At 42.4% G+C, this 288,358-nt stretch overlaps 1 protein-coding gene across 2 annotated transcripts; it reads left to right on the top strand.

Annotated features, from left to right (window-relative positions):
* The first annotated feature begins 57,993 nt into the window (after positions 1 to 57,993).
* On the top strand, positions 57,994 to 265,705 carry vegfc (vascular endothelial growth factor c). Of its 2 annotated transcripts, XM_067982522.1 has the most exons (8): positions 57,994 to 58,576; positions 179,338 to 179,545; positions 200,070 to 200,260; positions 214,908 to 215,059; positions 236,477 to 236,584; positions 246,997 to 247,109; positions 254,286 to 254,619; positions 265,141 to 265,705. In XM_067982522.1, the coding sequence occupies exons 1-8, from the start codon at positions 58,439 to 58,441 to the stop codon at positions 265,259 to 265,261; spliced, it is 1,365 nt and encodes a 454-aa protein (XP_067838623.1). In that variant the 5' UTR covers positions 57,994 to 58,438; the 3' UTR covers positions 265,262 to 265,705. The 2 variants fall into 2 exon arrangements, with proteins under 2 accessions (XP_067838623.1, XP_067838624.1); XM_067982523.1 differs by lacking the exon at positions 236,477 to 236,584 and having other exon boundaries at positions 57,995 to 58,576.
* The last annotated feature ends 22,653 nt before the right edge of the window (positions 265,706 to 288,358 follow it).

Raw genomic sequence — 288,358 nt, 5'->3', positions numbered from 1 at the left:
CTTCTGTTTTCTTACAGGGCCTTCAGCGACTGCTGTGACAGCACAGGGCGATTCCTCAGAGGACCTGCCAGCCTCTGAGGGGGCACCGTCACATCTGAGCGAGCCATCCACCAGCGCAGATACACACACCTCGGTGGGTCCCCTTCCTCACTTAGTTGGAGTTGCACATGGCGAGTCACCACACACATGAGCACGAGCAGACACTGGTGGCAGGGGCAGCTGTGGAGACTCCGCCTCAGTGGGAGCATTCTTCACCAGGCTCTGCTCAGCTGGACACAGATGCTTAACCCTGGGGGCCACCCTTTAAAAGGAGAATGATCGAGGGGCAGCAGCACATTTGCGAGTTGCTGGAACAGGTGCCATGCACTCTCTCCACAATTGCGCAGAGGATGGAGGAGTCCAACTCCTGCATGAGTGGAATGGTGGCACAGGTACAGGAGGGGATCTCTAAGATACTGTCACAGGGACGTGAGGGCATCTCTGAGATAGTGTCGTGGGTAAGTGCGGGAATGTCTGCGATGGAGGGAGGGCTAGCCTCCATCGAGCTTCAAGCACGGTTCACCAATGAGTCCACTGAGGCCCTGACAACGGCCCTTCGGAATCAGGGTGAGCAACTTTCTGCCGCCTTAAACAGGCAGGCAGATACACTAGCACTGGCCTTACAAGGCTTCACACAAGTCATCCAAACTGTCGTCCAGCAGGGTAGTAGGAGTGATGTGGGCCTGGCCCAGGAGAGGGATGATGGCGAAAGGGGACATGGAAGTGGGGAGGCCACTCAAAGCGCTTCCACGTCTCACCCATTGCCCCCCTCTCAACCAGTACCCGTAATGCTGCCTCCTCTCCAGGTGCAGGTGGAGCAGTCTTTGGAGGGGCCCTCATGGGCACCGAAACCCAGAGGGCATCAGCCCAAAGCATCTAATCGGTCAGGGCATGAACAAGAGCAACCTGCCACTACCTCTGCTGCAGCCACAGGAGAAGCACCACGTAGAAGTACTCGTAAGCGTAAGGCGAAGGTTTTGTGAGCACAAAGGGGATGTACAAGGGTGTTTGACGGTTTGTCATGTTTTTTATTTATATTTGATTTTTGTTCAACTCATATTAAATATTATTATTGTCACCACTACTGCCACGTCTTGGCCATTCTTGACTGGCTAGTGTAATAAGGCCCTTTCATGAGGTTCACCATGAACACCCACAGTTGATGCCACCCATTGGGTCACTCTACAGTGGGTGTACGTGTAGTTGCACGTCTATTTTGTGCAGGGGGTGGGGGGGTGCTGGTGTGGCCACTCCTCTGTCCAGGTTGTGAGGACTGGACTCTTCACACTGTCTGATGTTAGGAGAACCGTTCACATATCAGTGACTCCCTGGCCTCACAAGCAGCCAGGCGAGCCTCTGTTCTGCCCATGGGTTGCTCCTCCTCCTCTGCCTCCTCCTCGTTGTCCTCCTCCTCCCCCTCCTCCTCCTCAATATGGGTGGCAGATGTGGATGGGGCCTCCTCCAGCGGAACCCCTCTCTGTTGTGTCATGTTGTGCAGGGGATATCCCTTGTCCCTGAGGAACCAGCCCTTGTGGGTGTCCGGTGCGTGGAAGAGTGGTGGGGTGTTGGACTCCCGGAGGATAAAGGAATCGTGGAAGCTGCCAGGGTATCTGGCGCACACATGAAGGAATCACTTGCGGTGGTCACAGATGAGCTGAGTGTTGATGGAGTGATACCCCTTCCTATTGATGAACAGTCCTGGCTCGTGTGGAGGTGCTCGTATTGCTATATGGGTGCAATCGATTACACCCTGCACCCGTGGGAAGCCAGCCACAGCGTGGAATCCCACTGCCCTCTCCGTCTGGCTGATGTCAACCATGGGGAAGTTGATATAGTGCGAGGCCCTGCGGAACAAGCCGTCGGTGACCTGCCTTATGCACTTGTGTGCAGACGACTGAGAGACCCCGGCGATCTCCCGGGTGACACCCTGGAACAATCCGAAGGCGAAGAAGTTGAGGGCAGTGGTGACTTCGACAGCGACAGGTAAGAAGATGCTGCTCGGGCCAGCCATGAGCAGCTCGGCATGAAGGAGGCTGCAGATGTCTACAGACTCTGAGGAACAGTGCATATGGGGGCTCAGAGTCAGTCGCCAGGTAGTCGCAGAAATCTGCAGCCTCCTTCATGCCGAACTGCTCCCAGCTGGCCTGAGCAGCATCTTCTTACCTGTCGCTGTCAAAGTCACCACTGCCCGCAACTTCTTCGGAGCCTCGGTCTGTAGACCCTGTGGCGAGGGTAGTGCCTCCTGCGACGCCACTCTCTCTGTTGTTGCCCTCCCTGCTGTTGTGCAGGTGCCTGTGGTGCAGCACTGTGTTGTGGAGCTCCACGTGGTGGAGGTGGACGACGTGCCTGGTGAGGCTGGTGATGTTGCTCGTCCTCAGATGAAGTGATGAATGCAGCCCCCCATCCTGCATTTGAGGGGGTCCGCAACGTAGGTAAATGTGTTGGCACAGCAGAATTTAGGGTATAAATTAATAATTTTGAGTGGAAAGACAAAGGTGTTACAGCCAAAACTTTGTCTGAAGTGACAGAGTGCCCTGCTGCAATAAATGAGGTATTCCCCCCACCTGTCAAATAATCCTTTGCATCTCCCACTGGCTGCTGACTGAAACACATCTGCTTCAACAGGGAGTGTTTCCCACAGCACGGGAAACATGCTGAGGATCCTTCAAAATTGCACCCCTGCCAAAATCTCCAGTCAATGACGTCTGTCAAGTACCTCAACTACCTGAATAATTATCTAAATTATCATCCCGCCGGCTTTAATTGGGGAACCCGGAAGTGAGTGGGTTGGAGCCGGGCTCCGAACCCGCTCTGAGATTCCGCCATTTTCGGAGCCCCCAATGCACCCGCTCGGCCATCCCAAAATTGGCCCCTTTGTGTTGTCCTCACGGCTTACTTTCCCACCTAGCTTTGTATCATCAGCAAACTTGGATACATTACATTCAGTTCCGTCATCTAAGTCATTATATAGTTGAGGCCCAAGTACTGTTCCTTCCAATTAGTTACAGCCTGCCAACCTGAAAATGACCCGTTTATTCCTACTCTCTGTTTTCTGTCTGTTAACCAATCCTCTATCCATGCTAATATGTTACTTCCACCCCATGAGCCCTTATCTTGCATAACAACCTTTTATGTAGCACCTTATCGAATGCCTTTTGAAAATCCAAATATACTACATCCACTGGTTCCCCTTTATCTACCCTGCTAGCTACATCCTCGAAAAACTCTAATAAATTTGTCAAACACAATTTCCCTTTCATAAAACCGTGTTGACTCTGCTTAATCATATTATGATTTTCTAAGTGCCCTGTTACCACTTCCTTCATAATGGATTCCAGCATTTTCACGATAACTGATGTCAGGCTAACTAGCCTATAGTTCCCTCTTTTCTCTCTCCCTCCTTTCTTGAATAGCAGGGTTACATTTGCTACCTTCCAATCTGCTGGGACCATTTTAGAATCTAGGGAATTTTGGAAGATCATAACTAATGCATCCACTATCTCTGCAGCCACCTCTTTTAGAACCCTACGATGTAGGCCATCAGGTCCAGGGGATTTATCATCTTTTAGTCCCATTAGTTTCTCCAGTACTTTTTCTCTACTGATATTTATTACTTTAAGTTCCTCCCTCTCATTAGACCCTTGGTTCCCCACTATTTCTGGAATGCTTTTTGTGTCTTCTATTGTGAAGACAGATACAAAATATTTGTTTAACGTCTCTGCCATTTCCTTATTCACCATTATAATTTCTCCTGTCTCAGCCTCTAAGGTATCAATGTTTACTTTTGCTACTCTCTTCCTTTTTACATACTTGTAGAAACTCTTACAATTCATTTTTATATTTGTGGCTAGTTTACTTTCATATTCTATTTTCCTCATTTTTATCAATCCTTTGCTGGTTTCTAAAACTCTTCCTAATCCTCAGGCTTACAACGCTCCTTCACAACATTATATGCTTCTTTTTTTTAATCTAATACTATCCTTAGCTTCTTTAGTTAGCCACTGATGAATCACTTTTCCCGTGGAGTTTTTATTCCTCAATGGAATGTATATTTGTTGAGAATATTGAAATATTTCTTTAATTGTTTGCCATTGCTTATTTACTGTCATACTTTTTTATTTAATTTCATAACCAACCTTAGCCAACTTGCCCCTCATATGTAATTGGCTTTATTTAAATTTAAGACTCTAGTTTCGGTCTTAAGTACATCACTCTCAAACTCAATGCGAACTTCTATCATATTATGATCACTCTTCCCCAGAGGATCCTTTACTGTGAGATTACTAATTAACACTGTCTCATTGCACAATATAAGATCTAAAATAGCCTGTTCCTTCGTTGGTTCCATGACGTATTCTTCTAGGAATGCCTCAAATGCATTCCATGAACTTGTCTTCCAGACTGCCTTTGCCATTTTGATTTGTCCAGTCTATATGAAGATTGAAGTCCCCCACGAATATTGCATTACCTTTGTTACAAGCTCCTATTATTTCTTGATTAATACTATGTCCAACAGTATAGTTACAGTAAGGTGGCCTATAAACTACTCCCACCAGTGTTTTCTGCCCCTTGTTATTTCTAATTTCCACCTATACTGAATTCTACTTCCTTATCCTCTGAGTCAAGATCCTTTGTCCTTATGTCATCCTTTAATATCAGGGCTACCCCCTCTCCTTTTCCATTCTGCCTGTCTTTTTAAAATGTCAAGTTCCCTGGAATATTTAATTCCCAACCTTGGTCACCTTGCAACCAAGTCTCTGTAATGGCTATTAGATCAAACCCATTTATCTCCATTTGTGCCATTAATTCGTCCATCTTATTACAAATGCTTCGTGTATTCAGATAAAGAGCCTTTAATTGTAACTTTTTACCATTTTTCCCTGCTTTGACCTTATTCGCTGATGCACTATTACCGTTAAACTCTCTGTCCCTTCCTGCCACACTCTGCTTATCTTTATCCAAATCCCTACACTGCTCTGATGCCTTGACTTTTCTCTTTTGATTTCCAAATTTCCTCTCACCTGACCCCTGCCCTCTTTAGTTTAAAGACCTATCTACAGCCCTAGTTATTCGAATCGCCAGGACATTGATCACAGCCTGGTTTAAATGGAGCGCATCCCAACTGAACAGCTCCCTCTTTCCCCAGTACTGGTGCTAGTGCCCGATGAACTGAAACATTTCCATTTCAGTTGTCGTTTGGATTTTTAAAAAAATGACAGCAGCATATGTTTATCCACAGAAAGTGAAGGCTTTCAAATATTTACTGCATTATTATGCTAAGTTAGACAAAACAATTTTTGTTGTGGTGAAAGATTTCGAATCAGTGTTTGCTGCATCTTGAAATTAAATGCAACTATTAATCAACTGGACAACTGCTCTAAACATGCTCGTTCGTTAATAGTGCTGTATTATGATAAAAATGGTTGGTTGGAATTACATATAAAGCATTACACTGGTCAGCTTACAGTCAACAAAGCGCAAGTAAGTCTAGCCCTTCCATTTAATTCCCAACCTCCGTGAGATTGATCTCTCTCAAATCGATAAGCAATATCAAACATGCCTCTCTGCAACATATTAAGCTCACAGTAACATGTAATAAGCTGGCATTTACTTTAGCATTTTGCTTTGCCGGTATACCTCTAATTATTTTAAGTACTGGTTACATTTTTAACCAATTCACTTCCGTGCAAACAACTCCATGTTACAATTTTGTGCTGGACATAAGTGTTTGTGGATTGGAATAGAAACAGAGCAAGTTAAACCTGAGCGGTTTTATACTTCAAAAGTCATACTATTGTGGTGAGGAATCTATGCACAGTTACTTTCCCAGATAAAAATATGCCAAATTAAAAACATTGGGGTTGAACTATGGTAATTATTTACCTCCACATATCTTGCAAGCAATTTTTAAAAATTAATTTATGTGGCTATGTTGGCTCAATTCATTTATTATTTAATAATAACCAATAAAAAAACAGTCACTTTATAAATGTTGATGTCATCGTATTTTGTGTGTGGTTTTGCAAATCTCTGGTACGCTGCCCTGCTTCATAAACTGTTGTATCTTTATTTATAATGATGCTTGTGTTTGCAGTCCAATGTGCAATACTCTGTGCTACAAATATGTCAGACAGTGGCACAAATGCCACTTACTTGTGTGTCTGTCTGTGCATGTGTATGCGTGTGTTTTGCTCCTACTGATGTGCAGAATGCCCAAGGATACCTACAGGACCTGGATGTCTCTGAGGGGAAGGAGGCAATGGCCACATGCACCAAAACGGGATGTCTCGATGCAGTGACCCAGAGTCCTTACAACTCCATCATCCAATTGGGGCATAGACAGGGTGGGGGCACACGCGGGGCAGGGGCACGTGCGGGGTGAGGGTGCGCGCCGGGTGGGCGCATAGGCAGGTCGGGGGCACGCAAAGGATGGGGGCATGCTACAAATGTGCCTTCTGCTCGTTTTCAGGGGCTTTTAAAAAAAATTGGGTTGCTCTATTTGGTGTATGAGGTTCTTTCGCCCTCAAATAGTTTCAGGTCCATAGATGAAAAGGAGGGTGAGAAAAGATTGCTGGTCCCATCCATGTTCATCCCATCCGTTAGATGGTGTAACTTCATGTACCCCCTCCCCAACCATTGGTGCTGGAAGCTCCTAGGCGAGACAGAAACAAACTGTGGCCAATTTTAGGAGAAATCCCACCCCCAACTCTCTAAACCAATCGAACAATTCTAGGAGACCATTGTTATCCCTGCTACATCACACAACACACCTAAACTTGCCTCTCGTGCCATGTCCCAAATTCCTTAAGAATGCACGTATGTGTATATATAATTAGACCTGTGCAAGAGATCTGTATGCAGGTGTATGTGTGTATATAACTGGACCAATGCAAGAGATCTGTATGCAGGTGTATGTGTGTATATAACTGGAACTGTGCAAGAGATCTGTATGCAGGTGTATGTGTGTATATAACTGGACCAATGCAAGAGATCTGTATGCAGGTGTATGTGTGTATATAACTGGACCAATGCAAGAGATCTGTATGCAGGTGTATGTGTGTATATAACTGGACCAATGCAAGAGATCTGTATGCAGGTGTATGTGTGTATATAACTGGACCAATGCAAGAGATCTGTATGCAGGTGTATGTGTGTATATAACTGGACCAATGCAAGAGATCTGTATGCAGGTGTATGTGTGTATATAACTGGACCTGTGCAAGAGATCTGTATGCAGGTGTATGTGTGTATATAACTGGACCAATGCAAGAGATCTGTATGCAGGTGTATGTGTGTATATAACTGGACCAATGCAAGAGATCTGTATGCAGGTGTATGTGTGTATATAACTGGACCTGTGCAAGAGGTCTGTATGCAGGTGTGTGTGTGTAACCTGTGCAAGAACAGAAAGGGCTGAAAGTTGACCTAATAGAGGTCTTTAAAATTGTGAAGGAGTTTGATAGGGCAGACGTGGAGAAAATGTTTCCACTTGTGGGGGAGTCCAAAACTAGGGACCATAAATATAAGATAGTAACTAATAAATCCAATAGGGAATTCAGGAGAAACTTCTTTACTCAGAGAGTGGTTACAATGTGGAACTCACTGCCACAAGGAGTGGTTGAGGTGAATAGCAAAGATGCATTTCAGGGGAAGCTAGATAAGGTGGGAAGAGGCTCGTGTGGAGCATGAAACATGGAACATGGACCAGTTGGGCCGAATGGCCTGTTTCTGTGTTGTACATTCCATGTAAATACAAAATTTGCACAAGTTGAAAAATGCCCACTGATAAATAACATACTTGGAATGGTGTGGATTGGGGTGTGTATCAATTATTTGCAGCACTCTTATACACAGGCACGTAGGAGAAAGATTCCTCTTTACAATCAATCCACTAGAATCAGCAATGTCGATCTGTCTAATTTATGGGATCTTGGATTTATAGCATTGCACGCATGACTGATCAGGCAATCAACATGTACCTGAAGTAATGAACCAAGGCAATAGTTAATGAGCCAGAGAGGCAGTTAAATTTGTGTATTTTTCCTGAATTTCAATACAAAATATGGAAATTTGTTTATAAAGGTGCCGCATGGATCGGTGCTTGGGCCTCAGCTATTTACAATCTATATTAATGACTTGGATGAAGGGACCGAGTATAATGTATCTAAGTTTGCTGACGATACAAAGCTAGGTGGGAAAGTAGGCAGTGAGGAGGACACAAAGAGTCTGCAAAGGGATAGAGACAGAGTAAGTGAGTGGGCAAGAAGGTGGCAGATGGAGTATAATGTGAGGAAATGTGAGGTCATTTACTTTGATAGGAAGAATAGAAAAACAGAATATTTTTTAAATGGTGAGAAACTATTAAATGTTGGTGTTCAGAGAGACTTGGGTGTCCTCGTACAAGAAACACAAAAAGTTAGTATGCAGGTACAGCAGGAACTTGGAAAGCAAATGACATGTGCAACAAAGGCATAGTGGTCTTAATGGGGGACTTTAACCTTCACATAGATTGGGAAAAGCAGACTAGCAACTATCAGAAAGGTAGTGAATTTCTTGAGTGTGTCTGGGATAGTTTTCTATAGCAGTATGTCCTAGAGGCAACAAGGGGGCAAGCCATACTAGATTTAGTAATGAGTAATGAACCAGATTTAGTTAACGGCTTAACTGTGCGTGAACATCTATCCAGTAGTGATCATAACATGATCAAGTTCAATGTAGTGTTTGAAAGGGAAAAAAGTGAATCAGCTGCTAAGATTCTAGACTTGGGTAAGGCCGACTTCAATGGGATGAGACAGAGACTGTCCACAGTAAACTGGGCAAATCTGTGAATGGGTAAAACGACTGATGATCAGTGGGAAATGTTTAAAGAAACATTTAACGAGATACAGAACTGGTTTATACCCCTCAGGGGCAAGAACTCTACTTGCCAAAAAAAACAACCATGGACAACTAAAGAGGTAAGGGACAGTATAAGACAGAAGGAAAGGGCATACAAAAAGGCAAAAAATGGCACAGATCCTGGCGAATGGGAAAGATACAAAGATCAACAAAGGTCACAAAACAGATAGTAAGAGCTACAAAAAGAGAGTACAAAAATAAACTTGCAAGGGATATCAAAACCAATACGAAGAACATTTATAGTTACATTAGGAAAAAGAAGGTCATCGGGAGCAGTGTTGGCCCCTTAAAAACTGAAAGTGGGGATATTGTCATTGACAATGGGGAAATGGCAGACATGTTGATCAATTACTTTGCGTCAGTATTTACAGTAGAAAAAGAGGATAGCATGAAGGAAATCCCAAGAAAACTAATATTGAATTGGGGACAGGGACTCGATAAAATTAACATAAGTAAAGCAACAGTAATGAAGAAAATAATAGCACTAGAGAGTGACAAATCCCCAGGACCAGATGGTTTCCATCCCAGGGTTTTAAAGGAAGTAGGTGAGCACATTGCAGATGCCCTAACTATAATCTTTCAAAGTTCTCTAGATTCAGGAACTGTCCCTCTAGATTGGAAAATTGCACATGTCATTCTGCTTTTTAAGAAAGGAGAGAGAGGGAAACCGAGGAATTATAGACCAGTTAGCCTAACATCTGTCATCTGTTGTGGGGAAATTGCTGGAGTCTATAATTAAGGATAGGGTGACTGAACACCTCGAGAATTTTCAGTTAATCAGAGAGAGCCAGCATGGATTTGTGAAAGGTAGGTCGTGCCTGACAAACCTGATTGAATTTTTTGAAGAGGTGACTAAAGTAGTGGACAGGGGAATGTCAATGGATGTTATTTATATGGACTTCCAGAAGGCATTTGATAAGGTCCCACATAAGAGACTGTTAGCTAAGATAGAAGCCCATGGAATCAAGGGAAAAGTACAGACTTGGTTAGGAAATTGGCTGAGCGAAAGGCGACAGAGAGTAGGGATAATGGGTAAGTACTCACATTGGCAGGATGTGACTAGTGGAGTCCCGCAGGGATCTGTCTTGGGGCCTCAATTATTCACAATATTTATTAACGACTTAGATGAAGGCGTAGAAAGTCTCATATCTAAGTTTGCCGATGACACAAAGATTGGTGGCATTGTAAGCAGTGTAGATGAAAACATAAAATTACAAAGCGATATTGATAGATTAGGTGAATGGGCAAAACTGTGGCAAATGGAATTCAATGCAGACAAATGTGAGGTCATCCACTTTGGATCAAAAAAGGATAGAACAGGGTACTTTCTAAATGGTAAAAAGTTAAAAACAGTGGATGTCCATAGGGAATTAGGGGTTCAGGTACATAGATCATTGAAGTGTCATGAACAGGTGCAGAAAATAATCAATAAGGCTAATGGAATGCTGACCTTTATATCTAGAGGACTAGAGTACAAGGGGGCAGAAGTTATGCTGCAGCTATACAAAACCCTGGTTAGACCGCACCTGGAGTACTGTGAGCAGTTCTGGACACCGCATCTTTGGAAGGACATATTGGCCTTGGAGGGAGTGCAGCGTAGGTTTACTAGAATGATACCCGGACTTCAAGGGTTAAGTTACGAGGAGAGATTACATAAATTGGGGTTGTATTCTCTAGAGTTTCGAAGGTTAAGGGGTGATCTGATCGAAGTTTATAAGATATTAAGGGGAACGGATAGGGTGGATAGAGAGAAACTATTTCCGCTGGTTGGGGATTCTAGGAGTAGGGGGCACAGTCTAAAAATTAGAGCCAGACCTTTCAGGAGCGAGATTAGAAAACATTTCTACTCACAAAGGGTGGTAGAAGTTTGGAACTCTCTTCCGCAGATGGCAATTGATACTAGCTCAATTGCTAAATTTAAATCTGAGATAGATAGCTTTGTGGGAACCAAAGGTATTAAGGGATATGGGCCAAAGGCAGCTATGTGGAGCTAGATCACAGATCAGCCATGATCTTATCAAATGGCGGAGCAGGCACGAGAGGCTGAATGGCCTACTCCTGTTCCTATGTTCCTATGTTGGCCTTTATTGCAAAAGGGTTGGAGTACAAGAGTAAGGAAGTCTTACTACAGTTGTACAAGGCTTTAGTGAGACCTCACCTGGAGTACTGTGTATAGTTTTGGTCTCCTTATCTAAGGAAGAATATACTTGCCTTAGAGGCGGTGCAACGTAGGTTGACTAGATTAATTCCTGGGATGAGAGGGTTGTCCTATGAAGAGAGGTTGAGTGGAATGGGCCTATACTCTCTGGAATATAGAAGAATGAGAATTGATCTCATTGAAACATATAAGATTATGATGGGACTTGACAGGGTAAATGCTGAGAGATTGTTTCCCCTGTCTAGAGAGTCTAGATCTGGGGGGCATAGACGTAGGATAAGGGGTCGGCCATTCAAGACTGAGATGAGGAGGAATTTCTTCACACAGAGGGTTGTGAATCTTTGGAATTCTCTACCCCAGAGGGCTGTGGGTGCTGAGTCATTAAAATATTCAAGGCTGAGATAGATAGATTTTTGGACTCAAGGGGAATCAAGGGATATGGGGATTGGGCGGGAAAGTGGAGGTGAGGTCGAAGATCAGCCATGATCTGATTAAATGGTGGAACAGGCTCGAGGGGCCTTATGGCCTACTCCTGCTCCTATTTCTTATGCATGTTCTTATGTGAGGAGAACTCCCCTGCTCTTCTTCAAAATAGTACTGTGGGATCTTTTACATCCTCCTGAGAGGGCAGATGGGGCCTCAGTTTAATGACTCATCCAAAAGGCGGCACCTCCGACTGTGCAGTGCTCCTTCAGCATTTCACTGGAGTGTCAGCCTAGATTATGTGCTCAAATCTCTGGAGTGGGATTATGAATCTACAACCTTCTGCTTCAGAGGCAAGAGTGCTACCACTGAGCCAAGACTGACAACTAAGGAAAGAAGGTCAGGCAACCGGGAATCAATTTAAAGATACATTGTATTAAACTATTACATATGTTTGGGATATGGCAGGTATATTCTTCACATCATTTTACAGAAAGAAGGTTTCTGGATGAGAGTCCATTCATAATAAATGGAGCTAGGCATTCCATAACACACATGGAAAGAATATGTTATAAAAGTCGAAAAATTAAAGGAGGCAATTAGTAATGCTTTAGTTGCTTTTTTTCCGAACTCCATGAATACTTGTGAATTACCTAAGGACTAGAGGATGGCAGATGTAGAACCAATATTCAAAAAAGGAGTTAGGCATGAACTTGGTAATTACAAGTTCATTAGCCTACCATCCATGGTTGTGAAAATGCTTGAGGGCATTCTACAGGATGGTATAAATAAATATTTAACTAGCGCAAGGACTATAGAAAGCCATCAGCACAGTTTTAAAAGTAACGATGGTCATGGCTTACAAACTTACTGGAATTCTTTGAGGGGGATAACTGAGCTACCAGATGAGGGAAAACCAGTCGATGTAATTCCCTTGAATCACAAAAGATATCTGATAAAGTTCCTCTTGTGGGGCTAGTAGAGAAACTTAATGCTCATGGGATATTTGAGAAATTGTCTAGACAAATTGAAAACTAGCTTAGTAAAACAAGACTGACGCTGACAATGAATGGAAAATGCTCTCCCTGGAAAAATGTAACCAATGGAGTTCCACAGTGATCTGTTTTGAAATCTGTGCTATTTATTATATTTATGAATGATATGGAACAGGGGGTTCTTTAGCAGTGTTATTATGTTTGCTGATGACCCAAAGATATGTGAGCAGGTAATGAGTAGAAAAGATATTGACCATGTTCAGAGAGACTTGGACCAATTATATAGATGGTTGAGATGTGGTAGATAATCTGATCAATATCAGATAATATGGATAAAAGTAGGGTAATGCAGATAATTGTAAACAATTTTACAACACCAAGTTATAGTCCAGCAATTTTATTTTAAATTCACAAGCTTTCGGAGGCTTCCTCCTTCCTCAGGAACATTTACCTGAGGAAGGAGGAAGCCTCCGAAAGCTTGTGAATTTAAAATAAAATTGCTGGACTATAACTTGGTGTTGTAAAATTGTTTACAATTGTCAACCCCAGTCCATCACCGGCATCTCCACATAATGCAGATAGGAAGAGGTAATAGTAAATATGTGCGTAACATGAGAGGGTCCGATTTCGTGTCGGCCAGTGTAAACAGGGATGTAGACTATTGCCTCCCCTTAAAGGGGCCACACCACTTATATTTCAGGGGAGGATTGGCCTACTCAAATTCATTTTTTAAAACTAACACAACAAACCAAAACAATATAGTGCAATCAGAATAACATGATGGCAGAGACCAAAAAGAAAAATAATTATCGGAGTGAACGCTGATCATACTCCGGAAACATGAATCATAAAAGGAGGCCATTCGGCCCATTGTGTCCGTGCCACCGAAAATGAGCCACCCAGTCTAATCCCACTTTCCAGCACTTGCTCCGTGGCCTTGTAGGTCACAGCACTTCAGGTGTATATCCAGGTACTTTTTAAACTAGGTGGGGGGGGGGGGGGTGGTGAGGGTTTCTGCCTCTACCACCCTTTCAGGCAATGAGTTCCAGACCCCCACCACCCTTTGGGTGAAAAAAAATTTCCTCAGCTCCCCTCTAATCCTTCTACCAATCACTTGAAATCTATGCCCCCTGGTTATTGACCTCTCTGCTCAGGGAAATAGGTCCTTCCTATCCACTCTATCTAGGCCCCTCATAATTTTGTACACCTCAATTAAATCACCCCTCAGCCTCCTCTGTTCCAAAGAGATCAACCCCAGCCTATCCAGTCTTTCCTCATAGCTAAAATTCTCCAGTCCTGGCAACATCCTCGTAAATCTCCTCTGTACCCTCTCTGGTGCAATTACATCCTCCCTGTAATGTGGTAACCAGAACTGTATGCAGAACTTAAGCTGTGACCTAACCAATGCTTTATACTGTTCCAGCACAACTTCCCTGCTCTTATATTCTATGCCTCAGCTAATAAAGGAAAGTATTCCATATGCCTTCTTAACCACCTTATCTACCTGTCCTGCTACCTTCAGGGATCTGTGGACATGCACTCCAAGGTCCCTCACTTCCTCTACACCTTTCAGTATCCTCCCATTTATTGTGTACTCCCTTGCCTTGTTTGCCCTCCCCAAATGCATTACCTCACACTTCTCTGAATTGAATTCCATTTGCCACTTTTCTGCCCACCTGACCAGTCCATTGCTATCTCCCTGCAGTCTACAGCTTTCCTCCTCACTAACAACCATGCGGCCAATTTTTGTATCATCTGCAAACTTCTTAATCATGCCCCCTACATTTAAGTCCAAATCATTAATATATATCACAAAAAGAAAGGGACCTAGTACTGAGCCCCGCGGAACCCCACTGGAAACAGCCTTCCAGTCACAAAAACATCTGTTGACCATTACCCTTTGCTTCCTGGCACTAAGCCAATTTTGGATCCAACATGCCACTCTCCCTTGGATCCCATGAGCTCGTACTTTTTTGACCAATCTGCCATGTGGGACCTTGTCAAAAGCCTTGCTAAAGTCCATGTAGACTACATCAAATGTATTACCCTCATCGACCCTCCTTGTTACCTCCTCAAAAAATTCAATCAAGTTAGTCAGACACGACCTCCCCCTAACAAATCCACGCTGACTGTCCTTGATTAACCCGTGCCTTTCTAAGTGACGGTTTATCCTGTCCCTCAGAATTGATTCCAATAATTTGCCCACCACCGAGGTTAGACTGACTGGCCTGCAATTACTCTGTCTATCCCTCGCTCCCTTTTTAAACAATTATACAATGTTAGCAGTCCTCCGAACATCCGGCACCACGCCTGTATCAAGTGAGGATTGGAAAATAACGGTCAGAGCCTCCGTTATTTCCTCCCTTGCTTCTTTTAACAGCATGGGTTACATTTCATCTGGTCCTGGTGATTTACCTACTTTCAAAGATACTAATCCCCTTAATACTTTATCTCTCACTAAGTTTATCCCATCCAATATTTCACACTCCTGCTCCTTAACTACAATGTCTATCGCCCCTCTTTTTAATGAAGACAGATGAAAACTATTCATGAGGTCAATATAAGGCAGTTATTAATAAGGCAAATTGGGTACTGGGATACATCTGGAGTATTTCATGCAGTTTTGGTCACTGTACTCAAAAAGGACATCTATGCATTAGAAAGGATTCAGAAAAGAGTGACCAATTTTATTCCAAGCCTCATGGGACTAACATCTGAAGAAAGGCTCAAGTGACTAAACTTATGTTTACTGCAGAAAAGAGTCCTAAAGGAACACATTATACAGGTTTTCAAATTAATGAAAGGAATAAATAAGGTGAAAGTAAACAGCTAATTATCATGTATCATAGGACTAGAGGGCACATATACAAAACTTACAAACCTTCAGCAAGGTTAAAGATTGGAAAAAGCTTTATTTCTCACAGGGTAGTGTACATGAGAAACAAACCCCAGAGAAGATAGTTAATTCAGGTGAAATGGCACCGAGCTGCATCAATATCTGTTAAGAAATAGCTTGAAGGTTAGAGAGATATTTTTCCCACGGAATGCCAGAAAAAGGATTTTTTGTTTCATTAAGTAGGGGATCAACAGGTGCTGTGGGTAGGAATCCATGTCGTGGATTCTAGATGGAGCAGGCTTGATAGGTTGAATGGCCTTTTCTCGCTCTGGACTTTCTTATGTTCTGATCCTAACTTTTTTAACTGACCTCAACAAATGGTGTACACAACAGGGAAATATCAGAGGACGCTTATGATTTGTTGGGCAAATCCATTAACTTACTGAACATTAATGATCCCCTTATTGGAATAAGCTATCTAAGTACAAGTTTCTAGAATCTTTATGAATGGAGGAACTTCAATCCTTCATTGTATAGAACAAACAACTCATTTCTTATTTTTACCAGCCAACTGGATAGAAGCGACATCACTGTGGCAAACATTGAGCTATTTTTGCTGAAAGACTAAAGATAGGCAGAGGGCAAGAGGGACACCTAAATGATGCTCTGCCATAAAATTATTACCTTACTGGGTCAAAATGTGATACAGGTGATCAGAAGATAATAAGGATCTCTGTTAAGAGATAATGTCAAAAAGAATTGGAACCATAAGGAGCTATGCCTTGCGATGTCACACTGAAGTATTAGGAGCATTGAAGATGCAATGCTCAGCAATTAGGTTTTTCCAAAGGAAATACAAAGCGGGTAACAGCTAGACATCACTAGCAAATGCATCCTCCAGGAAATTCTGCAACCTCTAGGATATGCTGCTTTTTTCTGGAAAGAAGGAATTAAATTTGCTGTCCTTTAACAATGCAGTAGCAACAGCAGCTTCATCTCAAATCCAGTCAGATGGGTGGTTTTCCATAACTACTGAGGGCAACCAAATGAATTGATGTGACATTTTAGCCTCCCACCAAGACCAAACATCTGTTCAGGAATAGAAAGTTCTCTGTGAACATACCAGTGATTGTGAATGCCAAGAATGGTTGTTCCTTTCCCAGGTTTACAAAAATCATGAGGGAAGGCTATTGGGTCAATGCTTGGCTTCTTAAAACCAGTGAGTCATTGAAGTAGGTTACTGTTAATTGTATCTCACATTCCTTACATGGAATTGTAGTTATAGCTTCATAGTTTAATTTATAACCTCTACTTACTATCCCAAATCAACAGCAGAGATACAGCTAGAAAATGTGTGATTGGGAGCATCTTTTTCATCTTAAATAAAATATTTTTCACACCTAGACGTAGTGTTGATGTGCTGTAAAATAGCCCTTAAAAATGTGTTCATCGAATCATAGAAAGGTTACAGCACTGAAGGTGGCCATTCGGCCCATCGAGTCCACGCCGGCTCTATGAAAGAGCAGTCCAGCTAGCCCCATCCCCCGCCCTATCCGCATAGCCCTGCAATTTTTTTCCTTTCAAGTACTTATTCAGTTTCCTTTTGAAGGCCATGATTGAATCTGCCTCCACCACCCCCTCAGGCAATGCTATCCAGATCCTAACCACTCTCTGTGTAAAAAAGCTTTTCCTCATGTTGCCTTTGGTTCTTTTGCCAATCACCTTAATTCTATGTCCTCTGGTTCTTGACCCTTCCACCAATGGGAACAGTTTCTCTCTATCTACTCTGTCTAGACCCTTGATGATTTTGAATACCTCTATCAAATCTCCTCGCAACCGTCTCTGTTCCAAGGAGAACAACCTCAGCTTCTCCATTCTATACCCATAACTAAAGTCCCTCATCCCTGGAATCATTCTAGTAAATCTCTTCTGTATCCTCTCTAAGGCTTTCATATCTTTCCTAAAGTGTGGTGCCCAGAACTGGACACAATACTCCAGTTATGGCTGAATCAGTGTTTTATAAAGCTTCATCATGACTTCCATACATTTGTACTCTATGCCTCTATTTATAAAGCCCAGGATCCTGTATGCTTTTTTAACTGCTTCCTCAACCTGCCCTGCCACCTTCAACTATTTGTGCACATATACCCCAGGTCTCTCTGTTTCTGTACCCCTTTTAGAGTTGTGCCCTCTCCTTGTTCTTCCTACCGAAATGTATCACTTTGCATTTTTCTGTGTTAAAATTCATCTGCCACGTGTTCGCCCATTCCACCAGCCTATCTATGTCCTCTTGAAGTCTATTTCTATCCTCCTCACTGTTTACTACCCTTCCAAGTTTTGTGTCATCTGTGAATTTTGAAATTTTGCCCTTTACACCCAAGTCCAAGTCATTAATATATATCAAGAAAAGCAGTGGTCCCAGCACCGACCCCTGGGGAACACCACTGTACATCTCCCATGCTGCACTTTATCAAATGCTTTTTGAAAGTCCATATTCACCACATCAACTGCATTGCCCTCATCTACCCTGTCTGTTACCTCATCAAAAAACTCTATCAGGTTAACTAAACACGATTTGCCTTTAACAAATCCGTGCTGGCTTTCCCTAATCAATCCACATTCGTCCAAGTGACTGTTAATTCTGTCCCGGATCATCGTTTCTAAAAGTTTCCCCACCACTGAGGTTAAACTGACTGGCCTATAGTTGCTGGGTTTATCCTTACACCCTTTTTTGAACAAGGGTGTCACATTTGCAATTCTCCAGTCCTCTGGTACCACCCCCGTATCTATGGATGTTTGGAAGAATATGGCCAGTGTCTCCGCAATTTCCACCCTTCCTTCCCTCAGCAACCTAGGATGCACCCCATCCAGACCGGTTGACTTATCTACTTTAAGTACAGCCAGCCTTTCTGGTACCTTTTCTTTATCAATTTTGAACACATCCAGTGTCTCAACTATATCTTCCTTTACTGAGACTTTGGCAGCATCTTCCTCCTTGGTAAAGACAGATGTAAAGTATTCATTTAATACCTCAGCCATCCCTTCTGCCTCTATGAGTAGATCCCCTTTATGGTCCCTAATCGGCCCCACCCCTCCTCTTACTACCCGTTTACTGTTTATATGCCTGTAGAAGACTTTTGGATTCCCTTTTATGTTTGCCGCCAGTTTATTTTCATACTCTCTCTTTGCCTCTCTTATTTCCTTTTTCACTTCCCCTCTGAACTTTCTATATTCTGCCTGGTTCTCACTTGTGTTATCAACCTGACATCTGTCATATGCTCCTTTTTTCTATTTCATCTTACTCACTATCTCTTTTGTCACCCAGGGAGTTCTGGCTTTAATTGCCCTACCTTTCTGCCTTGTGGGAATATACCTAGACTGTACCTGAACCATCTCCTCTATAAAGGCCACCCACGTTCAATTACAGTTTTGCCTGCCATTCTATGATTCCAATTTACCCCGGCCAGATCTTTTCTCATCCCACTGAAATTGGCCCTCCCTCAATTGAGTATTTTTACTTTAGAGTGGTCCGTGTCCTTTTCCATAGCTATTCTAAACCTTTTGATACCATGATCACTGCTCCCTAAATGCTCCCCCACTGACACTTGCTCCACTTGGCCCGCCTCATTCCCTAGAACCAAGTCCAGCAATGCTTCCTTCCTCATTGAGCCAGAAATGTACTGGTCAAGAAAGTTATCCTGAACACATTTCAAAAATTCTTTCCCCTCTTTGCCCCTTATATTATTATTGTTATCCCAGTCTATATTAGGATAGTTGAAGTCCCCAGATATCATTACTCTATAGCTTTTACACCTCTCTGTAATTTCTCTGCAAATTTTGGTCCTCTATATCCTTCCCACTAGTTGGTGGCCTATAGAATACACCCAGTTGAGTATTGTCACCTGTTTTATTTCTTAACTCTAACTAAATAGATTCTGTCCTTGATCCCTCCAGGACATCCTCTCTCTCCAGTACTGCAATATTCTCCTTCATCAACATAACACCCCCTCCCTTTCTTTCCTTCCCTATCTTTCCTGAGCACCTTGTATCCAGGAATATTTAGTTCCCAATCCTGCCCTTTTCTGAGCCAGGTCTGCCATGTTTCTCAGCAGGTTTAGATATTTAAACCACAAAGAGTTCACGTTTGATCCCCACTTCATGCTGAATTTGCTGATATTAGTCAGCAGCGGTAGGGGTGCTACAACTGGCCATAGGGCTCCTGCTTTAGGGAAGGAAAAATTGCCAAGGATAACCCCACATGATTGCTACCCTGCTCAAAGTGCACATGTGTGGATAACGGATGAAGACGGGGTCAGGCTCAGTAATGGCTCTCCCCATAGTCAAATGGTCTGCCAAACTTGCTCTCAAAGCTCACACAGAAATAGGCACTGAAGGGCACCCATGGAACTGTGTCTGGAAATGAGTCACCATCTTTGGGACAAAAAGAGGAGAAAATTGATGAGAATAAACAAGCTCATGATGTTTTCTCAGTGTGTTGCATTGTTTCTAATTTTGTTAAGCCTGCAGGTATTCAGTTAGAATTGGCTAAGTGCAAAAAGACAGATTCCACGTAGATAGACACCAAAAATGTTATTCATCTTACATACAGTGCAGAGTTCATACAAATGGGAGACCAGTGGATCATTAATATCTTTGCTGAAGAGTAAATAAATGACCATGGTGAGTTTCTCAATTATCTACAAACTGAATCACCAACGAGAAACGCGATACATATTTTAAATTATTATTCCAATGTCACAATTATAATGAAAAAAAATGAAGATAATGCCATCATGAACCCTTCTTTGCACTCTGACCATAAACATGGAATTGGGAGAAAAAAATGCCAGAGTACAAAGGAAAGTAATTACTGAGTTACATTCACAACTAGAAAACCAAATTAACATTCCTCCCTCATGAAAACAATGCATTGTCTGTCTTACAATGATCAGAACTCCTAAAAAAAATTGTATTGCCAAACCAATACAAACCCAAGTGGTAATTCTATATTGCTAATGGGTCTCTTACTGTGTTTTTTTTGACAGTTCTTTTTGTTCGAATAAGATCAGAACGTCATAGTCCCCTGACAGAAGACTGGACTCTAATTAGTCTACAGTAAGAGCAACCATCATTCCGTGCAATTAGTGACAACCTCTGGACGAATTTAGCTCACCGTGTAATTACTTGCAGAGATAAGCCATCAGAAGGATCTGATAATCAGCCATTCTCTTGGATGAAATCAATGTATTGCCTTATTAGAGAAAAGAGGGCTGCCAAAAAAGCAATTATAAAGCAACTTTCTATAGATGGACCTCCATCAAGCAATGATAAAATTGTGGAATCCTTGCTGTCTGTATGTGTAAAAGCACATTGTGTTTGGGAACTACTGCATGATGAGGTATAGCTGGAAGAGTTATAGCCTTTAGTTTATTCCATGGAATATCTTGACTGGTTTCTTTCCCTCGCAAGGGACATTGGCCTGTTGAAACAAAAACAGAAATGCTGGAAATATACAGCAGGTTAGTATCTGCGATGAGAGAAGACAAGTTAACATTTCAGGTGTATATTCATCATCAGAACTGACTGTTGTTGGAAGAAAGTATTCTTCTGAGTGATGTTCCTTGTGTGCAAATTTAGACAATCCATATGTAAACTATCTGAGCTTTTTGAATTGTATGATCCCTTCCAGGGGATGTGTAATAAAATGCATACATTCTGTCTGTGAATGTAAACATGCAACCATTTTCACTATAGGACAAAAAGGAAAATACTTTAACCTAGTACTACAGGGTTTCCTGGGTAGAATCACTGCCAACGCCAAGTCTCATTTTTGTATCAGAAAATGTTTCTTTTGTTATATTTTGGGCATTGTTTCATTACGTGCAGAAGCAGAGAAAAGAGCAAACATTTCTATGGCGCCTTATCACATCTCACCCAATGGGACATATTAGCCATCAAAGTGGTGACTGCCTCTTGTATGCTTGAACAAAGCAGCACCATGTAGCTGGTCATCATTGTTGGTAGCCTTTCTCACCAAAGGGCTCAAATTACGCTGTGTTTGTATGAAGTTTTTTTGTCTGCGATTTTAATGAAAGCATTAGCCTGTTGATTTTAAATAAGTTACGCCTTTGTTAAAATGTGGACACGTCCATTATTAACATGGTGCATTATCAACCTATACATCTCTCCAGTGCTGGACATTTCCATATTATTGTCCACTGGCAGAAACTGTTTCCACTGGCAGAAGGGTCAGTAACCAGAAGACACAGAATTAAGGTAATTGGCAAACGATCCAGAGGTAAGATGAGGAGACATTTTTTTACGCAGCGAGTTATTATGATTGGAATGCACTGCCAGAAAGGGCGGTGGAAGCAGATTCAATTGTAACTTTCAAAAGGGAATTGGATAAATACTGGAAGGGGTGAAAATTGCAGGGCTATGGGGAAAGAGCAGGGGAGTGGGATTATTTGGATAGCTCTTTCAAAGAACCAGCATCGGCACGATGGACCGAATGGCCTCCTTCTGTGCTGTAAGATTCTATGATTCTATTTCCTAGAAAACTCATATTCCCTGCAGGAATCTTGCTTTGTTTGCCACCACACATTACCACAGAATAATTCATACAATCCAGAAAAAAAGCCAATTTTCTGTCCTAAAAATGTTTTTTTTAGATGAGTTTCAGAGGTAAATCCTTATTTTTCTATCATCACTTGGTAACAAGGTCCAGAAAAAATATGAAAGCTTTATTTCACACCCATTAACTTAGATTTTCTGATCAGCGTTGTTTTAAAGCTGGTGGTAACCCACTTGCATTACTGCCTAATGTGAAAATAACTCCAATCAGAAAAACAAGGCTATTAACTTCAAAATGAATTTGAGCATCACAAAGCCAAGTGTGCTACACATTTTGGTTGCAAGCTACTTATGGACAGGTTGAGAGACATGTCCCTCACTAATATTTCTTACATCCACTAACAGCATGTGCAGTATGTTGGAGGGCAGATTCAGAACAATGCAGTTCACCATATAACATGTGGCCACTCCAGGGACACCTGCAGTGGAGGCCCGCGTGGAGTCCGAAAGAGAGTAGATGTGCCTTCCATGGATGGTCAGAAAGAAAATTGCATTGTTCTTTGAAGACTTGGGCAAATACGTGCCTTTATACAGGTTACAGATCCGCAACACTAGTTTTACGTCTGGGCGGTGAATTGAAAATCTGTCCCACTAAGTTCAATCCTCTACCTTGCCTGAAAAACAATCAAACAGCACAGTTAACATCTCTACATCCTGCCATCTCTTTTTTTAACAGTTACCGATCCAGTTTTGTGGCACTGTTGCACAACATAATGCATGACATCAGCACTGGTACCTCTGTCCTTTTCTGCTGATAAATCCTAACATTCTTATCGAGTAGGATGCACTTGAAAGCAAAGCCGATTCACGCTAAAGTCAGCAGTGGAGCACCGAATGAAAACTGGTTTACCTTATCCAGGTAAAACAGTGGTAATTCCTTTATTTCTGCATCTGTCAGTTCTTTCAAGTGCTTGAGATCTCTTTCCATTACTATCCTGGCTTGCCAGTTAAACGAAGAATTCTCCTTACTGGTTTTCTTCATGTTTTTTTTTCCTCTTGGCTTTACTGAAATGTCAATGCAAGGCCTAAGTTGGCGGCAGGCAATTTTTTAACTGTACCATAAGTTAAGCCAGCGAAATGTTCACATTGCGATGGTCAATGTCCGCCCTCTCAGGTGGACGTAAAAGATCCCATGGCATTATTCGAAGAAAAGCAGGGGAGTTCTCACGGTGTCCTGGTCAACATTTATCCCTCAACCAACATCACTAAAGCATCCAGGGCAAAGCAGTCCGCTCAATGAGCACCCCATCCACCAGCTTAAACATCCACTCCCTCCACCACCATGGCTGCCGTGTGTACTATCCACAGGATGCACTGCAGGAACTTGCCAAGGCTTCTTTGGCAGCACCTCCCAAACTTTCATCACCTAGAAGGACAAAGGCAGCAGGTGCATTGGAATACCATCACCTCCAAGTCACACACCATTTGGATTTGGACACATATCGTCATTCCTTCATCATCGCTGGGTTAAAATCCTGGAACTCCCTACCTAACAGCACTGTGTGAGCACCTTCAGTGCACAGACTGCAGCGGTTCAAAAAGAAGGCTCACCTTCTCGTGCGCAATTAGGGATGAGCAATAAAAGCTGGCCCTGCCTGAGAATGAATTATTTAAAAAAGATATCTGGTTATTTATCTCATTGCTGTTGTGGGTCTTTGCTGTCCACAAATTGACTGCTACATTTGCCTGTTTTACAACAGTGACTACACTTCAAAAGTACTTAATTGACTGTGAAGCGCTTTGGGACGTCCTGATGTCACACTATATAAGGCATTATATAAATACAAGTTCTTTCTTTTTTGCTTTCTTTATTTGTTCAGTTGCATTCAACCATCAAGCAACTTCCTCCCAGCCTTCTCTCCTGGTGCTGGTGTTAAGGAAATTCAGGACTTTTCTGAAAATTCTCCTCCTCCTGGCGATGCCTTCTGTGATAAGGACACCTCTTGCTCAGTGAAACAAACGCTATTGCTTTCCCGGGACACTCAATATTTTCCGATCAGCTCCAATGGTGTAATTGCTGTCCACTGACCGATGGGGTCAAGTGTCTCATTTGCTGCTGAACTATGATTGTTGCCGGTGTGTGCTGATCGGGTGTCTTAGCAGGTTGCAAAGCTGTGTGATTTGCAAGGTGCAGCATTGCCGCCTGGGCAGCAAGTAAAAGCTTTTATTCCTGAAAACTGCCTAATGTCCACAGGTCAGGATATCACCACATGCTTTCTTTTTATTCATTCATGGGATGTGGGTGTCGATGGCAAGGCCAGCATTTACTACCCATGCCTAATTGCCCCTGAGAAGGTGGTGGCGAGTCGCCTTCTTGAACCACTGCAGTCCGTGTGGTGACGGTTCTCCCACAGTGCTGTCAGGAAGGGAGTTCCAGGATTTTGACGCAGCAACGATGAAGGAACGGCAATATATTTCCAAGTCGCGATGGTGTGTGACTTGGAGGGGAACGTGCAAGTGGTGTTGTTCCCATGTACCTGCTGCCATTGTCCTTCTAAGTGGTCGTGGTCGCGGGTTTCGGGGGTGCTGTCGAAGAAGCATTGGCGAGTTGGTGCAATGCATCTTGTTGGAGCTGCGCTCATCCAGGCAAGTGGAGACTATTCCATCACACTCCTGACTTGTGCCTTGTAGATGGTGGAAAGACTTTGGACAATCAGGAGGTGAGTCACTCGCCACAGAATATCCAGCCTCTGACTTGCTCTTGCAGCTGCAGTATTTATGTAGCTGGTCCAGTTAAGTTTCTGGTCAATGGTGACCCCCAGGATGTTGATGGTGGGGGGTTTGGTGATGGTAATGCCGTTGAATGTCAAGGGGAGGTGGTTAGACTCTCTCTTGTTGGAGATGGTTATTGCCTGGCACTCGTGTGGCATGATTGTCACTTGCCACTTATCAGCCCATTCCTGGATGTTGTCCAGGTCTTGCTGCATGCAGGCATGAACTGCTTCATTATCTGAGGGGTTGCGAATGGAACTGAACAATGTGCAATCATCGGTGAACATCCCCATTTCTGACCTTATGATGGAGGGAAGGTCATTGATGAAGAGCAGCTGAAGATGGCTGGGCCTAGGGCACTGCCCTGAGGAACTCCTGCAGCGATGTTCTGGGGCTGAGATGATCGGCCTCCAACAGCCACTACCATCTTCCTTTATGCTAGGTCTGACTCCAGCCACAGGAGAGTTTTACCCCTGATTCCCATTGACTTCAATTTTACTAGGGCTCCTTGATGCCACACTCGGTCAAATGCTGCCTTGATGTCAAGGGCAGTCACTCTCACCTCACCTCTGGAATTCAGCTCTTTTGTCCATGTTTGGACTAAGGCTGTAATGAGGTTTGGAGCCGAGTGGTCCTGGTGGATCCCAAAGTGAGCATCGGTGAGCAGGTTATTGGTGAGTAAGTGCCGCTTGATAGCACTGTCGACAACACCTTCCATCACTTTGCTGATGATTGAGAGTAGACTAATTGTGCGTTAATTGGCCGGATTGGATTTGTCCTGCTTCTTGTGGACAGGACATACCTGGGCAATTTTCCACATTGTTAGGTAGATGCCAGTGTTGTAGCTGTACTAGAACAGCTTGGCTAGAGGCGCAGCTAGTTCTGGAGCACAAGTCTTCAGCACTACAGCTGGGATGTTGTCGGGGCCCATAGCCATTGCTGTATCCAGTGCACTCAGCTGTTTCTTGATATCACGTGGAGTGAATTGAATTGGCTGCACGCTGGCTTCTGTGACGGTGGGGATCTCAGGAGGAGGCCGAGATGAATCATCCACTTCGCACTTCTGGCTGAAGATGGTTGCAAACGCTTCAACCTTGTCTTTTGCACTCACGTGCTGGGCTCTGCCATCATTGAGGATGGGGATTTTTACAGAGCCTCCTCCTCCCGTTAGCTGTTTAATTGTCCACCACCATTCACGACTGGATGAGGCAGGACTGCAGAGCTTTGATCTGATCCATTGGTTGTGGGATCGCTTAGCTCTGTCTATAGCATGCTGCTTCCACTGTTTAGCATGCATGTAGTCCTGTGTTGTATATTCACCAGGTTGGCACCTCATTTTTAGGTATGCCTGGTGCTGCTCCTGGCATGCTCTTCTGCACTCCTCATTGAACCAGGGTTGATCCCCTGGCTTTTTGGTAATGATAGAGTGAGGAATATGCCAGGCCATGAGGTTACAGATTGTGGTGGAATACAATTCTGCTGCTGCTGATGGCCCACAGTGCCCAGTTTTGAACTGCTAGATCTGTTCTGAATCTATCCCATTTAACACAAAACGCCGTTAACCTTTTCCCACTCACATGATCGTGCTTTTGACAAAAGGGCAACTGGATTTCTTTTTACTGTAAAATGTGAAACTATCACATTATTGAAGCTTCTGAATGGTCACGAGTTATTTTGTGCTGTATTGTGTCAGCTTGCTGATTGGACTTCCCCACAGCAATCAAAACTTGCAGTAAAAAACAGTTGAATTGCCCTTATAGATAGATATGTATATATAAACAATAACACTGGTTGTTATAAGTTAAATCAGCAACTCTTTGTTTTGGAAAGTTGCCAAGTTACAGTTTTTCAAAGTGGGCCAACGTTGGTAAATTAAATGTTACACTTTTGCTGTCGGCGCGCTGCTGGTTATGAACCCAAGAAATGGACCATAAACCAGTTTTTAACTTGCTATTCACACGGTGATATTAAACAGAAGAGAGCTGTTAAGATTTTATTTTAATACGACAGTAAATTAATCTCAAGAGGCTGTCCATTCCAATGTCACAGATGGCATAACAATAGATTGCAAACAATCCCAAAAAACAGAACCGTAATAATAACATAATAAACACAGTCAGCACTGGATTGTATTGTTCTCAGTAGGTGCAAGCTGTGGTTCATGACTATGGTTTCAATAAAAACTTAGCAGGAGAGATTCAGGTTATTATCTGCGGGACTGTTTTTGAAGATACAGAACAAAAGTATCCCCACCCCCATAGGTCACACAGGAATCCTGCATTCTTTTGGAGAAAAAGCAATTGTGTAACCGTCCTGTGGGACACTAATAAAATATTGGGCCGGAAATTGCTTTCAAAATAACGGTGAGCCGAACAGCGCTCACCGTCATTAAGAGGGAAATCGAAGAGCAAGTTCTGGTGACCGCACACGCGCAGTTAAACGCAGAAATCCGAAATTACTCTTCCTGGTTCGCCGGGGATATGACAGCTTTGCCTTAAAGGGATATCGCTGCTGCAATCCATGGAATCAATGGACCAGCGCCAACTTGTTGCTGGAATGCGGTAAGTACACACTAAAATACACTTAAAAAGTTAGGGCTGCTCTAAACTGGCGCTAGCAGCCTGTCCTGCCGCCATTTAAATTTTGCACATAATTAATGAAGTCAGGATTCAGCCAGAAGGAGTTTTTTAACTGTTAGAGAGTTGTTTAAAAAGTCTGAGAGAACTGGGTGTTAGGATTTTCACATCTTTTTCAGATTTATGTGACTTCAAGAGTGCTGGAAGTGTTTAAAGAGGCCTGTGTGGGAAAAAAGAGTAGGTAAAAATGAAATGCCTTTTCCCCCATTCTGGATCCCACTTTTTTTATGCACTGTACAGAATGGAATTGAGATGCAGGGAACAACAAAGAAGAGTCATAGAAACATAGAAAATAGGAGCAAGAGTAGGCCATTCGGCCCTTAGGGCCTGCTCCGCCATTCAAAATGATCATGGCTGATTGCTAAACTCAGTACCCTGTTCCCGCTTTTTACACATATCCCTTGATCCCTTTAGCATTAAGAAATATATCTATCTCCTTCTTGAATACATCTAATGACTTGGCCTCCACTGCCTTCTGTGGTAGAGAATTCCATAGGTTCACCACCCTCTGAGTGAAGAAATGTCTCCTCATCTCTGTTCTAAATGGCATACTCCATATCCTGAGACTGTGACCCCTGGTTCTGGACTCCCCAGCCATCGGGAACATCCTCCCTGCATCTAGTCTGTCTAGTCCTGTTAGAATTTTATATGTTTCGATGAGATCACCTCTCATTCTTCTAAACTCTAGTGAATATAGGCCTAGTCGACCCAATCTCTCCTCATACGTCAGTCCTGCCATCCCAGGAATCAGTCTGGTAAACCTTTGTTGCACTCCCTCCATGGCAAGGACATCCTTCCTCAGATAAGGAGATCAAAACTGCACACAATACTCCAGATGTGGTCTCACCAAGGCCTTGTATAACTGCAGTAAGACATCCCTGCTCCTGTACTCAAATCCTCTTGCAATGAAGGCCAACATACCATTCGCATTCCTAACTGCTTGCTGCACCTGAATGCTCGCTTTCAGCGACTGGTGTACAAGCACGCCCAGGTCTCGTTGCACCTCCCCTTTTCCCAATCTATCACCATTCAGACAATAATCTGCCTTTCTGTTTTTATAATAGACTCCAGCATTTTCCCCACTACTGATGTTAGGCTAACTGGTCTGTAATTCCCTGTTTTTTCTCTCCCTCCTTTTTTAAATAGTGGGGTTACATTTGCCACCCTCCAATCTTTGGAAGATGATGACCAATGCATCCACTATTTCCAGGGCCACTTCCTTTAGTACTCTGGGATAGATTATCAGGCCCTGGGGATTTGTCAGCCTTTAGCCCTATTAATTTCCCTCGTCAGATGCCATTGCCCGTAAGCTCATGGGGAGGAACTATCACCCACCCGAGAGAGTGCACAGGGAGAGGCTGTCTTTCGAGATGTTATCAGACGAGCTGTGTGTGAGGAGATCACGCTTTAGTAAGGAGGCAAACGGCCACCTCTGTGAAATGTTACAAGAGGACCTTCAGCCACATTCTAACTCCCACAGGGCCTTGTCAGTGGCCATGAAGGTAACCACAGCTCTCAAATTTTATGGATGTGGGTCATTTCAGACAAGGTCCGGTGACACTTGCAACATCACCCAGAACACTGCGAGAGTCTGCATTCAGCAGGTCACGGATACCATATTCCACAGGACTTCTGAGTTCATCCGCCTCGACCTGTCCCCAGCGCAGCAAAGGGAGAGATCTATCCCATTCCAAAGGATTGCGGATTGCCCAAAGTGCAGGGGGTTGTAGACGAAACCCATGTGCCATGGAAAGCGCACAATGATGTACCTGTCACACACATCAACATGAAAGGGTACCATTTGTTAAATGTGACGATCCTTTGCGATGCCCGACTGCGGATCATGAATGTCAATGTTCGTCACCGGGGAAGTGCTCATGGTTCCTTCGTCCTTTGGCACTCAAACCGACATGATTCCTTCACCAGAATGCGGCAAGGATCTGGACGGATCTTAGGAGACAAGGGCTACCCGCTAACACCGTGGCTGATGACATCCTACCGCAGGACCAAGCGTGCAGCACAGGAAAGGTACAACCAAGCAAATGTGTGCACGCGCCATGTGGTGGAGAGGACAATAGGGGGAGCTGAAATCACGTTTCCAGTGCTTGGACAGGTCGGGGGGACCTTTGCAGTGCTCACCTATCAAAGTGACGAGGTTTGCAGTGGTCTGCTGCGCATTGCCCAACTTTGTCCTGCAGGAAGGACTGACCCTTAACCAGGCAGACGAGATGACAGTGGAAATGGATGAGATGGAGGATCCAAACCCGGACCCATGGTTGGTGCCCACCCCACCAAGGAAGCCACGGCTGCGGGCAGGGCAGCAGGGCATCAGCTGGTGGCTCATGCATTTGGAGAGTGATGAAAGTGGCAAAATGCCTCCCCTCCCCCTCCCCAGGAAAGCTGATAACAGGACAAGCAAGATTGAAAGTGAAACAGTGAACTTTTATTGCAGTAGCAAAAAATTAGTGCAAAAATTTATATAAATATGGAGGTAGTTTTGCAAAATGTTATACCAATATTGAGGTGCTTAGTACAAAACTTTAAATAAAAATTGAATTAATTTAGTAATTTTCGACTTTGGAAACAGATGTGATGTTAACATGGTTTATATTAATAAAATTTTTCAAACAGTTACAAATGACTTCTGACTAAGATTAAAGGACAGCAACAACAACAACAGCAAAGGCATTACCATCGACAAATCCCCCACCATCAACATCCTGGGGGTCACCACTGACCAGAAACTTAACTGGACTAGCCACATAAATACTGTGGCTACAAGAGCAGGTCAGAGGCTGGGTATTCTGCGGCGGGTGACTCACCTCCTGACTCCCCAAAGCCTTTCCACCATCTACAAGGCACAAGTCAGGAGGGTAATGGAATATTCTCCACTTGCCTGGATGAGTGCAGCTCCAACAACACTCAAGAAGCTCGACACCATCCAGGACAAAGCAGCCCACTTGATTGGCACCCCATCCACCACCCTAAACATTCACTCCCTTCACCACCGGTGCACCGTGGCTGCAGCGTGTACCATCCACAGGATGCACTGCAGCAACTCATTAAGACTTCTTCGACAGCACCTCCCAAACCCGCGACCTCTACCACTTAGAAGGACACGGGCAGCAGGTATATGGGAACAGCACCACTTGCACGTTCCCCTCCAAGTCACACACCATCCTGGCTTGGAAATATATCACTGTTACTTCATCGTCGCTGGGTCAAAATCCTGGAACTCCCTTCCAAACAGCACTGTGGGAGAACCTTCACCACACGGACTGCAGCGGTTCAAGAAGGCGGCTCACCACCACCTTCTCAAGGGCAATTAGGGATGGGCAATAAATGCTGGCCTTGCCAGCAACGCCCACATCCCATAAATGAATTAAAAAAAACAACAAAAATTATTCTACAAATCATCATAAGAGAATCATTAAATAACAAAACACCAACAATCGAGTAACAACAAACAGCAAAAAAATTAACAGACTTGCCCCTCGCAGACATACCTGAGGGTCGCTGTGACAAAGTCTGAGCAAGAAGAGGTATACTCTTCACAAGAGAGGCACCCTATTTCCTCCTGGTCCTCATCCCTGACTGTGCGCCGATCCCTCTGGGCAGAACCTCTGAGTCTTGTCTGTTGGCTGTAATCAGGGAGCTCAGAGCTGGGGTGCTGCTGCTCCAAGGGGACATGGGGAAAAGTAACATCAGGTGGAGGCTGAGTTCATAGCTCTTGGGCCTGTACTGTATTCGCGGTGGGCTGTCACGAGCATCGGGTGCAGCACAGCCGTACTCGCATTCAACTCAAAGACATGTAAGAGAGCCTGGTGAATATTTGCCAGCTGGGCACTAAAGTTCTAGTATACTTGATCTCCTGTCTCATGGAGGTGAGAGAGTCAAGGTACTCATCGTCCTCACCAACCATCATTCGTCCTACTTCTTGAATGATGACGTCCTCCTCCAGCCGTCATCAACATGGGGCCAATGTGTATGTCGCCTTCCAGCTGACCGGGAGCTGTATTACTTTCAATGGCTTTTTAAAAACAGTTCATTATTTTGCACTCATTTTTAAAAACTGTTCATTTTAATTTGCGTTTTTATAAAAAGTTTTAAAAATTTTATTTAGCATTACATACAGAGTTACATTACACTAACTCTCAAAAATGATAGGTGAAGTCTGCTTACCTCTTTAACAATCCAGGCTGAATTTGCGGGCGTGTCTTCTCTTCCTGGCTGGTTTGGTGGACGTGTCTTCTTCTCGCACAGACGTTTTTACAGTGATAACAGACATTGCTCAGAAGCCCGGGAAAGAACGTACCACTTATTTCAGCTTTGCATTGGAGCAATTTGACACCAAAAATAGGATAAAGATCAATAAAAGAAAGACTTGCATTTATATAGCGCCTTTCATGAACTCGGGGCAAAATTTTAACTGTGAAAAATGGGTGGGTTGGGGGCGGGGGGGTCATTGAGAACTGCAAAAATTTCAGACCCGCCCCCAACCCGCCGCCAACCCGACAATTTCCGGTTTTCACTGGGGCGGGACAAAGGGCGGGCGACCAACCCACTCCCAGGTGGTGGCTTGGTCATTAAAACCTTTCAAGGAGGCTGTGGGCCTCCATTTTGAAAGGTTTTGCATTTACAACCCCTGGGGGCCAGGATTCCCGGGCCTTCTCCTTTACGCCATGTGAGAGGTGGCAAGAAGGCCCAAAACTGCTGGTAAGTACCTTCCTGGCACAGCTTCTGACGAGTTTTATTTTTACCTTCCCACCAGCCCCCAACCCACCCATTCATGGGGTTAAAATTTACCTCCATAGAGTACAAAAGCAAGGCAGTTATACTAAACTTTTATAAATAATTGATTAGGCCTCAGCTGGAGTATTGTGTCCAATTTGGGGCACCATATTTAGGAAGGATGTCAGGGCCTTGAAGGGTGCAGAGGAGATTTACCAGAATGGTACCAGGGATGAAGGACTTCAGTTATGTGGAGAGATTAGCGAGTTACATCGAAACTACAGCACAGAAACAGGCCATTCGGCCCAACTGCTCTATGCCGGCATTTATGCTTCACACGCGCCTCCTCCCTCCTTACTTCATCTAACACTATCAGGATATCCTTCTATTCCTTTCTCTCTCATGTGCTTATCTAGCATCCCCTTAAATGCATCTATGCTATTTGCCTCAACTATTCCTTGTGGCAGCACATTCCATCCTTACCACTCTTTGGGTAAAGAAGTTTCACCTGAATTTCCTATTGGATTTATTAGCGACTATTTTATATTTATGACTTCTAATTTTGAACTCCCCCACAAGTGGAAACATTTTCTCTTCATCGACTCTATCAAATCCTATCATTATCTTAAAGACCTTTATCAGGTCACCCCTTAGCCTGCTCTTTTCTGGACAAAAGAGCTCCAGCCTGTTCAGTCATTCCTGGTAAGGATATCCTCTCAGTTCTGATATCTTCCTTGTGAATTTTTGTTGCACCCTCTCCAATGCCTCTGTATCCTTTCTATAATATGGAGACTAGAATTGTGCACAATACTCCAAGTGTGGTCTAACCAAGGTTCTATACAAGTTTAACATAACTTCTCTGCTTTTCAATTCTATCCCTCTAGAAATGAACCCTAGTGCTTGATTAGCCTTTTTTATGGCCTTATTAACCTGCGTCACCATTTTAGTGATTTCTGTATCGGTACCCCTAGATCCCTTTGCTCCTCTATCCCATTTAGACTTATTGTCCAAGCAGTATGTGGCCTTCTTATTCTTTCTACCAAAATGCACCACTTCACACTTATCTATATTGAAATTCATTTGCCAATTACACGGCCATTCTGCAAGTTTATTAACGATCTCTTGCATCTTGATGCATCCTTCCTTCGTATTAACTATACCCACCAATTTTGAAATTGTACTTTTGATTCCCGAATCCAAATCATTAATGTAAATTATGAACAACAATGTTCCCAGCAGCGATCCCTGTGGAACATCAATTCCCCCAATCTCTTTTTTCTGTTTTGCAGCCAGCTTGCTATCCATTCTGCTACCTGTCCACTGACTCTACATGCACTGACTTTAGCCATGCGTCTATAATGCAGTACCATATCGAAAGCTTTTTGAAAATCCAAATATATTACATCTACTACATTACCCTTGTCTACCCTTTCTATTACTTCTTCAAAGAATTCAATAAGTTTGGTCAAGCATGACTTTCCCTTCTGAAATCCGTGCTGACTACTCTTTATTATATTTTTGTTCTCTAGATGTCTTTCTATTACATCTTTCAGTAAAGGTTCCATTATTTTTCCTACCACCAATGTTAAGCTAACTGGCCTATAGTTCCCTGAAATTGTTCTATCTCCCTATTTAAATATAGCTGTCTGCCAGACCTCTGGCACTATTCCCTTTTCTAGTGAATTATCATATATATGTAATAGTGCCTCTGCTTTGTCCTCCCTAATTTCTTTTAATATTCGCAGATGCAATTCATCTGGAGCAGGGGTTTTATCCTCTCTAAGTTTGATTAGTTTATCAATTATCTCCCCCTTTCTCTCTTAAATGCTTTAATATCTTTTTCGACCTCTTCTTCTAATGTTCTGCCCACCTTGCTTGTCTATCCGGTAAACACAGAGGCAAAGTAACTATTCAATATTTCTGCCATTTCATTGTCATTAATTGTGAGTTTATCTTTTGCATCCTTAGTGGCCCTATCCCTATTCTGATTTTTCTTTTGTTATTTATGTGTCTGTAAAATACTTTACTATTCCTTTCTATATTCCTTGATAATTTAATCTCTTAATTCCTCTTTGCTTGCCTAATTTTTTTTTACTTCTTTCCTAACATCTTCATATTCCCTTTTGTCGTCCTTTCCTTTATTGCCTATGTGCTTAGAGTATGCCTTTTGCTTTAGTTTCAATTTTACCCCTATCTCTTTATTCATCCATGGTGTTTCGTTATTGGCTAGTTTGTTCTTTCTTTTTGGAGGAATATATTTCTCCTGAACTCTATTCATCACCATTTGACTATTACCCACTGCTGTTCTATTTCTTTGTCTGTCAAAAAAAAATTCCAGTTTACCTGCCCTAGTTCCATTTTCATCCCCTCAAAAGTATCTTTTTTTCTGATCTATTACTTTGTTCTTTGTCTTACTTATGTCTTTCTCAATCATTATTTTAAACCTTATTATATTATGATCGCTATTACCTAGATGTTCCCCTACGCTTATTTGTCTTATCTGTTCTGGTTCATTTCCCATTATTAGATCCAACAGTGATTCCTCTCTGCTGGGATTGTTCTCCTTAGAGCAAAGGCTGAGGGGAGATTTAATAGTGGTGTTCAAAATTTTGAGGGGTTTTGATAGAGTACATAGGGAGAAACTGTTTCCAGTGGCAGAAGGGTCGGTAACCAAAGGACACAGATTTAAGGCAATTGGTAAGAGAACTAGAGGGGAGATGAGAATTTTTTTTATGCAGCAAGTTGTCATGATCTGGAAATCACTGCAGGAAAGAAAGACTTGCATTTTTATAGCACATTTCTTGACCTCAGGACCTCCCAAAGTGCTTTACAACTAATGATGTACATTTAAAATGTAGTTTCTGTTGTAATGTAGGAAACACAGCAGTCAGTAAGCACACAGCAAGCTCTCACAAACAGCAATGAGACAATGACCAGATAATCTGTTTTAGTGATGTTGGTTGAGGGATAAATATCGGCCAGGACATCAAGAAAAACTCTCCTGCTCTTCTTCGAAATAGTGCCATGGGATCTTTTACATCCACCTGAAAGGGCAGACGGGACCTTGGTTTAACAGCTCATCTGAAAGACGGCACCTCTGACTGTAAGATGACCACTGTGTTGGATTGACACGCGGAATGGTCACTATATTAAATTGGGAAACTGTTGCTGGGCTGACTGTTAATGAGAAGATCGATCATGAGGAACACTGACCAAACTGATCAAGTGAGATTAGCACACAATTGATCATCATGTTCCAGCCACGATAATTCAGGACATAAATAAGAGGGTAGTGAGAAATCTGGGCACGGCAATCAAGAACGAGTCCTTGGTTTGGTCACCAAGATGAGGCACCCAGGGCAAGGTAAGCCTGACCAGCACTTGAGTCTGGGTAACATAAACAGGAACCCTTAAGGTATTTACTCAGTGTACGTTGTGCTAAAATTGTGTTTATCTAACTCGAGTTAGACAAATAAAAGTGTTAATGGTTAACCCGACATTGTGTGTATGTGTCTGCAATTCCCGGAGTCACGAACATTGTAACGTAGGGTAAAGGCACGTTCCTTTTTGCCTACATGACAGTACAGCATTCTCTTAGTACTGCACTAAAGTGTCAGCCTGGATTATGTGCTCAAGTCTCTGGAGTTGTGGAAGCAGATTCGAAAGGGAATTGGATAAATACTTGAAAAAGAAAATGTTGCAGGGCTATGGGGAAAGAGCAGGGGAGTGGGACTAATTGGATAGCTCTTTCAAAGAGCCGGCACAGGCAAGATGTGCCGAATGGCCTCCATCTGTGCAATATAGAAAAATAGAAATAAGAGCAAGAGTAGGCCATTCGGCCCTTTGGGCCTGCTCCGCCATTCAATATGATCATAGCTGATCGTCTAACTCAGTACCATGTTCCCGATTTTTACCCATTTCCCTTGATCCCTTTAGCATTAAGAAATATATCTATCTCCTTCTTGAATACATCTAATGACTTGGCCTCCACTGCCTTCTGTGGTAGAGAATGCCATAGGTTCACCACCCTCTGAGTGAAGAAATGTCTCCTCATCTCTGTTCTAAATGGCATACTCCATATCCTGAGACTGTGACCCCTGGTTCTGGACTCCCCAGCCATCGGGAACATCCTCCCTGCATCTAGTCTGTCTAGTCCTGTTAGAATTTTATATGTTTCGATGAGATCACCTCTCATTCTTCTAAACTCTAGTGAATATAGGCCTAGTCGACCCAATCTCTCCTCATACGTCAGTCCTGCCATCCCAGGAATTGATCTGGTAAACCTTTGTTGCACTCCCTCCATGGCAAGGACATCCTTCCTCAGATAAGGAGACCAAACTGCACACAATACTCCAGATGTGGTCTCACCAAGGCCCTGTATAACTGCAGTAAGACATCCCTGTTCCTGTACTCAAACCCTCTTGCAATGAAGGCCAACATACCATTCACCTTCCTAACTGCTTGCTGCACCTAAATGCTCGCTTTCAGCGACTGGTGTACAAGGACATCCAGGTCTTGTTGCACCTCCCCTTTTCCCAATCTATCACCATTCAGATAATAATCTGCCTTTCTGTTTTCACAACCAAAGTGGATAACCTCACATTTATCCACGTTACACTGCATCTGCCATGTTCTCGCCCACTCACCCAACTTGTCTAAATCACATTGGAGCCTCTTTGCATCCTCCTCACAGCTCACATTCCACCCCAGCTTTGTTGTCGTCTGCAAACTTGGAAATGTTACATTTTGTTCCCTCATCCAAATCATTGATATATATTGTGAATAGCTGGGGCCCAAGCACTGATCCCTGCGGTACCCCACTAGTCACTGCCTGCCACCCGGAAAAAGATCCGTTTATTCTTACTCTCTGTTTCCTGTCTGTCAACCAATTCTCAATCCATGCCAGTATATTCCCCCCAATCACATGTGCTTTCATTTTGCACACTAACCTCTTGTGTGGGACCTTATCAAAGTCCTTCTGAAAATCCAAATACACCACATCCACTGGTTCTCCCCTATCTATTCTACTAGTTACATCCTCAAAAAACTCCAGTAGATTTACTAAGCACGATTTCCCTTTCATAAACCCAAGCTGGCTTTGTCCAATCCCGTTAATGCCCTCCAAGTGTTCTGTTATCAAATCTTTTATAATAGACTCCAGCATTTCCCCACTACTGATGTTAGGCTAACTGGTCTGTAATTCCCTGTTTTTTCTCTCCCTCCTTTTTTAAATAGTGGGGTTACATTTGCCACCCTCCAATCTGTAGGAATTATTCCAGAGTCTATAGAATTTTGGAAGATGATCACCAATGCATCCATGGGGCCCGATATTACCAGGGCGGCGGGTTCGCGGCGGGGGGTCTATTGGGCGCGTGGGCAACGCACCCGGTGAAATCAGTCTGCCCTGTGCGCAATCGCAGGCGAATTGGATCCACTTACCTGGTCTTCCGGGTTCCCCGCTGCTGAGCTGCACGTTGGGCGGGCTGCGCATGCGCAGTAAGGTCTGTCAGCTGGAGGAGCTCTATTTAAAGGGGCAGTCCTCCACTGACAGATGCTGCAAGAAATAGGAAAAATTACAGCATGGAGCAGCCCAGGGGGAAGGCTGCTCCCAGGTTCAATGATGCCTCACTCCAGGTATCAATAGATGGGGTGAGGAGGGGGAGGAAAGAGATCTTCCCCCCGGAGGGTGGGAGGAAGCGGCCTGCCTCTGCCACCAGGAAGACCTGGCTCGAGGTGGCAGAGGAGGTCACCTGCACCACCAACATATCGTCCACCTGCATACAGTGCAGGAGGCGCTGCAATGACCTAAGTAGATCAGCCAAAGTGAATACACTTACTCATTCCCCTACACTCCGTCTGCCACATCACCGCCCCCACCCCACATCTCCTTCTGCACTGCCAACACTACTCTGTCACATCACCCCTCACACCCACTCAAACCTCATCCTCATCTTTCCTGCACTTACTCACCTCTCCAGTACTCATCCCGCCACTACCACTCAACCCAATCCTCATACAATCTCATGGCTCTATCTCATACTCACCCTCTCATGCATCTCTTTCACGGTCAGCCTCACTCAACCTGCCACTACCTGTGCTGCAGCCACAGGGCATGCATCACATATGTGCAGTAGGCAGCGTAAGGCTAATGTGTCATGAGCATGAAGGGGATGCACAAGGGTGTTTGAGGGTTTGTCATGGTTTTTACTTATATTTAATTTCTGAGCAACTCACATCACATATTATACTGGCACCACTACTGCCACGTCTTTGCGAATCTTGTCTGATTTGTGCAATAATGCCCTTTCCTGAGGATCACAATGAAGACCCACAACTGATGCCACCCATTGTGTCACTGCAGAGTGGGTGTAGGTGTATTTGCAGGGCTCTTTTGTGCAGATGACTGAGAGGCGTCGGCGATGTCCCTGGTGGCACCCTGGAAGGATGCGGAGGAGAAGTTGTTGAGGGCAGTGGTGACTTTGACAGCGACAGGTAAGAAGATGGTGCTCGGGCCAGCCGGGAGCAGCTCGGCATGAAGGAGGCTGCAGATGTCCACGACTACATGTCGAGTGACTCTGAGCCTCCATGTGCACTGCTGCTCAGAGAGGTCCAGGAAGCTGAGCCTCGGTCTGTGGACCCTGTGGCGAGGGTAGTGCCCTCTGCGATGCATCTCTCTCTGTGTCAGAGGTGGACGGCGTGGCCGGCTAGGCTGGTGATGCTGTTTGCCCTCCGAGGAGGTCATGACTGCAGCTACGGCGGCCCCCATCCGGAAGATGTACATCTGAGGGGGTCTGCAAGGTAGGTACATGTCTCTGGACCCCGAGGTAAGTGTGCAAGTTGGTGAATTTTATTGTTAGGAGGAGGGTGGTCGAGGCCAAACTTTGTCCAAAGTAACAGAGTGGCCTCCTGCAATGAGTGAGGGTCTCCCTCCCACACCTGTCAAATGGACCTTTGCAGCTGCCACAGGCTGATGGCTGCAACACGTCCATTTGAACTGGGAGTGTTTCCCCCAGTACGGGAAACAGTCCCAGTTGTTTGCAAAATCCAACCCCAAGTAAAATATCTCCTTAATCAGGTCTGTAAACAACCTGAAATACCTAAATAAATAGCTTAAATGGCATCCCGCCAGCTTTAATTGCCTGCGGGAGTCCCACATGCGGGGGCTGCGCGCGCACGTCAGCACGTCTGTGGGAAACCCGGAAGTGGGCAAGTTGGACCCGGGTTCCTGACCCGCCCCGGGAATCCCCGATTTTCAGAGCCCCCAGGAAGGCACCCGATAGCGGGTGCTAATATCGAGCCCATTATTTCCAGGGCCACTTCCTTTAATACTCTGGGATGTAGATTATCAGGCCCTGGTGAGTTGTCAGCCTTTAGCCCCATTAATTTCCCTAGCACTATTTTTTTACTAATACTGGTTCCTCCCTCTCACTGGACCCTCGGTTCCCTAACATTTCCGGGAGGTTATTTGTGTCCTCTGCGAAGAAATAACCAAAGTATGTGTTTAATTGTCCTGCCCTTTCTTTATTCCCCATTATAATTTCCCCCATATCTGACTGTAAGGGACCTACATTTGTCTTCACTAATCTTTTTCTCTTGACATATTTATAGAAGCTTTTACAGTCAGTTTTTATGTTCCCTGCTAGTTTACTCTCATACTCTATTTTTCCCCTCTTAATCAATCTCTTTGTCCTCCTTTGCTGAATTCTCAACTGCTCCCAATCCTCAGGCTTGCTGCTTTTTTTGGCAATTTTATATGTCTCCTCTTTGGATCTAATACTATCCCTAATTTATTTTGTAAGCCACGGTTGAGCCACCTTTCCTGTTTTATTTTTGCGCCAGACAGGAATGAATAATTGTTGTAATTCCTGCACACGTTCTTTATGATACTATGATTCTTATGATTCTATGATCTGACACCACTAATAGACGTAATGGGCTAAATAAACTAAACTGAGCAATAGAAGCAACTAAAATAAATCAAATTAAATCCATCTGTTAATCATAATTTATTATTAAAGGCGAAGCAGTTAGTGCTAGAAATAGATACAATTCTCAGACTGGCAGAAAGTGGGAAGTGGTGTCCCGCTGTTGCTTACCATATACATAAATAATTTGGACACAGAAATTGGAGGTATTGTGTCAAAATTTGCAGATGTTATCAAATTGGCCGTGGCCGGGGGGGTGGGTGTTGGGGTATAGCCAACAATATGGAGGACTGCACCAAAAAACAGGAAGACATGCAGGCTTGTGGGGTGGGCAGACAAATCGCTGGGGTTCATTTTTAGAGAAACAGAATACAGGAGGTAATGTTACATTTATAAAGAGCCTTGGTTAGACCACAATTGGAGTACTGTGTGCAGTTTTGGTTTCCATACTACAAAAAGGATACTGAAATATTGGAGAAAGTGCAGAAAAGATTTACAAGGATGTTACCAGAATTGACAGGGCACAGCTTTCAGAAAAGCTTGAACAGGCTGGCTCTTTTCTCTGCACTAGAGAAGACTAAGAGGAGGCATATTAGAGGCCATCAAAATTATGAAGCAATTCAATAGGATAGACATAGAGAAATGACTTCCACATGTAGGTGAGTCCAGAACAAGGGGGCATATATATATATATATATATATATATATATAAGTTAGCCACTAACAGATCAAATAAAAAATTTAGGGGGAATATCATTACACAGAGTTGTGAGAATGTGGAACTCGCTGGATGAAGCAGATAATATTGGCACATTTAATAGGAGCTTGATATATACATGAGGGAGATGGGTTTTGGGGGCAGGGTGGGAAGATGTAATTAGAATGGGAGGAGGTTCATGTGGAGTATAACAACAGCATGGACCAGTTGGGCCAAATGGCATGTTTCTGTGCTGTGGATTCTATGTAATTCTACATAAAATGTAAAATGATGAGCTATACAGTTGCTTTTTACAAAATGGTCTTTTCTAAACAAATTTACCCTCAATATATGAAATTGCATCAGTAAATATGTCTGATTCAGAGTATTTTATGTGTAATCTCTCTTACCTCAATAACTATACTGCAAATATACCGCACAGCATTCAGAGATCATGTCAAGGCTAAGAGCACTAAGTAGGCAGACATCCAAAATAGGATGTGATTACATTACAGAGGGGTCTTGATCCTGTTCTTTAAGATGCTGATAATGTGATATAAACAGAATATTTAACTTAAATGATGGTCCCAGGACTAAAGGACACAAGTACAAAATTAGCAATCCTCAAGTGAGACTGGAGAGTAGAAGGATTCTTTTTTCCCACCGACTGCTACTTATGTAGAACAAAATGTAATGAATGCTATGCTAACTAAATCATTTAAAATAGAGCTGGATGAATGTCTAGCATGATAGACATTGAGGTTTCCAAGGACAAATATCGACACTGATGATCAAACACTCTATCAACCCTATGACTCCAGTCCTATTAAGACCATGGGAATGTCATCTGTGGAATGTGACAGTTCAGAGTTGGATACTGTAATGTAGGTTATAATGTTAGACAGATATCTCAATGTTTTCACTCAATTGTCATTGGAGTCAAGAAGGAGCTTTACATTTTCTGTTTTTAGAAGTTTTTTGCCTTCCCTTGAGAGATTACATAAACTAGTTAGAGGTCCCTTCAGAAACAGGTAATCTATCTTTCTCTTTTGGGTGCTGGCTGTCCTGAATGTATTTCCAGAACTTTCTGGGGTAGATTTTTTACGTTAACCACCTGAACGTACAGCATTGCTTGGGCAGAATGCAGAGTGGAAAATCAGGTGAGAGGATCCCACACCAGTAACGGAACCCAACTGATTTTACATCAGTTAATTTAAATGGAATGAAAATCAGGCAGTCTCAGATGTGGAGTACTGCGTACAGTTCTGGTGCCCTTATTTAAGGAAGAACATACTTGCATTGGAGGACGTTCAGAGAAGGTTCACTCGGTTGATTCCAGTTATGGCAGGGTTGCCTTATGAGGAAAGATTGAACAGGTTGGGTCTATACTCATTGGAGTTCAGAAGAATGAGAGGAGACCTAATTGAAACAATCAAGATTCTGAGGGGACTCGTTAGGGCAGATGCTGAGAGGATGTTACCCCTCATGGGGGAATCTAAAACTAGGGGGCATAGTCTCAGAATAAGGGGTCGCCCATTTAAGACGGAAATGAGGAGGAATTTATTCTCCCAGCGGGTCATGAATCTTTGGAATTCTTTACCCCAAAAAGCTGTGGAGGCTGAGTCATTGAATACATTCAAGGCTGAGTTAGACAAATTTTTGATCAACAAGGGAGTCAAAGGATATGAGGAAAAGGCGGGAAAGTGGAATTGAGGTAAAAATCGGATCAGCCATGATCTCGTTGAATGGCGGAGCAGGCTCGAGGGGCCAAATGGCTTACTCCTGCTCCTATCTGTTATGGTCTTATGGATGTGAAATCTTCTCCACCAATTCTCCTCTCTACACTCCACCCAGGTGATGCTTTATGAAAGTCTGCTGCTCTGTTTTATTTTACATTTCCAGCATTTCTGATTTTTCTTTTCTTCTCCTACAAATTGAGCCTGCTCTGAAAGGAAAAAGAGTGAGCTAAATGGCCGATAGGAATTACATTTGCAGTATAGCCTTTTTTTGTTCCGTATTCCTCCTGTTGTTATAGCACGCACATGTATGTACAGGCAGTCTACTCGTATCAAATGCTCGCAGGTCAGGCATAATCAGATTCATAGTAAAGACTCTTTACCTCGTCTCAATAATGAACCATCATCCCCAGAATAACATGTCTGCTGAGTTCGTCCACCCATTGTCGTTGCATCTCAGAAGGAGATTGCTAATTTAGTCCCGAATTGGACCAAATCTGGGACAGTTTTGTGCTGTAGTCCTACACCCACTGGGATCTGGGTTGTGACTACACAAATTTATTTCATTGCTAAAGCCCTTACAGCCAACAAAGGGAGGAGATTTCCATCTGATCTATAGGGGCTGGAGTCGAACGTAGGTCCAAGCGAAGAAAGGGTTAATGTTTAAAAAAAAACAGATTAAAGAGCTGTATGTGTACAAGACAGCAGGAATGAGAACAAGAAGCATTCAGCTGATCCCACTTACTCCATCATGTATGTCCACATTAAAGTTCTTCAGGGATTATTTTTGGGGTCGATTTTCAACTTGACATCATGTAAAACTGGCATTGCAGATCGGCCACCCATTACAGAAACCGCTTGATTTTTATTTTCCAGGCGGCTAGTTGAAAATCTATCCCTTTATCTTCCTAGATTAGTACCAAGCCCGTACTACTCTACTTCCTGTTGAATCGTTGTCCACTTGAATTCTGAAGACTTCAAACAACCATTCATATTGATCGGTGATCGTCTTTAATAATTATACAGATGTAAAGCGCTCATTGCTCAAGATGGGGCCAAAATGCCACGGAGGTTCTGCTGGTCCCTCGCCGAAACTCTGGAGGGAGACCAGCGGAACTCCCCCGGGAAACGGCGGAGATTCGGTTGAGCCAGGTCTCCGCCACTTCCGACTTACCCTTGTAAGGTGCAGAACCTCCATCCGCTCTTTGGAAGGCAAATGTCATCAGGGACCAAAGCTAGGAGTTAGTGATTCCCTATGTCGGGAGATCCCACTCGCCTGGTTCAGTAGTGAAAACAACAACTTGCATTTATATAGCACCTTTAATGTCGTAAAACGTCCCAAGGCATTTCACAGGAGCGATATCAGATAAAATTTGACACTGAACCACTGGTGGTCAAAACCTTGGTCAAAGAGGTAGGTTTTAAGGAGCCTCTTAAAGGAGGAGAGAGAGATGGAGAGGTGCAGAGATGGAGAGGTTAAGGGAGGGTGTTCAAGAGCTTAGGGCCCAGACTACTGAAGGCACGGCCAGCAATGGTGGAGCAATGAAAATCGGGGATGCGCTAGAGGCCAGAATTGGAGGAGCGCAGAGATCTCCGAGGGTTGTAGGGCTGGAGGAGGTTACAGAGATAAAGAGGGGCGAGACCATGGAACGATTCAAAAACAAGGATGAGAATTTTAAAATCGAGATGTTGCCAGTCCAGGAGCCCTTTATGACTGAGTGCATTGAGGCATTTCCGACCTCCAGATGGGCAAATGTGCCCACATGCTGAATATGTGCAAAGGCTGCATTTTAGTCAGAATATAAGGAGGAAATGTATTCTATTCTAGTCAGTCAGTGCTTCATTTTTCACAAGGATTATATTTATATTAGTTTTTGGGAAGAACATACTGTACAGATGCTGCCTCCTGATATTGTCGTAATGGGAGATAAATGAAAATGTGGTATGAATTATATGCAACCTGTTGGTTGGATACTGCACATTCTTTCAATTTTTCAGCTTTCAGATTTCTGTGCAATAATTTTCAGCAAAAAATTATATATTTCACAATAGTCTTTAGTCTGTGCTACTGTTCTTACGTGAAACCAAAATGTAAGAAAGTTCTCACTAACCCTAAACTGAGGTAAAGACTAGACATTTCAGTGCAATCCCACTTCAGGGGGATAATTTTAACCCCAAAGAACGGGGCTCCAACTTTCGGGTTTAACCTAGACATGTTTGGATGCATGCGCACATCTGAAACCCAGAAGTCCTGCCCCCCACTTAATGCCGACTGGCAGATTTTTAAAGGGGCAATTTACCTCATTGAAATAGTTGAGATTTTTTTTTTGATTCTAAGTATGAAACGAATTTTACTTTACCTGCATGGCTTTCCCATGGCTTTTCAATCTCGCCAATGAAAAGGAGACGAGAAGGGCTGTATCCATGAGCACAGTTCTCCAGCCATGTGAATATCCAGCTTTTGTGTCTGAACGAACTATAAAGGAAACTACAGGAACAATCAACTGTGAAGACTACCATAAGTCATTTGTAATCCAGCAGATTCCACGTAGTAACCTCTTCCTGGAAGTTGTAGATGCCAGCTGCAAATGCACTGTTGGACCAATTATAATGGACCCTATAGAAATAATGTATAATGAATCCCTGAAATGTGATCATCCCAGATCTCAGAAAATCAGAAGATGTCCGGATGCATCTCATCCATTCCATGCTGAGGAAAATGCAAGAGAATGTGGAGGTGTATTGGAGGACCTAGCCTTGCAATTCTGCATGCGGCTCTCATTGTCACATTGCCTCAGAGGAGACAGAAACTCTAGTATTAGGAGTCTGGCAAGCTAAATCCATGGGATGAATCATAAACTGAATGACGTAGTGTAGAGGAAATGCCAAACAGTGGAAAGCCCCCTTCTACATTACACAAAACATTAGAAACTGAAACTTTTGGTGGAACATATAGGAATTGTCCTTATGGTAACCATAAGCTGAAAGACTAAAAATTCACCTTGCAGACATCATTGGTGATTGGTTTTGAGCCTTGCCTTATCCTTAAGAGATTGGACCTGTTTGCGTACGTTTTTAAATAAATGAGCTTTTTGAAAACAGGAGGCTTGATGTCGCATGGAGTATCTTTTGTCGTGTCAATTGTTAACTCTAGGTTCCATAGATGCACCTTTTTTTATTTCTCTGTATCATTTGTACATGACTTTAATATAAATGATTAAAAACAGAAAATGCTGAAAATACCCAGCAAGTCAGGCAGCATCTGTGGAGAAAGAAACAGTTAACGTTTCAGGTCGATGACCTTTCATCAGAACTGATTTTCCACAGATGCTGCCTGACTTGCTGAGTATTTCCAGCATTTTCTGTTTTTATTTCAAATTTCCAGCATCCACAGTATTTTGATTTAATATATAGGAAACTAGTTAGTAGTTGTTTCTGTACACAGACTGTTTACAGTGCTAAAATATTGTCAATTAGTTGCTGAAATCCTGATAAAAATAGATATGGAATTCAAAATCACCTTTTCAACAAACTTTTAAATTCAAAAAGAAATTATATAATAACCAAAACAACCAATGTTTTAATAAAAATGCTCACTTGTTCAAATTGGCAATTTGTTGTTTTATCGTTGGTCTTCATTTCCAAATGAGTAACGCTGGGAATATTGTAGCAAGAATTATTCTTAGTTAACCTTAAAAAGTGTTCTTTGCAGTTTTCCAAATATGCACATTTTGTATAATATGCCCAGTGATGCTGAGTATTATAAGGAGGAATATTGGAGAAATGTTTGATTATTTGATCATTCCCATTACTCTGAATAAACAGAAACATTGTAAAAAAAAACTTAACTGCCGTGATCAGACCCCCACGATTGGCCTGTCAATCTGGCTGGCTGTCACACGGGAAACCCAGAAGCAAAAATAATTGCCTTCATTTGAGTTGCGATTGCAGATTCCAACGCACTCAACTCGCTTCCGGGTTTTCCACGCGAATATCTACCCACCCGCTGAGTTTCCGGCTCCAGGTCAAATTCATGCCCTGCGAGCTGATCTATCCCTGTTGAAGAAGGGGGCAAAAGAATAAAATTCCTCTCAAAAGCAAATTGGAGAATATTTTTTTTCAATAATTAACAACCTACTGATGAAATTGCATTCTCAGAAATCACAAAGTCATGCATCTCCAAGCTGTTGTCAGTCAGTCGATAAAAGAAAAACAGGCATTCTACCCTTTTTCACCAAGATGCGACTTTCACTTCCATATGGCACATTTCGCTAAGTGAGCATTGAATATGATGGGGAAATTACAAATACCATTACAAAAGTAAGAATTATCACTGATTGTGTAGCCACCAAATGGGCGCCAGGAACGATCCCTGCACCCGAACACGGAGGCCCGAGAATTTCAAGAAATTGGTCCTCAGATCTCATCTAAATATTCAGGGCGACATGCCTCCACAGGCAGCCCGCCCGAGGCAAGACTTCAATTTCAGGCAGCCTACCTCGTCAGCAGGGGCCCTTGGGTAAATCCCGGGAAGTGGGGTGAGAGGAGGACAGCAAGAGGGGGTATCGATTGCAGCCGGCGTAAGTACTGTGGAGTCGGGAGGAGCACTCCTGTTCCTTCTAGTTCCACTGAAATTCAAAAGGAAACTTACCTTTTTTGGTGATGGCCGTTGGCCAGGCTGTATCCTCTTTCCAAAAACCTGAGTGCAGCAAGCCCAAAACTACACCCCACTTTCTGGTTAGGGTCCTTTAACAGGCGTTAGGCCCCGTATTAGCATATGCAAGGGTCTTAACGCCTGATTTAGGTGGCTGGCTGAAAAATGGCCATACCAAATTTTGGGTCGGATGTTTTTCAGGCGTCCTTGGCGCACAGGATGTTGTGCCCCGCAATTGGTCCTTTCTGCGTCCATTTTGCGCCTGTAAAACGGGCACAATGAGAGCCAATTTCTACCTTTTAGTTCTTGGGGACAGATCCCTTACCTTTCATCTCTGCAGTCTATTTCTCAGCTTTTGATGGTGATGGCTCCAATTTTCAACATAACTGGATATAGCATTCTATATTTTAGGTCAAGCTATTGAAGCTGTTGAATGACCTCACTGGCTCTCTGGCATGGGAGCTCCATCAAATTATCCAATGGACTCTTGTTCACAGCTGACTGGGGTGATGGCTTTCCTTGTTTTGAAGCTAAAGAAATATAAAAAATAATGGCGCAAGGTTTGTGATCGCAATCAGGATGGAAGGTATAGGGATCTGCATACATTTATTAACTCAAGGTCGATCAAATCTAACTTACCATCTTAGGCAGCTATTCCTGCATAAACATGATAGTGTCCCTCCCTGCTTGTTTTGGCAGCGTCACAATTCATAACATATTTTGATGACCAACACTCCTTCCCACAGTCATGATTTCCACGACCTGCTCAACCTCCTACTTCCTTTAAAGAAGAATCTACTTTCCTCCCTTCCTCTCCTGAAGATGGTGACCTCAGTTTAAGTATGGTTCAAAGGACGCTGGTAGTCCTCTGGTACCTTGCCCAAGTCAGCATTGTTCGTGCATTAGCCTGCATTGTAAGTCAACCATTGGCCATCACAGATGAACCTCAACTGACTTCCACACAAACATGCTTTGCAGTATGGATTGCTGAACAGAAATCACGAACATCTGATTTTTGCCTTCCTCAGTTCAGAGCCACTGATGCCAATTGTAGTTTATTTATTCACATGCGATAGAAACTACTCCTCTGAATACCCTTCTTCACATGTAATAAGCAGCACCACCACACACTCCTGGCCCCGCGTAACTCAGCTGGGCCACGCTAAACAGTTTACTAACTTAGCACAACCGAGGGCTTTTATAGTCTGTATGGCTCAGTCCCACACCTTGTACTGAGTTATAAGTAGGGACAAGTAGGTTGGCATAAGTTGGCTCAATCTCCTTAGACCAATTAACATAAATGTTCTGAATATACCACATCAGCTTTTCAAATTTCTTAGCTATGGCTTACATATTTTTTTCTGTAGTTCTGTTATGACTTCAACATGCAGAGCAGTGTCACCTTGCTCTTCCTGCCCTGGTCAATGACCTGCAGAGGAATTTTGATTCTAGTTTGTGTTCGGAATTTGTCCTCCATGACAAAGATTTTGTCTTCACAAATTACGCTGTTAAATAATTGCTATCCTTTGTTAAGGCTGGAAAGATATCATTGATGAACAACATTTAAAACAAAAATCGAACACGGTGAAGGGGGAGGAAAAAAACACACGCAAACACTTGGGAAAAGAAATAGAATGAGCTGTAAAGTGTTAAGGTTTGTAGAGGTCATGGCTTAAGGAGCTGGAGGAAAAATGGAAGTAATTATCGTACAAAATATAAAGAACAGAATAAGCAGATTTGAGCCTAGACTTTCCTCTTGTGCAAAATCCAATTGTAATTATGGCTGAGCGTGATTTGCGCCTCCAAACCTGATCACCCAGTAAGAACTTGCACAACCCGAACCCCTGATTTTTTGTCAAATAAAATTCATGGCTAGAATATCATAGGCTGGGGATGCACAAATTCCAGATATGGGCTCCCGACGAGTACGATTCCGCATAGGAAGTACTGAAGCAGAACATACGAACATACAAAATTGACGGGCAGGAAAAGGCCAGCTGGTCCATTAAGCTTGCCCCATACCATGATGGCCCAGGAGCATCATGACTGGACACTTACCCCCGCCCGTAACCTAGGAGAGGCAAAAAAAAGAGAAAAAACCCAGAGCCAATAATGGAATAAATACTCTGGAAAATTCCTCTCCGACCCCCTTATGTGATCGAAACCAGTCCAGGAGATCACATGGACCAAGTGTTCTCTATAAAGTCACTTACCTTCTAATCTAGAAAGACACTTACCTTCTAAGAAAGTTTGTCATTATTTGTTGCATCTGCTTGCGATCACCTACATTATTGTCCAGATGCTAATACCTGAGATTTACTGTATGACATGCTAACCAAAGTTAATTTTTGCTTTTTCAATTCTTTTTGCAGGTCAAAACAGCTCAAAGCACCAGAAGAATTTTTTAAAACCCTGCGGAGGGTGTCCTTAGAAGGCAAGTTCCTGGCTCACTGGTAGCAGTCTCGCCTCTGAGTTAGAAGGTTGTGGGTTCAAGTCCCACATCAGAGCTTTGAACACACAAGCAAGGCTGACACTCCAAGGGAGTGCTGCACTGTCAGAGGTCTGAGGTCTTTTGGATGAGACGTTAAACCGAGGCCCCAACTGCCCTCTCAGGTGGACGTAAAATATCCCATGACACTATTCGAAGAAGAGCAGGGGACCTCTCCCCGGTGTCCTGGCCAATATTTATCCCTCAACCAAAATCACCAAAAAAAGATTATGTGGATATTATTGCATTGCTGTTTGTGGAACCTTGCAGTGCACAAATTGGCTGTAAAGTGCTTTGGGACATCCTGAGGTCTTTTCTTTCATAGAGGGCATGGCAGCAATGGGAACGGATAGTAATGCTTTCTCTCAAGATAGCAACATATGTGGGCCTTTCCATTACCCCCTTCCAATACGTGCACATGTGGCCAAAAGGACACAGGGCCAGACTAACCATGCAATAGCCAATCCATATCAATACTGAGTTACTGTGAGACAAGGGCCACTTCATTTCCAGGAGAGTCCGATTGCAGCAGAGTAGCCAGCCTCCTCACACAACCCCGCCACTGAGAAGCCAAAGCGAAGGTTATGAGCACATTCTTCACACCTTGCTCCAAGAGGAAGCACAGTGGTAAGAAGCCACAGTATGAGTTTTCATTAAAATTATAGTTGCACTAAAGTTGTTGTGCATGCAGAGATTGTTCTTGGAAAGGTTTGGAAGTGATTTCATCAGATCATCCACCAAAAAGATATTTTTTCATCTCTGTCTGCAAATGCGGGTGTATGGTTACTAGCACAGAGCACCCCCAGGCAGTCTGATCTACCAAACATCCCTTTGTCAGTACTTCTCGTCTTCTTTAAAACAACTCAACTTGATTCCCTTTGGGAAGCCCGTTATGATACTGGGAGCAAAATATAAATAACTTTCAACAGTTGGCACAAATGAACCAGAAGGGAAAAAATGAAGATAAACATTTAAGAAATGGCTAAAATACACTTATTTTAAGATTGCTGTGCCCTTTCCATGAGGTTCTGTGTGCTTACTGCTGCCTAGCAACCATGGTCTCCCAAGTCACAGGGATGTAATATACAGAATTGACAGACCTGTGAGAAATGGCGTTCAGGACCTCCCTATGTGATTGAGGTACGTGCTTCCCACAGCCACCAAAAATGACAGTGGAAAGTGGGGGAAGCGCTAAAGGGGGTGGCGATTTGGTGCCACAAATCTCCACCCCATTTTCTACTGCTGTCTGCCTGATTAGCGTCCCAAAATTGGGTAAATGCAATCAGAAAATCTAGGCTATGTTCTCAAAATTTGAAAACAAAAGACTGGATGACAGCTTAAACCAAGTGGCATGCTAATGGAATAAATTGTTGCCTTATAGATTAAATGCTGAAGATCATTCATAAAAATAGTTTGATAGGTTTTTGACTGATGAAAGTAGGATACAACCATAGATTGGTGATATGATAAGCATAGTCAAAGGCTATTAATACTGAAAAGGATTTAAATGGCGATACTGAAAAGCACTATGCGTAGCTGTTTATATCCTGAATCCAGAGGGTTGGGATAATATAATACAAAAGTTAGGTGGCAAATGGAGGCACTCTGATTTCTAATGACATGTTCATTTTAAAATTTTATTAATCTTATTCATAATGTTGACAGCTACCCAAAAATAACTTTTTACGTTGTGAAAAATCTAATATCAAAAAAATGTCAGTGCGTCAAAATCAGTATTAAGCCAGATTACTTTTAGACAGATCTGGCATGAATGATTTTGAACAATAGAGCCAACAGACACAGAAGCATTCTTATTATAAAAGTGCACAACCATAATTAATCACTGATTTAAATAAACATTTATTTAGTATTCACTACTAATTTTAGTTAGCATGAAATATTACTGAAAAATATTACTGATTTTTTGGCAATCCAAATGAAGAGGCCTCCACCAAGATTATTAATACAGTTTAATAGCCCAGCAGCGTATAACTTGAGAAATAGTAAAGGAACAGCATCTTTTCAACCTTGCTGCCTAATCTGAAGAGACTGGACAGGGTTGTCTGAGACTAGTCTATGGAAATTTTAAAGGTGATGAGGATTGTTTGTACTATTTGTGATGAAATCTGTTTTTTAAAATATTCTTCATATTTTGTGGAGACATTATATTCTAACTAATTGAATTATTTTTGCTTTTAAAATACATTTGAAGAGGATATTCAAAATATAAGAATTCAACTGTTGCTGATATGAACACTTTTTCTAACTGTACTAGAAGCAAATTGCAAAGGGACATACTATGCCATGTATCATGATTTATTTCCCACTCCCCTGCTCTTCTTTTACACCCACGAGTGGCAGATAGGGCCTCAGTTTAACATTGCATCTGAAAGATGGCAACTCCAACAGTGCAGCATTCCCTCAGTACTGCACTGATGTGTCAGCCTAGATTTCTGTGCTCAAGTCTCTGGAATGGGTCTTGAACCCACAACTTTCTGACTCAGAGGCATGAATTCTGCCACTGAACCACGGCTAACAGGAGTTTGTTTAGTTATATGGAGGCAATTGTCTAGAGGAAAAACTGTGGGAGATGTATATGTAAATGAAGGGGATATATTTACACAGCAGGTTCAGTATTGATATGAAGCATTTCCCGCTTCTCACCGCGACTAAACTTGCATTGCAAATCCATGAGGGCCTGAGCTGATTCTGGCACAAAGTGGAGTAAAAATCCATTGGATCTCGTCTGTGCTTTATAGGGCACTTTAAAAACCTACTTTACCTCAATTGAAATGTTTAGAAAGCCAATGATTCTACCCTCGCAGTTCTCTAAACGTTTGCTTTTCTAATTGCTGGAAGCGAGCTCTGCACCAATATAGGTATTCAGGCCAATGCTAAGTTCTCCCCTTAACAAGACAGTTAAAAAGTTAAAGTTCCAGCCAGGTAGGAGCCAAGCAATGTTGCCAGGATTCTGCCAAGCTGGAAATCAAACTGCAGCTACCAGTCTCAAACCAGCAGCTGCAGTGTAAAATGTACTTCTGGAGAATTTCATTGGATTTCATCAGATCTTAAAAATAGTGGATTATAGATGAGAGCTCCATAATATATGAGTATTGGAGAAGGTAAAATGACAACAGACAATGTGATGAAACAATTAAAAGATTATCAATACAGCCAGAACAGAGGAGTTCAAATCTGCGGGGGTTACGGTAAGGCTTTATATTGCACTGATCCGACCACTTCTGGAGTAAATTGGTAGTGGGGGAAAAGCACCAGAGCATTTAATGGAATTCTATCAATGCTCACCTAAGTGCAGAGGTAATAAAGAGTAGCCAACAAGATTTTAGCAGCAATAGGTCATGCCTCACAAATCTAGTGAAATTCTTGCGGAGGTAATTAAACTCGGTGCATAGAATTTAGGTGCTTTTTTGGAAGACAAGACTTTTAAAGGAGATTAAGGCTCATGCAATTAATGGCAAATTAGCTTACTGGATTCAAAACAGGCTTGGTAATATGAAAGTAGAAGGTGTGATAAATGGAAAATGCTTTAGTGGAGCTCCACAGATGATCTGTTCTGGAGCCCTTGTTAGTCACACTGTTCATCATAACATGGAAGAGGGTATTTCTAATATAATTAATCTAAATTTTGCTGATGCCTTCAAAGTTATATAGCCACATTACAAGTCTAAGTGAGATGAAAGGAAACAAAAAGGGTTCTGGATAAATTAAAACCGATTCACTGAAGAATGAATATGGGTATATATGTAAAGTGGTGGACACAGGAACAGCAAAATGTGTACAAGACAAATGGGGCCTATTTGGCATAGGCCAGTTTAAGATGCAGGGCTGGGTTTGGCCTAGGCTTACAAAACAAATGGGTGCCCATTAGAAAAAATAGAAAAGGAAAAGGATATATTATTGACCATCACTGAAATCATCCAGCAATCCATCCCAATGGGTCAGTGAGTAAATGCACCATTCAGTGTGATAGCAAGTTATATAGTTCCCATGTTCAATCTATTGGCCACCATAACCTGATGTCAGCTAAATAGAAAAGTTGTGCTAGACACAGCAGGTAACATTAATCTTTGAGGCCTTGATTGGACTGTACTATAGCACACCACAATCTGCTTAAGCAATCGAATCTTTGTTTGAGAATATACAAGGTGCATGTGACCTGGATGAAACGTGGTCCATATTATACCTCTCCTCAGCTCTTCTCCTTTGGTGATGCAGTGATGTCAATGAGCCATGGTCGCAGTATGTTTCCTTGGTCTCCAAAAAGTCATTTTAGGAGTACTCTTGGCCTTTCAAACAATGCTAGCACCGCAGAAGGAAGGAATTATGGATGCTGACAGGGTACCAAGCACTGTCATGCATGATTCTGTTTCTATGGTTACTGACCACCTTCACATTCATGAATGTCATTGCACAGGGGTAGGGACACATATGATCACTTGAGTGCAATCAATTATGCCGTGCACTTGTGGGAATCATACCATATTGTAGAATTGAAGGACACATTCTTGCTACTCACTACTTTCCACAGGAAAATGGATAAAATTACTGGCTTTGGCAGACAGTGCTTCGGTGATGTGCTTAATGCAATTGTGCACTGAAGGTTAGAAGATTTGGCAGATCTCCTGCACTTGCTCGAAAAGATCCTGCCATATAAAAGTTCAATGCTGCTTTAATCTCGAAAGCCACTGAAAAATGTCCCTCTGCTGGAACTGGCATGCAGAAGTTATGCATAGTTCTGTTATGGCCACCTTGAGGAATCTTAGTCCGCGCAGGCATCTGTCTTTTGACAGGTCCTAATGTGAGAGTCTCAACCTATACGCAGAAGTGGCAGTGCATTGACATATTAAAATGGGGTGCCAATTTTGCAATGCACGTGAAAGGCATTCCTCCTCTGATACAACTCCACAACCTGCAAGTAGAGAGATGGGGATACCCATAACTGCATGCAAATACGCTCTTAACAGCTTCAGCTCTACAAACAGATACAGATAAAAAAGTCAGTGCAACTTTAAGGAGTTGTCAGGAAGGCTCCAAGATGTTTCCCTAAGTTTTTTATGTTCAAGAAGAAAAAAATGCAGAAACAGTGAATTGCTAAAAGATACAGGAAGAATAACAAGGATCCAAATGAAAGGACCAGGCATCCCTTACAGTGCCCATTTCATATAGGTGCTTAGCCTATCATGCTCTGCTCTAGCCTTCAGATTGCTTTATGGGGAGGACATCTTATTTAAATAAAATTTGGTCCTTTAATGAGCCTTGTGTGAAGGGTCTACATTGCATGGGCATGTGCATTGTGCATCAGGTGTGGAGTTAGCTTCAGGCCTCCATGGCTGATAACATGGAGGACTGGAGCCTAAAGTGCTGATGCGATGGCATTATCAATCCTTCAATATCTAGGTTCATGTACGAATGGATATTTCAGTGAAGTGCTGGAAATCTGCCATTATCTGTGGAACTATGTCCCAGCATTGGTTACAGCCTTGAAAAAAGGAGTGGGGAAATGTTTTTTAAAAACTGGTATAAATTTCCAGTTATGAATTGCTTTGACTGTTATAAGTATAGACACAAATTATCAAATACTCTGTGGGAACAGACTATTCTCTGCTGCTGCAGCTGTGGAGGTGTGGTCTGTGAAAGTAAAACACAGCCATTATTCATTCATCCATCCGTCCATCTAATAAAGTTACATAATTGGTTATTTTCTACTTTTGCTATTCATTAATCCTATTGCACAAAGCTTAAAATTATTTCTGTCCAATCACATTGCAGTAAAAAGTGAATCTCCAAGGTACTGCCTCCCTGACATTCCCCGCCTAGGTTTCAGACTGAAAGGAAAGTTTCTCATATTAATGTTGCTTTAAAAGTTGTGAATTCTGAGGTGAGTGAATTATCAGAGGCACCTGCAAACAAAATGGCAGGGATATTTCCTGGACAAACCTGCAACTCTAGTTACGACGTACTGGTATAGAGATGCCTGGGCCTCCAGGTACTTGGAACTTGATTTAAGGAGCCTGCACCCTGCTCCACACCTGCCTGCATGCCAACACCCCAACCCTCTTGTGCTCCCCTCCCAGACCTGCCTATGATCCAGTTTTACCACTAACACATTCCTCATACCCCTCCCTTGCAGACCCACCCTGAGTGCTCCAGCTTCAGCCCTTCCCCGCTAAGGTTATGGGTCCTTGTCCTCATTCTGTGAGCATTGCTGCAGGAGATCTACAAATAATACATCATAAAATTATAATAATAAATAAATCCATGGCATCTAAGGACAGAAAATACTCTTATCAGTGTCAATGAATGAATACTCTCTGATATTGTTCAGAATTGTTAAACAGTTAACAATTTCATTAAAATAATGAGCGCAGAAATTTTTATCCAAAACGTTAACGTAATGTGTTAACGAATTGTGTGCAGGGTAATTTCTATCTCTATGAGGCTAATCGAATGCTGGCCTTTATATCTAGAGGACTAGAGTACAAGGGGGCAGAAGTTATGCTGCAGCTATGCAAAACCCTGGTTATACCGCACCTGGAGTACTGTGAGCAGTTCTGGGCACCGCACCTTCGGAAGGACATATTGGCCTTGGAGGGAGTGCAGCATAGGTTTACTAGAATGATACCCGGACTTCAAGGGCTAAGTTACGAGGAGAGATTACACAAATTGGGGTTGTATTCTCTGGAGTTTCGAAGGTTAAGGGGTGATCTGATCGAAGTTTATAAGATATTAAGGGGAACAGATAGGGTGGATAGAGAGAAACTATTTCCGCTGGTTGGGGGTTCTAGGAGTAGGGTCACAGTCTAAAAATTAGAGCCAGACCTTTCAGGAGTGAGATTAGAAAACATTTCTACACTCAAAGGGTGGTAGAAGTTTGGAACTCTCTTCCACAAATGGCAGTAGATACTAGCTCAATTGCTAAATTTAAATCTGAGATAGATAGCTTTTTGGCAACCAAAGGTATTAAGGGATGTGGGCCAAAGGCAGGTATATGGAGTTAGATCACAGATCAGCCATGATCTTATCAAATGGCGGAGCAGGCACGAGCGGCTGAATGGCCTACTTCCGTTCCTATGTTCCTATGATAACTAGTCCATAGTTCTGCTTCTTCTGAACTCAATTGAAAACATACTTAAGAGATGAGTCCGGCTAAAAGATCTCAGGCCAGCCCAAGTTCAATTAAATAGTAACTTTCAAAAGGGAACTGGATATATATTTAAAAAGGAAAAAAATTGCAGGGCTGTGGGGAAAGAGCAGGGGAGTGGGACTAATTGGAAAGCTCTTTCAGAGAGCAGTCCCAGGCACAATGGGCCAAATGGCCTCCCTCTGTGCTATATGATTCTATGAAACGCAGCACACAGTCAGAACATCTTCAGCCAAGGAGTGACATCGCCAAAAGGCATATGATATACCGCAGGGCATTCTGGTACCCAAAGGGCGTTCAGAATGCGATGACTAAAACACATGCCTTTACTCGCAAAGTTACAACAGGACATTTAGAGGGCATTTAACAGTGAGATTAAACTTCATTCATTACCTACATTTTTTCCAAAAAAAATGTTAATTTAGAAATATGTGCTTTCGGCTGTTTTCGAAGTTTAGCCGCGGTGGGAAAAAAAATGGAAATGAAAAGCTGGTTTCAGGAAAAGTGACCATGAAGCTGTCAGATTGTGGGAAAAACCCAACTGGTTCACCAGTGTCCTTAAGGAATGAAAGCCTGCCATTCATACCCTGGTCTGGCGTATATGTGCCTCCAGTCCCACACCAGAGTGGTCGACTCTTAACTGCCCTCTGAAGTTGCCTAGCATGCCATATCAAACCATTATCAGGGCAACTAGGGGTGGACAATATCTACTCTCCTTCCCCCAGCGACGCTCACATCCCGGGAATGCATTTTTTTAAAAAAAACGATTGCACATTAAAAGTTCACGCCATCTCAGTTTCATATATTCAGTCAGATCATTCTTGCTACTTGGTTTAAGTTTCCACCCCTGTTCCCCCCATACTTTGCACGCTTTCACTCAAGGAACAGGTACACTGGCAATGCATTAAGGAGCAAGGAGAGTATTCTGATAGTGTTCAGCGTGCATTAGCCAGACTGATAACCTCAAGTGGCCGCAACTGGTAAAAAAAAAACCCCCGTGCGACCTGTCAAAACTTCAGACTGTGGAAGAAGACACAAGCCAGAACTTGACATGTGCATTTTATATTATTTTTGTAGCCACGTGGGGATTGTCAGACCCGTTTCCTGGTTGCGCACAGCTAAAATGTGCACGTCTCCCTCTCTCTCTCTCTCGCCTTGCTGCCAAAACTCCTGTATAAATAGTGTCGAGCCGAAGATCAAACCCAACGTCGACAGTCTGGGGAAAAAGGCCGCAGTTATAATTTGGGGGTGGGGTGGGATGGTGGGGGGGGGAAGAGGCTGGTGGTCGGGGGACGACGAGCTGACTTCACATTAAACATGCCATTCTTCCCTCCTCGGGGCTTTTTCACCCACGAGTCCGAAGTGTTTTCCGACCGGATCGCCGATGTTCTCCCAGTGAAAGCTCCGCTTATTCAGTCAGCACGTGGATAAACTACTCTTTTTTTTTCAATCCGCAAAAAAAAAGTGTCACTTTTCACTCAGATTAACGATCAAGTCACCGCCATCGTCCAAGGACTCGGGGGATTTATTATTTCTTTTTACACACACGTTTGATGCGATTTTAAACCTGTGAAACCTTAAAGCGCTCTTTTTTTAAAATTCTCACCACCCCCCCCCCCCCCTCCTCCCTCCCTTCCACCTTGATCCGTGAGGAAAAGGCAAGAGAACAAGGATTATTATTATTGCACCGGACAGCAGCTTGAAACGCCGACTTAATGTTATATCCCAGCACAAAGATGCTCATACTGGAGATCTCTCTCTTTCTGATTTACACCGTGTTGTTGCAAAGGGACTCCGCTTACGAATCTGGCCAAGATTATTACGATGATTATCAGGACCTGGGAGAAGCAAAGGTAAGGGGTTTTTTCTTTGGTTGTTTAGCTACTGTTCAACAACGGATCACCTTCACTTTTAACAGGCGCTCCAGGAGTTTGCATGCGGTCACAAATTGTGCATAACCGTTTGTTACTTGCACGGAATCTGTGGGCAAAAGGAGCTGGGGGCATTTCGCTGAACTTTTTAATGCATATATATATTTAACTTTTCAATACATATATACATAACTTTTTAAACGCTTTTAATACACAGATATGTAACTTTTAATACACATATGTAACTTTTTAATTTATATATGTAACTTTTAAAAAACTTTATATAACTTTTTAATACATATGTAACTTTTCAATGCATATATGTAACGTTTTAATACATATGTATTTAACTTTTTAATACATATGTAACTTTTTAATACACATATGTAACTTTTTTAATATATTACACATAATAGTTAACATTTGCAGAATTTTAGAATTTGCAGAACCGATCTCTTTTTAGCAGAGAGTGAGAGAGAAAAGAATCCCAAACTTTGTGCAGGCGATGAGATCTTCACTGTTGAAGGTTTGGTTTGGGTGTTAATGGGATTCTGCTGCGAGTTTCTCTGCGACCTTTCCGTCCGAGAGATCGCGAGTGACCGAGTGTTGTCCGTGTGGGTGGGGAGCGAGGAAGGACACTTCCCTCCACCCCCTCCCCTATAAACAGACTGGCAAAGGTTTCAGTTTTTAAAAAAAAACCCGAGACCGCTAACAGACGGGGGCGTGGATTCCGCCTTCGCATCGCTCTTCGACACTTTAATGAGGTCCTGAAGAAATTTATGAAGTGGCAAATTAAAAATGTGTGGAGAACTCGCTCTCGTACTTTTATCCATCTACCTACTCGGCTGAAGGATGATGATCTGTCACTTCGTTTTTCTTTTACAATGAATTCCCATGTTTACAATAATGTACAATATATATATATATATCTTCACCCGCCCCCCAACAATAACTCTGTAATGACAGATAATACAACAATTTATTAATAATTTATTGGGCTGGTCAGGAAAGGTTCATTTTGTACTGAGGTGACCTGGCTTTTCGAAGATTCCTATCGTTTTAATCTGAATTTTCATTCAAACTGCGCTGAAGAGACCGAAAGAAGTGAGGGAAACAAATAAACCAGAGCCGGATCAGCAAGGCTCCTTCTTCAGCTCAGGAGTGGGCAAAAACAGGAGGGACAATCTTTTTTTTTAAAAGGAGGAATATTGTCTGTGTGCCGATTACTGGAGGAGGGACACAGAGACAGAGGGAAGGGGAAAGAGTGAAGGAGATAGGTAATGCACCAAGGAAAGTTAAGGTGAAATTCACCCCCACCCCCGCAGAGATTTAGAGAAATAGACTCGATCAAGAAAGAATGAATGTTCTGGAGGGAGAGGAAATAAATAAGAAAAACTGTGAGTTGGGTAGGAACTGACGAATTTTGAGGGTTTTTGATTGACAGCATGATAGGTATCACTGTCAGGCATAGTGAGTGTAAGGTGATAGGGGGAGGAGAGTGAGGACAGATACATAGAGAGGACACAGATACATGGATGACAGATACAGAGGGGTAGAGGGAGGACACAGATACATAGAGAGAAAGTACACAGATGCAAGGGAGGGAGAGAGGGCACAAAGACAGAGGGAGAGGGAGAGAATGCATAAATACACACAGAAACAGATTACACAGACAGAGTGAGATAGGACACAGATACACACATACACAGATCCCACACAGGGAGATCTCTCACACACACAAGACAGAAAGAGACCCATACAAACATAAAAAGACACCAAAGACATAGAGACTGGAAAATACACCTCCGTTACATACATACAGATAAGCAGATGAAGAGTGACAGAGATGGAACTTGATGTGGAGATGCCGGTGATGGACTGGGGTTGACAAATGTAATGACCGGTGTTGTAAGATTCCTTAGAGATGGAACAGAGAGACAAGATGACACATAAATCATACATGCCCACACAGATGCAGACAGAGACACACACACAGCCAGACCAAAGGAGACAGACATGTCAAAGCCACATATACATAAGGCACTTTTATATTGGTAGGGTTCTGTGAGTGGCAGGAGACTGCGACTTCTCTGGGATGGTTCACTATCTTTCTGTTGACTCTCCATCGGAGACTGGTTCACAGTAAAAAGGTGAGAGAAGTGCTTTGAGGTAATGGCTGTCTTCTTGAGCATCACTCTGCTGACCAGAAATTTAAAAGTTCCTAGAAGGAGATACACAGAGACAGTCCTGCCACAGACGCCTGCACACAGAAACAGAGATGCCATAGATACACCATGACACACAGAAGCAGACAGATAGAGAACTCAAGTGAAAGGAGAAAGTGACAGACAGTGTTTGTATGGGGGGGGAGGTGGGAAGATTGGCAGTTTTTAACAGCATAATTACACATTTAGAAAAAGTAGGAGGAGCTGATGATGTGCTTTTGCAGTTCTGAAAGGTAAAAGGAGTTCACTCTCTGCTGCCATAGCTGGAGGGCGCTATCACTCACTGAATGGGGCTACTGTAACTCAGAGTCAAATCTTCTGCTTAACTGATTAAAACATTATGTTCAATTTAAAAAAAATTGTGGACTGCATTGTGCACCATTGGTGGCCATGCCTTCAGCTGCCTAGGCCCTAAGCTCTGGAATTCCCTCCCTCAACCTCTCCCCCTCTCTACCTCTCTCTCCCCTTTAAGACACTCCTTAAAACCTAACTTTTTTTGAAAAGGAGGGTGGTTTTCTTTTTTAAGCCCTTTAAAAATGGGGGGGGGGGGGAGTTGCAGGGGTTAGGCATATATGTGCCCCTCCACCGATGACACTGGGCTTTAACCCATGTCATCTTACCTGATCAATAATAAATGAAAGGAAACCAAATTAAATCATAATTTTATTATCGCTGTCGACGATGCACTCCAGTCCCTGTGGTGCCCATTAGTTGCCAGACACCGCGTGCTCCTCCCCACCTGGACACGGAGAATGCCGCGGAAGAGAGGCCGACGGTTGGAGCGACCGCCCCCACAGGTCGCGTCTAGCCTGGACCTGTAGATGGCCACCTTGGTCAGTTGTAAACAATTTTACAACACCAAGTTATAGTCCAACTATTTTATTTGAAAATCACAAGCTTTCAGAGGCTTCCTCCTTCCTCAGGTGAATGTGGAAATGAAATCCTCGAACCTATCGCATTTATAAATCACAGAACAATATCTGGTGATTACAGATAGTCTTTCCAACTGCCTGTTGCCAAGGCAATCAGAGTGTTCAGACAGAGAGGTGTTACCTACAGGGCCACCGAATATACAAACACCAAAAAAAAACAGAGAGAGAGGCAGAAACATAGAAACATCCGGAAGGAAGAGAAAGACAGCAAATGATCCGTTATATTAAAAACAGATAACTTTTGTTCGCTGGTGGGGTTACGTGTAGCGTGACATGAACCCAAGATCCCGGTTGAGGCCGTCCTCATGGGTGCGGAACTTGGCTATCAATTTCTGCTCGAGGATTTTGCGTTGTCGTGTGTCTCGAAGGCCACCTTGGAGTACGCTTACCTGAAGGTCGGTGGCTGAATGTCCTTGACTGCTGAAGTGTTCCCCGACTGGGAGGGAACCCTCCTGTCTGGCGATTGTTGCGCGGTGTCCGTTCATCCATTGTCGCAGCGTTTGCATGGTCTCGCCAATGTACCATGCTCTGGGGCATCCTTTCCTGCAACATATGAGGTAGACAACGTTGGCCGAGTCACAGGAGTATGAACCATGCACCTGGTGGGTGGTGTTCTCTCGTGTGATAGTGGTATCTGTGTCGATGATCTGGCATGTCTTGCAGAGGTTACCGTGGCAGGGTTGTGTGGTGTCGTGGACGCTGTTCTCCTGAAAGCTGGGTAATTTGCTGCGAACGATGGTCTGTTTGAGGTTGGGTGGCTGTTTAAAGGCGAGTAGTGGAGGTGTGGGGATGGCCATAGCGAGGTGTTCGTCGTCATTGATGACATGTTGAAGGCTGCGGAGAACATGGTGTAGTTTCTCTGCTCCGGGGAAGTACTGGACGACGAAGGGTGCTCTGTTGGTTGCGTCCCGTGTTAGTCTTCTGAGGAGGTCTATGCGATTTTTCGCTGTGGCCCGTCGGAACTGTCGATCGATGAGTTGAGCGTCATATCCCGTTCTTACCAAGGCGTCTTTCAGTGTCTGTAGGTGTCCATTGCGTTCCTCCTCATCTGAGTAGACCCTGTGTATTCGCAGGGCCTGTCCATAGGGGATGGCCTCTTTGACGTGGTTAGGGTGGAAGCTGGAAAAGTGGAGCATCGTGAGGTTGTCCGTGGGCTTGCGGTAGAGTGAGGTGCTGAGGTGCCCGTCTTTGATGGAGATTCGTGTGTCCAAGAAAGAAACTGATTCTGAGGAGTAGTCCATGGTGAGCTTGATGGTGGGATGGAACTTGTTGATGTTATCGTGTAGTCTCTTTAGTGATTCTTCGCCGTGGGTCCATAGAAAGAAAATGTCGTCGATGTATCTGGTGTATAGCGTTGGTTGGAGGTCCTGTGCAGTGAAGAAGTTCTGCTCGAACTTGTGCATGAAAATGTTGGCGTATTGGGGTGCGAATTTGGTCCCCATGGCTGTTCCGTGTGTTTGGGTAAAGAACTGGTTATCGAAGGTGAAGACATTGTGATCCAGGATGAAGCGGATGAGTTGTAGGATGGCGTCTGGAGATTGGCTGTTGTCGGTGTTGAGTATTGATGCTGTCGCAGCGATGCCGTCATCGTGGGGGATACTGGTGTAGAGTGCCGAGACGTCCATCATGGTGAGAAGTGTTCCTGGTTCAACTGGTCCGTGGGTATTGAGTTTTTGTAGGAAGTCTGTAGTGTCGCGACAGAAGCTGGGGGTTCCCTGTATGATGGGTTTCAGGATGCCCTCGATGTATCCAGAGAGGTTCTCACACAGGGTTCCGTTGCCTGATACGATAGGACGTCCGGGTGTGTTGGCTTTGTGTCACACCTTGGTCAGGCCCTGGAGCAGACCCATGAGGAGATCCTCCGACTTGCCCGCTTCCTTCCCCACTGGGTGGCCAAAGATCAGGGAGCGTGGGACTGAAGTGCAGCCAAAACTTGAGGAGCAGCCCCCTTAAATAGTGAAACAGAAGTTGCAACCTCTCGCACTCGATGTAGACATGAAAACCGGTCTGCTCCAGACCGCAGAAATTGCAAGCAGCCTGGGTGTCGGTAAAATGGCTTTGCAGCCGGTTTTGTTGGGACTGCTTTGTGCAACACTCCCCACTCCACATCGCCAGGGTTGGACTCCCGCTTAGAGAGCCGTACGGCAAGATGGCACATGTCTGGGTGGGAGACGAGGGCAATGAAGTGGAGAGTGTGCAGGAGCAGCCCGTATAGAAAACGCCTCCATGCAGAGTTGAATAGCAAGGAGGGAATTTCCGAGAGACCGCTCAAGTTGTGAGGTGCAGGCTCCCAAGGGCCTGGCACCGATGAGAAATTCTGTCTGAACGGGGGTCAGAACGGACGGGGTTGCTCCACGCACATGAGCCTCCTCGATACCTCTTTGACCAAGCTTTCGGTCACCTGTCCTAATATCTCCTTATGTGGCTCAGTGTCAAATTTTGTTTGATAACGCTCCCGTGAAGTGCCTTGGGACATTTTACTACGTTAAAAGGCACACGTTGTTGTTGTTGTTGTTGTGTTGCTGCTGAAAACAGGGAGGGAATTCTCCCAGAATCCTGATTAACATTTGTCTCTCGACACAACTGTTGTGAAAGCCTCAACCCCTCCCTGCTGATTCTGTTAGCTGACAGCTACATGCGTATTTTCCCCACCTTTGTCTTTTCTCCTGCTGGCTTTTCTCCTGCCTGTCTGATTTTGTCCGCCTCTCAGCCTCACCTCTCTGTCTTTCTTGGCTTTTCATCCTCCATTGATCTCTGTTTCATTTTCATTCACAGAATTTTATATTCTACAGTCCAAAAGTTTAGGTGAGCGTTGACTTTGTGGCAACTGTTTGGCAAGACATTTTTTCTTTAAAAGAGAGGAGATGCAGAAGAATCATGTGGCATTTTCAACACGTTAATGTCATGCGCCAAAATAATTTGATGTAATTTACACCATTCGGTTGTGTTTGTAAACAAATGAGAAAAAGATTAGCCAAACACTTGCCATGATAATGGTACATCTTGTCAAAAAAGTGTAGTTATGCCATAAAAGATCAACAAATTTGTTCACGCTTTATGAAACCTTGAATGCAGCATTTAATCTGGATGATTTTAAGTACCTGCACAGAACATGCAGTACTGAGGGAGTGCTGCATTGTCAGAGGTGCCATCTTTTAGGTGAGATGTTAAACCGAGGCCCCATCTGCCTGCTCAGGTGGATGTAAAAGATCCTACAGCACTATTCAGAGAGCAAGGGAATTCTCCCAGAGTCCTGATTAACATTTGTCCCTCAACCAATACCACCAAAATAGACTAACTTTTTTAAAATCTCATTGCTGTTTGTGGGACCTTACAGTGTGCAGATTAGCTGCTGCAATTCCTTACAAAACAATAATGACTACACTTCAAAAAAACAAATTCATTGGCTGTTAAGTACTTTGGGATGTCACAAGGACATCTTTCGTTCTTTGTTTCTTTGTAAACAGAATCAAATTACAGTCTAGTACCCCATAGAACCTGTGACAGTATCATATTACAGTCTAGTACCCATAGAACCTGTGACAGTATCATATTACAGTCTAGTACCCATAGAACCTGTGACAGTATCATATTACAGTCTCGTACCCATAGAACCTGTGACAGTATCATATTACAGTCTAGTACCCATAGAACCTGTGACAGTATCATATTACAGTCTCGTACCCATAGAACCTGTGACAGTATCATATTACAGTCTAGTACCCATAGAACCTGTGACAGTATCATATTACAGTCTAGTACCCATAGAACCTGTGACAGTATCATATTATAGTCTAGTACCCATAGAACCTGTGACAGTATCATATTACAGTCTAGTACCCATAGAACCTGTGACAGTATCACATTACAGTCTAGTACCCCATAGAACCTGTGACAGTATCACATTACAGTCTAGTATCCCATAGAACCTGTGACAGTATCACATTACAGTCTAGTACCCCATAGAACCCGTGACAGTATCACATTACAGTCTAGTACCCCATAGAACCCGTGACAGTATCATATTACAGTCTAGTACCCATAGAACCTGTGACAGTATCACATTACAGTCTAGTACCCCATAGAACCTGTGACAGTATCACATTACAGTCTAGTACCCCATAGAACCTGTGACAGTATCATATTACAGTCTAGTACCCCATAGAACCTGTGACAGTATCATATTACAGTCTTGTACCCCATAGAATCTGTGCTGCTGATGGCAACACCACCATCAGTGACAAGGCATGATATGAGAGGCAGTACTGACCAATGCCTCTGACAGTTTGACAATTGAAACAGGCCTACCAAAAGCAATGCAGTGCAGTACAGTACCTTCCCCAGCCATTGGGGAAAAATGGCAAAAAGCAACGTATGCAGCTGGTTGCATGTGGATCCAGTACGTGGAAAACATTACACAGCATAAAAACATGGTTTCTTTCACACTGTAATACACACAGTTATCTTGCAGACACAGTTGTGAATTGTGCACTTCGAGATAAGCCAAAGAAGAGGATTACTGTCTTATTCAAAGAAGTTGATGCAGGCCAAGTTGACGGAAATCTATTTTTACCAATCTATAATTACTGTATCCTGGGCAGTTGTGACTCTCATAACAATAGTAGCTGTGGTCTCGGTTGCCCCTGGACCACTGGTGATAGTAGGCTGATGGCACTGACATTGTCTTGTCACATGCAGCAATGTTCAAAGCTTTCTTTTAAACTTCAATGGAAAGCACAGTTCCTTTTTAAAAAAAATAAAAACGAGGAGATGTAGAGACCATCAGTAACTTTTCTTGTGGTTTATCCAAATATTCTTTATTGCATGCCAGAAAAAATATTATTTTTCTCTGACTAAATTTATGTAAAACAGAGCAACATTAGTTTCAGAATGAAGGTGCAGTGAATATATTATTGACATAGTGAAGGCACATCTCGGGAATGGATGTATCATCAAAACAACTTTACTGTTGCACAGGGTGGCTTGCTGATGAGATTATTTAGATAATCCATCAGACAGTATCAACTTCTGCAGTAGACAGGGAACACCACACTACATAAGAGAATCAGTGACATACCTTGCTGTTAAATAGTTCTATGGTTAAGTGGGGGAAGATTAAATGATGGTAAATTGTTATGCTGAAGCCATAAACTTATAGTCATTCCTACTTGTTTTCCGATCTTTGTTTTGCTAATAAAGTTGTTTTTTTTGGCAATTGATTAATCGTATTATGATAAAATTTATGATGCAGGCACTTTAATTATGAATATTTACAATATGTTATCATAGAATAGACATAGTCCTTTTAAAAAATAGCCCTCCTAATGCACAGATTGGTGCAATCACTGCCAGCAGCAAGAAGATGTATCCTTCTGCAATAATGAAGCCCACCAATACGTGGATAAAACATCTTTGGGGTATAAGTCAGTCAGACAAAGTGATGTTCAGACTCCATCTAAGGTTGAAAAATACCAAAGAGTCTGGAGTCCTTGTACAAGACGCCTCTCCCAAATTCCTATACACACCCCTATGGAAGAAGCAGCAGGCAAATAGGAAAAGGAAGATGAAAGTACAACTCTACCTGTTCTAGGCACCTCAAGAATAAGGACCTTACTGAATGAGGCACCAGACAAAGTAGGGCAGTCACCGTGTGTTACTCCATAGCTGTTTTACCCCGCAGCCCCCCCCCAACAATGGCCAACACCCACAAAACATCCTGATCCGAAAGTATATAGAACAATGGGAACAGCCTCATCTTTTTAACATATGTCCTGCAAATAGTGTAGAACCAAAATGTTGTACAAATATCTAAACCTCTGCAAATCATGGGATCAAAATGTAATTTTTTTAATTCATTCATGGGATGTGGGTCTCGCTGGCAGGGCCAGTATTCATTGCCCATCCCTAACTGCCCTTTAGAAGGTGGTGGTGAGCCACCTTCTTGAACCGCTGCAGTTCGTGTGGTGAAGATACTGACACAGTGCTGTTAGGTAGGGAGTTCCAGGATTTTGACCCGGCGACGATGAAGGAACGGCGATATATTTCAAAGTCAGGATGGTGTGTGACTTGGAGGGGAACATGCAGGTGGTGGTGTTCTCATGCGCCTGCTGCCCTTGTCTTTCTAGGTGGTAGAGGTCACGGGTTTGGGAGGTGCTGTCGAAGAAGTCTTGGCGAGTTGCTGCAGTGCATCCTGTGGATGGTACACACTGCAGCAACGGTGCGCCGATGGTGGAGGGAGTGAATGTTTAGGGTGGTGGATGGGAGCCAATCAAGCGGGCTGCTTTGTCCTGGATGGTGTTGAGCTTCTTGAGTGTTGTTGGAGCTGCACTCATCCAGGCAAGTGGAGAGTATTCCATCACACTCCTGACTTGTGCCTTGTGGATGGTGGAAAGTCTTTGGGGAGTCAGGAGGTGAGTCACTTGCTGCAGAATACCCAGCCTCTGACCTGCTCTTGTAGCCACAATATTTACGTGGCTGGTCCAGTTACGTTTCTGGTCAATGGTGACCCCCAGGATGTTGATGGTGGGGGATTCGGCGATGGTAATGCGGTTGAATGTCAAGGGGAGGTGGTTAGACTCTCCCTTGTTGGAGATGGTCATTGCCTGGCACTTGTGTGGCGCGAATGTTACTTGACACTTATCATCGCAAGGCTGGATATTGTCCAGATTTGCTGCATGTGGGCACAGAGTGCTTCATTATCTAAGGGGTTGAGAATGGAACTAAACACTGTGCAATCATCAGGGAACATCTCCACTTCTGACCTTATAATGGACGGAAGGTCATTGATGAAGCAACTGAAGATAAGTCTAGGACACTGCCCTGAGGAACTCCTGCAGCGATGTCCTGGGGCTGAGATGATTGGCCTCCAATAAGCAATACCTTTGTGCTAGGTATGACTCCAGCCACTGGAGAGTTTTCCCCCTGATTCCCATTGACCTCAATTTTACTAGGGCTCCTTGATGCCACACTCAGTCAAATACTGCCTTGATGTCAAGGGCAGTCACTCTCACTTCACCTCTGGAATTCAGCTCTTTTGTCCATGTTTGGATCAAGGCTATAATGCGGTCTGGAGCCAAGTGGTCCTGGCGGAACCCAAACTGAGCATCGGTGAGCAGGTTATTGGTGAGTAGGTGCCATTTGATAGCACTGTCGACGACACCTTCCGTCACTTTACTGATCATTGCGAATAGATGCCAGTGTTGTAGCTGTACTGGAACCACTTGGCTAGAGGCGCGGCTAGTTCTGGAGCACACGTCTTCAGTACTGCAGCCGGGATGATGTCAGGGCCCATAGCCTTTGCTGTATCCAGTGCAATCAGCCTTTCCTTGATATCACGTGGAGTGAATCGAATTGGCTGAAGACTGGCATCTGCGATGGTGGGGATCTCGGGAGGAGGCCGAGATGGATCATTCACTCGGCACTTCTGGCTGAAGATGGTCGCAAACGCTTCAGCCTTGTCTTTTGCACTCACATGCTGGGCTATGCCATCATTGAGAATGGGGATGTTCACGGAGCCTCCTCCTCCCATTAATTGTTTCACTGTCCACCACCATTCATGATTGGCAGGACTGCAGAGCTTTGATCTGATTCGTTGGTTGTAAGATCGCTTAGTTCTGTCTATAGCAGTCTGCTTCCACTGTTTAGCATACATGTAGTCCAGTGTTGTAGCTTCACTGTGTTGGCACCTCATTTTTGGGTATGCTTGGTGCTGCTCCTGGTATGCTCTTCTACACTCCTCCTTGAACTAGGGTTGATCCCCTGGCTTGTTGGTAATGGTAGAGTGAGGGATATGCCAGGCCATGAGGTTACAGATTGTGGTGGAATACAATTCTGCTGCTGCTGATGGCCCACAGTGCCTCAAGGATGCCCAGTTTTGAGCTGCTCGATCTGTTCTGAATCTATCCCATTTAGCACGGTGGTAGTGCCACACAACATGATGGACGGTGTCCTCAGTGTGAAGACGGGACTTGGTCTCCACAAGGATTGTGTGGTGATCACTCCTACCAATACTGTCATGGACAGATGCATCTGCGACAGGTAGATTGGTAAGGACGAGGTCAAGTAGGTTTTTCCCTCGTTTTGGTTCTCTCACCACCTGCCGCAGGCCCAGTCTAGCAGCTATGTCCTTCAGGACTCGGCCAGCTCGGTCAGTAGTGGTGCTTCCGAGCCACTCTTGGTGATGGACATTGAAGTCCCCCACCCAGAGTACATTCTGTGCCATTGCTACCCTCAGTGCTTCCTCCAAGTGGTGCTCAACATGGAGGAATTTCAAGCACCTTTTGACTGAGAAGTTAGCTTCAGCTCTGAAATATGGGGGGTAATTTTAACCTAACCTGCTGGGCAGGGAAATCCATGGGATTGGGTGGAACACTGGGTCCCCATGCCCTCCCCTCCCCCCCCTCCCCCGCCCCCAATATTACTCTCCATTGACTTAAGTTGAGAGTAAAATCGGGCAGGGTGTAAAACCAGCACTGCACCTGATCTCGTCATTTTCCTGATAGTTTAGGTTAAAATTGCACCCCCGGGTGTTTAAGGATTATCAAACACTGACAAGTAAGAATAATGTAGTTCTTTATATCAGAACTGCAAATATTGTGCTCTTTATCGAGTAGCGTTCTGAGGATAAAGTATCTTTTTCAATAAGGGTTGCATGGCACTTGCTCAGCAATATGCTAGTGACATGGCATCTGTAACTACTAATCTTTTAATTGTATCATAGCAGCTAAAGTTAAAAAACACATTGATGATGTTTGTGCCATAACAGCCATAGTGCTTGTCACAAAGTGACTGCTGATACATAAGGTCTCTGTTGGGTTTTCGGAACACATGGATGTTTTCAATGAAATAAATATAAACAACCAATAGAAATGATCTAAAAAGAGCATTGTGTCACACTAAGAGCTTCTGAATCATTGTAACTGGGTGATGAAGTAAGTGATTGATGTGCAAGTTAGTTAAAAATATTGCTGACATTGATGGACAGATGACTAGGGGCAACTTAATAGTGTGTACACTTAAAATGATTTTAAGCATAAATTGAAAGTAAATATTATAGAATTCAAAGAACAAACACTGGTACTTTTTAACTGAAGTATTGTTTAACCTCAAAGCAATATTAGTGAGTGAAGTGCTGTTTAAGATTTTGTCTAACCTTTCATTTCCAATTGCCGTTCTGGTAAACACATGCAGGCCTACTTTTAACAGCCTAGTAAAATTATTCAGCCAATCTCATTTATGTGCACCCCTGCATTTCATGATATTTAAACCAGTTCTCTTTTTTTAAAATTTAGCCGCTATGTTTGAGCACCTTCCCTAACATGGGATTCAGTGTTGACTCTTTCAGTGAAATAATTTGTACAAATCAATCGTTATTGGGCTGTGCGATCATTGTGTGATGTTTATGGCTCTTATGGAGCAGCAGGATCCTATCACCTACAGCTTAGCTGGCCTTGCAAATTCTAGGGCTGTGTAACATCTTTTGGTGTTGTACCATTGACCCTAATTAGTGTATGACCTATGACCCCAGTTAGTATAGGAGATAATGGCTTGGGTTCATGTTAGTTTACATAATCTGGAGTGTGTGTCATGATTCTTTGCCAGCTAGGTTATGGTAGCCATGTCCCACATTAACCCATTAGTGTTGGTGATGTCTCTTCGGGTGCATTCGCATTACTAATTTAGCAGCAGTGCAAAGCCAAAATCATTTTCTTGCACTTCTAAACAATATTTATCTCTCAACCAACATGACTAGAACAGACTGTCTGGTCATTATCACATTGCTGTTTGTGGGACCTTGCTGTGTACAAATTAGTTGCCTCGTTTCCTACATCAGTGACAACACTTTTAAAATACTTCATTGGCTGTAAAGTGCTTTGGGACGTCATGAGTTCATGAAAGGCACTATATAAATGCAAGTCTTTCCCTTTCTTTTTCCAACCAGTTTTCTTCCCCATCCCTAGAAGTAGCCCCCTACAACCAGCACTCAAAAAATAATGGAAAAATATCGGAAGCCTTTTATTATACTTATCCATCTAGTGGGATAATTAGGTTATCTAAAGTACTGTCTGTGCCGATTACTGCCAGTGAGAAATCATATCACAGGCCTTTTACTGTTATAAAGGTATATATATATGTGTATTATATATATATATATATATATATATATACATATATAGATCATTTTAAATCTGTTAAGTAAATATTGTGTGTGCATTTACTTAAATTTAAGCACTTAACTGGCAAGCAAACTATAAAATAAATCTGGCAAATACAAGTCTATATTGACAATAATGTTTCTTTATTGACACTTTAATAATTGTGAGAGCCACTTACAAACCAAAATGACTGTTTAGATTGTGCAATTTTTTTCTCCTGGAAGCAGGCTCGACACACAAACATTAGAGCTTCGTATTTACTTTTAGAGCAGATTATTTAAAGCAGCATTCTGGCAGAAGCATCACGTGCTGTAGGAACATAGGAACAGGAATAGGCCATTCAGCCCCTCAAGCCTGTTCCGCCATTCAATTAGATCATGGCTGATCTGTATCTTAACTCCATATACCCGCCTTGGTTCTGTAACTCTTAATACCAATGTCTAACAAAAATCTATCAATCTCATTTTTGAAATTTTCAACTGACTTAGCCTCAACAGCTTTTTGGGGGAAGAGAGTTCCAGATTTTCAATACCCTAGCAGACCTTACTGGATGTAGCCAGTCTGTCTGGGAATGATTCTGACTAGGTACATGGAACATCCTTACAGGGAGAATGGGAAAATCTGAGGGAGTCAATCCAGGCTACTCTTGTGTCTCTCCAAGTGGCCAGGTCAAGAGTGATGTTTTCACAGTTCTGAGAATCCTTGAACACCCTTCTGGGAATGGTGTGTGATATCAGGAGAGCTATTTTAATGTCGTTTGTTTTGGTGTCAGCCAAGGCTCACTCTCACCTCTTGAGTCAGAAGGTTGTTGGTTCAAGCCCCACTCCAGAGAGTAGAGCACAAATTCTCGTCTGACACGCCAGTGCAGTACTGAGGGAGTGCTGCACTGTTGGAGGTGTCGTCTTTCGGATGAGACATTAAACCGAGACCCCGTCTGCTCTCTCAGGTGGCACTGTTTCGCAGATGAGCAGGTGAGTTCTCCCCAGTGTCCTGGCCAATATTTGTCCTTCAACCAACATCACTAATAAAGATTATCTGGTCATTATCTCATTGCTGTTTGTGGGACATTGCTGTGTGTAAATTAGCTGCCGCATTTCCTACATTACAACAGTGACTATACTACAAAAGCACTTAATTGGCTGTAAAGCGCTTTGGGATGTCCTGAGGTAGTGAAAGGCGCTGTATAAATGCAAGCTCTTTCTAATTTTTTTTATTGCAATAGTTTTAGCATTGACCTGTTTTGTTACATCAGTAGTGTACAGCATACATGGTTCAGTCAGCATTGTACAATGTAATAAACGATGGAGACTTTCAGTATGTCTTGGCTTGCAGGTTGCCCTGAGGACTGACTCTTCTTAGATAACGAAAACATATTCTGCCGGGTTAATTGATAGTCATGCAAAGTGCACTTGTGGTCACCTGGTGATAGTATATCCTGCTGTTCTAAACACTGAATTGTGATTGTGTATATCATCCAAAGTTCAGTAAGTTCTTTACCTCAGTGGTTTTTAAATGGTTTGAAAATGACAAATGGTCTAATTTCTCAGGATCATAAGTTATTTCAGAAAGTCAATTTCAACGGGGTCAATAACGTTGAAAGCACATTTCAGTTTTTGCCGAATTCTGCTTCCCCAGTATGTAAGAAAGCTGGCTTACTCTGAAGAAGCATAGATTATTGATAGTTACTGCACCCCTGCATATTATAGCAATGCAGATCAGTAAAAGTCATCATTGCAGTTGGAATAAATGCCTGACCCTCAAAATCTCAGGGCTGCATGTCTGGAAATAAATTAATTTTTAGATCAAAAGCAAAATACTGCGGATACTGGAAATCTGAAATAAAAACAGAAAATGCTGGAAATACTCAACAAGTCAGGCAGCATCTGTGGAGAAAGATTCAGAGTTAACATTTCAGATCGATGACCTTTCGTCAGAACTGGAAGAAGTTAAAAATTTAACAGCTTTTTAGCAGAGCCAGGCAAAGGTGGGGGGAGGAAGAGGAGGGGAGGAAAGAACAAAAGGAAAAGTCTGATTAATTTTTAGAGCAGTATTGCACATTAATATGATGAGACTAAAAACGGTAATAAACCTTTCTAGTAACTACATTTTGGCAAACTATAAATTCATTCTAATCTCCTGAGGATCACAGTAGGAGTTTGGCTCCAGTTTGTATTTCTTTTAGTTTATTGAGAAAATACTGTTAATGATGAGGTATTCTGTGGTTGTACATAATTCCATAACTGTACTGTCAAATACAGAGCGTTGGAATACTTAGATAAAGTATTAAAAGGGGAAAGGGCTAGGAAATGGGATTTGAATTGATTGCTCTGGTTGGAAAGCTAGTACTCATGCAAGCATGATGGATGAAATAGTCTCCATCTGTCCTGAAATTTCAATGATTCTATTTAATGCAGACAATACAGTGTACTGTTAATTCAAAGTTAATTACTGCATAGAGTGTTCATTGACACCATTCTCAGCCAGTGAGCTGCACTGTGTCGGCCAGTGAACTGCATTGTGTTAACCAGTGAGTTGGAGGCGGGGTAGGACTTACGGCAGGCCCCACAGCAAACAAGTGTATTTTACAGCAAACAAAGTTTACTTACTCAGCAAACAGCCTGCTTAAACAGCGCACTATGGCAAACAGTCTACAGAGTCTATTTAAAAAGAGTCTCTACGAACTACAGCAAACAGAACGCATGACCGAAACTGCAGTAACATCTCTCGATAAAAGCAGGGTGATCTCTCCAGCAAAATTCAGTGAGTGGAGGATAGTTACATAATACAAATTGATTATTTCTCCAGCAAAATGCAGTGAGTGGAGGATAGTTACATAATACAAATTATGCGCTTAAAATCAATCCCAGTTACTTATAGCAGTACAGTCTCCAGACATGATTGATGGGGTAATTACCCAGTTATCTCTATTCTGGCTGGGAATAGTGGTGTCACTATATGTAGCCATTATTGCACAAGAAAGTTTGAATTATCTAGTATTTTGAATTAAGCATGTTTTGGCATGTTTTTCGTGCTTGGAAAAGTGTAATTATTGGATCATTTGAAAGATTTTCGAATTAAAAGGAATAAATTGTACATTTAAGACGCTACATCATTGGAAATGAGTAATTGCCTGTTGTAATAATGTCAGAAGAAATGAAGAGGCTTAAGTTGTAGGCAAAATACGGGAACGACACCAAAAATGAAGGCGGAACATTTAACAAAGCTGATTTTTTGTGAGACAATCTTAAGTGTTAAAGATAGTTCTACTTTACTGATTCACTGCTGCAAAACATTCAAGTGTTGGCCATGAATTTAATTCTTCATCGCTGAAATGCCGGAAGAAACAGTATGGGTGGCATTTACACCATTTTCCCGGGGTTCGTGTGGATCTTCCACCAAAGTTATGATGGGTGATCGGGAGAATCCCTGTGGAATTTCACCCCTGACGTCTCCTCTGTAGGTCTCAATGTATGATCCCATAACAAAAAAAGTGGCGCCTCTAATTTGGCAGTAATTAGAAGTAAATTGCCAATCTCACTCAGAGGCCACAATGAGGACTGTGGGAGATGGAAATGTCGCACATAAAAAGAACGACATGCATTTATATCGCGCCTATCATGAACTCAGGATGTCCCAAAGCGCTTTAAAGCCAATTAAGTACTTTTGAAGTGTAGTCACTGTAGTAATGTAGGAAAATGTGGCAGCCAATTTGCGCACAGCAAAGTCCCACAAATAGCCATGTGACAATGACCAGATAATTTGTTTTTAGGTGTTGGTTGAGGGATAAATATTGGCCAGGACACAGTGTAGAACTGCCGTGCTCTTCTTTGAGAAAGTGCCATGGGATCTCTTACGTCCACTTGAGAGGGCAGACATACAGCATGGTTGCTGCTATAGGTTTAGGACTAAGGCAGATTACGAGGGCTGGGTAGAGGCACTTTGACTCTGTATGTAGGTGGGTTATATAGGACCTGGGAATGCTTGAAATGGGATAGTGTTCCATTCTTCTACCTTAACAGTCCTCACTCTCGAACACAAATCTTCACCGGTTGCACATAGAAGGCTGAGTTATGGATCATTATTTATATTGAAGCCATGTATTACATATTTGAAAAATAAAGGCTAAACTTTGAACCAGTCATTATCTATAATTTTACCTTAAGTCTATAATTTTACCTTAAGTCATAGAATCATAGAAATTTATGGCACAGAAGGAAGCCATTCGGCTCATCGTGTCTGTGTCGGCCGAGAAAGAGCTATCCAGCCTAATCCCACTTAAAGTCACAGGGAAAATGTGAATAAAACCGTTTAACGACCATTTAAATTGGAATTTAATATGGGCTGTGAATGCTGGAGCTAGTACTGGCAAGTATGCATTCGTGGCTCAAATACAGCGGCAGAATTATTGACACAATTAATGTATCAAACATTTATGTCCTGCTTGGAAGTAGATGACTTTTTCCTATTTTCCCACACTGGCTAGCTGGACTTATTCCAAAGATTTACCCTTGTGGCTCGATTTCTTAAACGCCCAGCCCGGTGTGAAACTGAGCCATATAGACCAGAAATACGGCCGGTTCGATTCCCAATCTGTGCTGGGGTGCCAAGAAGGAGCGCTAGAATTAGCTTCAGTGTTCCCAGCTAAGGAATGGCAAAAACCAGCCAAGGTTTCCATGCCCAATAGCTATCCAGTGACCCCTGCTGTGGGATGTCAGGTAAGAACAGGATCTGGCTCTACTGCGAGGCCTCATTCCCCCATAATCAAAAACCTGATAAAACTCACTGGGGAGGGGGGGTGAGGGAATTTTCTCAGTGCACGTCTTTGCCAGGGAACCTTGGCCTCTGGCTGCGCATATCGAGAAATCACTGGCACACAGCCCATGATTTCCCGTTAAGTGCAGTCACCAACCAAGGCCCCCTGATGTGAGTGCAGAACATCGACCCTGCGGCCCATAAGGACTGACCGGCTGGCCAATTAAGACACTGTAGTGGACGGCAGCCAGCACCTTTGAAACCATATCCCAGCAATGATCAGCATCTTCAGGAAACTTGACCAGAACAATACATGGGTTGAATGCTTACAATGACACACATGACTCTTCTTGCATTTATAGCACACATTATCATTTCTCTTAGAAATATCTTGCAGCACTTTTGCAGACAATGTATCGCTTTGAAGGGCAGTAACTGTTGTTATGTAGGTAAATTTAAATTTGCATAGCTGCGAGATTCCTAAGTGGGAGAGCAGAAATCGGGAACCCTGACTTTGTTAAAGCTAAAAAACCACTGACAGTGATATGTCTTCAACTTATGGCCCTCATTTTTATTTATAAAGGCCTGTCATATTGTGTTGTTGATGCAGGCATTAGAATGTTAAACTGTAATATGTCATTGACAGTTGACTTCAGAATGACATTTTAAGTAACGGTTTACATCAATCAAGCTCACACAAGGTCATTTAGGACAAATCATATTTCTTCCCCCTCTTCGTGCTCCCAAGGATTTACTTTTTGAAAGGATTTCTGTGTACGTGAGAGTGGCGAGTGGCTGGAGAGACTGGTGTATTCTGGAACCTGGTGACTGTGGTCTCAAGGGCTGTTTTTGGCATCTGTTTGCAAGAAAATGGTTAATTCAATAGTAATACCTTTAGCTGTTAACAGTTTTTCATTCTGTTGCTATCCACTGTGAAGATATTGAGGTCCGGTTTTTAAATTGTGCAGCTTGTGGACCTTGCATTCTATCTGTCTAGCAGTCAGGGCCCCAGGGACAAAGAGCAGAGCCCAGCAACGTAGGGACACCATACAAGTGCAAATTGACATTTGCTCAGTGGGTATCACTCTTGCCTCTGATTCAGAAGGTTTGTGGGTTCAAGAGACTTGAGCTCAAAGTATAGGCTGACACTCCCAGTGCAGTGCTCAGGGAGCGCTGTGTTGTCGAAGGTGCCATCTTTCGGATGAGATGTTAACCGAGGCCCTGTCTGCCCTCTCAGGTGGACTTAAAAGATCCCATGACAGTATTTTGAAGAAGAGCAGGGGAGTTCTCCCCGGTGTCCTGGCCAATATTTATCCCTCAACCAACATCACTAAAACAAATATTCTGGTCATTATCTCATTGCTGTTTGTGGGACCTTGCTGTGGGCAATTTGGCTGCTGTGTTTCCTACATTGCAACAATGACTGCACTTCAAAAAATACCCCATTGGATGTAAACTGCTTTTGGATGTCCTGAGGTTGTGAAAGGCGCTATATAAATGCAAGTCTTTCTTTCTATGATGCTGTGAACGATATAACAGTCTTTAGTTCTCACCCGTATCTCATTTTTTTGGATTTTATTGCTATTGTGTGGCTTTAAAGTGGCATACCAGCCCTTAAGAACAGAAAATGCTGGAAATACTCAGCAAGTCAGGCCGCATCTGTGGAGAAAGAAACAGAGTTAACATTTCAGGTTTCGTCAGAACTGGAAGATGTTAAAGAGTAAACGTTTTTAAGCAAGTACAGAGCCAGGGAAAGGGGGGGAGGGAGGGGAGGGAGAAAAGAACAAAAGGGAAGGTCTGTGATAGGGTGGAGGGCAGGAGTGATTAAATGACAAAAGGGATGATGGTGCAAGGCAAGGAGGGTGGTAATAGGACAGGTAAGGAACAAAAGATGGGTCTAGAGGAACTGTAAATGGCAACAGCGGAAGCATTACCAGCACTTGCTGTCTGAAAAAATGGGAGCAGTGGTTATGGTCTGAAGTTAGTGAAATCAATGTTGAGTCCGGAAGGTTGTAAATTGCCTAATCGAAAGATGAGGTGCTGTTCCTCGATCTTCCGTTGAGCTTCATTGGAACAGTGTAAGAGGCCGAGGACAGAGAGGTCAGAGTGGGAGTGGAACAGGGAATTAAAATGGCAAGCAACCGGCAGGTCAGGGTCACGCTTACGGACTGAGCGGAGGTGTTCAGCAAAGCGATCGCCCGATCTGCGTTTGGTCTCCCCAGTGTAGAGGAGACCATATTGTGAGCAGCGAATACAGTATATTAAATTGAAAGAAGTACAAGTAAATTCATGTTTCACCTGGAAGGAGTGTTTGGGGCCCTGGACGGTGGGAAGGGAGGAGGTGAAGGGCCAGGCGTTGCATTTCCTGCGCTCGCTCAGTAAGGTGCTGTGGGAAGGAGCGTGGGTGTTGGCAGTAATGGAAGAGTGGACCAGGGTGTCGCGGAGGGAGGGGTCCCTTCGGAATGCTGAAAGGGGAGGGGAGGGGAAGATGTGTTTGGCGGTGGGAACGTGCTGGAGGTGGCGGAAATGGCAGAGCATGATCCTTTGAATGTGGAGGCTGGTGAGGAGGAAGTTGAGGACAAGGGGGACCCTATCATGGTTCTGGGAAGGAGGGGAAGGGGTGAGGGGAGAAGTGCGGGAAATAGGACGGACACAGTCGAGGGCCTTGTCAACTACAGTGGAGGGGAATCCTCGGTTGACAGAAAAGGAAGACATATCGGAAGCACTGGTGTGGAAGGTGGCATCGTCAGAACCGATGCGATGGAGACAGAGAAACTGGGAGAAGGGAATAGAGTCCTCACAGGAAGTGGGGTGGAAGGTGAGGACAAGGGCGACCTGCTTCCTCTAAGGACTCTGTTCCCTTCTCCCAGTTTCTCCGTCTCCATGGCATCTGTTCTGACGATGCCACCTTCCACACCAGAGCTTCCGATATGTCACCTCCCACCTCACTTCCTGTAAGGACTCTATTCCCTTCTCCCATCCAGCTGAGAGGGCAGACAGGGCCTCGGTTGAAAGACGGCAGCTCCGACAGAACTGCACTCCCTCAGTACTGCACTGGGAGTGTCAGCCTGGATTTTGTGCTCAAGTCTCTAGAGTGGGACTTGAACCCACGACCTTCTGACTCAGAGGCGACAGACCTGGAATGGCCCCTGGTTGTCAAGTATGCTGATCTCAGCCAGGGCGGTGGTACGGGCTCTGCGTTGGGCCTCAGTGCCCTTGGATTAGGGAGAAGGAAATCAGCTGGCGTTGCTGCTCTTGATCACTATTCAGTGGCCCCTGCTAGAAGTGAGCATGTACAGACTTCTGGTGAGGACATGATCTCGCCCTATGGTCAAATGTCACTGCCAAGGCTCATGTTTAAGGTGATGAGCAAGGTGCTGGAGATTGACCGGCATCTATGGACCGCAACCCCACAACGAATCAATACTATCAGGAGAGGAGGGGAGAGAAGTGGCGAGGACCAAATTTTTACCTTTTTTTCTCAATTCCACTCTTAATATTTATACTCCGCACAAGTAAAAGGTAGTGTTTGGTAGATACCATCACCATTGGTGCTTGCTGGCGTGGATTGGATTCATTCCATCGTTGAAATTATTGGTTTTGAACGACGAACTTAATTTTTATAACCAAGCTGGAGTTTTTCCTGAGGGCTTTGTCGAGTAGACTGGGTGCACAAAAGGTTGCCGTGACCTGCAGTACTCTTGAATCTCTGGCACCACGTCAGTCCTGATGGTAGTCTGCCAGAATATCTGTTTCATGACATGAACTGTAAAAATGCTTTGGAAACTATTGGGTGCATAGAATTGCTCAGCACAGAAGAGGGCCATTCGGCCCATCATGCCTGTGCTGACTCTTTGAAAGAGCTATCCAATTAGTCTCACTCCCCCACTCCTTTCCCACAGCCCTGCAGATTTTTCCTTTTCGAGTATATATCCAATTCCCTTTTGAAAGTTACGATTGAATCTGCTTCCACCACCCTTTCAGGCAGATTCCCATCTCCTTCTAATAAAGATATACCACCAAACTATTTCCTCTGGTGGGGGAGTCCAGAACAAGGGGGCATAACCTTAAAATTAGAGCTAGGCCGTTCACGGGTGATGTCAGGAAGCAATTCTTCACACAAAGTGTAATGGAAATCAAGAACTCTCTTCCCCCAAAAAGCTGTTGAGGCTGAGGAGTCAATTGAAAATTTCAAAACGGAGATTGATAGATTTTTGATAGGCAAGGGTTACGGAACCAAAGCGGGCAGATGGAGTTATGATACAGATCAGCCATGATCTAATTGAATGACAGAGCAGGCTCGAGGGGCTAAATGGCCTACTCCTGTTCCTATGTTCCTAATTACACAAATAGAATAAGCAGTTTTAAAGGTAACACCTGATCTATAGTGATAGTTACCACCATGCCTAGTATTTAAAGCAATACTGTACAAATGTTTATATCTAATGTACCTTTTTCATCTAGTTGCTGGAATTGCTCAAAATTGCAACTGTTACAAATAGTGGCTCTTTCGCCATTTGAGCACTTTGCTGCCTGACCACCTATTATTTAATACACCTGTTATATTCTTGGTGCCTGCTAAGTCAGGAGAGTGGATTCTGGTTATGTTTTCTTTTATACATGAGGCTTCATTCAGATTTGTAAAATGGTGTCACCGTGGCAAAACCATGTGAATCGACAGCATAATACATAGAATCATGGAATGATACAGCACAGGAGGCCATTCGGCCCATCATGCCTATGCCGGCTCTTTGATAGAGCTACCCAATTAGTCCCACTCCCCTGCCCTTTCCCCGTGACCCTGCAAATTTTTGCCCCTCAAGTATTCATCCAATTCCCTTTTGACAGCTAGAATTGAATCTGCTACTGCCATCCTTTCAGGCAGTGCATTCCAGACCACAACAACTCACCGCCTGAAAGATTATTCTCCTCATCTTGCTTCTGGTTCTTTTGCCAATTACCTCCTTGACAAATGGAGACAGAAATACTCAAATCATTTCCCCGGCACTGTGTTTAAAAAAAAACCAAAGAGACGTACACCGACTGAGGCACCTCCGAACTTCTTCTCATTATACCATTGGCAGGAAGTAAACGTTTGAAGGACTGCCCAAATTCCTAGATAACATAGCGTGGAGACTTTATAAACTGTGGAACGCATATAATAATAACAATGCTGGCCAGGACATGAAATAATGATAAGCATGTTTAATTGAAACCGAGAATATATGAAAGTTTGCAAATGTATGTCCAGCAGTGTGCAACATCTCAAAACTGAAATTCTGTATCTAGCAGCAGTTTGTAATCAGAGCAGAAATGTAAACTTGACAGAATGAATAATAGTTGCAGCTTAATATTTTATTTAGCAGGTTGCCTTCTATTACCGAACATTTTAATGCACTTCTAACAGTCACTGCACTTCAAAGTAATTCATTATGTGAACCACTTTAAGACATTTCAACAAAATAAGGTGCTATGCAAACACTATTTCTACTATGTAGCAATACTGCTTTCAGATTGTGTATTCACATAAATATGACTGATGTCGAAGTAGTATGTTCCAGATATATATTTTTTGTACAGTTTTCGGCAGTGTACAATTTTGCCATATTTATTTTGTAAGGGAAGTACTGTCGTTAAGAGATTGTGATACATTCACACGTTCACTGACAGGATATTTTTCTAGTAGTGTTTTTATATTAAAACAACATTGCATAAAGTATTGACTATTGTAGTTTAACCTAACATAAAGATTGTGTAACTAATCTTGAAAACTACAAATGCTGTTTGAATCTGTGTGCTTTTATTTTCGTTTCAATGCTTGCTTTTGTTTTTGTTTTTTGTGTGTCTTTTTGTTTGTTTCTTTGTGTTTACTGTGTGTTTGTATGTGTGTTTTTGCTTTTGTTTCTGTGTGTGATATTATTTGTGTGTGATGGTTCTGAAAAATGTTGCTTACTGTTCGTTTAGTCGTGCAACAAGTGCTGCCAACCGAGTCGAACAGAGACTAACTACTGTGCAGATATTCTTGATGTTTGCTTTAGGATATTATTCTTTCACATGGCACTCTGCGTGTGATGTGATGTTGTTTCTATGTGTGATGTGATATTGTTTCTATGTGTGATATGATGTTTCTGTATGTGATATGATGTTGTTTCTGTATGTGATATGATGTTGTTTCTGTATGTGATATGATGTTGTTTCTGTATGTGATATGATGTTGTTTCTGTGTGTGATATGATGTTGTTTCTGTATGTGATATGATGTTGTTTCTGTGTGTGATATGATGTTGTTTCTGTGTGTGATATGATGTTGTTTCTGTATGTGATATGATGTTGTTTCTGTGTGTGATATGATGTTGTTTCTGTATGTGATATGATGTTGTTTCTGTGTGTGATATGTTGTTTCTGTGTGTGATGTGATGTTGTTTCTGTGTGTGATATGATGTTGTTTCTGTGTGTGATATGATGTTGTTTCTGTGTGTGATATGATGTTGTTTCTGTGTGTGATATGATGTTGTTTCTGTGTGCGATATGATGTTGTTTCTGTATGTGATATGATGTTGTTTCTGTATGTGATGTGATGTTGTTTCTGTATGTGATATGATGTTGTTTCTGTATGTGATGTGATGTTGTTTCTGTATGTGATATGATGTTGTTTCTGTATGTGATGTGATGTTGTTTCTGTATGTGATGTGATGTTGTTTCTGTGTGTGATATGATGTTGTTTCTGTGTGTGATATGATGTTGTTTCTGTGTGTGATATGATGTTGTTTCTGTGTGTGATGTGATGTTGTTTCTGTATGTGATATGATGTTGTTTCTGTGTGTGATATGATGTTGTTTCTGTGTGTGATATGATGTTGTTTCTGTATGTGATGTGTTGTTTCTGTGTGTGATATGATGTTGTTTCTGTATGTGATGTGTTGTTTCTGTGTGTGATGTGTTGTTTCTGTGTGTGATGTGTTGTTTCTGTGTGTGATGTGTTGTTTCTGTGTGTGATGTGATATTTCTGTATGTGATGTGATGTTGTTTCTGTGTGTGATGTGATGTTGTTTCTGTGTGTGATATCATGTTGTTTCTGTGTGTGATATGATGTTGTTTCTGTATGTGATATGATGTTGTTTCTGTATGTGATATGATGTTGTTTCTGTGTGTGATGTGTTGTTGTTTCTGTATGTGATATGATGTTGTTTCTGTGTGTGATATGATGTTGTTTCTGTGTGTGATGTGTTGTTTCTGTATGTGATATGATGTTGTTTCTATGTGTGATGTGTTGTTGTTTCTGTGTGTGATATGATGTTGTTTCTGTGTGTGATGTGATGTTGTTTCTGTGTGTGATATGATGTTGTTTCTGTGTGTGATATGATGTTGTTTCTGTGTGTGATGTGATGTTGTTTCTGTGTGTGATATGATGTTGTTTCTGTGTGTGATATGATGTTGTTTCTGTGTGTGATATGATGTTGTTTCTGTATGTGATGTGATGTTGTTTCTGTATGTGATATGATGTTTCTGTATGTGATATGATGTTGTTTCTGTGTGTGATGTGTTGTTGTTTCTGTGTGTGATATGATGTTGTTTCTGTGTGTGATGTGTTGTTGTTTCTGTGTGTGATATGATGATGTTTCTGTGTGTGATGTGATGTTGTTTCTGTGTGTGATATGATGTTTCTGTATGTGATATGATGTTTCTGTATGTGATATGATGTTGTTTCTGTGTGTGATATGATGTTTCTGTATGTGATATGATGTTGTTTCTGTATGTGATATGATGTTGTTTCTGTGCGTGATATGATGTTGTTTCTGTGTGTGATGTGTTGTTGTTTCTGTGTGTGATGTGTTGTTGTTTCTGTGTGTGATATGATGTTGTTTCTGTGTGTGATGTGTTGTTGTTTCTGTGTGTGATGTGTTGTTGTTTCTGTGTGTGATATGATGTTGTTTCTGTGTGTGATGTGTTGTTTCTGTGTGTGATGTGTTGTTTCTGTATGTGATATGATGTTGTTTCTGTGTGTGATGTGTTGTTGTTTCTGTGTGTGATATGATGTTGTTTCTTTGTGTGATGTGATGTTGTTTCTGTGTGTGATATGATGTTGTTTCTGTGTGTAATATGATGTTGTTTCTGTGTGTGATCTGATGTTGTTTCTGTGTGTGATGTGGTGTTGTTTCTGTGTGTGATATGATGTTGTTTCTGTGTGTGATATGATGTTGTTTCTGTGTGTGATATGATGTTGTTTCTGTGTGTGATGTGATGTTGTTTCTGTGTGTGATATGATGTTTCTGTATGTGATATGATGTTTCTGTATATGATATGATGTTTCTGTATGTGATATGATGTTGTTTCTGTATGTGATGTGTTGTTTCTGTGTGTGATGTGTTGTTGTTTCTGTATGTGATATGATGTTGTTTCTGTGTGTGATGTGTTGTTGTTTCTGTGTGTGATATGATGTTGTTTCTCTGTGTGATGTGTTGTTGTTTCTGTGTGTGATATGATGTTGTTTCTGTATGTGATGTGATGTTGTTTCTGTGTGTGATATGATGTTGTTTCTGTGTGTGATATTATGTTGTTTCTGTATGTGATATGATGTTGTTTCTGTGTGTGATATGATGTTGTTTCTGTGTGTGATATGATGTTGTTTCTGTATGTGATGTGATGTTGTTTCTGTGTGTGATATGATGTTGTTTCTGTGTGTGATATGATGTTGTTTCTGTGTGTGATATGATGTTGTTTCTGTGTGTGATATGATGTTGTTTCTGTGTGTGATGTGATGTTGTTTCTGTGTGTGATATGATGTTGTTTCTGTGTGTGATATGTTGTTGTTTCTGTGTGTGATATGTTGTTGTTTCTGTGTGTGATATGATGTTGTTTCTGTATGTGATATGATGTTGTTTCTGTGTGTGATATGATGATGTTTCTGTGTGTGATGTGATGTTGTTTCTGTGTGTGATATGATGTTGTTTCTGTACGTGATGTGATGTTGTTTCTGTGTGTGATATGATGTTGTTTCTGTGTGTGATATGATGATGTTTCTGTGTGTGATATGATGTTGTTTCTGTATGTGATATGATGATGTTTCTGTGTGTGATATGATGTTGTTTCTGTATGTGATATGATGTTGTTTCTGTGTGTGATATGATGTTGTTTCTGTATGTGATATGATGTTGTTTCTGTATGTGATATGATGATGTTTCTGTGTGTGATATGATGTTGTTTCTTTGTGTGATGTGATGTTGTTTCTGTGTGTGATATGATGATGTTTCTGTGTGTGATATGATGTTGTTTCTGTGTGTGATATGATGTTTTTTCTCTGTGTGATATCATGTTGTTTCTGTGTGAGATATGATGTTGTTTCTGTGTGTGATATGATGTTTTTTCTCTGTGTGATATGATGTTGTTTCTGTGTGTGATATGATGTTGTTTCTGTGTGTGATATGATGTTTCTGTGTGTGATATGATGTTGTTTCTGTATGTGATATGATGTTGTTTCTGTATGTGATATGATGTTGTTTCTGTGTGTGATATGATGTTGTTTCTGTGTGTGATATGATGTGATATGATGTTGTTTCTGTGTGTGATATGATGTTGTTTCTGTATGTGTTATGATGTTGTTTCTGTGTGTGATATGATGTTTCTGTATGTGATATGATGTTGTTTCTGTGTGTGATGTGTTGTTGTTTCTGTGTGTGATATGATGTTGTTTCTGTGTGTGATGTGTTGTTGTTTCTGTGTGTGATATGATGTTGTTTCTGTGTGTGATATGATGTTGTTTCTGTGTGTGATATGATGTTTTTTCTCTGTGTGATATCATGTTGTTTCTGTTTGAGATATGATGTTGTTTCTGTGTGTGATATGATGTTTTTTCTCTGTGTGATATGATGTTGTTTCTGTGTGTGATATGATGTTGTTTCTGTGTATGATATGATGTTTCTGTGTTTGATATGATGTTGTTTCTGTATGTGATATGATGTTGTTTCTGTATGTGATATGATGTTGTTTCTGTGTGTGATATGATGTTGTTTCTGTGTGTGATATGATGTGATATGATGTTGTTTCTGTGTATGATATGATGTTGTTTCTGTATGTGTTATGATGTTGTTTCTGTGTGTGATATGATGTTTCTGTATGTGATATGATGTTGTTTCTGTGTGTGATGTGTTGTTGTTTCTGTGTGTGATATGATGTTGTTTCTGTGTGTGATGTGTTGTTGTTTCTGTGTGTGATATGATGTTGTTTCTGTGTGTGATGTGATGTTGTTTCTGTGTGTGATATGATGTTGTTTCTGTGTGTGATGTGTTGTTGTTTCTGTGTGTGATATGATGTTGTTTCTGTGTGTGATGTGATGTTGTTTCTGAATGTGATATGATGTTGTTTCTGTGTGTGATATGATGTTGTTTCTGTATGTGATATGATGTTGTTTCTGTGTGTGATATGATGTTGTTTCAGTATGTGATATGATGTTGTTTCTGTATGTTATATGATGTTGTTTCTGTGTGTGATATGATGTTGTTTCAGTATGTGTTATGATGTTGTTTCTGTGTGTGATATGATGTTGTTTCTGTGTGTGATATGATGTTGTTTCTGTGTGTGATATGATGTTGTTTCTGTATGTGATGTGATGTTGTTTCTGTGTGTGATATGATGTTGTTTCTGTGTGTGATATGATGTTGTTTCTGTATGTGATATGATGTTGTTTCTGTGTGTGATATGATGTTGTTTCTGTGTGTGATATGATGTTGTTTCTGTATGTGATGTGATGTTGTTTCTGTGTGTGATATGATGTTGTTTCTGTGTGTGATATGATGTTGTTTCTGTGTGTGATATGTTGTTTCTGTGTGTGATGTGATGTTTCTGTGTGTGATGTGATGTTGTTTCTGTGTGTGATATGATGTTGTTTCTGTGTGTGATATGATGTTGTTTCTGTGTGTGATATGATGTCGTTTCTGTGTGTGATATGTTGTTGTTTCTGTGTGAGATATGATGTTGTTTCTGTATGTGATATGATGTTGTTTCTGTGTGTGATATGATGTTGTTTCTGTATGTGATATGATGCTGTTTCTGTGTGTGATATGATGATGTTTCTGTGTGTGATGTGATGTTGTTTCTGTGTGTGATATGATGTTGTTTCTGTACGTGATGTGATGTTGTTTCTGTATGTGATATGATGTTGTTTCTGTGTGTGATATGATGTTGTTTCTGTGTGTGATATGATGATGTTTCTGTGTGTGATATGATGTTGTTTCTGTATGTGATATGATGATGTTTCTGTGTGTGATATGATGTTGTTTCTGTATGTGATATGATGTTGTTTCTGTGTGTGATATGATTTTGTTTCTGTATGTGATATGATGTTGTTTCTGTGTGTGATATGATGTTGTTTCTGTGTGTGATATGCTGATGTTTCTGTGTGTGATATGATGATGTTTCTGTGTGTGATGTGATGTTGTTTCTGTGTGTGATATGATGTTGTTTCTTTGTGTGATGTGATGTTGTTTCTGTTTGTGATATGATGATGTTTCTGTGTGTGATATGATGTTGTTTCTGTGTGTGATATGATGTTTTTTCTCTGTGTGATATCATGTTGTTTCTGTGTGAGATATGATGTTGTTTCTGTGTGTGATATGATGTTTTTTCTCTGTGTGATATGATGTTGTTTCTGTGTGTGATATGATGTTGTTTCTGTGTGTGATATGATGTTGTTTCTGTGTGTGATATGATGTTGTTTCTGTATGTGATATGATGTTGTTTCTGTATGTGATATGATGTTGTTTCTGTGTGTGATATGATGTTGTTTCTGTGTGTGATATGATGTGATATGATGTTGTTTCTGTGTGTGATATGATGTTGTTTCTGTATGTGTTATGATGTTGTTTCTGTGTGTGATATGATGTTTCTGTATGTGATATGATGTTGTTTCTGTGTGTGATGTGTTGTTGTTTCTGTGTGTGATATGATGTTGTTTCTGTGTGTGATGTGTTGTTGTTTCTGTGTGTGATATGATGTTGTTTCTTTGTGTGATGTGATGTTGTTTCTGTGTGTGATATGATGTTGTTTCTGTGTGTGATGTGTTGTTGTTTCTGTGTGTGATATGATGTTGTTTCTGTGTGTGATGTGATGTTGTTTCTGTATGTGATATGATGTTGTTTCTGTGTGTGATGTGTTGTTGTTTCTGTATGTGATATGATGTTGTTTCTGTATGTGATATGATGTTGTTTCTGTGTGTGATATGATGTTGTTTCTGTGTGTGATGTGTTGTTGTTTCTGTGTGTGATATGATGTTGTTTCTTCGTGTGATATGATGTTGTTTCTGTGTGTGATATGATGTTCTTTCTGTGTGTGATATGATGTTGTTTCTGTGTATGATATGATGTTGTTTCTGTGTGTGATGTGATGTTGTATCTGTGTGTGATATGATGTTGTTTCTGTGTGTGATATGATGTTGTTTCTGTGTGTGATGTGTTGTTTCTGTGTGTGATGTGTTGTTGTTTCTGTGTGTGATATGATGTTGTTTCTTTGTGTGATATGATGTTGTTTCTGTGTGTGATATGATGTTCTTTCTGTGTGTGATATGTTGTTTCTGTGTGTGATATGATGTTGTTTCTGTGTGTGATGTGATGTTGTTTCTGTGTGTGATATGATGTTGTTTCTGTGTATGATATGATGTTGTTTCTGTGTGTGATATGATGTTGTTTCTGTGTGTGATGTGTTGTTGTTTCTGTGTGTGATGTGATGTTGTTTCTGTGTGTGATGTGTTGTTGTTTCTGTGTGTGATATGATGTTGTTTCTATGTGTGATATGATGTTGTTTCTGTGTGTGATATGATGTTGTTTCTGTGTGTGATATGATGTATCTGTATGTGATGTGATGTTGTTTCTTTGTGTGATATGATGTTGTTTCTGTGTGTGATGTGTTGTTTCTGTGTGTGATGTGATGTTGTTTCTGTGTGTGATATGATGTTGTTTCTTTGTGTGATATGATGTTGTTTCTGTATGTGATATGATGTTGTTTCTGTGTGTGATATGATGTTGTTTCTGTGTGTGATATGATGATGTTTCTGTGTGTGATATGATGTTGTTTCTGTACGTGATGTGATGTTGTTTCTGTATGTGATATGTTGTTGTTTCTGTATGTGATATGATGTTGTTTCTGTATGTGATATGATGTTGTTTCTGTGTGTGATGTGATGTTGTTTCTGTATGTGATATGATGTTGTTTCTGTATGTGATATGATGTTGTTTCTGTGTGTGATATGATGATGTTTCTGTATGTGATATGATGATGTTTCTGTGTGTGATATGATGTTGTTTCTGTATGTGATATGATGATGCTTCTGTGTGTGATGTGATGTTGTTTCTGTGTGTGATATGATGTTTTTTCTCTGTGTGATATGATGTTGTTTCTGTGTGTGATATGATGTTGTTTCTGTGTGTGATATGATGTTTTTTCTCTGTGTGATATGATGTTGTTTCTGTGTGTGATATGATGTTGTTTCTGTGTGTGATATGATGTTGTTTCTGTGTGTGATATGATGTTTCTGTGTGTGATATGATGTTGTTTCTGTATGTGATATGATGTTGTTTCTGTATGTGATATGATGTTGTTTCTGTGTGTGATATGATGTTGTTTCTGTGTGTGATATGATGTGATATGATGTTGTTTCTGTGTGTGATATGATGTTGTTTCTGTATGTGTTATGATGTTGTTTCTGTGTGTGATGTGATGTTTCTGTATGTGATATGATGTTGTTTCTGTGTGTGATGTGATGTTTCTGTGTGTGATATGATGTTTCTGTATGTGATATGATGTTGTTTCTGTGTGTGATGTGTTGTTGTTTCTGTGTGTGATATGATGTTGTTTCTGTGTGTGATGTGATGTTTCTGTGTGTGATATGATGTTTCTGTATGTGATATGATGTTGTTTCTGTGTGTGATGTGTTGTTGTTTCTGTGTGTGATATGATGTTGTTTCTGTATGTGATATGATGTTGTTTCTGTGTGTCATGTGATGTTGTTTCTGTGTGTGATATGATGTTGTTTCTGTGTGTGATGTGTTGTTGTTTCTGTGTGTGATATGATGTTGTTTCTGTGTGTGATGTGATGTTGTTTCTGTATGTGATATGATGTTGTTTCTGTGTGTGATGTGTTGTTGTTTCTGTATGTGATATGATGTTGTTTCTGTATGTGATATGATGTTGTTTCTGCGTGTGATATGATGTTTCTGTGTGTGATATGATGATGTTTCTGTGTTTGATATGATGATGTTTCTGTGTTTGATATGATGTTGTTTCTGTATGTGATATGATGATGTTTCTGTGTGTGATATGATGTTGTCTCTGTATGTGATATGATGTTGTTTCTGTGTGTGATATGATGTTGTTTCTGTATGTGATATGTTGTTTCTGTGTGTGATGTGTTGTTTCTGAATGTGATATGATGTTGTTTCTGTGTGTGATATGATGTTGTTTCTGTGTGTGATGTGATGTTGTTTCTGTGTGTGATATGATGTTGTTTCAGTATGTGATATGATGTTGTTTCTGTGTGTGATATGATGTTGTTTCTGTGTGTGATATGATGTTGTTTCTGTATGTGATATGATGTTGTTTCTGTGTGTGATATGATGTTGTTTCTGTATGTGATATGATGTTGTTTCTGTGTGTGATATGATGTTGTTTCTGTATGTGATGTGATGTTGTTTCTGTGTGTGAAGTGATGTTGTTTCTGTGTGTGATATGATGTTGTTTCTGTGTGTGATATGATGTTGTTTCTGTGTGTGATATGATGTTGTTTCTGTGTGTGATATGTTGTTGTTTCTGTGTGTGATATGATGTTGTTTCTGTGTGTGATATGATGTTGTTTCTGTGTATGATATGATGTTGTTTCTGTGTGTGATATGATGTTGTTTCTGTGTGTGATGTGTTGTTGTTTCTGTGTGTGATATGATGTTGTTTCTATGTGTGATATGATGTTGTTTCTCTGTGTGATATGATGTTGTTTCTGTGTGTGATATGATGTATCTGTATGTGATGTGATGTTGTTTCTTTGTGTGATATGATGTTGTTTCTGTGTGTGATGTGTTGTTTCTGTGTGTGATGTGATGTTGTTTCTGTGTATGATATGATGTTGTTTCTGTGTGTGATATGATGTTTTTTCTCTGTGTGATATGATGTTGTTTCTGTGTGTGATATGATGTTGTTTCTGTGTGTGATATGATGTTTTTTCTCTGTGTGGTATGATGTTGTTTCTGTGTGTGATATGATGTTGTTTCTGTGTGTGATATGATGTTTCTGTGTGTGATATGATGTTGTTTCTGTATGTGATATGATGTTGTTTCTGTATGTGATATGATGTTGTTTCTGTGTGTGATATGATGTTGTTTCTGTGTGTGATATGATGTGATGTGATGTTGTTTCTGTGTGTGATATGATGTGATATGATGTTGTTTCTGTGTGTGATATGATGTTGTTTCTGTATGTGTTATGATGTTGTTTCTGTGTGTGATGTGATGTTTCTGTATGTGATATGATGTTGTTTCTGTGTGTGATGTGATGTTTCTGTGTGTGATATGATGTTTCTGTATGTGATATGATGTTGTTTCTGTGTGTGATGTGTTGTTGTTTCTGTGTGTGATATGATGTTGTTTCTGTGTGTGATGTGATGTTTCTGTGTGTGATATGATGTTTCTGTATGTGATATGATGTTGTTTCTGTGTGTGATGTGTTGTTTCTGTGTGTGATATGATGTTGTTTCTGTATGTGATATGATGTTGTTTCTGTGTGTGATGTGATGTTGTTTCTGTGTGTGATATGATGTTGTTTCTGTGTGTGATGTGTTGTTGTTTCTGTGTGTGATATGATGTTGTTTCTGTGTGTGATGTGATGTTGTTTCTGTATGTGATATGATGTTGTTTCTGTGTGTGATGTGTTGTTGTTTCTGTATGTGATATGATGTTGTTTCTGTATGTGATATGATGTTGTTTCTGCGTGTGATATGATGTTGTTTCTGTGTGTGATATGATGTTTCTGTGTGTGATATGATGATGTTTCTGTGTTTGATATGATGTTGTTTCTGTATGTGATATGATGATGTTTCTGTGTGTGATATGATGTTGTCTCTGTATGTGATATGATGTTGTTTCTGTGTGTGATATGATGTTGTTTCTGTATGTGATATGTTGTTTCTGTGTGTGATGTGTTGTTTCTGTATGTGATATGATGTTGTTTCTGAATGTGATATGATGTTGTTTCTGTGTGTGATATGATGTTGTTTCTGTGTGTGATGTGATGTTGTTTCTGTGTGTGATATGATGTTGTTTCTGTGTGTGATATGATGTTGTTTCTGTGTGTGTTATGATGTTGTTTCTGTGTGTGATATGATGTTGTTTCTGTATGTGATATGATGTTGTTTCTGTATGTGATATGATGTTGTTTCTGTGTGTGATATGATGTTGTTTCTGTATGTGATATGATGTTGTTTCTGTGTGTGATATGATGTTGTTTCTGTGTGTGATATGATGTTGTTATTGTGTGTGATATGATGTTGTTTCTGTGTGTGATATGATGTTGTTTCTGCATGTGATATGATGTTGTTTCTGTGTGTGATATGATGTTGTTTCTGTATGTGATGTGATGTTGTTTCTGTGTGTGATGTGATGTTGTTTCTGTGTGTGATATGATGTTGTTTCTGTATGTGATATGATGTTGTTTCTGTGTGTGATATGTTGTTTCTGTGTGTGATGTGATGTTTCTGTGTGTGATGTGATGTTGTTTCTGTGTGTGATATGATGTTGTTTCTGTGTGTGATATGATGTTGTTTCTGTGTGTGATATGATGTTGTTTCTGTGTGTGATATGATGTTGTTTCTGTGTGTGATATGATGTTGTTTCTGTGTGTGATATGTTGTTGTTTCTGTGTGTGATATGATGTTGTTTCTGTATGTGATATAATGTTGTTTCTGTGTGTGATATGATGATGTTTCTGTGTGTGATGTGATGTTGTTTCTGTGTGTGATATGATGTTGTTTCTGTACGTGATGTGATGTTGTTTCTGTATGTGATATGATGTTGTTTCTGTGTGTGATATGATGTTGTTTCTGTGTGTGATATGATGATGTTTCTGTGTGTGATATGATGTTGTTTCTGTATGTGATATGATGATGTTTCTGTGTGTGATATGATGTTGTTTCTGTATGTGATATGGTGTTGTTTCTGTGTGTGATATGATGTTGTTTCTGTATGTGATATGATGTTGTTTCTGTATGTGATATGATGATGTTTCTGTGTGTGATGTGATGTTGTTTCTGTGTGTGATATGATGTTGTTTCTGTACGTGATGTGATGTTGTTTCTGTATGTGATATGTTGTTGTTTCTGTATGTGATATGATGTTGTTTCTGTATGTGATATGATGTTGTTTCTGTATGTGATATGATGTTGTTTCTCTGTGTGATATGATGTTGTTTCTGTATGTGATATGATGTTTCTGTGTGTGATATGATGATGTTTCTGTGTTTGATATGATGTTGTTTCTGTATGTGATATGATGATGTTTCTGTGTGTGATATGATGTTGTCTCTGTATGTGATATGATGTTGTTTCTGTGCGTGATATGATGTTGTTTCTGTATGTGATATGTTGTTTCTGTGTGTGATGTGTTGTTTCTGTCTGTGATATGATGTTGTTTCTGAATGTGATATGATGTTGTTTCTGAATGTGATATGATGTTGTTTCTGTATGTGATATGATGTTGTTTCTGTGTGTGATGTGATGTTGTTTCTGTGTGTGATATGATGTTGTTTCAGTATGTGATATGATGTTGTTTCTGTGTGTGATATGATGTTGTTTCTGTGTGTGATATGATGTTGTTTCTGTGTGTGATATGATGTTGTTTCTGTGTGTGATATGATGTTGTTTCTGTATGTGATGTGATGTTGTTTCTGTGTGTGATATGATGTTGTTTCTGTATGTGATATGATGTTGTTTCTGTGTGTGATATGATGTTGTTTCTGTATGTGATGTGATGTTGTTTCTGTGTGTGATATGATGTTGTTTCTGTGTGTGATATGATGTTGTTTCTGTATGTGATATGATCTTGTTTCTGTGTGTGATATGTTGTTTCTGTGTGTGATGTGATGTTGTTTCTGTGTGTGATGTGATGTTGTTTCTGTGTGTGATATGATGTTGTTTCTGTGTGTGATATGATGTTGTTTCTGTGTGTGATATGATGTTGTTTCTGTGTGTGATATGTTGTTGTTTCTGTGTGTGATATGATGTTGTTTCTGTATGTGATATGATGTTGTTTCTGTGTGTGATATGATGTTGTTTCTGTATGTGATATGATGTTGTTTCTGTGTGTGATATGATGATGTTTCTGTGTGTCATGTGATGTTGTTTCTGTGCGTGATATGATGTTGTTTCTGTACGTGATGTGATGTTGTTTCTGTATGTGATATGATGTTGTTTCTGTGTGTGATATGATGTTGTTTCTGTGTGTGATATGATGATGTTTCTGTGTGTGATATGATGTTGTTTCTGTATGTGATATGATGATGTTTCTGTGTGTGATATGATGTTGTTTCTGTACGTGATGTGATGTTGTTTCTGTATGTGATATGTTGTTGTTTCTGTATGTGATATGATGTTGTTTCTGTGTGTGATATGATGTTGTTTCTGTGTGTGATATGATGATGTTTCTGTGTGTGATATGATGTTGTTTCTGTATGTGATATGATGATGTTTCTGTGTGTGATATGATGTTGTTTCTGTACGTGATGTGATGTTGTTTCTGTATGTGATATGTTGTTGTTTCTGTATGTGATATGATGTTGTTTCTGTATGTGATATGATGTTGTTTCTGTATGTGATATGATGTTGTTTCTGTGTGTGATGTGATGTTGTTTCTGTATGTGATATGATGTTGTTTCTGTATGTGATATGATGTTGTTTCTGTGTGTGATATGATGATGTTTCTGTATGTGATATGATGATGTTTCTGTGTGTGATATGATGTTGTTTCTGTATGTGATATGATGATGCTTCTGTGTGTGATGTGATGTTGTTTCTGTGTGTGATATGATGTTGTTTCTGTATGTGATGTGATGTTGTTTCTGTGTGTGATATGATGTTGTTTCTGTATGTGATATGATGTTTCTGTATGTGATATGATGATGCTTCTGTGTGTGATGTGATGTTGTTTATGTGTGTGATATGATGTTGTTTCTGTATGTGATGTGATGTTGTTTCTGTATGTGATGTGATATTGTTTCTGTGTGTGATATGATGATATTTCTGTATGTGATATGATGTTTCTGTATGTGATGTGATGTTGTTTCTGTGTGTGATGTGTTGTTGTTTCTTTGTGTGATTATGATGTTGTTTCTTTGTGTGATATGATGTTGTTTCTTTGTGTGATATGATGTTGTTTCTGTGTGTGATATGATGTTGTTTCTTTGTGTGATATGATGTTGTTTCTGTGTGTGATATGATGTTGTTTCTGTGTGTGATATGATGTTGTTTCTGTGTGTGATATGATGTTGTTTCTGTGTGTGATATGATGTTGTTTCTGTGTGTGATGTGATGTTGTTTCTGTGTGTGATATGATGTTGTTTCTGTGTGTGATATGATGTTTCTGTGTGTGATATGATGTTGTTTCTGTATGTGATGTGTTGTTGTTTCTGTGTGTGATATGATGTTGTTTCTTTGTGTGATATGATGTTCTTTCTGTGTGTGATACGATGTTCTTTCTGTGTGTGATATGATGTTGTTTCTGTGTGTGATATGATGTTGTTTCTGTGTGTGATGTGATGTTGTTTCTGTGTGTGATGTGTTGTTTCTGTGTGTGATGTGTTGTTGTTTCTGTGTGTGATATGATGTTGTTTCTTTGTGTGATATGATGTTGTTTCTGTGTGTGATATGATGTTCTTTCTGTGTGTGATATGTTGTTTCTGTGTGTGATATGATGTTGTTTCTGTGTGTGATGTGATGTTGTTTCTGTGTGTGATATGATGTTGTTTCTGTGTGTGATATGATGTTGTTTCTGTGTGTGATATGATGTTGTTTCTGTGTGTGATGTGTTGTTGTTTCTGTGTGTGATGTGATGTTGTTTCTGTGTGTGATGTGTTGTTGTTTCTGTGTGTGATATGATGTTGTTTCTATGTGTGATATGATGTTGTTTCTGTGTGTGATATGATGTTGTTTCTGTGTGTGATATGATGTTTCTGTATGTGATGTGATGTTGTTTCTTTGTGTGATATGATGTTGTTTCTGTGTGTGATGTGTTGGTTCTTTGTGTGATATGATGTTGTTTCTGTGTGTGATGTGATGTTGTTTCTGTGTGTGATATGATGTTGTTTCTTTGTGTGATATGATGTTGTTTCAGTGTGTGATATGATGTTGTTTCTGTGTGTGATATGATGTTGTTTCTGTGTGTGATATGATGTTGTTTCTGTGTGTGATGTGTTGTTGTTTCTGTGTGTGATGTGATGTTGTTTCTGTGTGTGATGTGTTGTTGTTTCTGTGTGTGATATGATGTTGTTTCTATGTGTGATATGATGTTGTTTCTGTGTGTGATGTGATGTTGTTTCTGTGTGTGATATGATGTTGTTTCTGTATGTGATATGATGTTGTTTCTGTGTGTGATATGATGTTGTTTCTGTATGTGATGTGATGTTGTTTCTGTGTGTGATATGATGTTGTTTCTGTGTGTGATATGATGTTGTTTCTGTATGTGATATGATCTTGTTTCTGTGTGTGATATGTTGTTTCTGTGTGTGATGTGATGTTGTTTCTGTGTGTGATGTGATGTTGTTTCTGTGTGTGATATGATGTTGTTTCTGTGTGTGATATGATGTTGTTTCTGTGTGTGATATGATGTTGTTTCTGTGTGTGATATGTTGTTGTTTCTGTGTGTGATATGATGTTGTTTCTGTATGTGATATGATGTTGTTTCTGTGTGTGATATGATGTTGTTTCTGTATGTGATATGATGTTGTTTCTGTGTGTGATATGATGATGTTTCTGTGTGTCATGTGATGTTGTTTCTGTGCGTGATATGATGTTGTTTCTGTACGTGATGTGATGTTGTTTCTGTATGTGATATGATGTTGTTTCTGTGTGTGATATGATGTTGTTTCTGTGTGTGATATGATGATGTTTCTGTGTGTGATATGATGTTGTTTCTGTATGTGATATGATGATGTTTCTGTGTGTGATATGATGTTGTTTCTGTACGTGATGTGATGTTGTTTCTGTATGTGATATGTTGTTGTTTCTGTATGTGATATGATGTTGTTTCTGTGTGTGATATGATGTTGTTTCTGTGTGTGATATGATGATGTTTCTGTGTGTGATATGATGTTGTTTCTGTATGTGATATGATGATGTTTCTGTGTGTGATATGATGTTGTTTCTGTACGTGATGTGATGTTGTTTCTGTATGTGATATGTTGTTGTTTCTGTATGTGATATGATGTTGTTTCTGTATGTGATATGATGTTGTTTCTGTATGTGATATGATGTTGTTTCTGTGTGTGATGTGATGTTGTTTCTGTATGTGATATGATGTTGTTTCTGTATGTGATATGATGTTGTTTCTGTGTGTGATATGATGATGTTTCTGTATGTGATATGATGATGTTTCTGTGTGTGATATGATGTTGTTTCTGTATGTGATATGATGATGCTTCTGTGTGTGATGTGATGTTGTTTCTGTGTGTGATATGATGTTGTTTCTGTATGTGATGTGATGTTGTTTCTGTGTGTGATATGATGTTGTTTCTGTATGTGATATGATGTTTCTGTATGTGATATGATGATGCTTCTGTGTGTGATGTGATGTTGTTTATGTGTGTGATATGATGTTGTTTCTGTATGTGATGTGATGTTGTTTCTGTATGTGATGTGATATTGTTTCTGTGTGTGATATGATGATATTTCTGTATGTGATATGATGTTTCTGTATGTGATGTGATGTTGTTTCTGTGTGTGATGTGTTGTTGTTTCTTTGTGTGATTATGATGTTGTTTCTTTGTGTGATATGATGTTGTTTCTTTGTGTGATATGATGTTGTTTCTGTGTGTGATATGATGTTGTTTCTTTGTGTGATATGATGTTGTTTCTGTGTGTGATATGATGTTGTTTCTGTGTGTGATATGATGTTGTTTCTGTGTGTGATGTGATGTTGTTTCTGTGTGTGATATGATGTTGTTTCTGTGTGTGATGTGATGTTGTTTCTGTGTGTGATATGATGTTGTTTCTGTGTGTGATATGATGTTTCTGTGTGTGATATGATGTTGTTTCTGTATGTGATGTGTTGTTGTTTCTGTGTGTGATATGATGTTGTTTCTTTGTGTGATATGATGTTCTTTCTGTGTGTGATACGATGTTCTTTCTGTGTGTGATATGATGTTGTTTCTGTGTGTGATATGATGTTGTTTCTGTGTGTGATGTGATGTTGTTTCTGTGTGTGATGTGTTGTTTCTGTGTGTGATGTGTTGTTGTTTCTGTGTGTGATATGATGTTGTTTCTTTGTGTGATATGATGTTGTTTCTGTGTGTGATATGATGTTCTTTCTGTGTGTGATATGTTGTTTCTGTGTGTGATATGATGTTGTTTCTGTGTGTGATGTGATGTTGTTTCTGTGTGTGATATGATGTTGTTTCTGTGTGTGATATGATGTTGTTTCTGTGTGTGATATGATGTTGTTTCTGTGTGTGATGTGTTGTTGTTTCTGTGTGTGATGTGATGTTGTTTCTGTGTGTGATGTGTTGTTGTTTCTGTGTGTGATATGATGTTGTTTCTATGTGTGATATGATGTTGTTTCTGTGTGTGATATGATGTTGTTTCTGTGTGTGATATGATGTTTCTGTATGTGATGTGATGTTGTTTCTTTGTGTGATATGATGTTGTTTCTGTGTGTGATGTGTTGGTTCTTTGTGTGATATGATGTTGTTTCTGTGTGTGATGTGATGTTGTTTCTGTGTGTGATATGATGTTGTTTCTTTGTGTGATATGATGTTGTTTCTGTATGTGATATGATGTTGTTTCTGTGTGTGATATGATGTTGTTTCTGTGTGTGATATGATGATGTTTCTGTGTTTGATATGATGTTGTTTCTTTGTGTGATGTGATGTTGTTTCTGTGTGTGATATGATGTTGTTTCTGTGTGTGATATGATGTTGTTTCTGTATGTGATATGATGATGTTTCTGTGTGTGATATGATGTTGTTTCTGTGTGTGATATCATGTTGTTTCTGTGTGTGATATGATGTTGTTTCTGTGTGTGATATGATGTTGTTTCTGTGTGTGATATGATGTTGTTTCTTTGTGTGATGTGATGTTGTTTCTGTGTGTGATATGATGATGTTTCTGTGTGTGATATGATGTTGTTTCTGTGTGTGATATGATGTTTTTTCTCTGTGTGATATGATGTTGTTTCTGTGTGTGATATGATGTTGTTTCTGTGTGTGATATGATGTTGTTTCTGTGTGTGATATGATGTTTTTTCTCTGTGTGATATGATGTTGTTTCTGTGTGTGATATGATGTTGTTTCTGTGTGTGATATGATGTTATTTCTGTGTGTGATATGATGTTTCTGTGTGTGATATGATGTTGTTTCTGTATGTGATATGATGTTGTTTCTGTATGTGATATGATGTTGTTTCTGTGTGTGATATGATGTTGTTTCTGTGTGTGATATGATGTGATATGATGTTGTTTCTGTGTGTGATATGATGTTTTTTCTGTATGTGTTATGATGTTGTTTCTGTGTGTGATGTGATGTTTCTGTGTGTGATATGATGTTGTTTCTGTATGTGATATGATGTTGTTTCTGTGTGTGATGTGACGTTTCTGTATGTGATATGATGTTGTTTCTGTGTGTGATGTGATGTTTCTGTATGTGATATGATGTTTCTGTGTGTGATATGATGTTGTTTCTGTGTGTGATATGATGTTGTTTCTGTGTGTGATATGATGTTGTTTCTGTGTGTGATGTGATGTTGTTTCTGTGTGTGATATGATGTTGTTTCTGTGTGTGATATGATGTTGTTTCTGTATGTGATGTGATGTTTCTGTATGTGATATGATGTTGTTTCTGTGTGTGATATGATGTTGTTTCTCTGTGTGATATGATGTTGTTTCTGTATGTGATATGATGTTGTTTCTGTGTGTGATGTGATGTTGTTTCTGTGTGTGATATGATGTTGTTTCTGTGTGTGATATGATGTTGTTTCTGTATGTGATATGATGTTGTTTCTGTATGTGATGTGATGTTTCTGTATGTGATATGATGTTGTTTCTGTGTGTGATATGATGTTGTTTCTGTGTGTGATATGATGTTGTTTCTGTGTGTGATATGATGTTGTTTCTGTGTGTGATGTGATGTTGTTTCTGTATGTGATATGATGATGTTTCTGTGTGTGATATGATGTTGTTTCTGTGTGTGATGTGTTGTTGTTTCTGTGTGTGATATGATGTTGTTTCTGTGTGTGATGTGATGTTTCTGTGTGTGATATGATGTTTCTGTATGTGATATGATGTTGTTTCTGTGTGTGATGTGTTGTTTCTGTGTGTGATATGATGTTGTTTCTGTATGTGATATGATGTTGTTTCTGTGTGTGATGTGATGTTGTTTCTGTGTGTGATATGATGTTGTTTCTGTGTGTGATGTGTTGTTGTTTCTGTGTGTGATATGATGTTGTTTCTGTGTGTGATGTGATGTTGTTTCTGTATGTGATATGATGTTGTTTCTGTGTGTGATGTGTTGTTGTTTCTGTATGTGATATGATGTTGTTTCTGTATGTGATATGATGTTGTTTCTGCGTGTGATATGATGTTGTTTCTGTGTGTGATATGATGTTTCTGTGTGTGATATGATGATGTTTCTGTGTTTGATATGATGTTGTTTCTGTATGTGATATGATGATGTTTCTGTGTGTGATATGATGTTGTCTCTGTATGTGATATGATGTTGTTTCTGTGTGTGATATGATGTTGTTTCTGTATGTGATATGTTGTTTCTGTGTGTGATGTGTTGTTTCTGTATGTGATATGATGTTGTTTCTGAATGTGATATGATGTTGTTTCTGTGTGTGATATGATGTTGTTTCTGTGTGTGATGTGATGTTGTTTCTGTGTGTGATATGATGTTGTTTCTGTGTGTGATATGATGTTGTTTCTGTGTGTGTTATGATGTTGTTTCTGTGTGTGATATGATGTTGTTTCTGTATGTGATATGATGTTGTTTCTGTTTGTGATATGATGTTGTTTCTGTATGTGATATGATGTTGTTTCTGTGTGTGATATGATGTTGTTTCTGTATGTGATATGATGTTGTTTCTGTGTGTGATATGATGTTGTTTCTGTGTGTGATATGATGTTGTTATTGTGTGTGATATGATGTTGTTTCTGTGTGTGATATGATGTTGTTTCTACATGTGATATGATGTTGTTTCTGTGTGTGATATGATGTTGTTTCTGTATGTGATGTGATGTTGTTTCTGTGTGTGATGTGATGTTGTTTCTGTGTGTGATATGATGTTGTTTCTGTATGTGATATGATGTTGTTTCTGTGTGTGATATGTTGTTTCTGTGTGTGATGTGATGTTTCTGTGTGTGATGTGATGTTGTTTCTGTGTGTGATATGATGTTGTTTCTGTGTGTGATATGATGTTGTTTCTGTGTGTGATATGATGTTGTTTCTGTGTGTGATATGATGTTGTTTCTGTGTGTGATATGATGTTGTTTCTGTGTGTGATATGTTGTTGTTTCTGTGTGTGATATGATGTTGTTTCTGTATGTGATATAATGTTGTTTCTGTGTGTGATATGATGATGTTTCTGTGTGTGATGTGATGTTGTTTCTGTGTGTGATATGATGTTGTTTCTGTACGTGATGTGATGTTGTTTCTGTGTGTGATATGATGTTGTTTCTGTGTGTGATATGATGTTGTTTCTGTGTGTGATATGTTGTTGTTTCTGTGTGTGATATGATGTTGTTTCTGTATGTGATATAATGTTGTTTCTGTGTGTGATATGATGATGTTTCTGTGTGTGATGTGATGTTGTTTCTGTGTGTGATATGATGTTGTTTCTGTACGTGATGTGATGTTGTTTCTGTATGTGATATGATGTTGTTTCTGTGTGTGATATGATGTTGTTTCTGTGTGTGATATGATGATGTTTCTGTGTGTGATATGATGTTGTTTCTGTATGTGATATGATGATGTTTCTGTGTGTGATATGATGTTGTTTCTGTATGTGATATGGTGTTGTTTCTGTGTGTGATATGATGTTGTTTCTGTATGTGATATGATGTTGTTTCTGTATGTGATATGATGATGTTTCTGTGTGTGATGTGATGTTGTTTCTGTGTGTGATATGATGTTGTTTCTGTACGTGATGTGATGTTGTTTCTGTATGTGATATGTTGTTGTTTCTGTATGTGATATGATGTTGTTTCTGTATGTGATATGATGTTGTTTCTGTATGTGATATGATGTTGTTTCTCTGTGTGATATGATGTTGTTTCTGTATGTGATATGATGTTTCTGTGTGTGATATGATGATGTTTCTGTGTTTGATATGATGTTGTTTCTGTATGTGATATGATGATGTTTCTGTGTGTGATATGATGTTGTCTCTGTATGTGATATGATGTTGTTTCTGTGCGTGATATGATGTTGTTTCTGTATGTGATATGTTGTTTCTGTGTGTGATGTGTTGTTTCTGTCTGTGATATGATGTTGTTTCTGAATGTGATATGATGTTGTTTCTGAATGTGATATGATGTTGTTTCTGTATGTGATATGATGTTGTTTCTGTGTGTGATGTGATGTTGTTTCTGTGTGTGATATGATGTTGTTTCAGTATGTGATATGATGTTGTTTCTGTGTGTGATATGATGTTGTTTCTGTGTGTGATATGATGTTGTTTCTGTGTGTGATATGATGTTGTTTCTGTGTGTGATATGATGTTGTTTCTGTATGTGATGTGATGTTGTTTCTGTGTGTGATATGATGTTGTTTCTGTATGTGATATGATGTTGTTTCTGTGTGTGATATGATGTTGTTTCTGTATGTGATGTGATGTTGTTTCTGTGTGTGATATGATGTTGTTTCTGTGTGTGATATGATGTTGTTTCTGTATGTGATATGATCTTGTTTCTGTGTGTGATATGTTGTTTCTGTGTGTGATGTGATGTTGTTTCTGTGTGTGATGTGATGTTGTTTCTGTGTGTGATATGATGTTGTTTCTGTGTGTGATATGATGTTGTTTCTGTGTGTGATATGATGTTGTTTCTGTGTGTGATATGTTGTTGTTTCTGTGTGTGATATGATGTTGTTTCTGTATGTGATATGATGTTGTTTCTGTGTGTGATATGATGTTGTTTCTGTATGTGATATGATGTTGTTTCTGTGTGTGATATGATGATGTTTCTGTGTCTCATGTGATGTTGTTTCTGTGCGTGATATGATGTTGTTTCTGTACGTGATGTGATGTTGTTTCTGTATGTGATATGATGTTGTTTCTGTGTGTGATATGATGTTGTTTCTGTGTGTGATATGATGATGTTTCTGTGTGTGATATGATGTTGTTTCTGTATGTGATATGATGATGTTTCTGTGTGTGATATGATGTTGTTTCTGTACGTGATGTGATGTTGTTTCTGTATGTGATATGTTGTTGTTTCTGTATGTGATATGATGTTGTTTCTGTGTGTGATATGATGTTGTTTCTGTGTGTGATATGATGATGTTTCTGTGTGTGATATGATGTTGTTTCTGTATGTGATATGATGATGTTTCTGTGTGTGATATGATGTTGTTTCTGTACGTGATGTGATGTTGTTTCTGTATGTGATATGTTGTTGTTTCTGTATGTGATATGATGTTGTTTCTGTATGTGATATGATGTTGTTTCTGTATGTGATATGATGTTGTTTCTGTGTGTGATGTGATGTTGTTTCTGTATGTGATATGATGTTGTTTCTGTATGTGATATGATGTTGTTTCTGTGTGTGATATGATGATGTTTCTGTATGTGATATGATGATGTTTCTGTGTGTGATATGATGTTGTTTCTGTATGTGATATGATGATGCTTCTGTGTGTGATGTGATGTTGTTTCTGTGTGTGATATGATGTTGTTTCTGTATGTGATGTGATGTTGTTTCTGTGTGTGATATGATGTTGTTTCTGTATGTGATATGATGTTTCTGTATGTGATATGATGATGCTTCTGTGTGTGATGTGATGTTGTTTATGTGTGTGATATGATGTTGTTTCTGTATGTGATGTGATGTTGTTTCTGTATGTGATGTGATATTGTTTCTGTGTGTGATATGATGATATTTCTGTATGTGATATGATGTTTCTGTATGTGATGTGATGTTGTTTCTGTGTGTGATGTGTTGTTGTTTCTTTGTGTGATATGATGTTGTTTCTTTGTGTGATATGATGTTGTTTCTTTGTGTGATATGATGTTGTTTCTGTGTGTGATATGATGTTGTTTCTTTGTGTGATATGATGTTGTTTCTGTGTGTGATATGATGTTGTTTCTGTGTGTGATATGATGTTGTTTCTGTGTGTGATGTGATGTTGTTTCTGTGTGTGATATGATGTTGTTTCTGTGTGTGATGTGATGTTGTTTCTGTGTGTGATATGATGTTGTTTCTGTGTGTGATATGATGTTTCTGTGTGTGATATGATGTTGTTTCTGTATGTGATGTGTTGTTGTTTCTGTGTGTGATATGATGTTGTTTCTTTGTGTGATATGATGTTCTTTCTGTGTGTGATACGATGTTCTTTCTGTGTGTGATATGATGTTGTTTCTGTGTGTGATATGATGTTGTTTCTGTGTGTGATGTGATGTTGTTTCTGTGTGTGATGTGTTGTTTCTGTGTGTGATGTGTTGTTGTTTCTGTGTGTGATATGATGTTGTTTCTTTGTGTGATATGATGTTGTTTCTGTGTGTGATATGATGTTCTTTCTGTGTGTGATATGTTGTTTCTGTGTGTGATATGATGTTGTTTCTGTGTGTGATGTGATGTTGTTTCTGTGTGTGATATGATGTTGTTTCTGTGTGTGATATGATGTTGTTTCTGTGTGTGATATGATGTTGTTTCTGTGTGTGATGTGTTGTTGTTTCTGTGTGTGATGTGATGTTGTTTCTGTGTGTGATGTGTTGTTGTTTCTGTGTGTGATATGATGTTGTTTCTATGTGTGATATGATGTTGTTTCTGTGTGTGATATGATGTTGTTTCTGTGTGTGATATGATGTTTCTGTATGTGATGTGATGTTGTTTCTTTGTGTGATATGATGTTGTTTCTGTGTGTGATGTGTTGGTTCTTTGTGTGATATGATGTTGTTTCTGTGTGTGATGTGATGTTGTTTCTGTGTGTGATATGATGTTGTTTCTTTGTGTGATATGATGTTGTTTCTGTATGTGATATGATGTTGTTTCTGTGTGTGATATGATGTTGTTTCTGTGTGTGATATGATGATGTTTCTGTGTTTGATATGATGTTGTTTCTTTGTGTGATGTGATGTTGTTTCTGTGTGTGATATGATGTTGTTTCTGTGTGTGATATGATGTTGTTTCTGTATGTGATATGATGATGTTTCTGTGTGTGATATGATGTTGTTTCTGTGTGTGATATCATGTTGTTTCTGTGTGTGATATGATGTTGTTTCTGTGTGTGATATGATGTTGTTTCTGTGTGTGATATGATGTTGTTTCTTTGTGTGATGTGATGTTGTTTCTGTGTGTGATATGATGATGTTTCTGTGTGTGATATGATGTTGTTTCTGTGTGTGATATGATGTTTTTTCTCTGTGTGATATGATGTTGTTTCTGTGTGTGATATGATGTTGTTTCTGTGTGTGATATGATGTTGTTTCTGTGTGTGATATGATGTTTTTTCTCTGTGTGATATGATGTTGTTTCTGTGTGTGATATGATGTTGTTTCTGTGTGTGATATGATGTTATTTCTGTGTGTGATATGATGTTTCTGTGTGTGATATGATGTTGTTTCTTTGTGTGATATGATGTTGTTTCTGTGTGTGATATGATGTTGTTTCTTTGTGTGATATGATGTTGTTTCTGTGTGTGATATGATGTTGTTTCTTTGTGTGATATGATGTTGTTTCTGTGTGTGATATGATGTTGTTTCTGTGTGTGATATGATGATATTTCTGTATGTGATATGATGTTTCTGTATCTGATGTGATGTTGTTTCTGTGTGTGATGTGTTGTTGTTTCTTTGTGTGATATGATGTTGTTTCTTTGTGTGATATGATGTTGTTTCTTTGTGTGATATGATGTTGTTTCTGTGTGTGATATGATGTTGTTTCTTTGTGTGATATGATGTTGTTTCTGTGTGTGATATGATGTTGTTTCTGTGTGTGATATGATGTTGTTTCTGTGTGTGATGTGATGTTGTTTCTGTGTGTGATATGATGTTGTTTCTGTGTGTGATGTGATGTTGTTTCTGTGTGTGATATGATGTTGTTTCTGTGTGTGATATGATGTTTCTGTGTGTGATATGATGTTGTTTCTGTATGTGATGTGTTGTTGTTTCTGTGTGTGATATGATGTTGTTTCTTTGTGTGATATGATGTTCTTTCTGTGTGTGATACGATGTTCTTTCTGTGTGTGATATGATGTTGTTTCTGTGTGTGATATGATGTTGTTTCTGTGTGTGATGTGATGTTGTTTCTGTGTGTGATGTGTTGTTTCTGTGTGTGATGTGTTGTTGTTTCTGTGTGTGATATGATGTTGTTTCTTTGTGTGATATGATGTTGTTTCTGTGTGTGATATGATGTTCTTTCTGTGTGTGATATGTTGTTTCTGTGTGTGATATGATGTTGTTTCTGTGTGTGATGTGATGTTGTTTCTGTGTGTGATATGATGTTGTTTCTGTGTGTGATATGATGTTGTTTCTGTGTGTGATATGATGTTGTTTCTGTGTGTGATGTGTTGTTGTTTCTGTGTGTGATGTGATGTTGTTTCTGTGTGTGATGTGTTGTTGTTTCTGTGTGTGATATGATGTTGTTTCTATGTGTGATATGATGTTGTTTCTGTGTGTGATATGATGTTGTTTCTGTGTGTGATATGATGTTTCTGTATGTGATGTGATGTTGTTTCTTTGTGTGATATGATGTTGTTTCTGTGTGTGATGTGTTGGTTCTTTGTGTGATATGATGTTGTTTCTGTGTGTGATGTGATGTTGTTTCTGTGTGTGATATGATGTTGTTTCTTTGTGTGATATGATGTTGTTTCTGTATGTGATATGATGTTGTTTCTGTGTGTGATATGATGTTGTTTCTGTGTGTGATATGATGATGTTTCTGTGTTTGATATGATGTTGTTTCTTTGTGTGATGTGATGTTGTTTCTGTGTGTGATATGATGTTGTTTCTGTGTGTGATATGATGTTGTTTCTGTATGTGATATGATGATGTTTCTGTGTGTGATATGATGTTGTTTCTGTGTGTGATATCATGTTGTTTCTGTGTGTGATATGATGTTGTTTCTGTGTGTGATATGATGTTGTTTCTGTGTGTGATATGATGTTGTTTCTTTGTGTGATGTGATGTTGTTTCTGTGTGTGATATGATGATGTTTCTGTGTGTGATATGATGTTGTTTCTGTGTGTGATATGATGTTTTTTCTCTGTGTGATATGATGTTGTTTCTGTGTGTGATATGATGTTGTTTCTGTGTGTGATATGATGTTGTTTCTGTGTGTGATATGATGTTTTTTCTCTGTGTGATATGATGTTGTTTCTGTGTGTGATATGATGTTGTTTCTGTGTGTGATATGATGTTATTTCTGTGTGTGATATGATGTTTCTGTGTGTGATATGATGTTGTTTCTGTATGTGATATGATGTTGTTTCTGTATGTGATATGATGTTGTTTCTGTGTGTGATATGATGTTGTTTCTGTGTGTGATATGATGTGATATGATGTTGTTTCTGTGTGTGATATGATGTTTTTTCTGTATGTGTTATGATGTTGTTTCTGTGTGTGATGTGATGTTTCTGTGTGTGATATGATGTTGTTTCTGTATGTGATATGATGTTGTTTCTGTGTGTGATGTGATGTTTCTGTATGTGATATGATGTTGTTTCTGTGTGTGATGTGATGTTTCTGTATGTGATATGATGTTTCTGTGTGTGATATGATGTTGTTTCTGTGTGTGATGTGATGTTGTTTCTGTATGTGATATGATGATGTTTCTGTGTGTGATATGATGTTGTTTCTGTGTGTGATATGATGTTGTTTCTGTATGTGATATGATGTTGTTTCTGTGTGTGATATGATGATGTTTCTGTGTTTGATATGATGTTGTTTCTTTGTGTGATGTGATGTTGTTTCTGTGTGTGATATGATGTTGTTTCTGTGTGTGATATGATGTTGTTTCTGTGTGTGATGTGATGTTGTTTCTGTATGTAATATGATGATGTTTCTGTGTGTGATATGATGTTGTTTCTGTGTGTGATATCATGTTGTTTCTGTGTGTAATATGATGTTGTTTCTGTGTGTGATATGATGTTGTTTCTGTGTGTGATATGTTGTTTCTTTGTGTGATGTGATGTTGTTTCTGTGTGTGATATGATGTTGTTTCTGTGTGTGATATGATGTTTTTTCTCTGTGTGATATGATGTTGTTTCTGTGTGTGATATGATGTTGTTTCTGTGTGTGATATGATGTTGTTTCTGTGTGTGATATGATGTTTTTTCTCTGTGTGATATGATGTTGTTTCTGTGTGTGATATGATGTTGTTTCTGTGTGTGATATGATGTTATTTCTGTGTGTGATATGATGTTTCTGTGTGTGATATGATGTTGTTTCTGTATGTGATATGATGTTGTTTCTGTATGTGATATGATGTTGTTTCTGTGTGTGATGTGATGTTGTTTCTGTGTGTGATATGATGTTGTTTCTGTGTGTGATGTGATGTTGTTTCTGTGTGTGATATGATGTTGTTTCTGTGTGTGATATGATGTTTCTGTGTGTGATATGATGTTGTTTCTGTATGTGATGTGTTGTTGTTTCTGTGTGTGATATGATGTTGTTTCTTTGTGTGATATGATGTTCTTTCTGTGTGTGATACGATGTTCTTTCTGTGTGTGATATGATGTTGTTTCTGTGTGTGATATGATGTTGTTTCTGTGTGTGATGTGATGTTGTTTCTGTGTGTGATGTGTTGTTTCTGTGTGTGATGTGTTGTTGTTTCTGTGTGTGATATGATGTTGTTTCTTTGTGTGATATGATGTTGTTTCTGTGTGTGATATGATGTTCTTTCTGTGTGTGATATGTTGTTTCTGTGTGTGATATGATGTTGTTTCTGTGTGTGATGTGATGTTGTTTCTGTGTGTGATATGATGTTGTTTCTGTGTGTGATATGATGTTGTTTCTGTGTGTGATATGATGTTGTTTCTGTGTGTGATGTGTTGTTGTTTCTGTGTGTGATGTGATGTTGTTTCTGTGTGTGATGTGTTGTTGTTTCTGTGTGTGATATGATGTTGTTTCTATGTGTGATATGATGTTGTTTCTGTGTGTGATATGATGTTGTTTCTGTGTGTGATATGATGTTTCTGTATGTGATGTGATGTTGTTTCTTTGTGTGATATGATGTTGTTTCTGTGTGTGATGTGTTGGTTCTTTGTGTGATATGATGTTGTTTCTGTGTGTGATGTGATGTTGTTTCTGTGTGTGATATGATGTTGTTTCTTTGTGTGATATGATGTTGTTTCTGTATGTGATATGATGTTGTTTCTGTGTGTGATATGATGTTGTTTCTGTGTGTGATATGATGATGTTTCTGTGTTTGATATGATGTTGTTTCTTTGTGTGATGTGATGTTGTTTCTGTGTGTGATATGATGTTGTTTCTGTGTGTGATATGATGTTGTTTCTGTATGTGATATGATGATGTTTCTGTGTGTGATATGATGTTGTTTCTGTGTGTGATATCATGTTGTTTCTGTGTGTGATATGATGTTGTTTCTGTGTGTGATATGATGTTGTTTCTTTGTGTGATGTGATGTTGTTTCTGTGTGTGATATGATGATGTTTCTGTGTGTGATATGATGTTGTTTCTGTGTGTGATATGATGTTTTTTCTCTGTGTGATATGATGTTGTTTCTGTGTGTGATATGATGTTGTTTCTGTGTGTGATATGATGTTGTTTCTGTGTGTGATATGATGTTTTTTCTCTGTGTGATATGATGTTGTTTCTGTGTGTGATATGATGTTGTTTCTGTGTGTGATATGATGTTATTTCTGTGTGTGATATGATGTTTCTGTGTGTGATATGATGTTGTTTCTTTGTGTGATATGATGTTGTTTCTGTGTGTGATATGATGTTGTTTCTTTGTGTGATATGATGTTGTTTCTGTGTGTGATATGATGTTGTTTCTTTGTGTGATATGATGTTGTTTCTGTGTGTGATATGATGTTGTTTCTGTGTGTGATATGATGATATTTCTGTATGTGATATGATGTTTCTGTATGTGATGTGATGTTGTTTCTGTGTGTGATGTGTTGTTGTTTCTTTGTGTGATATGATGTTGTTTCTTTGTGTGATATGATGTTGTTTCTTTGTGTGATATGATGTTGTTTCTGTGTGTGATATGATGTTGTTTCTTTGTGTGATATGATGTTGTTTCTGTGTGTGATATGATGTTGTTTCTGTGTGTGATATGATGTTGTTTCTGTGTGTGATGTGATGTTGTTTCTGTGTGTGATATGATGTTGTTTCTGTGTGTGATGTGATGTTGTTTCTGTGTGTGATATGATGTTGTTTCTGTGTGTGATATGATGTTTCTGTGTGTGATATGATGTTGTTTCTGTATGTGATGTGTTGTTGTTTCTGTGTGTGATATGATGTTGTTTCTTTGTGTGATATGATGTTCTTTCTGTGTGTGATACGATGTTCTTTCTGTGTGTGATATGATGTTGTTTCTGTGTGTGATATGATGTTGTTTCTGTGTGTGATGTGATGTTGTTTCTGTGTGTGATGTGTTGTTTCTGTGTGTGATGTGTTGTTGTTTCTGTGTGTGATATGATGTTGTTTCTTTGTGTGATATGATGTTGTTTCTGTGTGTGATATGATGTTCTTTCTGTGTGTGATATGTTGTTTCTGTGTGTGATATGATGTTGTTTCTGTGTGTGATGTGATGTTGTTTCTGTGTGTGATATGATGTTGTTTCTGTGTGTGATATGATGTTGTTTCTGTGTGTGATATGATGTTGTTTCTGTGTGTGATGTGTTGTTGTTTCTGTGTGTGATGTGATGTTGTTTCTGTGTGTGATGTGTTGTTGTTTCTGTGTGTGATATGATGTTGTTTCTATGTGTGATATGATGTTGTTTCTGTGTGTGATATGATGTTGTTTCTGTGTGTGATATGATGTTTCTGTATGTGATGTGATGTTGTTTCTTTGTGTGATATGATGTTGTTTCTGTGTGTGATGTGTTGGTTCTTTGTGTGATATGATGTTGTTTCTGTGTGTGATGTGATGTTGTTTCTGTGTGTGATATGATGTTGTTTCTTTGTGTGATATGATGTTGTTTCTGTATGTGATATGATGTTGTTTCTGTGTGTGATATGATGTTGTTTCTGTGTGTGATATGATGATGTTTCTGTGTTTGATATGATGTTGTTTCTTTGTGTGATGTGATGTTGTTTCTGTGTGTGATATGATGTTGTTTCTGTGTGTGATATGATGTTGTTTCTGTATGTGATATGATGATGTTTCTGTGTGTGATATGATGTTGTTTCTGTGTGTGATATCATGTTGTTTCTGTGTGTGATATGATGTTGTTTCTGTGTGTGATATGATGTTGTTTCTGTGTGTGATATGATGTTGTTTCTTTGTGTGATGTGATGTTGTTTCTGTGTGTGATATGATGATGTTTCTGTGTGTGATATGATGTTGTTTCTGTGTGTGATATGATGTTTTTTCTCTGTGTGATATGATGTTGTTTCTGTGTGTGATATGATGTTGTTTCTGTGTGTGATATGATGTTGTTTCTGTGTGTGATATGATGTTTTTTCTCTGTGTGATATGATGTTGTTTCTGTGTGTGATATGATGTTGTTTCTGTGTGTGATATGATGTTATTTCTGTGTGTGATATGATGTTTCTGTGTGTGATATGATGTTGTTTCTGTATGTGATATGATGTTGTTTCTGTATGTGATATGATGTTGTTTCTGTGTGTGATATGATGTTGTTTCTGTGTGTGATATGATGTGATATGATGTTGTTTCTGTGTGTGATATGATGTTTTTTCTGTATGTGTTATGATGTTGTTTCTGTGTGTGATGTGATGTTTCTGTGTGTGATATGATGTTGTTTCTGTATGTGATATGATGTTGTTTCTGTGTGTGATGTGATGTTTCTGTATGTGATATGATGTTGTTTCTGTGTGTGATGTGATGTTTCTGTATGTGATATGATGTTTCTGTGTGTGATATGATGTTGTTTCTGTGTGTGATGTGATGTTGTTTCTGTATGTGATATGATGATGTTTCTGTGTGTGATATGATGTTGTTTCTGTGTGTGATATGATGTTGTTTCTGTATGTGATATGATGTTGTTTCTGTGTGTGATATGATGATGTTTCTGTGTTTGATATGATGTTGTTTCTTTGTGTGATGTGATGTTGTTTCTGTGTGTGATATGATGTTGTTTCTGTGTGTGATATGATGTTGTTTCTGTGTGTGATGTGATGTTGTTTCTGTATGTAATATGATGATGTTTCTGTGTGTGATATGATGTTGTTTCTGTGTGTGATATCATGTTGTTTCTGTGTGTAATATGATGTTGTTTCTGTGTGTGATATGATGTTGTTTCTGTGTGTGATATGTTGTTTCTTTGTGTGATGTGATGTTGTTTCTGTGTGTGATATGATGTTGTTTCTGTGTGTGATATGATGTTTTTTCTCTGTGTGATATGATGTTGTTTCTGTGTGTGATATGATGTTGTTTCTGTGTGTGATATGATGTTGTTTCTGTGTGTGATATGATGTTTTTTCTCTGTGTGATATGATGTTGTTTCTGTGTGTGATATGATGTTGTTTCTGTGTGTGATATGATGTTATTTCTGTGTGTGATATGATGTTTCTGTGTGTGATATGATGTTGTTTCTGTATGTGATATGATGTTGTTTCTGTATGTGATATGATGTTGTTTCTGTGTGTGATGTGATGTTGTTTCTGTGTGTGATATGATGTTGTTTCTGTGTGTGATGTGATGTTGTTTCTGTGTGTGATATGATGTTGTTTCTGTGTGTGATATGATGTTTCTGTGTGTGATATGATGTTGTTTCTGTATGTGATGTGTTGTTGTTTCTGTGTGTGATATGATGTTGTTTCTTTGTGTGATATGATGTTCTTTCTGTGTGTGATACGATGTTCTTTCTGTGTGTGATATGATGTTGTTTCTGTGTGTGATATGATGTTGTTTCTGTGTGTGATGTGATGTTGTTTCTGTGTGTGATGTGTTGTTTCTGTGTGTGATGTGTTGTTGTTTCTGTGTGTGATATGATGTTGTTTCTTTGTGTGATATGATGTTGTTTCTGTGTGTGATATGATGTTCTTTCTGTGTGTGATATGTTGTTTCTGTGTGTGATATGATGTTGTTTCTGTGTGTGATGTGATGTTGTTTCTGTGTGTGATATGATGTTGTTTCTGTGTGTGATATGATGTTGTTTCTGTGTGTGATATGATGTTGTTTCTGTGTGTGATGTGTTGTTGTTTCTGTGTGTGATGTGATGTTGTTTCTGTGTGTGATGTGTTGTTGTTTCTGTGTGTGATATGATGTTGTTTCTATGTGTGATATGATGTTGTTTCTGTGTGTGATATGATGTTGTTTCTGTGTGTGATATGATGTTTCTGTATGTGATGTGATGTTGTTTCTTTGTGTGATATGATGTTGTTTCTGTGTGTGATGTGTTGGTTCTTTGTGTGATATGATGTTGTTTCTGTGTGTGATGTGATGTTGTTTCTGTGTGTGATATGATGTTGTTTCTTTGTGTGATATGATGTTGTTTCTGTATGTGATATGATGTTGTTTCTGTGTGTGATATGATGTTGTTTCTGTGTGTGATATGATGATGTTTCTGTGTTTGATATGATGTTGTTTCTTTGTGTGATGTGATGTTGTTTCTGTGTGTGATATGATGTTGTTTCTGTGTGTGATATGATGTTGTTTCTGTATGTGATATGATGATGTTTCTGTGTGTGATATGATGTTGTTTCTGTGTGTGATATCATGTTGTTTCTGTGTGTGATATGATGTTGTTTCTGTGTGTGATATGATGTTGTTTCTGTGTGTGATATGATGTTGTTTCTTTGTGTGATGTGATGTTGTTTCTGTGTGTGATATGATGATGTTTCTGTGTGTGATATGATGTTGTTTCTGTGTGTGATATGATGTTTTTTCTCTGTGTGATATGATGTTGTTTCTGTGTGTGATATGATGTTGTTTCTGTGTGTGATATGATGTTGTTTCTGTGTGTGATATGATGTTTTTTCTCTGTGTGATATGATGTTGTTTCTGTGTGTGATATGATGTTGTTTCTGTGTGTGATATGATGTTATTTCTGTGTGTGATATGATGTTTCTGTGTGTGATATGATGTTGTTTCTGTATGTGATATGATGTTGTTTCTGTATGTGATATGATGTTGTTTCTGTGTGTGATATGATGTTGTTTCTGTGTGTGATATGATGTGATATGATGTTGTTTCTGTGTGTGATATGATGTTTTTTCTGTATGTGTTATGATGTTGTTTCTGTGTGTGATGTGATGTTTCTGTGTGTGATATGATGTTGTTTCTGTATGTGATATGATGTTGTTTCTGTGTGTGATGTGACGTTTCTGTATGTGATATGATGTTGTTTCTGTGTGTGATGTGATGTTTCTGTATGTGATATGATGTTTCTGTGTGTGATATGATGTTGTTTCTGTGTGTGATGTGATGTTGTTTCTGTATGTGATATGATGATGTTTCTGTGTGTGATATGATGTTGTTTCTGTGTGTGATATGATGTTGTTTCTGTATGTGATATGATGTTGTTTCTGTGTGTGATATGATGATGTTTCTGTGTTTGATATGATGTTGTTTCTTTGTGTGATGTGATGTTGTTTCTGTGTGTGATATGATGTTGTTTCTGTGTGTGATATGATGTTGTTTCTGTGTGTGATGTGATGTTGTTTCTGTATGTAATATGATGATGTTTCTGTGTGTGATATGATGTTGTTTCTGTGTGTGATATCATGTTGTTTCTGTGTGTAATATGATGTTGTTTCTGTGTGTGATATGATGTTGTTTCTGTGTGTGATATGTTGTTTCTTTGTGTGATGTGATGTTGTTTCTGTGTGTGATATGATGTTGTTTCTGTGTGTGATATGATGTTTTTTCTCTGTGTGATATGATGTTGTTTCTGTGTGTGATATGATGTTGTTTCTGTGTGTGATATGATGTTGTTTCTGTGTGTGATATGATGTTTTTTCTCTGTGTGATATGATGTTGTTTCTGTGTGTGATATGATGTTGTTTCTGTGTGTGATATGATGTTATTTCTGTGTGTGATATGATGTTTCTGTGTGTGATATGATGTTGTTTCTGTATGTGATATGATGTTGTTTCTGTATGTGATATGATGTTGTTTCTGTGTGTGATATGATGTTGTTTCTGTGTGTGATATGATGTGATATGATGTTGTTTCTGTGTGTGATATGATGTTTTTTCTGTATGTGTTATGATGTTGTTTCTGTGTGTGATGTGATGTTTCTGTGTGTGATATGATGTTGTTTCTGTATGTGATATGATGTTGTTTCTGTGTGTGATGTGATGTTTCTGTATGTGTTATGATGTTGTTTCTGTGTGTGATGTGATGTTTCTGTATGTGATATGATGTTTCTGTGTGTGATGTGTTGTTTCTGTGTGTGATGTGATGTTTCTGTATGTGATATGATGTTGTTTCTGTATGTGATATGATGTTGTTTCTGTGTGTGATGTGATGTTTCTGTATGTGATATGTTGTTTCTGTGTGTGATATGATGTTGTTTCTGTGTGTGATATGATGTTGTTTCTGTGTGTGATATGATGTTGTTTCTGTGTGTGATGTGATGTTGTTTCTGTGTGTGATATGATGTTGTTTCTGTATGTGATGTGATGTTTCTGTATGTGATGTGATGTTCCTGTGTGTGATATGATGTTGTTTCTCTGTGTGATATGATGTTGTTTCTGTATGTGATATGATGTTGTTTCTGTGTGTGATGTGATGTTGTTTCTGTGTGTGATATGATGTTGTTTCTGTGTGTGATATGATGTTGTTTCTGTATGTGATATGATGTTGTTTCTGTATGTGATGTGATGTTTCTGTATGTGATATGATGTTGTTTCTGTGTGTGATATGATGTTGTTTCTGTGTGTGATATGATGTTGTTTCTGTGTGTGATATGATGTTGTTTCTGTGTGTGATATGATGTTTCTGTGTGTGATGTGATGTTGTTTCTGTATGTGATATGATGTTGTTTCTGTGTGTGATATGATGTTGTTTCTGTGTGTGATATGACGTTGTTTCTGTATGTGATATGATGTTGTTTCTGTATGTGATATGATGTTGTTTCTGTATGTGATATGATGTTGTTTCTGTGTGTGATATGATGTTGTTTCTGTGTGTGATGTGATGTTGTTTCTGTATGTGATATGATGTTGTTTCTGTGTGTGATATGATGTTGTTTCTGTATGTGATGTGATGTTTCTGTATGTGATATGATGTTGTTTCTGTGTGTGATATGATGTTTCTGTGTGTGATATGATGTTGTTTCTGTGTGTGATGTGTTGTTGTTTCTGTGTCTGATATGATGTTGTTTCTGTGTGTGATATGATGTTGTTTCTGTGTGTGATATGATGTTTCTGTGTGTGATGTGTTGTTGTTTCTGTGTGTGATATGATGTTGTTTCTGTATGTGATATGATGTTGTTTCTGTGTGTGATGTGATGTTGTTTCTGTGTGTGATATGTTGTTTCTGTATGTGATATGATGTTGTTTCTGTGTGTGATGTGATGTTGTTTCTGTGTGTGATATGTTGTTTCTGTATGTGATATGATGTTTCTGTGTGTGATATGATGTTGTTTCTGTGTGTGATATGATCTTTCTGTATGTGATATGATGTTGTTTCTGTGTGTGATATGATGTTGTTTCTGTGTGTGATATGATGTTGTTTCTGTGTGTGATATGATGTTGTTTCTGTATGTGATATGATGTTGTTTCTGTATGTGATATGATGTTGTTTCTGTGTGTGATATGATGTTGTTTCAGTGTGTGATGTGATGTTGTTTCTGTGTGTGATGTGATGTTGTTTCAGTGTGTGATATGATGTTGTTTCTGTGTGTGATATGATGTTGTTTCAGTGTGTGATATGATGTTGTTTCTGTGTGTGATATGATGTTGTTTCAGTGTGTGATATGATGTTGTTTCTGTGTGTGATATGATGTTGTTTCAGTGTGTGATATGATGTTGTTTCTGTGTGTGATGTGATGTTTCTGTATGTGATGTGATGTTGTTTCTGTGTGTGATATGATGTTGTTTCTGTGTGTGATATGATGTTGTTTCTGTATGTGATATGATGTTGTTTCTGTATGTGATATGATGTTGCTGTGCGTGTGATATTGTTTGTGTATTTGTTTGTGTTTTCTATGTATCTTTTTGTTTCTGTGTGTGTGTTGCATGGTTTTTAGGTTCCGCTTTCTTGTGATCACTAGACACTGTATGAACTGCAGTAATAAGATAATGTGGTGCAATCAGTGGACAAACATGTTGTCTTTGCACATAAAATTCCCCCAGTGTCAGTAATGTTTGTAAGTTTCACCTGGATGAAAGTATAATCTCTTCTGGATTGGCCTGTGGCTTTGACATTCTGTAAAAAATATTATTTACATTTTTTTATGTGCTTTAACTTTTCTGAAGTCAGGTTTCAGTGCAAAGTTTTGATTTGTAACAATGGAGTCTTTTCTTTTTCTAAATAGTTGAATTCTTATCCTGTTCTGAAATCTCACTCTTTCTCTCTTTCTTTCTTTTTCTCTCTCTCTCGTCTACATGTAAGTGATACTTGGAGAGTGAAACAGATTGGAGGGAAAACACCTGTCATGACTAGGGGTAGGTCACTGTCATAATTTTAATTTTCCGTTGCAAAGATTACCGCACCATAGGGATCTGAAACTTCCTCGGCATTTCCAAAATCCTCAGTGACCAGGGAATGCCATGTTCATATCCAATTCATGGTGTTTACATCCATTGTAATTTTAATGTGGCTCACAAAGGCACCGAGGAAAACAATACTTTATATACAGTTCAACATTTACAGGAGTTATGCATAAACTGTATCTTCACTAAAATAGATGTTCTGGCATAAAAGGGATTGAAGGAAATTACATAGAATTATATAGAATTTACAGCACAGAAACGGGCCATTCGGCCCAACTGGTCCACGTGACGCTCCTCCCACCCCTCTTCACCTAACCTTATCAGCGTAACCTTCTATTCCTTTCTCCCTCATGTACTTATCTAGCTTCCCCTTAATATACAGTCAGCATTCTTGGTTAAGTCGTGCAGTACTGAGCTGTACTGAGCATGAAGGCTTGATTTGAGCTTTTAGGGCAGCAGAGGATGGGGGGAGCGGCTGTTACGATTGCCTCAGCTCCTCTGAATTAGGAAGTAGAAAAATCAGCTGAGTTCCCACTTCTGATCATTGTCTATTGTCCGATGTTGGACAGTAAAGTAAGTGCAGATGTCAGGCGATGATCGGACTGGGCTCAGCTGCAACTTTGCCACTAGTGTTCTGGGTTCTTTTCATCAAACACATGAAGCAACGAACAAGTGAGTTTTAAAATCACGAAGATGGGAATATTCCACTGTTTGGAGGAGGCAGCCTTTCTGCTCTCTGTGGCCCTTAGATAGCATAATAACATCACGTATTAACCTGATCTTCTGTCCTAAAGTGCACTCACATTTCACAGGTTTAGCACCCATGCCAGGCCGAAACCACTCCCACCACTTCTAAGCTCGGGAGTGTAAATCGGTTATTGAGGCCCGAGCTGACTTTGAAGCAAAGCAGAGCAAGACTCCCTCTTCCGGGGAGACTCACTCGCTTTCATTTGGGTGTCAGGTTGGGCCCTGACTCCAGACTCTGGCTACATTTACACTACAACTGATTCGCACTGACAGTCTGGTTGTCGTGTAAATGCATTGCTAAGTAACTCTACATTCCCTTATAGTTGACTCTCAATTGCCTAATCTGGTACTGGAGACGGCTGGTAGCTCGCAGAACAGTACCCAGGAAGAGTAGGTGTCTTCAGAAGAGGGGAAATACAAAAGTGAAAGTAGAACCCAAACTGTATTGTATATTGTAAAATGCAGCCTGCATGGTAACAGTTTTAAAACAACTCTAGCATATGCACATTTGCTTCAAATTGCCAACGATTTTTTAAAAGATTAAAATCGCATACTCTTCAAACAAAAGGAGGTAGAACACTGACATTCTTTCACCTAATCTGTACTTTAAAGTGACCCAATGTTCTTTTCATGTCTAATCACTTAACGGTGGTAATAAATAGAAATGGTCTTTATTAGAAAGGAATGCAGAATCTAGGGGAAAAGTGTAGCATGTCAGGAATTCGCAGTTTTCACTGCAAGGCCAGTGGGGAAAAATAATGATGCATGTTTCAGCAGGTTTATTAAACTGAAAAGTGTTGCTTACTGTTCGTTTAGTCGTGCAACAAGTGCTACTAATCGAGTCGAACAGAGACTAACTACTGTGCAGACATTCTTGACATTTGTTTTAGGATATTATTCTTTCATATGGCACTCTTTCAGAGACTCTAGTCAAGTTGTTATTTGATATATCGAGCACCGACAATGGCACAAATTTATATTTGTACGACTATGAGGCTAAAAATGTTATTTAGGACATAACATGGAGTTACATGTCAGCAATTTAATATTACTTTTTAAATGTACTTCTTACATGGAGACGCTATAATTCTGATGAAGTTCTGGGCAGGAATGGGTACTCATTGTATTTTTGCTTTTAGAGTTCGTTCCCTTAGCTCAGATGTTGGAGAGAAGAATCTGCCAAAGTTAGGGACAAAGTCCTCACACTGTTTCTCTTTGGGCTGTGAAACATGGAGCTGTCAGCACAGCACTAACATGACCTCCCCTCTAAGTTTCTGTTATAGTCTCTGTTGAAGTCTGGCCTGCTTGGTGGTCATTGGCATGTTACAATCACACAGCGGATGTGGTCCACAGACTCCGAGGCCGCCTGAATCTGGTGTTGGCCCAGTTTAAGTAAGCAGAGAAATGTCCTACGGATGTTTCAGGAGCCTTCTGGAATACTTGTGGAAAACTAGGTGGAGCACACACCGTGCATGCTCTGACTAGTGTTTTCAGTTTGACAGCGGCCTAACCAGTGGTCCCTTTATTTAGGGACCGCTGGAGGCCGTGGAAAAAAAGGGAGGTTTTTTGGTTTTAACTTAACTTGATGGGGAGCCAGGAGAAACTCCATCTTGGCTCCACAGCAAAACATTGCGGTCACAGCTGGCCCGCGCTGTACCCATCTTGTCTGTCTCGGCACCTCTATTCCTGGACTTACCTGCCTTGGTGACTGAGCCAGCCGAAATCAGGAAAGCCCGGATCAGTGGGATACTTGGGAACAATCTTCCTTGTGTGAATTTGGTGCCCAAAAACTGGGCTAAACTAATTTCTACCATCTTGTATTTACATAGTACTTCATCCTGTATTCACGTTGTCTTACAGAGTTTTAGACTAGGCTTGCGTTCTCTTGAATATAGAAGATTAAGGGTTGATCTAATTGACATGTCCAAGATGATTAAAGGATTTGATAGGGTAGATAGAAAGAAACTATTTTCTCTGGTGGGGGAATCCAGAACAAGGGAGCATAACCTTAAAATTAGAGCTAGGCCGTTCAGAGATGATGTCAGGAAACACTTCTTCACACAAAGGGTAGTGGAAATCTGGAACTCTCTCCCCCAAAAAGCAGTTGAGGCTAGGGGTGAATTGAAAATGTTAAAACTGAGATTGATAGATTTTTGTTAGGCAAGGGTTACAATCGATGGAGTTAAGATGCAGATCAGCCACGATCGAATTGAATGGCAGAACAGGCTAGAGGGGTTGAATGGCCTCCTCCTGTTCCTGTGTTTCTATGTCTACAACCAATAGATTAATTGAATTGCAGTCATTTCGTCGAACGTATGCACATCTATCCAGTGTACTAAAATATCGTACAATCTAATGTATTTTATGCCTCACTTCAAGAGACTGTCTTTTGCTGAGCCTTCAAAATATATATTTAGATGGTTGCAACAATTGTTGCTGGACCTTGTTTATCCTGTTTTAATTTTTTTTTAAACTTTTAATGTTTATCCTTAATTGCAATGACTGGCTTATAGTTTAAATGTCATTTTCTCTCCATCAGATATACATTTGCTGAGCATTGGTTGGTAAATGGAAACTTGTGAAGGTAAAACCAAATCATTTCCAGGGCCTCGAAATTTACAATAACAAGGATTGTCTTCCCTTGAGTCAGCAGTATTTTAAATAAAAGCCCCCCAAAAATATTATATGTAATAAACTTTAAAAGACAAATACTGTCACACAATATCATGCGAGTATAATGTGATGTTCACAAGATCACAAGACTCACATTCACTCAGACTAGAAAATGGCCAGCTACAGCTCGCTGACAAATTTTCATTGTGGTGAGTAACAAGAGCTGGATTCAGCCACTAATGAGGAAAAATCAAGTGTTGACATGGGGTGGGCGGCGTTTAGCTGACAAAAGGATAAAGTGGTATGGCTAGCCGCCACACTTTCAAAAATATTAATAATTGGGGCTGGAATCCTTACCACAAAGGGCGAGCCCATCGGGAAAACACACGCTCCCCGAGTGTTCCTTTTGTCAAAGATAAGGCACTTCTAACAAATGAAAAAATGTACTTCATTTCTGAGACTGCACTAGGAAACCTTACTCAGTTAGTGGCCTCTTCCCCCAGTTTTAAAAGCTGTTAGTGGCAAAGCGTTCCACTAATTCCAAACCTGATATAATGGGGTAGAAATCTGCCTTGGGCGATAGAGCATAAACGGGCGGTATCGGACCTGCGACCTATTATACTCCTCGTCCGATACCCACTTCCATTGACATCAGTCAAACCGAATATCAGGACGGGCGTATAACAGGTGCCCGTCAAGCGCAGCCACCCAAAGATGGATTTCTACCCCTGTGTTTGCTGTTGACAGAAAGTAACCCGGAGTGTGATAACGTTAGATTTGTCCAAGGGGTACTGACGGCAAAACTATTGCTTCAAATAAGAACAAAAAAATGACGGAAACACACAGCAGGCCAGTCAGCATCTGTGGAGATCAGAGAAGTTAATGTTTCAAGTGCGGAACCTGAAGGGTCTGCATCTGAAATGTTAACTAGTCTGTTCTCTACGCAAATACTGACTGATCTGAGGGGGGTGGGGGGTGGAATTTTGACTTTGGGCGATGGTGTAAAACGGACGATATCAATTCAGCCGCCCGTTACACACCTCACCCGATTGACTTCAATAGAAATGAAAATCTAGAGAGATGTATAATGGGCGGTTAAATCATTATCGGCCGTTTTACACAATCGCCCAAAGTTCAAATGACTCTCGATTTGTGCTTCCAGAATTTTCTGTTTTTGTTTCAGGTTTCCAGCATCTACAGTATTTTGCATTTTACCTCTTTTAAGTACCTGTTTAAAATAAATCTGTTTTTCGGAAGAAGTGTTATACTGGGGCCTTGTCTGCCTGGTTTAGTGGTTCAGGTGGACCTTAAAGATCGCCATGGCACTATTTGAAGAAAAAGAAGGCATTTTCCTGTTGACTTATCCAACATCCCCCCTTCAACCAATACAATGACAAAAATCAAACCCTTCATTCCTTTATAGAATTATGGAATCATACAGCGTAGATGGAGGCCATTTGGCCCATCATATCTGTGCCGGCTCTCTGAAGGAGCTACTAATGAGTCACACTGTCTTGTTCTTTCCCCATAGCCCTGCAAGTTTTTCCTTTTAAAGTAGAGATCCAAGCCATATGCCCTCTCTAGCCTGCTCCGCCATTCAATCAGATCATGGCTGATCTTCGACCTCAACTCCACTTTCCTGCCCAATCCCCATATCACTTGATTCCCCTAGAGTCCAAAAATCTATCCATCTCAGTCTTGAATATCTTCAATGACTCAGTATCTACAGCCCTCTGGGATAGAGAATTCCAAAGATTCACAACCCTCTGTGTGTAGAAATTCCTCCTCATCTCAGACTTGAATGGCCGACCCCTTATCTTTTAATTTACCCCTAGTTCTAGACTCTCTGGCTAGGGGAAACAATCTCTCAGCATCTACCCTGTCAAGCCCCCTCATAATCTTATATGTTTCAATGACATCACCTCTCATTCTTCTAAACTCCAGAGAGTATAGGCCCATTCTACTCAATCTCTCTTCATAGGACAACCCTCTCATCTCAGGAATTAATCTAGTGAACCTTCGTTGCACCCATCTAAGGCAAGTATATCCTTCCTTAGATAAGGAGACCAAAACTCTATGCAGTACTCCAGGTGAGGTTTCACCATTTAAAAAATATTCTGTTTTTCTGTTCTTCCTACCAAAGTGAATGACCTCACGTTTCCCCACATTATACTTCTTCTGCCACTTTCTTGCCCACTCATTTAACCTGTCTATATCCCTTTGCAGCCTCTTTGTGTCCTCCTCACAGCTTACTTCCCCACCTGGCTTTGTATCATCAGCAAACTTGAATACATTACACTCGGTCCCTTCATCTAAGTCATGAATGTAGATTGTAAATAGCTGAGGCCCAAGCACTGATCCTTATGGCATCCCACTAGTTACAGCCTGCCAACCTGAAAATGACCCGTTTATCCCTACTCTCTGTTTTCTGTCCTTTAACCAATCATCTATCCATGCTAATATATTATCCCCAACCCCATGAGCCCTTACCTTGTGTAATAACCTTTAAGTGGCACCTTATCAAATGCCTTTTGAAAATCCAAATATACTACATCCACTGGTTCTCCTTTATCTACCCTGCTAGTTACATCCTCAAAAAGTCTAATAAACCAAAAAGATCAAGTAACCACACATTTGATCAAATAAGTTTTATCTTAACCGAGACTCTAAACTCACTTCTCAGACCACACAGCAGACGTTTCAGATTCCAGTCAAAAATTGAAAAAATTAGTTATGTGTCCACACATTTCACTTACAGGTTGACTGATGAGTCACTTGGCAAAATTAACAGATTTTTAGTCACTTCAGACCAAATGTTCCTACAGTAATAAATAGGATTAGTGGTGCATTGCACTTGTGCTTTATGAATCCTCTTCCATTAGCGATGGTGAAGGACTTCTGAGCCTCTTATTGTACTTAATGTGGTGCCTTAAGTGACATCGATGAAACCACCGTCTGGGTTTTAAATCAACACTGCAGATAACACGACTTGAGGTGATGTCGTGGTGTCACTGTGCTGTTTTCATCCAAATCTCTGCTGCCCGTATCCTAACTCGAACCAAGTCCCATTCATCCATCACCCCTATGCTCACTGACCTATATTGGCTCCCAGTCCGGCAATGCCTCAGTTTTAAAATTCTCATCTTTGTTTTTAAATCCCTCCATGGCCTCGCCCCTCCCTATCTCTGTAACCTCCTCCAGCCCTGCAACCCTCTGAGATCTCTGCGCTCCTCCAATTCTTGCCTCTTGTGCATCCCCGATTTTTACCGCTCCACCATAGGCGGCCGTGCCTTCAGCTGCCTAGGCCCTAAGCTCTGGAATTCAGTCCCTAAACCTCTCCACTTCTCGACCTCTCTCTCAGCTCCTTTAAGACGCTCCTTAAAACCTACCTCTTTGATCAAGCTTTTGGTCACCTGTCCTAATATCTCCCTATGTGGCTCGTGTCAAATTTGATTTGGTAACGCTCCTGTGAAGTGCCTTGGGACATTTACTACGTTAAAGCTGTTATATAAATGCAAGTTGTTATTGTTAAAGTTACTAAATTTATACACTTTCTCCCCCAATCCCCCCCCCCAAAATAATTGTCCCTTTTTTAGATGGGTTTCCAAAATGACCTTTGTCGCATCGAGAACCTCTCTGGTTTGTTGTTATGGATGTGGAGGAAGGGCCCCTTGAATGTCCTGCACAGCGTTGGCACTTCCTTTCTGGCATCACGCGGTATTGTTATGTCAACGTGAAAGGAATGCAGAAAGAAGTTCAAAATGAAACTCTAAATCGCTTGGTGGCGCTTTCATGTCAGACCCTTGGAAAGATTGATCGGGTGCCACCACTTTACAGTAACGAATTGCATTGTCTTTTCAGCCAACGCAAACAGCAAATAATAGTTCAATTGTTTAAGGGCTTGCCTGTTGCCTGAGCTCACCAGTACTACTGCCTACACCTGGTTACAGAGGCAGAGGTTAGCCAGCAGAAGTTCAAGGTGTGTTTGAAGAATGGCACGTACTCACCAGTCATGCTTTGAATTGCATTGCCTGCAACAGGAAGCAATCTTGCAGGATTTATTGTTCTGCTTGTAACATATGTGACCCAGTTGTGACATTTGGATTCTCGTAATAAGAGAGATAAGGAGATTATGCATGTACAGTTGGGTTAAGTTTCAAGGTTTTGTTTGCTTAGTCTCTTTTCTCAAGATCCAGCAGTGGTAATTTAATGATAGCATATCTGTTCTTCATTAATAATGAGGAGTGCAATTTTATTTCTCATCTCCAGACATTGATGGACCTTTAGGCAATCCTAGATAGTTAATTATGGTGATTCTGCCAGTTAATCTTAAAATGGCAGTTTCCCTCTCCTAACCTTCAGCTGTACTTTACAGGCTTTGACCTGTGTTTCATTATCCTGTTACTCAAGAATGAATGGGATCAGATTCTTTACGACAGTACCAGGTCTAGCAGTGTCCTCAGTACAGCTTGATTGTGATGCTGAAAATGATGGGGGTTAAATTGGACACGGGATGGGGGACGCAAAACAGGCAGCATTGCATCGGACGCCCGTTACACCTCCCTCCCCCTCGATATTCAATTCCATTGCCTTCAGTAGCACTGAATATTGGGTGTGTGGTATAACAGGCGGCAAAAGTAATTCCGCCTGTTTTGCGTTCCCGCCCAAGTCCAGTTTCACCCCCAATGAGTACAGTAACACTTTATACTCTAGTCAACTGAATTTATTTTAAAGCCTAGACCAGTGCATTGAAGGAAAGAATGAACTTGCGTTCATATAGCGCCTTTCAGAACCACTTAATTATTTCTGAAGTGTTCTCATGGTCATTATTTAGGCAAACAAGGCAGCAGATTTGCACAGAGCAAGGTCCTACAAACAGCAGTGAGTTAAGTAACCAGTTAATCTGCTTTGGTGGTGTTGCGCAAGGGGATAAATGCTGTCCAGGACACCTCCCCTGCTCTCCTTTGAATAATGGGCTTTTACAACCTGAACAGACAGATGGGGCCTCCCAACAGTGCATTGCTCCCTCAAAACAGCAGTGTCAGCTTAGATGGTAGTGGGGCTTGAACCCACAGCCCTTTAACTGTTGGTAGCTAAACTGATTAGACTTGTGTTACTAAATTAAACTTCTTGTAGGATGCACAGTTCAAAATCCAGGTAGAGTTCTCTGAGTACATAACATTGGGAAATAAGTAGTGCTGGCTTGAACAGGTGGAAATATAAATCTTCCAGTATTACTACTCTGTAATGGCATCTAATGAAACCCTTTGGTACAATTTTTAAAGTATATAGGGCTTTATTACTGACTACATGTGGTGTTGAAAGATGGAGGTGCTTTTATCTTGGAGGAGTGGAGTGGACAATTCACCCACCATTGCATAAACATAGAAACCAAACTGGCAACAGCTGACAGCTCTGCAGCTGTCAAAAAAGATGAGGTCAATGAATCTAACGTCAGATTAAGTGCCTCCTGTTATGGCAAGATAAACACAAAAATCCAGCTACGTGCATCAACGCAGTTTTGTCATGATGAGTAATGGCACAGGCACAGACACAGACACACAGATAGTGTCTCACCATTGAATTCCAGGCACTGTTAAGTCAAATAATGTTTTTTAAAAAATATTTCTATAAAAAGTTTATATAGCACTTTAGCCTGGCACAGTCTGATTATCCGCTGTTTGAAACAGTGAGATTACCTCATTTATTTAAACACAACTATGTAAATGATAGACATGCAATAAGCCCCAATCCAAGGCAAAAAAACCATAACCATGGCACATCATAGGGTAAATATCAATGCACAGCGCTCACATACTAGCTCAATTGCTAAATTTAAATCTGAGATAGATAGCTTTTTGGCAACCAAAGGTATTAAGGGATATGGGCCAAAGGCAGGTATATGGAGTTAGATCACAGATCAGCCATGATCTTATCAAATGGCGGAGCAGACACGAGGGGCTGAATGGCCTACTCCTGTTCCTATGTTCCTATGTTCCTACATGCCTTGGTTCAGCACTACTATTCTAGGACCCAGCCTATAATAAGACAGCTCTTTGTGCTCTGTTTGTTTAGTTTCTTCAAATTTGGTCAAGTAATTATAATGCAGGTTAACTTTTCTTCATCAACAGTCAGGAATGTACAAATAAGGTAGGTGCTTAATCTTGAAAATAAAAATACTGATTTGAGATCTCTGTCCATGGAATTAATAGTGTAAACAGTTAACTTCTATAGTGCTTCTCATGTTCAGAGTAACATCTTCGAGTGCTTTAGGCAAGGTTAGGGAACCAAGAGTGGACACCAAGACAGGAGGCCAAAAGAGAAAAGGTAGGCCAGAGGGGAAAAAAAACATAGTTGAGGAGAAGGGCATTGAGCGGGCCTTTTGAAGGGATGGAGATGACAACGCAGATGTGTTGGGGGAAGGAATTCCAGCGTGCAGAGGCTAAAGAAAGGCCCACTGATGGTGGAATGGAGGGAGTGGGGAAAGAAGAGTAGGCTGATATCGAAGGATGTGTCCCAAGGATATACAGCTAGAGGAAAATAGTGTCAAAAGACTGGAATCTATGAGTTGAATTTTAGCATTTAAAAAAAAATGTTCTTTTGAAGTTACAACGTAGAATTTTTGAGGAGCTTTTAGCTGCCAAAATGCTGCCAGGCAACAGGTGGATTGTGTCCTGCTCAGTGATGAATAGTGACTTTATTTTGTTAATGACACAGACTTCCTTCCTTCTCTGTCAAAGCTCTGGGGAATAATGATTTGTAGGAGTGCATTTTATAGTATTACTGGGCATAAATTCAGATTTAAAATGATGCACTCTGTGCAAATGCAAAGCCTCATAATATCGATCAGCTCTAGCTACATAAATAAAATCAGAAGTCTTTCACTTGGTTAGACCATGAAAAATAGAACAAGAAGGGGAGCCTGACCTCATCTTCAGTGGTCACAACTTCAGTTCCTACAGAGAAGAGTTGCTGCCAACTGGTACAGTGAATTAGTTAAAGCATTTAGAAAAAAATGGATTTCTGAATCAATAAGGAGTAGAGGTATATGGATTTGGTGCAAAAGTAAGAGGAACATTTATTAAAAAGAAGCTTAATGAATCTTGTTTTTTTTTTCATTCTAGCCTCTGTTGTTACCATTTTCAAAGTGGTCCACCTTTCATTGTTTGGAATCAGAGGGGTAGATTTTGACTTTGGGTGATAGTGTGAAATGGGTGATAGCGAGTTGGGAGAGGTGTAATACAATTCATTATCATCCATTTTACACTGTAGCACAAAGTCAAGAACTACCCCAGGGACTCTTCTGGATGCCCAAAATTAAAGAGTTCCCCAATTCTAATAGGGTGATAATACATTGTGTGATATTAGTATACGAACACATTAACACGTTTGTATAAAGTTGCCCTGGCTGCAGTTTTAATGAAGGCATAAGCTCATTTATAACTGTCCAACTTTCACAACCTTTGCTATTCATTGTTTAATATTTTCTTTCCATAACATAATGTTACCATGGTCCAAGTAGGTTGGGCACGATTATTCACCATTATTTTCCGCATACTGTTTGAACAATTCCATCTGTACTTAACCTTTTCATCTATTCCTAAACCAGTACTCATGCAGCTGTAAGTCAGATATATACTCAAGCTCAATTCCACATATCCACGAGTCTGTGAGAAAAAGAATCTATTCTTCTCATCTCTGGTCTTGCTTGTGGTTTGTATAATTTACATTCATGTCCTTTAATTCTGTGCTCACAATGCAATTCAAAAGTCCTGGTTACACCTCAGCATTTTATAGACTTGGATTGAATTTCCTCTCGGTTTCTCCAGGGAAAACCTGTTATGTTCTGCGAGCCTCTCTTCATAGTTTAGAGTCCATAGCCCTGGAATCATCTTTGCCATGCTCTCCTCATCAATCTCCAGTGCCTCAATGTCCTTTTGAATGTAAAATGCCACAAGGTTATACAGAGTGGGATAGAAATTTCTTGTTGCTAAGCTGAGTTCAAGCCCCACGCCAGGATTTGATTCCTGTTACAGTAGTTGAAGAAGAGCAGAGAGTTCTCCAGGTATGCTGGACAACATCTCTCTCTCAACCATCACCACCAAACAGCTTAACTGATCCACCTCTCCCTCAAGCAACACCACCAAAAAGATTAACTGATCATTCAAGGCTTTGACCTTTGTGGAATCTTGCTTGTGCAAAATGAGCAGTGAGTTGGGCTACATTGCACAGAATTTACAGCACAGAAACAGGCCATTCAGCCCAACTGGTCTATGCCAGTGTTTATGCTCCACATGAGCCTCCTCCCACCCTACTTCATCTAATCCTATCTGTATATCCTTCTATTCCTTTCTCCCTCATGTACTTATCTAGTTTCCCCTTATATGCCGCCATTCTATTCGCCTCAACTACTCCATGTGGCAGCGCATTCCACATTCCAACCGCTCTCTGGGTAAAGAAGCTTCTCCTTAATTCTTAATTGGATTTATTAGTGACTATCTTATATTTATGGCCCTTAGTTTTGGACTCCCCCACAATTGGAAACATCATCTTTACATCTACCCTATCAACCCCCTTCATAATTTTAAAGACCTCTATTAGGTCACCCCTCAGCTTTCTCTTTTCCAGAGAAAGGAGCCCCAGCCTGTTCAGTCTTTCCTGATAGTTATAACCTCTCCGTTCTGGTATCGTCCTTGTAAATCTTTTTTGCACCTTCTCCAGTGCCTCTATATCCTTTTTGTAATATGGAGACAAGAACTGTACACAGCACTCTTAAGTGTGGTCTAACCAACATTTGATACAAGTTTAACATAGCTTCCCTGCTTTTCAATTCTATTCTTCTGGAACATACAAAAGTTAATTGCATTTCAAAATTTTTCCTTGTGTGCAAAGTGTTTCGAGATGTTTCTGAGACATGATAAGGTGCTATATAAATGCAAGTCTTTCTTTTTAATTTAATTCAGTCTAGTGACCTGATTTGCCATTAGTTCCATGATCCGTAACTTTCTTTGAAAGTCATGTCTCACTTCTGAAACGTTATCAAGTGTCTTCTGAAAATCCAATGAATTTATGTCTATTGGATAGCCCTTAAACACAGATTTAGTTGCATCTTGAAAGAATTCCAATAGATTTGTGAGACATGACATACTGCTTCTAACTCTATGCCAGCTACTCCTATGGGCCTCTAAGCTCTCTAGGTGAACTTTGATAACATAAGATAAAACTGTCTCAAGCAATTTCCTCTCCACCTTATCAGAATAGCTGGCATAGAACTCCTGCTTAATGTCTCACTCACTTCCTGAATATTGGGATATTGGGATAGCATTCTCTGTCCTCTAGTTCTCAGGTATAAATCCTTGTACTTATGCAACTATTGTAGGTGCCAGACAGAAGCCAACCTTTGCACCTAGGCAAAATTTAGAAACTGTAGAGTGACTGACAGTCCCCACCACTTATACTGCCGTGGTTATTGTGGCCAGGTATTGACAACGGACAACTAACGTTGGCCATGCACTTTCAGGCCAAGCACAATTTACTGGCAGGCCTTTTGGACCAACTGCCACTGAAAATGAGCCATTTAAATATTCTAGTGCTCTTAACTGAAGTCTGCAGCCATTTTCCACCTGCTTAGATGGGGATTGATTTGAGAGTTTACTCTTGGAATTCGAAATTACCTGAACGAAACCTCCATGAGCAATGAAGCTCTTAAAGCATCTGAGGGCTTTTACACTTTTTTGTGTTTAGTGGTATGTTTTTATACAGACTTCTGCTATTAATTTTTGTGTAATGTTTATAAAATTTTTAAAAATATGAGAACTATCTTGCTTTCTCCTAAAAGTACATTAATATAGAACCTGGACTAGCCAAATACTGTCTGTTAACAGTTGAAAAGCCAACTGTAACTGAAGCATTTACAGGACTTCAGCAGAACAGGAAGATCTGATAAGAGAGGAAATATGATGAAGGAGTTCTTACAAAACCAACTTTCATAGCAGCTCGAGGCACTACAAGACATCTAAGTGAAGAGTCTCTGATGGTTATCAAGTTACGTTCAACTTAGCAATGGGGGTTGAATTTTGAACTACCCCAATTTCATGGTTAAAAGCGATAAAGATCAAAGAAGGCACATGACTTTTGATAGGGTGGAGAGTGTATTTATTGTGATACGCAAGGTATCACAATATATACACAAGGTATCACAATTGTGTGGAACAGGCTGGATGGACCAGAGGTTCTATTCCTGACCGTCATTGTTGGTTTGTCAGGATGATCACCCGGCACCAAAACCAGCCTACTGGCACCTGTCATTATACTTGCAACATATCTGCAGCCCCAGGAACACATCCCTTAGTGATTACAAGGTGGAGTTGCCTCCATAGGCTCTGGGTCTGCACAGAGCCCATTTGCAGTTCTGTGCTATCTACTGCAAAGGTGTCTATAGCCAAGCTATAGGGACATTACTGACAAAAAGCAAAAAAAAACTGCAGATGCTAGAAATCTGAAACAAAAACAGAATATGCACTCAACTTGGTTAGTCAACATCTGTGGAGAGAGCAGATGAGTTAACATTTCAAGTGAAGACCCTTCATCAGAACTGTTCTGGGACATTACTGTCAGTTTCAGTCAAGCTCCCTTCCTTCCTCAACTTTTTCACTGTCACCTCCTGCCAGGCATTTTGCAGTGTTGTTCTCTGAGGTGGGTTCTTTGGAGTAGCAAACATGGCAGTCCTTCCAGCACCCACCTCCTGCAACAGCATCTCCACCTCAACCATCAAATGGGGTTTGGATGCTGGGCCACTCCATCACTAATCCAGCGATTCTGATTCCTGCCTCTACATTTAGTATGCCAGCCACTGGGTTTTGCCCCGTGCAGTCTTTTGAAAGATTGAATTATCCATTTGCAATATTTACGTGGTAGCGCGTTCCACATTCTAACCACTGTCTGGCTAAAGAAGTTTCTTCTGAATTCCCTATTGGGTTTATTAGTGACCGTCTTATACTTATGACCCCTGGTTTTGGATTCCCCCACAGTTTTGGACTTTGTTGTGCGACCATTGTTTATTTCTCCCCTGCTGTGACAAGATCTTAAGAAAGAAAACAAATAACACAAAGCAATTGTGGTGCAAGAGCCAGGTTCTGCCGCACAGCACTTTTCTCAAGCCGTCGAAATGATGTTGATGCAGTTTGTGGAGCGGGCACTCAGCCAGATGAACAACTCCTCAATATGGTGGCAACACCCCTCGTGACCACAAGAGGAAATTTAACCCATATAGATTTGACCTGTGGCATCAGCTTAAAATACTGTGCATTCCTGACCTGCATGAATTGTATAATGACTGTGGTTGGCTGGAGTGCACCTATTATGCTAACAACGGTTTAGTTTATTCCATTTATATTAGTTTATATAAAAAAAGTTAATGGAGTAAATTTAAGGTTTGTCTTGTGGCACTCAGTCCAGTATTAAATTTAACATGCTTCACGTGGCACTATAACTCCTTTTTGAAATGTTCATTGTCTATCTGGATTGATCCACCAGACAGTGAAAAGCCAGTCTAAATTTAGGGTGGCTGCTCTTCAGAAAGGGAGGTGCACACGCTGGTTTAATTTTTCATCTTGTGGCGCTGTCCTAACCAGGGCTTACAGTGACAGCAGGCAACTGGTAAACGCTGGTTAATTATTACAAAAACCCTGTCAAAGGCTTATGGCTGGCGCACTCAGCCGATGCTGTATCCTACGCACGCTGACTTCTGCGGTGCAGCTTTCCGTTTAGATTTTCGGTAGCCGTTGCTTGGCCTTTGAAACTGGTAGATAAAGGAGGCCCTTTTCAAAATCCATGTTGGTATCTCTCTTTGCTGTCCCAAGATGTTTGCGCTGAGTGCCTTTTTGAACAATTTGCATGAAGTTGGCGAAAGATGCTTTTGAGATGAAGCGACAAACCTATTTGGTTTTGCTCTTTTCAACCGTGTCCCAGAAGTTCCCCTTGCAGCTCAGCGGGCGATCGAACCCCAAGCAAGGAATGTTTCCACTGGTCATTACGGGGTAGATATTTGTCTTCACCGCCTGGGAGGTAATCTGAACACAGCAGATCACCCGCCCTGTATAGAACCCACCCAATTTTCATTCCATCGATAAAGCACACCAAACAATCAAAAATCAACTCTCACTCTCTGACTTTCATTGTACCATTTTACCAACAAATGCACAAGAAGATTAAAGTACACGTACGAATATCTGTATTTGGATCATACGCCCAATGACGGTGTCTATTACTCATATTTTATTTGCTAATCAAAAATGCAATTAGCCACATCTGGATTCCCGATTAGCCACATGTGGCTAGTGGCTAACGTTGTGGACAATTCTGAGTGAGTCATTGGGGTCGATTTTCATCGCCTTCACCTGGTGTTAATGGGGTGGTAATGGCTTTAAAATGGGGTTGGTTGTTTTACTGCCCCGTCACTACCAGCGATGCAGCCAGCTCCATTGCGAAATGGGTCTGACTCCGAGTGTCCAAGGCGCCTGCCTGTTTCAGGCATTAGATGCTTTTTAATATGGAAATTGGAGTCCTATGGCATAAATAGGACCCCGATTACCATTTTAGGTTAGAACAGAGCTTGCACTGCCCAATGGAACCCCAGAGGTCCGCCAAAGGCAAGTGTTGAATCATTTTTGTGGGCCACGGAAGAGCAGGAGTGCCCCCTTGGGGCCCACAAAAATAATCTGGGCCGCTGCCGCCCCTGGACCGCCGCCCTCTGCCTTCGCAACCCCCCAGCAACTTAGATGCTGGCGGCCGTCCCGACCCGATCTTGAGGCATCAATCCGGCGAGTTGCCTCCAGAAGCCTGTTTGACACAACTGCAGGTCACCTCCCAGATTTAAATCAGGCCAGGGCTTCAAAATGGCGGGGGCGCCCAAAAGTCTAAATTGACCAGGTTGACTCTTGATGCCATTGGAAGTGGCCTGCAAACCATTCAGTCGTAAAAAGGCAATTGCTCAGGAATTGGCTAAATACATCCTTTACCAGTGCCGCCCCATCCCAAGAACATACAAGAACAACAACAATGTGCATTTATGTAGCACCTTTAACGTAGTAAAACGTCCCGAGGCGCTTCACAGGAGCAATTATCAAACAAAGTTTTACACCGAGCCACATAAGGAAGTATTAGGACAGGTGAGTCAAAGAGGTAGGTTTTAAGGAGCATCCTAAAGGAGGAGAGAGGTAGAGAGGCGGAGAGGTTTAGGAAGGGAATTCCAGAGCTTAGGGCCTCGACAGCTGAAGGCATGGCCGTCAGTGATGAAGTGATTAAAATCGGGGATGCGCAAGAGGCCAGAATTGGAGGAGTGCAGAGATCTCGGAGGGTTGTAGGGCTGGAGGAGGTTACAGAGATAGGGAGGGCCATGGAGGGCTTTGATCTCAGTTTTGGTCTCCATACTTAAGAAAAGACATACTTGCTCTCGAGGCAGTACAAAGAAGGTTCACTCGGTTAATCCCGGGGATGAGGGGGTGGACATATGAGGAGAGGTTGAGTAGATTGGGACTCTACTCATTGGAGTTCAGAAGAATGAGAGGCGATCTTATTGAAACATATAAGATTGTGAAGGGGCTTGATCGGGTGGATGCGGTAAGGATGTTCCCAAGGATGGGTGAAACTAGAACTAGGGGGCATAATCTTAGAATAAGGGGCTGCTCTTTCAAAACTGAGATGAGGAGAAACTTCTTCACTCAGAGGGTGGTAGGTCTGTGGAATTTGCTGCCCCAGGAAGCTGTGGAAGCTACATCATTAAATAAATTTAAAACAGAAATAGACAGTTTCCTAGAAGTAAAGGGAATTAGGGGTTACGGGGAGCGGGCAGGAAATTGGACATGAATTTAGATTTGAGGTTAGGATCAGATCAGCCATGACCTTATTGAATGGCGGAGCAGGCTCGAGGGGCCGATTGGCCTACTCCTGCTCCTATTTCTTATGTTCTTATGTTCTTATAAAACAAGTTTGCGAATTTTAAAATTGAGGTATTGCTGGACCAGGGGCCAATGTAGGATATACATACAATAAAATGTGTTTGGTTCATAGGAGCCTGCTGTTGCTGCGACAACAGATAAAGAGCTTGAGAGACAGCCCAAATTGTAAGAGTCTCCACAATCAAAATGGGCTGAAATACCTGCAATTCTGCTCCCGCCACCCTAACTGATCGGAGGGGGGGATTTCTGACATGCCGGTCGCCCTAATTGCCTGATCTTGTCAGATGTCCCAGGGTCAGGTAATTCATATGAAGTTGTTGGTTGCCTGCTGCAGTGTCAACACAACCTGGGCGCTAGCTAGATGGGACGGGGATACTACAAAGTGGCGCTGGTCAGCTGCTTGTGGATATGAGCAGGCAGGTTACGGTCACCAACCCTCCAGGAATTAACAATTAATCTCCATGCCACTGCTTCCAGCAACCCAGGAGAAAAATTATTGGGGCATTTAAAAAAAATTTTTTTTTAAAGCAAATGAAAACATATTTTCAGTCAAGAATCATCCAATCGGATAATAAAGAGTCTGTTCATTTTCCAATTGGCGTGGGAAGGCGATGTGCCATGCGGATGGCGGGAGAGTGGGGGGGCGGTGAGATGGTTGGGGGTGGGAAGCTCATGTGCCAATGCCTCCAGGAACATGTCCGATCAGAGTTGGCTACCCTCGGGCAGGTCTGGTTGAAGAAGTAAATAAATATAAGAAATCAGCCCCCTTTTGTTTCAGGAAGATGGCAACCCTTCTTGAAAAATGTTTTCTCCTGTGTATTTTAGATCTTGAACCATACCTGGAATCCACTTCCGGGTCCCACTTCCGCTGCAGAAATATACCGTATGCCTGCATCCTCTGTCCGAACCTCTCTGCCTTCCCTCAGATGGCCCCCGAGTCCACTGATGAGTATGTGGATTTTCGGGGCCAATGTCTTTGATCTTAAATCTTACATAACACAGAGAGAAGATTTTTCGATGCATTTGCAACATCGTAAACAGCTGCTAGAAGATTTCCTCTAAATGTTATTTCTGGCAAAGTTATAATTGCATTCTTTCAGAATGCCAGAAATGGACAACACAGGAAACCTTCCTACTACATTTACAATGTCACTAACACATAAGGCACCAGAGGAAATTTTCCACTTGTATTCCTTACAGTCTGTGTCCTGAACCAGTGTATAACATGATAATGACCAAGGGGGCAACTTGGTGTCAAGTTCCAGAATTGTACTTTTTGGCTGTCACTAACACCTAATGAAAAATCCCAATAGATGACTTGGAATGGTATTTTCAGGCCATGACTAAAGTATTGAATGTTTTATTCCTTATGATCGGGGAATGAAAAGCATATGTTAACTTTAAGGTTAGAAACTGCAAAACCTCATTTAAATTGGTACTGTCGGGCCATCAGTCACTCCACAACTGTAGTGATGGGTCTGCAAGAGGTCCATGGTCACAACATGAGATTCTGAAAGCTGAATTTGTGGCATCTAACTATAAGTAGACCGTATCACCACGTAAATAAAAAGTGTTAGAAAAATTAATGTTAAATTGCACGCAGAAGTACGTGCCTTTGTCTTTGGTGGTTTAATTTCCTCTGTGTTGCTAGTTCTAGTGCACCAGATTATACGGTCCCATTAAAACAAATGGGTCCAGGACTACACTGAAGTAATGCAGGCAAAAACTTAAAGGGGATGTGTTAATCTGCACCAAAGTTAGTGCACAGAGGAAATTGAATCCATTTATTACCAAAATTATAGTTTACATAGTCAGAGAACCTTTTCTTTAGTTAGAACCATAGAAAAGATACAGCACAGAAGGGGGCCATTCGGCCCATCATGTCCGCGCCGGCTCGAAGAACAACCAGGTGCCCATTCTAATCCCACCTTCCAGCACCCGGTCCGTAGCCCTGCAGCTTACAGCACTTTAGGTGCAGGTCCAGGTAATTTTTAAAAGAGTTGAGGGTCCCTGCCTCTACCACCAATTCAGGCAGCGAATTCCATACACCCACCACCCTCTGGGTAAAAAAGTTTTTCCTCATGTCCCCTCTAATCCTTCCGCCAATCAGCTTAAATCTATGTCCTCTAGTTCTTGAACTCTCCGGGGAAACAGGTACTTCCTGCCTACTCTACCTAGGCCTCTCATAATTTTGTACACCTCAATCAAGTCTCCCCTCAGCCTCCTCTGCTCCAAGGAAAACAACCCCAGCCTATCCAATCTCTCCTCGTAGCTGCAATTTTCAAGTTCTGGCAACATTCTTGTAAATCTTCTCTGCACTCTCTTTATACATCTTTATACATTTGCCTTTATACATCTCTTGCCTTATCCCTTAAGTATAATAGAGTATTTAGACGATCTGTTTACCGGTGTCAGGATAGGATTTGTGTCAGGTGGCCGTTTATAACTGTAGTTATCTTATAGCAACTCACAGTGATCGGTAACGTGAACCCGCTCCTTATCTGGTGCTGGCCAGCCCTGCGGGACCAAAAGCTGACCTTGTGATATAATGTGAGGTCAGTTCACTTAAATAAGTACTGTGCACTGCCAGCACTTAGTGCACAATATGCTCAGACCGAATGATGGAGGGGCAGCATAATGGGGCGTGACTTTTTAAGGGTTGCTGGGAAAAATTAAAAGAGAAAAATCTTCCAGCCTAGAGGGGGGGGGGGTGGGGAGTGGGGGGAGTAGTAGGTCAAAGGCAACCCAAGGCACAAAACAGAGTCTGTGGGCAAGGAGCGGACTGGCACAGGTTGCTGTTCTATGGTAGTGAAGTGAATAAGCTCCATTGTGAGGTGAGTGCAAAGTGAGCACTTCAGGGCACTCTTTCCATGGCAGGAGGTGCCAAGCTGATGGATTACTGTGTGCACTATGTGCAAGAACCAGAAAGAGATGAGGGAAAAGGTGTTGTAGAGTGTAGTAACACCACTACATCCAGGCTTGGGCTGATCAGCGGCAAGTAACATTTGCGCCAGACAAGTGCCAGGCAATGACCATCTCCAACAAGAGAGTGTCTAACCACCTCCCCTTGACATTCAACGGCATTACCATCGCCGAATCCCCCACCATCAACATCCTGGGGTTCAGCATTGACCAGAAACTTAACTGGGCCAGCCATATAAATACTGTGGCTACAAGAGCAGGTCAGAGGCTGGGTATTCTGCGGTGAGTGACTCACCTCCTGAATCCCCAAAGCCTTTCCACCATCTACAAGGCACAAGTCAGGAGTGTGATGGAATACTCTCCACTTGCCTGGATGAGTGCAGCTCCAACAACACTCAAGAAGCTCAACACCATCCAGGACAAAGCAGCCCGCTTGATTGGCACCCCATCCACCACCCTAAACATTCACTCCTTCACCACCGGCGCACAGTGGCTGTGCACAGGATGCACTACAGCAACTCGCCAAGGCTTCTTCGACAGCATCTCCCAAACCCGCGACCTCTACCACTTAGAAGGACAAGAGCAGCAGGCACATGGGAACAACACCACCTGCAAGTTCCCCTTCAAGTCACACACCATCCTGACTTGGAAATATATCGCCGTTCCTTCATCGTCGCTGGGTCAAAATCCTGGAACTCCGTTCCTAACAGCACTGTGGGAGAACCTTCACCACACGGACTGCAGCGGTTCAAGAAGGCGGCTCACCACCACCTTCTCAATGGCAGTTAGGGATGGGCAATAAATGCTGGCCTTGCCAGCAACGCCCACATCCCATGAACGAATAAAAAGAAAAGGTTCTCCTCCAAAAGAAAGAACTTGCATTTGTATAGCACCTTTCATGACCTCAGCACGTCCCAAAGCGCTTTCCAGCCAATGAAGTACTTTCGAAGTGTAGTCACTGTTGCAATGTAGAAACGTGGCAGCCAATTAAGTCATACATCATCCCGATTTGAACATACATCAGCGTTCCTTCATTGTCGCTGATTCAATATTCTAGAATTCACTACTTAACATCATCTTGGGAGTACTAGCACCATAAGGACTGCAGCGATTCAAGGAGAATTCCCACCATCACCTTCTCAGGGCTAATGGGGATGGGTAATAAATGCAGCCCTGACAGAGTTGCCCACATCCCAAGAACAAATTTAAGAAAACTAACTAGTAATGCTGTCCCTGACAATGCTTAATGCATTTTACTATCTGACATACTGTACCATTTAATATAAGGAAAATGAAACTGAAATAAATAATGCAGCACAAATTATTCATAAGGAAATTATGTATAACATAAAACTTTATAGAGAACTTATTCCTATGTTCAGACTTATTTTTCTATTGCTTTACTGGAGATGGGGGAAGGACTCTTAAAAAGGAAATCGCTTAAGGCACATTATCAACTATTTCTGTGCCCGATAGAATGAATTTTCGCTACTTTCAGGCACTTAAACACACCGAGGCTGTCCCATAATAGTATATTTGAATTTTAGTGAGCAGGATGGGTGTTCAAACTGCACCATCTGATGGATGTGCTAATCCACCCAAGCATCAGGGCACAGGCAGGTGTCACAGCATAAGGTGGGCAGGCTGGAAGGAACAGCGCTGTCAAGTAAGGGAAACTTCATTGATCCAAATTCTCAGAAAGGAATAAAGGCCTCACAAATCTGTGGTGGTTCCTCCAGACTCCTGCCGTAACTCCGCTGGGAGACTAGCGGAAAACGGCAGGGACCCGATGATGCCAGCTGTCTGCCATTTCTAGGATTTTTCCGGGCTTGCCTTGTAATGGGGGTGGAATCTGTTCCCACACCTCATAAGGAGGCCGAGCCGGTTGGGGGGGTGGGGGAGGGGAATGGTCAAGGGACTTCCTAATCCTGGAATTCCCGAATCCCCAGCTCATTCGGGACCTGGCCCATTACCGGAGGCTGGCGCGCCCAGTGAGATGAGAGTAACGGCTTGCAGGTGTGCCTAAGTGAGCTCCTTCTGGGAACTGGTGGCGACCAGATCAGGCAAGCAGAAGGGACAGCTAAAGGTTGGTAAGATTATCCTTTGTTAAAAAAAAATCTTGGTCATCCCCTAAAGAGATGACAGGTCACCGAGACCATGCCTGATGGCGGGCGGGTGCTGGATTTTCTATCTGCATGGGTCAGGCGGGCACCGGAGATGCCCCATTGTAGTGCTTGTACCTGCCTGCCTCATGCAAATGGGGTCCCCTCCCAATAAGCCTTCAAACTCTGGCAGGGTCCATGTTGGGCGGAGGTGATCACTGGTGAACGCAATACCCAACGTCACTGCCAGCTTCCAAGTCCGTGGATTTTCAGGGCCCGTGTCTCCTGCTGCGGCAACTTTGTTAAAAACAGTTTACATTTTATTCAAGAAGAAAATGAACACAAGTAATCTAATGTTGGCATTGGCTCAAAGATTGTGCAGCAGAGTTCTCACTCGCTGATTAGATATTTTGGTTAATATTTATCTGTAGACCTAATTTATGTGGCACCTTACCTTCTCACTGAGGTCATCTTTCCTGTGGGATTCTGTGCACGCCAATGACTGTCCACTAGTTCCAATTCATTGACCCACATTACATAGAATTTACAGCACAGAAACAGGCCATTCGGCCCAACTGGTCTATGGCTCACCACGTGAGGCATCCAGTCTTACTGACTGCTTAATTGGGGGCTTTTATAATGACCCTAAGAGCAAAAGAGACGGATTTAGGATTAATAACTTGTCTTGTTCCCCTTGAGAATAGAATCAATTGCACGTTGGACTCGGTGTTAGCGTTTGGGTTGTATTACATTTTATTTGGCATCGCCTAGGATGACCTGGGTGTAATTTTGCCTCCCACCACCGGGTGGCATTTCCTTTCATTTTGTACGAAAATAATAGGGATGTTTTGGCTGTGATTCTAATTGGATGAAAAGAGGTAACATCTCGGGGGGGTGAAAAGACCGAATTTTAATGGAGAAATACAGGGGGAAAGGGCAGCAGAGACTGTGAATAATGTGAAGGGAGAAAACACACCGGGGGAGGGGGGCAGTGGAAGAGTTACAATTTTGTAGATAAAGATTTTAGCACTATTATTTTTTTTAATTCTGAGCCTGATCGAAATGAAAACAATCACGGGAACAAATAGTGTGTTCCCGTGAAGGCCAAATTAAGAGATAGAAAGATTTGCATTTATGTAGCATTTAAACACATTGTTCAGTACTTCACAGACATTTTGCACACAGCAAGATTTCACCAACAGCAATGAGATCATAGATCATAGAATCATAGAATGGTTAAAGCACAAAAGGAGGCTGTTCAGCCCATCGAGCCTGTGCCGGCTCTTTGTAAGAGCATCCAGCTAGTCCCATTCCCCGCTCTTTCCTCGTAGCCCTGCAAATTTTTCCATTCAGGTATTTATCCAATTCCTTTGTGAAAGCCACGATTGTATCTGCTTCCACCACCCTTTCAGGCAGCGCATTCCAGATCATAACCACTCGCTGCGTAAACAGATGAATTACTAAGTTAGCCTGCTTTGTTTTTAATGGTGTTGTTTGGAGTAATGTTTGATAGGACATTGTGAGTACTCCTGCTTTGCTTTGAATAACACCACAGAACCTTTAATGCCCACCTAAACCATTGGAACACTCAGCTAGGACCTTGTTGCAACACCTCCTCCTCAGTGCTACGTCGGTGTGCCAGCTTAGATTATAGGGTCAAACTTCTAGAATGGGGTTTGAACTGTAACGTTCTGACTTAGAGACAAGAGCCCTACCAACTGAGCCAGGTGCCGAGAGTAAGTGGTGAGGTTTAACATCACTAAGTTACGGAGAGCCAGAGCTCAAGAATAAATAAAATACTTTTTTAAAATAAGTGCAAGCATGTCCTTCTCGAGCAGCAGCTTCAGTCAGTGGGGTAGAGTTTTGTCTTCACACCCCCTCTGGACAGTAAGCCTCACCCAGACGGAGCGCAGGAAGGAAAGTCAGGTGGGCGAAGGACCACAAGCCCCCTCATGGAACCCAAGCTCGATTTTTCTCTCATTGAAACTAACGTAAAGACATTCAGGCGAGAGGTTTCTCTAAAGGAGAGCTGCAATCCTGCCCCCACCTCCCCCCCCCCACCACCCAACCCTTGCCAGGTTGTCTGTCCAGGTCCTTTGCCCAGGCGATGCTTAACAACCGGGCGGTAAAAACTGAAAACCCACCCCAACCCCCTCTTGCAACATGAGCCTGCCCTCGTCCCGCTTCTCCTGCTTCACCGACACTTTCACTTCAGGCCCTCTGCTGTAAGGCTAAGCTCCTTTAAGAGCCCTCTCGGGATACAGGCGGTTCTGTTTCAGGTCTGCGGTTGCAGTGGTGGTTTCCTTTCATATTCATATAACCAACCGAACCAGTTACTTTGCTCCAAGGGGACTGTGGCCAGCATTGCAATTGAGCAGCAGGCTCATGTTAATCTCTGGCTGCTGACATAATGAATTCCAGGTGACCCACATGGAACTGTTTCACCGTCAGACATATGCTGCGGATTTTTTTTGTTGTTGTTCGGAAAGTTATAATAAATTTCACGAGATAAATCTTCGGAGCAAAAATAACGTTTTGATCCCATTCCCCTTGTGATTTCGGTAATCTCCATAATACCCGAAGTAAGCTTGTAAACGAGGGAAATGCTTACAATACAGCAAATACCACCCGTCCGTTATGTCCAGTAAGAAATAAGGGGAAAAGTGCAAGAGGGGAGATTATCATCAGACAGGAAGCAAGTAAGCTGGAATTGTCATCACTAAACAGTCTAGCCTTAAATTGCTCATTAAGGGCAGCGAAGAATGTCGCACTGCCAGTCTGTTAGACCAGAATATTTTTGCTTTATACATTTTTTTAAAGCAGACAACATCAACAAATATGTTATTTTGAAGAAAAGTATTTCTTATCAGCGATGTATGGGAACAGTCGTCTGCATCTTAAGCCATAACTTTTTAAAGAAGCTAATGTTCCCCTTGAGTGTAATTTACGTTACATTAATTGGCATAGGCCAAGATTAGATGGATTTTGTTCTCTCACTAGTGTAGTGGATATAGGTGGTTATGTTAGTGGACTAGTAATCCAGGGGCATGGACTAATAATCCGGAATCATGAGTTCAAATCCCGCCACGGCAGCTGGGGAATTTAAACACAGTTAATTAAATAAAAAATCTGGAATGAAAAGCTAGTATCAGTAATGGTGACCATGAAACCACCGGATTGTCATAAAAACCCATCTGGTTCACTAATGTCCTTTAGGGAAGGAAACCTGCTGCCCTTACCCGGTCTGGCCTATATGTGACCCCAGACCCACAGCAATGTGGTTCATTCTTAATCGCCCTCTGAAATGGCCTAGCAAGCCACTCAGTTGCACAATCCCGCTACAAAAAATCATAATAAGAGTAAAACTGGAAGGACCACCCGGCATCGGACCACTAAACACCGGACTCGACAAAGGCAAACCAAGCCCAGTCGACCCTGCAAAGTCCTCCTCACTGACATCTGGGGACTTGTGCCAAAATTGGGAGAGCTGTCCCACAGACTAGTCAAGCAACAGCCTGACATAGCCATACTCACAGAATCATACCTTTCAGCTGACGTCCCAGGCTCCTCCAGCACCATCCCTGGGTATCTCCCACCGGCAGGACAGACCGACCAGAGGTGGCGGCACAATGGTATACTGTCAGGAGGGAATGGCCCTGGGAGTCCTCAACATTGACTCCGGACCCCATGAAATCTCATGGCATCAGGTCAAAAAGGGCAAGGAAACCTCCTTCTGATTACCATCACTGAATATATTTAAGAAGGAGCTAGATAAATTTCTATACACAAAAGGCATCAAGGGGTATGGGGAGAGAGCGGGAATATGGTATTGAGATAGAGGATCAGCCATGATCATATTGAATGGCGGAGCAGGCTCGAAGGACCTGAATGGCCTACTCCTGCTCCCATTTTCTATGTTTGTCTGTTTCAACTTTGGCTCTTTCCTTGTCTACACCCTGAACTGTGCTGGAACCGATCACAGTCCTGTGCCCACCCCTGAATTTCTGTTTTAGACTTAGCTTTGTTTGCAGTTTTCCTCTCCTTTTGCCTTGATCCCATTTTTTTCCTGCTACCCCAACAAGTGAGAGGCCTGCAATGCGCAGGCAATTCTTTTGCTTTTCATTGTGTCTAAGTGTTTCCTTTCATTAGCAAACTGGGGCTTTATTCTTGCTGTTGTCTCCTCCAGCCTCAATTTACTCCATGCTCTCCTTCCTCTCCATCCTATGTAAACTTCAGCTCATTACAAACTCTGCCGCTGGTATCCGATCCCACATCAAGAGCCACTCACCAATCAGCCCCTTCCTTGCCCACAGCGTCTCAAGTTTAAAATTGGTGTTTAAATCGCTTTGTAACCTCACCCCCTCCCTATATCTGTAACCTCCTCCAACCCTACAACTCCTCCTTGAACTCTCAGTTCCGCTGACTCTGGTCTTTTGTCCAAGCCCCCTTCCTCTCGTCTCAAAATTAATGGCCATGTCTTCAACCACCTAGGTCCCATCCTCTGGAATTCCCTCCCTAAACCCCTAGCCTTCTCCACCTCCCACTGCTGCTTTAAGACCTTCCTAAACTGCCTCTTGACCAAGATTTTAGTTACTCTTCCTAATCTTTCTTTCTTTCGCTTGGCATCTGTTTTTCTTTACACCTCTGTGAAGCACCTTGGGATGTTTTTTCTACGTTAAAAGTGCTATATAAATGCAGATAGATGTTGCTTAACTATAATTTTTATTATTATCTAAAATCTTGTATTTTCAAAGTACCAAAAATAAATGCTGAACAATGTACTACACATTTTTTGATATCTGTTTAATATACAGGTTCTATGATACTTTAGATGGATTTTTTACTGTGGTCATTTTTATGACCATAACACTATATACTCAGAAGTATAATAAGTATACCATAAATAAATTCGATAGTGATGTTGAAATGTTATGGGAGTCCATTATGTTAGATAGATATAGAAATATATGTACTTTTAGTCAGATATAAATAATATATCTAAAGTACATTAGATACTCTTTCCAACATCTGTCTAGCTAGGTATTGATTTTTGGGCAAACTAGTTGTGCTAAGTAGCCACTCATTTTACTTATAATTCATATATTTACACAAACCTGTTTGGTTAAGTGAACCCATTACCATAAAATAGCTACTACTTTTAATCAATATATTTTGCACCAACCCTATTTAATTCAATCCACTTTAATTTATAATGTTTGGGGGAAGACCATAGCAGTAAATGGATACTACTTTACTTAATACATGTTCGCTATGTGGGATCCACTAATAATGCTAAATACTCAGAACTTCAAGAGCGTACAGTCTGACTTAACCCTTTGACGAGCTAGATATATGATATATCCTCACACTCAACAGCATGTTGCTCTGAAACTCCTTATGCCAACCATAAATATGTCGCATGATGAAGTTGACCCTGTGAAAGATGTTACGATCTTCAATCATATTATTGGAGTTCTTTTTATAGCTCACAACACATGCCAACTTTGACCCTCAACAGGAAATTACATGCATTTTATACTTGCCATAAGCAAAACAGATCTAGCAGCTCAAAACTGGGCATCCATGAGGTGCTGTGGGCCATCAGCAGCAGCAGAATTGTATTCCAGCACAATCTGTAACCTCATGGCCCGGCATATTCCTCACTCTACCATTACCAACAAGCCAGGGGATCAACCCTGATTCAATGAGGAGTGTAGAAGAGCATGCCAGGAGCAGCACCAGGCGTACCTAAAAATGAGGTGCCAACCTGGTGAAGCTACAACTCAGAATGACATGCATGCTAAACAGCGGAAGCAACATGCTATAGACAGAGCTAAGCGATTCCACAAACAACGGATCAGATCAAAACTCTGCAGTCCTGCCACATCCAGTCGTGAATTGTGGTGGACAATTAAACAACTAACGGGAGGAGGAGGCTCTGCAAACATCGCCATCCTCAATGATGGCAGAGTCCAGCACGTCAGTGCAAAAGACAAGGCTGAAGCATTTGCAACCATCTTCAGCCAGAAGTGCCGAGTGGATGATCCATCTCGGCCTCCTCCTAATATCCCCACCATCACAGAAGCCAGTCTTCAGCAAGTTCGATTCACTCCACGTGAAATCAAGAACCAGCTGAGTGCACTGGATACAACATTGGAGTTCAGAAGAATGAGAGCCGATCTTATTGAAACATATAAGATTGTGAAGGGGCTTGATCGGATGGATGCGGTGAGGATGTTCCCAAGGATGGGTGAAACTAGAACGAGGGGGCATAATCTTAGAATAAGGGGCTGCTCCTTCAAAACTGAGATGAGGGGAAACTTCTTCACTCAGAGGGTGGTAGGTCTGTGGAATTTGCTGCCCCAGGAAGCTGTGGAAGCTACATCATTGAATAAATTTAAAACAGAAATAGACAGTTTCCTAAAAGTAAAGGGAATTCGGGGTTACGGGGAGCGGGCAGGAAATTGGACATGAATTTAGATTTGAGGTTAGGATCAGATCAGCCATGATCTTATTAAATGGCGGAGCAGGCTCGAAGGGCCGATTGGCCTACTCCTGCTCCTATTTCTTATGTTCTTATGTTCTTAACAAAGGATATGGGCCCCGACAACATCCCGGCTGTAGTGCTGAAATCTTGTGCTCATGAACTAGCTGCGCCTCTAGCCAAGCTGTTCCAGTACAGCTACAACACTGGCATCTACCTGATAATGTGGAAAATTGCCCAGGTATGTCCTGTCCACAAAAAGCAGGACAAATCCAATCCGGCCAATTACTGCCCCATCAGTCCACTCTCAATCAGCAGCAAAGTGATGGAAGGTGTCGTCGACAGTGCTATCAAACGGCACTTACTCACCAATAACCTGCTCACCGATGCTCAGTTTGGATTCCGCCAGGACCACTCGGCTCCAGAACTCATTGCAGCCTTCGTCCAAACATGGACAAAAGAGCTGAATTCCAGAGGTGAGGTGAGTGTGACTGCCCTTGACATCAAAGCAGCATTTGACCGAGTGTGGCACCAAGGAGCCCTAGTTAAATTGAAGTCAATGGGAACCAGGGGGAAAACTCTCCAGTGGCTGGAGTCATACCTAGCACAAAGGAAGATGGCAGTGGTTGTTGGCGGCCAATCATCTCAGCCCCAGGACATTGCTGCAGGAGCTCCTCAGGGCAGTGTCCTAGGCCCAACCATCTTCAGTTGCTTCATCAATGACCTTCCCTCCATCAACATCCTGGGGGTCACCAGTGACCAGAAACGTAACTGGACCAACCATATAAATACTGTGGCTACGAGAGCAGGTCAGAGGCTGGGTATTCTGCGGCGAGTGACTCACCTCCTGACTCCCCAAAGCCTTTCCACCATCTACAAGGCACAAGTCAGGAGTGTGATGGAATACCCTCCACTTGCCTGGATGAGTACAGCTCTAACAACACTCAAGAAGCTCGAAACCATCCAGGACAAAGCAGCCCGCTTGATTGGCACCCCATCCACCACCCTAAACATTCACTCCCTCCACCACCGGCGCACTGTGGCTGAAGTGTGTACCATCCACAGGATGCAATGCAGCAACTCGCCAAGGCTTCTTCGACAGCACCTCCCAAACCCACGACCTCTACCACCTAGAAGGACAAGAGCAGCAGGCACATGGGAACAACACCACCTGCACGTTCCCCTCCAAGTCACACACCATCCCGACTTGGAAATATATCACTGTTCCTTCATTGTCGCTGGGTCAAAATCCTGGAACTCCCTTCCTAACATCACTGTGGGAGAACCTTCACCACACGGACTGCAGCGGTTCAAGAAGGCAGCTCACCACCACCTTCTCAAGGGTAGTCATGATGTGGAGATGCCGGTGATGGACTGGGGTTGACAATTGTAAACAATTTTACAACACCAAGTTATAGTCCAGCAATTTTATTTTAAATTCACAAGCTTTCGGAGGCTACCTCCTTCCTCAGGTGGTTCACCTGAGGAAGGAGGTAGCCTCCGAAAGCTTGTGAATTTAAAATAAAATTGCTGGACTATAACTTGGTGTTGTAAAATTGTTTACAATTCTCAAGGGTAATTAGGGATGGGCAATAAATGCCGGCCTCGCCAGCGACGCCCACATCCCATGAACGAGTAAAAAAAATTGTGCCATTTCAAGAACCAGTAAATCCTGTGTACGACCATGATCATTCATATTCGATTTGTAACACCTTAATGAAACGCAGAATAGCAGTGACTGAAAAGACATAAAGCTGTCTTGGACGGAGATTTCCATTTGGATGACGAGGGTCTGTTCAAAGTGAATGGTGATCAACGGCCAAGTATTCAATTGTCTTTCTTTGTAGATCCAGGACTTGATTTGGACATAATGCAATGTGACTCTCGGAAGCTTGTAATGATGACTCAGTCAAATATTACATAAGTTTTGCAAACAATTGAAACGATTCTTAATCAAAAGTAAACAAAGATGAATAAGATATTTGAGAAGTTAAACATCAAAACAATAATATAATAAAGAAAACAATTAGAATGACCTTTGGCTTCAAGATCAATGTCGTCGTTATCAAACAGGATGTTACACCACCAGTTCCCCATTGTGTACTTTACATCACTCGGTGAAAAAAAATAGTCGTGTTTAAATTTAGTGTTATCCATGGGAACTTCGTGCGAAAGGCATCTTACTAATTCGTGCAATGTCATGTAATTCACCTTCTTCATGGCCATGTGGAATTTGTGGGAAGCTACTCTGGTGCCTGGAAGTCACAAGATGAGGATGCAGCAAGGTGGGAAATGTTGAGAAAGCCTGCAATAACAATTTCCACTCACAGTTTTAGGCCGTGATGAGGAAAAATCATGGAACAGCGGAAATCTGAAGTCATAGGAGAAAATATTGGAAATGCTCAGCAGTTCAGTCAGCATCTGAAAGAGAAAAACGGATTAGTGTTTTGGCAGATGCTTCATCAAAATTAGCAGTTTGCAGCAGTTTATTTTTGTTTTTCTTTTTGTGACTTTGTAATACTGTTCATGCCAATTGCTGCCAGTTGGAGTTTTGCCTCTAGAGGTAACAGTGTTAATGACTACTTGTTGTAAGTGATTCCAAGTAATATTTGGAAAAGAAAAGGCAACTATTTAGTGAAGGATTGGCTGATTACTAATTACTGAGTTCAACTCACAACCGCCGGTTTTGCGTCTGATATCGGGTGGCCAGGAGATGAATTGCAGGGGTGAGGGGGGTGGGGAGAGCACCTGGGCCGCCACATTGACGCCCAGGTCCCGCCCGATGCCGTATTGGGCGAGCAGCTCGCGGGCCTGAAACGACTTTATCTCCGTCCACCCTCTCCAAGACCTACCTGCAGGCTGGCTTGGTGTTGGAGCTGGCCGGAGTTCCTTAGGCCCCGGTGGTCGAACTAGATCAGGATGCCCATTCGGCTCCAGCAGCTTTGATTCAAACGAGGCCCGACTTTGGCTCGAGCCTCAGGGCCGGCACAGACTGGCGCAGGGACAAATCGCTCCGCTGGCTCGCTGCTCGTTTTGGACGCAAGTTGAATTTCTTCCCCACTGATTCTACTTATTTAACTGCTGGCCCAAATTCACCTATAGTCCAAATGTTATCAATGGAGTCAAAAGGCAAATCAGAATGGACTACATTTTCACCTAGACAGCTATCTAGCAGAGGGGATTGCCTGCCCTTTACAGAACTCACCCGATTTACATTCCATTGATTTCAGTTGAATGAAAATTAGGTAAATTCTACAACGGGCGGATAATCTGCTCCACCGAATTAACTCTCAGGTGGTGAAGACAAAAATCTACCCCATATAGAATCATAGAATCGTACACCACTGAAAGAGGCCATTCGGCCCATCATGCCTATCCTGGCTCTTTGAAAGAGCTAGCCGATTAGTCCCATTCCCCTGCTCTTTCCCCATAACCCTGCAGATTTTTCCTTTTCAAATATGTATCCAATTCCCTTTTAAAAGTTACTATTGAATCTGCTTCCACCACCCTTTCAGGCAGTGCATTCCAGATCATAACAACTCACTGCGTAAAAAAATTGCTCCTCATCTCTCCTCTGGTTCTTTTGCCAATTACCTTAAATCCATGACCTCTGGTTACTGACCCTCCTGCCAGTGGAAACCATTTCTCCCTATCAGAACCCCTCAGAATTTTGTACACCTCTATTAAATCTACTCTTAACTTTCTCTGCTCTAAGGAGAACAATCCCAGCTTCTCCAGTGTCCACATAACTGAAGTCCCTCATCTCTGGCACCATTCTAGTAAATCTGCTCTGTACCCTCTCCAAGGCCTTGACATCCTTCCTAAAGTGTTGTGTCCAGAATTGTATACAATGCTCCAGCTGAGGCCTAACCAGTGATTTATAAAAGTTTGGCCTAACTTCCTTTCTTTTGTACTCAACGGGGGTAATTTTAACCCCCAAGAACAGGTGGGTTGGGGGCGGGTGGGAGTTGAAAACAGTTGTTTTTTGGGTCGCGACCGCAACCCGGCTCCACTTCTGGGTTTAACGTGGGTGTGTAAAAGTACAGCCTTCCCACTGGGAATGCAAAGTCCGAAAATTTTGCGGTTGCAACCCAAAAAACAACTATTTTCAACTTCCATCTGCCCCCAACCCACCTGCTCTTGGGGGTTAAAATTACCCCCATGCCTCTATTTAAAAAGCCTCAGATCCTGGATGCTTTTTTTTACAGCATATCAACTTGTTCTGCTACCTTCAAGGAGTTGTGTACATAAACCCCAGATGTTTAATTTTCCCTCCTCAATAGCAGTAATATTTTCTCATAAGAGGCACACGCAACAACTTTTGTATAGTATTGTGGGGTTATTAAGAAAGGGCAAATGTGCATAGGTACAGCCACCCATTGGAATCTGGCAGACATCTGCATTCATTTTTATAGTGGGTAGTTCTCCATGGGACGACAGCTTGCTCTAAGGATGCTCCTACCATCCATTGATTGTAAATACCTCAGAAACTATTAAAGGGCTCACAAGCACCTCTCATAACGCTGATAAGATTCTAATTGGCATGAAAATCTGTGAATTACTTACGATGAATAATTAGGTCAAGGGTTTGTTAAAATGTACCTTCTAAGCGTAAACCATGTAAAGTTGACAAAGTGCATCTTGAGTTCCGGAATAGGATTACGGCTAATTGACTGATTCTACTTATTTGACTGCCGGTCTAGGTTCACCTATGATCCAAACATATCCATATGTTATTAATGCATTTGAAGCTAACAATCTGTACCTTTGCCAGCAAGTCTGGAGTCAGTGCCAGTATTATGGGATGCAGTAAAAAGCATTCACTGTAATTTAGCAATTGCCATCTGTTCGTGGGCTTATTTTAACTTTGCACTATTATTTTGGTAGTCAAAACAATTGTAAGATTCTATTCTTAGTAGTGCTGATTAGACTTACAGAACAGTTGAACCTGGTATCACATATGAAGGTTGAATAGATTAGTATGATAACATACCGAATAGTATATTAAAATAGCAAAATTAAGATTTTATACGCACACACACATATATATATATATATATGTATCAGTCCCCACCACTGACTCCATCCCGGTTTATCCCAGACAGCCGCCTATATCGGGCAAATGGCGCGAACCATTTGCCAGCACCATAGGCCACTTACAAAGGCACTGCTTAAACCGTATAAAGCGGGGGCTGGTTATTTCGGGCAGTTCAATTGGATTTTCAGGGTCACCTTCCGTCCACTGCCATTCACCGTGCAGCATTGTTTTAATGGGAGCAATTTTAACCTAACCCGCCTGTCGAGAAACTGATGGCATTGGGTGCAAACCCCGCCCAATTTTACTCTCCATTGAAGTTGATGGAGAGAAATATTAGGCTGGGTGTAAAGGCAGCGTTCCACCCAATCGGGTGGGTTTCCCGCCCGGCGAGTTAGGTTAAAATGACCCCCAATGTGTTTGAATCACCCGCTTATTATGTGTTGATTTCTGAAAGACATTCACAAACGCAGGGGCAGTGGTTCAGGAACTTCGCAATTGACCAGGGCAGGGCAGTTTCATTTTTATTATTTAAAGTGGTTCCGCTGAGTGGAATTAAGACCATGTAAACTGTGCTGGCATAAATACTACCTGGCTCGGAGATACATTAGTACTAGGAAGCAGCAGCAACTCACTCTTTTCTGTTTAGGGCTTTTAGATGATTTTTGAACAGTGTGATTTTTAAATTTATTAACGTTATCACGTTATACTGACCATTGTGTCGAGCAGGCAAAGCCCACTATAAGTGGCGGGGACTGTATATATAATCTTATTTATGTTATACAAATATACCTTTAGATATATTTTAGAATGAGAATCAGGTTAGGATGGAGTGGGTAGGCAACAGGTTCAAGGACACTGCCCAGTTTTGACTCCCTCAGAATCCTCTTCCTCATGGGCACCTTGCTGTGACTCACTCAGAGGGGAAACAGGAGAAAGATTTGAGACTTTTAAATAGCTTACTCAGCACCTTATCAGTTGTAGTTCAAGGAGACCGATCAAGTTGCTTGCATGGGTTCTAGTTTGCCTAAGTCATAATTCTGGCAAGCTCCTGATGGTGCTACCAAACCTGCAGCTGCTGCTGGCCTTCCAGTGCCTCCTTCCCCAATGGAATTTGTTGTCTGCCTCCCCATAATCTTTGGTTCTTCCTCTCCCTGGTCTAATATCGGAGGGGGGTGGTCTGGAACTCTGTTGTTACGAGCGATCTTTTCCTGTGATGGGAGTGTAAAAGTGAAGAGGATGTCAGTTCTGCACTAACTTGTTCTGCGAGCTCTACCCATCAACTTCTGACTGGGCTGACACCTGTACAGCTTATGTATTGGTATTTGAGGAGGCATGCTCATGTCTGGCACTCTGAGAAGGAAGGTTAATCTTTATTTTGCATCACATTGAGGGTCATTAATGAGGGGCTGACAGACTTTTGAATAGAGTGCAGGTAACACGTGCAAATTAAGGGTGAGGAAGGGTTATTGGTAATGGGTACCTTACTGGTGAGCTCATTAATTTTTTTCCTGCACTGGAGAGGTATCATGGGTGTTATGGACACTGACTGCCACTGCTAGATCCCTCCACATCGTTTACACTGCCTGCTTTAGAGGTCTCCTGCTCTGATGCCAGTCCCTCCTGCTTTGGACTTCAGTCGGCAGACGTCAGACTCTCTGAAATTGAAGGCTCTTCTTTTCGGATATTGCTGCTGATCGCAGGTATGTTCATTGCTGCCATTGCTCCTTTAAGTAGCAATCAGCAGGTTTTATATCCTGCTGCTGCATCGGGTCTCCACCTCTCATTTAGAATTGTTCCCTCGCCCCACCCCGCTTTGACTCTTTCAGTCAGGGCACCTCTTTGATCATATTTCTGCCTCCTCACATGATTCCGTTCACCCCTCTCCCTCGCTCCATGTCACTGTAACATTGCAGGGTGAAGCTCCACAGCTGGTACACCGCTGGGTATCAAAATGACTCCACGATTTCCAGTGGAATTAATACCAAAGCAAAATTGTGACTAGAAATCCCACTCCACCTCACTTCCAGCAGTGGCCGGAATTTCTAGGCTGCTGCATTTCAAATCCATACTGATTTAATGAATGCACTCGTACATCTCTCAATTTCTTGCGTAACTTTGCAATTGCTTGATTTACAATTATTGTTCTTGTGCATTTATGGAAGTCCCACTTTTCCAATTGGTCCCCTTCCGCGTAGTAAATCCGATCAAAATCATATTGACTATTACTTAAAGGATAAAATGCATCTGCACTACTTGATGTTGCCATGTTATTTTTTGTTATCTTCTAATGTACTGGAAAGTGATGGTGATCAGTTTTAATTCAGAGAAATCAATTGTTTGCTTTTAGTTTCCTGGCATCATTGCATGGCAAATTAGAATTATGTTTTTTTTAACCATAAATTCTGATCTTGATGATGATAGCTTTAGGATAAAGATGAAACAAATCTCTTGCTTCTTGTATATTCTAAATTGGGAAGATTAAATCCTAATGTCTATTGCATGATTACTCATATTAAATAATCTGATGTGATCATCACAAAGCTCATCTATTGGGTGGTATGTGTATCAACATTTTTTGTTAACCCCAAAGACTGGGTGAGAGATACAGACATTACTTCAAGCTGGGCGGATCAGGGTCGGCTGTTAGTCTAGTTTTCTGTGATCTGTTCATATTTTTTCAACTTCTGACAGGTTTTTCCTCCTGTTTTTTCTCCACCTCAGCCCTCACCAGACACATCTCTTCCATGAGATCTACTTCCTGCTCCTTTGGTCACCTTTTTGACCCTCTACCTAATGCTCCTGGCCATTAGCCTTATCAATTACTCCTATCTTCAGGCACACATTTCAAAACTGCGGTAGTCACCCCACTCTTGAAAGCCTTTACTTAACCGTTCCATTCTGTTGAACTGCTGCCTCATCTCCAGCTTCCCTGTGACCATGGTATATTATCCCTACTCAACTTTTCTGTGCCCTTTGGCAGAGTCGACCGCATCATCACTGCCTCTCAAACTCTGGTCTACTATGCATTACCCCTCCCTCCCTTCTACCATCAGTGACAGAGCTTCATTAAAGGTGTCCGCTGTGGCTCAGTGGTAGCCTTTGAGTCTGAAGGTTGTGGGTTCCAGTTCCACTCCAGAGTCTTGAGCACAAAATCTGGGCTGACACTCCAGTGCAGTACTGAGGGAGTGCAGCACCGTCGGAGGTGCCGTCTTTCACATGAGATATTAAACCGAGTCACTGACTGCCCTTTCAGATGGACGTATAAGATTCCACGGCACTATTTAGAAGAAGAGCAGAGGAGTTCTCCCTGGTGAATATTTATCCCTCAACCAACATAACTAAAAGAGATTATCTGGTCTTTATCACATTGTTGTTGGTGGGACCTTACTGTGCACAAATTTCCTACATTATAACAGTGACTTCACTTCAAAAGTACTTCATAGGCTGTAAAGCACTTTGGGACGTCCTGAGGTCATGAAAGGCACTGTATAAATGCAAGTCTTCCTTTCTTTTAGATAATGCAAATAATTGCCATTCCTGTCTTTTTCCTCAACAATATTCTAATATTATCTTATCCTTATAATTTAGGGGAAAAATGTTCTCGTGTTCCCGAACGCATTCTCTCCTTTTTTCACATTAATCCTTTTGATTCTGCATTATATTTTGCACATTTGTTTAGTTTTCCTTTTTCCGTTCAGCTTTAATTCTCTTTCATAGTTCCTTTAACTTGCTCTCTCGTTTCCCTGCAATCTGGTTGGAAGATTTATGTCTGTATCAGTGGGAGTGGAACCCATTCTCAGCATGATTTTAAAAGCTGTATGAAACGGAACAAATTGCATCCAAAAATCTGCATCTGGTTATAAAGTTAGGATATTTGCAGGCTTTTTCCAGTCATTGATTTCTAGTTATGGTTCTTTGTTTTTTTTCCACATGTAGCTGTAAAAATCATGTCACAAACATGTGTTCCTTTTCTATCCACTTACCATTCTCCAAAGTTATTAACAATTAACAAATAAATTTGTTGGATTTAAGTACAAACAGAAAATGTTGGAAATACACAGTGAGCATCTGTAAAGAGAAAAGACAGGTTAATATTTTGGTTGCAAAACCCTTCCTCAGAACTGCTTTGGATAGGGAAGCCACTTATAAAGATGTTACTGCATCATATTTAAGTTTATTTGGACATAAAAGGGCCATCCGGGACCTAGAGAAGGAGCAGAGGAGAGCAATAAGGTGGATCCTTGGTGTCAAGGGATGAACTATGAGGAATGATTTGACAAGTTAGGTCCTTAGTCTTGAAAAGATGTCTCTGAGGGGCGCTTATTGAGGTATATAATATGCTTAACAGATTAGAAAACTTAATCCCAAAACAGTGGGGGTAATTTTGACTTTGGGCGATAGTGTAAAACGGACGATATGGGATCAGCTGCTAATGGAAATGAAAATCGTTCAAAGTCAAAATTAACCCCCCTATATTTGCAGATATCCCAGGACAGTAGAACAAGAGAGTATAGTTTAGGGTTGTGAAGGGCAAATTTACGACATATGCCCAAGGTTACCAGGAGGAATGGCTGAGAGCAGCTCATTTTCGAAGCAGCTCAATGCTGTAATGGGAAGACAGTAGGGTTGGCATTTTGGAAAGAGAGGATCAAGTGGACCAAAAGTAATACTTCATCTGAATCTCATAGAATCATGCAGCACAGAAGGAGGCCATTCGGCTCATCGTGCCTGTACCAGCTCTTTGTAAGAGCTATCCAAATGGTCCCACTCCACTGCCCTTTCCCCGTAGCCCTGTAATTTTTTTCCTTTCAAGTATTTATCCAGTTCCCTTTTGAAAGTTACTATTGAGTCTTCTTCCACCAACCCTTTCAGGCAGTGCATTCCAGATCATTACAACTCGTTGCGTAAAAAAAATCTCCTCATCTCACCCATAGCTCTTTTGCCAATTACCTTAAATCAACCTATTTTGTGATCTTGTGATAAGCATAGCAACAGAGGTGAAGTACTTTTCCGATGACTTCACATGGGTGATGATGAACTGTATGTGGCAGGAAAAGGAAGAAAAGACAAAGGAGCAGCATGGCACTTTAATACACACAATTACTGTGTAAAAGAGTGAGACCTTGACTAACTTCACTCAACTTCTGACTCCCCAAAGCCTTTCCACCATCTACAAGGCACAAGTCAGGAGTGTGATGGAATACTCTCCACTTGCTTGGATGAGTGCAGCTCCAACAGTGCTCAAGAAGCTTGACACCATCCAGGACAAAGCAGCCCACTTGATTGGCACCCCATCCACCACCCTAAACATTCACTCCCTTCACCACCAGCGCACAATGGCTGCAGTGTGTACCATCCACAGGATGCACTGCAGCAACTCGCCAAGGCTTCTTCGACAGCTCCTCCCAAACCCGCGACCTCTACCACCTAGAAGGACAAGAGCAGCAGGCACATGGGAACAACACCACCTGCACGTTCCCCTCCAAGTCACACACCATCCCGACTTGGAAATATATCGCCGTTCCTTCATCGTCGCTGGGTCAAAATCCTGGAACTCCCTTCCTAACAGCACTGTGGGAGAACCTTCACCACATGGACTGCAGCGGTTCAAGAAGGCGGCTCACCACCACCTTCTCAAGGGCAATTAGGGATGGGCAATAAATGCCGGCCTCGCCAGCGACGCCCACATCCCATGAACAAATTTAAAAAAAACTTTATTACCTGTAAGTTAATTGCATTTCATTCTTGGATATAAAAGCTTCACAACCTTATTGAGTTATTATAGACTGGTCTCTGAGGATGCTTGGCCTAGTGTGGTCGTTGCTATTCATAACAAGAACTCTGTTGCTCCAACTGCTGTGAGAATAGGTCTCTGTACTTTTAAGAAACTTGTTTCCAGAATTTAGTACGCCAGAGGAGAATAACATTTACAGGCAACAGCTGGAATTAAAGTGCACTGGGTCACTTAGGGTCAGAGATACAGCAAACATCATTGGAAACTTTTAACTGGTTCTCAATATTTTAAAATTCAAATTCGTATTCAAAACTTTACTCAGTGAGCATTTTTGATCAGTGTCCAGCAATCCTTTTTTTCCAAAATACTTCAGCTAAAAAAAAAGCTTTGATTTGGGTTTGGCATTCATTTGCAGAAGAAATAAATGTACTTCATACCAAATCAAGTTCTACAGAGTGGTGTGAGCCAGGGCTAGAAGGAACAAGTGCATTAGTCTAGCTATTGGCAGTGGAACAATGATGTTCAGATCAAAAAGGAAAATCCCACTCATCATTGCCAAGACAAGTTTCTGGAATACAAATCAACAGCCAAACAGGAATGGGAAAGTTGTTAAAAATGGTAGTACAGTATGAATCCTATGAATTAAAAAAGGATACCGTTGGTGCTGGTAGGCCACGCTATAATCAATAAACTGGTGAAAGTGGTAGGTTTTGTGTATTAGTCAGCCTGATTTTTAATTTTGCGATTTCTAGGTGTCTGCGAATTTCCTTTATTCCCCCCCACAGTGGTCATTTAAGAATGTATGATAGCAGGTTAGATGAGTAATGTAGTTTTGTTAAATGTACCTTTGAAAACAGAGAAACGTTTTGCAGAACCACTGCCCCAGAAATGTCAACGCCACAGTTGAGTCCCAGCCTGCCGTTCGTTGACATCCAAACTTGTGCATGACCAGCACTGGTCACTGAATAGGCATCAGTAATGATAAAGAAAGACTTACATTTATATAGCACCTTTCATGACCTCAGGACAGCCCAAAGCGCTTTACAGCCAATGAAGTGTAGTTACTGTTGTAATATAGGAATCGTGACAACCAATTTGCGCACAGGAAGGTCCCGCACCCAGCCAGATTAGGTGTTTTTTCCCCCCACTGATGTTGGTTGAGGGATAAACATTGGCCAGGACACCAGGGAGAACTCCCCTGTTCTTCTTCGAATAGTGCCATGGGATTTTTTTAAGTCCACCTGAGAGGGGCCTCGGTTTAATGTCTCATAGAACCATAGAAAAGATACAGCACAGGAGGGAGCCATTCGGCCCATCGTGTCCGCGCCGACTCGAAGGACAACCAGGTGCCCATTCTAATCCCACCTTCCAGCACCTGGTCCGTAGCCCTGCAGCTTACAGCACTTTACGTGCAGGTCCAGGTACTTTTAAAAAAGTTGAGAGTCCCTGCCTCTACCACCAATTCGGGCAGTGAATTCCATACACCCACCACCCTCTGGGTAAAAAAGTTTTTCCTCATGTCCCCTCTAATCCTTCCGCCAATCAGCTTAAATCTATGTCCCCTCGTTCTTGAACTCTCCGCTAGGGGAAACAGGTACTTCCTCATCCAAGAGACAGCACCTCCGACAGTGTGGCACTTCCTCAGCCCTGCAGCGAAGTGTCAGGTTTTGTGCTCAATTGTCTGGAGTGGGACTATGAACTCACAACCTTGTGACCCTTGAGGCAAGAGTACTACCACTGAGCCAAGGCGGACACTCACTTGTACTGAGGTCAACTGCATTGTAACTCAGCAAGACCTTCCTGATCTGTATGAACAACTATTTATCCAATATGGGATGTTTTGTCGAATAAGAGGATGTGTAAAGAAGTGTCAAGGAATATGATTTATATCATAGAAATTGCTCATGCCTGAAAGAACATTTTTTGATAGGTAAACTTTTAGTGTGACTGCTTAAGGCAGATGGTTGGTCTTCATCATAGACAGGTAGGGAAAATTTTCAGGTATCTCAGCCAGGCCTGTCAACACAGGACAGATCCGAGGTGTGAGATTTTCAGTTGAGATTCAGCCACATACCTGAAATGCCGCCTCATGGCATAAAAAAAAAGTTAAATGGCAGACTGCGTCTATCTCAAGGCCTCAGCGGATGGCGTGTCCATGTTTTAATCCGAGATCAGTAACCTGTTAACTGCTACCGCAGCCACTCCAAAGAACACATATTCTTCAGTATAAATAAAAAGCAAGATACTGATAATCTTAAATAAAAAAACAAAAATGCTGCAAACACTCAGCAGGTCAGTCAGTATCTGTGGAAAGAACAGCTAGGAATATGGGAACTGCAGTAGGCCAAACAGCCCCTCGAGCCTGTACCTCAACTCCTTTTACCTGCCATTAATCCATATCCCTTGATACCCTTACCTAACAAAAATATGTCGATCTTGGTCTTCAAAATTTGAAATTGACCCAGCACCCACAGCCTTTTGGGGGAGCGAGCTCCAGATGAGTTAAGGGTTCAAGTGTGGACTCTTTGTCACAATTAAATTCTGACAAAGGTTACACACCTGAAATATTAACTCCCATGTTCTTTCCACAGATGTTTCCTGACCTGCCAAGTGTTTCCAGCATTTTCTGCTTGTCTTCCCTTATTGTTGGAGCACCCAGGTCTCCTGGTAAAGAAGCATTGGAATTGTGAGGCTAGCATGCAGCACTTCATGATGGATTTAATTTCTATTTAAATTTTAAAGTTCAGCTGCTCAGAGATTGTTGGGAGTATCCACATGGTCCACAGACTGTCTTCCACCCTCTGCTGAAATAGTGCAAATGGTACACATACTCCCCAAGATTTATTCTTCTTCTCATTCCTGAATCCAAATGGTTAGAAGCATACACCTGCACAAAATGCAAATGAGATAGTGACCCTCAGGGAGAAGACGCAGGATTACAATCCTTATTTGGGAATGTGTGAGATCTAGATCCTTAGCCATAGGTGGGAGATCGTTAGATCCCAATCCTCAGGTGAGAAGACATGAATGTAATCTCACTTATGATGAGTCCCCCAGTCAGATATAGGAGATTTAGAAGGTTTACGAGTCAGCCTAAATTTTTTTTGTTCAAGAGATAAAAGTACATCCCGCAAAGCCAAATTCATGTCCATTCCTAGTTACCTTGAGAAGGTAGTGATGGGTATTTTCCTTGTGCTGGTGGTGTTCCCACAATGATCGTGGATAGAGAATTCCAGCATTTTGACTCTGCCACAATGAGGGAATGACAATAAATATCCAAGTCAGGATTATGTGTGACTTAGAGTGGAACTTATCTTGGAGGTGATTGTGGTCCCATGACATTCCTACTGTTGTTCTTCTCAGTGTTGGAGGTCACAGGCTTGGCAGGTGCTGGCAAAATAAGTTTGATGAGTTGCTACAGTACGTCCTGTAGGTAGCAGTCATAGTGCGCTGGTGGTGGAAGCGATGTACATCGAATCCAAGGGTGCCAATCAAACAGGCTGCTTTGTTCTGAATGGTGTCAAGCTTCTTGAGTGTTGCTGGGGCTGACCCATCCAGGTGAGTATTCCTTCATACTTCTGATGTGAGCATTGTAAATTGTGGAAAGGCTTTAAGGGGTCAGGAGGTGAGCCACTCATCACGGACCACCCAATGTCTGCCCTGCTCTTGTAGCCAGAGTGGCTGGTCCAGTTAAGTTTCTGGTCAATGCTGACTCCCAAGATGTTGATGGTGGGGTGAGGGTGGTGCTGTTGTAGGTCATGGGGAGGTGGCTGGGCTTTCTCTGGTTGAAGGTGGTCATTTTCTTACACCTATCTAGTGTGAATGTCAGCTGCCACTTGCCAGCTACCTTCTTGCACCTACAGGTGGCTCGATCTGACGTAGCATTGGCAGAGAACTGGGAGTTGGCTAATTTGGTTGTGTGTCTTCTTAGCTGTAGATGAGAAGAACTAAAGAAAAAAATGAGGAACAATGGAAGGAATACAGATACATTTACTATTCTCGTATAAAAACATTTTCCTGAGGCCTCATCTGCTCGCTCAGAAGGATGTAAAAGATCCCATGGCACTATTTCGAAGAAGAGCAGGGGAGTTCTCTCCCGTGTCCTGGCCAATATTTATCCCTCAACCAATATCACTAAAACAGATTATCTGATCGTTATCACAGTGCTGTTTGTGGGACCTTGCTGTGTGCAAATTGGCTGCTGAGTTTCCTGCATTGCAACAGTGACTACACTTCAAAAGTACTTCCTTGGCTGTAAAGCGCTTTGGGACGACCTGAGGTCATGAAAGGCGCTATATAAATGCAAGTTCTTTTCTTTCTAAAAGTCAATTTTTCCTTTGCGAAGGAAATACAGCTCACTCGCGGACATTTTTACTGTAGTATTTTATGAGCTTTTAGTTCTGCTGGCAGTGAGCTGTGTTTAGAATGGAGTATTTGTTAAGATTTTTCAGAATAGCAGAATGTAGGTGGTCTACAAATTACATTTCCCATCAGTTTCAGTGAATTATAAACCATGCGTGGCTTGTTTAACAGTCCTTGATTCACAGTACTTCCCTCCAGACTTTTGTTTATGAGACAAAGTAAGTGTACTGTCCAGAAATACAATTACTGTTAGAATGGAATTTTTTTTTTTAAAAATGACATATTTTAAAGAGGGGCAGTACTCCACCCCTCCAAAAACTACTGAAATTTAAAAAAAATCATTGAAGACTCCCTTGTTTCTCTGAGTAGCCTCATGGGGGCAAGAATTGCTGTGGCTGCTGTGTGCAATGACATTGTAAACATGGGGGAAATTTTAACCTAACCTGCCCATCGAAAAACTGACGGGATCGGGTGCAATGCTGATTTTACACCCCACCCGATTTCACTCTCCATTGAACTCAATACTGTGCGGGTTCTAAAACCGGAGTTCCACCCAATCCCGTGGGCTTCCTACCTGGTGAGTTAGCTTAAAATTACCCCCAATCTTTTTGCATTTACAATGCTGCTACACACAGGGACCAGGGCCCCACCCCGCCCCCATTAATACCTGCAGTGTCGGGTTGCCTGGCTGGATAGGACCCAGACAAAAGATGCAGTTGATGGATCTGTCCAATAACAACTGCCGTTGAACTGAATGGTTATCGATGGCCTTCATAGAGCTGGATGCTGTTTCCATCACTCAAATACACCTCAAAATTTGCAACTGAGATTGTAGAGCCATTGCATATTGTGTTATAAGTTGCCTACGATTTTCCATGCAATGAGTTCCCATTCTCAACTATACTATCTGAGGGACTGGAGCCATCCTGAGCTGCTCTCTTGCACCTTCATGTGGTTTATTACAGAATGGCATTGGTAGAAGCTGAGATCAAGTTGCTTACTGACCCTCCTGGCATGGTGCAGGTAGAACCAGAAAGAAAGGACTGTATTCATATATCGCCTTATTCACGACATCAGAATGCTCCAAAGTACTTTGCAAGCAATGCATTACTTTTTGAAGTAGTCACTGTTGTGATGTAGCCAATTTGTGCACAGCAAGGTCCAGCAAATAGCAAATGAATGAACAGCCAGTTAACCTGTTGTTGATGTTTCTTGAGGGTAAAATGTTGGCCAGGACACTGGGAGAATGCCTTGCTCTTCAGAGGATCTTTTATGTCCACCCTTTGTTATAACAAACAGTGGGGCACAGACACGATGTACCATAAACAGCTATGATTTATGGCAGGTGGGATCTTGGTTTAGCATTTCATCCGAAAGACAAGGGATTGTAAATTCGTCTCGGGCTGTAGCACAGAATGAGCAAAAGCAAATCGGTGGCCTGTTTTACACTCTGCTGGATACCAAAATTGGGCGGGGTGTGAAACAGGCGGCCGATTCACTATCGCCTGTTTTGCACCACCGCCTAAGAAAAATTTATACCCCAAGATCTCCAACAATGCAGAAGTCCCTCACTGAAGTTTCAGCCTAAACTATGTCCTAGAGTGGGATTTGAACCCACAATCTTCTATCTCAACAACAACAACAACAACAACAACTTGCATTTATATAGTGCCTTTAAGGAGCGTAATTAGACAAAAATTGACACAGAGCCAAAGAAGGAGACGTTAGGACAGGTGACCAAATGCTTGGTCAAAGAGGTTGGTTTTAAGCAGCATCTTAAAGGAGGAGAGAGAGGTGGAGAGGCAAAGAGGTTTTTGGATGGAATTCCAGAGCTTAGGGCCTAGGTAGCTGAAGGCACGGCCGTTAATGGTGGGGCAAAGGAAGTGGGGTTGCACGAGAGACCAGAGTTGAAGGAGCGTAGAGTTCTTGGAGTTTTGTAGGGATGGATTAACACTATCAACTGAGTCAAAATGACAGTGTTGGCTCAGTGAATAGTACTCTTGGAGTCAGAAAAAATACAAACTCTAATCTGCAAATGTTTTTGAACATCACTGATAAAAGTCTTCAGTTTTATTACCTTGGCTGGGATTAAATAGAGACTAGTTGGCAGTGATTGCAAGGCAGTAGTTTAATCAGGGTTATATGGATGATACCATAAAGTACATGAGCAAAGCTCAGATGGTCAGGTCTTGCACTTCACCTATTTGTAGCTGCTCTTGAAGGGAATATGGGCTACAGCATTGTAGGACTAATTCTCCAAGCTGCACTCCCTTTGAGCACAGCTCCCTCAGGGGAGGGCAGAGTCAGTGACTTTACCTTGTATTGTAAATCAACAACCTTTTAGAGTACCATGCAGCTTTTTTAAAAATAAAATAAGATGGGTTAAAATATTCAATTTATTTGGAGAAAAACTAAAAGCAAAGAAAACGTTGACAATTTTGTGCATTATACACCAATGTTAAACACTTGAGGTGTAATTTTAACCTAACCTGCCTGGGTGGGAAACTTATTGGATCAAGTCGAAGGTCGGTTTTACACCCTTCCCGATTTTATTCTCCATTGGATATGGTTCGTATAACTTGAACTGTAAATGTAGAATTAGAACACAAAATGAATAAGCCGAATCAAGACGAGAGAAGGGTTTTTTCCCCCTCCACACAACTGTGGGTGAGTCTGACGCGGCTTTGAAATGGAAAGGAAAGCAGCAGAATCCAAATGGGAGAATCAGGAAGGCAGTTAAAGTCTTATCGAAGTCCATGTTCGCACCATAGGTCTGAAAGAGTGTTTGGAAGGGGGTACTGTTCCTGACCTTTAAGCTTGTTCGAACAGTGCAGAAGGCCAAGGATGGAAAGATTGGAATGAGAACGGGAGTGAGAATTGCAGTCACAAGTCAGAAGGTGGGCAGGATTATGCTTATAGGCAGACCTTCAACAGTGAGATACAACATTTGCCTTTAGCTTCCCCACTACATTTTTCCTCAGTGTCTCTGGACTACGGAAAACAAAGATCAGCCACGGTTTCAGTTCCTGATTTTTTTTCCAGTGGTATCTTCTGCAAAATGAGCATGTGCGGACATCAGATGAGGACAAATTCAGGCTTGACCCATGTTTGAATCGCTCGCCAACAACACCTCACTGTCCACAGGAATGAAAGATTCATGTGCAGAATGGCCAGACAAAATGAGGGGGGAAAAGGGACAGCAGAATAATCTGGATGTATGAAATGGATATGCTAAGGAATGGGAGATGGAATTCAATGCAGAAAATGCTGGAAGTACACAGCAGGTCCATCAGCAGCTGTAAAGATGGAAGACAGATTACGGTTTTGGGTGGTTTACACTGGGTCTACAACTGAGACATTGACATGTCTTTTCAGCGTCACCCACATCCCAAGAGCAACTTTTTAAAAAATGGGATAATGTTGTAAAGCTCATTTGTACGGTTACACTTGAAAGATTCTGTGCAGTTTTAAGCACCACACCTGTAAAAGGACATGAATTCACCAAGAGATAATTCCAAGAAAATTACAAGGACAGTTTGGGGAATTAAAACTTAAATGTATGAAGAGATTTATGGAATTGAAGGGTAAGAAAAGAAAGTTCTATGGGGTTATGATTGAGATGTTTAAAATGCTGAAAGGCATGATATTATTAACTTGCACTTGAATCCTAGAACTAGAGGAGAGGAATACAAATTGTCAGGAGTCAATCAAGACTAGCGACTAAAGGAAGAAATTTCTCCTGTAGATGATTTTAGGAAAAAGCCAGCATGAGTACAAAATGGGAAATCTCTAGGATTTTGCCCACAAATATATGCGATTACCTCCTCTCGAAAGTATTTAATGCTATTCTGATTTAACTCATTTAAAAATGAGCTGAATGAATATCCAGTTTGAGAGCATGAGTGAATATTAATAAGTGTTGGCATAGATAATCAAATATTGCACTGCAGCAACTCGCCAAGGCTTCTTCGACAGCACCTCCCAAACCCGCGACCTCTACCACCTAGAAGGACAAGAGCAGCAGGCACATGGGAACAACATCACCTGCACGTTCCCCTCCAAGTCACACACCATCCCGACTTGGAAATATATCGCCGTTCCTTCATCGTCGCTGGGTCAAAATCCTGGAACTCCCTTCCTAACAGCACTGTGGGAGAGCCATCACCACACGGACTGCAGCGGTTCAAGAAGGCGGCTCACCACCACCTTCTCAAGGGCAATTAGGGATGGGCAATAAATGCTGGCCTCGCCAGCGACGCCCACATCCCATGAACTAATAAAAAAAAATTCCAGTTGTCTCAATACGGTTCCTGATCTAAAAACAAAAAAATGCTGGAAATACTCAGCAGTTCAGGCAGCACCTGTGGAGAAACATAGCTAACGTTTCAGGTCGATGACCTTTCGTTAGAACTCACAAAAGGTCATTGACCTTAAACATTAACTCTTTCTCATAACCCCACAGAACCTTCTTTTTTTACCCTTCAGTTCCATAAATATTTAGATGAGGGGACCAAATGTAATATTTCCAAGTTTGCTGATGACACAAAACTAGGTGGGAATGTGAGTTGTGAGGAGGATGCAAAGAGGCTTCAAGGGGATATAGACAGGCTAAGTGAGTGGGCAAGAACATGGTAGATGGAATATAATGTGGAAAAATGTGAAGTTATCCACTTTGGTAGGAAAAACAGAAATGCAGAGTATTTTTCAAATGGTGAGATATTGGGAAATGTTGATGTTCAAAGGCACCTGGGTGTTCTTGTACATGAGTCATTGAAAGCTAACATGCAGGTGCAGCAAGCAATTAGGAAGGCAAATGGTATGTTGGCCTTTATTACAAGAGGATTTGAGTACAGGAGTAAAGATACCTTACTGCAATTATATGGGGCCTTGGTGAGACCGCACCTGGAGTATTATGTACAATTTTGGTCTCCTTACCTCAGAAAGGATCTACTTGCCATAGAGGGAGTGCAACAAAGGTTCACCAGACTGATTCCTGGGATGGCAGGATTGTCGTATGAGGAGAGACTAGGTCTGTATTCTCTAGAGTTTAGAAGAATGAGAGGTGATCTCATTGAAACATACAAAATTCTTACAGGGCTCGACAAGGTAGATGCAGGGAGGGGAGTCTAGAACCAGGGGTCACAGTCTCAGAATAAGGGGTAGGCCATTTAGGACTGAGATGAGGAGAAATTTCTTCCCTCTGAGGGTGTTGAATCTTTGGAATTCTCTACTCCAGAGGGCTGTGGAAGCTCAGTCATTGAGTACATCCAAAACAGAGATCGATAGATTTCTAGATATTAAAGGCATCAAGGGATATGGGGACAGTGCAGGAAAATGGCGTTGAGGTAGAAGATCAGCCATGATCTTGTGGAATGGCAGAGCAGGCTCGAGGGGCCTGATGGCCTACTCGTGCTCCTATTTCTTATGTTCTTATGTTCTCTCTCCACTGATGCTGCCTGACCTGCTGAGTATTTCTAGCATTTTCTGTTTTTAATTCAGATTTCCAGCATCTGCAATATTTTGCATTTGATTTATGGTTCCTGATCTGTTGAGGTCTTGGAAATATAATCTGTGGAATCCAACTGGTGAAAGAAGCATGATGCTGTTTGTGATTTTATTTTTATACTCTGGAATTTGCACTTGGTTACTACAACAACAACTTGCATTTATATTGTTCCTTTAACATAGTAAATCGTCCCAAGGCGCTTCACTGGAGCGTTATCAAACAAAACTTGAAACCGAGCCACATAAGGAGATATTAAGACAGGTGACAAAAGCTTGGTAAAAGAGGTAGGTTTTAAGGAGCATCTTAAAGGAGAGAGAGGTAGGGAGGAAATTCCAGAGCTTAGGGCCTAGGCAGATGAAGGCACGGCCGCCAATGGTGGAGTGAAGAAAATCGAGGATTTGCAAGGGGCCAGAATTGGAGGAGCGCAGAGATCTCGGAGGGATCTTAAATAGTGTAAAAATCTGAGTTTTATCCTTGGAAGTTTCACCTGTGATTATTCATCTTCTTCAGTAGTTTAAGGAAGTGGAGAAGCTCCAAGATGGCACAGTTTATACAATGCTTATTGGAAGAAGCAGGTTTAGTGAACTGAATGCCTTTTTCTCATAACATTTTCTTAACAATATTCTAAAGATGGGTTGGGTTAACTCTTTTGCATCTGCGTTCTTTTGGTAATTTTCCCACCATTTGGCGTAGAATGAGGTGGTGCTAGATCTGTTTATGAGTTATGATTAATGACTGGTTGTAACTTTTTAAATGGTACTGATTTCCTGTTCTTTGTTTTGCATCAACCGATCGGTCTTTCTCTCTAGGTTATAATATTTTTCTATTTCTTTAATGTTTGTCAGAATTTATTTTTGGATTGGCCTTTGTCGTCACTGATATCTCACTGTTTCTCATGGACAATTTGGGCATTTTACTTGTATTTTTACCTCTGCAGCTGAAAATGTAGGAGGGATCCTTTGGATTGACACAGGATACTTTATCCTTCATCCAGTTCATAAAAAGTAAGATTGCAATAGGTGAGGTGACTGCACAGAAGAAGTTGTCTGCAATTATAAGGAGAGGAGAATAAAGGAAAATGTGTACAAAAATAACAAAAAGAAGAAAATAAAGATATTCTATTAGAAAAAGAGCAGCAGAGATTGGTAATGTTGTCATATAAGAAATTCTACTGCAGAATTTTTTTTCTACAGATCGGTGGGAGTCGCAGGAGAAACATGTAGATGATGAGGGTTGCTCTATTGCCTTTATTACTTATTAGTTATATGGTTCAATCAGTAGTTTGTTCCATTGGTTCTGAAAGGTTTTGAGGCTAATGCATTTGGGATGATGAAGGGAAGATGATTTATTTTTCATTTGTTCTTGGGACGGCTGCATTTATTGACCAACCTTAGTTGCACTGAAGTGGTGATGGTGGCTCTCCTTCCTGCTTCTTTGCAATTGTTTGACAACTGAGTGGCTTGGAAGACTATTTCAGAGGGCATTAAGAGTCCAACATTTAGTGTGGGATTGGAGACATGTCTAGGCCAGACGAGGTAGGGCTGGCAGCTCCCATTTACTGAAGGTCATTAGCAAACCAATTGGGTGTTTACGGCAATTCAACACCTTTCATGGTCTTTTTTTTTCTGGTGCTAGTTCACAAATTACCAAGTTTATTGAACACAATTCCACAACTTTACATAGTGGGAATTGAATACAACTTTTGGGTTTCTCGTCCAATATCATAATTACTGTACTACATTACCCTAAGTAGCATCAGCTGAATCTGATGTCTGAGCTTTTGTTGTTCGGGAAAGACATTGTATAAGTAATTTAGTTTGATGTTGTGGGGAATTACTAAAATATTGAACTAGGTGGTTTGATAACATCTGTCGAACAGAGTTCTGCCCAGTCTTTATATAGCATATGATGAATCATGACCCCATGAAATATGAAAGCTTACTTTTTCATTAAAACTGAAACTTTGGGAGTACTACATGGGCACACAGAAACAGAACATGGGGAAAAAGGACGTGAAGATGGCCCCATGGCTACAAAAGTGAATAAAAGACTAATCAACAGTATCCGACACCTTACCATCTGGTGCATGTTGGTATAACAGGTTTATTTTCTAAATGATTAGTCCATAGTTCAAAATAGAAAATCTGGTATTATGTTAATACAGGAAAGTACATAGGGGATCGTTAAACGACACCAGCCACAGCATAAGTGGGTTATGTTTCTTTCTATGCAAGTAGGTCTGTGTAGACCACCTATACCAACATATATTCTATTTGTGCCGTGCTATTGCATGTGATTATATTTGTTTAGAGTTATTTAACATGACATTTTTGGCCGTACTTATTGTTCTGACTGTGGGGTGATGACATGATGCAGTCCAAAACACTTTCCTTGGTGTTGTTGAGGCTGGAATTTGGTGGGTGAGATAGTTCAGCAGCACAGAGCACAGTGAGATTTGGGAACTGATTGACTTTGAGATTTGTGTCCATTATTATCATTGATATAAAGAAAGAAATGTCTGCATTTATATAGGGCCTTTCACATCCCAAAACGCTTTACAGCCAATGAATTGCTTTTTGAAGTCAAGTCACTGTTGTAATGTATGGCATCATTGTGAGCATCATTAGCCTCATGATATCACATACATTTCTTTTCTTCTCTTGTCAACTTTCCTTCTCTTCTCCTGAAGGACTTCTTGCTGAGGTGTGGTTTTATAGTCACCCTCAGGTTACCTCATCTGGACAGCCATTATTTATGTGTCAGCAGTCTTTTTGGCCCATTATGACCGAGAAGATGCCACCCTCACTAGGTGCCCAAGCACAAACAAGCTGGAAAGTGATCAGGAGCAGGGAGCCTTGCTGATTTTCCCCCCTCCCTAATCCAGGATCATTTTAGCACCGATCGGTTGACTCAGCATAGACTGGGATCTTCCTATTCCCTATGGCTCAGATGCTCGGTGGGGAAACTCGCTGAACCGTCAGCGGAACCAGACTGATATTTGTGTGACGAGTCTTACACATCTTCGTGTGATTTTAATGCACCGGAGAAAAAGTTCTGCTGCTTGCTCACTCGTGGGCAGCATAAAGCACCAAGTCTAGAGGCCACACGTACCGTAGAAAGTACTAAAAATAGAGTTAGGCAGCTGCTCTGAAGTCCTGAAAGGCACATTTAAAGTAGTGATTATAAATGATGTCTGTGAATGATAAGGAGCACAGTGTTCGGACTAAATTTTTAAAGAGTTATTATTATGTGCAAATACAATCCAGAAATAGTAGTGAGGATAATATGATGGTTTCTTCTTTTCTCCTTTTCTGCACAAAAAGACCATTCATTTTAAAATGGCTCACATTAAACCAGCTACACATTTGGTTCAGATCAGATTGATTTTTTTAATGTCTGAAGCATGTAATAAGGTTGGCAACCTTATGTGCTTACTGTCAAAATGCCTTTTGGTAGAATAAAAAATGGCTGGATTAAAAACCATTGACCCATCACTTTCTCCCAACAGCTCGGTTTGCTCCTGCGATGTAGCCATGATTCTACAATTGCTAATCCCAGACAGCACCAGTTGGAATCCTACTTTGAGATGATTCATATGTGTTGTACTTTACAAGGAGACAGTACTCGTTGACGAGGCTTTGAACCCAATGCAAAAAGATACAGGCTTTTATTAAGTGCTTTGGCCTTTCTCTGTACAAAATCTTTGGTACACATATTGACTTCTGGTTTAGGCGATCGTAATACCAGATCAATTGTAAACGCAGGATTAGCGTTATGCCGTTTGTAGCCGTATCTGGAAAGTTGCGCTCCATCCACTCCAAAATTTGTCTTCGGCATACCTGACATTACCACAAAAATGCTGCTTTTTTCCCCATGCATTCCCTTCCTCCCCCATAACCTTTACTGCTTATTCAGTTAAAAATATCAAAAGAGAAAGTCTCTATTTGATCCCTAGGCATGTTACTAACATAGAATCAATCTTAGAATCATACAGCACAGAAGGAGGCCATTTGGCCCATCATGCCTGTGCTGGCTCTCTGAAAGAGCTATCCAATTAGTCCTACTCCTCTGCTTTCTCTCCATAATCCTGCAATTTTTTTCCTTTTCAAGTATTTATCCAATTTCCTTTTGAAAGTTGCTATTGAATCTGCGTCCGCCACCCTTTCAGGCAATGTATTCCGGATCATAACAACTCGCTGCATAAAAAAATACATTGCTAACTGGATAAGCGAAAGCACTCACTAGCACATAGGGAGAGAAGGCTCACTTATGTGAGTGCTGTGAGACGTTGAATTCAAAAAAATCTGAAGGTCCTTGCTGGGGTGTAGTTCCACACCAGTTGCCCTAGTGGCCAGTCTTCCCATGTAAGCATAGACATTGGGCGGTGAAGATGAAAACCTACCCCAGTGTCAACACATTATTTTCTCTCGGAGGTCATCACAGGCTAATCCCGCTCTCACCTGGCATCCACACACATGGACTATGCAGCAGGGGTGATTAGATAGTGATTAGGAGCGGCTGATTTTTATCCCTTCCAAAAGCCCAGTGGATTTGTTGGGGGAACCAAGAGCGAGGGGACATAATCTTAAAATTAGAGCCAGGATATTTAGGAGGGAAATCAGGAAGCACTTTTTTACACAAAAGCCAGTAGAAATCTGGAATTCTCTTCCTCCAAAATGCTGTGGATGCTGGGACAATTGGAGCTTTCAAGACTGAGATCGATAAATTTTTGTTAGGTAAGGGATTTGGAGCTAAGGTGGGTAAATGGAGTTGAGGTACAGATCAGCCATGATCTTAATTGTGTTGGCCAGGGGCTGCAGTAACCTGAGATTCCCAGCTGCTGACACACAGGCAAGACAACTTTTGAACTGAAGTAACCTGAGTTCAGTCGCTGGCCTGAGCTGGCTGGAACCGGTTTGAATTAGCTAAGTTTTGTGAAAGACAAAGTAGATGTGATAAGACACAAGTCCTTATTTAGAAAAGGAGTAATGAGGTAACTCTACGTAAGTCCTTGGGACAGAGCCAATGAGGAGAAGACACAGGCTAGGCGAGCAAGCCTAAACCAACGGGAGAGAGAAAGACAACACACTTGAAGAGATAAGATTCGGAATAAGATTGAGGAATCTGGGGCGTGGAGCCAGAGCGAAGACTCCGGAGACTAACCATCGTGGAAGTGGAAGAACCTACGTCAGGGACGTAGAGATCTTTCACAAAACTTAGCTAATTCACACCGGTTTCAGCCAGCTCAGGCCAGCGACTGAACTCAGGTTACTTCAGTTCAAAAGTTTTTCTTGCCTGTGTGTCAGCAGCTGGGGAATCTCAGGTTACTGCAGCCCCTGGCCAACAATTGAATGGCAGAGGAGGCTCGAGGGGCTGAGTGGCCTATTCCTGTTCCTATGTTCCGAAATGTAAAGTTCCAGCTATTGCCGCAAACAGATAACTCACCACAACTGGAGTTCGCACTGGGATGTTTTGGTTCATATGGCTCAGCATCACACTGGATGGTGCCTTGTGCCATTAAACAATTGAAGGAAATCCCGGAGAAATATTTTTAAAAAAAATCTGACTATTAATTTGCTGAATATCGCACCTTAAGCTGTTTCTGAGTGGTAACTGGAGCAAAACAATGCTCCTCACTTGTGTTATGTACACAACACTTAATTTCTATAATCAAAATGACCTGAATAGAGAACACAGATCAAATGGAAGTTCAGTTTCTGCAATACCGCACTGGAAAATAAGACCCAAAAGAGCTAAGAAGAAGATAATAGTGGTGCATGTTGCTCCATTCTATGTGCCGAGAGTCTTTTTGCAGTGACTGATGATTAGAAACAGACTGCTGGTTATGTAGCCCTCATGTAATTGTGGCTTCACCAAACCTTTGTTAATTAAATCCGCTGCATTCTACAGAAACCCGTGCATTGAACATTTGACAGAGATTGAGTGCTACTACATTGCAGTCACTTACCATGATACTGCGCTGAAAGGGGCATTCAAATTAAAATGTTCAGCTGCTGTCGGGTGGATTTTCTACACATTATTAGGAGAGGGATGAGAGGCAGTTTATTAATCTTCAGGGGAAGACTTTCCTTCAGTTGGCGTTTCTTGCTCCAGCCATTCCCTTGTGGATGTAAATCTGTGCGATCAATGTATTACTTAGCTCTCTGTGGCCAGTGGCGAAACAGAAAGCCACCGTTTGAATGTCTAATTAAAGGCCAGGAGCTTGCCCACAATCCAATCTACACAAATAATAGATCTTCTCTCAAAAGTTGTGGTCGACAACATATGCTTTTTTGGGGGGCCGAGCCTAAATTACACCTAAACATTGTGATCTACATGCGGTTTAAGTGACTTTAGTATCCAGGAATGAACAACCTGATTTTCTGAAATTTAAGACATAATAAGATGCTAACCACTGGAGATGCCTAAATCCCTTCTCTTGACCTTGGAGGTTTACTTAAGAGCTTGCATAAGGGCATGCTGCCACTGTTAGGATGTATTTTAAGTTAGCTTTTGCTTATTATTTAATTACATTTCTCAAATCAATGTGTAATAGTTATACTGGGAAGGCTTCATCCAGTTCTTTTAAATTCACTTACAATTGCAGGCTGCTTCTGATTGCAGTCAAAAGGAGTCAAGCAGTGCAGACCCATAACTTAATGCTACTGTGTGGCCATTTTTGTTCAAATCTATAAATAGGATTATACAAATGAAAGAGTTAAAGTCTAGAACCCAATTAGTGGTTTGGGGGGAAAAGGGAAACATTAAGGTATGAAAATTTGTTCCAGCCCTAGGAAAGAATGAAGAATGTTCAGCTGAAATCTTCCATCTTGTCATTTTAGTGCACAGAAAATATTGTTTGCTAGATGATTTAAAATGTAGATCTGAAAGCCAGTACTCAAATAAATATTATTTGGTCAGCTATGAAAAATTTTCTTAGATTATAGGATCATTGAGGATAAATTCGGGATTAATTGAAATAATAACTCTACTGAGCATAGAATTTCTCTTGTCAAATTAACAGAGGTCGTTTGGCTTGACTTTTAACTCAACTTTTAACTCTGCTTCCCTATATCCAACAGCTGGAAATTATAAACCTTTTGCCAGCTGTATCCAAAGTAGATCTGCTTGTCTGATAAAGAAGAAAACAATATCAGTTAATTAAAACAGATTAAATGCTCGGACATGTTTATGTATGAGTTTGACAGCCATATCATCAGATTCCAGCACAATTCTTTAAAACAAATTGCTTCACTATTTAATAATTGACTAAGATAAATAGTCATATGCTTGTTTATTTCCCCCACAAAAGTGCAGCCTAATGTTTAATGGAAGAGAAAATTTATGTGATGCATCTGACCTAGCAACCTTAAACCTTTGTGACAATGGAATTTCTGAGAATAGAACGTGGTCAAAATCATTTTGCCAAGTTTCCTTAGTATAGTTTACCATGTGGGACAGTCAGTTATGTAACACACACACAGTTATTTTTTAACCTCTTTAAAGGTGATATTAATAAAGTGAAAATGGGAAACATTTGTCTTTATTTTTACAGTATGTCACGTGAACTTTTTTAATAGTCTTCTATCTTCACCCCAAAGAGAGCAATTTGCTTCATGTTATAGGAACATAGGAACAGGAGTAGGCCATTCAGCCCCTCGTGCCTGCTCTGCCATTTGATAAGATCATGGCTGATCTGTGATCCAACTCCATATACCTGCCTTTGGCCCATATCCCTTAATACCTTTGGTTGCCAAAAAGCTATCTATCTCACATTTAAATTTAGCAATTGAGCTAGTATCAATTGCCGTTTGCGGAAGAGAGTTCCAAACTTCTACAACCCTTTGTGTGTAGAAATGTTTTCTAATCTCGCTCCTGAAAGGTCTGGCTCTAATTTTTAGACTGTGCCCCCTACTCCTAAAATCCCCAACCTGCGGAAATAGTTTCTCTCTATCCACCCTATCTGTTCCCCTTAATATCTTATAAACTTCGATCAGATCACCCCTTAACCTTATAAACTCTAGAGAATACAACCCCAATTTATGTAATCTCTCCTCGTAACTTAACCCTTGAAGTCCGGGTATCATTGTTGAAGTTTTTCGTTTTATTATTTTTTGGCAAGGCGCAGAGATTATTGGAAAGAAGTCATAGCACATCACTGCAATGGAGCACAATAAGGGAGCGTCTGTCTGCAATCTAAATAATAATTCATTTTCCATCCAAGATGATGACAAATACACTCGATAGGGATAACCCAATAGTTCTATGGTGCTGTAGTGGAGTGAAGCCCATTCAGAGGGCCCAAGGTCAACATTCAACTTGTCTTCCCTTCTGAGTGAATTTTGGAATATTGAGGGCCAGATCACTCCACCTCAGAGTGGAAGAAACAATCAGTAAAAACATCTGGATAATTCTTGTGCATACATTCCCTGCTGGTTGATAGGCAACAGCATTTATAACTGTGGTGAAGACATCTTTAACCCAGACAGCCCTGTTTAATTAGGTGAAGGAGGAAACATGTAAGTCGAGAGGGTGAAACTATGGTTATAATCAGATTTTATAATGCTGTGTGTGCAGTGTATAAGTCTGGTGCAAATCTGTAATTATCTGACCCTGGGACATGTACATTACAATGTCCTAGGACAAGTAGATTACAATCACTTAGGAAAAGTACATTTCAATGCCCTAGGACAAATATGTTACAATGCCTTAGGACAAGGAAATTACAATATCCCTGGACAGAACATTGAATGCAGGAGTTGGGATGTCTTGTTGAAGTTGTACAAGACATTAGTTAGGCCACACTTGGAGTACTGTGTACAGTTCTGGTCACCCTATTATAGAAAGGATATTATTAAACTAGAAAGAGTGCAGAAAAGATTTACTAGGATGCTACCGGGACTTGATGGTTTGACTTATAGGGAGAGGTTAGACAGACTGGGACTTTTTTCCCTGGAGAGTAGCAGGTTAAGGGGTGATCTTATAGAAGTCTATAAAATAATGAGGGGCATAGATAAGGTAGATAGTCAAAATCTTTTCCCAAAGGTAGGGGAGTCTATAACGAGGGGGCATAGATTTAAGGTGAGAGGGGAGAGATACAAAAGGGTCCAGAGGGGCAATTTTTTCACTCAAAGGGTGGTGAGTGTCTGGAACGAGCTGCCAGAGGCAGTAGTAGAGGCGGGTACAATTTTGTCTTTTAAAAAGCATTTGGACAGTTACATGGGTAAGATGGGTATAGAGGGATATGGGCCAAGTGCAGGCAATTGGGACTAGCTTAGTGGTATAAACTGGGCGACATGGACATGTTGGGCCGAAGGGCCTGTTTCCATGTTGTAACTTCTATGATTCTATAAATACATTACAGTGTCCCCGGACAAGCATGTTACAATACCTTACGACATAATGTTAAAATACCTTAGGACAAGTATGTTACAATATCTTAGGACAAGTATGTTATAATACCTTACAACAAGTATGTTACAATGCCATAAGACAAGAATGTCACCATGCCTTAGGACACCTAAATTACAATGCTAAGAAATAATATGTTACACTGTCTTAGCACAATGCCCTGGGACAAGTGCGTTGCAATACCTTAGGACAGGTATATTACAATGCCCTATTTTACAATGCCTTTGGATAAAATGTTACTGTGTCTTAAGACAAGTACATTACAGTGTGTTCATGCAAGTAAATTATAATGTCCTAGGACAAGTATAATTACAATGTTATAATATTGTCATTTCAGCTATTTTCAGAGAATCTGCTACCATGCATGTGGAAGAGCTGAATAAATCAGTGATGTGACCAATAACACAAGTGCACTTGGGTCAAGTACAGGGATAGGAAAGGGATCTGCATTCAGTTTCCATGAGGCCTAGAAGAAGTTATGTGGCTCAGTTAGCAAACTTTGGTGGAACGAGAGGAATGTGTCCAAGCAAGCTACATGCTAGTCTAATGGGGCTCGGAGGGGTCTCCTTGCACACCAGACTGTTTTATGTTTGCACTTTTGGATTCTCATGTAGACAAACCTGAATTTTGCATAGTCTGAATCTGATCCAGATAAATACAAAGATTCATTGATACAAAGGATTATGGAAGGTCATGGTGAATAACATGATGTATTATAGATCCTACTTAATTTGAAACTCATGTCACATGGTGATCTATCGAGCAACCAAGCCGACTAAGTGATGGCCTCTGTGTTAGATCGCTCTCTGAAATCCAGTGCACAAATCATTCACTTTCTTGAATGATAGTGTGTGTTAAAGACAAACAAGGGTCTTTAAATATTACTTTAATAACAGCAATTGTTTAAAATGTCTGTTTATGAAATTATTTTTATTTTTAAAACGCTTATCCGAAAAATACTCATTGCAAGAAATGGAGAAATTAAGGGGTACAACTTCCTCTGTTCCCTATTTCTAGGGAAAAAAAATCAGTGAGCATAAAATGAGGAACACTATTGCTAGAAGAGCAAGATATACCCTTAGCTGCATGTGGATTCAACCTAATGCACTAAATGGATTCCCCCCCCCCTCTAGTTTCTACAATAACTGTTTCTCTTGTGTATGGATTTTATTTAACTGAAGTTAAATTCTCAAACTGTAATGGTAGGATTTGAACTCACATTCACCTGAAATATTGGGTCAGGCCTGTGGATTATTAGTCTAATAACATAACCACTAGACTACCATACCCTTACTGCTCACAATTGAAGTGTAGAATTTGTTTGTTTTCATGGCTTTTGTACTTTATCAAATGTATCAGCAGACTAGTAACTTAAATCCCTCTGTAACAATGCAAGGATCTTTCACTTCTCAATAATTCAGGACCATCTATCTTGAGCCAGGAATGGCACTTCCCAGATCTAGTAACTGATGGCCTGTATATTGGCCAAATACTTGTAATGTGTGCATCAGGTCAACCTACTGACCTAATTTCGAGCATCACCACAACTGAATTGTTGCTTGTGTACTGTTTAACTGACGCTGTGTGTGTTCTTTATCAGGGTCATATGAGCAGTGAACTGGAACATCAGTTACGGTCCGTATCAAGTGTGGATGAACTCATGACGATATTTTACCCAGAACACTGGAAAATGTTGAAATGTCAGTCGATGAAAGGCCGACCACACTTCAGGGAAACTGGGTTCGACACAGTAACGGAGGAACCTGTGACGTTTGCAGCAACATTTTATAACCCTGAGATTCTAAAAAGTAAGTCGCAACTTTGAAGGTTAAATAAACCATTCTTCAGTGGCTTGTCAAATTTTCGAATGAAATACTTGTAATTTTAAGATGCATTTCAATAATTTAACCAATTCAAGTTTAATCATGTTATAAAAGTCTAGCCTGCAAATACATACATTTTTAACTGAACAAAATCTTAAAGTAATTATCGAAGCTCTTTAATTCTAAAAGAGATGACCTGTCAGGGTGTGCGGACTTTCCCTCAAATTATCTCCTCTAACTGGAATGCGACTGGTGGTGTCACCATGCCGACAGCTCGCTGGAGTTCCTGTTCGTTTCAGTTTTGCTTCATGTTTTTCTATGGATTATATATTTTCCATGTAGACTGCAAAGACTCCCTACCCTTGAAAACAAGTGCATTATTAGTCGCTGGCAGTAACTGCATCGAACGTTTTCAATAAAGTCAGGAAGAAATAGAAGAACCTTGTAAGTCATAGCGTGTGAGCATTTCAGAGTAAAGCTGTGGTATCAAGCAACAGCTGTGCACTCTTCTGAAAATATATCCTCGCTTGTGTCTGCTTTTTTTGGTAAGGTCTCAAAAGCCTTGCAGATGTGATATACATCAGTATAAATCCCTTTGGATTGGATTAAATATTTGATTCATTGAAACTTGTATGTTTGTTAAAGCTTTATGATTTCTAAACTTTTATTTAAAGTTGCATATGAGGCCCTGCAGGGTTAGGCTTTCTGAGCTCACAGCAGCTCCTTCATATAAAGTGAGGCGTGTCAGTATTTCTATCTTTGCTACAGGACTCATTAACCAGAACAATTTCATTAATGCTAATTGCTATTTTGTGCCAGTCTATAACTGCCAGTGCGGCCCAATAAATACAGTGCAATAAGGTGCACTTGAAATGGTTTAAAGATCACCTTAATCCCTTTGAAGTTATTAAAGCTTTGAGGATGTGCTATTGGGGGTCACACTGATGAATACACAGCTGAGTGTAGAACAGCATTTGAAGCCTTGATTAACTTTGTCAAAAATGGATTAAATGCCCACTTTTGGTTGTTAATTTTGACCCATGAATAAGATTGCAGGAATTGGTAGTTTTGAGGCATGAGCTTCCTGAGAAGCTGGAGTGAGAAAGAAAGCCTATGACAATTCAGCAGCAGTAATGATGACCCCTTTAACACTTCTGGAGCAGCTAACAAGCCACTTAACCAATATAAATGTCAAAAAGTCTGTTAATGGAGCTGTGGAAGGCCACTGTTTTTCACAAGTAGCTATTCAATTAGATTTAGTGAGCAGGAGCTGGATCTGCTTGTAATGGGGAAACACAACAATACTGGTGGTGTGGGAGAACAGCCTCCAAATATATAGAGGGGACAAGTGTGGCGATATGTCACAGGCAATATCATGCCTGTCTTTACCAAGGAAGAAGATGCAGCCAAAGCCACAGTAAAAGAGGAGGTAGTTGAGATACTGTATGGGATAAAAATTGATGAAGAGGAGGTACTAGAAAGGCTAGCTGTACTTAAAATAGATAAGTCACCAGGTCCGGATGAGACGCATCCTAGGTTGCTGAGGGAAGTAAGGGTGGAAATTGCGGAAGTACTGGCTACAATCTTCCAATCCTCCTTCGACACAGAGGTGGTGCTGGAGGACTGGAGAATTGCAAATGTTACACCCTTGTTCAATAAAGGGTGTAAGGATAAACCCAGCAACTACAGGCCAGTCAGTTTAACCTCACTGTTGGGGAAGCTTTTAGAAACAATAATCAGGACAAAATTAATAGTCACTTCAACAAGTGTGAATTAATAAGTTAAAGTCAGCACGGATTTGTTAATGGCAAAATGTGCTTGAGTAACTTGATTGAGTTTTTTGATGAGCTAACAGAGAGAGTTGATGAGGACAATGTGGCTTATGTGTATATGGACTTCCAAAAGAAGAAGACTTTGATAAAGTGCCACATAATAGGCTTGGCAATAAAATTGAAGCCCACAGAATAAAAGGGGCAGTGGCAGCATGGATACGAAGGACTAGACAGACTAGATGCAGGGAGGATGTTCCTGATGGCTGGGGAGTCCAGAACCAGGGGTCACAGTCTTAGGATACGGGGTCGGCCATTTAGAACTGAGATGAGGAGAAATTTCTTCACTCAGAGGGTGGTGAACCTGTGGAATTCTCTACCACAAAAGGCAGTGGAGGCCAAGTCATTAGATGTATTCAAGAAGGAGATAGATATATTTCTTAATGCTAAAGGGATCAAGGGAATATGGGGAAAAAGCGGGAACAGGGTACTGAGTTAGACGATCAGCCATGATCATTTTGAATGGCGGAGCAGGCACGAAGGGCCGAATGGCCTACTCTTGCTCCTATTTTCTGTGTTTCTATGAAATTGGGTAAGTAATTGCAAACAGAGAGTAGTGGTGAACGGCTGTTTTTCAGACTGGAGGAAGGTGTACAGTGGTGTTCCCCAGGGGTCGATACTGGGACCACTGCTTTGCTTGATATATATTAATGACATGGACTTGGGTGTACAGGGCACAATTTCAAAATTTGCAGATGACACAAAACTTGGAAGTGTAGCGAACAGTAAGGAGGATAGTGATAGACTTCAAGAGGATATAGATAGGCTAGTGGAATGGGCAGACATGTGCAGATGAAATTTAACGCTGAGAAGTGTGAGGTGATACATTTTGGTAGGAAGAATGAGGAGAGGCAATATAAACTAAAGGGTGCAACTCTAAAGGGGGTGTAGGAACAGAGAGACTGGAGGTATATGTACACAGGTCTTTCAAGGTGGCAGGACAGGTTGAGAAAGCGGTTAAGAAAGCATATGGGTTCCTGGGCTTTATAAATAGAGGCATAGAGTACAAAAGCAAGGATGCTATGTTGAACCTTTATAAAACACTAGTTTGGCCACAATTGGAGTATTGTGTCCAATTCTGGGCACCGCGCTTTAGGAAGGATGTGAAGGTCTCAGAGAGAGAGAGAGTGCAGAAGAGATTTAGAATGGTTCCAGGGATGAGGGACTTCAGTTACTTGGATAGACTGGAAAAGCTGGGATTGTTCTCCTTTAAAGCAGAGAAAGTTGAGAGGAGATTTGATAGAGATGTTCAAAATCATGAAGGGTCTAGACAAAATAAATAAAGAAAAACTGTTCCCGCTGGTGGAAGGGTCGCGAACCAGAGGACACAGGTTTAAGGTGATTGGCAAAAGAACAAAAGGCGACGTGAGGATAAACTTTTTTACGCAGCGAGTGGTTAGGATCTGAAATGCACTGCCTGAAAGGGTGGTGGAAGCAGGGTCAATTGCGGTTTTCAAAAAGGAATTGGATAGGTACTGAAGGAGAAAAATTTGCAGGGCTACGGGGAAAAAGCGGGGGCGTGGGACTAGCTGGATTGTTCTTGCAGAGAGCTGGTGCAGGCTCGATGGGCTGAATGGCCTCCTTCTGCGCCGTAACCATTCTATGATTCTATGTGCCTTTCAATGATTCTGAAGACCTCCTCAGGAGGTCCTGAAAATGTTGCATGACCCAAAGAAGAAGAACTTTAAGGTAACAATATTAGTATACATTAGGAGCACAGAACTTATATGGACATGAAAGAAGGTTGTAATTGTTAAATATCCAACCTTGATGAAATGTTAGCAAAGGACTTAAGGTAAGAAGTTAAAATATGAATTACATTGTAAATGCCACAATGGCAAATATACTGTAGAAAGATATTTTCATGTGCTAAATCACCCTGTAGTAATCTATAAAGAAAAAGAAAAGAAAGAAAGACTTGCATTTATATAGCACCTTTCACAACCTCAGGACGTCCCAAAATGCTTTACAGCCAATAATGTACTTTTGTAGTGTAGTCACTGTTGTAATATAGGAAACGCAGCAGCCAAATTGCACACAGCAAGGTGCCACAAACAGCAATGTGATGATGACCAGATAATATTTATTAGTGATGTTGGTTGAGGGATAAATATTAATCATGACACCAGGGAGAACTCCCCTGCTCTTCTTCGCATTAGTGCTGTGGGATCTTTTTAACTTTGGGCAATGGTATAAAATGAGCGACCAGTTCAGTAAGGCTGGATGTGCTTTTCATAATTTCCCGATATTTACTGCACCCAGAGTGATCCAATGTGACTGGGAACAGACCCAAAATAAATTTCCCTTATATCACCGAGTGTGTCCAAAACCACAATTCAATCAAATACTTCTTTTACTGAATCTAAACAGCCTCAAAGCAAAATTAAAATGAGCTTGAATAGCTGAATAGATACAGTCAAATTCATACAAATAATTACCCAATTTGCTGTCTGGACCCTGTTCGTGAAAGGTTAATTTTTCCCAGTTTCTCTCTGTCAAAAGGGCATTGCAGAAAATTGCTTTTTCTGTCGTTCACTAAAGATCTGCAATTTTAAGGACCATCAGTCCCCTGGAAAACCAGTATTGATCAGTATGATAAGAATGTCCTTCGAAGTGTCAGTTTTTGCAAAACGATATTTATAACGATATTTGGCTGTCGAATGAAGAAAAATGTAGATAAAATCTTTCAACAATGAGCTACAGTCACCAGCTACCAAGACCAGCTATGTGAATATCCCTGTTTAGCCTATCTAGGAATTCACTAAATAAACACTTGGCAGGCGGCAACCAAAATGGCAGCATAGACGCTCAAGCAAACAACTCCACCATACGCCTTGTTTATGCTAAGATCAAAGCCTCAACGTTCCTAGAGCCAGAGAGGACAGAAACCCTGATTGCCGCCTGGGGGGCAGGAAATTGGGGCACAATCCTGTAACGCTGGGATTCCTACAATTTGCATTGGCCCACTAAATCACAGTCTGGTGGACCACGAGTGGATCTTTCATCTGGCACCCCCGCCCCACATTAAGGGGGCTTATCTGAAGGAGATGTGAGGCTTCCCCAGGAATCCTGCCCATTATTCCCTCAGTAGATCTCTGCAGAACTCATGCCAGATCAGATTCTGTTGAAGCCTTTAAAAAGGCCCGAGACCTTGCCCAGACTGAGTTAAGAAATCCTGGAGGGTATTGATTATCTTTTTTTAAGGTGCATGGCTCTCATCAGAACTGAAGACACTTTTATCTTTTTTTTTCTGCAGCCCCAAGATGGGCCTTGGAATTCCCCTAGCGGATCAACTTTGCATCTCACCACATTTCAGCCAAAAGATTGGGGTGAGCTCTGCTGACATGCCCTTACAGGTGCGATGCGCCTGTCCCAGTGTTGTAAATGTCCCTGAGATTTTGGACAGGGTGTCCAGCTGTGGGTTAGGGCGGACGGGGTTTCCCCTCCACTGCACTTGCATAGGCGGATCAGGCCCCCGTAATTTTAGGGCCCAAGTGAATTAATGCGGGGCCCAATACTTGAATCCAGACAACTGCATTTGGTGGGGCTCCCTAACTATATTGCTTCCCTTCAGCAAATCCGTGCCATAGCTGTAATTCCTCTTTCTTAAGTTTTGCTTACATCCGTGCATTTGTGAAGGCCAGAGACCAAGATTGCTGCCTTTTCAGGTGGAAGAAATTGGCCCTAAAGGGGAATCAGATACAAAAAGAGGTATCATCCTCTTCTAGATTGATGACTGGAAAATTTTGCACTTTGCTTTTGCATCCAAGAGAGAAATCAATCAACATTTGGTTGACAAAAGTAAGTGAAGAACAAATCGCTAACCCATCAGGCCTTCACGGCCTTGAATTAAGTAGGGATTCCTTGCTGAGAATGATAGGTTGTCTTTCATGCCTTTAGCTCGATCTGCCATCAGAGAGATTGGGCTCGATTTTAGCGTCGGGTTTCCAGCGGGGGGGCCCCCGAAAATCCCGATATCCGGTCACGTGACCGGATCGCGCCGCGATCCCGACCACTTCCGGGTTCCCCGATGACGTGCGGGGCTGCGTGCGTGGCCCCCGCTGGTGCGAATCCTGCAGGCAATTAAAGCCAGCGGGGTTCCACTTGAGAGTACTTACCTTGCTTGTTGAGGTCATTTAATGAGCTGAATCAGCTGTCAAAAGAGGAAGTGAGGGATTTTACCTTCACTACAGTGTGTGCAGTGTGTTTCACACACTGGGGGAAACAGTCTCCCTCCAACCAGGCGTGTTGCAGCCAGCAGCCTGTGGCAGGTGCCAAGGTGCACTCCACGGGGGAGAGCCCTCACCCATGCAGGAGGCCACCGCGTCACATAGGGCAACCCCTGCCCCCCACCACCCCCCGCCAAGCCAGAGGTCAGACCGACACGAAACCGCAGCCCCAGTCCGAGGAACCACCCACCGACCCTGCACAACCCCTCAGACCAACACCTGCCAGATGGGTGGTGCGTGGACACCCTCGGAGGACGATCAGCATGACCAGCCCCAGCAGCCTCGCAGTCCACGCCGTCCGCCGCAGAGACGTGGAGCCCCCCAACACGGTGCTGTTGCACACCCACCTGCACAGCAGGAGGGAGAGCAACCGCAGAGAGAGATGCGTCGCAGAGGGCACTACCCTCGCCACAGGGTCCACAGACCGAGGCGCAGCTCCCCGGACCTCTCCGAGCAGCAGTGCACACGGAGGCACAGATTCGCTCGACATGTAGTCGTGGAGATCTGCAGGCTCTTTCATGCCGAGCTGCTCCTGGCTGACCCCAGCACCAACTGCTTACCTGTCGCTGTCAAAGTCACCACTGCCCTCCACAACTTCTCATCCGCATCCTTCCAGGGTGCAGCCGGGTACACCGCCGATGTCTCTCAGTCGTCTGCGCGGAAGAGCCCTGCAAATACACCTGCACCTACTCTGCAGTAACACGATGGGTGACATCAGTGGTGGGTCCTCATAGTGATACCCAGGAGCGGGCATTATTGGACACAACAGACAGGATTCGCGGAGACATGGCAGTGGTGGTGCCAATATAATGTGTGATGTTTGTTGCTCTGAAATTCAATGTAGGTAACACCCATGGCAAACCCTCCGACACACTTGTGCACCCTCTTCATGCTCACGACACGTTTGCCTTACGCTGCCTACTGCACATATGTGATGCATGCCCTGTGGCTGCAGCACAGGTGGTGGCAGGTTGAGTGAGGCTGGCCGTGAGGGAGATGCACGAGAGGGTGAGTATGGGATAGAGCCATGAGATTGTATGAGGATTGGGTTGCGTGTTAGTGGCAGGATGAGTACTGGCGAGGTGAGTAGGTGGAGGTAAGATGAGGATGGGGTTTGAGTGGGTGTGAGGGGTGATGTGACAGAGTAGTGTTGGCGGTGCCGAAGGAGATGTGGGGTGGGGGCAGTGTTGTGGCAGACGGAGTGTAGGGGAAAGACTTCGTGTTCTCACTGTGGCTGACCTACTGCGGTCATTGCAGCGCCTCCTGCACTGTATGCAGGTGGGCGATATGTTGGTGGTGCAGGTGACCCCCTCTGCCACCTCGAGCCAGGCCTTCTTGGTGGCAGAGGCAGGCCGCTTCCTCCCGCCCGCCGGGTGGAAGATCTCTGTCCTCCCCCTCCTCCGCACCCCATCTGATGATACCTGTGATGAGGCATCATTAAACTGGGAGCAGCCTTCCCCCTGGGCTGCCCCATGCTGTAATTTGTTCCATTTGTTGCAGCATCTGTCAGTGGAGGACTGCCCCTTTAACTAGAGAGCCTCCAGCTGACAGATCGTACTGCGCATGCGCAGCCCGCCCGACGCGCAGACCAGCAGCGCGGAGCCCGGAGGAGCAGGTAATTGATTCCTATTAGTGTGTTGCCTGCTACGATCGCGCGGGCAACCCACTAATTTCAACGGGCGCGGAGACCACGCACCCAAAACCCAACCCGCAGGAAACCCGCAGGCCTGCTAAAATCAGGCCCATTGTCTTCAATTTCTCTGATGGCAGATCGAGCTAACACTTGGTGAGGCGAGGTGGGGCGGGTGATGCAAAGAATGATCAATGCCTGGATGGTCTTCTGGGTAGATTAATGGAAGCAAGGTTCAGGAGTCATTCAAGATGGCAGTTGGATGCTGTGATGGGCAATGATAGGTGTATCGAATGGACTCCCTCATCTGTACTTCTGTTTGAGATGTGATAAAGCACATGAGCTGGTGTTGGGAAATCCTTGTCCTCCCTACGGAAGCTTCTCCTCCAGCTCTGATGTGAAATGAAATGAATAATTAGGGATTACGTAAAACCCCTACCCATACATGTGACTAACCATTTCTTAGCGGAAGCTCTGACTGAACTACCAGCTGCACAGTGTGCCCAGCAACAGCTCCCCTGATAGAAGAAAGAAAGAACAGCACCCCCAAGCTGCAAAATTATAATACTGGAAAAATATGGCGTTATACTTAGAATCATAAGGAGACCATTCGGCCCATCATGCCTTTGCCAGCTCTTTGCAAGAGCTATCCAATTAGTCCCGCTCCCCTGCTCTTTCCTCATAGCCCTGAAAATGTTTCCCCTTCAAGTGTTTATCCAATTCCCTTTTGAAAGTTATTGTTGAATCTGCTTCCATCACCCTTTCAGGCAAATGTAAGTAATCTTACAACCTGGTGTTGTAAGATTGCTTACATTTGTCCACCCCAGTCCATCGCATCTCCCTTTCAGGCAATGCATACATGATCATATCAACTCGCTGCATAATTTTTTTTTCCTCATGTCGCCTCTGGTTCTTTTTTGCCAATTACCTTAAATGGAACTGAATATTGGTGCAGGACGAATAACTGGCGCAGACCTAAAAGTATATTTTGTGGACTTTATTTTAAAGGTAGCAGCCAACATGGGTAGCATACGGTAGGTGACACTGGGTAGGATGCAGTGGCCAGCACGGTGAAATACACAGCAGAACAGGAGAAGCAGTATAAACTGCACTTCTTCCAGATTGGTTCTGAACTGAAACCTATTACGAGGTTAGTGGGTTTATTTAAGCCCAAGATCGATTCACAGTGTTGAATTTGTAGAGTTTATATTGGCAATAAGTGACTGAATTTCAGTGGATTTAAAGATCTAAACCAATCTCCGAGTTGCCAGTACAAACAAGATGTTGGACACCAAACAAAAGTGTGATAACCAAATCAGCACAGGATACTTAAGGTTCACTACCCCCTTAGAAAAGTAAGAGGAGGACATAAGAACAGGGGAAAAGATTCTTTCCGTAAGTTACGTGTAATGAATCATGAACCCTGGTATTTAGAGATTGGATAGTGATTTCATTCTCACAGAACAGGGAATTTTTTTTTACTGAAGTGCGTATGTTCAGTCATTGTGTGGCATTGAAGGAATGATTCTCAAAATGGCACCAAAGTCTACCTAAATATTAATAATTTGCAAACATTTTTACTGTAAAATTGCTCTAATTCTGAGCCATTTTGATTCATTGCAACCGGTTTCTCCATCTCTTCACCACTCCCATGTTTGACCTAAAACCGCTACTTTGTTCTAAAAGATGTCCTAATGCTGAAGATTTGGATTTATTGTTGTTTGACCCCAGGAAATTTGAAAAGTCTATTTGGTGCATTCGCTGCACTTTCAAGGGAACCAGATATAATGGTTCAGCTGACAACTACATCAGTCACCTATGTAGGAGATTTGCCTACTTTTCCAGTGGTTCTTAAACGTGGCCACATAGTCAGACAAAGAAAGTCCCCACTCACAGTAGATTCGTTAATCAAAAGTGATTATTTAATATAATTCACACAAGCATGAAGCAAAATCATGCAATGCATGTAACTGTATTCTACACTTAAACAAGCAGCAAGCAAATCAAGTAACACTTATCACCTTGAAACCAAGGATTTCTGCTTCAAGGCCCGTTAAGATTAATCAAGTCTTTCAGAGCTTTTGAAGTCTTGTTGTTGGACGTCCCTCCTGTAGGTCACCTTCATTAGGCTCCCACCTGACTGCAGTCCTAATTCCGTCCTGATGTCTTTTTATATTGTTTTTGCCCTTTGGAGTGTCGATGAATTAGGGATAATGTCATTTTGGTCAATCACCTCCTGTTGTCAGGCTTCAATCATGACTAGGCCTCAATGATTGACAGTTATCTCACTTAATTATTTTGACCCAAGGGTGTTGTCCAACATTATACACATTTTCCCACCATGAATGATTTGAAAGGGTAGATGTCCCTTTTTCAATGTCAGCATTATGTTGCTTCATTTCAGTCTTTCAATCTTAATCTCCAGCAGCCCCTGGTGATCCCACGTGGCTTTATCTAACGTTCTTATCTTGTCAGCATCACATACCTATCTGAGCAATTTGCTCTTCTGGCCTTAAGTGGGCTGTGGACTTCCGATTGTTCTAAGAGCTCTAACTTTTGGGTGCAGAGTGGCCTATCTTTGTACTATTCGGCCGTCAGGGCTGTACGTATGCATCACTGGTCTTATCTCCTGGTGTAAATTATCTCATCATCATGCTGACTCTGTGTTAAACAACTTCAGATCAACTGGACTACGTAATGTAACTACCTCATACTTTAATCTCCTGACTTGCAAACTGCTTTTCTTCACACAGAGACGGCAACTTTGTCTCCCCCAGCGCTGCCCTCTTGCTAAATGCCTAGATGCTATGTGAGATGGTATACTTGACTATGCTCAGTTTAAACCATATTCTTACACCTGAGACTGAGTCACCACAACAGGATGTCTTCCTTGAAAGATGTCAGATGTATCCTTTGTAACCTCTACAGATATCCTCATCTGGTTGTCTACAGGCAATAAGTTTAATGCTGGTGGTGGCATTTATAAGTACAAACAGAGCAAGGATTCCCTTCCAGTAGTGTTGGGCTCAAGATTCCCCTCTGAGCTGATCACAAAGGTCCAGTTCTCATTATTCCGCCCATGCTTCCCGATGGCCTGGTATCTGCCTGATTCATGGAGGTAGCCCTGGGGTGATACATCATGCCGGATGGGTGGAAGAGGAGGATGTTCTAACTGTACGTTAAGTAATGGTGCATTGTATTGTCAGAACAATGCTGAAAGTCTGGCAGTATTCCATTTACTGTAAAATTAGATGCATAGACCAAACCAAAAACACAAGTTTATGATGTCCAAAGTGGGGTATGACTCATAGAATCATACAGCACAGAAGGAGGCCATTTGGCCCATCTTGCTTGTGCCGGCTCTTTGAAAGAGCTACCCATTAGTCCCACTACCCTGCTCTTGCCCCCATAACCCTTTTCAAGTATATATCTAAGAATCAAATATATTGGACTATGGTAATCATTTTTTTGTTGGATAGCTGACCAGCATGACTTATGCACCATTTTTTATTGTGCATTACCGTGAGTGAAGACCCTGGACAGTAACATTATTATTCAGCTTGTTAAGTGACTGTGAACAACCTAGCAAGGTGTCCACTCCACATTTTGCAGCCCTGTTGATTCATTTTTGTGTTCTTCACACCTAATAAAAGGTGGTTAGAGGAGCTGCAGCAGTCTTTGAAATGCAGCAGGGAATGGAGTTTCAGTGGGACATTTGTTCCTGCAATTGTTACAGTTTTGATACCTCAGCCGCCCTGAGTCTGACCTTATTGCTGGATGAGGCAGAGCAAGAGAGGACAGTCCAAGGGCAAAGGAGATGTCATACAGGATACATAAGGCAAAATTAAAGGCACTTTATCTGAATGCACACAGCATTCACGACAAGGTAGATGAATTGACAGTAAATAGGTATGATCTAATTGCCATTATGGAGACGTGGCTGCAAGGTGACCAAGGCTGGGAACTGAATATTCAAGGATATTCGACATCTAGGAAGGACAGGCAAAAAGGAAAAGGAGGTGGGGTAGCGCTGATAATAAAGGATGAGATGAGTACAATAGTGAGAAAGGATCTTGACTCAGAAGATCAAGATGTAGAATCAGTTCGGGTGGAGCTAAGAAACAGCAAGGGGCAGAAAACGTTGATGGGAGTTGTTTATAGGCCACCAAACAGTAGTGGTAATGTAGGGCACGGTATAAAGCAGGAAATTAGAACTGCATGTAACAAGGGTAATACAGTAATCATGGGGGACTTTAATCTACATATAGATTGGGCAAACCAAATTAGCACTAATAATGTGGAGGACGAATTCCTGGAATGTATATGAGATGGTTTTCTAGATCAGTATGTTGAGGAACCAACTGGGGAAAAGGTTATTTTAGATCTAGTCTTGTGCAATAAGAAAGTGTTAATTAATAATCTTGTTGTAAAGGGAAGAGTGACCATAATATGATAGAATTCTTCATTACGTTTGAAAGTGATGTAGTTCAATCCAAAACTAGAGTCTTAAATCTAAACAAGGAAACTACGAAGGTATGAGGCGCAAGTTGGCTGTGGTTGATTGGGGAACTACATTAAAAGGTATGACGGTCGACAGGCAATGGCTAGCATTTAAAGAATGAATGCATAATTTGCAACAAATATATCTTCCTTTAAGGCACAAAATCCCAACAGGAAAAGTGCTCCAACCATGGCTAACAAGAGAAATTAAAGATAGTATTAAATCAAAGGAAGATGCATATAAAGTTGCCAGAAAAAGCAGTAAGCCTGAGGATTGGGAGCATTTTAGAATTCAGCAAAGGAGGACCAAGAAATTGATAAAGAAAGGGAAAATAGAATGAGAGTAAACTAGTGAGAAACATAAAAACGGACTGTAAAAGCTTCTATAGGTATATAAAAAGGAAAAGACTGGCAAATGTGGGTCCCTGACAGACAGAGACGGGGGAATTTATAATAGGGAATAGGAAATGGCAGACAAATTAAACAAATATTTTGTGTCTGTCTTGATGGAAGAAAACACAAAAAACCTCGCAGAAATACTAGAGAACCACGGGTCTGGTGAGAATGAGGAACTGAAAGAAATTAGTATTAGTAAAAAAAAAATAGTACTAGAAAAATTAGAACCATAGAACCATAGAAAAGATACAGCACAGCTATTCGGCCCATCATGTCCGCCCCGGCTCGAAGAACAACCAAGTGCCCATTCTAATCCCACCTACCAGCACTTTAGGTGCAGGTCCAGGTACTTTTTGAAAGAGTTGAGGGTCCCTGCCTCTACCACCAATTCGGGCAGCGAATTCCATACACCCACCACCCTCTGGGTAAAAACATTTTTCCTCATATAAAAAGAAAAAGGGTGGCTAAGGCAAACATAGGTCCTTTAGAGGATGAGACCGGGAAATTAATGGTGGGAAACATGGAGATGGCAAAAATGCTGAACAAATATTTTGTTTCAGTCTTTACGGTAGAGGACACTAAGAATATCCCAACACTGGACAAACAGGGGGCTCTAGGGGGGGAGGAGCTAAATACAATTAAAATCACTAAGGAATTGGTACTCAGTAAATTAATGGGACTTAAGGCGGATAAATCCCCTGGACCTGATGGCTTACATCCTAGGGTCTTGAGGGAAGTGGCAGTAGGGATTGTGGATGCTTTGGTAATAATTTTCCAAAATTCTCTGGACTCGGCAAAGGTCCCGGCAGATTGGAAAACTGCTAATGTAACACCCTTATTTAAAAAGGGTAGTAGGCAGAAGGCTGGAAATTATAGACCAGTTAGCCTAACATCTGTGGTGGGTAAAATTTTGGAGTCTATTATTAAGGAGACAGTAGTGGAACATTTGGATAAACATAATTTAATAGGACAAAGTCAGCATGGCTTTACGAAGGGGAAGTCATGTCTGACAAATTTGCTTGAGTTCTTTGAGGACATAACGTACAGGGTGGATAAAGGGGAACCAGTGGACGTAGTGTATTTAGACTTCCAGAAGGCATTCGACAAGGTGCCACATAAAAGATTATTGCTCAAAATAAAGAATCACTGGATTGGGGGTAATATTCTGGCATGGGTGGAGGATTGGTTATCTAACAGGAAGCAGAGAGTTGGGATAAATGGTTCATTCTCGGACTGGCAACCTGTAGCCAGTGGTGTTCCGCAGGGGTCGGTGCTGGGTCCCCAACTCTTTACAATCTATATTAACGATTTGGAGGAGGGGACCGAGTGTAACGTATCAAAGTTTGAAGATGATACAAAGATGGGAGGGAAAGTGGAGAGTGAGGAGGACATAAAAAACCTACAAGGGGATATAGACAGGCTGGGTGAGTGGGCGGAGATTTGGCAGATGCAATACAATATTGGAAAATGTGAGGTTATGCACTTTGGCAGGAAAAATCAGAGAGCAAGTTATTATCTTAAAGGCGAGAAACTGGAAAGTACTGCAGTACAAAGGGATCTGGGGGTCCTTGTGCAAGAAAATCAAAAAGTTAGTATGCAGGTGCAGCAGGTGATCAAGAAGGCCAACGGAATGTTGGCTTTTATTGCTAGGGGGATAGAATATAAAAACAGGGAGGTATTGCTGCAGTTATATAAGGTATTGGTGAGACCGCACCTGGAATACTGCATACAGTTTTGGTGTCCATACTTAAGAAAAGACATACTTGCTCTCGAGGCAGTACAAAGAAGGTTCACTCGGTTAATCCCGGGGATGAGGGGGTGGACATATGAGGAGAGGTTGAGTGGATTGGGACTCTACTCATTGGAGTTCAGAAGAATGAGAGGCAATCTTATTGAAACATATAAGATCGTGAAGGGGCTTGATCGGGTGGATGCGGTAAGAATGTTCCCAAGGATGGGTGAAACTAGAACGAGGGGGCATAATCTTAGAATAAGGGGCTGCTCTTTCAAAACTGAGATGAGGAGAAACTTCTTCACTCAGAGGGTAGTAGGTCTGTGGAATTTGCTGCCCCAGGAAGCTGTGGAAGCTACATCATTAAATAAATTTAAAACAGAAATAGACAGTTTCCTAGAAGTAAAGGGAATTAAGGGTTACGGGGAGCGGGCAGGAAATTGGACATGAATTTAGATTTGAGGTTAGGATCAGATCAGCCATGACCTTATTGAATGGCGGAGCAGGCTTGAGGGGCCGTTTGGCCTACTCCTGCTCCTATTTCTTATGTTCTTATGTTCTTGTGTTCTCATGTCCCCTCTAATCCTTTCGCCAATCAGTTTAAATCTATGTCCTCTAGTTCTTGAACTCTCCGCTAGGGGAAACTGGTACTTCCTGTCTACTCTATCTAGGCCCCTCATAATTTTGTACACCTCAATCAAGTCTCCCCTCAACCTCCTCTGCTCCAAGGAAAACAACCGCAGCCTATCTAATCTCTCCTCATAGCTGCAATTTTCAAGCCCTGGCTTAATGGGACTGAAAGTCGATAAATCCCAAGGACCTGATGATCTACATCCCAGGGTTTTGAAAGAGGTGGCTATAGAGATAATGGATGCATTGGTTGTCATCTTCCAAAATTCTATAGATTCTGGAACGGTTCCTACAGATTGGAGAGTGGCAAATGTAACCCCACTATTTAAGAAAGGAGGGAGAGAGAAAACAGGGAACTACAGACCTGTTAGCCTGACATCAGTAGTAGGGAAAATGCTAGAATCTATTATAAAGGATGTGATAACAGGACACTTAAAAAATAATTATAGGATTTGGCAGAGTCAACATGGATTTATGAAAGGGAAATCATGTTTGACAAAACTATTGGAGTTCTTTGAGGATGTTACTGTTAGAATAGATAAGGGGGAACCAGTGGATGTTGTGTCTTTGGATTTTCAGAAGGCTTTCGATAAGGTCCCACATACGAGGTTGGTGAACAAAGTTAGAGCACATGGAATTGGGGGTAATATACTGGCATGGATTGAGAATTGGTTAACAGACAGAAAACAGAGAGTAGGAATAAACGGGTCTTTTTCAGGTTGGCTGACTGTGACTAGTGGGATACCGCAGGGATCGGTGCTTGGGCCCCAGCTATTTACAATCTATATCAATGATTTGGATGAGGGGACCAAATGTAATATTTCCAAGTTTGCTGATGGCATAAAACTAGTTGGGAATGTGAGTTGTGAGGAGGATTCAAAGAGGCTTCAAGGGGATATAGACCGGCTAAGTGAACATGGCAGATGGAATATAATGTGGAAAAATGTGACGTTATCCACTTTGGTAGGAAAAACAGACATGCAGAGTATTTTTTAAATGTTGAGATATTGGGAAATGTTGATGTTCAAAGGGACCTGGGTGTCCTTGTACACGAGTCACTGAAAGCTAACATGCAGGTGCAGCAAGCAATTAGGAAGGCAAATGGTATGTTGGCCTTTATTACAAGAGGATTTGACTATAGGTGTAAAGATATCTTACTGCAATTATATGGGGCCTTGGTGAGATGGCACCTGGAGTATTATGTACAGTTTTGGTCTCCTTACCTAAGAAAGGATATACTAGCCATAGAGGGAGTGCAACAAAGGTTCACCAGACTGATTTCTGGGATGGCGGGATTACCGTATGAGGAGAGATTGAGTCGACTAAGCCTGTATTCTCTAGAGTTTAGAAGAATGAGAGGTGATCTCATTGAAACATACAAAATTCTTACAGGGTAGATGCAGGGAGGATGTTTCCCCTGGCTGGGGAGTCCAGAACAGGGATCACAGTCTCAGAATAAGGGGTAGACCATTTAAGACAGAAATGAGGAGAAATTTCTTCACTCAGAGGGTGGTGAATCTTTGGAATTCTCTACCCCAGAGGGCTGTGGAGGTTCAGTCATTGAGTACATTCAAAACAGAGATTGATAGATTTCTAGATATTAAAGGCATCAAGGGATACGGGGATAGTGCAAGAAAATGGCAATGAGGTAGAAGATCAGCCATGATCTTGTTGAATGGCGGAGCAGGCTCGAGGGGGCGGATGGCCTACTTGTGCTCCTATTTCTTATGTTCTTGTAAGATCCATTCGTAGCATGTTCCATCGGACTGACCTGGGCTTCACCAAGAATCTGTTCTGCAGAAGATTCAGAGTCAGCAGGAAGGGAACCACTAAACTATGCCATCCCTTACATCTGCACATGGAGACCGAGCAAAGCACCAGAACGCCTTTGGCTGCAAAAATGAAAATAACAATCACACTGAATTTTTACACCTCCAGTTCATTTACACTTCCAGGCATCTACAGTGGATATAGTGGCTGTGAATCAGTGATCTGTTATTTGCAGCAGCATTGAGCTAGCAAATCCTGTTTTCTGAAACACAACACATGTTTACAACTTGCCAAGGATCATCAGCAGCAACATGAGATATATACTGTATTTTACCCATAATGGTTTACAATTCGTATGTGGTCATTCCAGTGGCTCAATGGCATCCCTCAATCGAAAGGAAATTGCTCCATGTATGTACAGGTGGTCAATAGCCACTGCCTCAAAATCATACCTATAGATATTTTTTTATTTGTTCATGGGATGTGGGCATCGCTGGTGAGGCTGGCATTTATTGGCCATCCCTAATTGCCCTTGAGAAGGTGGTGGTGAGCCGCCTTCTTGAACTGCTGCAGTCTTTGTGGTGAAGGTTCTTACATTGTGCTTTTAGGTAGGGAGTTCCAGGATTTTGACCCAGCGACGATGAAGGAACGGCGATATATTTCCAAGTCGGGATGTTGTGTGACTTGAAGGGGAATGTGCAGGTGGTGTTGCTCCCATGTGCCTGCTGCTCTTGTCCTTCTAGGTGGTAGAGGTCGCGGGTTTGGGAGGTGCTGTCGAAGAAGCCTTGGCGAGTTGCTGCAGTGCATCCTGTGGACGGCACTCACTACAGCCAATGTGCACCGATGGTGAAGGGAGAGAATGTTTAGGGCGGTGGATGGGGTGCCAATCAAGTGGGCTGCTTTATCCTGGATGGTGTCGAGTTTCTTGAATGTTGTTGGAGCTGCACTCATCCAGGCAAGTGGAGAGTATTCCATCACACTCCTGACTTGTGCCTTGTAGATGGTGGAAAGTCTTTGGGGAGTCAGGAGGTGAGTCACTCGCCGCAGAATACCCAGCCTCTGACCTGCTCTTGTAGCCACAGTATTTATGTGGGTGGTCTAGTTAAGTTTCTGGTCAATGGTGACTCCCAGGATGTTGATGGTGGGGGGGTTCGGCAGTGGTAATGCCGTTGAATGTCAAGGAGAGTTTGTTAAACTCTCTCTTGTTGGAGATGGTCATTGCCTGGCACTTGTCTGGCGCGAATGTTACTTACCACTTATGAGCCCAAGCCTGGATGATGTCAAGATCTTGCTGCATGTGGTCACGGACTGCTTCATTATCTGAGGGGTTGCGAATGTGCAATCACCAGTGAACATCCCCATTTCTGACCTAATGATGGAGGGAAGGTCATTGATGAAGCAGCTGAAGATGGTTGGGCCTAGGACACTGCCCTGAGGAACTCCTGCAGCAATGTCCTGCAGCTGAGATGATTGGCTTCCAACAACCACTACCATCTTCCTTTGTGCTAGCCACTGGAGGATTGTTCCCGTGATTCCCATTGACTTCAATTTTATTAGGGCTCCTTTGTGCCACACTCGGTCAAATGCTGCCTTGATGTCAAGGGCAGTCACTCTCTCCTCAACATTTTCAGGACATCTTGGGGTGAAGTAGCATGCCAGAACGTTTTAAAGTGTAGTCACTGCTTTAGGGGAATTTGGCAGCCAATTTGTGCACAACAAGATCCCACAAACCGTCCGGAGATAGATGGTGTGGTGACAGTCACCAACTGTAAGGCCAGGCAGCTGTTTTGTTAACATGCTTAAAAAAAAAAGGTATAATTGAATTTATTTTCCAGTGTAAAGCTTCAATATTAGGAGTGTTGAGACTTCATCAGAACTGACAGTCAATGTAGCACTTCATCAACACGAAGGCCTAGAAATTCGATTGCGCAGCGTTATTTTTCAGGCGAAAATCTAGCGCTGCAGGGCCAATATGGCATGCGCGTGCTCAATCCTCACTGGAAGTGTGACGCACACCATATTGGTTAGTTGTCTAGGACGCCGGCCTGAATCCAACATTGGGCCCCTTACTCATGCAAATCGAGGGCCTAACTAACGCCTGTTTCAGGCCCCTTTGTGAATTGGATTACAGCTGACCGCAGCATGCGCCTTGCATGTGGCTTTTTTTTTGGACAGCAAGTGGTCAGTTTTCGCAATTCGCACAGTAGCCAAAAAAAAATCCTTAAAGGGACCACTGGAGGCTGCCACCCAAAAGGTAAGTTTTTAAAAATGTACTTACCTAAATGTGGAACCGGGAGGAGCAGGAATGCTGGCTCCACATTGCAGGCCACTGTTCTCGCTCCGCCCTCGTGAGCTGCCTCTGGGGCCTCGACTGGAGCCCGCAGCTCGCCGGTCTCAGGCAAATGATTGTCCGTGGTCCTGTTCAGGCGTGTGCGCTACACCTGCATCGTGCCCCTGTTCAGGTGCGATCCAATTTCTAGGCCAAAATGTTCTGTTGAAACGGTAGACTAATAATCTGTGCTTTTACAACACATTGACATACACATAAGCCTGTTTCGAGGAGGCTCATTTAAAGAGTCGGAGGCATATTAGATATCACATCATTATTACTTCAAAAGTGATGACAGGCATTTTAGGGACTGATAGCTAATGTCAGTGATACTTTATCAAATTCAGCAGACCATGGTGGTGCGAGTTTATTTTGGTGCCTGCAAACTTGACTCAACAAAACTTGTTTGTTTTCTTTCTGGTAAACCGGTTGAGAAAACTCGGAAACCTGATTTGAAATTGCCTCTTTGATATAGACCCACATTTATCTTTACACAGTCGGTGACTGAAATCCCAGTAAAATGCATATCTGAGAAACAATGCATTCTTTTGCAACTGTATCTCGTGGCATCGGTCCTCAAATGAACTCGTACATGATGAGAAATATTAGAAACGTAGAAAGAGGTGAAACGTATGGAAATGTGAAGGGCTATAAAATAATTAGCGGAAATTAATATTCTTCCATTTGTGGCCTTGCATAGTTTGCTTTATTTGAAACAAGATCAGCCAACTTGTTTCTTTTTAAAAGGTTGTATTTATTAATATTTAGTTTAAAATGTGGCAAAACCCTGTTAAAAGAGCACCCTACCTTCTCATTTTATATTTTCACAATTTGTTTGGGCGCATCAAAGTGACAGATGATGGGGTTGGGGAACAGAACACTTTTTTTATGGGACAGTCCAGTGTTAGCAGCAAACACTCCCAGGTCAGGTATAGTACCGCCAGTTGGAGAGTAAAGTTCTCTCAAGCCTTCCTGATAATATAACAACCCGAGCCTCATTACTGTGCTCCTTCATGACACAAGTGCCATTTTTTAATTGTCCAATAGCAGCAATCTAGGTTGTTTCATTGAATTAATAGTTAATTTTAGTGCCATTTGGTGCTAAATTATGGGCAATGTTTGGTGATGCCCATGATACTACCCAAATCCACTTCACATCAGAATCTTACACCCTACAGAGTGGGGAGACTTCCCTCCGATCCACTTAGGCTGGATTCAAATCCAAATTGCAGGGATAAAAGAGCAATGTCGTGAGCCTGTCAATTGTCCAATTTCCCAAAAGGTTTCTTGTAACAGGGTTTCTCAATGTAGTGAGCGAGAAACAAATAGAAACTTTTTTTTCTTCTTATAAATATGTCTTTACAATAGGTTTATTGAAAGGAGCTTCACTGTATTGGCTTTTCATCCAGCTAACCCACGTAGTTTTTGATTATTGTTCTGTGATATTTGAATCTGCCCAATCAGGTATTGATATTGAGTGGAAAAAGACTCAGTGCATGCCCAGGGAGGTGTCTTTGGACGTGGGGAAAGAATTTGGGTCAGCAACAAACACCATCTTTAAACCGTCCTGCGTGTCTGTCTACAGATGTGGTGGCTGCTGCAACAGCGAAGGAGTAACATGTATGAACACCAGCACTTCGTTTGTCAGCAAGACAGTAAGTATTGCTTTTTTTTTGTTGCTCTGTTCACAAGACACGTCTATATGTATTTACTAAAAGTGAGACAGCAATCTGCTCAGTCAGGGGGAGAAGTCTTGTCTGTCCATTATTTGTAGTAAGAAAGAACATGAATATAGTGCCTTATGTCCTCTGCCAATGAATTACTATTAAGATGTTCTCACTGTTGAGTGGAAAAACGCAGCAGCTAATTTGCGCACAAAAAAGTCCCACAAGCAGAAAGTGAAAGATGCGACCAGTTAATCTGTTTTCAGTGGTATTGGTTGAGGGATGAATGTTGTCCCGGACGCCAGGAGAACTTTCTGCTTTACTTTGAATAATGTCATGGGATCCTTTACGTCCATTTGAACAATGTATCCTAAACCTAGATTATAGACTTAAATCCTGGCGGGGGCTTAGAAGCCACAGCTTTCTGACTTAGAGGAAAAAGTGCAGCCACTGAGCCAAGCTGACACTGCCACGAAGCTGTAAGTATTTTCTTATAGTCGCATATAGAATTTTACTACAATTAGCAAAACAAAGGTAATCGACCCCACCTTCTATCTTCAATGGAATCAGGTCAGTCTTTTTATGAGAACCCTCTGGATTAAAACAAAGTACCACAGCACCAGTACTTTCAAGTACCTGCTGGCTGCATTCACTGAGGCCTTGGTTTCCTTAGTAATATAATTAACAAAGAATTTAGGAGGTGTTGAGATTGGTAACTCACCATTAGGGAATTGTGGAAGTGAAACTCTGGCCTACTGCTGCATAATTCAACCAGACTGAATAAATATTTTTGGTTGTTACTTTCTTTTTTTGAATGTATGAATGGCCCTTTGTCCAGCCTGGAATCAATGGCTGAATATAAAGTCCACAGTTATACTGCCATATTTAGCACCTCCTACCCCCACTTTACCTGTCGCCCTTGGGAGACATGGGCCTAGAAATTGGATCGTGCCTGAATTCAGGACCGATCCGATGCACACCTCTCAGGAAACCCACGTCAGGACCACGGGAAATTGTTCCGCCGATCTCATTTATATATTACCAGCGAGCTGCGGGTGCCAGGGAGGGGGGGAGGGAGATCGGCCAGCTGGGACGCCAGTCGAAGGCAGCAGATAAGTCTCGAGAAGGGGGCAAACGCGGGCCGGCAGCGGTCCGCAGTTTTAATGCGGAGTGGACTGAACACGTGCATGCCATATTGGACCCTTCAGTGCCCGTTTCTCGCCCAAAATGTGCGATCGAATTTCTAGGCCCTGTTTCCCCATTTGCCCCCAGGCCTCCCTTCAGACCTGCCAGCACGGAGGTAAGTAGCTAAATAGACAAAAGCGTAGATACCCCTGAGAAAAAGTGACTGAGTCCCTTTTCTATGAGGTCGGTGTTTATGTACTATTTAAAATGTACACATCTAAAAATTCTGCATTGCTTTATTCCCCCTTTTTTAAAAAATCTCATTCTCCTTTCTTAATTTCTTCTGTTTTGGTATATAAATAATGAAAAAGTTAGTATCATATGTTTTGTCTTATTCTGCTGATGTACTTTGTAGAGCGGTTGTGTAGGTTATGTGCTATGAGACTTCCTGGAAACTAGAAGAATTCTCTCCTTGTCTGTAAAAGAAGGTTCTAATCTTTCTAATTTTGCAAGGTCTCCCTTTCATAATAGAAATAAGAAAACTGATGGAGGTCTGGTGTCTTATTTAATTACTTGTTATTGACATTACCTTTCTTTTTCTAGACAAATTCTAGTTCCAATAACCAACCTCCTGCATTTGAGCGTCCAGCTCCGGGCCCCAGGCCTGTAGCCCGCAGTCTCCTGTTTAAAAGCTGTCCATGTGCCCCTTTGTCTTTTTCCGTTGTGTTCCCAGCCAGTGGGGAGGGAGGAGACTCTGACGTTTTTCCCATTCAGTCATTCTCCAGTAGGCCTGATGGTAAAATCAGTTACCTCTCTACCTCTCTTGGGGTGCAGATTTAAACAAAACATCTGCTGTTCTCAAAATGAATGTGAGTCACCCTGGTAAATGGACCTGGGATGAGGCACCTGCAAAAACCCTCAAACATAACTCAATCCCAAATCCTTTCCATGAAGAAAAAAAAATCACACATGCTGAAATGTGGCAGTGGCCCTACTCTTACCTTAACTCCCTCTCACCACTAATGTGCCGATAGAAAACCATTTTATTGCCCTTCATGCTTTTTACTAATTTTCTCTTAATTTCCCTTTTTTTGGTTTTCCTGTATTCTTTATAATTATCATTTTTTGTAATCTCCCCTATAAGCAGTAAATGCTTTTTTTTAGTTTCAAATTTCAACTAAGCTCCTTATTTGTCCATAGAGCCTCAACCTTCAGTACATTCCCTTATTTCTTTAATGCATTATACTTAATTTTTACCATCTCCAGTTTGAATAATTCGCAAAACTGATGTACCATTCTATTTTTCCATCCATTTAATCTGGGTAAGGTCCCTTTTTATCTTACTATAATTTTATTTTTTCTAGTCAAGTACCCCTCCCTTCAACTCCCCTTTTTCCTTTTCTTTTCTTACATGGAAGGTTACCTGATTATAAATGCGGTAACCTTCCATGGAATCCCACACTCGCTCACCTGACGAAGGAGAAAGCCTCCGAAAGCTTGTGATTTTCAAATAAAACAGTTGGACTATAACCTGGTGTTGTAAGATTCCTTACATTTGATTATATTGTGATCACCGTTTCCCAAATGTTCCCCAGCCGTTATGTCACCGACTTGCTCCAATTCATTACCCAGAACCAGGTTAAGTGCTTCATTCCTTGTTGCAGTAGACTGAGGAAACAGTCCTGAATGCACTACAAGAAACCTGTCCTTTCTCAACAACAACAACTTGCATTTATTTATATAACACCTTTAATGAGAAAAGATTTGAGTTTGAGTGAAGTAAGTGGAATTTGTTTTGACTGTCACTCTGTACGTTCATTTGATGGCTATAAAATAAAGTAGCTTAACAATTTGTATTTGGCCTCTTCTCTCTAAGTATTGCTCAGCCTTCAGAAAGAATGGCAAAGCACATGCGAAGGTACATGCGAAAGACACAATATCCAGTTCAAATCACAAGGACCCCTATAGTTACAGCCCTGGACGACGCTATCATATAATTAGATATTGGGCAGTACAGACACACTCCTAAATGTAAGATGCTCGGGCCACTTAAGGAAGTAACCAGCACCACTGTACCTTAGAGCATATCTAAGGCAGACACAAAATGTTGTAATACACACAAAGAGATGAATAACAACAACAAAACGTGCATTTATACGGTGCCATTAACGTAAGAAAAGATCCCAAGGTGCTTCACAGAAGCGTAACCAGACAAAAATTGACACCGAGCCAAAGAAGGGGATATTAGATGGGTGACTAAGAGCTTGATCTAAGAGGTAGGTTTTAAGGAGGGACTTGAAGGAGGAGAGAAAGGTGGAGAGGTTTAGGGAGGGAATTCCAGAGCTTAGGGCCTAGATGGCTGAAGGCACAACCGTCAATGGTGGGGCAAAGGGAGCGCGGGATGCATAAGAGACCAGAGTTGGTGGAACGCAGAGATCTCAAAGGGTTGTAGAGCTGAAAGAGATTACAGAGATAGGGAGGGGGGAGGTCATAGAGGGATTTGAACACAAGGATGAGAATTTTAAATTTGAAGCATTGGTGGACCGGGAGCCATTGTAGGTCAGCGAGCACTGGGATGATGGGTAAACGGGACTTGGTGCGAATTAGGATTCAGGCAACAGAGTTTCAGATGATTTCAAGATTACGGAGGGTGGAAGATGAGAGATCGGCCAGGAGAGCGTTGGAATAGTCGAATCTGGAGGTAACAGAAGCATGTATGAAGGTTTCCACGGCAGATGGGCTGTGGCAGGGTGGAGATGGGCGATGAAGGAAGCAAGTTTATAATAGAGAGTGACAGAATGGCAGACATACAAATGAAGCACTTTGGAGGTGAATTTCTTCAGCACTTCTCTCAATCTGCTGTAAAGTAAATGGCAGGGTCGGGGGGAAAGACGGTCCTTGGGCCCGATATTAGGAGGGAGGCGAGTTGGCAGCGGGGGGTCGACTGGGCGTGTGGGTAACTTGCCCAGTGAAATCGGGGTGCTCTGCACGCGATCGAAGCCGAATTGAAGGTACTTACGCATGCTTCTGGGTTTCCCGTTGCAGACCTGCGCAACAGGCGCACTGCGCCACCCGCATCACAGGCTGACAGCAGGAGGAGCCCTATTTAAAGGGGCAGACCTCCAATGCTCCTCCTGCAGCAAAGAACCAAAATAATAGAATGGAGCAGGCCAGAGGCAAGGCTGCTCCAGGGTTTTCTGACTCCTCACTCCAGGCGCTGCTCAATGGGGTGAGGAGTAGGAGGGAAACGTTTTTCCCATCGGATGGGAAGAGGTGGCCTCCCTCTGCCACCAAGAAGGCCTGGCTCGAGGTGGCAGAGGAGGTCAGCAGCAGCAGCAATGTCGGCCGAACCTGGGTGAATTGCAGGAAGTGCTTTAATGACCCAACCAGGTCAGCCAAAGTGAGTATACTTACGTATTCTCCCACACTCCGTCTTCCACATCACCTCCACCACCACACCACACCTTCTGCACTGCCACCACAACGCTCTCGCATCACTCCTCACATCCACTCAACTATCATCCTCACCTTGCCTGCACTTACTCACCGCCCCAGTTCCCATTCGAACACTACCATGCAACCCAATCCTCATACAATCTCATGGCTATGTCTCAAATGCACCCTCCCATGCATCTCCCTCACGGTCACCCCCACCCACACCAATGCATGCAGCAGGTCACTATGCACCCATCTCTTAATCACGCCATCTGGCATCTCTTTGTGTTTTGCCTTGATAGGAGAAGAGATGCCAGAATGCCCGGGAGAGGGCAAGGACCGCAGGGGGCCGCCACACCAGGTGGTCCTAACGGACGCGGAGTAGCAGGCACTGGAATTAAGCCATACGCTGGAGTGCCTGTCCGTGGCGGACGCCGAGACTTTGAGCGCACAAGCGGCTGGTGACAGAAATCTAACGCTCAGCACTCATGATAACGAATGCTCTTAACATCATTGGCATCTGCAGCACCCCCCGCTGCCAACCCGCCTCCCTCCTAATATCGGGCCCAAGGACTGTCTTTCCCCCCGACCCTGCCATTTACTTTACAGCAGATTGAGAGAAGTGATAAAGAAATTCACCTCCAAAGTACTTCATTTGAATGTCTGCCATTCTGTCACTCTCCATTATAAGCTTGCTTCTTTCATCGCCCATCTCCACCCTGCCACATGCATAATATTGCTTTCTGTTCTCTTGCCGGGCCATCTGCGACCGCCGTGACAGCGGAGGGCGATTCCTCAGAGGACCTGCCGGCCTCTGAGAGGGCATCGTCACATCTGAGCCAGCCATCCACCAGCGCAGACACACACACCTCGGTGGGTCCCGTCCTCAGTTAGTTGGGCTTGCACATAGTGAGTTAACACGCACGTGAGCACGAGTAGACCCTGGTGGCAGGGGCAACCGTGGAAAGTCCGCGTCGGTGGGAGCACTCTTCTCCAGCCTCTGCTCAGCTGGACCCAGATGGTGAACCCTGGGGGCCAGCCATGAAAAGGAGAGTCGTCGAGGGCCAGCAGCACATTGCGGAGATACTGGAACAGTTGCCACACGCACTCTCCACAATCACGCAGAGGATGGAGGAGTCCAACTCCTGCATGAGTGGAATACTGTCACAGGTACGTGAAGGCATCTCTTGAGATAGTGTCGCGGGTAGGTGCGGGAATGTCTGCGATGGAGGAAAGTCTAGCCTCCATCGAGCTTCAAGCACGGCTCAACAGTGAGTCCATTCAGGCCCTGACAATGGCCGTTCGGATTCAGAGTGAGCAACATTCTGCCGCCTTAAACAGGCTGACAGATACATTACAATTGGCCTTCCAAGGCTTCACACAAGTCCTCCAAACTGCCGTCCAGCAGGGTGGAAGGAGTGATGTGGGCCTGGCCCAGGAGAGGGATAATGGTGAAAGGGGACATGGAAGTGGGGACGCCACTCAAAGCGCTCCCACTTCTTACCCGTTGCCCCCCCTCTCAACCAGTACCCGCAATGCTGCCTCCTCTCCAGGTGGCCGAGTCTGCCCCTGCACAGGTGCAGGTCGAGCAGTCTTTGGAGGGGCCCTCACGGGCACCGAAACCCAGAGGGTGTCCGCGCAAAGCATCTCATCGGTCAGGGCATGGACAAGAGTAACCTGCCATTACCTCTGCTGAAGCCACAGGGGTAGCACCACGTAGGGGTTCCCGTAAACGTAAGGCTAAGGTTTTGTGAGCACAAAGGGGATGCACAAGGGTGTATGATGGAATGTTATGTTTTTCATTTAGTTTCGTTTGTTTTGCCGAGCACATTAAAATTTGTTATCACCACTACTGCCATGTCTTTGCAAATCTTATCTGGTTTGTGCAATAATTCCCTTTCCTGAGGATCACCATGAAGTTCCACACCTGATGCCACCCATTGTGTCACTGCAGAGTGGGTGTAGGTGTATTTGCAGGACTCTTTTGTGCAAATGACTGAGAGACGTCGGCGATGTCCCCAGTGGCACCCTGGAAGGATCCGGAGGAGAAGTTGTTGAGGGCAGTGGTGACTTTGACAGCTACAGGTAAGAAGATGGTGCTCGGGCCAGCCGGGAGCAGCTCGGCATCAAGGAGGCTGCAGATGTGTACGACTACATGTCGAGTGACTCTGAGCCTCCGTGTGCACTGCTGCTCAGAGAGGTCCAGGAAGCTGAGCCTCGGTCTGTAGACCCTGTGGTGAGGGTAGTGCCTTCTGCGACGCATCTCTCTCTGCTGTTGCCCTCTCTCCTGCTGTGCAGTGGATGTGTCACAGCACTGTGTTGTGGAGCTCCACGTGTCAGAGGTGGACAGCGAGGCCGGTGAGGCTGGTGATGCTGTTCAACCTCCGATGAGGTCATGACTGCAGCTATGGCGGCCCCCATCCACAAGATGTACGTTTGAGGGGGTACGCAAGATAGGTAAATGTGTCTGCATACCGGGGTTGAGGTTGCAAGTTTGTGAATTTTAGTGTTGGGAGGAGGGTGGTGGAGGCCAAACTTTGTGCAAAGTAACAGAGTGGCCTCCTGCAATGAGTGAGGGTCTCCCCCCACCCCCCCCCCCCCCCACCTGTCAAATGGACCTTTGCAGCTTCCACAGGCTGGTGGCTGCAACACGTCTGTTTCAACTGGGAGTGTTTCCCCCAGTACGGGAAACATGCTCAGTTGATATGAAAATCCCACCCCTCCTAAAATATCCTCCCAATCAGGTCTGCAAACGGCCTGAACTATCTAAATAATTGATTTAAGTGGGATCCCGCTGGCTTTAATTGCCGGTGGGAGTCCCCCATGCGGGGGCTGCGGGCGCATCTAAGCGCGTCACTGGGGAACCCGGAAGTGGGCGGGTTGGAGCCGGGCTCCGGACCCGCCCCGGGAATCCCGAATTTTAGCAGCCCACCCCCGCACGAACGTACCCGCTCGGCCATCCGAAAATCGACCCCCTTGTGTTTATACTTGGTTAAGAAAATCATTGTGCACGTGTCACGGTCCTGTGTGATTGGCACCTGACTGAAAAGTGAAAGGAGGAGATTGACACATAGAGATCACTCTCTCTTAACAGCAACAGAGGGAACTCGGCAGTTTAAGAACACCTAAAGATCCTCCTTTTTGCTGCAGTGCAAGATTCTGTGCAGAAGAAATCAAAATCATTACTGTGCTACGGAAACCGGTCCTGTCAGAAACAGAAATGCTCTGTTGAGGCGGCGAAACCCTGGAAGTTAAAAGCCCTTCAGTTAAAAGCAAAAATGATTTTGAGAACCCCAATCATATAAAGATAGCACAGTTTTGGTTTCAGAAAAACAAATTGGCAAGATTTATTAATTATTAACTGATTGGAGTGAATCAGAATGAAACATTTCCTCTGCAATATAACTTTCCCACGTGAAAGTAGAGTGAGGCAGCCAAATGCGTCCAGTGAAAGCTGTCAGTTCTCAAGTCTGTCTAGCTTGTCTACATTTGATCACTGTCTGAAAGGAAGCCTGTGTCACACTTAAAATTACAATGAACTCTATTTATCAACCCCAGCATATCCTGATTATTAAAGTACCCTGAGTGAAGCATAAAACGGTCGGCAACAACAGCAGCATGTTAGTTATGTAAGCGCAGGTTGTACAGTGGAATTCCAGACTTGTCAGCAGAACATATTTTATAGAACTCACTTTGTCCTATTTATGAGAAACATACCCTCTCATTTTATGTTGGTGATGCATGCAATTACATATTTTTTATAATTTTTTAAAAAATGTTAAACTTGTGGGGAGTCCAAAACTAGGGGTCATAAATATAGGATAGTCACTAATTAATCCAATAGGGAATTCAGGAGAAACTTCTTTACCCAAAGAGTGGTTAGAATATGGAACTCGCTACCATAAGGAGTAGTTGAGGCAAATAGCATAGATGCATTAAAGGGAAAGCTAGATCAACACACGAGGGAGAAAGAAATAGAAGGATAGAGTTAGATCAAGAGGGCTGGGAGGAGACCATTTGGGCCAAATGGCCTGTTTTTGTGCTGTATATTCTATGTAATATGTCAATAAGGCTGAAAATATCTCTACATTATTGCACATTTGAGAAAACTCTGCTGTGATCAATTGGAAAGGAAATTAAAGGAGAAAAAGTTCAACATCACCCTTTGGATGCCCTTAAAATAAACTCCTAATGGCATCCACAGAAACGTAGACAGCGAATTACTTGACCACAATAGAACAGCGGGCATTGCCCCCTACTGAGGTGGCAGCAGGCAGACCTCTCCCATACCCCGACTGTTCGACAGTGCGGGTCGAAGCGTTGTGTGTCCAAATAAAATCATGCACGCACAGGCTGAATCAGGAGGAATTCTCCAAAATCTAGTTCCCCATTCTTGACCATCTGCCAATGGCTGGCGGGCACATTGGCCACACTTCCTGTATAGCTGGTACTGAATTTTAAAAACTGCTGGTGCCTCCCGAGGGGGTGACTGAAAGTATTATTCCCCCAATAAGGTGGGAGACTTTAAAAGCAACTTTTTACTGATCACTGAATCAGCATTTGCCAACATTTGCAATGTTGTTGATTTAGTGTGTTTCTATTGTTTTAATACACAGAACTAACTAGGATATGGGGAGAGGGAGTGTTTTTCTCTGTCTTCCCCTGCTAGCCCCATGAATCAATAAATCCTTAACAAAAACAGGAAAGTTAGCAACACAGATGAAGTACTTTACAGTAAAAATACTGCCATGGGCACTGACCTTTTTCTTTAAAGCTTTCCTCAGTGAGCTACGGTGTGCACAGTATGTGCTGAAAATTAGAAGCTAAATAACCAATGATGTTACCAAAGATCATTTTAAGCAGTGCACTGGCTAAATCTATCTACTTACATATTGTTAAAAAAGAAGAAATAAAAACAGAAAATGCTGGCAAAGCTCAGCAAGTGAGGCAGCGTCTGTGGAGAAAGAAACAAAGTTAGAGTTTCAGGCCAAAGACTTTTCATCAGAAGTTCTGACGAAAGGTCTTTGACCTGAAAAGTTAACTCTGTTTCTTTCTCCACAGACGCTGCCTCACTTGCTGAGCTTTGCCAGCATTTTCTGTTTTTACTTCAGATTTCCAGCATCCACAGTATTTTGCTTTTGTTAAAAAAAGGAGTGTTCGTCTGTTTGGCTTCCTCTGTCTTTAGCAATCTGTAAACAATTTTACAACACCAAGTTATAGTCCAGCAATTTTATTTTAAATTCACAAGCTTTCGGAGGCTTCCTCCTTCGTCAGGTGAACGATGTGAAACGATTTTTTCACATCGTTCACCTGACGAAGGAGGAAGCCTCCGAAAGCTTGTGAATTTAAAATAAAATTGCTGGACTATAACTTGGTGTTGTAAAATTGTTTACAATTGTCAACCCCAGTCCATCACCGGCATCTCCACATCATTTAGCAATCTGATTGGTTCTTGGGAACCATGTGACCATCAATTAGTCCCAATAACTTCTTTTCATTGCTCGCCGGTCTCTGCCTTCTCATAGGTCATTGCTGACACTGTTCTTGTCATCCACCGGCTATGTTTGATTCCACGCTTAATGATGCCTGCACCCGGACCAAGTCTCAGCCTAGCCTTCCTGGTCCCAGCCCAACCACTGGCCTCCCCCGTCACCAGACCTGGATCTGGGGCTTGGCTTCAGCCTGATCCGTGGCCTTCCTCAGCATCCCTGCCTTCAACTTGCTTCACCCACATCTCAACACTGACCTAGGGCCTAGCCTTAGCTTTGTGGCAGGACTGCACCATATCGCCACCCGCCCCCCCCCCCCCTCAACATCTACTGTATCCACCCTCGACCCTAACGGTTCCTGTCCCCAGTCTCTGGATGGGATGATACCAAGTAATGCACAATATAATTTCCACCGCAATTTTGTGTACAATTAAAAGGAATATACAAATATTAAATAAGCTCTTTACAATAATGGGACATTTAGGATAGATTAAAGAGGAAGGATATTCTGTACAGAAGTAGTTATAATGCAAAGAATGTTTAAACATTTTGCTGATTAAGTTGAGGGGATGTCAGTGCTACAGAACTGAACGCTTTTCCCACTCTTTGTTAATCAGTGTCTGCATCAAGCACTTGCAAATCAGTCAACCATGGCCAGATCATAGAATAATACAGCACGGAAGGGGGCCATTCGGCTCATCGTGCCTGTGCTGGCTGTCTGAAAGAGCTACCCAATTAGTCCCACTCCCCTGCTCTTTCCTCATAGCCCTGCAAATTTTTCCTTTTCAATTACATATCCATACAGGACAAAACTCCCTGTGTTTTGTCCCAGCCTCAGAAGAGTACCTGTGCAATACTTTTCATTCCCACACCAGCCAATCTTCTAGCCACTCTCTCTGACATTACCAGTTTGTGACTAAGCTTGTGCTGTGGACCTGTGCCAGTTAAGCACTGAGTTGGAACTGGCCAAACTTATTTCATTTAGGTTGCTTACAACTGAAAGGGCTTTAAAAATGTGTAGGCTAGATTTCAACTCGGGTCCCAGGTGCAACAGAAGTGTGCTTAAACCCCTGAGCTACTCAATTCCTCCAAAAGATTTTATCATTTACAAAATTAATAAAATGTACAGGGCGAAAATAGTATCTTAAGTGTTTTCCTTAGAATAACTTTTCCTTTACAGAGGTAGTCAGAAATGCACAGTAGCATATGCAATGGTGAAAACTGGGATCAGAACTACAGACAAAAGATAGGACCTCTTGATATAATACCCTTAGCAGGACAGGATACCTTAAAAGGGATACAGACATAAATGCAGTGGACTGTTTATCAGAATCAAATTGCGTTATCTTCTTCTTGGAGACTTTATATTCAATAAAACTTTACTAGCCAATCTAACAAAAATAAACTCTGAAATGGAAAATTGGCACAGCAATGCATTCTGTTAAGCTGAGCCAAATCCAAACCAATAAGTTTGATCTTTAGCTTAATGGCAAAATCAACATTTAGTTGAACACCATTGCTGGGTGTATATTGGAAAAAAATCTCTGATGTAGCAGTAGAATGTTTTGGCTTAATAAATATCAAACTGCCTAGCCTTGATACCTAGATTTGTACTCATTTCTTTGTACTATTCGATGATTGTTGGTCTGATAATTTTCTATACCCACAAATTGACATATACTTGACTCAAACCAACAAATCATTTTCTGTTGACTTGTCTTAACCCAGCTTTAGAAAAATGTACTGATTATGCTTGTTTCTGACTGTTAAGTGGCTGAATATTTCGTTGTAAGAACATGTTAATACTGCAGCAGGAATGGGTGAGTTATCATCAATTTAATAAAGTCATAAATTATGTTTTGGCACAACATAAGAAGAAAATCTAGCTCTGATTTACAGTTATAAGACACACATGATAACATATATTTATCTTGGTGCTTTTTGGGGAGGGAGCATTGGTGACAGAGTGTTTCAGTTAACTAACCAGATAGGACAGTGTATATGCTAGAGGGGAAGCATATTCAAATGTACTCAACATGATTTGTTCTAGAAGAGGATTTATTCTGTTTTACGAATGTTCTAAAGTTATTTTTCCAACAATAAAGTTCTGTAACGCGCACTGTGTGGATGATTAAATAATTAGAACCCCAACAGCTAAATTTCTAAAACTTTCTACTCCATTTATATTAGGAGTTTGCTGCACATGGAATGTTACAATTGATTACAAACATACGGAAAAAGACAGGATAAGACCAGCTGGTCCGTCAGACCTGTCCCATCACTAGCTAGCCATCTTTCGGGTTTAGGGGGAGTTCTTGAACTACAATCATAGGAATATAGGAACAGGAGTAGGCCATTCAGCCCCTCGAGCCTGCTCAGCCATTTGATAAGATCATGGCTGATCTGTGATCTAATTCCATATACCTGCCTTTGGCCCATATCCCTTAATATCTTTGGTTGCCAAAAAGCTATCTATCTCAGATTTAAATTTAGCAATTGAGCTAGCATCAATTGCCATTTGCGGAAGAGAGTTCCAAACTTCTACCACCCTTTGTGTGTAGAAATGTTTTCTAATCTCACTCCTGAAAGGTCTGGCTCTAATTTTTAGACTGTCCCCCCCTACTCCTAGAATCCCCAACCAGCGGAAATAGTTTCTCTCTACCCACCCTATCTGTTCCCCAATCATTATACTATACTGTGGAGATGCCGGTGATGGACTGGGGTTGACAATTGTAAACAATTTTACAACACCAAGTTATAGTCCAACGATTTTATTTGAAATTTACAAGCTTTCGGAGGCTTCCTGCTTCCTCAGGTAAATGTCAGGAACTCCTCGAAGCCTACGCATTTATAAATCACAGAACAATACATGGTGATTACAGACAGTCTTTGCAACTGCCCGTTGCCAAGGCAATCACCGTGTTCAGACAGAGAGGTGTTACCTACAGAGCCCCCGAATGCACACAGGGAGTCAAGAGACTAAGTGTAGTCTTAAGATTAAGTGGGGTTAGAGTGTGGGGATAATTGGACCCGGGCGCACGGAGTTTTAATACAATATATAGATAAATAGCAAGTCGTGACTCTGAAGGTATTGTCTTTGGTCTTGTTTTTCAATTCTTTGTGCGTGAATTGGACCTTTATCTTCTTTGAACCATACTAGCTTCAGTAATTCCTGCGTAAGTGTAGCACAGATCAAATGCAGTGCATTTTCCCTTATAACGTGGGGTTGACCCCAATAGCAGGTGAGCAGCTGTAATTATATTCAAATGGCATTTTCTTTGTCCATCCCATCTACCTTTTTTAGTTTCTGTGATTGAAATTGAGAAAACTGTGCTAGTAAGCAAGGACTTTTAGGGTTATGAACGTGTGTTCTGTAGAAGTTTGAGTAAGGTTACCCAGGTTCATTTTAGTAAAAACTTTTAATACTCATCAGAGATGGAGATTTTCAACATGTATCTCTTAGACTATTACATTTCCCCATCCAAGTCCATGCAGGATTCACATCCATTCACCTCGGCCAAATGTAACTTGCCCAAAATGAGGATCAGATTCCAAAATATGTTACCAATTACACAGAACATCACAGTGGGGAAGCTTATCCTTTGCTAACCTTGGATGTACTGAAACCTTCTTAGTCAGTTAACCATCCTGCTTCACTTCCCTTCCCCCAATTGACTGCTGAGACATAGCCCATCCCATGATGTATCTCCCTAACTATCCACTAATTTTCTAACTACTATACTCTCCCAACCTAAAACTGGCCATCATTATCAAAAATGAGTGTGTACTATCATGGAGTTGCTGCTGACTTGTGAACAAAATAGTGAACCTATAAAACAACAACTTGCATTTATATTGTGCCTTTAACAGTAAAATGTCCCAAGGCACTTCACAGGAATGTTATCAGACAAACGTTGACTCCGAGCTGGAGGAGAGATTAGGACAGGTGACCAAAAGCTTGGTCAAAGAGGTAAGTTTTAAGGAGTGTCTTAAAAGAGGAGAGAAAGATGGAGAAGCGGAGAGATTTAGGGAGGAAATTCCAGAGCTTGGGGCCTAGACGGCGGAAGGCATGTCCGCTAATGGCGGGGCGAAGGAAGTGGACGATGCACAAGACGCCAGAATTGGAGTAATGCAGAGTTCCCGGAGGACGTTACAAAGATCGGGAGGGCTGAGGCTGTGGAGGGATTTGAACACGACGATGAGAATTTTAAAATTGAGGTGTTGGTGGACTGGGAACTAATGTAGGTCAGTGAGCACCAGGGTGATGAGTTAGGATATGGCAGCAGTTTTGGTTGAATTCAAGTTTATGGAGATATTGATACATTTTATTGTAAATATTTGCCATGGAGATTTCAGTTTTCTTATTGTGAACTCTACTTTTTCACTTGCATATCCAATGTGTGCATGTAAAAGCATCAGAAGGAAATAATTACCAAGTTAATTATACATAATGATAATTATGGCCTATTTACTGAATTCAATAATAGTGTACAGGTTGGTAGGGTAAATGGGAATGATCGTCGACATGTTTTATTCACTTGTTTGTTTTACATTTATTTATTCATTTTTAATCTCCTTTTGTTTCCTAGCTGTTTGAGATTACAGTGCCAATTTCCCAGGGACCAAAACCCATAACAATCAGCGTTGCAAATCACACTGGCTGCAGATGTATGTCAAAGCTGGATTTCTTCAGGCAGGTCCACTCCATCATCAGACGCTCTATACCTGCGTCCTTGTCAGAGTAAGTGCAACTGCGGCTATTAACGTAACTCGGGTTACATTTTCCAAGTCTGACACTGCAGCGCAGTCCCTTGCTCACAGCCAGTCCATGTCAGAAAACCGTGGGCACGTTGCTCACAATTTTTAAACACGCATTACTGACGGGCAAGGGACTTCACCACTCCCTGGGACTTGGAAAATTGGGCTCTTTTGTTTAAACCTGAGGTAAATCCAATCTATGTACTGGAGGTAACAGTACTTTTTTCTGCACAAAACCAGCAGTGCTGTATAGTGAGGTGGTTCATAATAATTGTGGAATAAAAACAGAAAATGCTGGAGAAGCTAAGCAAGTGAGGCAGCATCTGTAGGGAAAGAAACAGAGTTAACGTTTCAGGTCGAAAACCTATCGTCAGGACTGGACGATGTTAAGAGTTAAAATTCTTGAGCAAGTACAGAGCCAGGGAAAGGGGGGGGGGGTAGAGGGGAGGAAAGAACAAAAGGGTAGGTCTGTGATAGGGTGAAACCACGTGGAATAAGTCGGAGCTGAGACAGTTGCTGAAGAAAGAGATGTGGCTGCGAAAGCGAGTTTTAGAAGAAACCTGATCAAACACGAGAAGGGGAACAGAAAGTAATGAAGGTGAACAAGATAAAAGAGATGAACGGAAATCCCGTTGGATAGAAGAGCAGAACTTCTTCAAGTTGGGGCATTCCTGGAAGAGAAGTGGCCGTGAATTAAACACTAAATCAAAAACAAAACACTGCGGGTGCTGGAAATCTGAAATAAAATAATAATTGTGGAGTCAATATCGATATAATTAAAAGGCTTGCACCTGGGGAATGACTGTCCCATCACCACATCTGAAAGTGTGGCCTCAGAGGCATTGCACCTCAAAAGTATCACATCTCAGGGCTTCGCCCCTTCAAATCCATTGGGCAGAAAATTGTGATTGGTGCAAATGACCACTTGTCAGGTATTGGTAATCTGTCAGGTTACCAATTAACCAATTGACTAAATGAACGAATCAAAAAGTAACAAAATGTACCAATGAGAAATGAGTAACTAGAGAAAACCAAACAATCAAACCCCTCCGTTTTTTTTCCAAGCGACCATTCACTAATCAGAAACTACTGCATAACCGATTTGCTCAGATAATTATTTTGTTCTTCATAGTTCCCCGCCTTCAAAAGCCTCCTTAAAACCTACCTTCTGTCACCTCGTCCTACTCATGCCCAGATCCAATCCTGAACTGAAAAGGCCCATCGGCCTTTTTTAACTCTATTAAAGGTGCTATATAAATGCAGGTTGCTGTTGTAGTAGTCTTCCCGCTGTTGCTGTGGCACTACAATACCCAGAGTGCACCATAACAACTGACATCACACATCAATCAACCACAGGGGGCAGGGGAAAATTATAAATATTTTATAATGTAAATAACTGAGAATAAGAGATTTGGGGAAGGGAAGAATAAATCAAAGTTTCTTGTATCGTAAGTAAGACTTGTGATGTGCTGGACAAGTGAGGCTTGCATTTTTCAGTCACAGTAAGGTGTAAAATGTTTTTACCTCAAGTCAGTCATGTGATATAATGCAGCAGTTAATTTGCTGCATTACAGCAATAAGTGAACTGCCGTCAAGTTTGGGCTACAGCAACACTAGGGTAGACTTAAAAAAACTGCACTCCAGTTCCTAACTGCTTGCAAGCAATGCCATGGGGACTTCTAGTAAAAAGTTAGTCCTTCCAATACCTTCGTGAATTGCACCGTGCAGAAATGTATAACTGTATTTCATTTATTCTGCAATTGTTTTTTCATATAACAGTAAAGTTATAACTAAGACTATTCAATACTTCTAAAACTTTTGTCACATGTTGATGACACATATATATCTTGGTTGATAATTACAGGGACACTTCAGCCATTTTGTAGAATTACAGAATGTATTTTCTGTTTGACGATCATAATATGATATTGCGGAGTATTGACACCACTGTGTCAGGCAATGAGTTGCGATGTGTCAGCTAATGAGTTGGAGGCGGGGCGGGACTTACGGCAGGACTCACAGCAAACGGTGTATTTTACAGCAAACAATGTCTATTTACAGAATCTATTTAAAAAGAGTCTCTACGAACTGCAGTGCTCAGAACTTATGACCAAAACTGCAGCAACTTCTCTCGATAATAGCAATGATTTCTCCAGCAAAATACACTGACTGGAGGATAGTTACATACAAATTATGTGCGTATAATCAATCCCATTCACTTACAGCAGTGCGGTCTCCAGGTATGATTGACGGGGGAATTACCCAATCATCTCCATTAGGGCTGGGAATAGTGATGTCACTATAGTGAGGCCATTCGTGCCTGTGCTTTATCATGTAGAGCTTTCACATGTAGAGTGCTGTAATGTGGAATAAAATCAAATAAATAATGAATCCTTTATTCATCAAAGGAGTTATTTCCAGACACTAGTTATAGGGGAGAAACAAAGAGAAAACCAGCGGGGTGAAATCTCGCTGTGATATTTGCACATGAATTTGTAACACTTTCAAACAAACTTCCTTTCTCTGCAATTTTAGAGATGTTAACCCATTTATTGTTGTAAAGAATCTTACAACACCAGGTTATCGTCCAACAATTTTATTTGAAAATAAAATTGTTGGACTATAACCTGGTGTTGTAAGATTCTTTACATTTGTCAACCCCAGTCCATCACCGGCATCTCCACACCATTTATTGTTAACTAGGTTATCGCTTTTGTTAAGAGTGGAAGTGGAATTTCATTTCGACATGTTAATGCATTCATATGCTAATAGCACACAGCACAATTTGCATAGAACTTACAACATGGAAACAGGCTGTTCATCTCAACCTGTTCATGTTGGTGTTTATCCTCCACATGAGCAGTAATCCCATGGGCCAACTCTGTTCCCATATTTGATTTGATAGAGGTGTTCAAAATCATGAATGGTTTTGACAGAGTAAATAAGGGGAAACTGTTTCCAGTGGTAGAAGGGTCGGTAACCAGAGGACACAGATAGGCAAAAGAACCAGACACGACATGAGGAAACATTTTTTTATGCAGCAAGTTGTTATGATCTGGAATGCACTGCCTGAAAGGGTGGTGGATGCAGATTCAATAATAACTTTCAAAAGGGAATTGGATAAATACTTGAAAGGAAAAAATTTACAGGGCTATGGGGAAAGAGCAGGGGAGATAGGATGGATAGCTCTAACCAAAGTGCTGGTACGGGCACGATGGGCCGAATGACCTCCTGTGCTGTATCTTAGGATACTATGATTCTTTTATTCCCCTTCCCTTCAACCACCTATCTAACCTTTTCTTGAATGTTACCATGGTATCTCCTTCAATCACTAACTATGGTAATGCATTCCATAGCCTCACAAACTCTGTGTAAAATGTTTCCCCTGCTCTCTGTCCTAAATCTCTTACATTTAATCTTATATCTATGTCCTCTTGTTCTAGACTCTTCAATAACAGGAAACCATCTGCCAGAGAATCACCTGCAATGGCTTCTCTTCCCGTTCCTACACCGTTGCCTTTGGAGTCCCTCAAGGATCTATCCTCGGCCCCCTCCTATTTCACATCTACATTCTGCCCCTCAGCGACATCATCCGAACACACAACGTCAGGTTCCATGTGTATGCTGACGACACCCAGCTCTACCTCACCACCACATCTCTCGACCTCTCCACTGTCTTTCATTTCTCACATTGCTTGTCCGACATCCATTACTGGATGAGCAAAAATTTCCTCCAACTAAATATTGGGAAGACTGAAGGCATTGTCTTTGGTCCCCGCCACAAACTCCATTCCCTAGTCACTGACTCCATCCCTCTCCCTGGCCACTGTCAGAGGCTGAACCAGACCGTTCGCAAATTTGGCATCCGATTTGACCCTGAGATGAGCTTCCGACCACATATCCGCTCCATCAGCAAGGCCACCTACTTCCACCTCTGTAACATCGCCCATCTCCGCACCTGCCTCAGCACATCTGTTTCTGAAACCCTCATCCATGCTTTTGTTAACTCTAAACTTGACTATTCCAATGCTCTCCTTGCTGGCCCCCATCTTCCACCCTCCATAAACTTGAGCTCTTCCAAAACTCTGCTGCCCATATCCTAAATCACACCAAGTCCTGTTCACCCATCACCCCTGTGCTCGCTGACCTTATTGGCTCCCGATCCGGGAGTATCTCGATTTTAAAATTCTCATCCTTGTTTTCAAATCCCTCCATGGCTTCACCCCTCCCTATCTCTGTAACCTCCACCAGCCCTACAACCCTCCGAGATCTCTGCGCTCCTCCAATTCTGACCTCTCGCGCATTGGCGGCTGTGCCTTCAGCTGCCTAGGCCCTAAGCTCTGGAACTCCCATCCTAAACCTCTTTGCCTCTCCACCTCTCTCTCCTCCTTTAAGACGCTCCTTAAAACCTACCTCTTTGACCAAGCTATTGATCATCTATCCTAATATCTCCTTATGTGCTCGATATCAAATTTCATATGAAAATGCTCCTGTGAAGCATCTTGGGACATTTTACTACTTTAACGGCACTATATAAATGCAAGTTGTTGTTTTTATTTACTCTGTCCCATCCCTTCATAATTTTAAACACCTCAATCAAATCACCCTATAATCTTCTCTGTTCTAGCAAAAACAGTCCCAAGTTTTCTTCTGATTTGTATTTCCTCATACCAGGCAGCATTAAAAATAAGATAGTCACTAATAAATCCAATAAAGAATTCAGGAAATACTTCTTTACCCAGAGAGTGGTTAAAATGTGAAACTTGCTACCACATGGAGTAGTTGACACGACTAGTATGGATGCATTTAAGGGGAAGTTGGCTAAGTACATGAGGGAGAAAGGAATTGAAGGTTATGTTGATGGGCTTAGATGAAGTAGGGAGGAAGGAGGCTCATATGGAGCATAAATACCAGCATAGACCAGTTGGACCGAATGGCCTGTTTCTGTGCTGTAAATTCTCAGGTGTTGTAAGCAAAGTTTTTCTACTATTAGCCAGGGATGCTACAGAGATTGTGAGCTGGGTCCACTTTCAAACACAAAAGGCTGCTGTTACCCTCAGTTAGAATTTGCTTAGCATGCCATACTTTCAGTCAGATGACTCATGTTGGAAAATCCTAGCTAGAGTTACTGTTGTTGCTTCACTCAGCGTCTGTGTCACTAAGTCTTTGGACCCTCCCCTACAAAAGTGTGTTCAAGGCCCATGTTCCCAAATAAGGTCAACGTACCTGAAAAGTGTAAAAACTCAACCCCCTCTGATGACTAAGTGGGTAGATTCAGCACCGATTGTGATACAGGGCCATACAGACCAGGAAAGAGCCAGATTCGATCCCTCGTCTATGCTCAATTAGCTGGTCTAAGTTAGTGTGCATTAGTTGGCCTCAGCACCCCTGAACTAGGGCTGATCAGTGATATCAGCTGGCAAATGGGCACGTGGAATCAGGTAAAGACATGATCTGACTCAGCTGTGCTACATCTTGGTCAAATAGCTTACTGGTCACATATTAATAATGCTCCCTTGAAATTGAGTGCCCGAGAGTGCTGGCACCAGTGGAATCTTGAGCCAGCGTGAGTTAATGCCTTCAAACTTGGATGCCTTAGAGAAAGGAGATTGGTACCCAAGCTCATGTGAGAAATATATTTGGAGTTAACTATTATGCTAAAATAAAAATATCGGCAGTAAGCAGGTATCAATAATTATTCACAGCAATGTTAGTGCAGTCACTAAACTACTGTCATTGTTTTGGGGTTTGAGATATCACAATTTTAAGTATTCATGGACGCTTAAAATGATTATTGCCAGCCTTCCTCTGTTTCCTTATGTATAAACCGAAACTCATACTGCTTTGTTTGCCTTGGACAGTGTTGTAAAGAAAACTCCAGCTCTGTGCGGGCTATTTGTCAGCACCATGCTGAGTTAGCAGTGGGCTTTGGTTTATCCAATAAATTTGATGTTAACAGAGTGTAATTCAAATCCAAACCTCAATATTAAAATACTATACACAAAGAGCTGCCTGCCAGGAAATTGGAGCAAGATTAACAAATCTGAGTAGTTCCTAATACAATATCGTGCTCTGTGAATAATGTAAAGGTACATTGAGGCCGAAGTCACAACAGTGCAACCTATCTTCATAGCTGGTGTGAATTTAAACGTCTCCTGGGTTTCTTAGTCATGCTCATATGACTGTCACGTGGTGCTAACACTGAAACGCACTTTTTGGTCAAAACTTTACAACAACAACCCTAATAAAAGACAGAGATTTACTGATTAATGAATATTTAAGTGTACTCATGCTCTGGACAGCGTTTCTGCAAGCTGCAAAAAAATTGGCCCTGGAATTCCGAATGATCCGTTGAAGTTACAGTGCGAGACAGAAAGAGCCCCCCGCTCTTCAGAGTCTTTGGGGGTAATTTTGACTTCTTGCGTTCGTGTAAAACGGGCGATATGTGCTCGGCCGCCCGTTAAATACGTTTCCCCGATTGTCCTTTCCGTTGACTTCAATGGACAGGAAAATCAGAAAATGTTTAAAGAGTGGCCAAGCCAATATTGCCCATTTTACACTATTGCACCAAGTCAAAATTACCACCATCATGTTTTAAGGGTCCATTTTCCAAGTTTGGACTGCCAACATGGAGCACTGGCTGCCGACAGAACAAACAAATGTACAGGAAATTGCGGGCAGCCCGCCTGCAGTTACGCGACTCGCTGGCAGGCAAGGCTCCCAACTAGCACTCGGAGCGGAGCTACAGGCGGGAGCGGACCTAGGAGAGAGCGCGGGACTCGGAGACTACTAAAGGCCCAGGCTCGAGGGCCTACCCGCACTCGGAGCGGAGCTACAGGCGGGAGCGGACCTAGGAGAGAGCACGGGACTCGGAGACTACTAAAGGCCCAGGCTTGAGGGCCTACCCGCACTCGGAGTGGAGCTACAGGCGGGAGCGGACCTAGGAGAGAGCGCGGGACTCGGAGACTACTAAAGGCCCAGGCTCGAGGGCTTACCCGTACTCGGAGCGGAGCTACAGGCGGGAGCGGACCGAGGAGAGACCTACGTGAGTCTTTTTCCCCAGCGGGGAAGGAGCTTCGCGGGCTTTTTCAAAGGCAGGGGGCGGGGCCAATTCATTGGTACCCGTATATAGGTGGAGCGGTTGCTAAACCCGAGACACTACACTAGTAGTGACGCCCACCCTCCCACCTCCTCTAACCTTTTGGGGGGTAGAGGGAATTTAAAGGGTAGGTTCGTTTTTATATTTTGTTTTCAGGGACTTAACTCCTGGACCTAAGATAAATAAGAAGCAAAAAGTAATCCAAGTGGGACGTCACCAAGGAAGAGGTAAGTGATTGGTTGGTGAGTATTTTCCTGCTGAATTTGTCTAAGGTTAGAGTTTGTGGATTCTAGGGTCTCTGTTGTGTAGTGGGGGACTGCTGTTCAGCAAGGGCCCTTGAGTATACCTTTTAATTGAAGTGAAATTGGTGGGATTCATTTAATTTGAATTAATTAGTAAAAGGGTAAGTCATGTCAGGACAGCCCAGCCCCGTGTTATGCTCTTCCTGCTCTATGTGGGAAATCAGGGACCCTTCCGGTGTCCCTGACGACCATGTGTGCGGGAAATGTATCCAGCTGCAGCTACTGACAAACCGCATTGCGGCACTGGAGCTGCGGATGAATTCATTATGGAGCATTCACGATGCTGAAAACGTCGTGGACAGCACGTTTAGTGAGATGGTCACACCGCAGGTAAAGGTTGTACAGGCAGGAAGTAAGTGGGTGACCTCCAGGCAGAGTAAGAGGAGCAGGCAGGCAGTGCAGGGGTCCTCTGTGGCCGTCCCCCTCTCAAACAAATATACTGCTTTGGATATTGTTGAGGGGGATGACTTATCAGGGGAAGGCAGCAGCAGCCAACTTCCTGGCACCAGGGGTAGCTCTGCTGCACAGGCTGGGAGGAAAAAGAGTGGAAGAGCTATAGTGGTAGGGGATTCTATCGTAAGGGGAACAGACAGGCGTTTCTGTGGCCGTAAACGTGACTCCAGGATGGTTTGTTGCCTCCCTGGTGCCAGGGTCATGGATGTCACTGAGCGGCTTCAGAGCATTCTCAAGGGGGAGGGTGAGCAGGCAGAGGTCGTGGTCCACATTGGGACCAACGACATAGGTAGGAAGGGAGATGAGGTCCTGCATCAAGAATTTAGGGAGCTAGGTAGCAGATTAAAGAGCAGGACCTCAAAGGTTGTAATCTCTGGATTACTCCCAGTGCCACGGGCTAGTGAGTATAGAAATAGGAGGATAGAATAGATGAATGCGTGGCTAAAGAGTTGGTGCAGGAGGGAGGGTTTCAGTTTCCTGGATCACTGGGCCTGCTTCTGGGGAAGGTGGGACTTGTACAAGTCGGACGGGTTGCATCTGAACCAGAGCGGGACAAATATCCTTGCAGGGAGGTTTGCTAGCACTGTTGGGGGGGGTTTAAACTAACTTGGCAGGGGGATGGGATACAGAGTGGAGCTACAATAGGGGGTGATGTGCAGCCAAATATTGAGAAAAAAACAAGTCAGCTTGGAAGACAGGGCAAATATGTAAGAGCAAGGCTGGATGGCATCTATTTTAATGCAAGGAGTCTTGCAAATAAGGTGGATGAACTGAAGGTGTTGATAAACACATGGGAGTATGACATTGTTGCTGTCACAGAGATATGGTTGAGGGAGGGGCAAGACTGGCAGCTCAATATTCCGGGGTACAGAATCTTCAGGCGAGACAGAGGGGGAGGTATAAGAGGAGGGGGGGTCGCAATATTAATTAAAGAATCAATTACTGCCATAAGGAGGGATGATATATTAGCAGGTTCCTCAAATGAGGCCATATGGGTGGAGCTTAAAAACAAAAAGGGGGCAAGCACTTTGATGGGAGTGTACTATAGACCCCCAAACAGTCAGGGGGAGATAGAGGAACAGATATGTAGGCAAATCTCAGAAAATTGTGCAAATAATAGGGTAATAATAGTGGGGGATTTCAACTTCCCCAATATTAACTGGGATACTCAGAGTGTAAAAGGCTTAGAGGGTACAAAATTCTTAACGTGCATCCAGGAGAGCTTTTTGAGCCAGCATGTAGAAAGTCCGACAAGAGAGGGGGCGGTACTGGACCTAATTCTAGGGAATGTGGCCGGCCAAGTGGAAGAAGTGCCAGTAGGTGAGCACTTTGGTGACAGTGACCATAATTCAGTGAGATTTAAGGTGGTCATGGAAAAGGACAGGGAGGGGCCGGAAATAAAGGTTCTAAATTGGGGGAAGGCCGATTTTAATAGGATAAGGCAGGATCTGGCCAAAATGGACTGGGATCAGCTGCTTGTAGGAAAATCCGCATCGGAGCAATGGGAGTCTTTCAGAAGGGAGATTGAGACCATACAATGGCAACATGTTCCCGTAAAGGTCAAGGGTGGTTCCAAGAACTCCAGGGAACCTTGGATGTCAGGGGATATACGAGAATGGATTAGGAAAAAAAGGAGGGCTTTTGGCAGATACAAAAGGCTAAGGACGGAGGAAGCCCTAGAGTAGTACAAAAAGTGCAGGGGGATACTTAAAAAGGAAATTAGGAGATCAAGGAGGGGCCATGAAAAAACTCTGGCGAGCAAAATAAAGGAAAATCCTAAGATGTTTTATAAGTATATTAAGGGTAAGAGGAAGACTAGGGAAAAAATAGGGCCCATTAGGGACGAAAATGGCAATCTGTGTGTGGAGCCGGAAGATGTAGGAGGGGTTCTAAATGAATTTTTTGCATCTGTTTTCACTATGGAGAAGGACGACGTAGACACAGAAATACAACAGGGGGACTGTGATATACTCGAACATATTAACATCGAGTGGGAGGAGGTATTGGCGGTTTTAGCAGGCCTAAAAATGGATAAATCCCCAGGCCCGGACGAAATGTATCCCAGGCTACTGTGTGAGGCAAAGGAGGAGATTGCGGGGGCTCTAACACATATATTCAGAACCTCTCTGGCCACAGGGGATGTGCCAGAGGACTGGAGAACCGCTAATGTAGTACCATTATTCAAGAAGGGGAGTAGGGAAAAACCGGGGAACTACAGGCCAGTGAGCCTAACATCAGTGGTAGGAACATTATTGGAAAAAATTCTGAAGGACAAAATTAGTCTCCACTTGGAGAAGCAAGGACTAATCAGGGATAGTCAACATGGCAAGGATTAATCAGGGATAGTCAACATGGCTTTGTCAAGGGAAGATCATGTCTGACTAATTTGATTGAATTTTTTGAGGGGGTGACTAGGCGTGTGGATGAGGGTAACGCAGTGGATGTGGTATACATGGATTTCAGTAAGGCCTTCGATAAAGTCCCGCACAGGAGATTGGTCAAGAAGGTACGAGCCCATGGAGTCCAGGGTGCCTTGGCACTTTGGATACAAAACTGGCTTAGTGGCAGAAGGCAGAGGGTGATGGTCGAAGGTTGTTTTTGTGACTGGAAGCCTGTGGCCAGTGGGGTACCACAGGGATCTGTGCTGGGGCCCTTGCTGTTTGTGGTCTACATTAACGACTTGGATATGAATGTAAAAGGTATGATCAGTAAGTTCGCTGATGATACAAAAATTGGTAGGGTGGTAAATAGCGAGGAGGATAGCCTCAGTCTGCAGGACGATATAGATGGGTTGGTCAGATGGGCGGAACAGTGGCAAATGGAATTTAACCCGGAAAAGTGCGAGGTGATGCACTTTGGAGAGACTAACAAGGCAAAGGAATACACAATGAATGGGAAGACCCTAGGCAAGACAGAGGGTCAGAGGGATCTTGGTGTGCAAGTTCACAGATCCCTGAAGGCGGCGGAACAGGTAGATAAGGTGGTAAAGAAGGCATATGGGATACTTGCCTTTATTAGCCGAGGCATAGAATATAAGAGCAAGGAGGTTATGATGGAGCTGTATAAAACACTGGTTAGGCCACAGCTGGAGTACTGTGTGCAGTTCTGGTCGCCGCACTACAGGAAGGATGTGATCACTTTGGAGAGGGTGCAGAGGAGATTCACCAGGATGTTACCAGGGCTGGAGCGCTTCAGCTATGAAGAGAGACTGGGAAGATTGGGTTTGTTTTCCTTGGAGCAGAGGAGGCTGAGGGGGGACATGATTGAGGTGTACAAAATTATGAGGGGCATAGATAGGATGGATACTAAGGAGCTTTTTCCCTTCGTTGAGGGTTCTATAACAAGGGGGCATAGATTCAAGGTAAAAGGCGGGATGTTCAGAGGGGATTTGAGAAAGAACTTTTTCACCCAGAGGGTGGTTGGAGTCTGGAACTCACTGCCTGAGAGGGTTGTGGAGGCAGGAACCCTCACAACATTCAAGAAGCATTTGGATGAGCACTTGAAATGCCATAGCATACAAGGCTACGGACCAAATGCTGGAATATGGGATTAGGTTAGACTGGGCTTGATGGCCGGTGCGGACACGATGGGCCGAAGGGCCTCTATCCATGCTGTATAACTCTATGACTCTATGAATTCAGAACATGACCCACCTGAACCTTTACTTCATTCCAACTTTCTTGGCTCCTGTTGCAAAAACATGAATGGCAACAAAGATCCTTTGTTTTTCTATCATAAAGAGAAGCAGATAGTTTAGCTGTCTTGCAAGCATTAGCAGTATTGCAGCGCTCTTGAGATAATGTGGATTGCCTCTGCTAATTCACCTCGGCTATTGAAATCCACTGCAGTCTCTGCTTTTCTTCCTCGTCACCTGCGTAGCTTGAAAGAGGCAGAACACTTGCTGCAGCATTAAAGATGATGAAAGCAGCTTTCGTCAGAATCCCCATGATTTATTTCATTGAGCCTCCGGACTCATTTTGCATACTGCAACACTATGTAAAATCTGGAGCTGATTATTTTAACCATCTGCATTTTGCCATAAGGATGATACACCCATCCTCATGGCGGCCTCGATTAGTCAGATGCCCATCTGAAGCAACTAGCCATCTCGGGTCGGACTGCCTTGTACCAACTTAATTATGCAGCAACTTTTCCTTTTCTAAGCACTCACCCATTAATGAGACCGTTGATAATAAAGGCTACTTTAACAAGATACGGTTGATGCCTTACTCCAGTTGGTGGTTCTGACATTAATAAATGTCAGGGGATAGATTTTTATCTTCACCACATGGCCGGTAATCTGGTGGAGCCTCTTCCAGAGCGAACCGGATTTTCAGTCCATTCGTTTCAATGGAATGAAAATCGGATGGGTTCAGTAACGGGCGGGCGATCCGCTCCACCAGATTACCGCCCATGGGGGTGACAGTGAAAATTTACCCCTCAGTCCCCTTCACCATAAGAAATTGCCATCACCATTAAGGGGCACCACAGGCAGATTGCTGGACAGACACCAGCATTTCTTCCAGCAGGCAGGGCTGCATTTAGCTCTGAATTCATTCAGATTCTGGCACAGGATTTTCATGTCAAAGGACAGAGTACCTAAAGCTGCCTTCCATCCAGCAGTGCAAAAGGAATAAAGTCAAATGAAAAAAAAACAAAAGCAAGTTTTGTGGTTTCATTTGGTGATAAGATAAGCCAGAGATCACAGAAGGTATCATTTTAGAAAGAAGGAAAGAGCTTTCATTTATATAGTACCTTTCACAACCTCAGGACTTCCCAATGAAATACTTTTTATCCCTGTATTTACATCCATCTCAGGAAATAGAACCTAATTTTAGGGTAGAAATTATGATTGTCATTCTTCTCATACAAATATTTAACATGCCTGTACCAGATTCCTCTCTGCACTATCTTAACGCAGGTGTTAATGGATTTGTAAGCATTTGTAAGAGAGTAGCGCCAATCGTAATGCACCACACAGGATATACTCAAATGTGTTTTCATTGTTATTATTTTAGAGGACGTTCTTATTCCACAAGCTTAGCATCAGTGCAAAGGTGAAACCGATTTGTACTGATGCTAAACTTGCAGTGCATCAGGTGCCAAAGCCTGAACCGATTCCAAAGTGAAGCAAAGGGAAACTACCCTCTCCAGGGAATAAGAATATAAGAAATAGGAGCAGGAGTAGGCCATACGACCCCTCGAGCCTGCTCCGCCATTCAATAAGGCTGAATTTTGACCTCAGCTTCCCTTTCCCGCCCTAACCCCATATCCCTTGATTACCCTAGAGTCCAAAAATCTATCTATTTCAGCCTTGAACATATTAAATGACTCAGCATCAACAGCCCTCTAGGGTCGAGAATTCCAAAGATTCACAGCCCTCTGAATGAAGAAATTCCTCCTTATCTCAGTCTTAAATGGTCGATCCCTTATCCTGAATCTTAGTCAGCTTAGTTCCAGTGTCAAGCCAGTCTCTGCTGCTGCTGCATTCAGGCTGCATTTACACTGTAACTGCAATATCGGCACAAAGTCAAACCGCTTTGCACTGACGCTATAGTTGTAGTATGAGTTGTAGTGTGACTATTCCAATGCTCTCCTGACCAGCCTCTCACCTTCCAATCTCCGTAAACTTTAGCTCATCCAAAACTCTGCTACCACACCCTAACTCGCACCAAGTCCCGTTCACCCATCACCCCTGTGCTCGCTGACCTAATTGGCTCCCGATCCGGCAACGCCACAATTTTAAAATTTGTATCCTTGTTTTCAAATCCCTCCATGGCCTCGCCCCTCCCTATCTCCCAAACAATGAAGTTGCTGTGGAAAAGATGCAAGAGGAGAGTTCTGTTTGTTTTCGTAGCTGTTTCTAGATTTTGTCTGTAACCTCTTCCAGCCCTACAACCCTCTGAGATCTCTGCGCTCCTCCAATTCTGGCCTCTTGCGCATCCCCGATTTTCATCGCTCCACCATTGGCAGCTGTGTCTTTAGCTAGGCCCTAAACTCTGGAATTCCCTCCCTAAACCTTTCTGCCTCTCTACCTCTCTCTCCTTTAAGACGCTCCTTAAAACCTACCTCGTCACCTGTCCTAATATCTCCTATGTGGCTTGGTGTCAAATTTTGTCTGATAATACTCCTGTTGGGACATTTGATTATGTTAAAGGCGCTATATAAATGCAATTTGTTGTTGTTGAGTGCACCCTAACTTACATTAGTATCTGAAATAGGCAAAACTGTTTGCAAATGAGTGAGGTAAAAAGTTTCAGCCTTTCTGGATGCTACAAGACTAGTCACCAAGCTGGCGAAAAGATGCAGATCCAACCAGTCTGTATTCCTGGTTCAACTAAATGCCTTGATTTTCCTAACACCATCCCACATCATGGCAGTTGGATCAAAGTAAGTATTGGGCTTTGCTAGGCACTTGAGGTAATGCAGCAGCACAAAAAAGGAGCAGCTCACTTTTCAGCGCTAATTCATCACTGCTCAGACCGGACAAGATTTATGACTTTGGTTTCTACCAGAGGAAAGAGTATTAAGTGCAGGCAAGGTTGGGATTTTCATTAGCCAACTTCCTGCGAAATGTTTGCGATATAAAACTACAAGCACTTGGAAAGGAGCAGCTTAAAATAGTTTCCTGCCAAAGACGTCAAACACGGTCAAGTGTTAATGCGTGGGTGTCATGTTAGACAGCATAATTGCTCTTGCCAATATGTTTGTAGGATAAAAATTGCCAAAAAGTCTGGGGAGCTAAGGAAGTGGAGTTTATTAAAGACAAACAAGAAAAAAAATGGTTTCCTTATTGTTTTCTGGATTCTTGCAACGTAATTTCTTTTGTCTACATTTTCCTACAAACAAATTGGCAAGAGCAATTATGCTGGCAATATAAACTAGAGGGCACAACTCTAAAAGGGGTACAGGAACAGAGAGATCTGGGGGTATATGTGCACAAATCGTTGAAGGTGGCAGGGCAGTTTGAGAAAGTGGTTAAAAAAGCATACGGGATCCTGGGATTTATAAATAGATGCATAGAGTACAAAAGTATGGAAGTCATGATGACCCTTTGTAAAACAATGGTTCGGCCACAACTGGAGTATTGTGTCCCGTTCCAGGCACCGCAGTTCAGGAAAGATGTGAAGGCCTTAGAGAGGGTGCAGAAGAGATTTACTCGAATGATTCCAGGGATGAGGGACTTTAGTTATATGGATAGACTGGAGAAGCTGTGGTTGTTCTCCTTGGAACAGAGACGGTTGCAAGGAGATTTGATAGAGGTGTTCAAAATCATCAAGGGTCTAGACAGAGTAGATAGAGAAAAACTGTTCCCATTGGCGGATGGGTCAAGGACCAGAGGACATAGATTTAAGTCGATTGGCAAAAGAACCAAAGATGACATGAGAAAAATCTTTTTTACACAGCGAGTGGTTAGGATCTCGAATGCACTGCCCGAGGGGGTGGTGGAGGCAAATTCAATCATGGCCTTCAAAAGGGAACTGGTTAAATACTTGAAAGGAAAAAACTTGCAGGGCTACGAGGAAAGGGCAGGGGAGTGGGACTAGCTGGATTGCTTTTACGTAGAGCGGGCGTGGACTCGATGGGCTGAATGGCCTTCTTCTGTTCTGTAACCTATCTATGATTCTATGATTCTGAACTGTATGTGCAAGTTCCCAGTCGACTATAACTAACCGGAGCATCCTATCTAGTTTCCTTGTAGGGATCATCAAGAGACTGTAGCAGCTTGTTTACTTCACCTTACCCACTGCCTATGATTTTCCATCCATTAATTTCAATATGAGTGCCCACAATTCTCAATATGCACACCCAGCGGATGAGGCTCCCTACTTGCCAGCTAGGGGCCAGGAGGAGAGAAGAATATTGCAATTCAACAGTTGTTCTTGCCTTGAAATGTGTTTTTGTGGATGTACGTCTCTCGATTGTAGCAGAAATGAACGTGACCATATTATGAGTCAAAAGTTCCCACCGTGGCAAATTTGGGAAATTGAATTAATTAAGTCTGGTAATTCATAGAGTCATACAGCACAGAAGGAGGCCATTCAGCCCATTGTGACAGTGAAAGAGCTATCCAATTAGACCCACTCCCCTGCCTTTTCCCTATAGCCCTGCAAATTTTTCCCCTTCAAGTATTTATCGAATTCCCTTTTGAAAGTTATTATTGAATCTCCTTCCTCCACCCTTTCAGGCATTGCAATCCAGATCATAACAACTCTCTGTGTAATAGCATTTCTCCTCATCTTGCCTTTGGTTGCCAATTACCTCAAATCTGTGTCCTCTGGTTACCAACCCTTCTGCCACTGGAAACAGTTTCTCCCTATTTACCCTAGCAAAACTTGTGGGCTGGCATCATAACCATGAAAGTGCTGGATTGTCGTAAAAACTCAACTGGTTCACTAACGTCCTGCCACCCGTGTGACTCCAGTCCCACACTATATGACTGACTCTTATTGTCCTTAGGGCAGCTAGGAATGGCCAATAAGTGTGGCCGTGCCAGTGTCACCCACATCCTAAGAACAAATATAAAAATAAACTATTATGACAATGTTCACTAACACATTTACCAGCACTGTTGTTTTGCAGTGCAGGAGCGATGGCCTAGAGTTAACTGCAAAAATAACGGCGTGTGAATGACGCACGGTGTTATTAATGTCCAAATCAACCAGCAACTTGTGGTGAGGAAGAGATACCCCATGAATTGCAAATCGCCACAAGTTGCTGGGACGATTTGTGCCACTCCGCCGTTAGCTTTGTGAAAACGGCATCTTACCCTCAACCTCCCCATGATTTTTATGAAGTTGCTACTTTTGCACATTAATTGCCGATTAAACGCGCCACAGAAAGTTAAGTCTAGTAACTAACAGCATAAGTACCCTTTTAATTGATAATTATTAATGACTGCCAATCAACTTCTCTTGCCCAGAAAGTGAACAATTAAAAGTGTGGCATCTCATTCTTTCAGGTTGTGAATTGTTGGAGATTTTAAAAATGTCAAATTTTAATTTTTTTTTTCTTATTTTCCCTTCCTGTCTCTTTTCCCCCTTTCTCTTAATCCAATCTTTCTTTCCCTTTCTTTGTTTCTCTTCCTGAACCTGATTTGACATTGAATTCACCCAATCTAATTCTCAGTCTTTCCTCTGTTTATTTCTCAATTCTTTAGTCTCATTGGTTAAGGAGGTAGACTGTCCCACCGTTCACCAAGGTCCCAGATGCCCTGTCGCACTTCCAGCAGCTTTGTGGGAATTTTATTTTTGAAAACCTAAACATGCACGAACAGCGCACACTGCCACGCTCCAGCTAAATCTGGCCCGATGTTTTCTTTGGTTCCACTCTTTTTCTTACAAGTTCAATCTCAGTGAGACACAAGATTGAAACTGCATTTTGATGACTAATTTTTCTAAGTAAGCTGAGACTAACTGGGTTACTTGTGCACCAAATTACATGAAGGGAAGTGGTGCATTACAAACTCAAAAGACAGAGCTGGCTATGTACCTAAAGCAATGAAGTGTAAATCAACCACCCACACACACCAGTACGGCAGGTAAATAAAGCCTTCCTGGATTAGGTGAGCTCTTCCTCCTGTTAAGTGCATTACTTTCATGATTGACTACTTTCCCTTTATTTTTAGGTCTGTTTTACACCTGTCCCACAGTAACATAAGCAGACTGTTATCTGCCACACATTGCCACTGAGGTGCTAATATGTGTTAATGAGGCCAGTTTGCAGGGTCTGTTTCCTTCCTCTCCCTGAATAAAATTGCTCACTAAAAACATTTAAGAAAATTCATATAAAATGCAATGAAATGAGCTACTGACAATTGTGTTTGAAGCCTTGGAGAGGCAGCCCGAAGAGTCACTTTGGAGAGGGTTAATGAAGGTGGACTTTCCCCAGAGATTTATAGCTTGTTATTAGCATACCTGATGATATCACCAATCTTCAAAAAAAGTTATATAATGGGATATGCATAAAACAGAAAAACATAATCAATTTCTTATGGATATTTTAGTAATATTTGTGTCTATTAATCTCTGGAGACATAAATTGTGACATCATTGGAACAGTAAGAATTGCTTTTAAAATTGTGCTATCTTTAAGCATCTATTAGCAGATTGCTAGGTATCGACGAATGTAATTCTTCACCTGGTGAGTTTCCCATATGGGGGAGGTGAAGATCGAAAGTCAGGTGTAACCCAGGCTATCATCCTAGGGTGGTTGTGAATCTCACCTAGCAGGTGGCTGAGAGGGACGTGGACAGAGGTCAGGGTTTTCCCCATTCAGTTTGAAAAGCTTGGACTCTTCAGTCTTGAAAGGAGGCGAATAAGAGTGGAACCTTGTCGACATCAATAAGATATTAAGTAGAATAGAAAAGGTTAATCATGGGCACTATTTCAAATCAAGCCATTGCAGGACAAGAGGACAAGGGTGCAAAAAGGTTCTAAGACAAGTTCAGGACTGATCAATACTTAGAATCGTCTTCTGGGAAAGGTAGTAGAGGCAAATGCTCTGGAGTCATTCAAGCAACAGTAAGGTGCTGTGATGGGGTTGGGGGTGGGAGCTGTAGATTTCAGTGGAAGGCTGAATTAGATGGGCAGAATGGCCACTCTCATCTATACTTTATTTTGTCATATCAGCTCTGGTATGTAGCATGAAGAAGGGGAAATATGGTGCTCTTTTATGAAAAAAATTAGTGAAATCATTAAGCAACAGTGTCTATTTGAAGATGGGCGGGTTCCAGGCGAGTGAGTCTCCCCGACGATTTTAGCTGCCAGTGCTGGACTAAGAGCCTGGTGATTTGCTGGGTTGTAAAGGCTGAGAAAGAAATTTCAGTTTGCCTTCTTGAAAATGTTACCTATGATCACTGAGAAGGTGATGCTAACTCTTCTCCTTGAACTGCAGGAGTTCTTGTGTGATGGCGCTCCTACGATGGTGTTAGTAGATTAATCAAAAGGCAGCTCACCACCACCTTCTCAAGGGCAATTAGGGATGGGCAATAAATGCTGGCCTTGCCAGCGATGCCCACATCCCATGAACGAATAAAAAAATAGCTGGTATCTCCAGGTGTCCCGTTTTACAGCCTGACTGCTGTGTTTGTAAGATCTGAAAACATTGAAAGGATTTTTAACCCAGGAAGTTCTTATCCTACTATTTAAATGTTGCATTCTATAGAGTGGAGATTCAGGAAGTACACTAAAAAGGCATAAGTAATAAATATTCCTGATGTGACCTTATCCATTCGGTCTTCTTTAAAGTGGAGCAGCGTTTCCTTATTACAATGAAAAACTCAACAAGATCACCTTTGTCTTAAAAGATTATTTCCGAATCAATAGCATTGGGTTATGAGGGGAAAAATCATCCAGGCTTCCTACCCCTAATTGCAATCCAGTGACGCTGTATTCTGTGTGCGGACATCTTTATAAGAGCAGGATTGTTACATGCACAATACATACACTTCGACTTTTTGCTTAATAATAATGTTTGCATTGGTCACACAGAAAATTCTTCTTCTTGGCGTAAGGTGAAAGGAAATATATGCATACTTTAATCTTTTAGTTCTCAAAGAGTCAGATCCTGTATAACAGACCCCACTTGGTTTCATTGATGAGCTTCTCTCTAAATTTATCGTCAGTCTTGCTAATTGTGTGAAAAAGTTTGTGAGAACGCTAAGTGTAGCTACACATGAAGATTGATGAAGGTAACCCTGGATATAGTCCACTTTCCATTCAAAGAAACCAGAATCAGTTTGGCTGGCCAGTAATCTGTATAAGTCTGATAACAAGCTACATTGCAGCATGCCTATAGAAAAATACTTACCAATAAATGTCAACTTTCGTGGGCTAACTGGTTCATAATGTCTTGCAATATGCAGATTTTAGAATGAGTCTTGAAAGAATTTTTAAAAATCTTTAAAGTGGCTAATTAACTGTTTACTGTGAAATTCTCAAGGGATTAAAAGACCTGCCAGGAATGAAAGGAAGAGCAAGTGACTTATATTGGCCTGCTTTATTTTTGGTTAGATATAATAACCAGAACAGGAGGAGCCGATGATCCCCTGCGGCTTTGGACTGAATCAGTCTGGCTCGAGATACTGGGAAATCAGGAGAGATTATTTTTGCCAGTTTAACTCTTTGTCCTATAAAGACACCCACTTTCACTTCCATAAATAATTTAGTACTTCCATAAATAATTTAGTACTTCCACCAATAGTTCATAGTAATAGTTACACTTTGGCTACGGTATTATGTATCACTTGATTATATTTCCATATTGTAGTACATAGAGGGCATTGGCAACCCACGAGGGTGCTGCATGCGGGAGCACATGCGGGAGGTTCAGACTGTAATATTCATAAGAGTGAACTTTTCTCTTCCTTTCGCTCCTGCTCTGGATTTACTCCCTTAGGCCTCCTGTGATCTCATCAGCACATGTGGGGTAGAATCACCTTCTCACCCTCCTGACTGAAAGAAGACAACATGGAAACACAATGGGCCTGATTTTAGCAGGCCTGCGGGTTTCCGGCGGGTTGGGTTTCGGGAGCGTGGTCAACGCGCCCGGTGAAATTAGTGGGTTTCCCGCGCGATCGTGGCAGGCAACGCACTAATGGGATTCAATTACCTGCTCCTCCGGGCTCCGCGCTACTGGTCTGCGCGTCGGGTGAGCTGCGCATGCGCAGTACGATCTGTCAGCTGGAGGCTCTCTAGTTAAAGGGGCAGTCCTCCACTGACAGATGCTGCAACCAATGGAACAAATTACAGCATGGAGCAGCCCAGGGGGAAGGCTGCTCCCAGTTTAATGATGCCTCACCCCAGGTATCATCAGATGGGGTGAGGAGGAGGGGGAGGACAGAGATCTTCCACCCGGCGGGCGGGAGGAAGCGGCCTGCCTCTGCAACCAAGAAGGACTGGCTCGAGGTGGCAGAGGGGGTCACCTGCACCACCAACATATCGCCCACCTGCATACAGTGCAGGAGGCGCTGCAATGACCTCAGTAGGTCAGCCACAGTGAGAACACGTAGTCTTTCCCCTACACTCCGTCTGCCACAACACTGCCCCCACCCCACATCTCCTTCGGCACCGCCAACACTACCCCTCATACCCACTCAAACTTCATCCTCATCTTACCTGCACCTACTCACCTCGCCAGTACTCACCCCGCCACGAACACGCAACCCAATCCTCATATAATCTCATGGCTCTATCCCATACTCACCCTCTCGTGCATCTCCCTCACGGCCAGCCTCACTCAACCTGCCACCATCTGTGCTGCAGCCACAGGGCATGCATCACATATGTGCAGTAGGCAGCGTACGGCAAACGTGTCGTGAGCATGAAGGGGATGCACAAGGGTGTCTGAGGGTTTGCCATGGGTGTTACCTATATTAAATTTCGGAGCAACAAACATCATACATTATATTGGCACCACCACTGCCATGTCTCCCCGAATCCTGTCTGTTGTGTCCAATAATGCCCGCTCCTGGGTATCACTATGAGGACCCACCACTGATGCCACCCGTTGTGTTACTGCAGAGTAAGTGCAGGTGTATTTGCAGGGCTCTTCCACGCAGACGACTGAGAGACATCGGCGGTGTACCCGGCTGCACCCTGGAAGGATGCGGAGGAGAAGTTGTGGAGGGCAGTGGTGACTTTGGCAGCGACAGGTAAGCAGATGGTGCTGGGGCCAGCCGGGAGCAGCTCGGCATGAAAGAGGCTGCAGATGTCCACGACTACATGTCGAGCGAATCTGCGCCTCCCTGTGCACTGCTGCTCGGAGAGGTCCGGGGAGCTGCGCCTCGGTCTGTGGATCCTGTGGCGAGGGTAGTGCCCTCTGCGACGCGTCTCTCTCTGCTGTTGCCCTCCCTCCTGCTGCGCAGGTGGGTGTGCCACAGGACCGTGTTGGGGGGCTCCACGTCTCCGAGGCGGACGGCGTGGACTGCGAGGCTGCTGGGGCTGGTCATGCTGTTCGTCCTCCGAGGATGTCAACGCACCACCCATCTGGCAGGTGTTGGTCTGAGGGGTTGTGCAGGGTAGGTAGGTGGTTCCTCGCACTGGGGCTGCGGTTTCACGTCGGTCTGTCCTCTGGCTTGGCGGGGGGTGGTGAGGGCTCTCCCACCCGCTGTGGAGTGCACCTTGGCAGCTGCCACAGGCTGCTGGCTGGAACACGACCGGTTGAAAGGAGACTGTTTCCCCCAGTGTGTGAAACACACTGCCTTGAACCTAAAATCCCACACTTCCTGTTTTGACAGCTGCTTCAGCTCATTTAATGACCTCAACAAGCAAGGTAAGTACACTCAAGTGGAACCCCGCTGGCTTTAATTGCCTGCGGGATTCCCACCAGCGGGGCCTGTGCACGCAGCCCCGCACGTCAGCGCGGCACCCGGAAGTGGCCGGGATCTCGGCGCGATCCGGTCACGTGACTGGATATCGGGATTTTTGGGCCCCCCCCGCTGGAAACCCGCAGGAAACCCGACGCTAAAATCGAGCCCAATGGGTAAAAGTGGAGATACAAAAGGGAAGACCGTAAAAATATTGCTTAAAAAATTACAAATATATAGCGAGTGTGCATGCATCACACTGTAGACATCATGGGCATGATTTTCGCCTGGAAAAACGGGAGGGTTGGGAGCGGCGGGGGGGTCAGTAAAAACTGCAAAAATCTAAAATCCGCCCCCAACCTGCCCATTTCCGGGTTTTCATGGGGATGGGATGAGGGGCGGGCAACCAACCCGCTCTCAGGAGGCGGGTCGGGCATTAAAAGCTTTTAAGGAGGCAGTGTGCCTCCGTTTTCAAAGCTTCTTTGATTTTAGCCCCTGGGGGCCTGGATTCCCGGGCCTTCTCCTTCACGCCACATGAGAGGAGGCGAGAAGGCCCGAAACAGCAGGTAAGTGCCTTTATAGTACAGCTTGTGGGCCCAGAAGAGCTGGAGTGCTTCCCCCAGGCCCAACAAGCCTACCTGCAGTGACCACCCTCCCCACAACGATCGGCGACCCCCCTCAACGATCGCCAACTCCCCCCCCAACGATCGTGACCCTCCCGATGACTGACCCCCAATCCCCCCCAATGACTAACCACCCTGATGACTGACCCCCAATCCCCCCCAATGACTAACCACCCTGATGACTGACCCCCAATCCCCCCCAATGACTAACCACCCTGATGACTGACCCCCAATCCCCCCCAATGACTAACCACCCTGATGACTGACCCCCAATCCCCCCCAATGACTAACCACCCTGATGACTGACCCCCAATCCCCCCGATGACTGACGCCCCCCGATGATTGACCCCCACGATGACTGACCCCCCCCTGATGACTGACGCTCCCCGATCCCCCCGCTGACTGACCCCCGATCCTCCCACTTATCCCCCCTGATGACTGACCCCCTGACTGACCCCCTCCCCCGACGACTGACAGCCGCCCCGACCCCCCCCCCCACCGATGACTGAAAGCACCCTGATGACTGGCCCCCGATGATTGACCCACCCCCCACCCCCAACCTAACACTTACCTGAATATGTCCTCTTCCTGGCTCTTATCCCGTCCGACTGAGAGCCAGCCTGTCAATCAGGCTGGCCTGTCAGGCAGGAAACCGGCAAAAAAGAAAAAGACGATGTCCTTACATCAAAATCGTACGGACATCTGGGAAACCCGTACTTCCGGATTTCCCATCCGGAATTCCACCCCCGGCCTAAAATTATGCCCCATGCCTCAGATGTCACACTTAACATATCACTCTTCAAAGCATCAAAAATATTAGTTTTTCCGACCTTGATAACCTGGCCTTTTCCCAAAGGCAGGAACCAAGCATTTTCAAGAAGCAAAATGATTCCTCTGATTGTCCTCAGGATGTGCCCATTTAGACAAGAGAGTACCTGAGCCAAGGCCTTAAAGAGACTGACCAAATTAAGCACAACTCGACCTTAGCACTAAGAAGTAGATCTTTGTAAAGTGAGAGGACAAATTGATAAAAGCTCTTAAAAAAGAAACGTAGGGGATCCTTGGTTTTCCAAATAGTGACTTAGAGTGCAATAGCTTAGAAATAATACTAAGCCTATAAAAATCATTGACTAGGCTGCATTTAGAATACTCGGCAGAAACCCCATTTACACACGTGTGTGGGGTTTCCACCAACCAGGCAAACCCTCAAGGAAATTCCCAGTGATCATGTCCATCGGGTATTCTATTTTAGGAGGAATATCAAAAATCATCAACAGGGTGCAGAAGAGATTCACTAAGATGATAATGATGAGAAACTTTAGTTGTGAAGAGAGACCATGGAAACTGGGGCTATTATCATTGGAAGTAAGTTAAAAGATCTGAGAGAGGTGTTCAAAATTATGAAATGTTTTAAGAAGATAAATGGAAAAAACTATTTCCGCTCATCAGTGAGTCAATTGAGGGCATACATTTAAGATGATCACAAAAGGAATGAAGGGAGGTGCTAAGAGACATATTTTTTGTAGAGCTTTTTATGGCATGGGATACCATACCAGAAAAGGTGATTAAGCAGGATCCATCCATAATAGCTTTTAAAAGGAAAGGAGATAAATATTTGAAAAATTTTTGAAAGGACAGGGGAATGGGACTGAGTGCATAGCTCTGTTTAAGAACTGGCACAGATATGATGGGCCGGATGGTGTCCTTCTGTGTTATAAATTTTATGGCAACTATACTCCAAACTGCCTGTGAGAAATGACACAAGGGGGTCATCTATTAAGAAAATAAAAGATTTGTCATGATATCACTAAGGGAAAATATGGTTTACTTTTTAAAATGTTTCTTTAGACAATTATAATCCTGACAATGAGATTCATGATCTAACAAGTCGGAGACACAATGCTAAATAAAAATCTATTATTTACTCTTTTCATACTTTGTAGCATAATACATAAACATTCACCGCAGTGTAAATGCTTTGGGGATATGTAATGCATGTCCAGAAATAGATAGACTGGTCGTAATTTAATGTGATTAAGTGAGAGGTTACACATTTTGGGAGGAAAAGCAAGGAATGGGAGTAGCCACTTAACGGTATGAACAATCCAGGAGTTCAAATACACATTTCCCTCACGGTGTGAGTGCAGATAGATAAAGGCATAAAAAGGCCAAAGGTATTTTATGTTTTATAAGTAGGGGCATAGAGTACTGAGTAAAAGAGTAATGATAAATTTATACAAAGCAATGACTTCAGTGGAGTGTAAAATCGATCGAGATGTAAAACGGGCGTCCAACCTGAACCCACCGGGTGGGTTAGGTTAAAATCGGGGCTTAAGAGTCAACTACATAGTGAGGGACCGGAGTCACATGGAGGCCAGACCGGGTTAGAGTGGCAGGTTATCTTCCCTGAAGGACATTAGTGAACCAGTTGGGTTTTTATAACAAGCCAGCAGCTTTCTTAGTCATTTTCTTCTACGAGCCCACAAATGACCAGATTTATTGCATTCAGTTTTATAATTTGCCATGGTGGGATTATGAACTGACATCCTCTGGGTTGCCAGTTCTGTACCATAACCACTAGGCTACTGTACCCTAATTACAGATTGTGGAGAATGGAGCAGACTTTCTTGGATAATTTAGTGAAAGCAGACAATTTGATTTTAAAAAATCATTATATTTCAGTTAGGTCATTATCTTTTATTCTTGTTTCAAAGTTATTTTAATTTGTCCAAATATTACTCCTCTCCATGGCACATACCAGATCCTAATCAAGAAGGTAAACTGGTATTCTCTTCTTGACCCTTCCTAACACTGGTCTGCAAATGGTCAGGAGGACACTGTTGGAGATAATTCAACAATCACTCTTCCTCCTCTCCCTCCCTTTGTGAAAATGGCCACTCCCTGATTAATCACCTCATTGACAGACGAACTGAGATCAGGAACACCATGTAGGGGATTGCAAGCATAAACCACATCCTGTCATTCCATCAGAAAATTCAAAATGAGGAACATGAACTGACAAAGGGACTGAAAAGGTTTGTGAATACCCTCTTATTCCTCCAGTCAACTGTATACTCTCCAAGGAAAGTCAACCAGGTAGTTCTGATCTCATTAACAAAGTGTGGCATTGGTTGGAGTTTTGAAACAAGTCAACCATTCATCCCTTTGGCCAAGTAAAGTTATGTTACAAATAAAGGAAACTTAAAAGAATGAGATGAGGTGGGGGAGGGGGAACGTTATAAGGGAAAGGACTGTGACATCATGGAAGCAAAAATTTCCTACGAGTTTCATTCTTCAATTTATAACTTTGATTTATTTGTAACAACAGTCAGTGAGTTTCAATTTATACCTTCTGCCAATCAGATGTGTGATAATTAGTAGTGGATAGATAAACAAAATACTCATTGCTATGATAAAGATGGGTAAATTTCATCCAGAAAAATTAATATTTAGAATTGTGTAACTCTATAGATTGAAACTCAAGTTCCAAGTGATAAGTTTTGTGGGAATGTAGAAGCTACCTAATATTTTAGCTTGTGTATTAGCAGCAGATAGCTGAACCTCTAGCAATATTTCATGATCTATCTTATCTTTTCTTGCTTGTGTAAACAGACTATAGTCCCAGAAAACAATTATAATGAGGACTGTTAGACTTGGAAGTTTAGTAGCTTAATGCAAAAGTTCATAATGCCTTTTACAGACTAGTACTTTACGGTATGAGTCGTTAACGATTTCAACTGCATTACTCTCTAACCTGTTCTTTGATGAATGCAAAATGCATTTTTGAAGAAGCTGAGCCAACAGATTAGTCGAGTATTGCATACTTTCAATGTCTGGTGTGAAACATTTTTCTCTATAGTGAAATAAACTTGACTCCAATAAAGTGGCAAAAGCATTATTGTTAAAAATATATAGATAACAGATGCAAGTTATTGACATTGAGAATGCGCTGTGGGAATATTAGCTTGTGAACACTTAACACGTTTCGTGTGAAATCCCTTTACTGTTTTACTAGAGGATTAACCTGTTAGTGTGGATAGATGAAGCAGTACGCATATCCCTTTAAATATGGGATCTTTTACATCCACTTGGACAGCATGTTGGTCTCATCCAAAAGGTAGCTCCTCCAACATTGTAGTAGTCCCTCAGGATTGCAGTAAAGTATCATCTTAGATCATAACCCACAACATTCTGACTTGCATGTCAGCCTTGGCTCAGTGGTAAACCTCTCACCTCTGAGTCAGAAAATTGTGGGTTCAAGTCCAAATCCAGAGACTTGAGCATATAATCTAGGCTGACATTTCAGTGCAGTACTGAGGGAGTGCGGTGCTGTCGGAGGTGCCGTCTTTCAGATGAGACGTAAAAGATTCCATGGCACTATTCAAGAAAGAGCAGGGGAATCGTGGTCAATATTTATCCCTCAACCAACATCACTGAAAAAAGAGTATCTGGTCATTATCTCATAATACCTATTGGCCTTGATATTAACACCCCACCACAACGGGAGGAAATGCACAGAACGTGACACCAATCCACCGCGCACACGTCCACCGCCATTTTTACAGCGGCAAATATCGGGGCATCCGAGTATTCCACTTTGAAGTGGCGCGACGCTTATTAACGTTTTTAAATTGCGCTCCTACAGTGCAACTGGGAGCCCGATTTGAAGTTAACTGCTGCTCATCGGGTTTCCCAGGAGTCGGGAAACTCGGTGGTGAAACGGAGGCGGGGGCTCTACGCTTTACAAGGTAAGTGGCTGTTCCAGCACTCCTTGTGGGCCAGGAAGAGCAGGAGATCTCCCCACCCAGGCCCCTCAAAGATGCCGTTGGCCTCCCCCAGCCCCAATTGCTGAGCTTCCCCCCACCTGATTGCTCGGGACCGTCCCTAAGGGTCTCTGGCTGCGGCCTCCTGCCGCTAGTGTTACCTCCCGCCCTCCGGCTCGGCTGTCCATTTGGCCGGCTACCGGGTGGGAGGCGGAGCTACCAAATGTTAATGAGTCCTACCGGTAAGATTGGCAGGACCTCAGCGTCCCCGGCCTTGCCGGGTTCTTTGTCCGTTTTCAGCCTCACCCGCACCCACCCCGCCTCCCCGTAAATATCGGGGCCTTTATCTTTGGTGAGGTAATTTGTTATTTATAGATGAGTGAATAGTTCAGTGGGAGTACATTTTGTATATAAAAAAAATATACATTATAAAATATTGACTATTTATTTGAGCTCCAAAGAAACCCTGAGATGAGTTCAATTGATGTCACAGATGTGAAGTGTCCATTTACATTTTGGGGTGCCTGCATAGATGAGGCAAGGGTCATAACTTCAGTCCTGCTAGAAAGATGATTCAAAGTTACCTGTCCCCAGATACCAGCTGGAGATGATACAGGTGCAGGCAGCACGGTTTCCTGAGATTGGGTGGATTTTTCTGTATCAAATGGAGGATTTGCTGAACAAAAATTACTTCCCCCGGACTTATGTTCCCTTTAAAGAAATGAATGAGAATCTTTGAATATGAGATATGAGGGGAGTGAAGTTAATGCAAAACCATAGAATAATGCTGAATGAACCAAACTGTCTATTAACTGTGAGTGAGTACCCATAACAAGTGTTAATTTTCATAGTCTATTCGTAATGAACATCCGTGAAAGTTTCTCAAGTTCTCGAGTTGTTATGATCTGGAATGCACTGCCTGAAAGGGTGGTGGAAGCAGATTCAATAGTAACTTTCAAAAGGGGATTGGATATATACCTGAAGGGGAAAAAATTTGCAGGGCTATGGGGAAAGACCAGGGGAGTGGGACTAATTGGATAGCTCTTTCAAAGAGCCGGCACAGGCGATGGGTCGAATGGCCTCCTATGTGCTATATGATACTATGATTCTCAAATGCACTCAAATGTTGATTAACTTGAAAGAAGCCTTTTGGGTTGATGGCCATTCATGGCTATTAAAGGTAAACTCCATGAAGACAACTTAAAAAGCTTATCACTGAAGTTTATCGGCAATTTTTTGCGATATTGGTTGTAAAATAAAAAAGTTGGTTAATGTTTTTTTTGATGCACCTCTCGAGTCTAAATATTGTTCCATCTAGAATCATCCACATTGAATGGTTAATATGTTAGATGTGTTAGTGACGGCATCACTTGACTTGACTAAATGCATTTCCTCCCTCCCCTTCGCACACAATATATTGTTTTGCAAAACCATTCATTTGTACCTCCTGCCCCTCATGCAGTAAAAATAGCTCAGTTTGTCCTTTTGATAAGTATGCTGAGATAAAGAATTAAAGTACAATTAGAACTGATTTTAAATAAACTTCAAAAATTTCCCTGGGGACCTGTTGCACTGTCTGGAATTTTAAACACTTTTAGTGTTAGAAAAGAGCTATTTGTTCTGTTGGCTCTGTTGATTTGGCAAAAAAAATTAAGAAGCCTTTGAATGCTGTTGAGTGGAACTCTTTAAGCACAAATGGACAGAACAGTCAGAGAGTGATACAGAGCCAGCTGTTTAACCCCACACCACTCTAAAGCATTTAGTGGTCTCAAACCAGTATCTGCAGTATGTTAAAGTGCATCACAAATGAATTGTTCCACTGGATGATGAATCAGTCCACTCCACTCCGAGTAGCAGTCTTGTCAGCTGTGAGTCCATACATTGAAGTTTTTGGGGTAGATGTTGACTTTGTTGAGATCGTGTAAAACAGGCGACAGCGAGTCAGCAGCCCGTTTTATAACTCCCTCAATTTTTATTTCCGTTGACTTCAATGGAATCGGGAGAGATGAAAAACGGGCTGCCGACTCGCTATCACCCGTTTTACACTATTGCACCAAGTCAAAATCCATCCCTTTGAGTCAAACCTGTCACTGGGAGTTGGGTCTGTCACTGGGAGTTTGGTCGGGTCCATTACTGGGAGTTTGGTCGGATCCGTCACTGGGAGTTTGATCGAGTACGTCGCTGGGAGTTTTGGTCAGGACTGTCACTGGGAATTAGTAGGGTCTGTCCCTGGGAGTTTGGTCGGGACTGTCACTGGGAGCTTGGTTGGGTCTGTCACTGGGAGTTTGGTCGGGACTGTCACTGGGAATTAGTAGGGTCTGTCCCTGGGAGTTTGGTCGGGACTGTCACTGGGAGCTTGGTTGGGTCTGTCTCCGGGAGTTTAGTCAGGTCTGTCTCTAGGAGTTGGGTCGGATCTGTCTCTGGAAGTTTAGTCGGATCTGTCTCTGGGAGTTTGGTCGGGTCTGTAACTGGGAGTTTGGTCAGGTCTGCCTCTGGGAGTTTGGACGGGTCTGTCACTGGGAGTTTGGACGGATCAGTCACTGGGAGTTTGGTCAGGTCTGTCACTGGGAGTTTGATCGGGTCTGTCACTGGGAGTTTGATCGGGTCTGTCACTGGGAGTTTGATCGGGTCTGTCACTGGGAGTTTGGTCGGGTCTGTCACTGGGAGTTTGATCGGGTCTGTCACTGGGAGTTTGATCGGGTCTGTCACTGGGAGTTTGATCGGGTCTGTCTCTGGGAGTTTGGTGGGGTCTGTCTCTGGGAGTTTGATCGGGTCTGTCTCTGGGAGTTTGGTGGGGTCTGTCTCTGGGAGTTTGATCGGGTCTGTCACTGGGAGTTTGGTGGGGTCTGTCTCTGGGAGTTTGATCGGGTCTGTCACTGGGAGTTTGGTGGGGTCTGTCTCTGGGAGTTGTGTAGGGTCTGTCACTGGGAGTTTGGTGGGGTCTGTCTCTGGGAGTTGTGTAGGGTCTGTCTCTGGGAGTTTGGTGGGGTCTGTCTCTGGGAGTTGTGTAGGGTCTGTCACTGGGAGTTTGGTGGGGTCTGTCTCTGGGAGTTGTGTAGGGTCTGTCACTGGGAGTTTGGTGGGGTCTGTCTCTGGGAGTTGTGTAGGGTCTGTCACTGGGAGTTTGGTGGGGTCTGTCTCTGGGAGTTTGGTGGGGTCTGTCTCTGGGAGTTTGATCGGGTCTGTCACTGGGAGTTTGGTGGGGTCTGTCTCTGGGAGTTGTGTAGGGTCTGTCACTGGGAGTTTGGTCGGGTCCGTCACTGGGAGTTTGGTCGGGTCTGTCACTGGGAGTTTGGTCGGGTCTGTCACTGGGAGTTTGATCGGGTCTGTCTCTGGGAGTTTGATCGGGTCTGTCACTGGGAGTTTGATCGGGTCTGTCACTGGGAGTTTGGTCGGGTCTGTCACTGGGAGTTTGATCGGGTCTGTCACTGGGAGTTTGGTTGGGTCTGTCACTGGGAGTTTGGTTGGGTCTGTCACTGGGAGTTTGGTCGGGTCTGTCACTGGGAGTTTGGTCGGGTCTGTCACTGGGAGTTTGGACGGTTCTGTCACAGGGAGTTTAGTCGGGTCTGTCACTGGGAGTTGTGTAGGGTCTGTCACTGGGAGTTTGGTGGGGTCTGTCTCTGGGAGTTGTGTAGGGTCTGTCACTGGGAGTTTGGTGGGGTCTGTCTCTGGGAGTTGTGTAGGGTCTGTCACCAGGAGTTTGGTGGGGTCTGTCTCTGGGAGTTTGGTCGGTTCTGTCACTGGGAGTTTGGTGGGGTCTGTCTCTGGGAGTTTGGTGGGGTCTGTCTCTGGGAGTTTGGTCGGTTCTGTCACTGGGAGTTTGGTGGGGTCTGTCTCTGGGAGTTGTGTAGGGTCTGTCACTGGGAGTTTGGTGAGGTCTGTCTCTGGGAGTTTGGTCGGTTCTGTCACTGGGAGTTTGGTGGGATCTGTCTCTGGGAGTTGTGTAGGGTCTGTCACTGGGAGTTTGATCGGGTTGGGACTGATACAGGGAGTTTGGTTGAGGATTTGCAAAATCTTTCTCACTAAGCTTTACACATTGAACAAATTTTCATAATTTTTCCTGGCTATGTGCCAACTTTGGTGCTTGAGAAGCATTTTTATGTTATACAGTGAGCACACTGATGATCAATCAAAATTGATTCATTTGAAATCATCAAGTGAAATGATGATTTCATTTGTACAAATGAAAGTTTTCTACTTTCATTGGTACAAAACGGTCAAAACAGTATCACTGTTCAGCTGTTTCTCTTTTGTGCATGAGTACTAATAGCGTAACGATTCCATAATGTGGATATGTGTTGAAGCAGGTGATCATGATATTGTCTGTAATCACTGCCTACTTTCAACAAAGCTTTTTTCAATTCCTTCACAGCTGTCTTATGCCAAACAAAACCTGTCCCAAGAATCACATGTGGAACAGTTTTTTATGCAGATGTGTGATGCAGCATGATTTCAGCAGCTTGCTACCCCCAAAAAGTGATTCTGGTTAGTAAGTTTATTTTATTTATTCATTTATTTATCTGCTGTTCAAGTACCTACTACGGAACATGTCAGACATGAACGCAACCTTACTCTGCACAAGTCAATTGTTTACAGTGGGGCCATGCGTTGATGTATAAAACAAAATGTAATATATGCAATAAATACACACATTGGACATAAAACCACATCAAGCTGGATGAGCTCCAGTCCATACTGTGTCCTGGCCTAAACATCTGGGTTCAGTTTTGTCCCTCTCAAGATCTTTACTCAATCTAATACGTTTCAATCTTACATGGTGCTTTTACTTACTGCTTCCACAATGGTGGAAAGCAGTTTTGGATGCCCATCAAGGTGAGTTTAACTTGTTAGTCAGGAGGTGACACTGATGCTCACTCTCCCATAACATTGAAAAGTAGCCACCCGTGGAGCACAACTCTGTGTCTGCAACGAGTGCATTGACCTCAGTGTAAAACGCAGCTGGCAGTATAACTTGCATCTACTGGATGGGCTTCACACTCTACAGATCCCAGTCCAACACCAGTATGCTCTATCTCACATTTTATCATTATCTGCTTTCAACCATCAATCTGTTTTAGTTTTTCTTGTCTCTACAGGTGTCAGCTGTGGCTGAGTGATAGCACGCTCACCTCTGAGTCAGAAGGTTGTGGGTTCAAGTCCCACTCCAGATACTTGAGCACAGAATCTAGGCCGGCACTGTAGTGCAGCACTGAGGGAGTGCTGCACTGTCGGAGGTGCCGTCTTTCGAAAGAGGCCCTGTCTATGCTCTCAGGTGGACATAAAAGATCCCGTGGTACTATTTCGAAGAAGAGCAAGAAAGTTTGCCTAGTGTCCTAGCCAACATTTATCCCTCAACCAACATCTAGTCAGATTATCTGGCCATTATCACATTGCTGTTTGTGGGAGCTTGCTGTATGCAAATTGGCTGCCACTTTGCCTACATGACAACATTTCAAAATTGCTTGTAAAGCATTTTGGGATGTCATGGGGTTGTGAAAGGTGCTATATAAATGCAAGTTCTTTCTAATTTCCCTGTTAACTGCTTGTTTTCTCTTTCATTTGACCTTTATTTTGTCCTTATTTCTATCGTCCTTTAATCTTCAGCAGCAGCATTTAACTCCATGGTGCCTTTTCTTCTGTTTGCTTCTTCCTGTTTTACACACCAATTGAATGCGTTGTTTCTTTCCTGCATTCTGTTCTACACCTCTCTTCATTGAAAACCCTCCCCCCCAAAAAACCCTCTAGCCTTATGATTTGATTCTAGCCCTTTTTTCACCCTTTGGCTCTGTCCTTTTGATATTCTGTTTCTCTCTGATGTAAACCATTCCCCCATTCCTTACCTCAACAGCTGTTCCTGCTCCTACTGCTGCAACAGGAATATTTTACACAGATTTTAATCTTTATTCTTTATTTTAACTGTGCTAGAGATTGTGGGTGATTTGCCAAAATCAATATTAAAATGTTATTTCGCCTTACTTGCACTAAGATTAGTTGTCAAGGCAATTCGTTACATAGGGTGCAGGTATAAGAACATAAGAAATAGGAGCAGGAGTAGGCTATACGGCCCCTCGAGCCTGCACCGCCATTCAATAAGATCATGGCTGATCTTTGACCTCAACTCCACTTTCCCGCCCAATCCCCATACCCCTTGATTCCCCTAGAGTCCAAAAATCCAACGATCTCAGCCTTGAATATATGTGCAACTGTTCTGGACACGGCGATACACAGACGAGGTTTACACGGACTTTTCATCAGCAATGAAAATGTCGATCCAGCCAACTGTGCTGGTGGCTACTTTTGTCCATTGCTGCCAGATTACTGGGCGTCTGCTTGAGTGGATATGTGGCCTGATTCTTACAATCTGTTGCCTTTTGGGGGGATCTGACGTTGTGTCCCAGTGAGCTCAGGCAATGTTCATTATAACAGAGCGTGAGACTTCCCCAGAATGAGGAGCCTGTAAGGACCAAAAATAATACTAAATATCCCAGGCCTCCCCTTACAGTAGGAGACATTTGTCAGTTGGGAAATGTTAACAGGTAAAATGTTGATTCACATATTTTGTTGAATCGGAATAAGTTTACTCAGATGCTTTCACCGACTTGGAGACAGTTCCAATACTTCACAGCTATACAGATCACGCTGGGGCTGACAGTGAGGCAGAAAGAGCAGCAGCTGTTAAAACAGACCCTGCTGCCAATTTTTCCTCTCTCTTCTGGCTGTAGAGAGCTACAGTTTAGTGACAGAACTACTGGGAGCAAAGGTATAACCTCAGGCCGATCACTATGCTTGCCACATTAAACAGGCTCCTCATTCTGGGGGAGACACACGCCCTGTTATAACAAACGATGCCTGAGCTCAGTGAGACACACGCCAGACCCCTGCAAAAGGCAACAGATTGTAAGAATCAGGCCACATATCCACTCAAGCAGACGCCCAGTAATCTGGCAGCAATGGACAAAAGTAGCCACCAGCACAGTTGGCTGGATCGATATTTTCATTGCTGATGAAAAGTTCTTGTTGTTTTACTGGAAATTATTTTCACGCCTTGCATCGCACCCTCGTTTATTGGGTGCATAGGAAATCCCTTCTTGGCAACTGCGTCACTCTTGAACTGGCCATCGGCGAAGCATGTAAGAACGTAAGAGATAAGAGCAGGAGGAGGCCATACGGCCCCTCGAGCCTGCTCTGCTATTCAACAAGATCATGGCTGATCTTCAACCTCAATTCCACTTTCCCGCCCAATCCCCATATCCCTTGATTCCCTTAGTGCCCAAAAATCTATCTATCTCAGCCTTGAATATACTCAATGACTGAGCATTCACAGCCCTCTGAGGTAGATAATTCCAAAGATTCGCAACTATCTGGGTGAAGAAATTTCTCCTTATCTCGGTCCTAAATGGTCAGCCCCTTATCCTGAAAATGTGACCCCTAGTTCTAGACTCTCCAACCAGGGGAAACAGCCTCTCAGTATCTACCCTGTCAAGCCCTCTCAGAATCTTATGTTTCAATTGGATCACCTCTCATTCTTCTAAACTCCAGAGAGTATAGGCCCATTTTACCCAATCTTTCCTCATAGGACAACCCTCTCATCCCAGGAATCAATCTAATGAACCTTCGTTGCATTGCCTCTAAGGCAAGTATATCCTTAGGTAATGAGACCAAAACTGTACACAGTACTCCAGGTATGGTCTCACCAAAGCCCTGTACAATTTCAGCAAGACTTCCTTACTCTTGTACTCCAAACCCCTTGCAACAAAGACCCACATGCCATTTGCTTTCCTAATTGCCGCTGCACCTGCATGTTAACTTTTTGTGTTTCATGTTCAAGGATACCCAAATCTCTCTGAACACCAACATTTAATAGTTTCTCACCATTTAAAAAATATTCTGTTTTTCTATTTTTCCTACCAAAGTGAATAACCTTACATTTCCCCACATAATACTTCATCTGCCACTATCTTGCCCACTCACTTAACCTGTCTATATCCCTTTGCAGATTCTTTGTGTCCTCCTCACAGCTTACTTTCCCACCTAGCTTTGTATCGTCAGCAAATTTGGATACGTTACACTCGGTCCCTTCATCTAAGTCATTAATATAGATTGTAAATAGCTGAGGCCCAAGCACTGATCCTTGTGATACCCCACTAACTACAGCCTGCCAACCTGAAAATGACCCATTTATTCCTACTCTTTGTTTTCTGTCCATCTGGTAATTATCACATTGCTGTTTGTGGGAGCTTGCAGTGTGCAAATTGACTGCTGCGGTTCCTACATAACAATAGTGATTACACTTCAAGAGTACTTCATTGGCTGTAAAGAGCTTTGGCATGTCCTGAGGTCATGAAAGGCATTATAGAAATGCAAGCCTTTCTTTCTTTTTGACAGCGAAAAAGAAATGAGGGATACATTTAGATGAGCCATGCAGATGGTGGCATAGAGCTTCACTATTGAGAAGTGAGCTCAATAGTGGGTGCAGTAGGTTAGTGATTATGTTGGACTAACGCTATTGGTGATTTTTGAGTTCACATACCACCATTGCAAGTTGTGAAATTAAGTTTTAAAAAATGTGATAATTTGTGGGCTACACCAGAAAAAGACCAAGAAAGCTGCTGGATTGTTCTAAGAAACCCAAACGGCTTAACAGTACCATTTATTTTTACCAGTCAATGTAGTAACAATTCCTCTTTCTTTAAGAATACATTTACGATGTAAGTACACACAGCGACTAGAAAAATTCTTGTCTTATTTTTATTGTAAAACTTGGACAGCTGCTTGGTTCATTTTTAATGGGCAGTGTCACCACCTGCTTGTACATGCTGGCTGGCTTAGTGATTAGATTGCTGATGTGAGGACATTGAAAAGAAAGACTTGCATTTATATATCACTTTTCATGACCTCAAGAGGTCCCAAAGTGCTTTGCAGGCAATGAAGTACTTATAAAATGTAGTTATTGTTGTAATGTAGGAAATATGACAGCCTTAGTGCTGCACTGGAGTGTCAGCCTAGATTATGCACTGCAAATGGGCCTTGAACCCACAACCATCTGATTCAGAGGTAAGAGTACCACCAACAGAGCCATGGCTGACATTCTAACATTAATTGCAACGCGGATTGCATTTGGGGCTACAAATAAACCATTTTCACTTTAATATTGCTTATTGTAATAAGCAAGAAGAAAAATAAATGTGAGCAGTTTGGACTGAAGCAAATAGTTCATCTTACTGCATTAGCTGAAGTGGCAGGTTCGAGGTTGGAGCAGATTACATCTTGAACTGAGCCTGCACGAGAAAAAAAAGTCCCTAAGTGATGTGAAAACTCCCTTCACCAGAATAAAAGTCAGCAGCAGAAATAAACTTGCCAATAACAATTTGTCTTGAAACACTTTCAATCACTCTGTGTTTTCTTAAATAATGTGGCAATATCCCAGTCAAAGGGGGGCTGCATTAACAAGGGAGCTACATAATGCTTTGGCAGAAGCAGATGGGATTTTTGAATGTTCCTTCCGAATAATGTAGTCTTTCTTCATTGAACACCAAGATCCCAGTCCTTAGCTGAGGAAAAGCAACAGAAAAGCTGAAAGTACAGCCAAAATTGATGGCCAGCCAGACCCTGAGCAATAGAATGCACAGAGATTCCATCCATTACTGTGTGTTGGAAGTGACAAATACATTATAACCAGAGTCCGCTGCCCTTTGCATGGCAGCCCAGGCTTGTGCCATAGTAGACCCATAAAATGTCAATCTTTGGCACAGGTTTAATCTCAGTGTGAGAAGTCTGGAGATCAAAGGAACAGAACTACTCTTAAACAATGTGGCCTTGAATTCGGCAGAAGTCCAGCAAAACTGATCCAAAACTACTAATTATGAATATAACACATAAAAATTTAATTTTAAAAATGAAATTCAATCAGTGTTTTTTTTTTCATTTTGATCTTTTTACAGTTTGGCAGCTATGAGGGATGTCATGTTCTGCTGTATTTTTTTCTACTGTTTGATCCCTGCAGAAGTACAAACCAATATTTGAGCTCTAAATGAAAATATGTTTTGAATTTAAGAGGTACTTTATTGGTATTATGACTAAAACCACGAACAAATGTTATTTTGGTTCAATCATCTACAATTGTTGGAATTTCAATGTTGCTCTTGAGTTGAAATAGAGAGAGCACGAATGTGATGGGGTATCTTTTAGCAGGGCCTCACAAAATTTATCCTGATGGGTGTTATTCTTATCACGTTCATCATTGCATGCCTGTCAGTAATAAACAACAAAGACAACGGAGCTCATTTATTGAGTTGCTCACTGTGCAGTCTTCTTGATTCTACACTGCGCAGCCTAGATTTTCCAGTTGGCATTGTTTTAATGCCAGTCAGAAAATCTAGGCTCATTAAACTACTGCCAAAGCAAAGGAAACAGTTAGGCACCTCCTCATAACTCACTACCAATACAACAACAATTTTCATTTATATAGCGCCTTTAACGTAGTAAAAGGAACCAAGGCGCTTCACAGGAGCGTAATCAGACAAAAGAAAATTGACACCAAGCCAAAGAAGGAGACATTAGGGCAGGTGACCAAAATCTTAGTCAAAGACGTAGGTTTTAAGGAGCGTCTTCGAGGAGGAGAGAGAGGCGGAGAGGTTTAGGAAGGGAATTCCAGAGCTTAGAGCCTAGGCAGCTGAAGGTATTGTATTAGTTACTTGAAATCTACTAACAGGCCATTGTAACAAGAGGCTTAGGGTTAAAAAAGGCTTGGAAACTTGATATCAGGATTCTACCAGCACAGTTGTACTGGCAGCTTGGAAGTGCACGAGTAGCCCAGATGTCCGACCCTCTAATAGTCTTACAGTCCTTGTAGGAAGATGTTGACCTCCACATTCACTCCCTACAATGGCATCTTTGAGATTCAAAATTTACTGTGTGGACAATTACAGCTACAAGCCTGTTATTACCTGGGAGAAATGTAAGGAGTTGCACAACACCAGGTTATAGTCCAACAGCTTTATTTGAAATCACAAACTTTCGGAGGCTTCCTCCTTCGTCGACGAAGGAGCAAAGCTCCGAAAGCTTGTGATTTCAAATAAAGCTGTTGGACTATAACCTGGTGTTGTACGACTCCTTACATTTGTCCACCCCTGTCCATCACCGGCATCTCCACATCATGTCTACCCAGGAGGGCAGAGGTGGGAGTTGAATCCACAACCTTTTGACTCCGAGGCAGGAGTGCTACCACTGAGCCGAGGCTGACACCTTACTCAAAACAATGAGGGAAATAATGATTTTTCTCATTATAGCTTGACTCTTGTATTAAATGCAAATATTTCAGTGAATGTTTCTGTTGCACTTTATGAGGTAGATCTTCCTATTCCTGTGCCTGGGTCCATTAGGTCACTTAGGCACAGCACATGCAGGGAAATCCAGCAAGGGGGAGTGCACACCCATAACCGAACGCACCTGATTGTCCATCAATTTTCAACCCGGGCAATGCTTTATGCTCAAGTGCTCCAGCGGAAAATCTGCCCCCATTCTCTTACGTGGCACTTTATCAAACGTTTTTTGAAAGCCCAAATTCACTGCATTCCCTACTTCATTTTATAGCATATTTTACAATTTATTAAGCCCTGTTCCCTTAAAGAATGTATCTGATCGTTTTTATTTCTTTCACAGATGGAGCCACAGGCTTCCACAGTGTCTGTGGGCCGAATAAAGAGCTGGACGAGGATACCTGTCAGTGTGTCTGTAAAGGAGGCCTACGCCATTCCAGCTGCGGACGCCACAGAGAACTGGATAAGGACTCGTGCCAGTGCGTGTGCAGAAACGGACTGTATGCCGCCATATGTGGACCCCACAAGCAGTTTGATGCAGATTCTTGCGAGTGTATTTGCAAAAAAAGCTGTCCGAGAAATCAGCCTTTAAACCCAGTAAAATGTGCCTGCGAATGTACAGAGTCTCCAAACAAATGCTTTCTGAAAGGAAAGAGGTTTCACCCTCACACCTGCAGGTGAGTGTTGTGCCAGCCCACATTCTTAAGTAAGGTGTGTCCTGTTTCGCAGTAATAATAAGTGCAAGTTACTGAAGTGCTTTGAGACATTTTGACAATGTGATAAAGCATTATATAAATGCCTTTCTTTTTTCATGCTTTATAAAAAAAATCATTCTCGGGTTGTAGGCATTGCTTGCAAAGCCAGCATTTATTGTCCATCCCTAGCTGCCCATGAGAAGGTGGTGGTGGGCCTTTTTCTTGAACCGCTGCAGTCCGTGTGGTGAAGATACTCCCATAGTGCTGTTAGGTAGAGAGTTCCAGGATTTTGACCCAGCGATAATGACGGAATGGCGATATATGTCCAAGTCTGGATGATGTGTGACTTGGAGGTGGTGTTGTTCCCATGCATCTGCTGCCCTGGTCCTTCTAGGTGGTGGAGGTCGCGGGTTTAGAAGGTGCTGCCTTGTCGAGGTGCTACAGCGCATCCTGTGGAGAGCGCACACTCCAGCCACGGCACGCCCATGGTAGAGGGGGTGGATGTTTAAGCCAGTGGATGGGGTACCAATCAAGCGGATTTTGTCCTGGATTGCGTCGAGCTTCTTGAGTGTTGTTGGAGCTGCACTCATCCAGGCAAGTGGAGAGTATTCCATCACACCCCTGACTTGTGATTTGTAGGTGGTAGAGAGGCTTTGGGGAGTCACTCGCTGTAGAATACTTAGCCTCTGACCTGCGCTAGTAGACGCGGCATTTATATGGCTGGTCCAATTCAGTTTCTGGTCAACGTTGACCCCCAGGATGTTGATGGTGGGGGACTCGGTGATGGTAATGCCGTTGCATGTTAAGGGAGGTGGTCGTGTTCTTGCTTGTTGGAGATGGTCATTGCCTGACACTTGTCGGATGCGAATGTTACTTGCCACTTATCAGCCCAAACCTGGATGTTGTCCAGGTCTTGCTGCATGAAGGCATGGACTGCTTCATAACCTGAGAAATTGTGAATGGAGCTGAATACTTTGGACTCCTCATCGAACAGCCCCACTTCTGACCTTAAAAAGGAGGAAGATCATTGATGAAGCAACTGACGATGGTTGGGCCTAGGACGCTGCCCTGTGAAACTCCGACAGCAATGTCCTGGGGCTAAGATGGTTGGCTTCCAACAACCACAACCATCTTCCTTTTTGCTAGGTATAACTCCAGCCACTGGAAAGTTTTCCCCCTGATCCCCATAAACTTCAGTTTTATTGAGACTTCTTGATGCCACACTCAGTCATATGCTGGCTTGATATCAAGGGCAGTCACTCTCACCTTACCACTGGAATTCAGCTCTTTTGTCCATTATTGGACCAAGGCTGCAATGAGGTCTGGAGCTGAGTGGTCCTGGCAGAACCCAAACTGAGCATCAATAAGCAGGTTATTGGTGAGTAAGTGCCACTTGATAGCACTATTGATAACTCCTTCCATCACTTTGCTGATGATTGAGAGTGGACTGATGGGGCAGTAATTGTCCGAATTGGACTTGTCCTGCTTTTTGTGGACAGGACATACCTGGGCAATGATCCACATTGTCGGGTAGATGTCAGTGTTCTGGAGCACAGGTTTTCAGCACTACAGCCCGGATATTGTCGGGGCCTATAGCCTTTGCTGTGTCCAGTGAACTCAGCATTTGATGTCACGTGGAGTGAATCGAATTGGCTGAAACCTGACATCTGTGATGGTGGGATCTCGGGAGGAGGCCGAGAAAGATCATCCACTCAGCATTTCTGGCTGAATATGGTTGCAAACACTTCAGCCTTGGTCTTTTGCACTTACATGCTGGGCACCGCCATCATTGAGGTTGGGGATGTTCATGGAATCTCTGCTCCCGCTAGTTCCTTAATTTTCCACCACCATTTGCGACTGGATGTGACAGAGCTGTAGAATTTTGATTTGATCAGTTGACTGTGGGATTGCTTAGCTCTAGCTATAGCATGCTGCTTCCGCTGTTTAGCATGCAGTCCTGTGTTGAAGCTTCACCAGGTTGGCACCTCATTTTCAGGTATGGCGTGCTGCTCCCAACATGCTCTTCTACACTCCTCATTGAACTAGGGTTGGTCATCTGGCTTGATGGTGATGGAGGAGTGAGGGATATGCCAGACCATGAGGTTACAGATAGTGGTTGAATACGATTCTGCTGCTGCTTACAGCCCACAGCACCTCGTTTTGAGCTGCTATTGCTGTTCTTAAGCTATCCCAATTAGCACAGTGGTAGTGCCACATGACATGATGGACGGTGCCCTCAGTGTGAAGACGGGACTTGGTCTCCACAAGGACTGTGTGAACATAAGAACAGAACATAAGAAATAGGAGCAGGAGTAGGCCAATCGGCCCCTCGAGCCTGCTCTGCCATTCAATAAGATCATGGCTGATCTGCCATTCAATAAGATCATGGCTGATCTGATCCCAACCACAAATCTAAAGAACACAAGAAGTAGGAGCAGGACCCGGCCACTCAGCCCCTGGGCCCGCTCCACCACCCACAGGGCATTGACCGATCCGAACTCAGCTTCATGTCCAATTTCCTGCCCGCTCCCCATAACCCCTAATTCCCTTTACTTCTAGAAAACTGTCTATTTCTGTTTTAAATTTATCTAATGATGTAGCTGATGGTCATCCCTGCCAATACTGTCATGGGAAGATGCATTTGCAGCAAGTAGACAGGCTAACATTTGTATTACACTAACAAAGATTCCTTATAAAAAATATTAGAAGTAAACTATTATCCAAAGTATTTAGGAGTTAGTTATAATAAAATAACTTGGATTTATATAGGATCTTTCACGACCTCAGGACGTCCCAAAGTTCTTCACTTTTGAAGTGTAGTCACTGTTGTAATGTAGGATAATAATTTCCCAGTTTAAGCTAAAGATTGGGCAGAAGATAGCACAGCAGATAGATAGGGTCTGATATGTACAGTCTCCTTAATACAAGCCCTTGTCTCCCACTTTGAGTTTGAATACATGGCTGAAGTCTTAATACAAACATACAAAATTGATGGGTAGAAAAGGACCAGCTGGTCCATCAAGCCTGCCGCACAGTCATGACGGCCAGAGCATCATGACTAAACACTTTCTTCCTTCCTCCCTCCCCCTCCCCGCTAGCCATGTAATCTCCTGGGAGAGGCAAAAAGGGGAGAAAAAATCCAGAAAGAACAAGGCTTGAGTCACGCATGAGAGAAAATGCCTTGTTTTTGTATGATAACTCTGTGTTTCAGAAATAAGGTCGGCTTCTGTCAGTGCTCGCCTTAATCATTGGTTTAGAATTGGTAAATCGCTGTCTGTCCCACTTACCCTATTCAAACCCACTGCTCAGATGTAAAGCCAACAGGTAGATTACTTTACCTGGAAGTAGCTGCTACTGCTAAGTAAAAACCTGTTACAAACCAGAGCAGTAAACTTAACATCACAAGGAACATCTAGACCCTAAATGTCAAGTCTAATCAAGTCATGCCAGGGGATTGCTACTTTGACAGAAATGGCTCCCAAATGTACCACTATATTGTGAAACAATATAGCAGATGTGGTTTGTCGAGTCATTAACTTAACCAGGCAGAAATAGTTTTCCCAAACCAAATGCAGTAAGAATAATGGGTATTTCGTCGGTTATACTGGACGGGAAATACCAATTTGTAGTTGCAGTTAATGCAGATAAATTAACCATATTTGGACTGTATCTGCAATTATTTTGTTTTGAATTGGTGTTAACAAGATGGTTCAAGTTGTTTCTTTTGCAAATTGAGTTCTTAACCTGAATCTGTATTCAGTGCTCGTTGATTTCCCTGCTCTCAGTTTATGAGTAAATATTCTACGTCGGAGGTTAATCAGTCGACTGATGAAAAAAACTGACAAGTATATGGGAGTGGTGCTAGAGGATTGGAGGGTAGCAAGTGTTACACCCCTGTTTAAAAGGGGGGAGAGGGATAAACCCAGGAACTACAACCCAGTCAGCCTAACGCCGATGGTGGGGAAACTTCTAGAGACCATAACCCGGGACAAAATTAATTGTCACTTGGAGGGACATGGGTCAATAAATGACAGCCATATGGATTTATTAAAGGCAAATCGTGTCTGACAAACTTGATTGAGTTCTTTGATGAAGTAACAGAGAGGGTTGATGAGGGTAGAGTGGTTGATGTGTATAGGACTTTCAGAAAGCGTTTGATAAAGTGCAGCATAATAGACTGGTTAGTAAAATTGAAGCCCGTGGGATTAAAGGGACAGTAGCAGCGTGGATACGAAATTGGCTAAGAGATAGAAAGCAGGAAGTAGTGGTGAACAGTTGTTTATCAGACTGGAGGAAAATGTGGGGTGGTGTTCCCCAGGGGTCGGTATTAGGACCACTGCTTTTTTCGATATATATTAATTACCAGACTGGTAATATTAAAAACCTGGACTTGGGTATAGGGGCCATAATTTCAAAATTTGCAGATAACACAAAGCTTGGAAGTGTAGTAAACAGTGAGGAGGATAGTAACAGACTTCAGGAGGACATAGGCAGACAGGTGAAATGGACAGACACATGGCAGATGAAATTTAATGCAGAGAAATGTGAAGTTTTGCATTTTGGAAGGAAAAATAAGGAGAGGCAACATAATTGAATTGGTACAATTTTAAACGGGGTGCAGAAACAGAGAGACCTGGGGGTTCACATACGCAAATCTTTGAAAGTGGCAGGACAAGTTGATAAGGCTGTTAAAAAAGCATATGGCTTTATAAATCGAGGCATAGAGTACAAAATCAAGGAAATTATGGTAAACCTTTATAAATCACTGGTTAGGCCTCAGCTAGAGTATTGTGTCCACTTCTGGGCAACACACTTTAGGAAGGATGTCAAGGTCTTGGAGAGGGTGCAGAGGAAATTTAGTAGAATGGTACCGGGGATGAGGGACTTCAGTTACGTGGAGAGACTAGAGAAGCTTTTTGATAGTTTCCAGTGGCAGGAGATTTAAGATAGTTGACAAAAAGCCAGGGGAGAGATGAGGAGATTTTTTTTTATGCGTTGTTATGATCTGGAATGCACTGCCTGAAAGGGTGGTGGAAGCAGATTCAATAAGAATTTTCAAAAGGGAATTGGATATACACTTGAAAAGGAATAATTTACAGGGCTATGGGGAAAGAGCAAGGGAGTAAGACTAATTGAATAGTTCTTTCAAAGAGCCAGCACAGGCAAGATGGGTCAAATGGCCTCCTTCTGCACTGTGCGATTCTATGATTTTATGTATCTGCATCAGGGAATTTTTAAACCTACAGACAACTGTCATTAGTGAGTGTGTATCCATATGCATTTGTGTTTGTGCCTGGGTGTGTGCATGTCTGTATATTGTGTGTGTGCTTCTTTGTATCTGTGTGTGTCTGTATATACGTGTCTGGGTTTCTTAACGCTGAAGTATGCAGTACTAAACTTTATCTTGATACCCATATTTAGTGTAGTACGAGCCTTCATTGATCCATACCTTAGAGGTCCCTTATGGCCTACAATATGCTGTACCAAAAAGCCATATTCATAACAGGTTGTATAAGCATTACTGATACAATTTTGCTTTCATGATTGCAGCCGTACATTCATAGGAACATTAGGAACAGGAGTAGGCCATTCAGCCTGATCCACCATTCAATTAGATCATGGCTAATCTGCACCTCAACTCCATTTACCCGCCTTTGCTCCATATCCCTTGATACCCTTACCTAATAGAAATCTATCGATCTCAGTCTTGAAAGGTCCAATTGTCCCAGCATCCAAAGCCTTTTGGGGGCGAGCATTCCAGGTTTCTACTACCGTTTGTGTGAATAAAGCGCTTCCTGATTTTGCTCCTGAATGGCCTAGCTCTAATTTTAATATTATGTCCCCTTGATCTTGATTTCGGCCACCAGAGGAAATAGTTTCTCTGTATCGACCTTACCAAATCCTTTTAAACATCATGCATTGAAAATCATCAATATGTGCATAGATCCCGAAAATATAACTGAAGCATTTCTAATGCCTGTAGTTGTCAGGGGCAGGGGATAAATTTCCAATCATTGCATGTGTATGGGTGCATTGTAATTCTGAATACCGAGCCTGGTTAGCAACCACATTTAAAGGAAAAAAACACGGGCGTGCGGACATTTTCACATACACAGTGGGAAATGTTCAACCCAGTTTTCTTTTTTTTCCCCCAGTTTTTTTTTGTGGAATTAAATATTTTAGGTGGGTTGAGAGCGTGTTAAAGATTGAGAGGAGTAAAGGGCAGTGAGCTTTATAAGTTGTCCCTATCGTTGATAGAATTTCTGACTGTGGTGCTCCTTAACCTAGTAAGTGGCTCATGTTGGCTATACCCTGCACTTTGGAAATGATCTACAATTTTGAAGCTAGATCAATTGAAAATTTCACAACTGAGTTTGGTAAATTTTTGTTAGGCAAGGGTATTAAGGGTTTCAGAACCAAGGCGGGTAGATGGAGTTAAGGTACAGATCAGTCATGATCTAATTGGCTCAATAGCCTACTCCTGTTACTATTTTCGAGAAGGTTCAAAAAAGATTCACAAGGATGATAAGAAAACAGAGGATATACTTAACAGGAAAGGCTGAACAAGCTGGGGCTCTTTTCTCTAGAAAAGAAAAGGCTGAGGGGTGACCTGATGGAGGACTTTAAGATAATGAAAGGGTTTGATAGACTAGACGTAGAGAAAATGTTTCCACTTGTGGATGAGTCCAAAACTAGAGGTCATAAATATAAAATAGCCGCTAAAAAATATAATAGGGAATTCAGGAGAACCTTCTTTACTCAAAGTGTGGTAAGAATGTGGAACTTGCTACCACAAGGAGTAGTTGAGGCAAATAGCTTAGATATATTTAAGGGGAAGCTAGATAAGCAAACGAGGGAGAAAGGAATAGAAGGGTATGCTGATAGGGTTAGATGAAGTAGAGAGGGAGGAGGCTTGTGTGGAGCATAAACACCGGCATAGACCAGTTGGGCTGAATGGCCTATTTCTGTGCTGTAGTTTCGATGTATTCCTAATTTTATTATTTACCAAGTGATCTAGCAAAACCAAATAGTAGGAAGTAAGCTTCCCACCATTGTTTCCTTATTTTCTTTATGGTGAAGAAATCATAGTGATCTGAAGAGATTAAATTCTGAATAAATTGTACTTTCTTTAGTAAATAAAACTGATTTTTTTTTCCCCCTGCTTCTTTCAGCCAATTTTCTCACCTCTTCTCCTTCCTATCTTGAAGGTTTTGGCTCTTTGCTGGGGTACAGTTCCACTGCTGCCGGGCAGCCTCTGGTACCACACACAAGTGGTTATTCTTCATGAGTGAGCCAAGACAGTGAGTGCTGGCAAGCTACTCGAATGTGGGGGGGTATCAGAGCCAAGCCTGTTCCTGCCCTCACTCAACATACACGCAACTTCCAGTAGGGGTCACTGGAGTCACCAACAATCGGGCTCATAGCTCTGGCTGACTTTTCCCCATAAAAAAAGATTTGCATTTATATGGCACCTTTCACAATCTCGAAACGTCTCTCACCATTCTTCATCTAACCCGCTCACCATATCCTTCTATTCCTTTCTCCCTCATGTACTTAACTAGCTTCTCCTTAAAAGCATCTATGGTATTTGCTTCAACTACTCCTTGTGGTAGCGAGTTCCACATTCTAACCACTATCTGGGTAAAGAAGTTTCTCCTGAATTCCTTATTGGATTTATTAGTGACTATCATATATTTATGACTTCTAGTTTTGGTCTCCCCCACAATTGGAAACATTTTCTCTACATCTACCCCATCGAACCCCTTCATAATTTTAAAGACCTCCATTAGGTCACCAAAGAGCCCGAGCCTGTTCAGTTTTTTCTGATAGTTATAATCTCTCAGTTCTGGTATCATTCTTGTAAATTTATTTTGCACCTTCTCAAGTGCCTTCATATCCCTTTCAGAAGTGGAGATATTTTTTTTGTTTCTGTTACATTGTGTTAACGCTTACAATTGACTTGCTGTGATGGAGCCAACATAGAGGAAACATAAGGAAAATCAACACTCCAGGTGTGACCGTTCATCAGGATTAATGATGAAGGGTTTCCCCCCAAAAAACATTGCTGTACCTTTTTCTTTCAGGTGCTGACTGGCCTGCTAGATGGATAATATTTCCAGCATTTTCAGTTTTTATTTCAGATATTCCAGCATTTGAATGCGTTTTTTTCCCATCCTTAAATAAACTTTCCATTTCGACGACACCCCTTGCCACACAATGCAAAGTCACGCAGCAAAACCTGAGAAGGGTAACGTCAGAGGTTACAGAGAATTACATGGAACGTACAGCACAGAAACGGCCATTCGACCCAACTGGTCTGTGCCGGTATTTATTCTCCACATGAGCCTCCTCCCACCCCTCCTTCATCTAACCCCACCAGCATAACCTCCTATTCCTTTCTCCCCCGTGTTTGTCTAGCTTCCCCTTAAATGCATCTATGCTATTCGCCTCAACTACTCCTTGTGGTAGCGAGTTCCACATTCTAACCACTCTCTGGGTAAAGTAGTTTCTCCTGAATTCCCTATTGGAGTTAATGGTGACTATCTTCTATTTAAAAGTGGAAACATCTTGTTGGAGTGAATGTGCCACAAAACGTGGAGCAGCACAGTTATCCAATGAAAATTAAAAGTGGAAGTGTACGCATTAGAAAAACCCTCCTGTGAGTCTGCAATAGGTTTTATTACAGTTGGATTATGATGGCTGTAAAACTAACTCTTGCAAAAGCAATCAGTTATTTTACATCCTGAAAACATTTTCCAACCAGATTGTTATTCTCTGTGATAAATGGATAATAAACCAACTTTTGTTGGAAGGGGACATGTATTCTCTGATTAATTAACTCAAGATCTCAGCCAGAATCTATTTCTAACTTTTTGCTTCTAATTTCTGTCCAATTTATGTTACCATAATCTGAATCTTTTCACATAAATGAAGGTCTGTTGGCATAAATGGATCTCTCTGTTCAAACATTCAATCATGACAAGAAAAAGAATCTCAACAGGAACTATTTCCAGCACAATAGCCTGTTTATGAAGGTGGAGTGGTTCAATCAGGCCAAGAACTGTGGCTTCCTTTAATGAATTGCATGTTTCTTCATTGGTGTTAGTTCAAGCCCTATTGCAGTAGACCACTGTTATCGTTTAATTTAAGCCACAGTAACATTAGGGAAAATGCATGGGCATTGTGCTTATTTAATTACAAATATTATCATGTGGAGGGATTGCTTGTGGAAAATGCTTGTGGAAACTTTGTTTATGGAAAATCTTTTGATTTGCAGTATTTGGACCCGATGCAAACTTGCCTCTAAGTACTGTGTAAGCAGCTTTGGCAATGAAACTCCTTTTATAGGCTGTCCGTAAAAAAATAAACTGACCATCGGTGTCATTGGCCTAGAAATTACACTACAGGTTACTGTTGTACATGCGTAAAGATTTCACTAAAATCGCTGAAATATCGGACAAATAGTTAAGTGTTTGTAACTATTACCTTACAGCATCGTTTCAGGCCATTGATTCATTATTTTCTTAACATGATTTTATTTTAATGACTCCAGCAATGGCCAGAAGTAACCCAATTTGCTGCTTGTCCCATTCTTTTGACAGTGGTGCATCAAAAACATATCCTTTTCCTTTATATATAGCATGGCGCAAGGATCATTGCTATAATAATTATGATTTGTGAGTCCGGTAGGTGATAGAAGGGAACAGAGTCGGTATTTTGGCTATGTCTCTATATTAGATCATTCCTGACCACTAACTTATCACCTCAATAGTTTAAAACCATTTCTTTATGGTGGAGATATGCAGTAGAACAGGGTTGTCCAAGCTGTGACCCAAGCAATTCCATAGCCCAACAACCCAGCCCTTGTAGCACAGTATAGCTGAGTTCTATTTGTACTGCATCTCATATTTGTTGATTTATCCTATTGGAATTTGGTGGAGATTTGAAATCCATGTATTCTCATCCTCACTTTCAAATCCCTCCATGGCCTCATTCCTCCCTATCGCTGTAACCTCTTCCAGCCCTACAACCCTCCGAGATCACAGTGCTCCTCCAATTCTGGCCTCTTGTGCATCCCCGATTTTCATCGCTCCACCATTGGCGGCCGTGCCTTCAGCTGCCTAGGGCCTAGCTCTGGAATTCCCTCCATAAACCTCTCCGCCTCTTCACCTCTCTCTCTTCCTTTAAGAAGCTCCTTTAAAACTTCCGGTCACCTGTTCCAATATCTCCTTATGTGGCTCAGTGTCAAATTTTGTTTGATAACGCTCCTGTGACGTGCCTTGGGACGTTTTATTACGTTAAAGGCGCTATATAAATGTAAGTTGTTGTTGCTTTGCACCCCGTGAGGTCAAGATGCCTGCACACCCTGCAATAAAATATAAACGCTGGTATCATCCTCGTGCTGTAATTGTCACCTCCCAATGTGGTATGATTAACTGATCATTGAAAAGGTTATACATAGATTATTTAAGACAATAATCTCTCTTTGTTTTCATCCCACAGTTGCTACAGGCCACCCTGTGCAGTCCGGACGAGACGCTGCAGCCAAGGCTATTACTTTAGCGAGGAGGTGTGTCGCTGTGTCCCCACGTACTGGAGAAGACCGCACACTGACTATTATTGACAGTGATTGTCATTCGGCAAAAAAAGAACAATTGTCAGACTTTCACATGGACGCAACTACCGAGAGGGAGAACGTTGTATAAAAAAAATGCATAGTATTTACATCTTGGTTTCAGCAGTGCACCAGAGACCCAGGAGGGCCCGAAGCAACCCCGACACTGCACATTTCAAAAGAAATGCAGAAATACAATGTAGAAACTTATCTGGAGGCAACGAGTCGTGCAAGGAACTCACCCGGGCTTCATGTGACACGCGAATGACCAAAAGGTCTAGATTTTTTCAAGCTAATTTTTTTTAAGATAATGAATCTATATCTAATTTATTGCCACCAAAATGTTGTGCAACATTCCTGTTCATAGCAGTTAACAACTGTAAGAGCTCACTGTGATCAGTATTTTTATATCATGTAAAATATCTTTAAAATAAAAGGCAAAAGTGTATTGTACGTCGTGTATCCATTGTAGGAATTGCCCAACATTGCGCCTTTGCTCTGCCTCTCGAGGTTACGACTTGTTTACACTGTAAAGAGATAGAAAATGTGCAAAAACAGGGAGAATATTGAAAACAAACAAGGAAAAAATAAACTGCGAAAAACGCTTCCATTTGATGAAGATACAATGCTCGATCTGGCTGTGTTAGCTGTGGCTCAGTTGGTAGCACTCTGTTCTGAGTCAGAAGGTCATAGGTTCAACTCCTACTACAAGGCCTTGAGCATAAAATTTAGGCTGACATTCCATTGCAGTACTGAAGGAGTGTTGAGTTGATGTCTTTCGGATGTAGAAGTTAAACCGAGGTCCCATCTGTCCTCTTATGTGGACACAAAAGATCTCACAGCACTATTCAACAAAAAGCAGGAGATTCTCCCCGGTGACCTGGCCAATATTTATCCCTCAGCAAATGCCTAAAAACATATTATCTGGTCATTACTACATTTCGGTTTGTGGGACCTTGCTGTGTGCAAATTGGCTGCAGTGTTTCCTACGTTACAACAATGATTACACTTCAAAAGTGTTTCATTGGCTGTAAAGTGATTTGGGCATCCTGAGGTCATGAAAGGTTCTCTATAAAAGCAAATCTTTTTTTTTATGATGTTCAACAAATTATTTTTTTCCCACAAGCAACAATCTCACTATTTTCAGCATAGCGGTGGATCTCCCGCAATGCTGCTCACACTTAGGGCCCGATATTAGGAGGGCGGCAGGTTTGCAGCGGGGGGTCGACTGGATGCGTGGGTAACGCACCCAGTGAAATCGGCGTGCTCCGCACGGAATCGCAGGCTAATTGGATCCACTTACCTGTGCTTCTGGGTTTCGCGCTGGAAAGCTGCGCAGCGGGCTGTCAGCTGGAGGAGCCCTATTTAAAGGGGCAGTCCTCCACTGACCGATACTGCAGAAAATAGGAAAAAATTACAGCATGGAGCAGCTCATGGGGAAGGCTGCTCCCAGGTTTAATGATGCCTCACTCCAGGTATTATTGGATGGGGAGAGGAGGAGGGGGAGGACAGAGATCTTTCCCCCGGCGGGCGGGAGGAAGCGGCCTGCCTCTGCCACCAAGAAGGCCTGGCTCGAGGTGGCAGAGGAGGTCACCAGCACCACCAACATATCGCCCACCTGCATACAGTGCAGGAGGCACTTCAATCACCTAAGTAGGTCAGCCAAAGTGAGTACACTTACTCATTCCCCTACACTCCATCTGCCACATCACCGCCCCCACCCCACATCTCCTTCTGCACTGCCAACACTACTCTTATCACATCACCCCTCACACCCACTCAAAGCTCATCCTCATCTTACCTGCACTTACTCACCTCGCCAGTACTCATCCCGCCACTACCACTCAACCCAATCCTCATACAATCTCATGGCTCTATCTCATACTCACCCTCTCATGCATCTCTTTCACGGTCAGCCTCACTCAACCTGCCACTACCTGTGCTGCAGCCACAGGGCATGCATCACATATGTGCAGTAAGAAGCGTAAGGCAAACATATCGTGAGCGTGAAGGGGATGCACAAGGGTGTTTGAGGGTTTGTCTCGGTTTTTACCTATATTTAATTTCTGAGCAACTCACATCACATATTATATTGTCACCACTACTGCCATGTCTTGTCTGGTTTGTGCAATAATGCCCTTTCCTGAGGATCACAATGAAGACCCACAACTGATGCCACCCATTGTGTCACTGCAGACTGGGTGTAGATGTATTTGCAGGGCTCTTTTGTGCAGACAATTGAGAGACGTCAGCGATGTCCCCGGTGGCACCCTGGAAGGATCCGGAGGAGAAGTTGTTGAGGGCAGTGGTGACTTTGACAGCGACAGGTAAGAAGATGGTGCTCGGGACAGCCGGGAGCAGCTCGGCATGAAGGAGGCTGCAGATGTCCACGACTACATGTCGAGTGACCCTGAGCCTCCGTGTGCACTGCTGCTCAGAGTGGTCCAGGAAGCTGAGCCTCGGTCTGTGGACCCTGTGGCGAGGGTAGTGCCCTCTGGGACGCATCTCTCTCTGCGGTTGCCCTCCCTCCTGTTGTGCAGGTGGATGTGTCACAGAACTGTGTTGTGGGGCTCCACATGTCAGAGGTGGATGGCGTGGCCGGTGAGGCTGGTGATGCTCTTCGTCCTCCGAGGAGGTCATGACTGCAGCAATGGCGGCCCCCATCCAGAAGATGTACATCTGAGGGGGTCTGCAAGGTAGGTACATGTCTCTGGACCCCGGGGTAAGTGTGCAAGTTTGTAAATTTTATTGTTAGGAGGAGGGTGGTGGAGGCCAAACTTTGTCCAAAGTGACAGAGTGGCCTCCTGCAATGAGTGAGGGTCTCCCCCTCCCCGACCTGTCAAATGGACCTTTGCAGCTGCCACAGGCTGATGGCTGCAACACGTCCATTTGAACTGGGAGTGTTTCCCCCAGTACGGGAAACAGTCCCAGTTGTTTGCAAAATCCCACCCCTCCTAAAATGTCATGTTACTCAGGTCTCCGAACGACCTGAAATACCTTAATGATTAGTTTAAGTGGCAATGCCGGCTTTAATTGCCGGCGGGAGTCCCACATGCGGGGGCTGCGCGCGCATGTCAGCGCATCACTGGGGAACCAGGAAGTGGGCGGGTTTGAGCCGGGCTCCAGACCCGCCCCAGGAATCCCAGATTTTCGCAGCCCCCCCCCACGAACGCACCCGCTCGGGGGTGCGAAAATCGAGCCCTTAGCAGAGCTGTGGGGGGTGCGATTTTTGGGTGGTCGATGAGGTAGGCCGTGTGAGCGAGCCTACCTCATCGACCACCCAAAAATCGCACCAATTTTCCTGGTCGGGCTTCATTTCCATAATGTCAGCGAGCTGCGAGCACTGAAGCAGTTATCACGGACAGTTCGCCGATCCAGGACGATGGCTCCTCCAACGAGCCCAGACGGAAGTAAAGGGTTAATGCGGCGGAGTCAATTGTGTGTGTAATGGGGGGGGGGGGGTGGTTACAGTCAGGCCAGCAATAAGCCGAAAGATTTTTGTGGGGCCTGGAGCCGCATCCGAGCTCGCAGGGTCTGAGGGAGGTTATGCTGGAACTGTATAAAACACTAGTTAGGCCACAGCTTGAGCACTGCGTACAGTTCTGACCACCGCATTACAGGAAAGATGTGATTGCACTAGAGAGGGTACAGTAGAGATTTACGAGGATGTTGTCAGGACTGGAGAATTTTAGCTATGAGGAAAGATTGGATAGGCTGGGGTTGTTTTCTTTGGAACAGAGGAGGCTGAGGGGAGAATTAATTGAAGTGTATAAAATTATATGGGGCCTAGATAGAGTGGATAGTAGGACCTATTTCCAGCAGAGAGGTCAATAGCCAGGGGACATGGATTTAAATTAATTGGTAGAGCAATTAGAGGGGAGCTGAGGAGAAATGTTTTCACCCAGAGGGTGGTGGGGGTCTGGAACTCACTGCATAAGAACATAAGAAAAATGAGCAGGAGTAGGCTACACGGCCCCTCGAGCCTGCTCCGCCATTCAATCAGATCATGGCTGATCTTCGACCTCAACTCCACTTTCTTGCCCGATCCCCATATCCCTTGATTCCCCTAGAATCCAAAAAAATCTATCTATCTCAGCCTTGTATATATTCAACGACTCAGCATTCACAGCCCTCTGGGGTAGACAATTCCAAAGATTCATGACCCCCTGAGTGAAGAAATTCCTCCTCATCTCAGTCTTAAATGGCCGACCCCTTATCCTGCGTCTATGCCCCCGGTTCTGGACTCTCCAGCCATGGGAAACAGAGTGTAGGAGGTTTGATGGACCTGCTGGTCTTGAGATCCTGAAAGGGTGGTAGAGGCAGAAAACCTCATCGCATTTAAAAAGTACTTGGACATGCACTTGAAGTGCCGTAACCTACAAGTGAGATTAAGCTAAATAGCTCTTTTTGGGCCAGCACAGACACGATAGGCTGAATGGTCTCCTTCTGTGCTATAACTTTCTATGATTCTATGATCCACTAGGGAACTCAGCTCTCAAAGAAGGGGAAGGTCCTGCTGCAGACCTTGAGTGCTTGGAGCAGCATGGAATGGCTGGTGGCCTCTGGGGCGGCTGAAATGTTTTGTTAAATGTCAAGGATGTTGGGGCATTTTGAATTAATCGATCACCCTGCAATCCCTTGAGGCACCACAACATAGCAGTATTAACATATGAAAATGACGGGCAGGAAAAGACCAGTAGGTCCATCAAACCTGCTACATTCATCATAGCTGAAGCATCATTACCAAGCACTTACTATCGCCACCCCCCCCACCAACCCCCCCACAAAAGCCATGTTATTTCCTGGGAGAGGCAACGAAACAGAGAAAAACCCAGAGCCAATACTGGAGGAAAAAAAACGCTGGAAATAATACTCTCTGACCCCCTGAGGGGATCGAAACCAGTCCAGGAAATTATATGGACCATGTATTCCTTATGTACACCTGGAACACATAGCATTTCTAAAGACCAGCATTGCTATGGTGCAAATAATGGAAAATACATAGTATGATGTATTATCATTTGCATCTGATTATAAAATGCCCACTCATATTTGGGCAAACATATTGGTCATTCTCCATGGCCTCACCACTCCCTATCTCTGTAAATTCCTCCAACCCTATAACCACTCCCAACCCTCTGTTCCTTTATCTCTACCTTTTGTGCCTCCTTCCCCTCTTTTGCCCCACTACTGGCAGCTTTGTTCTAGAAATCCCTTCCTAAAGCCCTCTGCTTCTGTGCCTTTCCTTCTCCTCCTCTAAGACCCTCCTTAAAACCTCCCTGTTTGACCAAACTTTTGATGACCACCACCTAATGTCTCCTTCTTTGGCTTAGTGTTCATACATGTACAGTGGGAGTCGTAGCCGATAACCTCATTTTCCTCAGCTAAAAGTGACAGGTCTGGGAACTTGCGTGAACTCGAGGCTCAGGCTTCTCATATAGGCCGAGGCCGCAAATGAAAAATATTGCCAGAAGCACTTCAAACACAGAAAAAAATATTCTGCAGGTAAGTTTAATTATTTTCTTGTAAATATTGTAATTTTTGATGTCTCTATTATGTTCCAAATCTTACTTCCAGTCATACTCCCTCTATTACAAAAAGACAGGTGCTTTGCCGTTCACACTTGTATTTCTCTTATTGGTAGATACTTCCCACTGCTAATGTCCCATCATTGCTTTTATACATCATCAATAGTTTCTCATTGAAAGTTTTCCAGCCAGTTTGCTTTTAATTTGTGTGTTCTCTACTTTCTCAGTTCTGATTTGTTGCCTTTATTTTTCGAATATGAGATTTTGGCCAATGAGCGTTTGAATATTTCCAGGGAAACGAAAATCAGAAGAGGTGTTTATCAGGTGCCCGAGCCGATGTCAGCCACTTTACACTATTGCACCAAGTCAAAATTACCCCCAAGCTTTGATACTGGAAGCATTGCATGGGAAGTTTGATGAAAATGAACGCCAAACATAATATAAAGATAGTTAGATGTAGATAGATTTGCAATGTTCAGTGCAGGGAAGCAAAAATTCACATAGAAGTATTGTGGTTTGATGGAGTGAACATACACCATCCATGTCTCACTTCATCTGCTACAATGGTCTACAAAATATAATGCAATGAGAAACAAAAAGAAAGAGTTTACGAGGAAGGAAGTCAGAAATGTAAATATTTTTCTTAAACGTTTGAATATTTTCGGTTTGGTGTTCATTTTGAAAACATGACAAGAAGTTTGCTTAAGTGGCATGCACCAAGATTCTTCTAAATAAAGAGCTGTAATCATACTGAAATAATATATTTGCAGCTGCGATTATTAATGAGAACAATTAGTCGTTCTGCTGGGATTTCAATCTGTGGAGAGTACATAAAAAACTCAAATGTTGTAGCTTGGAGCTTGACTTCCATATTTAGTTCATTCACTAATTTTAAGAGCGTGTTCACAGAGTTCAAGGGCTAGTTTTAGCATGTTGCTTGAAGCATGAAGCAGTGTGTGATGCAATGGATTAGACTTGTAACACATGATTTTGAGAGGGAAAAAAACAGTTGGAAAGCAATAAGTGGTTTGCAACCAAGACTTACTCTTTGGCAATTTGGTTGACTCTATAAAATTCAATTTTACATCTAGTAAAACATCAACAAAGATCTGCAGAAACACCAAATAAAACTGAGAGGGAAGGAGCTACAGGTGGCAAAAAGAGAATAATAATTTGTACCAGATCGGCACAGAGCATGGGAGGAGCACCATCTGCCATGGCGTAGCTCGCAGTTCCTCCTGGATGTGCAGAAGAGGTACTGCTCACCAGGTATAGTAGGTGTCAACAGTTCAGGCTTGTGTTCACAGCAGAAAGGGGGTTTCCAAAAGCTGACCGAGATCCGTGTCCGACATGAACTGAAAACCTTGGTCTTTGCCCTGCCGTCTGTGCGATTTGTGCCCAGAATTATGAAGTAAACCCAAATTGTGGTCATTGAAGATCACATTGGATGCTCACCTTCACCTGACTCCTTCAAAAGGCCGAAAATACCACACCACCAAAGCATACAGGCTAAAGCTGACATATTTAGTTGCGGGCTGAATAATACATAGAAGCACTGAGACACAGTAGGACATGGGGAGTGCAACACTTAAAAGACAACAAAAAATAGAATTGGTTCAGAAGGGCTGAAAACATCCTTTTCAGAATGTATTATACCTTTAGATAAGCGACAAGACTTTTGGGCAAAAGTCTTTCACAAGGTAAGGACCGTGTTATCTTCTGTCCATGGAATTTGGGGCCAAAACTCTACGTTCCCGCTCGGCCGCTATAACGATGGCAAAGAACTACTTCCCCCGCAACTGGAAGTTATGGCCAGGCAATTTAGATCAAATGAGCGGAGGAACCGTCTGGGGGGAGGTGGAAACAGGCATTGACTAGCCGCTGGAGACCAGCGCTGGCAAGTCTGAACTAAGGAAAGAAGACTCCAGCGCAAATGGATTGCTTTCCAATAAGGCCGCTTTCCTCATAACATCTGATTGCTTTGCAACCAGCTGCTGTAAGGAAAACCAGCCTTTCACAATCTGGTGGGCCTCATTTCAGCCACCTTTAAAGTACTGTAATCTCACTTCTTGGGGGAGCCAGAGGCAGGACACAGGAAGACATCATCCTGCCAATTCCACCTCTTCCTTTATGCCAATTTCATATCATAGCACAGAAGAAGGCCATCCAGCCCATCGTGCCTCTTTGAAAAAACTATCCAATTAGTCTCAATAATTGGCAAAAGAACTAGAGGGGAGATGAGGAGAATTTTTTTCACCCTGCGAGTTATTAGGACCTGGAAGGCACTGCCTGAAAGGATTGGTGGAAGCAGATTCAATGGTAACTTTCAAAGGGGAATTGGATATATACTTGAAATGGAAACAATTGCAGAGCTATGGTGAAAGAGCAGGGAAGTGGAACTAATTGAATAGCTCTTTCAAAGAGCCAACACAGGCACGATAGGCCGAATGGCCTCCTGTGCTGTCTGATTCTATGACAGAACCAACTACCTACAGGGAACCTCAGCACCTTTCAAATGTAGTGGAGACCTGTTGCAAATGGGCCCTGCACCATAATCTGCCTCTCTCTGCTGATATCGTCCTCCCAGATGCCCTGAAAATATATGGGAGTTTTCAGGGCCTGGATCTGTAGCCGGAATTAAAGACATGAAAATTCTCCTGTACTTAAACGGTCCAAAGTCCCATAGAGTCTGGTTTAATAATGACAATGGTGCAAAGTATTGGATAGGATGCTGGCATTCCCATGTAGTCCCATCATCACGTACATGCTAATGTTTTGGCTATGTATGATTTAATAAGAACGCAAAAGAAAGCTCCTGCATCCTGGCTGATTTCCAGTGCAAACAACCTGGTCTGGTTCTCCCTGGATAATTTGTTTCAAAGCCTGCCTGTTGAAATTGGATAAGGATAGACCATTTCTATTTCAATTGTAGCTATTTTCAGGGCTGTATACAGTACTGACGTTTCCCTATTTCAGTACAGTTGAGGTTAGAGGAGTTATTTCTCAACTGGCTCAAGAGCCTATCTTCATTTTCATGGCACTGCCCCTTTTATGAAACAGCGGGGTGGATTTTAACGCGGAGCAGGTTTCCTAGCCAGACGCGTTAATTTCCTGCCCGCCAGCGGCAGCAGGAGGCTTTTGGTGAATTTAACCGCCGGGCCTCATTTAAATGTCGCTGGTTCACTATCAACAGGCAAGGAAAGGGGCGCAGAGTGGCTGCGAGCAGGGGTATAAAAGAGGTGCAGAAGGGAAGTGGAAACCTTCACTTTGTGGGGCTAGGAGGAGCAGTTCTCTTCTAGACCCTGCAAGAGAAGTTGCGGCCTCCAATGCCTGTATTCCCACCCCACCCTTTTCGTCCTGAACCATCCTCTGCACCACTTACCTGCAAGCCAGCGGGAGGCCTGATCTCCCCCTGCCTGCAGTCCCTCTGTGCCCTTTTCTGGCCCCTGTTCCGGGCAGAGTGGGTCGGTTACTTGGGGAGGGGTCAGTCATCGGGGGTTCAGTCATGGGGGGGGTCATCGGAGGGGTCGGTCATCGGTGGGGGTCGGTCATCGGGGGGGTCGGTCATTGGATTGGGGTTGGTCATCGGGGGGTCATTGGGGGTTCGGTCTTCGGGGGTCATCGGGGAGGTCATTGGGGGGTCGGTCATAGGGTGGTCGGTCATGGGGTGTCATCAGGGGGTCAGTCATCGGCGGGGGTTGGCCATCGGGGAGGTCATCGGGGGGTTCGGTCATCGGGGAGTCGGTCATGGGTGGGTCATCGGGGGTGTTGGTTATCAGGGGCTCAGTCAAGGAGGGGGGGTCGGACAGTGGGGTGGTCGGAGCTTGTAGGGGGTCGAAGATCATGGAGCGGGTGATCGAAGATCATGGGGGGATCGAAGATAGTGGGGAGGGGTCGAAGATCGTGGGGGGAGGGTCGGACATGGGGAGGAGGTCGGCCGATCGTGTGTGTGGGATCACGACAGGTAGGCTTGTTGGGTCTGAAGGAAACACTTCTGCTCCTCCTGGCCCACAGGCAGGGGAATAAAGGCAATTACCTGTAGATCCGGGCCTTCTCGCCTAATCTTACGTGGCATGAAGCAGAAGGCCCAGGAATCCCGGCCCCCAAAATGAAATAAAAAACCTATTAAAATGGAGGCCCGCAGCCTCCGTGAAAGATTTTACTGAACGACCCGCCTCCTGAGAGCGGATTGGTCGCCCGCCCCTCGACCTGCCTCCGTTAAAACCGGAAGTGGTCGGGTTGGGGGCGGGTTTTACTTTTTTACAATTTTTACCTTCCCATCCGCTCCCAACCCACCCGTTCGTGGGGCTAAAATTTACCCCCAGGTACGTGTCTGAAATGAGTTTGAAAAAAAAGCCAATTAAATTTGGTTTACTGATCCAAGGATAAGCAAACTAAGATTCTGGCAGTGCTGGAATCAAGGATTCCCTCTTAAGCTCAGAGATCCAGCATTGTGAGCTTATCAAAGTTATATTTCTTAATGACTTACAGGTCCCCAAAAGCAAAAGTGAATAAGAAACATTTGTGTTCGCTTTAGTTTAAGCACAGTGTTGCATGCATTATAAATATAGTTGAAATCCAGAACGATATTGACATATTTTCAACTTTTAACAGTATTCAGGAAAACATAATGATGAATGAAAAGAAAGAACTTGCATTTATATAGCACCTTTTATGACCTCAGGACGTCCCAAAGCACTTTACAGCCATTGAAGTACTTTTGAAGTGTAGTCACTGTTGTAATGTAGGAAACAGAGCAGCCAATTTGCAAACAGCAAGTTCCCACAAACAGCAATGTGATAGTGACCAGATAATCTGGAATCATAGAACAAATCATAGAAAGGCTACAGCATGGAAGGAGGCCATTCGGTCCATCGAGTCCAAGCTGGCTCTATGCAAGAGCAATCCAGCTAGTCCCATTCCCCCACCATATCCCCGTAGCCCTGCAAATTTTTTCCTTTCAAGTACTTATCCAGTTCCCTTTTGAAGGCCATGATTGAATCTGCCTCCTCCACCCCTTCAGGCAGTGCATTCCAGATCCTAACCACTCGCTGCGTAAAAAAGTTTTTCCTCATGTCACCTTTGGTTCTTTTGCCAATCACCTTAAATCTATGTCGTCTGGTTCTGTTTTAGGGGTGTTAGTTGAGGAATAAATATTGGCCAGGACACCGGGGAAAACTCAACAGTAACTTTCAAAGGAGAATTGGATATATTCTCGAAAAGTAAAAACATACAAGGCTATGGGGGTAAGAGCGGTGTCGGGGGGTGGGGGGGGGGAGTGGGACTAATTGGATAGCTCTTTCAAAGAGCAGGCACAGGTACGATGGGCCAAATGGACTCCTTCTGTGCTGTAAGATTCTGTGATTTTGTAATGGGATGCTGAGCCACAATGCCAATTTTATGCCTGGGCGACGAGTTGAAAAATTGCCCCATCAACTTCAAAGGTGTTTGCTCCTTTTAAACCTGAACGTCCCCTTTACTGTCCATCATATGCTACAGTAGCATATTGATCCTGGAGTCCTAATAAAATGTCTTCAGTCATGCAGCTGCCTGCCACTCCAGTCGACTCACTGATTTCTTCTGAAAGACAATGTCACCAACTCTTTCGCAATATAATCCACAACTGCAGCTCCAATTTACGTTAGCTATTGTTGTGCCACTGAGTTTGGAAAGATTTAAGGAAGCCGACTAGCATAGATGTATTTAAGGGAAAGCTAGATAAGCACATGAAGGAGAAAGGTATAGAAGGATATGTTGATAGGGTTAGATGAAGAGGGGTGGGAGGAAGCTCGTGTGGAGCATAAAGGTCAGCATAGACCAGTTGAGCTGACTGATCTGTTTCTGTGCTGTAGATTCGATGTAATTCTATGTGAAAAAAAAAGGGTACTTTGAAGGGCTTTTTTTGAATGTGCGTGAGTTTGTTTGTTTGAATGTAGCGTCTGGAGCGTTAATGTTTTCCAAGTCTCCGTGTGGTCCAGATGTCTTCTCCTTATCACTATCAAACCTAGATTATACAGAGTACATGTATTACTTTGGGTTATCTGGGATGATATACAGATCTGGGAAATGGAATCGAAGGCAGCCAAATGAGCAGAGCCTGCGAGACATGGGAAGGTGATACTTCAGCTGATTAGTCCATTATGGTTGTGTGCACAGAGAAATCTGTGTTGGGCAGTGAATCAATGTATAAGATGCTATCAAACAAATGAAGTATTACAGGCTCATATAGCCAGGCATGTGGCTTATCTGAATTCAGGCTCACTGATCCCTTCTGATAAAGAGTACTGTTGCTAGCAAAAATTCCATTTGACCATGTTTGAACAAAAGATACCAGTCAGGTCCCCCAAAAAAATCCCAACTTCTTTCTCTGTAAGACAAGCCAATGAATGCAAGCATAGAGGAGTAACACCATCAAAAGGTCAGGGATCATGCTGATGGATGCTCAATTTCCATAGAGAATAATGGATACCTGAGACAGACTGCAAGAAAATCATAATCCATAGAAATGAAACTTGAGTGGTTTATAACTGGCATTGGATCCCTGAGATTAAATTTCAGTCTTTGAATCACTTTAAATCAAGTTTTATTGAGGAATAATCTGAAGTTGATGTATAATAGATGTGGGATATATCGGAAGTATATATTAGGAAATTCCACACCCTGGCCCAGTGATTTTCTAATTAATGATCGGAAAATCCTGGATCAAGGTACAGAATTTTCCGGTACATACTCCTGGTGTGTGCCAGGAACGTTAGAGTGGAAAACCCAGCTTTGCTATCCTGATACTCAGCTGCCGTTATTCCCATCTTAAACACACAGTCGTGTAAATGGTTCTTAGAGTCTAAGTTTGACAAAATGGTTCTAACAAATCCTTGGAGAACATTATTTAAAGTAAGTCAGGCTCAGGCTCAGAACATTACTTTGAAGTCAGGGCTAGTAGGACTGAGGGACATAAATTTAAATTAGTGAAAATAAAATTAGATCAGATATTAAGAAGTGCTTTTTGATGCAAAGAACGATAAATGTTCGGAATAATCTTCCAGGCAGAGTAGTCGAGACAAAAACATTAGGGATGTTCGCAATGTAGCTGGAGACTATACGGGAGAGGTAGGGTCCCAGAGAGATATGTTTCAATAGGCCAATCCTTAGCCCCCTCCTATTTCTCATCCACATGCTGCCCATCAGTCACATCATCTGAAAACACAATGTCAGGTTCCACGTGTACACTGACGACACCCAGCTCTACCTCACCAACACCTCACAACCCCTCCACTGTCTCTCATATGTCACACTGCTTGCCCGACATCCAATACTGGATTAGCAAAAATTTCCTCCAACTAAATATTGGGAAGTCCAAAACCATTGTCTTCGGTCCGCGTCACAAACTCTGTTCCTTACCACCGGCTCCATCCCTCTCCCTGGTCACTCTCTGAGGCTGAATCAGACCGTTTGCAACCTTGGCGTTCTATGTGACCCTGAAATGAGCTTCTAATCACATATCCGCTCCATCACCAAGAACACCTACTTCCACCTCCGTAACATCGCCCGTCTCTGCACCTGCCTCAGCTCATCTGCTGCTGAAACTCTGATCTATGCCTTTGTTACCTCAAGACTCGACTATTCCAATGCTCTCCTGGCCGGCCTCCCATCTTCCACCCTCCATAAATTTGAGCTCATCCAAAACTCTGCTGCCCATAAACTAATTCACATCAAGTCCCATTCTCCCATCACCCCTGTGCTTACTGATCTTCATTGACTCCCAGTTTGGGAACACCTCGATTTTAAAATTCTCCTCCTTGTTTTCCAATCCCTCCATGGCCTCGCTCCTATTTTTCTCTGTAACCTCCTTCAGCCCCTCAACCATCCGAGATGCCTGCGCCTCCTCCAATTCTTGCCTATTGCGCGTCCCCAATTTTAATCCCTGCACCATTGGTGGCCGTGCCTTCAGCTCCCTAGGCCATAAGCTCTTGATTTCCCTCCCTAAACCTCTCCACCTTTCTCTGCTCCTTTAAAACGCTCCTTAAAATCTACCACATTGACCATGCTTTTGGTCACCTGTCCTAATATCTCCTTATGTGGCTGGCTGTCAAATTTTGTTTGATTTCGCTCCTGTGAAGCGCCTTGGAACGTTATACTACGTTAAAGGCGCTATATAAATGCAAGTTGTTGTTGTTGCTGTTGTTGTAAAGCGACCACAAACAAACTCTGCAAAATGTTATTTCTTATTCAAAGCAGCCCTGGTTTGGAATTCTGGTTTAAATAAAATGCCTTACTTCATGCCAGATTTTGAGAGGCTTGAATAGATATTACTGTATTGTTTAAATATTTTTGGTCTGCTTTGATTTACTCCGAGTTACTCCTTGCTCCTTACTTCACCATCGAATCTGCCCTTTCAGCCATCCTTCACTTGCCTCTGTCTACCCCTCCACAACTCTACCTGCTTTCAAATGCCTCCTCATGATCATGCCTTTAGTCCATCTAACTTTTCCATTTGCCCTTCTTTCCCTTCTACTCGTCACCCACTGACCTTCCACCGCCTTGCCAAAGTCCGTTGAGGCATCTTTCTGCATGTGAGCTGTGCCATAGCAATTCAAATTGTTCTTGTTAAGCAATATTTGCCCTGTTTTCGCATCTTGCTCGTGCATGATCCTTCGAGTGCCAGAAGAAGATTTGACATATCTTTCAGGTTTTTTTTTTCAAACCTTCTCCCTTTCGTTCCTGACTCCTGCTGAGATATGGTCCTACTTGTGCTGGCAGTCCACCAGTATCTCGTTCAAGCTGCCGATGGTCATGTGTCAGCCTGACGACTGAATGCCGACAGCCTATTTGATCATGGAAGCCATTAAAAATGATCCCAAACCTGTCTCATAGAACATCAATGCATGTACGCTTTCCGGCAGGGTCAATGGATAGCAATCAGGACAAGAACCCTGGCCGAGTTTTCTCTTCCCTAGCTGAGGTAGGGTTGCCAACTCTGGTTGCACATATTACTGGAGGTTTGATCACGTGACGTAATGACTTTAAGGACGCTTGATCTGAAAGATATTACACCGGTAAACAAATTTCACGCTATGTTATCAGCAATGCCAGTGATCTAACTTTGAACCAGAGTCACTTGAGGGTCAAATAGATTTGTTTACGTGCATTTTGCATACTGTAGTGTTATAATCTATTGAAAGAAAATGGTCTGATCATTTGCCATTTGACTAATTAAAAATAACACTAACCATTCATGAAGGGCAGAATTATATACATGATTCTTGCATTTTTTATGCAAATGACCAGAGTATGACTTTTTTCAGGCAAATAATAGAAGGCCCAATAGTGCTATAGAAAAAGTGAGTTAGTGATCAAAAAGTCCTCTTTAATATCTTATACATGTTGCGCTCTCTGGAAGACTTAAAGAGTAAACCAAAGAACGCGCTATCTGTTTCACCAACATTGCACTTATGGCGGGGTCAACGCTATAGAGAATTATCAGGCTCAAGTCTTGGCTCCGTGGCACAAACCTTCATAATTTGCCCTGTGGAGTAATCCTGTGGGTCCTTTTCTTTAAATCAGCAGAACAGGTATTGACAAGATCATGCCAAACTTTCATGATTTTTTAAATAGTCACAATGCATCTTTAAAAACAGCTGAAGCTGAAATTGTGCTGTGCAATATTAGTAACAAATATGCTAACGGGTTTGTATGAAATTCATTTGTCTGCTATTCTGACAAATAATTAGCCCATGCTGCCATGTTGAATCAACCTAAAATGGCCACCTGGTACAGTCGCTGTTTTGCAAGGATTGGACGAGTACAGCCTTGGGCTAAATGGAGCACCATATTTATCTGTGATATTCATCATCTGCTAAAGGCAAAAAAAAGCCAGTCCCCCTTCTGCAAGCATTTATTTATTGTAACTTCATTGTAAATCCTGGATTGTAGAATGTTATTATTGTCCGACAGGAAGGGTGTTGCCCATCACAGGGTCCTTTCTTGATTGCTGTGGTATAGTTCATCCAAATGGTGTCTAGCAAAATGTAACCCGGTTGATTAAATCTGCCATCAGGCAATCCAAATATTTTCCTATTTATAACGCAGCTAATTTATGGAGGGCCATGAGGAGATTGTTTCACTCTTAACATTCTGGCCCGTTGTCTTATCTTTCAGCAGGGCTGACAACCTTTCCACAGTGAGAATAACAGCTCACTTTAGCATCAGAAAGAAAGGGAGTGGCTGTTAGCTGTTCTTTGGGAATACAAAATGATGATGAATGATGCCGGATCTGCGAATGAACATAGTTAAATGTTCTTTATTCATTGAAGGTAGGGCGGTTCGTAAATCATTTCCCCACATGTCTGGTTCACATGGCATAGTTTCTCCAGATAAATTCTGCCTTTGGAGATAAATTCTGCCTTTGTGTGAAAATTCCACACAGTGTTTGGCGATGACATCATCTAATATTCAAAACAGGAAGTCTGGCTGCAACACCTGCCATTGTTCCAGCGGCAACAAGGCTAGGTATTCGTCAGAGGTACCTGCTTGTAGCCCCAATGGACAACAAATAAATAAAAGATACACATCAAGGGAAAGCATCAGATAAATTCGGTATCCCACGGTTCATTTCAATGTGCTACAGGTTTGGTTCCTCATATTATTCTATGTGGCTCCTGACCTGTGAGGTTAAAGCCATGGTATTAAAGCCCCTATCTTGCTCTGATTATATCATCCAGAATAACAGCAATGACCAAAATTAATCCAATTGACTGACATTTATTTAACCATCTGACTACAATGTGAATTTGGGTGAGATGAATGTGCCATAGCTGTTATCCTTTGTTTAACTAAAATTGTTTCAAGCCCTTATTTTGGCATAAATAAAACTAGAATTGACCCTCTGTGATATTACTGTATGAACACTCAATACATTTGTATGGAATTACTTTGCACACTACTTCAACAGAGCCACTAATCCATTTCAATTTTAAATATGGTAATATTACAGTGTCATTTTTAGGCTATATTTTTCTGATATAATCATCTACTTTAGAGATGAACTTGAGGACCCCAGCTTTAACAAGTGTCCAAGTATCCCAAATAATCCCTAATATCAAAAATAAAAGTTTGCCTGTACTGTGCTAGGGATTTGAAAAGAGGCTGATCAATCTGAATGTTAAGGCTTCATGTGGAGTCTTTCACTCAGGCTGCTGTCCTCAGTCCCCGATACAATAGCGCACTACCATTATTTGATCACAGTTTCAAATACTATTTGTGTCTCTACCTTTCCTTTTTCTTAATCTTTGCAGCTTTTAATGGTGATTGTCCAGGACACAATAACAGCCAAGTGTCCATTATTCCTGACATACTGAAGGATTGCGATTGCCAGGCACTCTGTTAGAAGTTACAGCACCTCAGCAGCAAATGCACAGTGAGGCCTGGTTGCTCCCAGTTGAGTTTGAATGTACAGTATTTCACCCTTTATTGTGCTGATGAAAAAAATGTCAGCAGTGGCTCGGTGTTGGCACTCTGGCCTCTGAGTCAGAAGGTTGTGGGTTCAAATCCCACTCCAGAAAGTTAAGCAGAAAATCTAGGCTGACATTCCAGTAACTGAGGGAGAGCTGCACTTTCGGATGAGACATTAAACCAAGTCCGCTCTCTCAGGTGGATGTAAAAGAACCCATGGCACTATTTCGAAGAAGAACAGGGGAGTTCTTCCTCGTATCCTGGCTAATGTTTATCCTTCAACCAACCTCATGAAAACAGATTATCTGCTCATTATCACATTACTGTTTGTGGGATCTTGCTGTGCGCAACTTGGTGGCCATGTTTCCTACATTACAACAGTGACTACACTTCAATAGTGCTTTATTGGTTATAACGTGCTTTGGGACGTCCTGAGGTCGTGAAAAGCCTTATATAAATGCATCTTTTTTTTTCTTTCTATACTGTGCTGACAAATAGTGATAAAGTTACCACAGGATAATAGTTGGGTTAAAAGGGCTCTATTAGCTGGGAACAATTCCACAAATAAATTAATTCTTTCAATGCTATAGTAAAATTAAATTAGAGATGAGCTAGTGCTATCTGCTAAATCCTGATAGAGCCATCGGAATCTTTCATTACTTTGTTTCTGAGGAACATCTGTGAGATCTGTAACAACAATAACAACTTACTTTTAGATAACTCCTTTAATGTAGAAAAACATCCCAAAGTATTTCACAGAAGCGTAAATCAGACAAAAATGGACACTGAGCTAAAGTGTAAGATATTAGGATGGGTGACTAAAAGCTTGGTCATAGAGGTGGGTTTCAAGGAGTGCCTTAAATGAGGGGAGGGGGATAGAGAGGTGGAGAGGTTTAATGAGTGAATTCCAGAGCTTGGGCCTATGTGGCCCCAAAGGTGGGGCAAAGGGAGTAGGGGATGCACGAGGCCAGAGTCAGAAGCACAGGGAGTTCTCGGAGGGTTGTAGGGTTGGAGGAGGTTACAGAGATAGGGAGGGGCAGGGATATGAAGGGATTAAAACACGAGAAAGAGAATTTTAAAATGGAAGCATTGGAGGACTGGGAGCGGGTAGGATACAGGAAACAGAGTTTTGGATGACTAAAATTTACGGAGGATGGAGGACAGGACACTGGCCGGGGAGCATTGGAATAGTCGAGTTTGGAGGTGATAAAGGAATAGATGAGGGTTTCAGCAGCAGATGGGCTGAGACTGGTGACGTTACAGAGGTGGAAGTAGGTGATCTTTGTGATGGACAGATATAGGATCAGAAACTCAGTTCAGAGTCAACGCTGAGATTGCGAACCATCTTGCTCAACCTGAGATAGTGGCTGGGGACTGAGATAGAATTGGTGGCAAGGTACTGAGTTCATGGCGGGCGCCGAAGATAATGGCTTTGGTCTTCCCAATGTTCAACTGGAGGGAATTGCAGCTTATCCAGGACTAGATGTTGGACAAGCAGTCTGACAACAGAGAGGCAGTTGAAAGAGGTTGTGGAGAGGTAGAGCTGGTTGTCATCAGTGTACATGTGGAAGCTGACCCTCATGCCTTCGAAATATATCGCTAAGGGGCAGCATGTAGATGGGGAAGAGGAGGGGCCAAGGATAGATCCTTGGAAGACTCCAGAGTTAATGGTGCCGGGGCAGAAAAAGAAGCCATTGGTGACGATGCTCTGTTTGGGATTAGAGAGGTAAGAGTGGAACCAAGTGAGGACAGTCCCACTAGGTTGGAAACAGAGGAATGGTGCTGGAGAGGGATGGCATGGCCAACCATGTCTAATGCTGCAGAGAGGTCGAGAAGGATGAGGAGGTTTAGTGCACCATGGTCACTTTGATTAGGTCCGATTCAGTGCTGCGGCAGGGGCGGAAACCTGACTGGAGAGGTTCAAACATGGAGTTACAGGAAAACGGACACAGATTTGGGAGGGGACAACATGTTCCAGAATTTTGGAGAGGAAAGGGGGGTAGAAGATGGGGCTGTAGTTTACAAGATCAGAGGAGGATGATGGTGGTTTTGAAAGGGAGGGGATAGCACTTGAGGAGAGGGAACCATTTAGAATTCAGCTTGCATGGGGACATGTAAATCACAGAGTGAAATAAAAAGCATCAATTTAAGAAAAAACCTCAGCCCTGTAATATAACAATAAACAAGATACGTTTATTCTGGGTTCAAATTAGCAGGATTACTTTTACATTCAGCTTTGGTTGTCTAAATGATCACGAGTGCCTTTAATGACATGATAAATGTTCTTTATTGTGCAAGTATGCTCTACATTGTCTGTTTTGAGGAAGCAACCTGTTTAGGCAGTGTTTAAAAATCAATCGGGTTCTATTGACCGTCTGGGGTTTGATCCCTCTATTAGGGCAAACAGATTTGAAGTGTAGGTAACCTTTGGAGACTAGACAGGTCCCTTCTTCAACTTAAATACTTGAGTGAGTTCAGAGCTGGTATCAATCTGATCTTGAAGTAACAATGCATAGGTGATGGTTAACTTTGATTTCTGCTCTGTTGAGGTGTACAAGCACAAGGGGGGTAATTTTGAATTTGCTTAGTGATACGATTGGTGCCATATCAATATCATTGGGTTACCTGTGTGTCGTTAAAAGTGTTGTAACCCTTTTAAAAGGTTATTTGAAAATGAAGAAATCTGCATGCAAACTCCGCTCTAATAGATTGAGCTCTGGCAGATATCCCACCTGAAGCAACACAAACTTTCCCAGTACGATAGCTGAAATAAAAAAGGAAAGGGGTAGAGTTTGATTTTTGGGTGATGACCAGGGGAGCGCGCTGGTCGGCCGGCCATTCGGGCAGCAAAGTGGTCCCCCGTGATTTTGAGGCTACGGCCTCATTTACATTCGCCAGGTAGTCCCGACACAGCTCGCTAGATTTAGCTCAGGTAAACAGGCCGGACCTGCCGCCAGGAAGATAAGTTGCAGGCGGGGGGAGAGGGTCACGATCGCGGAGGGTGGCAGCGGCCCAGATTATTTTCATGGGCACCCCTGCTCCTCCGGGGCCCACCAGAATAATTCAAGACTTACCTTTGCTGAGTCTCTTCCCTACCACTGTCCGTGGAATTGGTTGGAGTCTGCACTGCGCAGGCCCTGACCATTTCCTACATAAAATGGCAATCAGGGTCTTATTTACGTCATTGGACTCCAATTTCCATATTAAAAGGGGCTTATCGTCTGAAACAGGCGGGCGCTTTGGACACCCAGTGGTAGGCCCCTTTCAGAATGGTGCCGGCCGGATGGCCAGTGTTAACGGGGCAGTAAAGCTACCCATTTTGAGCCTGTTATCAACCCGTTAATGCCAGGCGAGAGCATAGCAGGTCTGACAGCACCTTTCCAACTGCTGCGTACACCCAGCAATTTTCTATTTGTTGTTTCAGATTTCCAGCGTTTGAAGTTGTTTTTTTTCTTTCTGGGTGATAGCTGAGCCTGTCTAAAATCTCCCCAACGCTGTGACAGAGCCCCCTTAATAACTGTCGACAACAATATCATAGAAATGACACTTTGAGAATATTGGCATGCATGCCAAATTCATAATGAAATCCCTTTCTCTGCTAAAGCAGAGACATTAACTGATGTAAAGGAAATGGGTTGATACGTCTATTAAAAGGAATTTCATGTGAAGAATTTGTACATTAATATCACACAGTGTGATTTCTGGGCTCATCAATCACGGTTGCTGTACTGATACAAATTGAAGTTGACGTTCCTTTTTTATTTTACACAAAGGCATTTTACAATTCCAAACAAAGTGGCTTTCATTGTGCCCTGACATCTTCATACATCCAGCCATCAAGTTATAGACTTATTGTTAAAATAATTCACAGAATATTTACGGTAAAGAAATAGCTTCATTGTTTTATATATGGCGATACCATTCTCTTTCAGCAGAGTGGATGGGAGGACCGAATCAAGTTTCATTAATGCCGGTCCAGCTGGCATGCGGTAGAGGTCTCCCCGAGGATTTCTTTATTTTTCTCCACCTAACTTCATCACCGTGAAGCCTTTCCATCCATCAGCCTGTCATGTCTGCTGCTAACGCTGTTTCCCAGGCAGTGTCTGCCAGAGTATCAGATGAAAGGCTCCTTTAAGTTGACTTGTCACAATTGCTTTCTTTAAAGTGACACCATTTTCAGTGAAAAAAAAACGTGTTCAGCCAACCTATATTTTCTTCTTATTGGGAAGGGAGGCTTTTTTTTTTAATCGTGATGGTGTTCTGATAAGCGAGTCGATTATATATTACCTCATTGTGTCATATGCTCAAAAATAAATTTTTATGAATTTTAAAGGGGTTTCACATACATAAATCTTTGAAGGTGGCAGGACAAGTTGATAAGGCTGTTAAAAAAACATTTGGGATCCTGGGCTTTATAATTAGAACCATAGAATACAAAAGCAAGGAAGTTAGGCTAAACCTTTATAAATCACTGGTTAGGTCCCAGCTGGAGTATTGTGTTCAATTCTGGGCACCACACTTTAGGAAGGATGTCAAGGCCTTGGAGAGGGTGCAGAGGAGATTTGCTAGAATGGTTCCAGGGATGAGGAACTTAAGTTATGTGGATAGACTAAAGAAGCTGGGATTGCTCTCCTTAGAGCAGAGAAGGATAAAGGGAGATTTAATAGGGATGTTCAAAATTATGAGGGATTTTGATAGATAGGGAGAAACTGTTTGAGAAACAGATGACAAAGATTTTAAGATAATTGGCAAATGAACCAGAGGCGAGAGGAGACATATTTTTTACGCAGAGTTGTTATGATCTGGAATGCATTGCCTGAAAGGGTGGTGAAAGCAGATTCAATAGTAACTTTCAAATGGGAATTGGAAATATACTTGAAAAGGAAAAATTTGCAGTGCTATGGGGAAAGAGCAGGGGAGTGGGACTAATTGGATAGGTCTTTCAAAGAGTCAGCACAGGCACAATGGGCTGAATGGCCTCCTTCTGTGCTGTATGATTCGATGATTCTTCTAAATACAGCAGAACCCATTTATAGTAGACAAGGCTTGCCTAAACTGTTGGGAAAACCAGACAAATCCAAACCAGCTACAAGCATGTGTTTGATTTGCCCAGACAAGTTTATTGGTTTGTTTGGAGAAACCATGCTGAGTTTGCAACATGAAGAGGGGGACTTTACCAGGGAGAGCGGCAGGTGTGACTTGGTGGAAAACGAGCGTCAGGTAGCATTGAGGTAATGATTTAGCAAGTTAGTAGCAGTGGAGGTTTACATGGTGAGCAGAGGACCAAAGTTTGGAGAATAAACTGGTAAGGGAGTAGAGCAGAGTTTTTCTTCTATGGGTGGATGATGAGGGTTGTGAGAAGATCGGGGGATGTGGTTGCAAAGTGAACTGAGGAAGTGGTCAGAAATAGCCTTATCGGTGATCAAGACCTCAGGAGTGAAGAGGCCGTGAGATTTGGTGAGGTTTAGCGGGTCACTATGAGTGTGGATGGGGTATTTATGTGGAGAGTAAGATTGAATGAGGACATGGGAGTGGAGCAATCAGAGTAGAGGGGGTTAGGGTAGTTTTAAGTGTCAGTTGAAGTCACTGAAGATGAGGAGTTACTCAGTGCAGAAGCTTAAAAAAAAAGACTTGCATTTATATAGCATCTTTCATGGCCTCAGCACATCCGAAGGTGATTTATAGCCAATTAAGTATTTTTGAAGTGTAGTCACTGTAGGAAACGTGGCAGCCAAAGTCCCACAAACAGCAATGTGATAATGACAAGATAATCTGTTGTTTTTTAGGGTGTTGGTTGAGAGGTAAATATTGGCCAGGACACCGGGGCGACCTCCCCTGCTCTTCTTCAAAATAGTGCCGTGGGATCTTTTTCATCCACCTGAGAGGGCAGACGGGGCCTTGGTTTAACGTCTCATCTGAAAGATAGCACCTGCGACAGTGCAGCACTCCCTCAGAAGGCGATCTCGGTGAGGAAGTTTGTACGAGGCTTATGAGGTTGTTAATATGACAGAAATGTAAAATGCAAGGTAGGAAAGTTGGCAGGGTGAGGTACTCAAGGAGAGAGTAGATGCTAAAAGGTAAGTGGAAGAGGTTGAGGTGGGACTTAGTAATAAGAGCTATGCTATAGCCA

Source organism: Heptranchias perlo, chromosome 4 (genome assembly GCF_035084215.1).
Source record: "Heptranchias perlo isolate sHepPer1 chromosome 4, sHepPer1.hap1, whole genome shotgun sequence".
In the NCBI taxonomy this organism is placed as follows: Eukaryota; Metazoa; Chordata; class Chondrichthyes; order Hexanchiformes; family Hexanchidae; genus Heptranchias; species Heptranchias perlo.
This window is presented reverse-complemented; position numbering and strand designations above follow the sequence as displayed.

Excerpts from the sequence above, each read along its gene's own strand:
- vegfc (XM_067982522.1), top strand. The coding sequence starts at position 58,439 with ATGTTATATCCCAGCACAAAGATGCTCATACTGGAGATCTCTCTCTTT. Across the intron at positions 247,110-254,285 it reads ACCCCCAAAAAGTGATTCTG|ATGGAGCCACAGGCTTCCAC; the intron begins GTTAGTAAGTTT and ends TTTCTTTCACAG. Across the intron at positions 254,620-265,140 it reads TTTCACCCTCACACCTGCAG|TTGCTACAGGCCACCCTGTG; the intron begins GTGAGTGTTGTG and ends TTCATCCCACAG.